This window comes from Caretta caretta, chromosome 6 (assembly GCF_965140235.1).
Source record: "Caretta caretta isolate rCarCar2 chromosome 6, rCarCar1.hap1, whole genome shotgun sequence".
Classification (NCBI taxonomy): Eukaryota; Metazoa; Chordata; order Testudines; family Cheloniidae; genus Caretta; species Caretta caretta.
The window spans coordinates 16,100,053-16,362,505 of record NC_134211.1 but is presented as its reverse complement, the minus strand read 5'-3'; the positions used below and the strand labels follow the sequence as shown (position 1 = coordinate 16,362,505).

Here is a 262,453-nt window from a genome sequence, read left to right as displayed (position 1 = left end):
CATGCACATACGTCTACCTGCACTGGGAATTACACCTCTCAGTTGCTGTGTAAACATCCCCCTGGGCCCCATTCTGCCAGGTCTCACCTCCCACATGTATAAACTACAACTAGTTCAGATTAAAGTTAGCCCATCCCAAGAGAAAATGCAGAAAGTGATGGACTTACTGTTAGTCAGAAAGTTCACACAAACATCATCTGATGGCCCTGGTTTGATCTATTTCTCTCAGTCTTGTTTGTATTCAAACACAGACATCCAAAAAAACCCTAGGAAGAGGAACAGGAAACTGCTCAAAGTTTATTGTGAAATACAAAGAAACTAAAACACCTCCAGCTAAAACTGAACTTCAGCACTTTCTGAATTTCTGCACCAACCCTCATACCACAGCAAATAGGATTTAAAGCCTTCTTAGTCCATATATATATATATATTGTGTTGCTTTTTATTCCTTTGGCTTCAGCAACCTGTTTCTCTGAATATTGATGTCATGAACTCCACAGACATGTTCACCACTTTTCCCTTCCCAAGTGCAGCAGCTTTAACCAAGACAAGCCACATATGAATAGTGTGCAACAGACAGAATGGAGTTTGGACTTTGCATCATCTTGATACATAAATAGCAGTGATATTAGCAGGAGTTGGGACTTACATCCTGTCATAAATATAAAGGGAAGGGTAACAAGCCTTATGTGTGCGGTAACATAAAATCCCTCCTGGCCAGAGGTACAGAATCACTTACCTGTAAGGGGTTAATCAGTTCAATTAACCTAGTTGGCACCTAACCAAAAGAACCAATGGGGGGGGGGAATACTTTCAAATCTGTGGGAGAGGGAAGGTTTTGTTTGTGCTCTCTTTGTTTTGTTCCCTCTTGGGACAAAGAAAGAGACCAAGCAGGTAACCCAGCTCCTAAAAAAATCCTAAAATAATACATCTAAAAGTACAAAAATTGTAAGTAATAGCAAGAAAATAAGTTAGATTATCTTTTGTTTTAGCTTGTAAATTTTCCCTATGCTAAGAAGTCATTTTATTCCTGTTTTGTAACTGGGAAGCAAAGTTAGAGGGGAATTCTCTGTGTTTTAAATCTTTTTATTTACCCTGTGAAGTTATCTTCCATCCTGATTTTGCAGGTGTGATTCTTTTACTTTTTTTTAAATAAAATTCTTCTTTTCAGTGTCCTAAAAATCAGGGATTTGGTCTGTGCTCACTTTGTTAACCTATTGGTTGCTACATTATTCTCAAGTTTCCCCAGAAAAGGGGGTGAAGGAACTTGGGAGGATATTTTGGGGGGATATGGCTCTCTGCCGTCTTTCTGAGGCAATTCTCTTTAAGACCAAATAAGCAGCAACTCTGAGCTGGCTCACACCCCACACCCACCACCATTTGGGGCTTTGTTGCCTCATTTTAAGAATTTCTCACTTTTTTGTTTTTGTTTGCAGCTGCCAGAAGCCCTTGTCCCAGCTGAGAAGTGGAAACGAGAGGTTTGCTGTTCATTTCAGCAGAGAAATAAGAAAAGTGGGAATCCATTGATCCCATTCCTCTTAGGATGGAAGGAGAGAAAGGGATTTCCGCCTGGGGGCATATCTCACTCAGCTGGTGTGAGTCACCTTAGAACTACTGCCATGGGATGGCCTATATACGGGTCCCTAAATACCAGTGGCAGATTTAGAGTTAGTGGGGCCCTGTGCTCAGCTTCATTTTTGGGGCCCCCCTCGGGACCCAGCCAAGAAAAAGAATATTCTCTCTAATCCCCCTCCCCGCCCGTTTTTCATTCTTTTTTTCTTCTTCCTCCTCCTATAAGTAATAGGAAGTAAATGAAAATAAAGGGAGGTACCTTGATTGTTTTTGTAGTCGAACTTATTTTTCCATAGACCACTTGAAAATCGCGGAGGGTCTCAGCGGACCACTTAATGATCTTTCCAAATGTTGTTTGTACCGTTAGCTAACTATTGTAAAACACTTTGGATAAGAGCGCTTTATAAAAAAAAATGCAAAAAAACATTGGGGTGCGGGGTCTGGCCAGGAGTTAGGGTGTGGGAGGGGGCTCAAGGCTGGGGGTGCAGGGTCTGGGAGGAAGTTAGGGTGCAGGAGCAGGCTGGGGGTTGGGGTTCAGGGTCTGCCCAGGAGTTAAGATGCAGCAGGGGGCTCAGGGCTGGGGAAGGAGGTTGGGGTGTGGAGCGCTTACCTGGTGCAGCTCCCATTTGGTCCGAGGGGTGCAGGTGGGAATGTGTGTGGGGGGGTAGGAGCTCCCGTTTGGTGCTCAGGATGGGGCTAGGTATATGTGGGGGGTGCAGGAGTCAGGGCAGGGGGCTGGAGGTGTGGGCTGGAGTCGTGGAGCTGCTCCCAGCCCCCTGCCCTGAGTGGCTCACAGCAGGGGGCTGGGGGGCTATGTGTCGGGCGAGTGAGGGGGCCCCGCCCTTGCTCTGCACTGCCCCGATTCCACCCCCTTCCCCAAGGCCCCGCCCCGCCTCTTCTTCACCTCCTTCCCTGAGCACGCTGGGGCCCCGCCCCTCCGCCTTTCCCCAGAGCACCCTGAGCACTGGCAAACATCTCCTCGGCGGCAGGGGAAGCGCGGCGGAGGGGCAGGGACCTGGCACACTTTGGGGAGGAGGCAGGGGAGGCGGAAGCTTGGCTGCCAGTGGGGGAAGAGCCTGCAGCAGGAGCTGGCAGGACCAAGCTTCTGTCCCCGCAGCTGCCTGGCCCTGGGGCCCCCTGTCATTAGGGGCCCCGTGCCAGGGCATCCTGTGTTTTACTGTAAATCTGCCCCTGCCTCAGGACGTCCTTCATGCCCTTGTACCTCAGGCTGTAGACAGGGAGTTCAGCATGGGGATCACCAAGGTATAGAACACAGCCACCATTTTCTGCCAGACCCTGAGCTGTCAGATGAGGGTCGTAAATATGTAAAGATCAGGGTCCCATAGAAGATGGAAATGACAGTCAGGTGGGAGGCGCAGGTGGAGAAGGCTTTGTGCCTTCCTGCAGCGGAGCGGATCCTCAGAATATCAAAGATGACGTAAATGTAGGAGATGAGGATGATGAGAATGGTGCCTATTGTTTCTATGGCTGCAAAGATGAAATGCACTAGCTTATTGATGCGAAAGTCGGAGCACGAGATTTCTTGGAGTGGGCAAATATCATAGAATCATAGAGTATCAGGGTTGGAAGGGATCTCATTCCCTGCTCAAAGCAGGACCAATCCCCAACTAAATCATCCCAGCCAGGGCTTTGCCAAGCCTGACCTTAAAAACTTCTAAGGAAGGAGATTCCACCACCTCCCTAGGGAACGCATTCCAGTGTTTCACCACCCTCCTAGTGAAAAAGTTTTTCCTAATATCCAATCTAAACCTCCCCCACTGCAACTTGAGACCATTACTCCTTGTTCTGTCATCAGCTACCACTGAGAACAGTCTAGAGCCATCCTCTTTGGAACCCCCTTTCAGGTAGTTGAAAGCAGCTATCAAATCCCCCCTCATTCTTCTCTTCTGCAGACTAAACAATCCCAGTTCCCTCAGCCTCTCCTCATAAGTCATGTGTTCCAGTCCCCTAATCATTTATGTTGCCCTCCGCTGGACTCTTTCCAATTTTTCCACATCTTTCTTGTAGTGTGGGGCCCAAAACTGGACACAGTACTACAGATGAGGCCTCACCAATGTCGAATAGAGGGGAACGATCTATGCCATCACAGCCAGGAGGCAAAGCTCATTGTTGGCACAGAAGGAGAAGAGGAAAAACTGAACCACACACCCAGGGAAAGAAATGTCTTTACTCTTCGCTAGGGAAATGACCATCGCCTTGGGGGCAATCACAGCGGAGTAGACAACATCTAAGAGTGACAAATTGCTGAGGAAAATGTACATGGAGCTGTGGAGTTGGGAGTCAACCCTAATCAGCACAATCCTCCCGACATTCCCCACCAGGGGGCAGAACTAGATGGCAAAGAAGAACACAAAGAGGATGTTTTGCAGCTTTGGACTGTCTGTTATTCTCCAGAAAATGAAGCCAGTCACCCTGGATCCATTTCTCCTGTCACTGTGCTCTGTGTCAAAGAAGAGGCAGAAGAGGGGATAGAAGCAATGGGTACCACAACAATAAATCTGATGTACAGTGGAGACTCCTGTTATCTCTTAAGAGGTGCCTAAACAACGGAAATTTAATTTAGTCATAGATTCCAAAGCCCAAAGGAACTATTTTGATTATCTAGACCAGTGTTTATTTGTTTTTCATTTGTGGACCAATCAAAAGTTTTGAATGGAGGCTGAAATCTTAGACATAATCTGTGGTCCCCTAGGAATCCATGGACCACAGGTTGAAAACCAGTGTTCTATAGTAACAACAACCTTTTGAGGACCCGTTAGACATAGTCTGTGGACCCCAAGGCATTTGCAGATGACAAATTCAAACCCCTCAATCTAGTCTAATTGCTTGTGTAACACAGGTCATCATTTTTTTCCAATATTTTTCATTGTAAACTAGAACATATCTTTTAAAAAATCATCCAATCTTGAGTGAAAAATTGTCCATGAATGAAGTATCCACCATGACCCTTGATAAATCGTCCCAAGGGTTAATCACCCTCACTGTTAATAGAGGCCTTTTATGAAGAGCTGGTCAAAATTCCCACTTACCCCCTTGGAAATTTAAGTTAGACAGTTCTACATGTGGAATCCTCAGTATTGAAGGTGTTTCAGAGCAGGTCGGAAAAAACCACCCATCAGGATGTTAACTTGGTGTTACTTGGTCTTGACCCCGCACAGGGAGCCTAAATTGACTACGTGAGGTCCCTTCCACCCTACATTGCCAGGATTCCTGAATAAAAGTATTTGTATTTATTATTATTATTTTATTTTATTTTTTTGCAAAAATGCTGAAATTTCCATGGAAAATTCAATGAAAAAGAGATATGTTTGTTTTTGCAGGAGGATGGCAGTTTTCATCTATTTCCTAGGAATTTAGTGTTCCCACTCACTGTAGGAGGGTCTGATCCAAAACAGACTGACGTCAAGGGAACTTTTCCATTTATTTCAGTGCACTTCGGGTCAGGCTGTTTGGGAAGATGATGAAATCTGATATTAACAGCTATCAGAGTGAGAAGCAAGGAAAGGTAACATGCCATGTATTTGAACCTTCTGCACTCCCTACAAGAGGATATCTTCAAGGCAAATGGATTAGTAAAGTTCACAAAGAATTATAAATTTATATGAACTCAAAGGGGAAAAAACATTACCTCTTTTATTGAACTACTAAATATGAGATTTTGAATGCACCAAAGTCAGGAAATGGAAAGCAGGGTCTAAAATCCCAAAATGTTTGTGATAGCTTTACCTGCCTTTAACTGATGAGTAGAAACAACATCTGTAATAAAATGGCATAAGCAGCGCACTGGCCAACTCAGCCCATGCAAATACAGCCAGACCCACCCAAACATATCTCTACTTGGGCTCCTACATGAAATCTCCGTGAAGGTAAAGTTATGGAGCCAGATCCTGAGCTGGTATAAACTGGAATTGCTGGAGGATTTTTAAATCGAGCACTTTAATACTTTGAGATCATTTTTGTTTAAAGTCTTACAAATAAAAAATAAAAACATGGTGAACAATATATTTGCATGAATATTCAGTCATTTTCCTGAGATATGGATCTTTTGCACAAACTGGTCTCCTTTGGTTGCTTTTTATTACAGCTCCTAGTTTTTTTCAGATTTGCCCACCTATGGTTATGAACAAGGTCACCAAAAAACAAAGTTCTTGCATTTCTCTATGAGACAAAGAAACACCAAAGAATCAAAATCTCCATAGGGAAATGGAAGCATAAAGTCACACTCATCTGGAATCCCGATTTCCTAGTAACGTGTCTATTTTGGTACGCGATTTCTAGAATTCTTTACCTTATCAATGTGAAAAATTAAAATGCACATGCGTGCGCACACGCACACACACATTTCAATTGTCCTGTGTGGATTAATCACATTTCACCATAATAGGAAACCACAAGAAAACGTCAAGAGAAAAAAATATATATTAAACAGACCATTGAAAAATAAAGTATTTTTCCACAAAATGTAATTTTACTGTGTTATTATATCCTTTATAATTTCCAGGTTTCAGAACTGATCCTAAAACATCATCAACTCTTACCTTGTTATAACACCGCAATATCCAGAACACTTCCAAATGCTGTGTTCCCTCTTAACTGTGATGTAATGTGAGATAGAAAATAAATTAATTCAAGAATCATTTTCAGGTAGAAAGAGCCAAAATTGCTAGTAAAGTAAAAAAAAAAAATCTAATTTCTAAGTGAATCACACTAATACTGTAGCTATTTAGAGAAACTGAACTGAAAAACAATGACAGAGAAAAAGAATTACTTTAAATAGAAGGAGGTGAGCATTATGGAATTTCAAAAGTGGGGAAGCAGAGGCAGCAAGCGAGTTTGGAAAAGCTTCCACCTCAAGAGGAAAGGACCCTAATGAATATTAAGGAAAACATCTCTCTCTCTCCTCTGTGCTCACCATGCAGTATCTTATCATCATGTATAATATAGGGCTACAAATCTCTATAATTTACTATGAGTGAGTGGAGACAGTGGGAGGACCAGCCTGTCCTTCTCAGAAGATATTTCTTTAGCAGAGTCATAAAGCAGCTTCAAAGAGAATAGCCACTGATCTCCACCTAACGGGTCACAATGAGACACTCTGGTAGTTGGAATTGCAGGTCAAACAGCATCAAGAAAGATGGTTCCCTTGGAACCTAGGTGGGTCCAGATGTCCCTGTTCTTTCTCCCGCTTCAAACTAAGAAGAAAACTGAACTATGCAAGAGATATTTCATTTCATTATCAGTGTGTATCCACCCTAAACACATGAGACCTTCCATGGGGGCAGAGAATGGTGCATTGGGGAAGCCAGTGCTGCCCGTTCCATTCTGTACTGTCTTTTTTAACAATCTTCTCTCTCCAGGGCTGTCAACTGGGAATATTTCATCAGCACAAAACCCACTCTGGGAAATTTTAAAGGAAAATGTTTGATATTCAAATAAATGAAACACATTTTTAGAAAAAAAAAAAAAACAAACCTCTGTAACCCTTCTGCCTGTCAGAGTTGGCAGCAACAAGGGCCGGGTTCAGTATCTAGGGGTTCCATTCTAATAACACAATGCAAAACCGGCTCGAGCCCCCAGCCAGTGACCTGGGACAAATATATACCACCCCCGCTGGGCACCTCCAAGAGGCAATACTTCCCCTCTGGCAAGCACAGAGTCTGAGTGTAGCAAAAAGCCTTTTAATAACAGAGAGAAACAACGTGGCATTATGTTGGGGAAACACCACCGACAGGATTCATAACACAACCCATGAGCAAAAAACCCACCCCAAGCAAACTGGGGCGTGTCCTTTCCCTTTGGTTCTTGAGTCCAGCAACCCAAAATCACCCAAAGTCCCAAAAGTCCAACGACCCAAAAGTCTCTGTCCCTGGTCAGAGGAGCCCCAGAGTTCGAAAGTTTATCTGCAGAGTTTTACCTCCCAACCTGGGTGGAGATTGGGGGGTGGGGTTAAGGGGCACCTTACGTGGTCCAAAGCTGATGGCCCCACCTCTCCATGGGGCTCCGCTCTGTCAGCCGCCCCATGAGCTGCTCTAGGCATCCGACAAACTGCTCTGCTTCACCAGCCGCTCTGCTTGCCGTCCCACAAACTGCAATGCTCTGCTCTGCCAGCCGTCTCGCAAACAGCTCCACCATATAGCTTCAGGCTCCCCCACTACTTAACACAACACTCAGTGATTTCAGCTCTTAGTAAGTTTACCTATTTTGTGATTTCAACTTGTAGTAGGGGAGCCTCAGTGCTGGTGCACCATTAGCCCAAAGTGAATTCAGCTCAGCAGCCTGCAACCATACTCCTGATGGAATCAAAATTAGCTCTGATATTCCACAGTGGAGAGAGGAGGAAGTGCAATTAGCATGTAAAGCCCTCACCAGAGGCCCATACCACATAGTGTTAATACCTACCCCCAGTATCTCTCAATTCACAGAGTTTTGGAACCCATGTCCCTTTCCTAACGAGTGCTACTTAGTTGATGGCGAGTCCCTCCATCATAACAAAAGGCCAAGTACAGTTCCACTGTCCTTGATTCCCATAATCAGGGTAATAACAATTTATTCTTCCTGCCCCAATAACAGAGACACTGGGGATCCCACAGCAGCCAAAGTGACCATTTGGGCAGCTATGGCCTCATTCTAGGCGGGGTGGGTGTGCCTATGCAAATGAGATCAGCCCCTGAAGTTCTTTTCCACAACATGCCACACTTCACCACCAGATGTCAGGGTGGAGCTCATCCTGACTCTGCTTACACCTCCATTAAACAATATTCTTTGAAACCAAGGGGTAATTTTAAACAGACTATTTTCCTCTTCGTTTAACTCATTAAAGCACAATGGGCCAGATATTCGGTTGGTATAAATCAACATAGCTCTGCTGCTGCTGATGGATCCATGACAACTGACACCAGATGATGATCTATCCTGATATTCCCAAACACTGACATGCAGCGTTCAGGATAGTTTAGGCAGTTGGTCCCATTCCACTGCAAGTTATTTTGTGAGAGAAAATGAAGACAACATTTTGGGGTCAAAAGCATCAGCATTTTGAGAACAGAAAAACAATCTTCTCTCTTGGCAGACAGAATGGATTTTGGAGCTTTCTCCAGGTATCAGAACTGAAAGAAAAATAGATGAATCACCTTATTCTTTTCCTCATAATATTAAAACTTGTTGCAAGAGAGAGATCTCTCTTTCTTGAATTCAAATGGATTGGGTAAGGGGTAATTGGAGATACAGTTTATTTGTTCTGCATACACGAGGGGACAGAATTCCTCAGAGCTCTGAATCTCAGGTCAGGCACAAGTGTGTGTGTGTGGGGGGATCATTAAAATACCAGTTACATCTCCCGGCAGCAGGAGAGAGTTAGACACCAATATATGGTCTTCAAATGTAGTTCAAGTTCCTGGACATGTTGATGTTTCTCTTTATCTTTCCCTCTGTTTTATGCAGTCCATAAATCTGAAAATCCCCCTAGCAAGAGGCACGTCCAATCACAAATACACTAAGAGGAGCCCAGCAAGATTATAATCAATATCCGCTAGGATTATAGCTGTGAATACAGTTTCCTTCAGAGCAGCAGGACTAGACATCTGTATGTTGCACAGCCAAAAGTCAATGAGCATTCTGCTGTTCAGCGCTGAGAGAGAAGGAAACATTTGAAGTAGAAGCACGAGAGAGTCCAGAACTCCAGTAAAAAGTCAGGAAATGCACCTGCATGTGCCCGTCTGATTCAGATCTAGATTGGGCGCTGTCAAGGGCCCTCAGCAAAGAGCCTGGCATGACACATGCTATTTAGCTGAACCCTTATCAGGCAGGATAACTAGGGTGATGCAGCAGCTGGGAAGAATGGAGATCCTGTCAATGTCCCTGAAGGCCAGGATGTGAGCTCAGATTATATCAGGACCAGTTTGGAGAAGATATCAGTGAAAACCCTGGAGAGGGGGATGCGCCTGGCCAGAGACTGGAAGTCCAGGCTGGTTACTGCAACTCTCCATCCCCTCCCTCCGATTGTTTTCTGGATAAATTGTACTTTCAACACTGAGGTCTTTGTAAGATATGGCCAAATAATTTGCTGTCCTGGATAATATACCATGCATTGCTGTGTGTGTGTCTGTGGTGTAGTGGAGACGCCATGCCATTTCCACAGCCTCCTCTACCTTCCCCTCCCCTCTACCAGCTTCTGCTGGGCACAGTCCAAAGTGGATGCAGAGCACTGGGGGAAATGGTTTCTGAAAAGCCAACTTTGCTGTTTAACCAAGAGTTCAGAGTATGGGCTATATGGCTTGTGCTGAAGCCCATGGTCTCTAGCAAGTTCACAAATAGAAATCAGTGCCCCTCTGTCCAGTTCACCGCAGGCAGGCAGGTGGGGGTGGAGAGGTTCAAACACCACTTGGATCAATGCTCTCCAGCCAAGCTCAAGCTTTGGTTGGTTTCCTTCATTTCCCCCCAATCCTGGTAGCTTATGCTGGGAAATTTCTCAGGCAGCATGAATTCTCAATGGTCTTTCAGGAGCACTGGGGGTGCAAACCCACTAAGGCCTCCATAATAGCTAGGGCCCTATGAAATTCACGGCTCACTTTGACTAATGAAAAAACCCTCTGACCTTGAAATTGACCAGTGTCACCATTTCAGATGTTTCCATCTGAAATTTCATGGTATTGCAACCAAGGGGGTCCCGACCAAAATGGGATAGTGGGGGAGTTCAAAGGTTGTTGTAGGGGGGTCACAGCATTGCCACCCTCACATCTATGCTGCCTTCAGACCTGGACTCTGAGGGCAGCATCCAGCAACCTTTCTGAAGCTAGAGGAGGTTCCCAGATGTGGAGGTGGGTCCCTGCTGCTGGGAGCACCTCAGCTGGGGCATCCTACCTACTAGTTCCTGGCAGATCAAAGCAAGGGCCTTGGCCAATTTGGGGGCATCCAGAAAAATGGACACCTGAGCCCCAGAAGGAACTGCAAGGGAAGCCCCGAGCCCCAGCTGCAGATGCCAGGTAGAAGCCCCAAGCCCAGGCATCAAGAGCGTCAGAAGGAATGGGGAGGGGCATGAAAGCCCTGAGCCTGGGCACCCAGAGACGTGGATGGAGCAGGACCCTTGTCAGAAGCTGCCAGGGCCAAAGCCCTGAGCCCAACGCCAGGATGCTGCAGTGCACTGGCTTCTGCACTGCCTCTGGAGGTGCGTCTGATATCCCCACAGAGAGCAGCCATGCAGGGGACGTCCTGTCCCCAGCCCAGCGGACTAACAGCTAGGAGGCCCCTACTGGGAGGCTCCTGCCTGGGGGACTCCCAGCAGGATGGGGACATCAGATTTCACAGGGTGGGTGTAATGTATGATTTGTGACACGTTGTTCACTGCTGTGACATTGGTAGGGCCCTAGCTATAGAAGAAGATCGAGAGGTGGCTTGGTTACGGTGTAGAAGTCCCTTCATGAAGAGAAAAAAATGAATACCGTCTACAATCTAGCCAAGAAAGGCACAACAAGAACCAACAGCTGTCAACTGAAGCCAGAGAAATTCAAATGAGAAGTAAGGCACACATTTTTGACAGTGAGGGAGACTAACCACTGGAACAAATTACCCAGGGAAGAGGTGGATTCTGTTTCCTGGTGTCCTCACATCACAACAGATTGTCATTCTGGAAGGTGCCTTTTAGTGAATTACAAGCTATTGGGCTTAATATGCTGGTAAGTGTGTGAAATTTCATTGCCTGTAAAATAGAGGCCGGATTAGGAGATCAAATTGTTTCACAACCTATGCCTCTATGGAAAACTCAATGTGGGCTGAGGAACAGACTCTGCTGTTTTACTGGGTAGTCTGCTTGCTCCCCAGAATCAATAATGAGCAAGTGGGGCGATCCAGGGTGCAGCTCAAACATCCAACCGGGCTGGCCAGGGGCAGACATCAGGCCTGTAAAGGAAAGGTGAGTGTGGCAGTGACTTCCCAAAGGCCTTTGGCAGGGACTCAGCCCATTGGGCAAAGGTGGTGAGGCGGCTGTGACCTCACAGATCTCCCTTGACATCAGCCAGGCAGGACAGAGATGCGGGGCAGGGGGAACCTCGGAGACCCCTGTGGCCTTGCTGCAGCAAGCCTCCATCTCACAGTCTCTCTGTGAGGACCAAGAGAGGATTGGTGTGGAGGAGATTCTTTGGGAGTGTTTGCATTTCTGTGCGGATTTTGTCAAAAGAAGTCATCATCTGTGTCGAAGGTAGGCTATATGTACAAAATGGGGGACCCTGAAAAAGACTTGGGGTCATGGGGGATAATCAGCTGACCATGAGCTCCTAGTGGGACGCTATGGCCAAAGGGGCAAATGTGACCCTGGGAGCCGTACATAGCAAAATCTCGGGTAGAAGTAGAGAGGGTCTAAATCTCTGTACTGGGCACTGGTGCAACCACTCCTGGAATATTGTGTCCATTTCTGGTGTCCACAATTTGAGACAGATGCTGATAAATTGGAGAGGGTTCACAGAAGACCGACATGAATGATGAAAGGATTAGAAAACATGCCCTGTGGTGACAGACTACAGGAGCTCAATCAAAGAGAAGATTAAGGGATGAGCCTAAGGGAACAAATATTTACTAATGGGCTCTTCACTTTAGCAGATAAAGGTTATGATCAGACAATGGCTGCAAGTTGAAGCTAGACCAATTCACACTGGAAATAAAGCGAGCGTTTTTAACAGTCAGGGTGTGGAGCAATTCACCAAGGGTTGTGCTGGATCCTCCACAACTGGCTTTTTTTAAAATCCAGATTGGGTGTTTTTCCAAAAAATCCATTCTAATTCCTATGGGAATTATTTTGAGGGAAGTTCTATGGATGATGTTAAACAGAAAGTCAGACCAGAGTGGTTCCTTCTGGGCTTGGAATTTATGAATCTGTGACTCGCTGGGGGCGTTTTAAATTTGTCCCTTTTTGATTCCCTCTTCCTCCTTCCCTCTTGTCTCTTCTCTTTGCTCTGCAGCTCTTCTTCCTGAGGAGGGTGGGGCTCTGCTCCTGCTGTCATTGTAGGGGGCCTTCACAAAGAGGTGGGGCTGGAATTGTTTGCTGATGGTGATCTCCACTATCCTGCTCTCCTGTGGTGACTAGTGCTGTCTTTTGCCCGTCTGTTGAGAATGCTCAGGCCCCAGGCCCTGAGAGTCTCCGCACTGATTGGCCAAGCATGGGGTTATTGCTAAGTCAATAGGGAGGAGACTCAGGCACTCTTGGCTGAGTACAGTGAGGCCTAAGGCTCAATTCAATGGCATTTCTTTGTCTGCCTGTAAGGCGAAATTTTTTGAAGCCTGCTTCCAATTCATTCCAAAATTTCAGGGAATTTCTAGGCATTGGTAGGAAGAACCTTGTTGATTCTAGTGACAACTGGAAAACAACAGCGCCAGAAACGCCTGATTTCCACACTGGGCCCCTTACATTGGTGCTGTAAGCTGAAGAGCCTTGTGACTTCAGAGTTCATTCAGCCAGTCAGTGCTAAATCTCCGTGGGCGGTTTGCATAAATCAGCACATGAACCTGCAGGTTTCAGTGGGAGCGATGGCCAAGGCAGGCCGCAGGGTTCGGGTTCATGCTCAGGGTTAGCAGAGTGAGTGAGCGACAGGTGGCTGAGTTACCGCTGATGTCACAGGGTTACTGCTCAGGCCGCTCTGTCTGCAGCACCACCTGGGCAGTGACTGTCAAGGGGAAGGTTTTGTTGATTTGAAACTTATAAACCAGCAAGTGCAGGAGAGGAACGGCTTGGACGATTTGGCAATCAAACGTAGGTTTTGTGGCAGCATCCTGTGCAATTGGTACTGGTGCAGGGACAGAGACAGCGCTCCTGCCCCTCCCCCCACCTCTTAGCTGGGCCTACATAAACCAACCAGTGTCCAAAACTCTAGTTAGTCTCTTTTAAGACTGAGCAAATAATTCACAACCAATTATTGATATGATGAATTTTGCTGCCTCCTCTCCTTTCATAGAATATGAGCAGTTTATGATTCCCTTGAATGAAGTCGTTCTTCTAAAATCAAAGTGCATACAAACCAATGGCTGTTTCAAAACCAAAAATCCCAAAAAGGATTTAAAAATGCAAATTGGATTTTTAAAATATAAATTTAAAAACCATTTTATTTGTTTTAAAAACCCAAACTATCAGGGATAAAATTTGAAACTATGACAAGCTATGTTAAGGCCTATAGTTGCTATAACCTATTAAACTAATTTAAATTAAATAAGAATTTAAACTAATTTAAATTAAATAAATAATTACATGAAGAAATCCATGTTTGCTGCCAAGTTTCAGAGGAAGTCAAACCACTGAACTGTTGGAAGTCACTGCCTAAGCACCTGGCTCCAGAGTTTGTTGAAATACTGAGCCTGATTTTGGCAGCAATAACCTCTTCTGTGGGTGCAGACAGAATATTTTCTTCATTTCAGTTGATGCAGCTTCTTCATTCAAATTTAAGAAACTGATTAGGAGATGAAAAAGAATAAACACTTCTTTTCCTCTTGTAATATATGAATAAATGCTAGAGAGGAGGAGATGTGAGCTACTACTTCTAAAATCTTGAAGGACATTATGACGAGGAACAATCAGTTCAATTAACTAACTAGAGATACTTCTTTACCTTAGTTTGTTTTAAATGAAAAAAAAATGTTTCAATCAACCTTTTTGTTTTTATGTATCCTGCAAAACCAGCAAGTCAACATGTTTTAATGGTTTCCTATTCATAGAATCCTAGAAGATTAGGGCTGGAAGAGACCTCAGGAGGTCATCTAGTCCACCCCTGCTCAAAGCAGGACCAATCCCCAACTTAATCATCCCAGCCAGGGCTTTGTCAAGCCAGACCTTAAAAACTTCTAAGGATGGAGATTCCACCATCTCCCTAGGTAACCCATTCAAGGTCATCACCACCCTCCTAGTGAAAAAGGTTTTCCTAATATCCAACCTACGCCTCCCCCACTGCAACTTGAGACCATTGCTCCTTGTTCTGCCATCTGCCACCACTAAGAATTTCATGAGAATCAATCTTTCATTAGAAAAATACTCAAAAATACAAATGCAAAACATTTTGAATTAAATCAATCCACCCTGATCTTTAGTGTTTGGGGTCTGGGCCTCTGAGTCCTGACTGAGACCCTCATTGGCTAGGAACATTCAGGAAGCCGGTAACAAATTCCAGTCCTGTTAGCATCCAAGCCTCTATAATCCAAGGAACATCTGATGGCAGTGGGAGACAGAGGGGCACTGAGAATTTCTAACTCATGATTGCAAACACAGAGATGTGTTATTGTCTTTGAATGGGGGACAAGTAGTAAATCCGTCAGGATTCTTGCCCCAAATAACAATCACCCACTGTCCTTTTGAGCAAAAGGGCTCTAAAACTCCTGACATGCTCAAATCTCTCTCCTGCTAGGACTTAGAGAATTTTCTCCATCCCCATGATAGAGAGGTAAAGAGAAAGGAAGTGACCTATCTGTGGTCACACAGCAAGGTCATGCCAGAGCTAGAAAGAGAAGCATGAGAAAAGAGTTGTATCAAAAATGTTTTGCATTTAAAACTAACTGATTTCTTAAACAAAGGAAATGTGAAGTGTAGTTAGTGAATTGAAATGATACATTCTGGTCACCATGTGTTTCTAGATTTATGAACTAGTAGATCCACAGATTATTCATAGACTGAAAGAGGAAAACAAGTTTGCCTGTTTTGTGAACTCCAAATGGTGTTCTTAAATTTCAACGAACTGGTCAATTGAATGGAACTATTTGAATAAACTGAAATGAAGAAAATATTTTCTGCACCTTTCAAGGAAGCTATTGCTGTCCAAAGCTGGGTTAGCATTTCAGCTAACTTTGGTTCCAGGGGCTTAGCTAACACATCATTAATTTTAAGTAGATGATTTTTAATAAAGAAGCCTGTTGTTAATTTTATTACAAATCCAGTTAATATTTTTTAAAAATAATCTATTTTTATCCACCCCACTAGGTATGAAAGGGCCTCTTAGCTCATCTCCCAACCCAGAAAGGGCTGATCCTCCTCCATCCAAACTCTAGGGTGGGCGCCTCTCTCTGTACTGGGCTGAACTGAAAGCCAGGATCCAAACACTCCTCACTCTAGGATCATAGAATCATAGAAGGTTAGGGTTGGAAAAGGCCTCCGAAGGCAATCTTGTCAGGACCAACCCCAACTAAATGATCCCAGCCAGGGCTTTGTCAAGCTGGGCCTTAAAAATCTCTAAGAATGAAGATTCCACCACCTCTCAGCCTGGTCCAGTCCACACAAGAGATCCACTTCCTGGACACTACAGTGCTAATAAACAATGGTCACATAAACACCACCCTATACCGGAAACCTACTGACCGCTATTCCTACCTACATGCCTCCAGCTTTCACCCTGACCACACCACACGATCCATCGTCTACAGCCAAGCTCTGCAATACAACTGCATTTGCTCCAACCCCTCAGACAGAGACAAACACCTACAAGATCTCTATCAAGGTTCCCACCTGCGAAAGTGAAGAAACAGATTGATAGAGCCAGAAGAGTTCCCAGAAGTCACCTACTACAGGACAGGCCTAACAAAGAAAATAACAGAACGCCACTAGCCGTCACCTTCAGCCCCCAACTAAAACCCCTCCAACACAGTATTAAGGATCTACAACCTATCCTGAAGGATGACCCAACACTCTCACAAATCTTGGGAGACAGGCCAGTCCTTGCCTACAGACAGCCCCCCAACCTGAAGCAAATACTCACCAGCAACCACATACCACACAACAGAACCACTAACCCAGGAACCTATCCTTGCAACAAAGCCCGTTGCCAACTGTGCCCACATATCTATTCAGGGGACACCATCACAGGGCCTAATAACATCAGCCACACTATCAGAGGCTCGTTCACCTGCACATCCACCAATGTGATATATGCCATCATGTGCCAGCAATGCCCCTCTGCCATGTACATTGGTCAAACTGGACAGTCTCTACGTAAAAGAATAAATGGACACAAATCAGATGTCAAGAATTATAACATTCATAAACCAGTCGGAGAACACTTTAATCTCTCTGGTCACGTGATTACAGACATGAAAGTTGTGATATTACAACAAAAAGACTTCAAATCCAGACTCCAGCGAGAGACTGCTGAATTGGAATTCATTTGCAAATTGGATACAATTAACTTAGGCATGAATAGAGACTGGGAGTGGCTAAGTCATTATGCAAGGTAACCTATTTCCCCTTGTTTTTTCCTACCCCCCCTCCCGCCCCTCAGACGTTCTTGTTAAACCCTGGATTTGTGCTAGAAATGGCCCACCTTAATTATCATGCACATTGTAAGGAGAGTGATCACTTTAGATAAGCTACTACCAACAGGAGAGTGGGTTTGTGTGTGTGTGGGGGCGGCAAGAAAACCTGGATTTGTGCTGGAAATGGCCCAACTTGATTATCATACACATTGTAAGGAGAGTGATCACTTTAGATAAGCTAGTACCAGCAGGACAGTGGGGTGGGGGGAGAGAAAACCTTTTGTAGTGGTAAACATCCATTTTTTCATGCTTTGTGTGTATAAAAAGATCTTCGATACTTTCCACAGTATGCATCCGATGAAGTGAGCTGTAGCTCACGAAAGCTTATGCTCAAATAAATTGGTTAGTCTCTAAGGTGCCACAAGTACTCCTTTTCTTTTCACCACCTCTCTAGGTAACCCATTCCAGTGCAGGAATTTGGATCTGACCTTTGATGGTCCAGTGCTGCATCGCACTTATGGAATGGCTCTTTCTGGGTAAATCTCACAGTGCTTTGCAGTAATGGTAAGTATTAGATCCTCATTTTATTCCTGGGGACTGAAACAGAGAGGGTCGAGAAGGGAGTGTTCCTCTAGTGGCTAGTGCAGTGGTCTGGACACAGAACTCCTGGGCTCCATCCCTGGCTCTATCACTGACTCCCAGTGCGACCCTGAGGCAGTGGCTTCTCCCGCCCAGGCCTCTGTTTCCATCAGTGGGGTTGGGGTCCCTCCCCTACAGCCCTTGAGTCATCACACTTCAGGAATGTGCGTGAGGTACTAGGAAATCTTGAGATGGGAGGTGTCCTGCTGGCTTCCAGTCAGTGTTCTGGACCCCAGGCTGCTAGCCTGAGTTTATCCATCCCCTGGCAATAAAACATTGTCTTGTTTTCACAGCCGCTTTTGTTCTCCTGGTTTCTACTCCCTGCCCTGTTGGCAGAGCATTGTGCAGCACCCTTTTCCAGCCCACCTGGGTGCGGGAGATCGAGGAGGAGGGCAGGGGACCGACCATCAGTGAGCATCTGCCATCCAGCTCCATCCCATCTAGAGCAAGTGAGTGGCAAGTGAGCATTTCCTCAGAGGCTTCCCTGTTCTGCTTGGGGAGGGGCAGAAATGGGGGGAATCTCCTCTTAATGAGACTAGATTTCCTAACACAGACCCCTGCAGCCCTTCGCTCAGCCTGGGCAGCTTGTTTCTTGCAGGGTGTTCTCCAGAGCCCTCCCCAGTGTGGTGGGAATGGCCCAGCAATAGGGCTCCCTGCCCATCCCTTTTCAGAGATTGTTCCCCAGGTCAAGAGTCTTTGGGGAGGGCAGAACCTGCCAGCTGCTGAACACCCACACCCCCAGTCAGTGAAATCAATGGGAACTGAGGGCAACCCGTGCCTCCTAGGATTGACACCTTGTGAATTTTCGCTGGGGGCTGTCCGAGTTCTGCTCTTTCTCTGGCCTGGGAGGGAGCGTGGTCGATTGCGATGGAGAGAATTCCTTGCCCAAACTAACTGAGAGCCCCATTGCTCTGAAAGGACGAGACTCCCCCGGTGTCACAGGGCCCCAGTGGTGAGGGGAACGTTGGGAGCAGCCTGTGCTGTGAGCTGCTGCCAACTGTGTGTTGAGCTGCTGTGTGTGGAAGGCACCCCCTGTGCCCTGTGGTGGGGTGTGCGGTGTGGGAGACTTGCCTCAGTGGAGGAGAGGTGGGCAGGGGCTCAGGCAGGCCCGTTAATGAGAGGCTGCCTTGAGCCCAGACTCATGGCTGCTCCCCACTCAGTCTCAGGATGGAGCCACGGAAGCGGATGCTGAGGAGGAAGGCTGGGCAGGTGGCTCCAGAGCCAGTAGGAAGAAGAGGCCGGCTTGCCCAGGAGGAGAGTGGACTCTCTGTCCCCGGGGGCAGGGAAGAGGCTTGTGGCCAGGCAAACAGGAGGAGCTGCCTTGCTTCTGGAGGAGGAGGAAGACACCAGCTCCCATAGCAGGCCCTGAGGCACCTTCTGGGCCCAAATGGAGGTGGCCCAGAGTGCAGCTATTCAGGAGGGATCCAGGAGAGGGAGAGAGCTGGGCAAAGCGACTCTGGGGCTTCCTTTACAGGAAGCAGAGGAGCCGGGAGCTGCGTCCCAGAGCCCAGGAGGAGCCATCCACCAGCCTGGCCACTGAGGAGCCCCCAGCCAGCCCAGAGCAGGAGATGGGCGACTCTGGCATGGGGACCAGCAGCTCCGCCGACTCCCGCGGGGCCAGCAGCCCCTCCGTGGGGCCTGACAGCCCTGAGGCTGAAGGCTCCCTCTGTGCAGGTGAGGGGAGACCCAAGGGAAAGGGAGGAGGACTGGGGCGGTGGGGGACTAGTAACACCCTGTGCCCATTGGTTCGTTTCTGGGAGGGGCAGGGTGGGGCTCTCTCTGCCATGGGGTTCCCTGCAGAGGAGGGGGGAACATTGAGCCTTCTCTCTCCACTGCATCCCCCCAGCAGCAGCAGGAATTATCCTTTCTCCTTCTCTTCCTGGGGCAGAGACCCACAGTGCCCAGCTGGAGGACGTGGAGGAGAAGGATGTGTCCCCAGAACAAGCCTCCATCAGGGTCATCCAGCAGCACCTCCAGGGCAAAGATGAGGTACAAAAATCCCCCATCTGCACTGCTACCGAGTCTGTCCTGCCCCTTGTTCCATCCCCACCTATGCAGGGGGGTCTTGTCCCAGAGCAACCATCACCCCAATGGGGGGCACTTCTCCTCTGTTATCTGAGACCCCAAAGTGGGGGTGTTTGTCCCACATAGGCCAAGGTGTCCTCTCCCCACAGACACTGTCCCAGTTACAACCCCTGTCTGTGCAGGGTGACACTGTGGTTTCGGGAAGCGGGAGGGGGGGTGTCTTTCCCTGTCCAACCCCATGGAGGTCCTGAGCCCTGAAGCTGGTCTGGGTGTGGCAGGGAGGACCCTACCTAACAGGCTCCCTCTCTCTCCCCAACCCAATCCCACTCCTAGTGGGTGCAGAACAGGGCCAAACAGCTCCGCTTTCTCCATGCTGTCCCGAGTCTGTGCTTCTCGGCACAGCGGCAGGGGCAGGACACCCTGGAGCAACACTTCTCAAAAGCAGCCCTTATGGAGAGCATTGCGGTGAGTGGGGCCCCGTGCCCGGCCCCGGGAGCAAGGGAGCCAGACATGGGAGGAAGAGTTAGTGGGGCTGGAGGGGGAAGCAGAGGACAGGGGTTCCTGGGGCTGAGGGCTGGGGAGCAGGGAAGGGGGAGCTTCTAACACAGATCAGGAGCTGGCAGTGGGGGAACTATAAGGCCAGAGGGGCAGCTGAGGCTGAGGGGAGGGAGGAATTGGGTAGGAGAGGGGGAAGGAAGGCGTAAGTTTGATGGGTGGGAGGAATAGGGGGGCCCAGCTGGTTGGGGGTGGGGGTGATACTGGCTGTTTCTGCAGAGCAGTTTAGCCTCCTCCCTGGGAAGCGCCTGTGGGTCTGTGGGGCCTGAGTCTCACACACGGCTTTGTCTCCTTGGGGTCTCCCAGGAGCTGACTGAAGATCTCCCCCTGGAGTCCAAGCCAAGCTCCACCCTGTCCAGCTCCATGGCTACGGTTCGCAACCTCAGGTACCAGGACCCTCCTGTCCAGCTGCCCAAACCCTGGTGCTGATCAGGCCCAGAGCCTGGAGTCACAGATCCTCCCCCACCTAAGTTACCCCCTGTTGTGGCTGTTCGCATCCCCCAGCAGAGGAGGTGGGAACGTCCCCTGTCTCCTGGCTGGGTGGTTGATTTCACTCCAGTAACGTTACAGTGGCCTTACGGAGGGGATCACTGCAGGGGAGGGGGGTCATGCCCATGGTACTGCCAGGGCCACTCCAGTGCTGCAAACGGTAAGACAGACTCCTCTCTCCTGCCAGCAAACTGAAGCCACCGCTTGCATTGGAGCTGGAATCACGCCTCCTGCGGGCTGTTCTTTACACCATTTTCACCATGGGCACTGGAAAGGACACCACCCACTTCCGGGTAGGTCATATCCTACTTCTCTGTCCCAGGAGTGGCCTCTGGTCCCTGCTCCCTCGGTTTGATGAAGCTGCTGAGAATAGGGGAGAGGTGAGCAGAGCTGGGAACAGGCCTGGGTTGGGTAGGGGACACAAACTGGCAGGGAGGGCCCCTTCCCTCCAGAGGGGATTGCGTTACCCCTCTGTGGCTGATCCCAGCCTTCCCTCCTCTCCTCATTCTGTGCTCTGCTGCCTGGACTCTCCCGGAGATCCTACCTCCCACCCATTGCAGTTTGGCTGTTCCATACTCTGCTGGGTACCAGGCCTGTGCAGAGAACTGCTAAGGGTAAGGATTGAAGAGCAAGCAGGCATCTGGCCATGAGCTCTTCCTAAGTGTCTCTGGAGTAATGTGAATGGGAGAAACCAGGATGTGTCTTTTGGGTCTTGCCAGGAGTCCCCAGAGAACCCCCCGTAATTGTCCCCTGTCTGGTGTAGCCCCAGATACAATGACTGATGGGTGCGCCCTCTTCTGCACAAGACCTGTTCACAGACGCTGGACATCATGCTCAGGAGCATGCTGACAGAGACGCCCACCAAGGACAAGCTGCAGCATCTCTTGGAGGTGAGCAGATTGGGAGGTCCTTAACCCCGTGGGAGGGCTACAAAGGAGAGACTAGAAGAGCCATGTTTCCATTGTGTCCTCCCATCTTGGACCGAGACGGCCACACTTTCCCAGAGCAGAGCAGTGCAATGTTGGGGCCCTTCCACCTCCCAGGATGGGTTGGGGGAGAGGCAGAGGGAAGGAACTGGGACGATAAGCCAGAGCTCTCTATAGTTCCATTAAGCACTAACACTGAGCACCAAGCCTGGCTGCGGACTGAGGGACTGAAACCCCTGTGGGATCCAGGACACGGACTTCTGAGAAAAGTCACTGGCTCCTTTCTAGGGAGACCCTGACTCACAGGAGGAGCCCCAGGGAATCAGCTCTTCTGTCCTATGCACACTGCAGTTCCCAGAGGGATTGTCCTCATGCCCACTACATCCATCCCACCAAGGACTTTGCAGCTGTTCCTGGATCAAGGGTTCGGAGCAAATAGACCAGCCCCAAGGCCAAACGTTGTCTTAGTCTGGAGAGAAAATGACAGCTTGTGCCCAGCAAGATGTGGGCAGAGTCATGAGACCCCTTTTTTAAGCTCTGCGACCAGGGGTCAGCTATTCTACCCTGAGCACAATGTCTCATCCCCTTGGGGAGGGGGAGAGGCTCGTTTGTAGAGAATGTATGCCTGCCCGTTGACCCTCCCCTGCCTCCTTCTCCCGCAGCACCTCCATTTCTGGCTCCACTCCAGAGAAACCCAGGAGAGAGCTAGGGCCATACAGAGCAGCACTGCCCTGCTCCAATTCGCCACCTCCCTTCCCGGGTTTGACGTACATGACCTTTGACCCCAGCATCCTGCATAGGCAGTAGTGGATCTGACAGGCTGTGGGACGAGCTGCTGTAGGGGTTGTACATAGAGAGGGCCCCCATGGGGAGGCAGAGTAAGAACTGAGCCATAGTTGACTATGCTTGAGTCAAGTTCCTCTTCCCCTGGCTAAGTGGTTCCCCTGGGGTCTGTAAGGGACTGCCACGTTCCATAGGCCACTGGCGGGCAGGTTCGTGCCTGGCCTCAGGGCCCTTGTTATTCTGGAGTATCTGGGCATCGAGTGCTCATAGAGAGCCCTTGCCCTGGTCCCTTTGCTCCAAGCTCCATTGGATGAGCCCTAGAGAATGAGGGCTCTAGCGTCGCCCCTCCCCAGCGCCTCCTACAGATGGAGTGGGAGAGGGGAAGAGAAAGAAAGTGCCAGGAATCTGCTTTATCTCAGAGCCCAGCTCTGTTCTCCAGCCCAGGGAAATCAGCCCACGGTGGTGCCAGCCCATGAGGGGACAGGACTGGTGCTGTTGAGACACATGGAGGGAAAGAGCCCATCATGAGGGCAGGGGCAGGAGCAGGGACCACAGGGGACGGACACACAGCTTGTAGGATGTCACCAGTTGGGTAGCTAGGGCCAGATCCTGACTTCAGTGGGCATGGAGGGTTCTCAGTATTAGACACCACCATTAACAGGCACCCATGCCCAGAACACAATGACCGTAAGGGTCACATGATCACTGTGATGAATGAGACAAATCCCCCTTCAGGTACTAAACCACCTGGTGGGGACCCTGCGAGTCCATTGGGCCGTGGATGCCATGAGAACCCCAGCCAGTGTTCACCCAGCAAAGGGAACAGAAGGAAACAGGCACTAAAGCCAGATGCCAAACCTCCCCAATGGGTGTGTCTTTCTCCCCCAGGGCTGAACATCAGAGAGGAGAGCGATCTGTGGTGTCGGGACGGGCTCCAGGACACCGAGCGCCTGGCCTACAGGAACATGACCAGGCGGGGAGGTAAGGACTCCCTGCCGGTGCATTGCAGGAACTCAGGTGTAGAGCTGTCTCCCCCTGCAGTGAGTGTGTCATGGATACGGGGCAAGAGCCTGCTACTTATTTCCAGCTGACAGTGTTCGGCTGCGAGAGGCTGAGGATCCTGGGTTGGAGCCTTGCTAACGGCCCCAGTTTGTGTGTGTGTCATAAATATAAAGGGATGGGTAAACACCTTTAAATCCCTCCTGGCTAGAGGAAAAACCCTTTCACCTGTAAAGGGTTAAAAAGCTAAGACAAACTTGCTAGCACCTGACCAAAATGACCAATGAGTAGACAAGATATTTTCAAAGGTGGAGGGTTGGGGGGGAAACAAAGGGTTCTATTGGTCTGTGTGTTGTTTTTGCCGGGACTAGAGCAGGAATGGAGGTCAGAACTCCTGTAAAAAGTCAGTAAGCAATCTAGCTAGAAATGCGTTAGATTCTGTTTTGTTAAAATGGCTGCTAAAATAAGCTGCGCTGGAAGGAATGTATATTCCTGTTTTTGTGTCTTTTTGTAACTTAAGGTTTTGCCTAGAGGGATTCTCTATGTTTTGAATCTGATTACCCTGTAAGGTATTTACCATCCTGATTTTACAGAGGTGGTTCTTTTACTTTTTCTTTAATTAAAATTCTTCTTTTAAGAACCTGATTGTTTTTTCATTGTTCTTAAGATCCAAGGGTTTGGGTCTGTGTTCACCTGTGCAAATTGGTGAGGATTTTTATCAAGCCTTTCTCAGGAAAGGGGGTGTAGGGCTTGGGGGGATTTTGGGGGGAAAGACATTTTCAAGTGGGCTCTTTCCCTGTTATATTTTTAGATGCTTGGTGGTGGCAGCAATAAAGTCCAGGGACAAAAGGTAAAATAGTTTGTACCTTGGGGAAGTGTTAACCTAAGCTGGTAAAAATAAGCTTAGGGGGTTTTTCATGCAGGTTCCCACACCTGTACCCTAGAGTTCAGAGTGGGAAGGAACCTTGACAGTGTGTTCCATAGATCCATGGCTACATGGCATAAAAGGGATCCCCTGGGGATTTGAGTTAATGGAGGATTGTATCTCGGGGGATCAGGCTCTGCTCACTCTCTCCCTGGCTGACACCCTAGTGTCTGAGAGGGGAGCCACTGGGTCAGTGAGTTGGGAAGCTCACACCAGCTAGTGCCAGACCAGATCCTCGTTGGATTCCCTGCACCCTGTCGAAGCACAGGCAGGATGTGGGGTTTGTCCAGCACCATTGCGAGTCAGGAAGCAGAACCTGCCCCTGCGCTGGGCGTTGGGTTAGGGACACTGAGCTATTGCCCTCGGCTGAATTACTGCACCGAATGTGAGGCTTGTGGGAATGTCAGTGGGGTGGGGAGTGGGAACAGAAGCAGATCTAAAAGGCCCCTACCTCTAGCGGGTGAGCTGCAGGAGATATCACTGCTGGGAGCAGAAGGGGGTCCTTTGTTGTCTTTGTGAGCGGCGTTCCAGAGTGCGCCAAGCTCATGCACAGACACATTCCCAGCATGTCACGGCACCTGCGGTGAATCCTGCTCCAGAAAGAGCGATTTGAGGCCTCAGTGCCGGCAACCTCTTCCTGAAGGGGGTTCCTTGGTCCATGGGACTCCAAAGGTTGGCTGCAGCAGGACTCTTATCCTCCTTGTGAGCCACTAGAGAGATTTGGAGCCTGGTTCTGGGCAATTGCCAAGGACTCAGGTGCTGTTGGTTTCAGGTCTTTGGAGAGATCTTCATGGAAGGCCAAAGAAGAACCTTCCTCCAGGCAGCACTGCTGGCCATACACGACCCCCAGCTCCGTGTCAGCCAGGCTGGGCTGGTGCTGACGTATTCCATCCTGGAGGAAGCTGGCCAGCTGATAGGAGAGGAGGTAACCAAAGAAGGATCAACTGGGGAGGGACCCCCAGGGCCTTTCACCTCCAGGCCATTGAAAATCACTCCCATCCCATCCCCATTTGCTGACCAGGGAGCAAGGAGAGGATGAACCCAGGCAGGTGCCTTTGGTGGGTGCCAGCTTGTCCCCTGAGCAGCTCAAAGCAGAGCAGACCCAGATCTCCAGCAAGGCTATTTCCTAACAGGCATCACATCAACACGACAAGCTGCCATTGCTTATGCTAGGGGCTGCCAACTTCCCTAGCGACCTCTGTGAGCCTCTCATACCCCTCAGGGCCTCAGGCTGGTTTCTAGGGCCCTAGTATCATGTTATCCCTGCCACCACCTGCTCTAGGGGAACTGGAGAAGTCAGTCAGCAGAGGCTGCTCAAGTGCCCCATTCACCAGAGCTACTGTCCATTGTGTCATCTTAAGGACAGGGGCGAGGGGGTGTCCCTTGGGGAAAGGTCCCTTGCTCTCACCCCACTGCACTACTGCCCAAAGCCTCCCAACCCCTCAGCTGGAGGGGGAGAGGGTGGCTGAGGGGATTCTGGGGAGCTGAGCTGAATCCCCAGCTGGTTGGGAGGTAGAACAGCTCTCATGGGGGGACTGAGAGGAATGGGGGCAGGAGTTCATTCCACAATGGTGGGAGTGGGGTTGGAAGTCACTGGAGAGGAGACAAGATTTCGCCTCGGGGGTTGGGTGGGGGAATCCATTGCTCAGATGTGGGGAGGGGTTGGGTGGAAATTTTGCTGGCTCCCGGCGCCGTTAATGCCCTTCGTTATCAGGCGTGTCCGATTCTCTGATTGATTCTTGTTTCCTTGCAGCAGGAGGATGTTACAGTTCAGGTCATGGCCCACCTCTTCTACCTCAGGTGCTTGCACCAGGTGCCCAAAGCATTGCAGGGGCTGTGCTCTGTGGGACACCCTTGAAGGGCCCACCCTTCGCATGCCCAGAAGCTCCCACTCCCTGCCGCAGGTACTGCTTTCTCTCTGGGCCTGGGGGAGAAGGGCTGGGGGGGAGCGGCCATAGAGCCCACAGCACTGAGAGAAACCCAGGCCGAGCACCTCGCTCTCACCACCATGCCCCACCCCGACCCCTTGGAGCTGGGGCCAGGCCAGATACTGTCCCTGCCCCCATGCTCAGAGGCCAGTTTCAGAAGCATCAGGCTGTCAGGGCTATGGCCCGGTGATGCCCCTACTGGAATTGTGCAATGGAAATGACTGAAAATGTAGGGGTTTCTTTAACCAGCCTCCGCCCCTGAACCTAGTCCACCATTTTTGACTTGGACACCCGGCATTCCTGATCCATACCAGGATTACATGGATATCTTTGAAAGAAATGTGGACTCGTTGCCTCTGCACCGGTACTATGGCTGCCCTGTTGACCTACAACCTTGGTCGAGAGTTGCCTTCTGCTGTATTTACATGTTGGCGGAAGAAGAATTTGCAGCTCTTCCTGCGTACAGTGATGAAGAACCGCTACGCTTCTCTGGCAATGAGGGATGAGGAATCCGCTCTACAAGGTGGAAGAGGAGAAGATCTGTACCCCCAAGGCTGGGAGGATTATGTAGCCTTCTGCCTAAATGAATCCAGAGCCCTGGGTTGGCGGCCAGGCTCTCTATACAATGCATGGGGAGAGGCAGGAGCCTTAGAACGGGATCTACAAAAGCCATCAAAAAGGGATGTGCTTAAGCTAGCCAATAGGAAATAGAGGAGAGGGATGTGACCTAAACCCCAGGCCTCAAGGGGCCATAGGCAGTGGTGGTGATCCCCTGAAAACCTTTAACCCAGTGGGTCGAGCACTCAACCATGACAGACTAGATCCAGGCTCAAATCTCTCCCCCACACCTGCTGTGGAGCAGGGATTTGAACCCACATCTCTGGAGAGTGCCTCTAATCACTATGCTATGGGATGTTTTCTTGTGGATCTCTCTCCCCCTCTCCCCCCGATTGAAGCCATCCCACTATGCACAAATAACTAAATATTCATCAGGCCAGAAAAAGCATGAGAGTGACTCTATAGCCAATGGTCCGAGCACTCACCTGGGAGACAGGAGACTCAAGTCTCTGCGCCAATGACTATTTCAATACAGGAGCCTATCTGCTTCTTGTAGCTCCTCTGTCTCCACTCAGCCCTTGCTGGCTTTTCTAAAAGGACCAGTGCTCTTCACCAGGCTTTAAAAGCCTCCCTGGGAGGCAGCTAAACAGCCACACGTGGGGCTGGGCCTATCTCCCCTTAAAAGGGCCAGTCACCCTGTGACAGCTGAACTTAGTACTTGAGACATTACATCCTTCCTGTGCCAGTGTTGGCAAACCGGGTGGAAACTAGCTTCTCACATGGAGGAGGGAGAAATATTGCTCTCCTTAACTTCGGAGGTTAGGACAAGAAGCAAGATGCTTAAATGGCAGCAAGGGCGGTTTAGGCTGAACATAAGGAAAAACTTCCTGTCAGGTTAGTTAACCACTGGAATAAATTGCCAAGGGAGGTTGTGGATCTCCATCATTGGAGATTTTTAAGAGCAGGTTAGACAAACACTTGTCTGAGATGGTCTAGATCAGGGGCAGGCAAACTTTTTGGCCTGAGGGCCGCATTGTGTTTTGGAAATTGTATGGAGGGCCGGTTAGGGGTGGCTGTGCCGCCCCAAACAGCCAGGCGTGGCACGGCCCCTGCCCCCTATCTGACCCCCCCACTTCTCGTCCCCTGATGCCCCCCCGGGACTCCTGCCCCATCCAAACCCCCCTGCTCTCTGTCCCCTGACCGCCCCCTGGAACCTCCAGCCCCGAACTGCCCCCCCGCCACCCCATCCAAACCCCCCTCTCCTTCCTGACGGCCCCCAGGACTCCTGCCCCATCCACCCCCCTTCTCCCTGTCCCCTGACTGCCCCCTGCTGCCCCATCCAACCCCCCTCCTTCCTGACTGCCCCCCTGGGACCCCTGCCCCCATTCAACCCCACTGTTCCCTGCCCTCTGACAGCCCCGACCCCTATACACACCCCACCCCCACCCCTGACCACGCCCCTGAACTCCCCTGCCCTCTATCTAAGCCCCCCCACTCCCTGCCCCCTTACCATACTGCCTGGAACACCGGTGGAGCCGGCCACGCGCCGTGCAGCACCGAGCACCAGGTCAGGCCGGGCTCTGCAGCTGCGCTGCCCCAGGAGCTCCCAGCCCCGCCGCCCAGAGCATTGCGCCGGCGGCGCAGTAAGCTGAGGCTGCGGGGGAGGGGCTACAGCAGGGGACGGGGGCTAGCCTCCCGGGGCAGGAGCTCAGGGGCCGGGCAGGAGGGTCCCGTGGGCTGGATGTGGCCCGCAGGCCGTAGTTTGCCCACCTCTAGTCTAGGTAATAGTTAATCCTGCCTTAAGTGCAGGGGACTGGACTAGATGACCTCTCAAGGTCAGTGGTACGGGAACACTTTTAATAGTGGGGGTGCTGAAAGCCAGCCCCCTTACCTCTGTCCCCCCCCCCCCCCACGCTAGGGGTGAACACCGGGCCAGCAGCCGGGATTGTGGGGGGCAGCAGTCGGGACCCAGGTGCAGGGCTGGCAGCTGAGACCCCAGGGGGGTGCAGCAGCTGAGACATGGGCCTGGGACCGGCAGTGGAGCCCCAGATAAAACCTGGGGGTGCTGCAGCACCCCCACACCTCTAGTTCCCACCCCTATGCTTGAGGTTCCTTCCAGTCCTACCATTCTATGATTCTTCTCTGTCATTTCCATGCAGATGTGGTCTCCTCATCTCAAAAAAGATATATTGGAATTGGAAAAGGTTGAGAAAAGGGCAACAGAAATGGTTAGGGGTATGGAACGGCTGCCATATGAGGAGAGATTAATAAAACTGGGGAAAGTTTCAGCTTGTAAAAGAGATGACTCAGTGGGGATATGATAGAGTGGATCCCAATTTAACTGACCCAGAGATCCAAGTGATGATTCACCCCTTCAAGTCCAACTCTTTCAATTTGCCTACAGCCAAGTTGCCTGTCCAGTACAAGGGCTGGTCAGGAACGTGGACTATTGCAGTCTATGATGATTATCCTATCCCCATGCTGTTGGGGGAAGACTTGGCCAATCATGTGAAGCGAGCCAAGAGGGTGGGAATGGTCACCCGTAGCCAAGCTAAACCAGCCGTCACGCCTAGCTCTGTTCTGGAAACTTCTACCAGGACCCGGTCAGAGGTGATGGACCCGGACCCCAGGCCAATGTCTGCAACAGCAGTAGTAGATCCAGTCCCAGAGACCCAGACAGAGCCAGTCCCAGAACTGGAACCAGGGGAACAAACAGCACCAGACCCATTGCCAGCACTGAATCCAGTACTTGCAATCCCAACACCAGAGGGCCCCACCAAACCTGAACCATCAGCAGCCGATAACCCTACACAAGAGGCTCAGCCGGAGCATGAACCCCAACATAGTGCACCAGCGGAAAGCGGTTCACAGTCAACAGAAACAGTCCCATCCCCTACATCGCTTCGAGAGGGACCAAGCATAGGTCCACAATCCAATGAGGAACTGATGTCTCCAGCATCAAGGGAACAGTTCCAGACCAAACAGGAAGCAGATGAAAGCCTCCAGAGAGCTTGGATGGCGGCACGGAGCAGCCCACCGCCTCTCAGCTCTTCTAATCGATCCAGGTTTGTTGTAGAAAGAGGACTTTTATACAAGGAAACTCTTTCTGGTGGACACCAGGAAGACTGGCATCCTCAGAGACAGTTGGTAGTTCCAACTAAGTACCGGGTCAAGCTCTTGAGCTTAGCCCACGATCATCCTAGTGGCCATGCTGGGGTGAACAGGACCAAAGACCTTTTGGGGGGGTCGTTCCACTGGGAGGGAATGGGCAAGGATGTTTCTACCTCTATCCAGTCTTGTGAGGTATGCCAAAGAGAGGGAAAACCCCAAGACCAGGTCAAAGCCCCTCTCCAGCCACTCCCCATCATTGACGTTCCATTTCAGCGAGTAGCTGTGGATATTCTGGGTCCCTTTCCAAAAAAGACACCCAGAGGAAAGCAGTACATACTGACTTTCATGGATTTTGCCACCTGATGGCCGGAAGCAGTAGCTCTAAGCAACACCAGGGCTAAAAGTGTGTGCCAGGCACTAGCAGACATTTTTGCCAGGGTAGGTTGGCCCTCCAACATCCTCACAGATGCAGGAACTAATTTCCTGGCAGGAACTATGGAAAGCCTTTGGGAAGCTCATGGAGTAAATCACTTGATTGCCACTCCTTACCACTATCAAACAAATGGCATGATGGAGAAGTTTAATGGAACTTTGGGGGCCATGATACGTAAATTCATAAATGAGCACTCCAATGATTGGGACCTAGTGTTGCAGCAGTTGCTCTTTGCCTACAGAGCTGTACCACATCCCAGTTTAGGGTTTTCCCCATTTGAACTTGTATATGGCCATGAGGTTAAGGGGCCACTACAGTTGGTGAAGCAGCAATGGGAGGGATTTACACCTTCTCCAGGAACTAACATTCTGGACTTTGTAACCAACCTACAAAACACCCTCTGAACCTCTCTAGCCCTTGCTAAAGGAAACCTACAGGATGCTCAAAAAGAACAAAAAGCCTGATATGATAAACATGCCAGAGAGCATTCCTTCAAAGTAGGGGACCAGGTCATGGTCTTAAAGGCGCTCCAGGCCCGTAAAATGGAAGCGGCGTGGGAAGGGCCATTCATGGTCCAGGAGCGCCTGGGAGCTGTTAATTATTTCATAGCATTCCCCTCCTCCAACCAAAAGCCTAAGGTGGACCATATTAATTCTCTAAAGCCCTTTTATTCCAGAGAATTAAAGGTTTGTCAGTTTACAGCCCAGGGAGGAGATGACGCTGAGTGGCCTGAAGGTGTCTACTACAAAGGGAAAAGTGCTGGTGGCATGGAAGAGGTGAACCTCTCCATGACCCTTGGGCGTATGCAGCGACAGCAAATTAAGGAGCTGTGCACTAGCTACGCGCCGACGTTCTCAGCCACCCCAGGACTGACTGAACGGGGCATACCACTCCATTGACACAGGTAATGCTCACCCAATTAAAGTCCTACCTTACCGGGTGTCTCCTCAAGCTAAAACTGCTATAGAAAGGGAGATCCAGGATAAGTTACAGTTGGGGGTAAACTGCCCTCTGGCAGTGCATGGGCATCTCCAGTGGTTTTAGTTCCCAAACCAGATGGGGAGATATGTTTTTGCGTGGACTACTGTAAGCTAAATGCTGTAACTTGTCCAGACAACTATCCAATGCCACGCACAGATGAACTATTAGAAAAACTGGGACGGGCCCAGTTCATCTCTACCTTGGACTTAACCAAGGGGTACTGGCAGGTACCGCTAGATGAATCCGCCAAGGAAAGGTCAGCCTTCACCACACATCTCGGGCTGTATGAATTTAATGTACTCCCTTTCGGGCTGTGGAATGGACCCGCCACCTTCCAAAGACCTGTAGATGGTCTCCTAGCAGGATTAGGAGAATATGCAGTCTCCTACCTTGACGATGTGGCCATATGTTCGGATTCCTGGGCAGAACACCTGGAACATCTACAAAAAGTCTTCGAGCGCATAAGGGAGGCAGGACTAACTGTTAAGGCGAAGAAGTGTCAAATAGGCCTAAACAGAGTGACTTACCTTGGACACCAGGTGGGTCAAGGAACTATCAGCCCCCTACAGGCCAAAGTGGATGCTATCCAAAAGTGGCCTGTCCCAAAGTCAAAGAAACAGGTTCAATCCTTCTTAGGCTTGGCCAGTTATTACAGACGATTTGTACCGCAATACAGCCAAATCGCAGCCCCACTGACAGACCTAACCAAAAAGAAACAGCCAAATGCCATTCAGTGGACCGAAGAGGGTCAAAAGGCCTTTAACCAGCTTAAAGCGACACTCATGTCTGACCCTGTACTAAGGGCCCCAGACTTTGACAAACCGTTCCTAGTAACCACAGATGTGTCCGAGCGTGGTGTGGGAGCAGTTTTAATACAGGAAGGACCGGATCAAGAATTCCACTCTGCAGTGTTTCTCAGCAAAAAACTGTCTGAGAGGGAAAGTAACTGGTCAGTCAGTGAAAAGGAATGTTGCTCGTTTGTCTACGCTCTGGAAAAGCTACGCCCATACGTTTGGGGACGGCGTTTCCACCTGCAAACCGACCATGCTGTGCTATAGTGGCTTAATACCGCCACGGGAAATAACAAAAAACTTATTCGGTGGAATTTAGCTCTCCAAGATTTTGATTTCAACATCCAACACATTTCAGGAGCTTCTAACAAAGTGGCTGATGCACTCTCCCGTGAAAGTTTCCCAGCATCAACTGGTTAAAATCGTCCTTGAGATGTGGAAAATATCGTTAGTCTTTATGTACTTGGTAGTATATTTAGAGGTGCATGTGTCTTATTCACTCTGTTTTTTCCTAGAGCTCCAGGAAGAAATCCCAGCCAGCGTTTCACCCTATCTGTGATTTGGGGTGTGTGTCATAAATATAAAGGGAAGGGTAAACCCCTTTAAAATCCCTCGTGGGCAGAGGAAAAGCCCTTTCACCTGTAAAGGGTTAAGAAGCTAGGATAACCTCGCTGGCACCTGACCAAAATGACCAATGAGCAGACAAGATACTTTCAGAGCTGGAGTGGGGGAGAAACAAAGGGTCTGGGTCTGTCTGTGTGATGCTTTTGCCGGGGACAGAACAGGAATGGAGTCTTAGAATTTAGTAAGTAATCTAGCTAGATATGCGTTAGATTATGATTTCTTTAAATGGCTGAGGAAATAAGCTGTGCTGAATGGAATGGATATTCCTGTTTTTGTGTCTTTTTATAACTTAAGGTTTTGCCTAGAGGGATTCTCTATGTTCTGAATCTAATTACCCTGTAAGGTATTTACCATCCTGAGTTTACAGAGGTGATTCTTTTTACTTTTTCTTCTATTAAAATTCTTCTTTTAAGAACCTGATTGCTTTTTCATTGTTCTTAAGATCCAAGGGTTTGGGTCTGTGGTCACCTATGCAAATTGGTGAGGATTTTTATCAAACCTTCCCCAGAAAGGGGGGTGCAAGGTTTTGGTGAGGATTTTGGGGGGAAAGACGTTTCCAAACAACTCTTTACCAGTAACTGGTTAAATGTTTGGTGTTGGCAGCGAAAATCCAAGGGCAACAGGAAAAATAGTTTGTACCTTGGGGAAGTTTTAACCTAAGCTGGTAAAAGTAAGCTTAGGAGGTTTTCATGTAGGTCCCCACATCTGTACCCTAGAGTTCAGAGTGGGGAAGGAACCTAGACAGCCAGGTTGCTTGTCTTTGTTTCTAACTTTTTGGCGGTGTCACTCAGTAGTGCAATAGCAGCAGCAGCAGCGTCTAGATCTTCTAGGCATTTGCCACCTACCCTTGCTATACCAGTGTTTGTGTTGCTAATACACTTCTTGAATATCCAGTCTATGGCAATGCCAAACGACAGTGGAGATACAATGCAGCCTTGCTTCACACCAGCATCCATGTTGCACCAGTCTGTTGTTGATTGTTCACCCTTAACCCTGTCTGCTGCACCTTGATGTGGCTACTGGTCCAAAGCCTTGATAAAGTGGGGAGGGTTGAGCTCAAGGGTAGCCACTCACCCTGTAAAAACCCTACTGGTTACAGAAATGGAACCAGGCTGCCACTCCAGTGAAAATGGCTGCTCAGCAGAGAGCACTGCTGACCCCTCGAGCTGCATGAAGGTTCCTGGTAAAAGCGAGTCTCTGAAAGCCAGGACCTTGGGACGTTTGATGCTGCCAGTAAGGAAACACTTCAAATTTGGTTACTGGAGCATGAGAACAATGTCCCAAACATCAGAGATCTCGCAGATCATGAGGGAGATGGACAACTATAGACTTGAAATTCTCTGGGCATCAGTGAGAGGAGACTGCCAGGTGCAGATAAAGAAGCACTTCCAGCAAGAGAAGAAACATTGCATTTATTCAGGTCGTAGTGACAAGAAAGAGAGAGCAGTGCTCATTATGACAGAGTCTGTGAGGAAAAATCACTCATCAACCGGGAACCTATTAACCAACTATGACAATGTGGGATTCTCTGTAATACTTTTATGACCCTTATGTGTGCCTTAGTTTCCCCAGTGTGTTGCATTCTTACCAGTGGGTGAAAAAGGACAGACAGTCTGCTCTCAGGGCAGGCTAAGAGACTTAGGTGTGAACGCCGCCGACCTGTCTGAAACTGGAATGAGTCATTGGAGGAGGACTGGCTGAAGTAGACCCCCTATCAATGGGGAATCTGTGAGGACAATGGCAACCTCAGTCAGTGAGACTCTGGTACCTAGCAACCAACGACCACCTCTCTGTGGGAAGCCAAGCAGTGTTGGCCCAGCTGGTGAACAAAGAACGGAGGAGGAGTGAGGTGGAGGAGTTATGACTGGGCTGCTGGAATGAGTCAGGGGCACACCCAGAAGACTGACCTCCTTGGTCAGAGACTGGGAGACCAAGCTTGCCCTGTGGGGTTCACTACCGCTGGGCTGGGTGCTGGCTACCCAGAATGGACAATGCTTTAACCTTCACTTCTCTGTGCTAACCAAGGACTTCCTGTGCTCTGTTCCAACTGACTAATACACCCTTTTGTTCTGGCAGCGCTGGCTGAGCATCTGTGATGAAGCAGCGAATTTTCCTAGTGTCTTGCATGAACACTGTGTGTGTCTCAGTCTCCCCACATGCTGTGTGTTTAACGAGGTGGTGGGAGAGGGGGTTTGTTGTTGCAGAGGACCAGGGGTGACCTGCCTAGCAGTCGGGACCCTGGACAATGGCCTGGAGATTGGGTACCCTCGCAACTGGTGACCTGGTGCCTGGGAGGCCCCTCAGCTTGGAAATCAGCTGGTTCTGGCCAGTGGGAGTAGAGTGAGCTGAGGAGAGAGGACCAGCCAGTTCCAGCCGGTGGAGGAACAAAGGACGGAAGAGAGGAGAAGAGGCCCAGGTGACCTGTTTACCTGGGACCGAAGACAAAGGATGGAGGAGGGGCTATTGTGGAAGATGATGTAGGTTGAGCAGCTGGAAGAGGGGTCTCCTGGACTGGGAACAGAGAGACGAGGCTGAGCCCATTGGGGCTGGAAGAGGGCCAGTTGAACAGTTCTGAGACTGGCCAGACCCAAGACCCTAGGAACTTGAGAAGATGCACAGTAGCAGTCTCCTTTCTGCACATTTCAGGAGGTGTTGGGGAAGGAAGAGCTTCTCCACATCTCATTAAGATGCCTCTCTAGCAGGCCTGCCATTAGCTCTGCTGGGAACTCTAGGATAGTCACCCAAAGCGTAACTGTAGTGAGTGGGAACTGGGCAATATCCCTTTAAATAGTTTAAGAGCCATCCAGTGGCCCTAAATGTCTCCTGTGTTTCAGAACCCTGCAGTACGTGTGCAACCAGGCCTCACATGCTGTATCCAGTTAGCAAACATGATTATTTGGAGCCCACTGGGCCCTTGTGGTTGCTTCCCATTGTGTTTGTTGTCTAAGGAGCAAAAGACCCAGCAATCACACGGCCCAGCGGCAGCAGGGAGTGCGGTGCGGACACGCCGCCCTGCTGCACCAGAACCTGGCTGGCTCGTGACGACGCATTGCATGGCTGCAGCCTACACCAACTGAATCCTGCTGTTGCAAATGGAAATGATGCAATTGTCTAGTGTAGATGGGACTGCAGGGGTGAGTTGTCTCTGGCTCTCCATGGATGATGGATGGGAAAACAGCACAGCTCTTAATTGAAGAGCAAGGCCCAGGTTCTCGATCCAGCTGTGGCCCCTTGACGCTGCTCCACTGATGCGAAGAGGCTATAGAGCCACTCAGCCGACTTCCTGAGATTCCCCTGCACTGGAGAATCCCCAGGTGCCTGAGAGCTGGCACCATGGCTCCTATTCACCCCACTGCTGTCCCCAGTGCAGGGGGTGAGAGCAGGGGAAAGGCGGGGAGGCTGGAGTTCAGCTGACCCTGGCAATCCCTGGCTGCTGGAACATCCCACTGGGGTCACAGGCAGCCGGGCACAACCTAGAGCAGCGCTGCAGGTTTTCTAAATCCCGCCAGACCCCAGGGCGAGGGGAACACACAGGGAGCTGACAGCCATGTGTGAGCCTTCCACCCTCTCCCCTAAACTCTGTCCCTGCACCAAGTGCAGCTTGGCCAGACCAGAGGGTCTGGGCCTGAGGTCTCTAGCAGTGGAGGGGTGTGATGGGTTTAGAGAACAGAGGCTGGGAGGGCTCCCTGCTCTGTAAATAGGCTGGGGAACAAGAGCTGGGTCCCATGGAGACCAGGAGAAAAGGCGGGTCTCTCTGTTCCATCTCTTGCAAACAAGGATCAAATTCCACAATCTGAGCTGTTTATAATAAACCCAAGGAGCGAAGAGAAGGGGTGGGGTTTCCTCAAAAGATCAGCACTGCTCAGCACCAGGAGCGAGGTCTTTCCCTGCCTGATAAGGAAGAGGCCTTTCCTGAGCACAGGGTTCTCATGCAGGGCCCCTTACCACACAAAGAGCATGTGATTAAAGGTCAGTGCTGGAGTCCCCACCTGCTGTGAGCTAGGAGCTGGCAGGAGGAATCAGCCACTGCTCACAGCCTTACCCCACAAGAGACTTGAATTTATTCCTTCCTGAACAATGTCACAGAGAGAAGGGAAATCAGTGGCAGCTGGGAGTGGAAGTGGGGGAGGGGGATGGAGTGAGCACTGAGAAGGGACGGGGAAATGTTTCAAGCAGCACATGCAGGTGTGTGGATATAGATACTGACCCAGAGGGAGGTGATGCCAGGGAGCCAGTGCACCTGGGGCAGGGAGCAGGGTGTGGGCTCCAGAAGGCAGGGGAGCAGAGGCAAGAAGAGGAGCTGATGCAGCAGGGTAGGAATGAGGAGGAGCTGAAGAGGCCAGGCCAGCCTGGGGGTGGTAGGGAGACACCAGAGGGAATTGGGCAGGTCTGATCAGGCACAGGGCAGGCAAGCCCAATGGGGAGTCCTTGCTGGAGCACAGGAGGACGTGCAGCAGCTGTTTGCTGGTTAGGGGCACCCAGAGCACTGGCTGACAGGGGCAGGCAGGGAGGGAAGAGCTGCTGCTTCGTAACTCCAAAGGGTTTGCAGCACCCAGAAGTGCTGCAGTGACGGTGCCAGGGCAGGGTGCCATGGTGCGGTGCTTCCACACTCGCTGTCTGACCACAGGGCAGCTTTACCCTGTATCCACACACAGCACTGGGTCTGTCTTTGCAGTTTCGATGCCCTCTGGGTACTTATACCACAGTTCTTGGCTCAGCAAAGGCTTGTGAGAAATCAGGCAAGGCATTTTGGGAGCCATGGGGAATTATGGGAAATGGGGGTCAAATACCCATAACCCGCCAGGCAGTGTGACCATTTCCATTTCCTACCCCCAGAGTGTCGCCCCAGCTGGACAAAGAGGGCTCACTGTCTGCTCAGAGCAAAGCAGGAGCAAAGTGTGACAGCACCAAAAACCAGGAAATGAACCTGTCTGTCCAGAGCGTGGTCCCTCCACAGCGCCCCCTGTGGGATACAAGTGTGTCTTGTATCACCCAGCCCTTCGTCAGCCGGCACCAGGCTGTCAGTAGAACAGGCTGACGGACGGAAACTCAACTCTCCGGCTGGTTCCACTGGAGCTAACCCCTTCTAAGCCCAGAGAAGGGTAAAACCCCAAGAAAAGCCCCAGTAGAAAGACGTCATCGCCGGGTAAAAGATCTGTGAAATCACCAACCAGACACTTGATTCTACAAGAATCTCAAGATCCCTTCCAGCCCTACAAAGACCTCAGTGACAGAGCAGGAGGATGAAGCAGGATCACCTCTCAGCGGCTGCAGAGGCAGATGAAGGCTGCGATGGAGGAGAAACCCCTGGTTGTCTTGGACTTCCTTGCCACCGGACACAGGTGCCTCTTCTACCAAGATTTGTGTGGCTGCCTGTGCAGAACGGCTCCCCCACATCAAACTACTCATGCACAGGCTTCTTTCACAGGAGCAACTTTTATAAAACCCGTGGAAGAGTCATCCTCGACCTTGAGGATGGATGATGACGACAACAACACGTCTGTGAGTCCTTCAGGGAGCCTCTGGCCAGCCACAGCCCTGCTCAATGTCCTCTGGGCGCCCCCAGAAATTGTCCTGAGACGACTGTTTCTAGCCCAACTCACCTTCCCCTCAGGGTGCCTGGACCATCCGCAGTCATGGGAGCAGGCTCTGTCCTCAGCCAGGCCTCACCTTGGGAGCTGGGGACTAGAGGTTTGTGCTCCTCCCAGAGCCACCTCCTGCAGGGCCGGGCTTCTCCCCTTTGAGCCTCCCTCCAGTCCTGACGTGCCTGGCAGGTGCGGCAGCACAGAGCTAGTCAAACCCATGGCAGATGCCTAACCCCTTCATGTCTGGTGCGGGATCTGGACACCCATCTTCACACCAGCCTTGCTGAGACGCAGCTGTCTGGACATGGGGCTGTGCAGGGGACAATCACCCAGAGTGTGTGAGGGTCAAATTCCACCTTGAGTTATCCCCCTCCCCCAGTGCAGCCCCTTGGGCTTCTGCAGGAACAGTCCTGCGCTGGCAGGAAGATCATGAGTCTTGTCCATGTGTAACTTCTATGGTCAGTGGAGCTGCATGGATGTAACTAAGGGCAGAATTTGGCCCTTGTGACCCAGCAACCTATTGGCTCCATCCCAGTCCTGTAACAGGAATTACCATATAAACCAGTCAAGGTTTAACAGGATAAACTGCTGCAGGGCCTGCTCGAATTGCTACAAATTCACACACTGAAAAATCCAGTTGATAGCTGCTGAGCTAAGTTGCCTTTGGTATGGAGGGAAACAAATACACACGTCTTCAGAGAGCAGAAACATGTTAAACGCTGATATAAAAATGCTCTACACATTCCCCAGAGAACAATGAGAGATGAGGAGCATTTGAAAACAGGTGGGTGACACCTTCTCTGCACTCTTATTGCTGTTCACACCTCAGCCAGGCATTACTGTCCCTCCAAGCACCTGGAGGCAGACAGAGCCTAGGAAAATCCACCTCCACTTGCACTGGAGGCTCCGATTTTATGTTCAATAACTTCTCCAGTAGACCTGGAACTCTCCCTAAAACATCCCAATAATTTCCTCTTTTTTATAAGACTGAATGAGAAAGCTGCAGAGGTGCCACTCAGAGTGTAATGGATCTTCATCCACACTCAGTGTGTGAACTAGCTTAGGACTCTCCCTGAGGACACTTTTCAATTATGGGGTGGGGTGGGGTTCTGTTGCAGTTGTGGTGAACAGCTGAGTTTTTAAAGTGCTTTAAAACACAGTTGTGTAATTAACTAAGCCTGGAAATTGCCAGGCCAGTAGAAGGTGCAGGGTAGAGTTTGTGGTTCAAATTTGGACTCATGTGGTCACGGGGTTCCCACGTTGCATCATTCCCCATCCACCCCATGAACAACCTTCTTTCAAAACGCAATAGTCTTCTAACACTTCTTAGCACAGAGCTAAGGAAAACCCAGTCCTCCCCCTGCCTGGCCAAACCCACAAATACATGCTCTCTCTGTGTTGGGGGTATCTTAATTGTTGTGTAATGGGGCCTGCATGTGTGTTATATCCATGTGAGCAAGGGAGTAGTTGTGAGGTGAGTGTGTTCACTTGTCCCTCCTCAATCATGCACCAGGCTTAATTAAAGCAGCAGCATCGATCTGGGCACATGGGATTCCTGTTAGGGCTTTTAAAAATGCCACGTGAGCAGCCATGTCCTTCTCTCTGTGCTGCTCCTTTGTTCTCCCCACCCAACTGGATATTCTGGGTCCTTTGTTGTCACCCTCACCACTTTTTGGAAAAAGCACCCAGAGAATGGGGGAAAAACAACCCCCTCCCCCTTTTAGCCAGCCACATTGTCATTTTGCCAGCACAGGCTTCTGCAAGTGTTGACTGGAATGGATAAGAAACTTGGACCATGACAAAATCTCTGTGAAACATCCCTGAGGACTCCCCTAGCTCTGGAGAATTGGAAAATTTGGGGGCATGAGCACAAATTCTAAAGTGCAGCATTATTTCTTGATACATGATCTTTATTGAACTCTAGCAAAACTGACACAAATATACATCCAGGATAAACCTCTGTTGGAGATGGATACAGAAAAATACCGACTTAATAGCTGTGGAGTTGTGTAAAATTACAAACCCCTTGTAAATATACACGTAATGGAATGAACCATTGTAAGAGAAGGACTGTGGCCTGATTTATGGTGAATTTATAATATTAATTTTATTCATCAATTTAATTCTTATTTAATTAATAATATTAATAATTAATTAATTATTAATATGAATAGTATAGGTTTCAGGCTCACCAATCTGTTTGATCAGAAGATAAAAGTTCTTGTCCTGAATCAGGCTCCACAGAATTTATAAAGGACCCTCGGGGGTAGGACAGGAAGCTCACACTGAGACAGATATAGCCTTAAAGACTTATTCAAATCAATGAAATAGTAAGTAAATGGTAAAATAATCAGAGTTACAAAGTTACAATTGCATTACTGCTACTCAAAAGATACATATGGTAATATAGTATTATATGCTGCAAAGCTTTGGTTAATATACTCACACCCTTCCTTGATAACCCAGTGGTAAGAGACACAGGACCAGCCTTGCGGTTCAGGTTTCTCAATTCTTGAGTGAGAGATGCAATGCTTGGAAGAAACTAATACTAAGAGCTATCAAAGCTAACTTAGGCTTTACTTGACTAACAAACTTAAAATCAAAACCTAATAAACAAACTAAGAATAAAAACTTAGGGAAACCAAACTAAGCCTAGTTCCCTTGAAACTTAGAAAGTTAAAAGGAGGACTTGTGGCACCTTAGAGACTAACCAATTTATTTGAGCATGAGCTTTCGTGAGCTAAAGCTCATGCTCAAATAAATTGGTTAGTCTCTACGGTGCCACAAGTACTCCTTTTCTTTTTGCAAATACAGACTAACACGGCTGTTACTCTGAAACCTGTTAGAAAGTTAAGAAGAACAAGTACAGCCTACTAATAGTAGTAGTCATCATAGATCGATAGAACAGAGAGAGTGTAGAAAGTAAGTGAGAATGGAGTACTCTAGTGAGGTGGGTCACCTCTTTTATAGGGCACAAGTGCCGGAAATCCTTCCTCCTGTAAGTGGGGGAATAGTCCCGCTATTGTGGGGAACTTTCCTGGCTTCTGCACAACCCCGGTGAAGTGGGCTACCGAAAGGATCTGAGTCCTCGCTCCCACTTCCTTTACCCAGTGGCCTCCCTGCCCTTGAGGACTCCCCTTCCTCTGGCAGAGTCCTCGTAACCCCAACAAAGCTGGGCCCAGGATTCCTGGGGGGCTTGACCCCCAACACTCCTGTGGCCACCTAAGACAGGGGCTAGAGTGTCCCCACTCCGGGGTGCTCTCTCTGCACTGGGCACTTCTCTGACCCACTGACCATTACATACAATTTAAAACAAATGCAAGTTATTTAATCAACAATTAATTTTAAAAAGAATAAGGAAAAATGGGAAAGGTTAAAGGAAACACATCAACCCGCTCTGTGGCAGGGAACATCACAAATCCGATGAAGTGAGCTGTAGCTCACGAAAGCTTATGCTCAAATAAATTGGTTAGTCTCTAAGGTGCCACAAGTACTCCTTTTCTTTTTGCGAATACAGACTAACATGGCTGTTACTCTGAAACCTATCACAGTGACTCTGGAATGTCAGGGCAGTTCACAGTCTGTTCCTTGTAAGTCCCAGGCCTTCTTCTCAGGCCCTGGCTGGGCTGCAGGGATGCTGTGGGTTGGACACTCGCTCTGGTGGTGGCCACACGATCTCAGGCTCTAAGTGATAGGACCCTTCTTCCCAGCGTTGCCTCCACCCTGTCGGGGTTATGATCCAAGCCTGGCCTGCAGAGCCTCCTGGCTGAGGTGTCTCCCTGTGCTGGGCCCGCCGCCCAGGGTCCCCCTCGCTCTCCCCAGCTGCTCACCGCACCCAGCTCCGGACTGCTCCAGCCCCAGCTCCACCACTCTGCCTCAGCGCTGCTGCTGCTCTGCCTCCAGCTCCCTGGGCTGCTTCTTTGGCCCCTCTGCCTCTGGTTGCTGCAGCTCTGCTCCCAGGACAGGTCTGGTCTGCTCTGCTGGCTGCTTCTGTGACTCTGCTCCCAGCACTGACCTGCTTCCTGGGCTGCTTTTCTGGCCCCTCTGGCTCTGGTTGCTGCAGCTCTGCTCCCAGGGCAAGTCTGCTCTCTCTGGGCTGTGCCTCTGGCTTTGGGGCTGCAACTCTGCTCCCAGGACAGGGTCTGCTCTCTCTGGGCTGCTTTTCTGGTCCCTCTGGCTCTGGTTGCTGCAGCTCTCCTCCCAAGGCAGGACTGCTCTCTCTGGGCTGTGCCTCTGGCTTTGGGGCTGCAGCTCTGCTCCCAGGACAGGGTCTGCTCTCTCTGGGCTGCTTTTCTGGTCCCTCTGAATCTGGCACAGCTCTGCTCCCCAGCTCAGCTCGAGCCCCTGCTTTCTCCTTAGCTCGGCCCCACTCCCCACTCTGTCTGACCCAGGCAATTCCAGCTCACACGGAGCCTCCTGATGAGCCTGCCCACCCTGTCATTCAGGCTGACCTGGAGCATTGGCCTCTCCCCATTGTTCCTGGGGACTGTCAGTCTCAGGGTCCTGATTCCCCATCGACCCTTCCCCTTTGAGTACTGGAAGCTAGCAACCAAAACACCCCCACTGACTGTTAGTAAGGGGGCAACAGTCCCCTTACACTCCTATGCCCAAATTTCATTCCTCACCCATAAAATCTTAGGGTACGCTTACTCCATAGGCTAGTATGTATGTGCGTATTGATGACATGTACATACGCTCATAATTTTCCTTGTGGTGTACCTGTTAAATCTGTGGGTACAAATTGAAAAACCCTCTATGCCATTCTTTCATTGTTTATTGGTCTAGATAAAAGGTCCTAGACATATGCATGGATACTTATCTACTTAGGTAACAAGATATAGGTCAGCTTTGCTTTCTGGGTAAAAGGTCTTAATATAGACATGCTAACTTTGCCTTAGCTTAACATACAGGATATGGCCTGTAGGTCTCCTGCATTACAGCCAAACTTACTTTAATATAAATTTATAAACCTAATACAATACATCAAATACTTAAACTATACGAAAAGATAGGGTGTGTGTGTGTGTGTGTGTGTGCAAGCAGGTTAGTGCTGCAGGCTGCACGACAGTTCCCCTTTGGACCCAAGGATGGCTCTTGAGTCGCCCCACTGCACTGACAGGGAGGTTACCAGACCCCTCCATCTCATAAGCCCACATCTCTCCCTCCCCTAGGCCCTGATCCCCTTCCTCCCTCCTGCTTCCCCACTCCCCCCCCCCCCCACAAAAAACCAACTACCCCATTGCACAGTCAGAATAGAGCAAACCCATCCCCTACTCCTAAGCCTCGACAATCTCTACCCAGCCCCCTGCCACAGATGTTGACGTGCTGCTGGAGTCCCCGGGGCTGGCAGAGTTTAATTTTAACAGGGGCAGGTGTTCTCCCGCTCCCCCAGCTGCTCCTTTAGCCAGTGGCAGAGCAGCCAGGTCAGAGCTGCATTGGTGCCGTGGCTCCCGCTCACCAGCTCCCCTGTATCTGTATGACCAGGTCAGGTTTTGTGTCTTTCACAGCATCCAGCTCTGCCCACATTTCTTCACGGAAATACATTTTGTCCAAGCTGTGGGGAAAACAGGGAAGGAAAAGGACGTATTAACTCTCTCTGCAGACACAACATCTGCGCCCACAGCCCCTGTGAAGCCCAGCGCTGCACCCACAGGATCTGTGTCACTGTCACTGCCCTGCCTGCTCATCTCTCCGCCAGCAGGTGCTTTTCACTGGAGGAGGGGCGGAGAAGGGCTTGTGCAGTCTGTAGCCTGGCCGGCTCCCCCCACACCCCACTCACCCTGGGAGCTCTGGGCAGGACAGTAATGTCCTTTCTGCACGTAAAGGTCTAGATTGTGCAGCCCTTATTCAGGGTGGGGAGCACTGACTGAGACGGACAGTCCCATTGATCGCTGTGGGCTACTCAGCGCTCACAGGGAGCAGGGGCTGCAAAATCCAGCTCAGAGACTCTCTCCATGGAAGCAGCCTGATCTCAGCTCTCAGTGCTGCGTGGGCACCTCATGCCCCCCCTCCCCTCAATAACACAGCTCTTGAAGGGGCTGAGTCTTTAGCAGCTGTTGTGGGGCTGCAGACTTGGTCTGACACTGCTGAAATGCAGGTGGGAGCTCAAACTCCACCCCTGCTGCAGGAAGACAGGAACATTTCACTTACTCTTGTATTTACTGTTACAGCCAGTTCAGAAGAATGCGGTTTGTCTGTCTGCAGCCAGTTTGGGAGAGCAGGAGCCATTGCTCGTGATGCTGATAAAGCAAGTGCCAGCTCTGGCCAAAGCCATAGGCATCAGCTAAGAACTGACAAACTCATAGCTGGAAGCCAGACCAGCTGACTGGTATTTTAGCATAGTTCAAAGGAGATGTTAAATGTATAAGAATGGGTTTAGTATTTAAACTTCATGAAAATCTGGTGGGATGCAGCATGCATTGTTTTCACTTATCTGTACCCTGTTCTAATGTAATAGCAAATGTTTGCATTGAATATGCCTTTGTAAGGAAGTAACTCATCAAACAAGAAAGAAGCTGTGTGTAATGCAAATTAAGAACTCTAACAGACAGGGCCGGATTTACACCTTACACGCCCCTAGGCACAGCATCTTCAGCGCTCCCCCCCCCAGATACCCCCCTCCACAGACCCCCAACACAACTGCCCAGAACCCTACATACCACCCCCCCACACACTGCTCAGCACCCACCACACAACTCCACCACCTCAATTGCCCAGTGCCTCCTACAGATACGCAACTGTCCAGCGACTCAACATACAAAGACCTCCCCCACAACTCCCACAGCGCCCAGCAACTCCCACAAGTCTCCCACTGCTCAGCACCCCCCAACTCCCTCAATGCCCAGCCCCCTCCCCACAAGCCCCCTCAGAGACCCACTTTCCTGTGCCCTCCCCCCCAGCCACACTCACCAGCCCCACTGAGAGATGACTGTATCTGTCGGGCTGAGCTGGCAGCAAGGCCGGGGCTGGTTGGGGATCGCTCTGGCCCCTTGGGAACAGCGATCAGCCAAGTTGGAGCAGGAACAGGAGCGGGACCTACCCAGGCCAGGCTCCCTCAGGACCCACTTGCCTGGCATGGCCCCCTGTGTTGGTCTGATGAGCTCTTCCCCTGGCACAGGGGGCTGCTTTGCCTTCCCTGCTGGCAGGAGTGCTTCAGCAGGGCTGCGTAGGGCCATGCCCCCCGACCCCCCAGCTTCCCCTGCCGGGGCCCGGGAGTGGCAAACTTTGAATTTTTAGGTTCCCCTAGAATGACTGCTCCATGAGGCACGTGCCTACTGTGCCTTATTGGAAATCCAGCCTGATTAACAGAAATGTCTTAATCCCTGTGCATTGAAAGCAGATGGTCACTGTGTGTGAGATCAAAGATCTGTCTCTAAGTGCATTCCTCTTTTCCCGCCAAGAAAAAAGAACCTATGTACAGGCCATCTCATCCACTTGGTTTCTGTGAGCAGCAGCTATAAATGTGGACACAAGGAAAAATTCTTCATCTTTTGACTGTTTGAATTCTTATTTTTATTCTCATTTTAGTTACCACTAGTAAGTGGTCCACTCCCACACATGCCTCCTTCCTGCTCTGTACATCTTCTAAAGTTCTGCTCCTTTTGTGCTGAATTGTAACGTGATCCAACTGGTTCCCTGTTCTGTGATTTGATCACCCCCACCTCTGCTACCTTTTGAAATTATAGACTGTAACTCACCTGTACATATATCTTTACCTGCTTTAACCTCTCCGTAACTTCCATTTCTTTTTCTGGGGGTGTGGAATGGAATGGAAGCCTAGGGTTAGTGGGACTTGAGTCACCTGACCTGTGTCTGGAAACCCTGAGCTTGAGCATCTACTCTGCAGTTTAACCCTAGGTTAAGAATTTTCTGACCTGTGCTTGAACCTAGGACTCTGGCACCCACACTGCCGTGCACAGACCCCAGTCAAAGTAACCCTACCCCAGAGTGCCTAGCGCCCACTCCCCCTTCCAGTGTCAACACTCAAGCCCTAAGAATGTGTTGCACTCTACTTACTGCCCACCCTATTTCCTAACTGTGACGGTGCTGTCGATGGGACTCAGGTGCCCATAAGGACACACGAGTATAGAAACCGCATAATTAGCGCCCTTGGTGGCTGTCTCAGTGGAAACGACTGCAGTTTGTGAAGATACTGAACTGCCATCTCCTCTGAGACCTGGGCTCTCCACCTCTAGGCTGAGTCACACTGGCAGGAAAATGCCCATGTGCTCTTGTTCTGAGGAGAATTAGGACGTCAGTCTCCAGGGCTGTCAAACTAGTCAAATGAAACTTTGCAATTCTTAATTTTTAAAGTGCGACGTTCAATGAAGGTGGTTTTGTGCGGTTGTTATTATTATCTATTTTTGTTTTGAAGTTTGACATAAAATGTAGGTTTCAGAGGAAACCTGGCTGCTGCTGGCTATGGAGCAGTGAAGTGTATCCCTAGGGCTTGGGGTGCAGTGTGCTCCACCATCCTGCTACAGCCAGGGAGACAGGGACAAGGGATCCCTGGGAGTCTGTGGGGAAGTTTTGGGGCTGGCTCCCTCTCACCGCCCTCATAGTGGACGCTGCCTGGGCACCTCTGCACACACAGCCCCAGGGAAGGGAGGGGAAGCCAATGAGAAAGGGACAGAGAGCCGACCGTGAGGCTGCCTTGCAAAGGGGGAAGGAGCGGCAGGACTCTCAGCTCAGCATGGCTGGGGGAGGGATGACCCCCAACATCCTGGCAGCCACAGGCACTAACTTTATTTCTCCCGGTCAATGGTCCACCTTTCCCCACCCCCCCTCCAATAGGGCCCACCCTGGCAAGTGATGGGTGACCAGCCGCAGGTCACAGAACCGCTATGGCTGGTGGGTGCTGAGCACCCCCTATTTTTTAATGTGGGTGCTTGAGCCCCGGAGCACCCATGGAGCCAGTGCCTATGCTGGCAGCTGCCTCCCACCTGTCAGCATTGCTCCCTGCTTCAGGCAAGCTCTGCAGAGCAGCGAGGAGGAGCCATAGACAGAGCTACCACTGCAGAAGGCTATGGAGAGTTTCAGTGCTGGCTCCCAGTTGCTGCCCTGACCGTGAATAATGCCGAGGTGCACCTACACACACAGCCGCAGGCAGTTCCAGGGGGCCAGAGAGCAGAGTGGGGACCAAGCGGCTGCCCTGTATGGATGGGGAACAGCTGGGTGTTAGGGGTCATCCTCCCCGGGCCATGCTGAACTGGGAGCTCTGCCCTCCCTGGGGCTGTTTGTGCAGGGGCATCTGGGCAGCATGCACCAAAATCTGGCTGTGCTCTTGAGACCAGGAAGCAGCTCTCCTTGCAAAAAGTTTCTTCTGATCAGTCTCCATTGAAAACCCTGCAGGCTTGCTGACAGTGTGCTTACAGACCGCTGTTCAGCAGACAGTGGGTTAATGCTGATCTGAGCTGCTACCGTTTCCAAAGGGCGATGTGGCTTCTGTGTGTAATAGAGTGCAACAGACTGCACCACTGATTGTCTCCATAGAGAGGACTAAGGAAGTTGCCCCAAGGAACTCTGGGATACATCCGGAGGGACCCGAGTCAAGTAGGGGCCACATGCACAGAGGAAAGAAACAGGGCTCCGACCCTAGGTCCCAGCTTAACATGGGCTCGGACGCTCCAGTCCTGCAGGGTTCTGGACCCTAGGTTTGAATCCTAGATTAACACAATTGATGTGTGGACACAAGGGCAGTTAGGCTTGAGCCTAGGCTTATATTCCTGTGTAGATATACCCTTAGTAATGAATCTCTCAATAGCTTACTATAGGATTGGATGCCAGTGTCTTTGGTGTGAGATCTAGGATGCAAATCGGCCTTGGAGAGTGACTTGTCTTTTGGAAGGTGTCCATGCTCCTAAGTCCCCCCAGACGGCTTGACAGTCCTGGTCTAAGCAAAGGGATGTGCTAGCATAACCCACCTTACCTAGAATGACTCTGTCCCTCTCTAATGGCTGGACCACATGGAAGAGTTGTGCTAAAATCACCAGAGTTTGCAATACGGACAGTTCTCCACCCCGACCTGAAACCATGATGAAAGGCAAAAACTTGCACATTTTCCCTTATTCACAATGGCTGCCATCTCCTATTACTCCCAATGAGGCTCAAGCCAGCAATATGGCTGTCATTTCCTTATAGTCCATCTGCTCGTGGAAGTCAGGCTGCCCTTCATAAAGTTGGCTGCCACCTCCCGCTGTTTACAATGAGATCAAAGCCATGCCCACAGGCAAAATGGCTGCCACTCTGTTTTGGGGGCTATACAGGGCACAGGGACTGTGAGGTGCTTCAAGGACAGTGCTAAAAGTAGATGGAGCAAGTGAGGGGGAGCAGGGCAATGGCGGGGAGGAAACAGATTTAGGGGTGCAGGAAAATGGGCTGCAGGGCGACATGGGGGACAGAAGGGCAAAGATTGAAGGGGGGTCTGGAGGAAGAGGAGGAGTATTTACGGGGTGGAACGCTGTCTAGTCTCTGGCAGAGACGTGGTGGTTGGGGGAAATCAGGGAAATGCTGCTTCTTGGAAAAGGCTAAAACAATCGCATAGTATGTGTACTGTGACTTTATCACTTATACCAGGGGTGGGGAACCATTTTTGTATCAGGGGCCATTGACCCACTGAAAAAATTAATGGTGGGCCACACACATTGAACTCACTTGCCCGTGGGGGCACGGAGGCTCGGGGCTTCCCACCTGTGGTGGGATGAGCCAGTGCTCGCAGCTCCAGCTCCGGGAGGAGCGCTGAGATTCAGGGCTTTCCCCTGCTGCCACACACATGGTAGGACAAGGTGGCACTCGCGGCTCCAGCCCCACGGGGGTGGGGGGTGCTGAGGCTCGGGGCTTCCCACCTGTGGTGGGATGAGCAAGCACTTGCAGCTCCAGTCCTGCGGGCAGGAACCCCTGAGCCTCGGCACCCCCCGCAGGGCTGGAGATGTGAACGCTGTCTTGCCCCGCTTCGGGGGAAAGCCCTGAACCTTGGTGTCCCTATCGGCAGGTGAGTTGAACGTGTGTGGCCCGAGGGCCAAATGAAAATGAGCAAGGGGCCGGATCCGGTCCACGAGCCATAAGTTCCGCACCCCTGGCTTATATCTTTACATGAATAAGTTTCAAGTCCTTTAATATGTATATCTGTAACTCATCAACCCTAACAAGAGTGTAAGTTGTATGTGCAAGTGTGAGGTCAGCAGTCCTTGAACTATTTACGATCCAGCCTTTCTTTTATCCAAGGAAATAAATTTGGAAGGGAGAAAGTCAAGACGGTGACTGGAAAGGGATAGCAGTTCCTCTACGTGATGGATGAGGAGAAATTAAATGCAGTCTCCATCTGAGCAACGAGGGAGTGGCATGGATTTCTGTGTACATTAACGATTGATTTTTCAACCTGATATCATCTCACACGCATCAGCAAAGGAGTAGAGGGGAGTTTATAAGTCAAAAAGTAGACGAAAAAAAACCACACCACAATTAGATTTTTTTTTGAAGTCTCATGATTTTCAGGGGGCCTAACTCATGATTTTGGAAGTCTTAATGTTGGCAGTACTGGGTTGTTGGGTTTTTTGGGTATAAAATAATTGTGTCTGTAACATCAAAATATGCTGCATCTGGGATTTGCTCAAAACCACTGGGCTCTGTCCTCGGCTGCACCAACTTCACACTCAGCGCTGATGAGGAGACTGAAGAAACTGGTTATAAGCCACCTCTGCACTCCCCTGATCCTGGGCCACGTGGGGGACAAAACGGCCTCTGGTCTAACACAGAGGAACCTCAGGGCTGCCCCAAATTACCCCAGATGCTGTGCTGGCCTAGAAGAGGTGGAGCACCGTGCACTCTGCCCTGGACATACAGCTCCATGCTCCTCCACACCCCCTACGTAGAGGCAGGGCGATGTAGGGAGAGGGTGATACAGAGTTCTCTGTACCTGCTCTCTGTCACCAGAGGTTAATCCTGAGTCAGGGGGATCCTTAGCTGCCCCTTTAGGGCAGCTGCCCAGCTGCTGTCCCTGCTCAACAGGGGCTGAAGCCTGAGTCCACTGCGTGCCCTGCGTGCCATCCCACCACCAACCTCAGCCTGGTCCAGTCCACACAAGAGATCCACTTCCTGGACACTACAGTGCTAATAAACAATGGTCACATAAACACCACCCTATACCGGAAACCTACTGACCGCTATTCCTACCTGCATGCCTCCAGCTTTCACCCTGATCACACCACATGATCCATCGTCTACAGCCAAGCTCTGCGATACAACCGCATTTGCTCCAACCCCTCAGACAGAGACAAACACCTTCAAGATCTCTGTCAAGCTTTCTTACAACTACAATACCCACCTGCAGAAGTAAAGAAACAGATTGATAGAGCCAGAAGAGTTCCCAGAAGTAACCTACTACAGGACAGGCCTAACAAAGAAAATAACAGAACGCCACTAGCCATCACCTTCAGCCCCCAACTAAAACCCCTCCAACGCATTATTAAGGATCTACAACCTATCCTAAAGGATGACCCAACACTCTCACAAGTCTTGGGAGACAGGCCAGTCCTTGCCTACAGACAGCCCCCCAACCTGAAGCAAATACTCACCAACAACCACATACCACACAACAGAACCACTAACCCAGGAACCTATCCTTGCAACAAAGCCTGTTGCCAATTGTGCCCACATATCTATTCAGGGAACACCATCACAGGGCCTAATAACATCAGCCACACTATCAGAGGCTCGTTCACCTGCACATCCACCAATGTGATATATGCCATCATGTGCCAGCAATGCCCCTCTGCCATGTACATTGGTCAAATTGGACAGTCTCTACGTAAAAGAATAAATGGACACAAATCAGATGTCAAGAATTATAACATTCATAAACCAGTCGGAGAACACTTCAATCTCTCTGGTCACGCAATCACAGACATGAAGGTCGCTATCTTAAAACAAAAAAACTTCAAATCCAGACTCCAGCGAGAAACTGCTGAATTGGAATTCATTTGCAAATTGGATACTATTAATTTAAGCTTAAATAGAGACTGGGAGTGGCTAAGTCATTATGCAAGGTAGCCTGTTTCCTCTTGTTTTTTCCTACCCCCCGCCCCCAGATGTTCTGGTTTAACTTGGATTTAAACTTGGAGAGTGGTCAGTTTGGATGAGCTATTACCAGCAGGAGAGTGAGTTTGTGTGTGTATGGGGGTGGGGGGGATGTGAGAAAACCTGGATTTGTGCAGGAAATAGCCCGACTTGATTATGTAAAGAGTTGTCACTTTGGATGGGCTAGCACCAGCAGGAGAGTGAATTTGTGTGGGGGGGTGGAGGGTGAGAAAACCTGGATTTGTGCTGGAAATGGCCCACCTGATGATCACTTTAGATAAGCTATTACCAGCAGGACAGTGGGGTGGGAGGAGGTATTGTTTCATATTCTCTGTGTATATATAAAGTCTGCTGCAGTTTCCACGGTATGCATCCGATGAAGTGAGCTGTAGCTCACGAAAGCTCATGCTCAAATAAATTGGTTAGTCTCTAAGGTGCCACAAGTCCTCCTTTCCTGTAGGATGCTGTGATCCTCCCTGGTACCCGGAGTTGAACTCACAACATCAGTGTTACCAGGCACAGACGAAAGGGAGCCGGCTGCTACTTACTGTAGATTCTGTAGTTTGCAGTTCGGGTGTTTTAGCCCCTCACACAGCAGCCGCACTCCGGCCTCTCCCAGTTCATTATACCCCAGGTGCAGCTCTGTCAGGCTCCGGCTGGTTCTGAGAACAGCAGCGAGATCCCCACAGGCAGCGGCTGTGACACGGCACCACTTCAAGCTGCAGGAGAGAGAAAGGCAGAGAAGGGGGATCAATGCGTGAATGGGGCTCGTGACGGCTGCTCTGACAGGTGGCCCCACCCACCAGCCACTCTGTCTGACCAATCAGCATCCAGAATGAGTAAGACGTCCTGTTACAGACTCTGTCCTGAGTCCCACCCCTTGTCCAGTGAGAAACCAGCAGTGGGTGGGACTTCCTGTCTAAACTCCACCCCTTGCCCTTCACCAATCAAAAGTGAGAATGGCCTAGACACTTCAAATCTCTGCCACTGACCAATGAGGAAGAAGGTTTGGGGTAAGACTCCTTCCTAAGCCCCGCCCCCTCACCCTTTCCACTGACCAACCAGAATTTAAAAAGTTGCCCTTTAAGTCCTGCCCACTCAGGTCTGGACCAATCAGGCTGGACTTGGCACTGATCAGCCCCGGGATGGTGCGACCCAATCGGAGCAGCCCCATCGCTCCAGGGAGGTTGTAGGGGGAGCCCTCCCTCCCCCCCCAGGCAGCTGGGCCAGGCTCAGAGCAGGCGGAGTTGGGAGATCCTGACCCTCCGCGCCCCCGGCACTAGCTCTGCTGCTCCCCTGCAGGACACAGATGCCTCCTGTCTCTGCCCCCAGCTCTGAACCTCAGGCCTGGGGAGGGGAGGCAGCTGTGAGGCCCAGCACTGGCAGCGTCACACCCACCTTCCTCTGAGACCAGGGACCGAAGCGGGGGAGACAAAGAGAAGAAGATCCCCCTGGCAGGGGGTTTCCCAGGGTGTGGGGAGAGAAGAGCCCCTGAAAAGGGGGCGACTGTGTGACCCTGTTGGCAGGGCCTGTTCCAGAGTCTCTGGTGAGGTTATAAAAGCAGAAGTTCTGCTGGTTTCTGGAACCCCCCTGCAGAGCCTGGGCTCCTGATGGAGCTGCCAGCCAGCTGAGTGGGTAACCATGGCAGCAGGTTATAACCATGTGCACTTCAAGGACCACCCGCAAGTACGGCTGTCTTTGTCCTCCTTCAAGGCTTCATAATGAGCCCCCTGCACACCCAAGCATGATCCCACTCCCGTCTGCTAAATCTTGCACACACGTCGAGAAACCCCTTCCACCAGAGCTGTCACCTGCACGGCCTCCTTCATCACCTCCTATGCCTTAAAATATTGTTACTCTGCCCAATGGGGAAGTGCGATGGGACCCCCGGGGTGCAAACTGTGACTGTCGGACCGCTGTGCCCCCTTTACTCCCTATTCTGGGGTGTCTGTCACAATGCCTTACTGGTGGCAAGCAGCAAACCCCTGCAGGTGCTGTTACCACTCAGTACAACTGCGTGTGTAGCCCCACACCCAGCTAGATTGCGTGAATGCTCCCAGAGCCACTCATGAACCACAGAGAAAGGCATCAACCAATTCCCCCCAGCTCCAAGAGTTGTAGTTTAGGAATATATTGTCTTGCACTGCTGAAGACCCTTTCTTGAGAAATGTCAGTTTATTAATTGGAAATTAAATGGAAAGTGGATAATACACCAGTCTTTGTAACCTGAGCAGATTTCCCAAGCACTTCAGTCAAACTCACTGGTAAGGATAAACATTTAACTAAGTTGATTGATTACAAAAGGTCAATTTTAAGTGATTAGAAGTGATAGGCAAAAAGTCAGAGTTAGTTACCAAAGAAAACAAAACAAGTGCACAGTCTGAACCTTAAACCTGTAAGACACCAGGTAGTATTTAGAGCAAGCAGTTTTCTCACCCCACTGGATGTTAAAGTTCATAATACACAGGTTTCACCCTGGAAACCTGGGTCTGTCCCCTCTGTTGGAGTCTACAGTGCGTCTTTGTTGCTTGCACTGCAGGTGGGGGAAGGAAAAAAAAAAGGTGACGCATGGGGCCACTGGGTTCTGTTTTATACCCTCAGTCCATGTGCTTAGAGACCACAAGTCCAGGCCCGTCTGGTGGGCGTTGCTGAGTCACCAGGCAAGGTTGAGCCATTCCCCTGGTGTGTCCTTGTGCAAGTGAGTCATTGAATTGTAACTCCCTTGCTGGACAATGTGGTTAATGGATGTTCGACACCCGCACAGGCGTTGGGTACACCCCTGGTTAGTGCCTTTGGGGAGCTAGTATCTGGGCACTTTCCAAACCCCCAGCATATTTTAGTGACAACCAGACAACACAATTCTCATAACTTCATATGCATTAATGATATACAAATTTAGATGGAACAATGGGTTTCAGCAGATCATAACCTTTCCCATAATACCTTCCATGGAATGCTTTGTATGCAATATCACAATTATATACAAATGATGAATTTGGGGGTTACAGGGTGCTCCCCCAGGGTGTAGAGTGTCACAGGAGGGAAATCTCTACATTTGGGAGAGAAAAAAGCCCCTGAATTTGTACAAGGGAGAGAAGCCCCCATGCCTTGGGGAGCCCCTAGAGTCTGTAAGGCTTTGTTGAGCCCCCAAGGTATTTTGAAGGCAGGAAAAGAGGAGCCTGTAATGGAGGGAGGGGGAGAGATTCTAAGACTGGGTCGAAGAGGGGGAGAAAAAACCCAAAGGTTTATGTGGGAAGCTGAGGGCATGAACCCTAATTTGGAGAGGGGTGAAGAGAAGAGGGCATCCAAGTTGAAACAGAAGAGAAGAACCCCACAAGATTTAAAGCTGAGAGAAAGAGAAAGAGAGAGAGAGAACACACCTGAGAAGGTGAGGAGAAAGAGAGTTCATCATTCCTGAGCTCAGAGGCAAGAATAACCTGATTTTTCTTTCTAAGAAAATGTTAAGTGTAAAATAAGTTTTCAGTCCTGATTTAACTATAAATCTGAATGCAAACTCAATCCTAGTGCTGCTCATGCTCCTCCATACATTCTCCCATCGACTCAAGTTGAGGCTGAGTTTTAGAATATAGTTGTGTGTGCATCTGTTGGCAAATAATCATATCTATTTAGGGTCTTGTGGTTTTAATGCACTTCTATATTAACAATATGTAATTTGAGACATTAGAAAGTTATTCTAGTGCAGAACTCCAGATGAACACCAGGAATGCTCTAATTATTCTAATTGTGTAGAATTTTGCCTTTGAAATGTCTGAAGACCTTCAAATATACTGGAAATGGCACCTGACATTTCACAAATATTTGGAAGATGGCCACCCTCCTCCTCCAGGCAACTCTACCTGGATTTTGTTTTGCCTCTTCATAGCTTTCACATGTTTGTTTGAGTCTGGTTTGGTCAGTAGTCAGAGCTTTTTGAATTTTTTTGACACACTTCAACAAATCACGCATATCATGGTCAGAAAATCTATCAGTAGTACTGGCCCTAATTTTTAAATGCTGATTGTTAAGTAGCTCTACTTTAATAAACCATAACCATATAAAAGAGAAGTCGTGTCCAATCCAAAAAGCACATTTCTGAGCCCAAAAAACACAAGTGAATGAGCACAGTTCTCTGCAGGAGAAAGGAGGCTCTTGTAGTTAAAGCCCTGGATTAGAACTCAGAGATCTGTGGTTCGGCACTTGGCTCTACCACCCACTCCCTCATGTGACTTTGGGCAAGTCACTCTATCTTTATGGGTCTCAATTTTCCATCTGAAAAATGGGAAAAATCATATTCCTTCCCCCATCCTTTGTCTTTCTGGTCTCTTCTAGCAGGGTGATGCTATAGTTAAAGTTTAGACCAAGTTTCTGTTTAAAATTCAACTCTTCTAACTGTTTTAAAATCCACATGGCAACTCAGATTGCCTTGAAAGTTGGTGAGACTCATGAGTGCCTGGGATTCTGTAAGTGTTCCAAACTTTTAGATGTTTGACCAAGTTGTTTCCAAAATACGGTCTCAGGGAAAAAAACAGCTTTTGTTAAAGGTGACAGCTTTCAGCAGCCTTTTTGTGCTCACAGGGTATGTCTACACTGCAGTTAGACACCCACGATTGGCCTGTGCCAGCTGATTTGGGCTCCGGGGATTCAGGTTCTGTTGAATTGCAGTGTAGACTTCCAGGTTCTGGCTGCCAACCCAAGCTCTGGGATCCTCTAACCTCAAAAGTCCTAGAGCCCAGGCTCCAGCCAGTGCCCGGAAACCTACAATGCAATTAAACAGCCCTCGCAAGCCCAAGTCAGCTGGCACAGGCAGCCACGTATTTTCAATTGCAGTGTGCAGTGTATTTTCAATTGCAGAATGGCTACGCAGGTGGTGTCGGAGAGAAGGCTTTGGATTCTTCGACCATGGGATGGTGTTCCAAGAAGGAGGAGTGCTAGGCAGAGACGGGCTCCACTTAACGAAGAGAGGGAAGAGCATCTTCGCGAGCAGGCTGGCTAACCTAGTGAGGAGGGCTTTAAACTAGGTTCACCGGGGGAAGGAGACCAAAGCCCTGAGGTAAGTGGGAAAGCGGGATACCGGGAGGAAGCACAGGCAGGAATGTCTGTGAGGGGAGGGCTCCTGCCTCATACTGGGAATGAGGGGCGATCAACAGGTTATCTCAAGTGCTTATATACAAATGCAGAAAGCCTTGGAAACAAGCAGGGAGAACTGGAGGTCCTGGTGATGTCAAGGAACTATGACGTGATCGGAATAACAGAGACTTGGTGGGATAACTCACATGACTGGAGTACTGTCATGGATGGTTATAAACTGTTCAGGAAGGACAGGCAGGGCAGAAAAGGTGGGGGAGTAGCACTGTATGTAAGGGAGCAGTATGACTGCTCAGAGCTCCGGTACGAAACTGCAGAAAAACCTGAGTGTCTCTGGATTAAGTTTAGAAGTGTGTGCAACAAGAGTGATGTAGTGGTGGGAGTCTGCTATAGACCACCGGACCAGGGGGATGAGGTAGATGAGGCTTTCTTCCGGCAGCTCACGGAAGCTACTGGATCGCATGCCCTGATTCTCATGGGTGACTTTAATTTTCCTGATATATGCTGGGAGAGCAATACAGCGGTGCATAGACAATCCAGGAAGTTTTTGGAAAGCGTAGGGGACAATTTCCTGGCGCAAGTGCTAGAGGAGCCAACTAGGGGGGGCGCTTTTCTTGACCTGCTGCTCACAAACTGGGTAGAATTAGTGGGGGAAGCAAAAGTGGATGCGAATCTGGGAGGCAGTGACCATGAGTTGGTTGAGTTCAGGATCCTGACGCAGGGAAGAAAGGTAAGCAGCAGGATACGGACCCTGGACTTCAGGAAAGCAGACATCGACTCCCTCAGGGAACGGATGGCCAGGATCCCCTGGGGGACTAACTTGAAGGGGAAAGGAGTCCAGGAGAGCTGGCTGTATTTCAAGGAATCCCTGTTGAGGTTACAGGGACAAACCATCCCGATGAGTCGAAAGAATAGTAAATATGGCAGGCGACCAGCTTGGCTTAATGGTGAAATCCTAGCGGATCTTAAACATAAAAAAGAAGCTTACAAGAAGTGGAAGGTTGGACATATGACCAGGGAAGAGTATAAAAATATTGCTCGGGCATGTAGGAATGATATCAGGAAGGCCAAATCGCACCTGGAGCTGCAGCTAGCCAAAGATGTCAAGAGTAACAAGAAGGGTTTCTTCAGGTATGTTGGCAACAAGAAGAAAGCCAAGGAAAGTGTGGGCCCCTTACTGAATGAGGGAGGCAACCTAGTGACAGAGGATGTGGAAAAAGCTAATGTACTCAATGCTTTTTTTGCCTCTGTTTTCACTAACAAGGTCAGCTCCCAGACTGCTACGCTGGGCATCACAAAATGGGGAAGAGATGGCCAGCCCTCTGTGGAGATAGAGGTGGTTAGGGACTATTTAGAAAAGCTGGACGTGCACAAGTCCATGGGGCTGGACGAGTTGCATCCGAGAGTGCTGAAGGAATTGGCGGCTGTGATTGCAGAGCCATTGGCCATTATCTTTGAAAACTCGTGGCGAACCGGGGAAGTCCCGGATGACTGGAAAAAGGCTAATGTAGTGCCAATCTTTAAAAAAGGGAAGAAGGAGGATCCTGGGAACTACAGGCCAGTCAGCCTCACCTCAGTCCCTGGAAAAATCATGGAGCAGGTCCTCAAAGAATCAATCCTGAAGCACTTGCATGAGAGGAAAGTGATCAGGAACAGCCAGCATGGATTCACCAAGGGAAGGTCATGCCTGACTAATCTAATCGCCTTTTATGATGAGATTACTGGTTCTGTGGATGAAGGGAAAGCAGTGGATGTATTGTTTCTTGACTTTAGCAAAGCTTTTGACACGGTCTCCCACAGTATTCTTGTCAGCAAGTTAAGGAAGTATGGGCTGGATGAATGCACTATAAGGTGGGTAGAAAGCTGGCTAGATTGTCGGGCTCAACGGGTAGTGATCAATGGCTCCATGTCTAGTTGGCAGCCGGTATCAAGTGGAGTGCCCCAAGGGTCGGTCCTGGGGCCGGTTTTGTTCAATATCTTCATAAATGATCTGGAGGATGGTGTGGATTACACTCTCAGCAAATTTGCGGATGATACTAAACTGGGAGGAGTGGTAGATACGCTGGAGGGGAGGGATAGGATACAGAAGGACCTAGACAAATTGGAGGATTGGGCCAAAAGAAATCTGATGAGGTTCAATAAGGATAAGTGCAGAGTCCTGCACTTAGGACGGAAGAATCCCATGCACCGCTACAGACTAGGGACCGAATGGCTAGGCAGCAGTTCTGCGGAAAAGGACCTAGGGGTGACAGTGGACGAGAAGCTGGATATGAGTCAGCAGTGTGCCCTTGTTGCCAAGAAGACCAATGGCATTTTGGGATGTATAAGTAGGGGCATAGCGAGCAGATTGAGGGACGTGATCGTTCCCCTCTATTCGACATTGGTGAGGCCTCATCTGGAGTACTGTGTCCAGTTTTGGGCCCCACACTACAAGAAGGATGTGGATAAATTGGAGAGAGTCCAGCGAAGGGCAACAAAAATGATTAGTTGTCTAGAACACATGACTTATGAGGAGAGGCTGAGGAAGCTGGGATTGTTTAGCCTGCAGAAGAGAAGAATGAGGGGGGATTTGATAGCTGCTTTCAACTACCTGAAAGGGGGTTCCAAAGAGGATGGCTCTAGACTGTTCTCAATGGTATCAGATGACAGAACGAGGAGTAATGGTCTCAAGTTGCAGTGGGGGAGGTTTAGATTGGATATTAGGAAAAACTTTTTTACTAAGAGGGTGGTGAAACACTGGAATGCGTTACCTAGGGAGGTGATGGAATCTCCTTCCTTAGAGGTTTTTAAGGTCAGGCTTGACAAAGCCCTGGCTGGGATGATTTAACTGGGAATTGGTCCTGCTTCGAGCAGGGGGTTGGACTAGATGACCTTCTGGGGTCCCTTCCAACCCTGATATTCTATGATTCTATGACCCCAACTGGATTCCAAAGGAGAAAACCCCATCCCCCCAACAGTAGTAAAGGGGTGTTGTATAATTTTTTTAAATGTTACCATCAACATTTGTTATTATGGGTGACTGAACCTGTGATGGGTCGGACCCCCTGGGGCAACACTTGGGGTGCTGAGATACCACTGAACCTACCTTTCTGCCAGCATGGGCGCCCCTTAACTCTGTCTTGTTGAGCCAGGCTCTCCAGACCTCCTCCAGCACAGACCCAGAGAACCATTTCATGAACTTCCATCCACTTTTCCACAGCTGGGCTTACAACTAAGGGAGGACTACCAGGCCCAAATTATTACTAGAGGGGTAATGAAATAACCCCCTTCCCTTTCACCATGATATGTTCAATGGAAGAGATAAGGTTCAGGTGAGTTAAGTGAAGACACACCATGAAAAGCTGTGAATCTGGGGAGAGACCATTAATGGAATAGGAGATCTCATGGGAAGCAATATGGGGAAGGGGGGAGAATTAATAAAGATGGTGGGCAAGAAAGAGAGAGAATGAATGAGCTATAGAGGGATTGATGGATGGCCAGAAAGGGTTAAGCATCCTGCAGGATAAATGACCCAAATTCAACCTTTAGGGACATACTCTTAGATAATGGTTGTGGTTTTGTGTGTTTACATATGTATATTGTTAGAGGTTAACAATATAACCAAACAGTTCCTGTCTATACTGTTTCAGAGTAACAGCCGTGTTAGTCTGTATTTGCAAAAAGAAAAGGAGTACTTGTGGCACCTTAGAGACTAACCAATTTATTTGAGCATGAGCTTTCGTGAGCTACAGCTCACTTCATCAGATGCATACCGTGGAAACTGCAGCAGACTTTATATATACACAGAGAATATGAAACAATACCTCCTCCCACCCCACTGTCCTGCTGGTAATAGCTTATCTAAAGTGATCATCAGGTGGGCCATTTCCAGCACAAATCCAGGTTTTCTCACCCTCCACCCCCCCACACAAATTCACTCTCCTGCTGGTGCTAGCCCATCCAAAGTGACAACTCTTTACATAATCAAGTCGGGCTATTTCCTGCATAAATCCAGGTTTTCTCACATCCCCCCCACCCCCATACACACACAAACTCACTCTCCTGCTGGTAATAGCTCATCTAAACTGACCACTCTCCAAGTTTAAATCCAAGTTAAACCAGAACATCTGGGGGGGGGGGGGGTAGGAAAAAACAAGAGGAAACAGGAACCTCTTTCTTTTGAGAATACACAGTGGGGAGACTCAGACCCAGATCTCCTCGTATCACAATCACAGCTCTTCCCAGCTGCTTCAACTTCATAGATTCATAGATATTAAGGTCAGAAGGGAACATTATGATCATCTAGTCTGACCTCCTGCACAATGCAGGCCACCCAATCTCACCCACAGTCTCCTGCAATAAACCTCTCACCTATGTCTGAGCTATTCAAGTCCTCAAATCATGGTTTAAAGACTTCAAGGTGGAGAGAATCCTCCAGCAAGTGACCCGTGCCCCATGCTGAAGAGGAAGGCGAAAAACCCCCAGGGCCTCTTCCAATCTGCCCTGGAGGAAAATTTCTTCCCGACCCCAAATCTGGCAATCAACTGAACCCTGACATGTGGACAAGATTCACCAGCCCGATAATCAGGAAAGAATTCTCTGTAGTAACTCAGATCCCACCCCATCTAACATCCCATCACAGGCCATTGGGCCTATTTACCATGAATAGTTAAAGATCAATTAATTGCGAAAATCATGTTATCCCATCATACCTTCTCCTCCATAAACTTATCAAGTTTAATCTTGAAGCCAGATAGGTCTTTTGCCCCCACTGCTTCCAGAACTTCACTCCTCTGATGGTTAGAAACCTTTGTCTAATTTCAAGTCTAAACTTCCCGATGGCCAGTTTATATCCATTTGTTCTTGTGTCCACATTGGTACTGAGCATAAATAATTCCTCTCCCTCTCTGGTATTTATCCCTCTGATATATTTATAGAGAGCAATCATATCTCCCCTCAGCCTTCTTTTGGTTAGGCTAAACAAGCCAAGCTCCTGGAGTCTCCTTTCATAAAACAGGTTTTCCATTCCTTGGATCATCCTAGTAGCCCTTCTCTGTACCTGTTCCAGTTTGAATGTATCCTTCTTAAACATGGGAGACCAGAACTGCGCACAGTATTCCAGATGAGGTCTCACCAGTGCCTTGTAGAATGGTACTAACACCTCCTTATCTCTACTTATAACACACTGCCGTGCACAGACCCCAGTCAAAGTAACCTATCCCAGAGTGCCTCGCTTCCGCTCCCCATCCAGTGTCAACACTCCTGCGCTACGAATGTGTTACATTGTGTGAAAACTCTCCAGCCCATCCCATTTCCTAACTGTGATGGTGTTGTTGATGGGACTCAGGTGCCCATAAGGACACACGAGTACCGAAAATGCATAATTAGCTCCTTTGGTGTCTGTCTCAGTAGAATGACTGCAGTTTGTCAAGATACTGAACTACCATCTAATCTGAGAACTGGTCTCTCCACCTCTAGGCTGAGTCACACTGGCAGGAAAATACCCATGTGCTCCTGTTCTGAGGATAATTAGGACGTCAGTCTCCAGGGCTGTCAAATGAAACTTTGCAATTCTTAATTTTTAAAGTGGGCTGTTCAATGAAGGCGCTTTTGTCTGGTTGGGTATTTTTTATTTACTTTTGTCTGTTTTGAAGTTTGACATAAAATGTAGGTTTCAGAGGAAAAACACACCCCCACCCCAGGCTGGCTGCTGCTGGCTATGGAGCAGTGAAGTGTATCCCCAGGGCTTGGGGTGCAGTGTGCTCCACCATCCCGTCACAGCCCTGGAGGCAGGGATAAGGGATCGCTGGGAGTCTGTGGGGAAGTTTAGATGCTGGCTCCCTCACACCGCCCTCACAGTGCACGCTGCCTGGACACCTCTGCGCACACAGCCTCAGACCAGCTGACTGGTAATTTAGTATCGTTCAAAGTAGATGTATAAGAATGTATTTAGTATTTAAACTTCATGAAAATCTGGTGGGATGTAGCATGCATTGTTTTAACTTATCTGTACCCTGTTCTAATGTAATAGCAAACATTTGCATTGTATATGTCTTTGTAAGGAAGTAAGTAACTCATCAAACAAGAAAGAAGTTGTGTGTAATGCAAATTAAGAACTCTAACAGACAGGGCCAGATTTACACGTTACGCGCCCCGAGGCACAGCGTCTTCAGCGCCCCCCCACCCAGATACGCCCTCCACAGCCCCCCCCCCCACAACTGCACAGCACCCTGCACAACCCCGCCACTGTCCAATGCCCACCGCACATCCCCACTACCTCAATTGCCCAGTGCCCCAAACAGATCCCCAACTATCCAACGCCCCAACACACACAGACATTCCCTGCCCTGCAGTGCCCAGCACTCCCCCAAACTTCTCACTGTTCGGCATACCCCACTCCCTCACTGCCCAGCATCCCCGAACAAGCCCCCGCAGAGACCCACTCTCCCTTACCCTGCCCCCTTGCCACCTCACCAGCACCGCTGGGAGGTGACTTTGTCTGCCAGGCTGAGCCGGCTGCGCGGCCAGGGCCGTTCAGGGATTGCTCTGGCCCCTTGGGAATGGTATGATTAGCCAGGATGGAGAAGGAGGAAGAGCAGGACCGAGGCCTGCCCAGGCTGGGCTCCCTCAGGGCCCATTTGCCAGGCAGGGCCTCCTGTGTAGGTCTGCTGAGCTCTTCCCACAGGGGCTGCTTCGCCTTCCCTGTTGGCAGGAGCGCTCCAGCAGGGCTGTGTGGGGCCATCTCCCACTCAGGCAACCCCGCCCTCTGCTGGGGCCCAGGAGTGTCAAACTTTGAACTTTTAGGTGCCCCGAGGCATGTGCCTACTTTGCCTAATTGTAAATACAGCCTGGCTCACAGAAAGGCGTTAATTCCTCCTACGTACATCTTCTAAAGTTCTGCTCCATTTGTGCTGAATTGTAACGTGATCAATCTGGTTCTCTGTTCTGTGATCTGATCACCTCCATCTCTGCTACCTTTTGAAATTATAGAACCAAACTCCCCTGTACCTATATTTTTACCTGCTTTAACCTCTCAGTAACTTCCATTTCTTTTTCTTGGGGTAGGTCTACACAGGAATGGAAGCCTGGGTTAGTGGGACTGGAGTCATCTGACCTGTGTCTGGAAACCCTGAGCTTGTGCATCTACCCTGCAGTTTAACCCTAGGTTAAGAAATCTGTGACCTGTGCTTGAACCTAGGACTCTGGTGCCCGCACTGCAGTGCACAGACCCCACTCAAAGTACCCCTATCCCAGAATGCCTAGCGCCTACTCCCCCTTCCAGTGTGGACACTCTAGCTCTACAAACGTGTTGAACTGTGGGAAAACTCTACTGCAGAGCAATGAAGTGTATCCCCAGGGCTTGGGGTGCAGTGTGCTCCACCATAGAATCATAGAATATCAGGGTTGGAAGGGACCGCAGGAGGTCATCTAGTCCAATCCCCTGCTCAAAGCAGGACCAATCCCCAATTAAATCATCCCAGCCAGGGCTTTGTCAAGCCTGACCATAAAAACTTCTAAGGAAGGAGATTCTACCACCTCCCTAGGTAACGCATTCCAGTGTTTCACCACCCTCCTAGTGAAAAAGTTTTTCCTAATATCCAACCTAGACCTCCCCCACTGCAACTTGAGACCATTACTCCTTGTCCAGTCCTCTTGTACCACTGAGAATAGTCTAGAACCATCCTCTTTGGAACCACCTCTCAGGTAGTTGAAAGCAGCTATCAAATCCTCCCTCATTCTTCTCTTCTGCAGACTAAACAATCCCAGTTCCCTCAGTCTCTCCTCATAAGTCATGTGTTCCAGACCCCTAATCATTTTTGTTGCCCTTCGCTGGACTCTCTCCAATTTATCCACATCCTTCTTGTAGTGCGGGGCCCAAAACTGGACACAGTACTCCAGATGAGGCCTCACCAGTGCTGAATAGAGGGGAACGATCACGTCCCTCGATCTGCTGGCAATGCCCCCACTTACACATCCCAAAATGCCATTGGCCTTCTTGGCAACAAGGGCACACTGTTGACTCATATCCAGCTTCTCGTCCACTGTCACCCCTAGGTCCTTTTCTGCAGAACTGCTGCCGAGCCATTCGGTCCCTAGTCTGTAGCGGTGCCTGGGATTCTTCCGTCCTAAGTGCTGGACCCTGCACTTATCCTTGTTGAACCTCATCAGATTTCTTTTGGCCCAATCCTCCAATTTGTCTAGGTCCCTCTGTATCCTATCCCTGCCCTCCAGCGTATCTACCACTCCTCCTAGTTTAGTATCATCCGCAAATTTGCTGAGAGTGCAATCCACACCATCCTCCAGATCATTTATGAAGATATTGAACAAAACCGGCCCCAGGACCGACCCTTGGGGCACTCCACTTGATACCGGCTGCCAACTAGACATGGAGCCATTGATCACTACCCGTTGAACCGCCCTGGGCTCCGTTCGTGGAAGTATTAATCTACTCGCTGCTTTTCAGCTGCCAAAATAAACCCCGCTATTGACCCAGAGACGTTATTTTTAGCACAGATGTTTTTTGCTAGGAGTCTTTCTAAACACTGATAAATGCCCAGGAAAAAGTCAATAAAATACAACCCGAAACGAAGGGCCCTAAGCATAACATTGCAGCCCAGTTCTGTGCAGGGAAAACCCCTTCTTCTTAATGTCATGAAGCCACCAGTATGGCCCACAGCAATTCCAACTACAGCTTGGCAAGCCCAGGGATCCCGGCAGGGGCATCTTTGCACCCGAGAAAGAATCTGCCACCATCCCGCCACAGCCCGGGAGGCAGGGATAAGGGATCCCCGGGACTCTGTGGGGAAGTTTAGAGGCTGGCTCCCACTCACTGCTCTCACAGTACACACTGCCTGGACACCTCTGCACACACAGCCCCAGGGAGGGCAGGGGGAGCCCATGAGAAAGGGACTGTGAGGCTGTCTTGCAAAGGGGGAAGGAGCGGCATGGCTCTCAGCTCAGCATGGCTGGGGGAGGGATGACTCCCAACATCCTGGCAGCCACAGGCACAAACTTTATTTCTCCTAGTGGATGCTCCACCCCACCTGCAATGGGGCCCACCCTGGCATGCAATGGGTGACCAGCCACAGGGCACGGAACTGCTATGGCTGGTGGCTGCTGAGCACCCCCCTATTTTTTTTCTGTGGGTGCTTCAGCCCCGGAGCATCCATGGAGCCAATGCCGATGCTGGCAGCTGCCTCCCATCAGTCAGCATTGCTCCCTGCTTCGGACAAGCTCTGCAGAGCAACGAGGAGGAGCCATAGACAGAGTTACCACAGCAGGAGGCTATGGGGAGGTTTTGGGGCTGGCTCCCACTCGCTGCCCTGACAGTGAACAATGCCCAGGCACCCTGCACACACAGCCCAGGGAGTGCAGAAAGGCCAGAGAGCGGAGTGGGGACGAAGCTGCTGCCCTATTGGGATGGGGAACAGCTGGGTGTTAGGGATCATCCTCCCCGGGCCGTGCTGAGCTGGGAGCTCTGCCCTCCCTGGGGCTGTTTGTGCAGGGGCACCTGGGCAGCATGCACCAAAATCTGGCTGTGCTCTTGGGACCAGGAAGCAGCTCTCTTTGCTGAAAGCTTCTTCTGATCAGTCTCCATTGAAAACCCTGCAGGCTCGCTGACAGTGTGCTTACAGACCGCTGTTCAGCAGACAATGGGTTAATGCTGATCTGAGCTGCTGCCGTTTCCAAAGGGCGATGTGGCTTCTGTTTGTAACAGAGTGCAACAGACTGCACCACCCATTGTCCGCATAGACAGGACTAAGGAAGTTGCCCCAAGGAACTGTGGGATACATCCGGAGGGACCCGAGTCAAGTAGGGGCCACATGCACAGAGGAAAGAAATAGGGCTCCGACCCTAGGTCCCAGCTTAACACGGGCTTGGACGCTCCAGTCCTGCAGGGTCCTGGACCCTAGTTTTGAGTCCTAGATTACCACAATTGATTTGTGGATACAAGGGCAGTTAGGCTTGAGCCTAGGCTTATATTCCTGTGTAGATATACCCTTAGTAATGAATCTCTCAATAGCTTACTATAGGATTGGATGCCAGTGTCTTTGGTGTGAGATCTAGGATGCAAATCGGCCTTGGAGAGTGACTTGTCTCTTGGAAGGTGTCCACACTCCTAAGTCCCCCCCAGACAGCTTGACAGTCCTGGTCTAAGGAAAGGGATGTGCTAGCATAACCCACCTTACCTAGTATGACTCTGTCCCTCTCTAATGGCTGGACCACATGGAAGAGTTGTGCTAAAATCACTCGAGTTTGCAAAACTGACAGTTCCCCACCCCGACCTGAAACCATGATGAAAACCAAAAACTTGCACATTTTCCCTTATTCACAATGGCTGCCATCTCCTATTACTCCCAATGAGGCTCAAGCCAGCAATATGGCTGCCATTTCCTTATAGTCCATCTGCTCGTGAAAGTCAGGCTGCCCTTCATAAAGTTGGCTGCCACCTCCCGCTGTTTACAATGAGATTGAAGCCCTGCCCACGAGCAAAATGTTTCTGCCCTCTGTTTTGGGGGCTATACAGGGCACAGGGACTGTGAGGTGCTCCAAGGAGAGTGCTAAAAGTAGATGGAGCAAGTGAGGGGGAGCAGAGCACTGGGGGGAAGAAGGAGACAGATTTAGTGGTGCAGGAAAATGGGCTGCAGGGCGATGTGTGGGACGGAAGGGAGAAGATTGAAGGGGGCTCTGGAGGAAGAGGAGGAGTATTTGCGGGATGGAGCGCTGTCTAGTCTCTGGCAGAGACGTGGTGGTTGGGGGAAATCAGGGAAATGCTGCTTCTTGGAAAAGGCTAAAACAATTGCATAGTATGTGTACTGTGACTTTATCACTTATACCAGGGGTGGGGAACCATTTTTGTATCAGGGGCCATTGACCCACTGAAAAAATTAATGGTGGGCCACACACATTGAACTCACTTGCCCGTGGGGGCTCGGGGCTTCCCACCTGTGGTGGGATGAGCCAGTGCTCGTAGCTCAAGCCCCGGAGGGGCGCTGATATTCAGGGATCCCCCGCACACACACACGGTGGGACAAGCTGGCGCTATCGGCTCCAGCCCCTCAGGGCTGGGGGGTGCTGAGGCTCAGGGCTTCCCACCTGTGGTGGGATGAGCCAGCACTTGCAGCTCCAGTCCTGCGGGCAGGAACCCCTGAGCCTCCCCGGCACCCCCCACGGGGCTGGAGATGTGAACGATGTCTTGCCCCGCTGCGGGGGGAAGCCCTGAACCTTGGTGTGCCCCCCGGTGGGTGAGTTGAACGTGTGCGGCCTGAGGGCCAACTGAAAATGAGCAAGGGGCCGGATCCGGTCCATGAGACATAAGTTCCGCACCCCTGACTGATATCTTTATATGAATAAGTTTCAAGTTCTTTAATATGTATATCTGTAACTCATCAACCCTAACAAGAGTGTAAGTTGTATGTGCAAGTGTGAGGTCAGCAGTCCTTGAACTATTTACGATCCAGCCTTTCTTTTATCCAAGGAAATAAATTTGGAAGGGAGAAAGTCAAGACGGTGACTGGAAAGGGATAGCAGTTCCTCTACGTGATGGATGAGGAGAAATTAAATGCAGTCTCCATCTGAGCAACCAGGGAGAGGCATGAATTTCTGTGTACATTAACGATTGATTTTTCAACCTGATATCATCTCACACGCATCAGCAAAGGAGTACAGGGGAGTTTATAAGTCAAAAGGGAGACAAAAAAAAAACACACCACAATTAGATTTTTTTTTTGAAGTCTCATGATTTTCAGGGGGCTGAACTCATGATTTTGGAAGTCTTAATGTTGGCAGTACTGGGTTGTTGGGTTTTTTGGGTATAAAATAATTGTGTCTGTAACATCAAAATATGCTGCATCTGGGATTTGCTCAAAACCACTGGGCTCTGTCCTCGGCTGCACCAACTTCACACTCAGCGCTGATGAGGAGACTGAAGAAACTGGTTATAAGCCACCTCTGCACTCCCCTGATCCTGGGCCAGGTGGGGGACAAAACGGCCTCTGGTCTAACACAGAGGAACCTCAGGGCTGCCCCAAATTACCCCAGATGCTGTGCTGGCCTAGAAGAGGTGGAGCACCGTGCACTCTGCCCTGGACATACAGCTCCACGCTCCTCCACTCCCCCTACGTAGAGGCAGGGCGATGTAGGGAGTGGGTGATACAGAGTTCTCTGTACCTGCTCTCTGTCACCAGAGGTTAATCCTGAGTCAGGGGGATCCTTAGCTGCCCCTTTAGGGCAGCTGCCCAGCTGCTGTCTCTGCTCAACAGGGGCTGAAGCCTGAGCCCACTACGTGCACTGTTGGATGTTGTGATCCTCCCTGGTACCCGGAGTTGAACTCACAACATCAGTGTTACCAGGCACAGACGAAAGGGAGCCGGCTGCTACTTACTGTAGATTCTGTAGTTTGCAGTTCGGGTGTTTTAGCCCCTCACACAGCAGCCGCACTCCGGCCTCTCCCAGTTCGTTATACCCCAGGTGCAGCTCTGTCAGGCTCCGGCTGGTTCTGAGAACAGCAGCGAGATCCCCACAGGCAGCGGCTGTGACACGGCACGATTCCAAGCTGCAGGAGAGAGAAAGGCAGAGAAGGGGGATCAATGCGTGAATGGGGCTCGTGACGGCTGCTCTGACAGGTGGCCCCACCCACCAGCCACTCTGTCTGACCAATCAGCATCCAGAATGAGTAAGACGTCCTGTTACAGACTCTGTCCCAAGTCCCACCCCTTGTCCAGTGAGAAACCAGCAGTGGGTGGGACTTCCTGTCTAAACTCCACCCCTTGCCCTTTGCCCTTCACCAATGAAAAGTTAGAATGGCCGAGACACTTCAAATCTCTGCCACTGACCAATGAGGAAGAAGGTTTGGGGTAAGACTCCTTCCTAAGCCCCGCCCCCTCACCCTTTCCACTGACCAACCAGAATTTAAAAAGTTGCCCTTTAAGTCCTGCCCACTCAGGTCTGGACCAATCAGGCTGGACTTGGCACTGATCAGCCCCGGGATGGTGCGACCCAATCAGAGCAGCCCCATCGCTCCAGGGAGGCTGTCGGGGGAGCCCCCCTCCCCAGGCAGCTGGGCCAGGCTCAGAGCAGGAGCTGGGAAATCCTGACCCTCCGCGCCCCCGGCACTAGCTCTGCTGCTCCCCTGCAGGACACAGACGTCTCCTGTCTCTGCCCCCAGCTCTGAGCCTCAGGCCTGGGGATGGGAGGCAGCTGCGAGGCCCAGCAGTGGCAGCATCACACCCACGCCCAATGGGAAGGTGTGACAGGACCCCCAGGGTGCAACCTGTGACTGTCGGACCGCTGTGCCCCCTTTACTCTCTATTCTGGGGTGTCTGTCACAATGTCTTACTGGTGGCAAGCAGCAAACCCCTGCAGGTGCTGTTACCCCTCAGTACAACTGCGTGTGGAACCCCACACCCAGCTAGATTGCGTGAATGCTCCCAGAGCCACTCATGAATCACAGAGAAAGGCATCAACCAATTCCCCCCAGCTCCAAGAGTTGTAGTTTAGGAATATACTGTCTTGCACTGCTCAAGAACCTTTCTTGAGAAATGCCAGTTTATTAATTGGAAATTAAATGGAAAGTGGATAATACACCAGCCTTTGTAACCTGAGCAGATTTCCCAAGCACTTCAGTCAAACTCACTGGTAAGGATAAACATTAAACAAAGTTGATTGATTACAAAAGGTCGATTTTAAGTGATTAGAAGTGATAGGCAAAAAGTCAGTTAGTTTACCAAAGAAAACAAAACAAGTGCACAGTCTGAATCTTAAACCTGTAAGACACGAGGTATTATGTAGAGCAAGCAGTTTTCTCACCCCACTGGATGTTACAGTTCATAATACACAGGTTTCACCCTGGAAACCTGGGCCTGTCTCCTCTGTTAGAGTCTATAGAGCGTCTTTAAATTAATTAATTTAAATTAATTAAAACTTTATTTGAAACATATTTTGCTTCTCTATATTACAGTATCAGAAGCCTCCCCTTCCAAATGACACTCTAAATGGATGAAACTGATCCCGTGTGGACAGAAGAGTGAACAGGATTGTTAGCCTTTACTATTGTACATCAGCTGCATAGCTCAAAGGAATAGTCAGTCATCTTTTGATCCTGACCCCAAGTCAGTTTGACCTCCCACTTGGGGAGACATTTGGAAAAGGCAGGATAGCAGATTGCTAAACTGTGTGTCTGGGGAGAGTGTTATTTTGGGGAAATAGTTACATGAATGCTTGCTGGCAAGGAGGAGCATTTTAGGGGTGCAGAAGTGGGGGGAATAGCGGGGAGAGGGATTTGGGGCTGAATTGAGGGAGGGGGATAAATGGGGATGGGTGGCAGAAGAGGTGAAGGGGCTGAAGTTCTAAGGAGGGCGAAGGACACACAGGGGTGAGTGGCAGGGTGCTTGGGGGAGATAGGGGTGCCTGTCACCCCCACATTCTTCCCTTCGGTATGTGCCAGGATTTGGGGTGTCTGAGACCCATCCCTACCAGCTCATGTGAGCCAGGTTTTGGAGGAGTTGCATTTCTAAGGGTGTCTGAGTCCTGCTCCTTCCATGTGTGCCAGGATCAGGGGAAGCCCTGCCCCTCTGGGTGGGCATTTAGAAGAGGCATGCTCGGAGCAAGCACCAAGAACACACTGTTGAGACTGGGGTGAGAAGCTGGGCACGGGTACCATGTGATAAAACTGTCAAGGTTTTGGGCCATAGAGCACGGATGAGATTTCTCTCACTGGCCCTGTTAGCAGCACATTGCAAACATCTCAAATCATGACCATTATCCCCTTTCCGGTATAACAAAATATACAGGAGGTAGAGGAGCACGGAGAGCTCACAAAGCAACCATGTGGCCTTGTGGAAAAACCACTGGCCTGGGACTATTCCTAGCTCTGCCACTGGCACTGAGTGAGCTTGGGTTAGCCATTTCATCTCTCTGTGCCTTGATTTCCCATCTGTGAAATGGGGATACATGATGTAAAGGTCTTAGAGAGCAACAGATGGAAAGCACGATATAAAAGCTAGGTCTTTTGATTATTACCTAGCCACAGTAGCTTAGCAGCTGCAAACCTAGGTGACAACCACCGACAAACATTTCTCTGTTTAAAAAACGAGCAAATTAAGTTGCAAGTAACTTAGATAACATGTAGTCAAGGCTGCCTGGTGACAGCTTGTGCCCTTCCAGAATGCTGAGTTCAGCGAAACTCAAACTTCTCAAACCAGTAATCACAGAGTTAAGGTAAATACACAAACAACCTTAACTCTGCCCTCTTTGAGCGATGGCGCAATGTGCCACAAACTGGCATTCTGCCTTTTCATCGTGATGCAGAGGCTCTACCTGCACTTGCCTGACACTCAAACACTGAGCCTACTCTCCTGACAGAATACCACACTGGTAAAGTTTAACCTCTTCATACCCTTTTCCAATCCCTTTCCACTTGCACACAGGATACATACAAACCCTATGTCTTCCTCTTCCCATCATTCAATGTACAGACTGCACTCATATTCCCCACCTCACGACTGACAATACCCATGGCAAGAAGATCCTAGTGCCCTGCTACCTACACGACCTACTCAGTTCTGTACTGAAATGATGCCAGACCGGAACCTCAAGGTACACATACGTCTCTTTCCTTTGATAACACACAAGCAGACGCAGACTCAAATCACCTCCTATCACAATCCCAGCTATCCCAAGCTTTATCCCGATTTATTCATCCACCATTCAATAGAGTTGCACTTAACACCACGAACGTTTTGCCAGCTTGGGGTGGGGGGAAGTTAAGGATGCGTGAACATTTACCTTAACTCTGAAATTTGATTTTTGCTGAACTCCACATACAGGAAGGACACGGGCTATAAATGGGCAACAATTAACTCTGTGTTAATGAAGTTTTCTACCATTTAATTTAGACTGTAGGATCTTCCGGGCAGAGACTGTCTATGTGTATTGTTGCTCCTTCTTCTGACACCAGTGTCCAGTTCTGACTTCGGTTTTACCCCTCTGCTGAGCGGCAGTAAGTGTCCAAGGCCTTGCAGATCAGAGGAGAAATCAGTGACAAGGAGTCTGGGTACACTCGAAGTGCACCTGTAACTCTTCTGTTGCTCACTCAGCTCCCTCTCTCCCAAAGCTGTGTTTACATAAAACCTTCCATAACTGAAACACTGCATGTCTCCCCAAGACTGAAAGGTTGCTTACACCTGAAACAAAAAAAACTGGGACACCTGTAACAGGGCCACCTGGGGGCACCTGCCATAACAACATATCCCATGCCTCAGACCCTGATCTCAGCCAAGGCATTTTACCACTATTGCAATTCACTAATAAATAATACTACAACTCCTGTAAATAAAATGTGGAATTGATTCTGCCACCACCTGAGTTGTTTGTGGTTGACGGGATGAACAGAGGAGCTCATTGGAGCAACTTTTCGTTGAGATATTGGAACCCAAACAGGAGACCCCCTGTGACGGGTTTGGTCACAGAGACCCCCTTGGAACTGTCACCTGACATGCTGAATTTACCTATGAGCCCTTTTTCTCTGCCAGTTTGGGCCTCCAGAACCCTGCCTTGTTGAGCCAGACACGCTAGCCTGCTGCAACACAGACTCAGGGTCTGAACCACGACCCCAAAGCTGCAGACTTAACTGAAAACAGCTCAGCAAGTATTCCTGTCTCCAGCACCCAGACACCTAGCTCCCAGGGGGATCCAAACCCCAAATAAATCCTTTTTATTCTGTATAAAGCTTATACAGGGTAAACTCATAAATTGTCTGCCCTCTATAACACTGATACAGAGATACGCACATCTGTTTGCTCCCCCAGGTATTAATCACTTACTCTGGGTTAATTAATAAACAAAAGTGAGTTTATTAAGTATAAAAAGTAGGATTTAAGTGGTTCCAAGTAATAACAGAACAAAGTAAGTTACTAAGCAAAACAAAACAAAACACGCAAGTCTAACCCTAATACATTAAGAAACTGAATTCAGGTAAAACTCACCCTTAGAGATGTTTCAATAAGCTTCTTTCACAGACTAGACTCCTTCCTAGTCTGGGCCAAATCCTTTCCCCTGGTACGGTCCTTGTCACTTCCAGCTCAGGTGGTAACTAGGGGATTTCTCATGACTGGCCGCCCCCTTTGTTCTGTTCCACCCCCTTTGATAGCTTTGGCACAAGGTGGGAATCTTTTGTCTCTCTGGGTCCCCACCCCTCCTTCTCAATGGAACCTGATACATCCATTCTACCCTGTGCCCAGGGTTCCTGCATGGACAGGTCTCCCATGATGCAGCCTCCATCCACCCATGATGCCTCATACCTGTTGGTCAGAGGAGAGTCCACATTGCACTAGGGCAGATGTAGACCTCCAGGGAGTCTGGCTCATAGAAGTATGATGACCCGAGATACAACTCCCATAAGGCAATGTGCAAATAGGGACATACAGTTGAATGAAATGTTTTGGGTCAGTTCAACCAAAAATATTCTCACACAGAGTTTTTATTTTGTGGAAGCTGCATTTTCCTTCAGGAAATCATTCCAGTGGTAAATTCTTGACCAGCTCTAGACAATAGTCTGCACATGTCATTAGCTGCCAGAGCAAATTCTTCTTCTTTAAATATTGGAGCATAAAATGTACATGATCAAGTAACAAATTCAGTTACTGCTACAGACCTGTAGGTCTCGCTCCTCAGGAGGGAACAGGATGCTGCAGTTGCACTGAGCAGCGGGATCTGCTGCAGCGTTGTGACTCCAGCAGCCAAGGGGAGGGGTGGAAAATGGACGGAGTGGTAAATACTCTCAGATGGGAAATCACTGACTGTGGGTGGGTGGGTAGTGGGTGGTCTTTGATAGCAGGTGATAGTTCCTGTCTGCTGCAGGCTGTGTAGTGAAGAGTGGCACCTCCTGATCATCAAGAGGGAAGAGAAGGAAGAGGCTAAACAAGACGGATGGAGGGAATAAAAGGATAAAACAAACAGCGCCGAGATGAGTCCTATCTACCTACAAACTGATAGGGAGAGCTCTGAGACCTTGATAGAGGCCTGGTGGCAGAAGCACCTCAGCCCTCCAGGCACCATATTTGATGTTCTGGGGACAAAAAGGGGGAACTTGCATTGGAGCTTCGTGGCATTAACCCCAAAACTCCAGTGAGAGACAGCGGCTGGTGCAACAGGTGGCTGATTTTGCGGCTCACTCTGCTGGTGCTTTTCCAGAGGGCTCAGCATCCAACGTGCAGATCCTTTGAAAATCTGGTGGGAAGTGTCACAATGGGAGTTTCTGGGTGCTGAGCAACTTTACAAATCTGGCCTCAAGTCCTCAGAGTTCCCCAGAACCTCAGAGGCCTGGGATGGGGCTCCTACCTTGAAAGCAGACAAAAAAGAGCAGAAATGTATTGAAATAGAAAAAGGAAGAGCCACAGCTTTCCCCAAAGGATTTAGTTTTTTATAATGAGTCCAACATTGACACCTGCCCTGTTTGTAACTGTAAACACACAGCTCCATCCCCAGCAGGCTGCACTTCAAAGGGTTTTTCTTCAAACTGGTGGAGGCTCTCGGCTGGGAGCACATTCAGCCCCAGCTCTAGGAATATCAAAGACAGAAGCCGCCATGGCTGGGGCTGAAGCTTAAACCCAAGCTGAGCATTTCTGCTCAGTTGGAGAGGTTTAAATCTTCGGAGTCCTGGGGTCTCTTTGTTTTTATTAATTATATATAGGAAAATTCGAGGTGGCAAAAATTATTAGAATGATCCAGAGTTCAGGACTGGGCACACTGCCGCATAGCAGGGGGCTGCCACGTACGGGCCGGGTTCCAATCCTGGAAACAGAGCGGTGAAATCGCATCTGCACAGTGTGGCTCTGCGTGCCGGAAGATGGTGTTCATGAAGGAATTGTGAGTTGAGAGTTGGATAAAAAGGTCTGCCGTAGTTTGCCCACCCCATAGTCTGTAGTCTCCGGTCTCAGTTTTGACCCCGGCCAGTCCCTAGATCTCACTGACAGTGCCACCCTTGGCCCAAGCCCATCTCTACACCTAGCTGCAGCCTACACCCCAACCACTAGGCCTGCTGTTCAGAGGCACCGCCTGCCACCCTTGCTCTGACCCAGTACGGCCAGTCTTATATTCTACTGTCTGTCCCACCGGCCCAATTGTACAGATATTGATCTCAAAAGCCCAAAGAGTTAAAGGTGCCTATAAACTCTCTGCCCAACATTAAACAGCGATAGGAAGGTTTGGGGACAGATAGTATGAGTCTCTGTGATAACGGGTTTCAGAGGACTCGTTGGGAATAGAAGAGGACATGTGAGTCCATCGTTTCTGAGATCAGAGGCAGGAATAACTTAGATTTTTGTGTAGCACAAAACATTCAGTGTAAATTAAAGAGTTTTTAGTCCTGATTTAACTGTAAATCTTCATGCATACTTAATCATGGAGATGCTACTACCCCTCTCAATATTTCCCTAATCAACCAAAGTTGATGCTGGGTTTTAGATTGCAGTGGTGTGTACATCTATTGGCAAACAATCATATATATTTGAGGTCATGTGGTTTTGGTGCACATCTCCCATAACAGTCTGTGTTCTTAGTGCAGAATTCAAGATGAACGCTCTTCTTATTCTAAGTGAATAGAATATTGCCTTTTAAATGTATGAGAAACTTCAAAAATCCTGCATTTGACCAAGTGGGTTATAGCCCACGAAAGCTTATGCCCAAATAAATGTGTTAGTCTTTAAGGGGCCACAGGACTCCTCGTTGTTGCTGATACAGACTAACACGGCTACCACTCTGAAGCCGTCAAAAGTCCTGGAAATTCTACCTGACATTTCGAAAATGTCTGATAGATGATTATCCTCCACCTCTGGTCAGCCCTGTCTGGATTTAGTTTTCCCCCCGCAAAGCTCTTTGTAGCCTTCATAGATTTGTTTCAGTCTTGTGTGGTCGGTAATCAGAGCTTTCTGAATTTTTCTGACACACTATAGCAAATCACAATGTGTATCATGGTTAGAAAATTCATCAATAGTACTGGCTCAGATGAATAAACTCTGATTGAGAAGTAGCTCTACTTTAAAAACCTTAACCATATAAAACAGAGGCCATCTCTGTGAAAAGGGCACATTCGGAAACTAGGAAGCACAGGAGAATGGGCGAAGCTCTGTAAGAGAAAGGCAAGTCTTGTGGTTAAAGCCCTGGAGTAGCATAAAGGAGATCTGTGTTCTGTTCCTGGGTCTACCACAGACTCCCTGGGGAATTTTGGACAAGTCATTTCATGGGTCTCAATTTTCCATCTGAAAAATAGGAATCATCATTATTCTTTCCCCCCACTCTTTGTGTGTATGGTCAATTTAGACTGCAGGGTCTTTAGGGTAAGGACTGTCTGTGTATATTTTTGTTCTTGCTTCTGACACCAATGTCCCATTCTCACACTAGTGTTACCCTGAGCCAATCAGTAGCAAGTGTTTCGTGTCTGGCAGGTTGGAGGAGAAATCAGAGACATGAAGGCTGGGTAAATTCTAAGTGTAACTTGTTCTATTTACACATATATACCAGTTCTGGAATGACATGGTCACATGGCACACAAGGCAGGCCCCGCTTTCAGAGATCTCAGCCCAGCACTTCCCAAGGAGAAACTCTGCCTCAAGAATGGACGGTAATCAGAGCCAGAGAGCAAAGTCTCCCGCTGCTTGCACAGCTCCCTCTCTCCCAAAGCTACCTACCTTTACACAAAACCTTGCATAACTCAAAAAATTAACACAGCATGTCTCCCCAAGCCTAAAAACTGGCTTCTGTTCTTCATAAAAAGAACTTGGACGACGAGTGGCACCTGCCATAACAGCATATGTGGTGCCTAACACACCACACCACAAGACCCTGAACTCAGTGGGGGAATTTTGTCACTACCGTAATACACTACTGAGAAATAATACTACAACCACCCTAAACTCTATGTGGAATTTATTCTGCCCACCACCTGGGGACCAGTGTCTCCAAAGGAAACAATAAGTTGTTGATGGCTGATTTGATGACAAGAGGAGCTCATTGGAGCAACTTTTGGTTGAGACACTGAATCCCAACTAGGAGAGCTGCTCAGGCATGACGGTGGCTGCCGAGCATTACTTGCAGTATCAAAGTGATGGGCCATGAACCATGACTGAAGAACAAGCAGCCAGAACTTCTGCTGACCAAATCAATACTGTATTTGGTGCTGAACAGCAAGAGGCACAGAGTCTCTTCACAGGTAAGTTGTGCTTAAAAATTGTTGAAGAGTTTCTGTAAAAGGGCCACATTTGGTAGCGTGATAGCCAGAATGTTTGGCTTTCCGTCAAAGAGTTGCTGAAACAAGACCCCTTCAAAAAAACTGCTTTCTACTGTGAACTAAAAAATCCCTTTCACACAAACATAAATCTTTATATTAAGTCTTTACTGAAAGTGGTCCTGTAAACAAGTCAGACCTGCAGAAATATGCCTGTTGTCATGTTCTGCTTCGGCTTATGCCTCTAACTGGATATTGAGAGTGAGCAAGATGGAGAAAAAATATTTTTAACACCCCCCATTGTTTGGTCGTTCTTGTTTTTTACTTTATTTGATTTAAATTGGAATTTTTATTGAAATCAAATACATTTTTTCTTTTTAAAAATAAACAAATTTAAAGGTAAATTTCAACTTCTGACATCTTGTGCTAAAACCCAAACCTACCATAATCTACTTAAATAATTTAAATTAAATAAAAAGTAATAATAGTCAAGCAGTATGTCTTTGTGCTGAAGTTTTAAAGAAAGTCAAACCATTGAACTGGTGGAACTTGGGAGTCACTGGCTCAGCAACTGGAAGCCCTGGGAATCCTGGCTCCAGCTGGGGCTCAGCTTCAGGCAACGGGGAGCCTGGAATGCTGAGAACTGTGGCTTGAGCTGGGGAGCAGCTCCTGGCTCCCTGACACAGAGCTGGGAGCCTGGACGCCCCTACTCCCTACCTCTGAGGTTCCCATCTCAGTCATTACTCCCTGGGCTTCTTGGCTGCCTGCTCCCCATTAATCTGCTAGGGATAATGGGAAACTGGGAGTCTAGAAGCCCTGGGAGACATGGCTGAGCCAGGAAACCCAGAACTTCCAACTCCCAGACTCAATTTGTTTTTGAAATTTTTGCAACAAAATGTTTTGATTATTTCAAAATGAACTGTTTTCAGATTTTCCCTTCTGTGGGAAATTTTGAAATATCTGTTTTTCATTCCAAATGGGAGCAATGTTTTTTCAGAAGTTTAGATTTCTCCAAACTGGAAACTCTGACTTTTGACCAGCTGGAGTCTAAACTTCATGACGTGCCCAGACAGCTCATAGTCACAAAACACAGGTACCCTAACCAAGCAGCCAAGGACAAGAAGAACCAATAGACACCACAGTCACTGACTGACCACTGCAAAACAATACTTGGGTGTGGAAATGCCTCCTCCCCTGTATGGCCCTTTCTGACCTCTGTGGTTTCTCCTACTTGTGACAGATGAAGCAGAAGAGAAGAAAATCCAAGTACCAGTGTTGGGAAAAGCCTAGAAGAAATAAACGTCTGCACAAAGAATTCTTCCATACCTGCTCCTTAGCCGTGAAGAGGCCATGAGATCCTCCTTCTTCTCTGCCATAGTAACCAGTAAGTCACACCCTACTGAACTTTTCTGGACTGTCAATCACTTTGTCAACCTAGAACGTCTCCTCAGCTCCACAGCCCAGTACCACTCATTTCAAGGGACTGGTACCCATTTTACAGAGATGATCTTCCATGGCCACTATGGCCTCTGTGGCCATGAGGGATAACACGACATCCTCCTTCTCAGACTTCTGCCCATTCACAAAACCAGAATCTCATAAACACTAGAGGAAATCTGAGTCTCCACCTGTGACCCTGATCTTTGATCTTCTTGGCTGCTTAAGAGCAGTAAGAGCACCTAGAACCTCTACTAAAAAAATACTGTCATCAACTCTTTTGAGGAGAGAAATCTTCCCTCCCATTCTTGACCATGCAGCTATCTGACCAGACTACTTAAGAATCCATTGCTTGTTGCAACCAATCTTACAATCTACCACCGAATATCATCTGGTTTCCCATTTCTGAGCAACCTCATCCAACTTCACCATTTCATTGGTGATATCCAGCTGGGTTTTCACACACAGAACAGAGATGGCACTGCTGAGACTGATGCGTGACCTCCCCTAGTCCATGGAGGAGGGGACTTTTATTGTCAGGGTTTGCAGAACAGGGACTGATCCTTCTGTTCTTGGAGTCAATAGTACAACTTTGACTGATTTCACGACAGAGTAAGATCAGGTCTTCAGAGATCACTGTGTAAAGAGTTACTGATTATCAGTACTGCAGGAGGCTACTAATGATGGTTTATTATTATTTCTTGTAATCCTCACATGGGGTTTCTCAGTTCCTGGAACGCTAGTCTTGGCCTCTCAGGGCCCTGTAACACTGCCTGCGGTGACACAAGGGTGTGAGTACCAATCTGAGGGCAGACTGTTAGGAAGCAGGGCACAAACCTCAAATTGGTTGTGAGTTCTATTCTTAGATTTCACCAACCAATTATCAAATGTAAACTCCTCAGGCACTGTAACAGCACTAACATGGAGTTACAAACAGTCCGCTAGGGTACTCCAATCTATCTTGTGTACCTTGGTGATAGATGGCCCTTATACCAAAAATTTCAGCAATATTCAGGTTATTCCCAGTCCCAAAGGACCAGTCCCTTTGTCAGGTCAATGGCCCTTTCGATCTGACACCAAAGACAAGGCTTGTAGCCAATCCCATACAAGCTTCTATAATCAGCAAGCACTAAATGTCCTTTAAGGCTAACCCAGTCTAAGCAGCTGGGGATCTCTAGCTCCTGTCTATATCTCCTTGGAGCTTTCTTCTTCCGGCACAATTTCCTTTCAACCAATCAGAAGGGGTCTCTTTCAGTGGGCTCCTGAAGAATGTCTGTTGTTTCTGTGGAGTCTGCTGGCTGGGTCAGACTTTGCCCACTCTGTTCTGATAGCGAATTCATGACTGACACAACTCTTCCAGCGTCAGCTTCAATCAATACATCCTCAGTTTTGGGGGGCAGCCAAGCTCAAATTCTATTCCCCTGATACATTATCAGATGGTCGTTATGTCAATAGTGCCCCCAGTCTATAAGCAGTAGCATCTGTGTCCAATAGGAAAGGGGGGTTGAAACATGGAGAGGCCAAGACAGGAGCAGTCACAAGAGCCTCTAAAAATCACGCCCATGATCACCAAGATGGTTTCCCTTTCTCACCCAACCTATGTAATACTTCCTTCTTGACCAGAATGTACTAGATAAGCTGGTTCACATTTTGCAACTATGGTTTCCTCTTTTACTATTTGCTGATTGTCAGAACCATTCGGCAAAGAACAGTAATCCTTTCCTGCTTCCGATCCACATGAATTTTAGCAACTAAAATTCCCCCAGAATCTTGGGTCTCAAAGCTCGTCTCAACCACACTCCGTCTTTCCCTTGCTGAAAAGCGAGCACAGCATGTCGCTGTTATTTTTGCACCTAGAGGCAGGACAAATTGCTCACCGCAAACCAACTGCCACAAATCATTGCTTTCAGCTGGGCCACAACTTGAAAAGGAATTACCACAGGCTGTGTCACACTGTCCAGAACGGCTCACAACTGTGAATGCCGACCTCAGGGCAAACTGTAGAAAAAAGGCAGACACTCCAAACTGGTGGTATGTTCTATAATAGATTTCAACAAGCCAGTAACAAATGTGAACTCCTGGATTGCGCTACCAGTCCTACCTGGGAGTCACAGACAGACTGGAGAGTCCATCTTGCCACCCAGACAAACTGAACTTTGTGACAAAAGTGGTGTCACTTACACCAAACATCACACCACATCAGGTTGTTCCTGGTCCCAAGAGACCAGTCACTTAGCCCATATCAACTGGTACTCTGGACTTTACACCAAATACAACACTGGCAGCCAATTTTATAGTAAACTAACTAAAGGTTTATTGACTAAGAAAAGGAAATGAGAGCAATTGAGAGGGTAAAGCAGGTGAAATATATTAACAGGTGAGTCACAGTTTGTAATTCCAGATTGTGGCCATGATGTAATAAACTGCCAGTTTCCTAAAAGTCTTTTCAGGGTACCCAGATTGTCTCTGGGGATCTCGGCTTTGCACCTGGTACATGTCCCTGTAAAAGTCCAAACAGTCAGAGATAAAGGATCGTTCCCTGAATCCATATTTACAGATTCTTCAGTCAGAAAATAGGCTGACAGCTTCTACCCACATGGGCTTTTCCTCTGATGACAGGAAGTGAGAAATGCCTTTAGAGTCTCTGACCTCTGGTCATTATATACAATGGCCACTTGCTTTGAAACTAGCATTTCACAAGACTTCTTTGAAATGAATGAAATATAAAATCCCTCTGGCTCATTGTGTGTGAGATCAAAGACCAGTGCATTCCTCTTTTCCCGCTATGAAGAAAGAACCTATGTATGGCCATCCTGACCACTTGGTTTCTGTGAGAAGAAGCTATAAATATGGACACAAGGAAAAATTCTTCATCTTTTGACTGTTTGAATTCTTATTTTTTTCTCATTTTAATTACCACTAGTAAGTGGTCCACTCCCACATGCCTCCTTCCTGCTCTGTACATCTTCTAAAGTTCTGCTCCTTTTGTGCTGAATTGTAACATGATCCAATTGGTTCCCTGTTCTGTGATTCGATCACCTCCATCTCTGCTTCCTTGTGAAATTACAGACTGTAACTCCCCTGTACATATATCTTTACCTGCTTTAACCTCTCATTTCTTTTTCTGAGGGTTTTTCTACACAGGAATGGAAGCCTAGGGTTAGTGGGACTTGAGTCACCTGACCTGTGTCTAGAAACCCTGAGCTTGTGCATCTACTCTGCAGTTTAACCCTAGGTTAAGAATTTTCTGACCTTTGCTTGAACCGAGGACTCTGGCACCCACACTGCCGTGCACAGACCCCAGTCAAAGTAACCCTACCCCAGAGTGCCTCGCTTCCGCTCCCCATCCAGTGTCAACACTCCTGCGCTACGAATGTGTTACACTGTGGGAAAACTCTCCACGCTATTTCCTAACTCTGACGGTGCTGTCGATGGGACTCAGGTGCCCATAAGGACACACGAGTCCAGAAACTGCATAATTAGCTCCTTTGCTGTCTGTCTCAGTAGAATGACTGCAGTTTGTCAAGATACTGAACTACCATCTAATCTGAGAACTGGGCTCTCCATCTCTACGCTGAGTCACATTGGCAGGAAAATGTCTATGTGCTCCTGTTCTGAGGATAATTAGGACGTCAGTCTCCAGGGCTCTCAAACTATTCAAATGAAACTTTGCAATTTTTAATTTTTAAAGTGGGTTGTTCAATGAAGGTGCTTTTGTCTGGTTGGGTTTTTTTATTTATTTTTGTCTGTTTTGAAGTTTGACATGAAATGTAGGTTTCAGAGGAAAAACACACCCCCACCCCAGGCTGGCTGCTGCTAGCTATGGAGCAGTGAAGTGTATCCCCAGGACTTGGGGTGCAGTGTGCTCCACCATCTCGCCACAGCCCAGGAGGCAGGGATAAGGGATCCCAGGGAGTCTGTGGGGAAGTTTAGAGGCTGGCTCCCTCTCACCGCCCTCACAGTGCACGATGCCTGGACACCTCTGCGCACACAGCCTCAGACCAGCTGACTGGTATTTTAGTATAGTTCAAAGTAGATGTATAAGAATGTATGTAGTATTTAAACTTCATGAAAATCTGGTGGGATGTAGCATGCATTGTTTTAACTTATCTGTACCCTGTTCTAATGTAATAGCAAACATTTGCATTGTATATGGCTTTGTAAGGAAGTAACTCATCAAACAAGAAAGAAGCTGTGTGTAATGCAGATTAAGAACACTAACAGACAGGGCCAGATTTACACCTTAAACGTCACTAGGCACAGCATCTTCAGTGCCCCGCCACCCGAGATACCTGCTCCACAGCCCCCTACCACAACTGCACAGCACCCTGCACACACACACACCCCCACTGTCCAGCGCCCACTGCACATCCCCACTACCTCAATTGCCCAGTGCCCCACACAGATCCCCAACTATCCAACGCCCCAACACACACAGACCTCCTCTGCCCCACAGTGCCCAGCACTCCCCCAAACTTCTCACTGTTCAGCAGCACCCACTCCCTCATTTCCCAGCATCCCCAAACAAGCCCCTGCAGAGACCCACTCTCCCTTACCCTGCCCCCCGGCCACCTCACCAGCACCGCTGGGAGGTGACTTTGTCTGCCAGGCTGAGCCGACAGCGCGGCCAGGGCCGTTTGGGGATTGCTCTGGCCTCTTGGGAATGGTGCGATTAGCCAGGATGAAGACGGAGCAAGAGCAGGAGCGAGGCCTGCCCAGGCCGGGCTCCCTCAGGGCCTATTTGCCTGGCAGGACCTCCTGCGTAGGTCTGCTGAGCTCTTCCCCTGCCACAGGGGCTGCTTCGTCTTCCCTGTTGGCAGGAGCGCTCCAGCAGCGCTGTGTGGGGCCATCTCCCACTCAGGCAACCCCGCCCTCTGCTGGGGCCCGGGAGTGTCAAACTTTAAATTTTTAGGCGCCCTGAGGCAGTTGCCATCTTTGCCTAATTGGAAATACAGCCCGGTTAACAGAAAGGTGTTAATTCCTCCTACGTACATCTTCTAAAGTTCTGCTCCATTTGTGCTGAATTGTAACATGATCAATCTGGTTCTCTGTTCTGTGATCTGATCACCTCCATCTCTGCTACCTTTTGAAATTATAGAACGTAACTCCCCTGTACCTATATTTTTACCTGCTTTAACCTCTCAGTAACTTCCATTTCCTTTTCTTGGGGTAGGTCTACACAGGAATGGAAGCCTGGGTTAGTGGGACTGGAGTCACCTGACCTGTGTCTGGAAACCCTGAGCTTGTGCATCTACCCTGCAGTTTAACCCTAGGTTAAGAATTTTCTGACCTGTGCTTGAACCTAGGACTCTGGTGCCCACACTGCAGTGCACAGACTCCAGTCAAAGTAACCCTATCCCAGAGTGCCTAGTGCCCACTCCCCCTTCCAGTGTGGACACTCTAGCTCTACAAATGTGTTGCACTGTGGGAAAACTCTACTGCAGAGCAATGAAGTGTATCCCCAGGGCTTGAGGTGCAGTGTGCTCCACCATCCCGCCACAGCCCGGGAGGCAGGGATAAGGGATCCCCGGGACTCTGTGGGGAAGTTTAGAGGCTGGCTCCCACTCACTGCTCTCACAGTACACGCTGCCTGGACACCTCTGCACACACAGCCCCAGGGAGGGCAGGGGGAGCCCATGAGAAAGGGACTGTGAGGCTGTCTTGCAAAGGGGGAAGGAGCGGCAGGGCTCTCAGCTCAGCATGGCTGGGGGAGGGATGACCCCCAACATCCTGGCAGCTACAGGCACGAACTTTATTTCTCCCAGTGGATGCTCCACCTCACCTGCAATGGGGCCCACCCAGGCATGCAATGGGTGACCAGCCACAGGGCACGGAACTGCTATGGCTGGTGGCTGCTGAGCACCCCCCTATTTTTTTTCTGTGGGTGCTTCAGCCCCGGAGCATCCATGGAGCCAATGCCGATGCTGGCAGCTGCCTCCCATCAGTCAGCATTGCTCCCTGCTTCGGACAAGCTCTGCAGAGCAACGAGGAGGAGCCATAGACAGAGTTACCACAGCAGGAGGCTATGGGGAGGTTTTGGGGCTGGCTCCCACTCGCTGCCCTGACAGTGAACAATGCCCAGGCACCCTGCACACACAGCCCAGGGAGTGCAGAAAGGCCAGAGAGCGGAGTGGGGACGAAGCTGCTGCCCTATTGGGATGGGGAACAGCTGGGTGTTAGGGATCATTCTCCCCGGGCCGTGCTGAGCTGGGAGCTCTGCCCTCCCTGGGGCTGTTTGTGCAGGGGCACCTGGGCAGCATGAACCAAAATCTGGCTGTGCTCTTGGGACCAGGAAGCAGCTCTCTTTGCAAAAAGCTTATCATAGAATATCAGGGTTGGAAGGGACCTCTGGAGCTCATCTAGTTCAACCCCCTGCTCAAAGCAGGACCGATCCCCAATTAAATCATCCCAGTCAGGGCTTTGTCAAGCCTGACCTTAAAAACTTCTAAGGAAGGAGACTCCACCACCTCCCTAGGTAACGCATTCCAGTGTTTCACCACCCTCCTAGTGAAAAAGTTTTTCCTAATATCCAACCGAAACCTCCCCCACTGCAACTTGAGACCATTACTCCTCGTTCTGTCATCCGCTACCACTGAGAATAGTCTAGATCCATCCTCTTTGGAACCACCTTTCAGGTAGTTGAAAGCAGCTATCAAATCTCCCCTCATTCTTCTCTTCTGTAGACTAAACAATCCAAGTTCCCTCCGCCTCTCCTCATAAGTCATGTATTCCAGTCCCCTAATCATTTTTGTTGCCCTCCGCTGGACTCTCTCCAATTTATCCACATCCTTCTTGTAGTGTGGGGCCCAAAACTGGACACAGTACTCCAGATGAGGCCTCACCAATGTCGAATAGAGGGGAACTTTCACGTCCCTCGATCTGCTGGCAATGCCCCTACTTATACATCCCGAAATGCCATTGGCCTTCTTGGCTACAAGGGCACGCTGTTGACTCATATCCATCTTCTCGTCCACTGTAACCCCTAGGTCCTTTTCCGCAGAACTGCTGCCGAGCCATTCGGTCGCTAGTCTGTAGCGGTGCATGGGATTCTTCCTTCCTAAGTGCAGGACCCTGCACTTGTCCTTGTTGAACCTCACCAGATTTCTTTTGGCCCAATCCTCCAATTTGTCTAGGTCCCTCTGGATCCTATCCCTACCCTCCAGAGTATCTACCTCTCCTCCCAGTTTAGTGTCATCCGCAAACTTGCTGAGGGTGCAATCCACACCATCCTCCTCATCATTAATGAAGATATTGAACAAAACCGGCCCGAGGACCGACCCTTGGGGCATTCCGCTTGATACCGGCTGCCAACTAGACATGGAGCCATTGATCACTACCCGTTGAGCCCGACAATCTAGCCAACTTTCTATCCACCTTATAGTCCATTCATTCCAGCCCATACTTCCTTAACTTGCTGACAAGAATACTGTGGGAGACCGTGTCAAAAGCTTTGCTAAAGTCAAGAAACAATACGTCCACTGCTTTCCCTTCATCCACAGAACCAGTAATCTCATCATAAAAGGCGATTAGATTAGTCAGGCATGACCTTCCCTTGGTGAATCCATGCTGGCTGTTCCTGATCACTTTCCTCTCATGCAAGTGCTTCAGGATTGATTCTTTGAGGACCTGCTCCATGATTTTTCCAGGGACTGAGGTGAGGCTGACTGGCCTGTAGTTCCCAGGATCCTCCTTCTTCCCTTTTTTAAAGATTGGCACTACATTAGCCTTGTGTAGGGACCAAAGCGGCACATAACTGAGCAGCATATAGACCAGGGCGAAAGTTGCAAACATGCAGTCGTTGTACCCTGGTTTCCCTGCTTACCCACAGCAGTGAGATGTCTGCTAGAAGGGTGCCCGCCTGTGGAAAAGTGTGGGATAATTTTAGAATGAGTTCCCTGCAAAGTTGAACTGCAAGCCGTGATTGTGTCTTTTGTCCATTCGCACATCCCCACTCCCTCCAATCCCAACACTCACCATGATTTGGGTGCTTGCAGAGATGTGTGCCTGGCTAGAGTCAGTGAGAAAATGATTGCTACTACTTGCAAAAGGTGCTTGTTTCAATCGTTTGCTGGAATGTAAGAATCCCTCTTCTGTGTGTTGTCCACAGTAGCTGAGACTTTGAGAAACACACCACGCACCCTTGCCGACCATCTGTGGCAGATAAGAAAGAGGCCAAGATGCAGCAAAGAAGATATATTCAGAGAGGTGCTGCAGCACTCTGTCACAAACACAAGTAAATGAAAGGAGGGCTGGGAAGCTGAAAAGCAGGACAGAAAAGGGAATAAAGCATTTGCTAGGGAAGCGACTGAGTGGATGATAAAAGTGATGGAGGATCAGACAGAGATGCTCAAGTCTTTAATAAAACTTCAGAGTGAACAGATCTGGGGTCGACCTCCAATGCAGCATGTGCACATGCACAATTCTTTGTCAAGCAACCCCCCTCCCCCCACGCCCACACATTCCTTTTCACTTTGTGGTGCTCCTCAGTTTCCTCATCACTCCACCTCCTCTCACAGCTTGGACAATGATAGCTGTGTTCTACAAAATCGCATAGCAATCAATTCAGTTGCAGGTACAGGCTTCTAAAGCATTTTCTTGCATGGATATCTGGCCCCAAAATTTTGTATGGGATGCACCAGGGAAGCAACTCCAAAGCAGATATGTGTTTACTGCCCCTCATTGTCAAAGTGGTTCCTCAAAGCCTCTCTGATGTTAATAGCAGCCCTCTGGCCTCCTCTGATAGCCTTGGCATCTGGCAGATCAAACTCTGCAGCCAAGCGCTCTGCCTCAGAGCTCCACATGTGAGCAAACATTTCACCCTTAGATTCACACAGATTATGCAAAGTGCAGCACACGGCTATGACCATGGGAATATTGTCCTCAGTAAGGTCTAGCCTGCCATAGAGACACCTCCAGCACGCCTTCAATCTGCCAAAGGAACATTTGACTACCATGCAGCACCTGCTCAGCCTGTTGTTAAAACACTCCTTGCTGCTGTCCAGCTGCCCTGTGTAAGGTTTCATGAGCCAGAGCTGTAAGAGGTAAACTGGGTCTCCCAGGATTACTATGGGCATTTCCACATCCCCCACTGTGATCTTGTGGTCTGGAAAGAAAGTCTCCACTTGCAGCTTTCTGTACAGGCCACTGTTCCTGAAGATGCATGTGTCATGCACCTTTCCAGATCACTTGCACTGATGTCTGTGAAACGCCCACGGTGATCCACAAGCACTTGCAACACCACCGAGAAGTATCCCTTCCTATTGATGTACTCTGATGCAAGGTGGTCTGGCACTAAAATTGGAATATGTGTGCCATCTATCGCACCGCCAGTTAGGAAAACCCATCTCTGCAAAGCCATCCACTATTTCATGCACATTTCCCAGAGTCACAATCCTCCATAGTAGGATGCGATTTATTGCCCTACACACTTGGAGTAATACATCCCCAAAGTGGACTTTCCCACTCCAAACTGATTTGCGACTGAGCAATAGCAGTCTGGATTTGCCAGCTTCTATACAGTGATTGCCACACACTTCTCTACCAAAAGGGCAGCTCTCATTCTGGTCACCTTGCGCTGCAGGTCATGGGCCAGCTCAGAACATAGCTCCAGGAAGGTTGTTTTTGCATCCTAAAGTTCTGTACCCACTGGTCGTCATCCCACACCTGCAAGACAATGTGATCCGACCAATCAGTGCTGGTTTTGCTAGCCCAAAAGCGACGGTCTACCCTATGCAGTTGCTCTGTGAAAGCAAAAAGCACTGATAAATTATATCATGCAGAATGTCGGGAGCCTGCAAGGCTTCCTCTGTCAGTAACTTCGTGATTAACTGTGCTGCCATGTGCGAGGTCTTCATGACATTTAATGGCGCATAGCAGAGAAGTGTGGGATCCATCCTTTCTCACTGAAGATGGTGGAGCGCACTGCAAAGATTGACAGTTGGAAAAATGGCGGAAAAGGAGATGCACCACCCTCCGTTCCTCCTTCCCACAACACCTACTGACAGATGGTGTCACCAGGCACTGTGGGATACATACCCACAGTGCATTGCTAACACTGTTGATGATGGTGCCCCGAATGTGGACACAATCTGTCAACAGAGGGAGCGAGTGTAAACACACTTTGGCAACTTTGCTTTTGTCAATTTTTTCATGTCGACATTAGTTTCATCGACAAAACTTGGTAGTGTAGACAAGCCTATAGGATTTTTTTTAAATAATTAAGATCAGAGTTTTCAGATATCTCCAGAGTTTTCAGATATCTACAACATTCCAAAAGAATTATGCTGCCATTAACACCTATGTAAACTTTGTTTGAAAAGTAATCATGCAAATGTCATCAGCTAGGCTTATCCACATGTTTTTGCTCCAGTATGCATTCACTGAAGCCTGCAAATGACTACACATGGGAGCCCTCTGCATGCATAACTGTTTGCAGGATCAGTATCTAAGAGAGAGTAAATAGCATGAAAGCAGCTTCTTAAAGCAACACCAATCAAAATAAAGTCACAGATCTATTTCTTTCAACTTTGGATTGCTGTACTTTACCCATAAAATCACTACAGCAGAAAGATCAAAGCGTTTTTTCACTTTGTTCACTGTGTGGACTTGATAGCAGTTTAAAGCCTGATCTTGAGTTTATTAAGACCTCACTGCAACCTAATCAGAAGTCTGAACTCTTTAAAAAAAGATTCATAGTCATATAACCTCCTCAGAACTCTAGGAAGAGGACAGATTATTAACACTTATCTAAAAAAGCAGCCTAAATGCTTCACAATAGAAAAACACCATGTCAAGGTTCCTTCCCCACTCTGAACTCTGGGGTACAGATGTGGGGACCCGCATGAAAGACCCTCGAAGCTTATTCTTACCAGCTTAGGTTAAAACTTCCCCAAGGCACAGATTTCTTTTTTGCCTTGGGATCACTGCCACCACCAAGTGATTTAACAAACAATCGGCGAAAGGACCACTTAGAGTCCTATTGCCCCAAAATATTCCCCCAAGCCTACACCCCCTTTCCTGGGGAAGACTTGAGCATATATCCTCACCAATTAGTTACAAAGTGAGTACAGACCCAAATCCCTGGGTCTTAGAACAATGGGAAAAAATCAGTAAGTTCTTAAAAAGAAGGATTTTATTTAAAGAGAAAAAGGTAAAAGAATCATCTCTTGTATAAGTAGGGGCATAGCGAGCAGATCGAGGGACGTGATCGTTCCCCTCTATTCGACATTGGTGAGGCCTCATCTGGAGTACTGTGTCCAGTTTTGGGCCCCACACTACAAGAAGGATGTGGATAAATTGGAGAGAGTCCAGCGAAGGGCAACAAAAATGATTAGAGGTCTAGAACACATGACTTATGAGGAGAGGCTGAGGGAGCTGGGATTGTTTAGTCTGCAGAAGAGAAGAATGAGGGGGGATTTGATAGCTGCTTTCAACTACCTGAAAGGGGGTTCCAAAGAGGATGGCTCTAGACTGTTCTCAATGGTAGCAGATGACAGAACGAGGAGTAATGGTCTCAAGTTGCAGTGGGGGAGGTTTAGATTGGATATTAGGAAAAACTTTTTCACTAAGAGGGTGGTGAAACACTGGAATGCGTTACCTAGGGAGGTGGTAGAATCTCCTTCCTTAGAGGTTTTTAAGGTCAGGCTTGACAAAGCCCTGGCTGGGATGATTTAACTGGGAATTGGTCCTGCTTCGAGCAGGGGGTTGGACTAGATGACCTTCTGGGGTCCCTTCCAACCCTGATATTCTATGATTCTATGATCTCTGTAAACTTAGGCTGGTAGTCAACCTTACAGAGTAGCAGAAAATTCAAAGAGCACAGAGGAACCCCCTCTAGCCTTAGTTTCAAAGTTACAACAAAACAGGGATAAATCTCCCTCTAGCAAAGGGAAAATTCACAAGTTGAGAAAACAAAGATAAACTAATACACCTTGCCTGGCTGTTACTTACAAGTTTGAAATATGAGAGACTTGTTCAGAAAGATTTGGAGAACATGGATTGATGTCCGGTCCCTCTTAGTCCCAAGAGCGAATGACCACAGAAACAAAGAAGCCAAAAGAAAGCCTCTTCCCCGCCCCCACTCCGCCAGATTTGAAAGTATCTTTTGTCCCCATTGGTTCCTTTGGTCAGGTGCCAACCAAGTTACTTGAGCTTCTTAACCCCTTACAGGTAAGGAGGAATTTTAGGCTACCCTTATGGTTATGACACACCAATACAAATGAAGACAGATCCTGCATTAAGATCTGCTAATGCAGAATCCCTCAGCCATCTTACCTCTCTGCTCTGACTCTGTCTCCCACCCGTCTCGCCCCAGTCCCAGCCCCCGCCCCCTGCAGCCAGCCGAGAAGCTGCCAGCCTACCCAACCTGTCTCCTCCTACCGCCAAGTCAAGAAGCTGCTGGCCTGCCCAGGCTATCTCCCCCCAGCCCCCTGCAGCCAGCCTCTGTCCCTGCTAGATCCAGCCCAGCTCCCTCTTCCCTGGAAAAAGGCACACCGGCCTGCAGTCAGAGACATGCTGGGAACTGCAGCCATCACATTCTGAAAACAGCTGAACCAGCTTCCAGCAAACAGATGATTGGCCAGATGGGGAGAGCTGATTGATTTAGTCACAGAAACCCATTCTAAAACTACTGGGCCCTAAATCCAGAGAGTGCCTCTTGACGACAGCAGGGCTCCAGAGGTGGGAAATGCTTTTAGGAGCACACCAATGCGAACTTGCATTTGAGTCAGGGCTGTCTCCTAGGGGGGCAGATACATTGTCCAGGCTGTCCTGGTGTAAAGCAAGCAGGAAACATCACGTGTTTGATACGCTTTACCTAAGTACTGTGCTCAGATAACAGTAAGAGTAGAATCTAGAAGTTCATCTTGTAGGCAGCCTTAGCTATTGTGACAAAGTCAGGCCGGACGGCTGCAAGATGGTGGGGAAGGCAGAGGTGTAAGACCTAGAATGTTAAAGGCCCTCTTCTCTATAAGGTGATAAGGGCTTACATCAGGTCTATTAGGAACACATGGAGTCAGTTAAGGGCTGCCTGAGACCTTTTAAAACCAGGAGGGAGAGGGAGACGGGAAAAGAGACAAGCCACTACCAGGCTAGTGGCAGCGGGGAGAAAGCTTTGCCAGGACGGGAGGCTGCGCTCCTCCCCATAGGGGAAGCAGACAAGCCTAAGTGCCTTCTAGGGGAAGAACCGACACCCTGGGGCAGACTACAGGGCAACACCCAGCCCCAGCAAGGAGGCAGGGGAAGCTATCACCCTTTGTTTTTGTGTTTATGGGACTATTCCCTTCTGTTTGGTGGAGGATCATGCTACAGGCCTACCCTGAGGCCTACTCAGGAAACAGCCAAAGAAGCACAGAAGGGGAGAGGACAAAAACTGCCCAGAGTGGGGTGGGGCTGATTTACACCAGGCCCACCATCGCCTGGTGGGGAAGTGCTTGACCTGGCGAGACAAAGGAGATGCCTTGCCACACTATTCCCCAAGCCACAGAAGAACCTTTCTTGGGAGAGGTACAGAGAACTCTTGGTAGATAACTGTTACTCACTGCATGGTAGTCATTCCAGGAGGACTTATGCCAGTGTGGTTGGAGAAGTGGAAAACAGGACATATTGGTATAATTAAGATTATACCTGGGCTCTGGCTATTGGGCCGTGCTGCCCTGTAGCAAAGGGCTGCTACATACTCTGGCTATTGGGCCACACTGGCTGTGTGACATAGACTCTGGCTATTAGACCATGCTATCCTGTAGTGAAAGGTTACTGAACTCTAGCTGTTCAGCCATGCTGCCGTGGAGATGGGGGCAAGTGCCTTTGCCCTAGGCCTTGGACTGTGGCCAAATGTTACTTACTTCAGTCTCTGTAATTTGCAGTTCGGGTGTTTCAATCCCTCACACAGCAGCCGCACTCCGGAATCTCCCAGTTCGTTACCCCCCAGGATCAGCTCTGTCAGGCTCCGGCTGGTTGTGAGAACAGCAGCGAGATCCCCACAGGCAGCGGCTGTGACACGGCACGAGTCCAACCTGCAGGAGAGCGAACGCAGAAAAGGGGCATCACGGTGTGACCGGGCTCGTCACAGCTGGTCTGACAGATGGCCCCACCCACAAGCCCCTCTCTCTGACCAATCAGCATCCAGGAGGATACAGACTCCATCCCAAGCTCCACCCCTTGTCCAGTGAGAGACCAGCAGTGGGTGGGACTTCCTGTCTAAATTCCACCCCTTGCCTTTTACCCTTCACCAATCAACAGGAAGAATGATCAAAGCTCTGCCACTGACCAATGAGGAATAAGGTTTGGGGTAAGAGTTCCTTCAGAAGCACCGCCCCCTCACCCTTTCCACTGACCAACCAGAATTCAGAATGAGTAAAAAGTTGTCCTTTAAGTCCTTCCCACTCAGCTCTTGACCAATCAGGTTGGATTTGGAACTGATCAGCCCCGGGATGGTGCGACCCAATCGGAGCAGCCCCATCGCTCCAGGGAGGTTGTAGGGGGAGCCCTCCCTCCCCCACCCCAGGCAGCTGGGCCAGGCTCAGAGCAGGCGGAGCTGGGAGATCCTGACCCTCTGCGCCCCCGGCACTAGCTCTGCTGCTCCCCTGCAGGACACAGACGCCTCCTGTCTCTGCCCCCCGCTCTGAGCCTCAGGCCTGGGGAGGGGAGGCAGCTGCGAGGCCCAGCACTGGCAGCATCACACCCACCTTCCTCTGAGACCAGGGACCGAAGCGGGGGAGACAAAGAGGAGAAGATCCCCCTGGCAGGGGGTTTCCCAGGGTTTGGGGAAGGAAGAGTCCCTGAAAGGAGGGCGACTGTGTGACCCTGTTATAGGGTTGCCAGGTGTCTGGTTTTTTACTAGAAAGTCCAGTTGAAAGGGGACCTGTACAGCGTCAGATGTACTGACCGGACACAAAAAGTCCAGTTACTGCAGGTGCTGGGGAGGGTGGAGGGAGGTGACGGGTTGTCAACCCACGCCAGGCCCTGCTCATTCAAGGCCTCCTCCTCCATTCATCTTGTGGGCAGGCAGGCTCCGCATCATGGGCTGCAGCTCCTGTCCCAGCCCTGGGAGCACAGGGAGCCAAGCTCGGGGTTGGGGAGTGGGGAGGGATGAGGAGGTGGAGAGGATTGAGTGATGAGGAAGGGGGAGGGGGAAGAGCAGCCAGCAATGGCGGGGAGGCTGGGAGAGGAGTGAGCGGAGTGGCCTCCAGGGAAGAGGTAGAGCAAGGGGAGGATCCACCACTCCTGCTGTACTATCTGTTTGTCGGAAAATAGAAAATTGGCAACCCCACCCTGTTGGTAGGGCTTGTTCCAGAGTCTCTGGGGGGTTTATAAAAACAGAAGTTTTGCTGGTTTCTGTAACTCACCTGCAGTCTGGGCTCCCGATGGAGCTGCCAGCCAGCTGACTGGGTAACCATGGCAGCAGGCCGGCTATGACCATGTGCACCTCAGGGACCACCCCCAAGCAGGGCTGTCTTTGTCCTCCTTCAAGGCCTCACAGCGAGCCCCCTGCACACCCAAGCATGAGCCCTCCCCACCCCAAAAGCTGCTAAATCTTACACACATCAAGACACTCCTCCCACCAGAACTGTCACCTGCACGGCCTCCTTCATCACCTCATTTGCCTTAAAAATATTGTTACTCTGCCAAATAGAGAAGGGAACCCCAAAATTTGGGAGAGAAAAAAGACCCTGAATTTGTACAAGGGAGAGAAGCCCCCATGCCTTGGGGAGCCCCCAGGTTCTGTAATGGTTTATAGAACCCCAAGATATTTTGGAGGCAGGAAGAGAGGAGTCTGCAATAGGGGTGGTGGGAGAGATTCTAAGATTGGGTTGAATAAGGGGAGGAAAAAACCAAAAGGTGTATGTGGGAATCTTAGGGGATGAACACTAATTTGGGGAGGGGTGAATAGGAGAGGGCCTCCAAGTTGAAGGAGAAGAGAAGAACCCCACAAAATTTACGGGTTAAAAGAGAGAGAGAGAGAGAGAGAGGAGACACCTGAGAAGGTGAGGAGAAAGAGACCCCATGGCAAGACGATCCCAGTGCCCTGATACGGACACAACCTACTCAGTTCTGAACTAAAATGATGCCAGATTGGAACCTCATGGTACACACACATCTCTTTCCTTTGACAACCCATTAGGGGACTCAGACCCAAATCTCTTCATATCACAATCCCAGCTCTCCCAAGGTGCTCCGATATATTCATTTGCCATTCAATATAGCTGCACTTAACACCATTAATTCAGCTGGACAACATACAGATAATTCTCAATGAGCATTGCCAGCTCTAGGGGGGAAGAGTTACAGTTGCATGGGCATTTACCTTAACTCTGTATTTCCTTATTTTCTGAAATCTGATTTTTGCTGAACTCCATATGCTGGAAGGTCACAAGCTAAAACCAGGCAACCTTAACTCTGTGTTAATTAAGTTTATGCCATTCCATTTAGACTGTAGGATCTTCAGGGCAGAGACTGTCTATGTGTACTGTTTCTCCTTCTTATGACACCAGTGCCCCATTCTGACTTCAGCCTTACCCCTCTGCTGAGCAGTATTAAATGTCCACGGCCTTGCAGATCAGAGGAGCAATCAGTGATGAGACGTCTGGGTGCACTCTAAGTGTAGCTGTAACTCTTCTGCTGCTCAAGCAGCTCCCTCTCCCCCAAAGCTGCCTTTGCAGAAAACCTTGCATAACCTAAACACTGCATGTCTCCCCAAGACTAAAAGCTTGTTTACATCCTAATAAAAAAGAATTTGGACACGTTTCTAACAGCACCACCTGGGGGCACCTGCCATAACAACATGTCCATTGCCTAGCACAGTGAGGCCCTGATCTCAGCACAGGCATTTTACCACTACTGCAACACCTTAATAATAAATAATACTATAATTATTCTAAACAAAATGTGGATTTTTTTCTGCCACCACCAGAGTTGTCAGTGGTCGACTGGAGGAACAGAGAAGCTCATTGGAGCAACTTTACATTGAGATATTGGAACCCAAACAGGAAAACGCCCCCACCAGCATAGTGGTGGCTAATAAGCGCCGCCGCCTGGACTATGAAACTGGTGGGTCACGAACCATGACTAAGGGACAAACACATGGAACATCTGTTTACCAAATCAGTACTGTATTTGGTGCTCAACAGTGAGATGCAAGAGCCTGTTCACCGGTAAGTTGTGGAAGAGCTTCTGTAAAAGTGCCAAATTTGGTAGCTCAGTGGCCGGAGTGCTTGACTTCAAATTGAAGATTTGGTGAAAGACCTCCTCATGCACATTTGTTTCTACTGTAAACTAAAAAATCACAAACTTAAATCTTTATTTTTAGTCTTTACTTGAAAGTGGTCACAAACAAGTAATTTCTGCAGAAATACGCCTCTTCTCATGTTCTGTTTTGGCACATGCCTCAAACCTGATATTGAGAGTAAGCAAGGTGGAGAAAAATGGATGTTACTTTTAATGAAAGAATCAAAAGACATTATTTGTTTGATTTTTTTACTTAAGTCAGATTAATTTAAATAGGATTTTTATTTAAATTAAATATAGTTTGCTTTTAAAACAAACTTATTTAAAATTAAATTTGAAATTATAACATCCTGTGTTAAGGCATACATTTACTATAATCTGTATATAAATAATTTAAATTAAACAAAATGAATTCAAGAAGTATGTGTTTGCCGCTGAACTGGTGGAAGTCATCAGCTCAGCACCTGGAAGCCCTGAGAATACCCTCTCAAGATATGGATCAGCTTCGGAAGCCCCAACTCCCTACCTGTAAGGTTCCTGGCTCACTGTCTGTTCCCAGGGCTTCTAGGTTCCTGGCTCCCCATCAATCCACTAGAATTGGCAGGGAGCCAGAAGTCTAGAAGCCAAGGGAGCCATGGCTGAGCTAAAAGAGTGGTTTTCAACCTTTTTGGTCTCAGGACCCATTTGTAAACCCTGATGGCCTATTGCGACCCAGTAAATAGCTTTAGTGCAAAAATGTCAGGCTTATGAAATATTTCTAGCCCATGATATAGAATACATACATTAATATAATAAGTACTAAATCCAGCAAATATTAAAATACAGCACTTAAGTATGTGTTATATAAATCCTAAGTTCCGAGCAATGCAACCTGTCAAAAGGTTGCATAGGAAACCCTGAGCTGGGGTGGAGGGGAATTTTGTCCTGCCTCTAGAGGGTGAGGGGTCCTGGGGGGTGTAGAGCCCACCATGCACTCACTCCACAGCAGTAGCTCCTGCAGCTTCAGACCCACGGGGCTAACTAGCTCCCTGATCTGGGTGTTGCAACCTGGTGCATGGGGTCACAGTGCCACCACTGAAATTTGAGTGAGCTCCCTGTCATGACAGAAAGTCAATTGGGGTAAACTTTGAGTGTTTTCAGGATGAATCAAAATCAGGTCTTCATGGACAACTATTTAGGGAGTAACTGATAATCAGTACTATACGAGGGGGGGGTGTGTGAGAGAGAGAGAGAATCACCGAATCAGGCTTTATACTGTCTGCAAAGAGAATGGCAGAAAACCTCCCCTCTGCAATCAGCAAGCGATCAGTCTGGTTGCCTGCATCTGTGTGCGTCTCTTCCAAAAACAAAATATCTAACTTTTTCTGGGACAGGAACTCAGAAAGAGCCCTATGTTTTTTAACATCCCTGCGCCCACTAACATTCAGAGAGCCACATATAAAATTATCCCTCAGACCAGTAATCACCAGAAAAAATAAGAAAAAGAGCAAAACAGGGGAAAAACCTCAAACCTCAAACAAAACCACCAAGTGTTCCTATATCTGTTAATCCCCAACATTTCCAATGGTCAAAGAGACATGGGCTTTGGTCACCACTTTATTCAGTCTATACCATGTCTGTTTGTCAAACTCAGACACAGAGACACATCTGATATTACATTGAGGAGACAACAGATTAAGATCAGGAAACCAATCTGCCACTTCTACACCACAGAATAGAATCATAGAATATCAGGGTTGGAAGGGACCTCAGGAGGTCATCTAGTCCTACCCCCTGCTCAAAGCAGGACCGATCCCCAATTAAATCATCCCAGCCAGGGCTTTGTCAAGCCTGACCTTAAAAACTTCTAAGGAAGGAGATTCTACCACCTCCCTAGGTAACGCATTCCAGTGTTTCACCACCCTCTTAGTGAAAAAGTTTTTTCCTAATAGCCAACCGAAAACTCACCCACTGCAACTTGAGACCATTACTCCTTGTTCTGTCATCTGCTACCACTGAGAACAGTCTAGAGCCATCCTCTTTGGAACCCCCTTTCAGGTAGTTGAAAGCAGCTATCAAATCCCCCCTCATTCTTATCTTCCGCAGACTAAACAATCCCAGTTCCCTCAGCCTCTCCTCATAAGTCATGTATTCCAGTCCCCTAATCATTTTTGTTGCCCTCCGCTGGACGTTTTCCCATTTTTCCACATCCTTCTTGTAGTGTGGGGTGTAGGATTCATACAAGGTTCAAGCGCTTGGCAACATTCAGGGCACACCCGGAGTGTTGTGCAGGAGCTGCACACACACAGCTCCTCTCAAGGGCATGAACCTTGGAATCTCGCCCAGATGACATGAACCGTGGGAAGCCTCCCAGGACTCGGCTCAAGGCCCGAGAGCAAGGAATGCGGTAGATAGAAATTGGTAAATAAGAATGTTAAACAAAGCCAGTGTATTCCTTTTTATCTGTTGGAGAATGTAATGCGCGGGGGGGAGAAAAGAATAAAGGAGAAGGTGGAAAGCTGACAGGCAGAAGTCCGTTGGCAGACTAGCCTGCTTGCTTGCTAAAAGCTTTGTCCCGTCTTGTCATTGAACCGCAACAACTGGCGCCCAAACGTGGGGCCCTCAGCACTCACCTCGCCCGGCAAGGGTTTCAGACGCGTCACTCATCCGCTTCGCGGATCCCGGTGAGTATTTTTCATTGTGGTAAGTATGGGAAGCTCCCGCTCTGCTTTGCAAGTGCAACACCGCAATGAGCTACAGTATTTGCTGCGTAAGGCTCAGCATGACTGCCCCACTCAAGAACTCACTCTCCTGCTACAGGAGGTAAGTGCCCAATGCCCGGGGTACCCAGAAGCCGGAACCCTTAAGCTAGCGGACTGGGAGCGGTTGGGCCAGACATTGCACAAAGAGCCTCGGGCGCCTGTGCAGGCTTTACATGCCTGGCCCCTTTGCCGCGACGTGATACAGCATGTCGCCTCGGACAGGCCCTCCCTCGCGGGGCTGGTGCTCTCACCACTCCCATCCGCTCCTGCAGCCATCCCCCCTCCTGGCGATGCGACACAGTGTGTTGCCTCGGAAAGACCCTCTCCCGCGCCAACAGAGGGGCTGCCGATCCCGCCACCCCCATCCACTCCTGCAGCCATCCCTCCCCCTGCTTCGCCCCCAGTGCCTCTATTACCACCGCCTCCCTGGCCTTCCCCACCGGAGCCGGTGTGTGATCGCCAACCCCTCGTGGGGCCCCATGCTCTGGGGCCCCCTGAGGGGTCGTCCGCGTCTGCTCAGGGGCTTTCGCTGGTGCAACAAATGGTTCACGCAGCGAAGACTCGCTCAGATATTACAGCAGAGGAGCTGACTGATCTGGTCTCAGTTTGTCCGGTGATCTGGCAGGATGATGGCCAGGGCAACCAGGTTGCAAACTGGGTCCGTTTGCCTTACTCGGTGATCAGAGAGGTAAAGAAAGCAATTCGCGAGTTCGGCCTCACTAGCACGTATGTACGCGGTCTCATTGAAGGGCTAGGTACTGGGTACACCCTGATCCCTGAAGATTGGAAGGTGCTGTTGCACATGATGCTGACGCCCAGTCAGTATGTTATTTGGCTTAGTGAGTATCAGCAGATGGCGGAACGCCAAGCCCAGGTATATAGAGAGCAAGGGATCATTTATGAGCACTTGGCAGGGGAAGGCCAGTTTGCTACCGTTCAGATGCAGTCTCAACTCCCTCAGGCCGTCTTCCCCATTATTTCCACCTGCACCCAGCATGCTTTCCGGAAGGTCCCGGATTCAGGCAAGCCTACCAAAAGCTTTGCCAGTATCCGTCAGGGTGCATCAGAGTCCTTTATGGATTTTACCAACAGATTGCAAGAGGCTATCCTCCGACAGGTGGATAACCCTGCGGCAGCTCAGGAGATTCTGTTAAAAATGGCGGTTGAAAATGTGAACGAGGATTGCCACCGTGCTCTCCAGGCGGCACAAGCCACTGGCATTCTAGAGCTGTCGGACATGCTGTGGGCGTGCCAAAACATCGGCACACAAGCACATAAAGCTGGGGTTCTGGCCGCCGCCCTGCGGAAAAGCGGGAAGGAGGGGAAGCATTGTTACCGCTGTGGTAAGGAGGGTCACTTTCAGCTGGAGTGCCGCTCATCGACGGCGCCCGCCTGCCCCTCAAAGAAGTGCCCCAAGTGTCGGAAGGGCTATCACTGGGCTAATCAGTGTCGTAGCGGGTCGGGAAACCGCACGATGGGTCTCCCCCGAACCCAGGGCCAAATGGGGGTGTTCCCCACTCAGACAACTGTTCCTCTGCCTTACAATCCATAGACTCCATGAGGGCGGCGACTGCCGGAAGTGCAGAGCTTGATTTGATTATGCAGGAGGACGCTGATTTTCAGTTGCCAGGGGAGGTTTGCGCCATACCTACACAGGTGATGGGACCTCTCCCTGCCGGATTTGTGGGTCTGGTTCTCCCTCACTCACACACTGGGAAACAGGGTTTTTTTGTCATCCCAGGGGTCATTGATGCCGATTACAACGGCGTTATTAAGGTTCAGGTATGGACCCATCTTCCGCAGTCGCTCCCGCGTGGACGGTCAATTGCGCAATTGATTTTAGTCCCCTATCAGGTGCCAGCCGCAGAGGATCGAGCCCGGGGCAGAGGCGGCTTTGGATCACCGCTGCCTCAGTTGCTGTCTCACAACACGTCCTCTCCACTTGTTTCTCTAACAATGTCGGTCCGCCCCTCAAAACCTCAGTTAACACTTCTCTTAAATAATGTTCCTTTTACAGGGCTGGTGGACACTGGAGCTGACATTACGGTGATTCGTGATCCGGAGTGGCCGGTCGGTTGGCCAACAGTTCCTTCTAAAGAGTTGTGGGGGATCGGGGGTAGCAAACCCGGGCGCCAAAGTTTGTCTTGGGTCACGGTCTCTAAACCAGGAGGCCGTGCCCTTGCTACGATACGCCCTTTTGTGCTCCCTGTCCACCTCAGTATTTGGGGCCGTGACTTACTTGTAAAGCTGGACACCACCCTCGATATTAATATATAATGGCCCAAAACCCTCCCCCACCCACCTTGCCCTCCGCATTACCATTGGTATGGCAATCCTTAGAGCCCGTATGGATTGACCAGTGGCCCTTCCCCCTAGAAAAAGTGAAAGCGCTTCATTCACTTGTACAACAATATTTGCATGCACAGCGCTTGGAGACCTTCACTAGTCCTTGGGACTAGCTGCTGTTATTTTGGCCTTTCAACTTTTTGCTGATTGTTCCTTTAATTTGATCGTGGACACGCATTATGTTTATCAGGTAATTGATTACTTACCCCTTGCCCTCATTACCCCTCAGGTCGATGCGGACCTTCTTCGCCTGTTTTTGTCCTTACAGTATCTCCTCACCACTTGTGATTTCCCTTATTTTGTTGCTCATATTCGCAGTCATACCCCTCTGCCTGGGCTACTCACTGAGGGCAATGCACGCGCCGATCGCGCGTTACGTGGTCAGGTAAATTCCCTTTTTTCTGACCCCATTGAAAGCCATTCCTTTTTTCATCAGTCTGCCTCTGTTTTGGCCCGACAGTTTCACATTTTTGCTGATCATGCACGTTCTATTGTTCTTTCCTGCCCCCACTGTGCCGCTGCTGCCCCTACCTTTTCTTATGCCGTTAACCCCAGAGGTACCGCAGCGAATCAGCTGTGGCAAATGGATGTCACTCACGTGCCACAATTCCGCCCCTATTCGTTTTTACATGTTTCCATTGATACCTATTCGGGATTCCTCTGGGCGACCCCACAGCGTGGGGAAGCCACTCCCAAAGTTATTCACCATTTGCTAGCCTGTTTTGCTGTCATGGGTCGCCCGAGCCAGATAAAAATGGATAATGCCCCAGCCTATTGCTCCACAGCCCTCTCCACCTTTTGTGCCCAATGTGACATCCATCTCAAACACGGGATCCCTTATAATTCCACAGGCTAAGCTATTGTTGAACGTGCAAATCGCACGCTAAAAACCTTGCTTGACAAACAAGGGGAGCTGCGTCTCCGAAACTTAGGAGACATTCAGCAACAATTGCATATTCTTTTGTTTATTTTAAATAATTTAACATTGAATACAGATCAGCAGACCCCCATGGATTGGCATTTTCATAAGTCCGAGGTACTGGAAAGACCGCATGTCTATTACCGTCAGCTGCCCGATCCGCAATGGTTGGGCCCAGTACCTTTAATTACTTGGGGTTGGGGATATGCTGCTGTGTTTCTCCCTGCAGGACCGTTGTGGGTTCCGGCCCGGTGTGTGCGACCGGCACTGAAGCAGCATGGCATGGCACCAGGGGCTGTCGAACCCCATACCGGAGTTTCAGCTGACCTTGGAGGAGAATGCGGTGCCTCCCGGGTCGACAATGGCGGGACGGAGACGGAGGAGACGTAGCGTCCCAAGCCAGCCCGTGACATGGGGAGCAGTAAAAGCATTGGTCACCGCAGCTCAACGAAGACTGGCAGCAAACCAACAGCCAGAGACTCCTGAGACTTTGTTTGTGGCAATTCTCGACCAAATTACTGCTAATTCTGTATTGATTGTATGCCTTTTGTGCCTGCTATTTCCTGTAGGGGTTGGCTCGGGAGCGCTTCCTCCATTACGGGCCCGAATGACATATAACCTATGGGAAAGATTGGCTTCAATAGTAAATGTTACCCACTTTTGTTTATTTGATTTCGTAGCAGCTGAAGAATTGTTAGGGACGTGCCTTATTCCAGTATGTCATCACCCTGAGGAAATAGGGAATGAGACGATGCTCGCTGCTTACGCGAACCTCTCTTCCCAGTACTCTAGCATGGCTAATTGGGGCTCGGCCAATTACACTTTACCTTCTTAAGCTTATTTTTTGCTGTTGCTGTGTGCAATGTATTTCCTTTTTGTTAAGGCTTTGTCGAGAACCGCCCTGGCAGGCTCCACGAGTTATGACCTTGTCTGTCCGGGAGTTAATTGGCTTGCAAAAGTAAATTGATGACTACCATGAGATGGCCGAGCACAAATAAACAAAAAAGGAGGGGATGTAGGATTCATACAAGGTTCATGCACTTGGCAACTTTCAGGGCACACCCGGAGTGTTGTGCAGGAGCTGCGCACACACAGCTCCTCTCAAGGGCATGAACCTTGGAATCTCGCCCAGATGACATGAACCGTGGGAAGCCTCCCAGGACTCGGCTCAAGGCCTGAGAGCAAGGAATGCAGTAGATAGAAATTGGTAAATAAGAATGTTAAACAAAGCCAGTGTATTCCTTTTTATCTGTTGGAGAATGTAATGCGCGGGGGGAGAAAAGAATAAAGGAGAAGGTGGAAAGCTGACAGGCAGAAGTCCGTTGGCAGACTAGCCTGCTTGCTTGCTAAAAGCTTTGTCCCGTCTTGTCATTGAACCGCAACAGTGGGGCCCACAACTGGACACAGTAGTTCAGATGAGGCCTCACCAATGTCAAATAGAGGGGAATGATCACGTCCCTCGATCTGCTGGCAATGCCCCTACTTATACATCCCGAAATGCCATTGGCCTTCTTGGCAACAAGGGCACACTGTTGACTCATATCCATCTTCTCGTCCACTGTAACCCCTAGGTCCTTTTCTGCAGAACTGCTGCTGAGCTATTCGGTCCCTAGTCTGTAGCGGTGCATGGGATTCTTCCTTCCTAAGTGCAGGACTCTGCACTTGTCCTTGTTGAACCTCATCAGATTTCTTTTGGCCCAATCCTCCAATTTGTCTAGGTCCCTCTGTATCCTATCCCTACCCTCCAGCGTATCTACCTCTCCTCCCAGTTTAGTGTCATAGAATCATAGAATCATAGAATATTAGGGTTGGAAGGGACCCCAGAAGGTCATCTAGTCCAACCCCCTGCTCGAAGCAGGACCAATTCCCAGTTAAATCATCCCAGCCAGGGCTTTGTCAAGCCTGACCTTAAAAACCTCTAAGGAAGGAGATTCTATCACCTCCCTAGGTAACGCATTCCAGTGTTTCACCACCCCCTTAGTGAAAAAGTTTTTCCTAATATCCAATCTAAACCTCCCCCACTGCAACTTGAGACCATTACTCCTCGTTCTGTCATCTGCTACCATTGAGAACAGTCTAGAGCCATCCTCTTTGGAACCCCCTTTCAGGTAGTTGAAAGCAGCTATCAAATCCCCCCTCATTCTTCTCTTCTGCAGGCTAAACAATCCCAGCTCCCTCAGCCTCTCCTCATAACTCATGTGTTCCAGACCCCTAATCATTTTTGTTGCCCTTCGCTGGACTCTCTCCAATTTATCCACATCCTTCTTGAAGTGTGGGGCCCAAAACTGGACACAGTACTCCAGATGAGGCCTCACCAATGTCGAATAGAGGGGAACGATCACGTCCCTCGATCTGCTCGCTATGCCCCTACTTATACATCCCAAAATGCCATTGGCCTTCTTGGCAACAAGGGCACACTGCTGACTCATATCCAGCTTCTCGTCCACTGTCACCCCTAGGTCCTTTTCCGCAGAACTGCTGCCTAGCCATTCGGTCCCTAGAAGTTTGTCATCTGCAAACTTGCTGTGGGTGCAATCCACACCATCCTCCAGATCATTTATGAAGATATTGAACAAAACTGGCCCAAGGACTGACCCTTGGGGCATTCCACTTGATACCAGCTGCCAACTAGACATGGAGCCATTGATCACTACCAGTTGAGCCCGACAATCTAGCCAACTTTCTATCCACGTTATAGTCCACCTTATAGACCTTGTCTGTGAAGACCATGGCAAAAAAAAGCATTGAGTACTTCAGCTTTTTCCACATCATCTGCCACTAGGTTGCCTCCCCAATTCAGTAAGGGTCCCATAGTTTCCCTGACCATCTTCGTGTTGCTAACATACCTGTAGAAACCATTCTTGTTACCCTTCACATCCCTTGCTAGCCTCAACTCCTATTGTACTTAGGCCTTCTGATTACACCCCTGCATGCTCTAACAATATTTTTATACCCCTCCCTAGTCATCTGTCCAAATTTCCATTTCTTGTAAGCTTCCTTTTCATGTTTAAGCTCACCAAAGATTTCACTGTTAAGCCAAGCTGGTCACCTGCCATATTTACTATTCTTTCTGCACATCGGAATGGTTTGTGCCTGTGCCCTCAATAAAGCTTTTTTTAAAATACAGCCAGCTCTCCCGGACTCGTTTCCCCCTCATATTAGCCTGCCAGAGGATCCTGCCCATCAGTTCCCTAAGGGATCAAAGTCTGCTTTTCTGAAGTCCAGGGTCCGTATTTTGCTACTCTCCTTTCTTCCTTTTGTCAGGATCCTGAATTCATGGTCACTGCTGCCCAAAGCAGCAGGTCAAGAGGAGCACAGCCCCTAGTTGGTTCCTCCAGCACTTGCACCAGGAAGTTGTCCCCAACATTCTCCAAAAACTTCCTGGATTGTCTGTCCACTGCTGTATTGCTCTCCCAGCAGATGTCATTGTTATTGAAGTTCCTCTTTAGAATGAGGGCCTGTGATCTGGAAACTTCAGTTATTTGTCCGAAGAAAGCCTCGTCTACCTCATCCTCTTGTCTATAACAGACGCCCACCACAACATTTTTTTTTTACTTCCGCTTTTATTTCCTCACTTTTGGCTGCTGGTACCCAGTAGAGCCTCATTGTTACTCTGGCTCAGGGGTTCATGATGATGTGGTGATATGTCTTGGTTATTCAACCTGGTTTTGTCGAGAACACATCTTGGTTCCAGAAGATCAGTTCAGACACCTCATTCTTCTAGTCTGGTGTTAAATCGGGAGACACCCTCACCTGTTCGGAGGGTTTGTTCTCCTGGGGTAGGTCTTTTCGGACAGCTGCGCATGCCTCTTGTGCATGCCAGGATTTCAGAAGGTTGACATGATATATTTGCTCTTGTTTCCGACATCCAGTTGTCACACCTTGTAATTTACCTCCCCTACGGATTCAACTATTTCATAGGGTCCTTGCCACTGGGCCAAAAGTTTACTCTGTGTCGTGGGCACCAATGCGATTACTCGGTCTCCAGGTTGGAATTGCCAAACTTTGGCTTGGCGGTTCTAATGAGCTCGTTGGGCCTCTTGGGCCTTCTCTAGGTGCTCCCGCACGATGGGAGTGACCCATGCTATCCGGTGCCTCATTTGTAACACATGCTCGATTACATTCTTCCCCTCATTGCGCTCCTCCCAAATGTCCTTGGCTATGTCCAAGATGCCCCGGTGCTGGTGCCCATTTTTATAGCTCTGAGGGAGAAAACCCAGTTGAGGCCTGAGGTACCTCCCGGATGGCAAATATAAGGTATGGTAGTAGGGTGTCCCAGTCCTTCCCGTTTTGACTTACCACCTTCCTTATAGTAGACATGGGGGTTCAGTTGAACCTTTCTACCAGCCCATTGGTCTGTGGATGATAGACCAAAGTCCTCAGGGTATGTATATGGAGTAGGGGAGGAGGTGACCAGCCCTCTGTGGAGAAAGAAGTGGTTCGGGACTATTTAGAAAAGCTGGATGTGCACAAGTCCATGGGACCGGATGTGTTGCATCCGAGAGTGCTAAAGGAGTTGGCGGATGTGATTGCAGAGCCATTGGTCCATTATCTTTGAAAACTCATGGCAATCCGCGGAAGTCCCGGACGACTGGAAAAAGGCTAATGTAGTGCCCATCTTTAAAAAAGGGAAGGAGGAGGATCCTGAGAACTACAGGCCAGTCAGCCTCACCTCGGTCCCCAGAAAAATCATGGAGCAGGTCCTTAAGAAATCAATTCTGAAGCACTTAGATGAGAGGAAAGTGATCAGGAACAGTCAGCATAGATTCACCAAGGGCAAGTCATACCTGACTAATCTAATTGCCTTCTATGATGAGATAACTGGTTCTGTGGATGAAGGGAAAGCAGTAGACCTGGTGTTCCTTGACTTTAGCAAAGCTTTTGACACTGTCTCCCACAGTATTCTTGTCAGCAAGTTAAAGAAGTATGGGCTGGATGAATGCATTATAAGGTGGGTAGAAAATTGGCTAGATTGTCAGGCTCAATGGGTAGTGATCAATAGCACCATGTCTAGTTGGCAGCCAGTATCAAGCGGAGTGCCCCAAGGGTCGGTCCTGGGGCCGGTTTTGTTCAATATCTTCATAAATGATCTGGAGGATGGTGTGGATTGCACCCTCAGCAAGTTTGCAGATGACACTAAACTGGGAGGCGTGGTAGATACGCTGGAGGGTAGGGATAGGATACAGAGGGACTTAGACAAATTGGAGGATTGGGCCAAAAGAAATCTGATGAGGTTCAACAAGGACAAGTGCAGAGTCCTGCACTTAGGATGGAAGAATTCAATGCACCGCTACAGACTAGTGACCGAATGGCTCGGCAGGAGTTCTGCAGAAAAGGACCTAGGGGTGACAGTGGACGAGAAGATGGATATGAGTCAATAGTGTGCCCTTGTTGCCAAGAAGGCCAATGGCATTTTGGGGTGTATAAGTAGGGGCATTGCCAGCAGATCGAGGGACGCGATCATTCCCCTCTATTTGACATTGGTGAGGCCTCATCTGGAGTACTGTGTCCAGTTTTGGGCCCCACACTACAAGAAGGATGTGGAAAAATTGGAGAGAGTCCAGCGGAGGGCAACAAAAATGATTAGGGGACTGGAACACATGACTTACGAGGCGAGGCTGAGGGAACTGGGATTGTTTAGTCTACAGAAGAGAAGAATGAGGGGAGATTTGATAGCTGCTTTCAACTACCTGAGAGGTGGTTCCAAAGAAGATGGATCTAGACTATTCTCAGTGGTAGCGGATGACAGGACAAGGAGTAATGGTCTCAAGTTGCAGTGGGGGAGGTTTCGGTTGGATATTAGGAAAAACTTTTTCACTAGGAGGGTGGTGAAAGACTGGAATGCGTTACCTAGGGAGGTGGTGGAATCTCCTTCCTTAGAAGTTTTTAAGGTCAGGCTTGACAAAACCCTGGCTGGGATGATTTAATTGGGGATTGGTCCTGCTTTGAGCAGGGGGTTGGACTAGATGACCTCCTGAGGTCCCTTCCAACCCTGATATTCTATGATTCTATGATCCTTCATTAGTTTTGACATAAATGGGGTTCCTTGGTCCATCAGTATCCCTTTCAGTAGCCCCACTCGGGCAAAATCCCCACTAGCTCTTTGGCTATTGTTTTAGAGGGCAGGGGACGGCTTCTGGATACCATGTAGCATAGTCCAGGACAACAAGTATATATGGGTGGCCCCAAGTAGTCTTCTCTAGGGGTCCCACTAGATCCATGGCTATTCACTCAAATGGGACCTCTATGATGGGAAGGGGTACCAAAGGTGCCCTCGAGTGGGGACGGGGACTGTGCAGCTGACACTCTGGGCAGGAAGTGCAGTATCTCCGCACTTCTTCGTGCACCCTGGGCCAGAAGAACCTTCGTAGGACCCATGCCAGGGTCTTCTCTACCCCTAAATGCCACCCAAAAACATGACTATGGGCGAATTTTAATACAGCCTTCTGGTGTTTGTCAGGTACTAGGAGCTGCTCTACCTTCTGACCCTGTACTGGTGCAACCCAGTACAGGAGATCCTTCTTTATGATGAAGTAGGGGCCGGGTCCCTGGGTTTTCCCTTCCACGGGGACCCCATCTATTTCTGTTACCTCATTCCTAATGTTGTCATACCTTGGATCTTCGGCTTGGTCCCATCCAAAATTTTCCCTCCCGGGGCTAGTCTGCCCAAGTTCTAGGGCACTGGTTTCTGTTGCTTCTGCCGGCTCATAGGCATTAGGGTTGGGGTCTGGCTCAGGTGCTTCTTCCTCCTGGGAGGCCTCCTTTCCAGCTGTCTGGGTCCGCCTACCTACGAGAGCGACCCTCTGGCTTTGAGTCAGTACTCGGGCTCCCAAGGCCTCAGCTGCCCTTCTTTCCTTTTTGTCTTTCTGCCCCACCTGGGGGTGGAGAACAAATCTGGGGATATTTTGGAGAAGATTGGGGGTTGACAGTCCACTGTGGATGCCTCACTAGCTTCAGGGTCCCTCCCTTACTCCCAGAGAGGATGTTGGAGGAAGTCACAAAATTCCAGGAAGTCCCTCCCTATTATACAGGGTATGGGAGTTTAGGGGCTACACCCACTATCATCTCTGTAATGTTCCCTTGGATCTCAATTTTTACTGGGATGGTGGGGTAATAATCAACCGTCCCATGGATGCACGTTATCCCCATACATTTGGCCTGCAACAGCTCACTACACTTCACGAGCTTCCCTGAGATGAGTTTGATAGCACTCCCTGAATCAACTGGTGCCATAGTCTCTACCCCATTTAGTTTCACTGGTCTGGTATACATATGTGGGGTTAGTTCGACCCCCACAAGGTGGATTAGGCAGCATGGATCTGCCCAGTTCCCCAGGTTACACTGCATAGGCTTCTCGGCATCGGGGCACTGTGCAGCTATGTGTCCCCACTTCCTGCAGGCATAACATCTGTATGGGGCCCTAGGCATTCCCCGGTCTCTCAGTTTGGGCAGTCTAACACCACAATCCTCTTCACCCTCAGTGCTCCGACTTTTTCTTGCCTCCAGTGGACCTTCAGCCCCTCTCTTTTCCACCTGGGCCTTCCTGGGGGCCCAGTCACCTGAGCTCTGGGGGTTGGTGCCGCTAGTTTAACTCGAGGTGCCTCTTCCTTAGCTGGTCGGGTCAGTTCCCTCACCATCCTTCACCTCTCTACCAGTGCAACAACCTCGTCCTAGGTGGAGGGGTCGTTTTGGCTTACCCAGGTGCTAAGATCAGGCGGTAGTACCCTCATGTATCAGTCGATGACCAAAACCTCAAGTATCTCTTCTGGGCTCTGGGACTCGGTTTGTAACCACTTTTGTGTGAGATGGAGGAGGTCATATAGTTGGGACCATGGGGGTTTGTTTTCCTGGTACCTCCACTCATGATACCGCTGGGCCCGCATTGTGGTCGTTACCCCAGATCTGTCCACGATCTCTGCTTTCAGCTGGGGGTAGTCTGCCGCAGCCTCTTCAGTCATATCATAGTAGGCCTTCTAGGCGTCCCCAGATAGGAATGGGGAGAGAATGCCAGACCACTGTTCTCGGGGCCAGCCTCCGACAGGGCTGTCCTCTCAAATGCCAGGAGGTATACCTCTACGTCATCCTCCCATGTCATTTTCTGCAGGCAATTGCTGGCCCATATGACCCGCGTCCCATCATGGCTGAGGTTCAGCACCGTAAGGGCCTTCACCTGGCTTACCAGTTCCTGCAACATAGCACTGTCTTGAGGGGCCTGGTCCATCAACAGGTGATTGGTTTCCTGCTGCAGCCGCACTGCCTCCTGTTGGGCGGCTGTCTGGACACGGGTAGCCTCCTGCTGGGCAGTCGTGGCTTGTATCAGTGCCCACAGTACATCAGCCATTGTGGTGGAGAAAAAAAAAACAACCCTTTCCCTCTTTTTTTTTTTAAACCCTCCTTCTTCCACCACACTGTGCACCAAATCCCACCCCTGACACCAATTGTGACAAAGTTCCTCCTCTGCCTTGGTGGGTCCTGTGCTTTCTGGTGGATTTGCTCGCCTCAGAGGTCCACGGAAGTCCTCAGTTTGGCCGCTTTTGCTAGAGGCTCAAACCTGCCATTCACTCAGCTAACCTCATCACTGGCCAGCATGGGGAAAAGGAGGAGAACAATCTCCGCAGCCTCTGTTGTCCCAGCTAGTGGGTCGGGGACAGGCCAGAGACCTTCCCAAATTAGACCTTCCCTTCTTCTGTGACTCACAGACCAGGTCAACTCCTCCTGTGTCAAATAGGGAGTTTGGGGGTGATGGAGGGAACCTGCACCCACCCTCTACTCCAGGTTCCAGCCCAGGGTCCTGTGGATAGCAGCTGTCTACAACATCTCCGGTACCAGCTGCGTGACGGCTACAACTCCCTGGGCTACTTCCCCATAGCCTCCCGCAGCACCTTCTTTATCCTCACTGCAGGACCTTCTTCCTGATGCCTGATGGTGTTCACACTCCTCAGTCCTCCAGCAGCACCCTCTCACTCCCAGCGTCTTACGCACCCCTCACTAACTGAAGGGAGCTCCTTTTTAAACCAGGTGTCCTGATTAGCCTGCCAGCCTTAATTGATTCTAGTACATCCTTAATTGACTCCAGGTGTCTTAATTAGCCTGCCTGCCTTCCCTGGTTCTAGCAGTTTCCTGATTGCTCTAGGGCAGTCCCTGCTCTGGTCATTCACGGAACAGAAAACTATTCATCCAGTGACCAGTATATTAGCCTTCTACCAGACTCCTGCACCCAACTGCTATGGGGGGGCACCATGGATTTTTCCTCTGTCCGACCATCTACAATTACTTTGTCATGCTGCCGTAGAGTTGGTCATTTTTTATTTCTTGTCTGACCTTATCAAAGTTTGTTTTGGAAATGCGTAGTATTGGAGCCAAACTCCTCCTCTTGCAGTTCCGATTTAACTATTTATAGATGCCCTTGAAAGCACAGCTGCTTTAAGAAGGTCCATTAGGGGCCTTTCTTTCACATTAATAAGTACTTTTGCAAAGTCATAATTATTTTCTGACATACAGGCAGTATTGGCAATTCCAGATGTTCAAAAGTCATAAGTGAGACCCCCAAAATCATGAAGAAAAGTAATGCTTTTGTGTTTCTTTTTCTTAGCCTTCTAGTTCCTGAATGTATAGGTTACACTTGGGTCACATATTTAATCTTTTCTCCACAATCACGAGGACCTAGGAACTTAATTATAAATAAAAAATTAAGCTGAAATTCTCAAATATTCACATGCCTCCAAGAGCTGAGGCTGAATAAAAACCCCATCAAGTATTGTAAACCTCGCAATAAAACGGCAAGAACTAGCAACACTAGGTGGTTCTTTGCACAGTGGATTCTGTAATATGGCTTACAGCTCTTAAATTTCATGAACATGTTATGGTCAGACATCAGTAGAGCTAGGATACACCACCAGACACAACAGCCAGCAAGTGTCTCTCAATGGGCAGAGTTGTGTCGTATTTTCCTTTTGAAGCAAATGTCCATGTGGAGAACCCCCATGCATAACCAAGCAAGCGCAATCTTACGCTGTTTGTTAATCTCAAAGCACTTCAGTACCAATGCCCTGTGTCACAGGTCCAGCTCTGTGGTCTTGCTTTCTACCCTGAATGAGGACTTCTGGTGGCTGCAGTCCAAAGCAAAGCCCAAGAGGCACTCTGATTACTAAGTAGCTCTGCCTTAATAACTGTAACCATATAAAAAGAGAGACTATATCCATTTTTAAAAAGCACAATTCTGAAACTGAGAAACACAAGAATGAGCACAGCTCTCTGCACGAGACAGCCAAGTTGTGTAGTTAAAGCCCTGGATCAGAACTTGGGAGGTCTGTGTTCAGTTCCTGGCTCTACCATACACTATCTGTGTGACCTCAGGCAAGTCATTCCATCTTTCTGGGTCTCAATTTTTCATCTGAAAAATGGGAATTATAATATTGACTTCCCCTTCCCTTTGTCTGTCCTGGAATGAGATGGTCACACAGCATAAAGGCTGTCTCCTCTTTCAAGGATCTCAGCCCAACACCAAACTCCCAAGGAGAAACCTGTCTCCAGAATAGACTGTAGTCATAGCGCAAGGCAGACAGCAAACTCTCTGGCTGCTTGCACAGCTCCCGCCTCCCCAAAACCGCATCTCCACCAAATCTTGCAAAACCCAGTGAAACTAACACAACACACATTGCCCCAAGACTAAAACCTTGCTTACGTGCTAAAAAAAAGAACTCGGAAGACTATAACAGAACCGCCTGTTGACACCTGCCATTACATCATGTCCAGTGCCTAACACACTGAGGCCCTGATTGCGGCTAGGGCACTTAGGAATTACCATAATACAGTAATACTTAAATGACAAAAATCTTGTTTAATTCTGAGTTAAGGTTGCCGGGTGATCGCTCATGCCCATCTCACACTTCAGAAAACCAGGAAACACAGAGTGAAGGTAAACACCCACATAATCTTAACTCTGCTCCTGGAGCTGGCAATAGCCCCTGGCAATTAAGTGCATGCCCTCCAGATGCATTCACCATGTTAGGTGTAACTGTACTGAATGGTGGAGGAATACATTGTAGCATCTTGGAAGAACTGTGATTGTGATATAAGGAGATCTAGGGATTAGCTTGAGGAGTGTCATCATAGAGCGGTGACTGCGTTATGAGGGGATCTGGGTCTGAGTCTCCTCTGTGTGTATTCTCAAAAGAAAGAGGAGCATGTGAACCATGAGGTTCCTGTCTGCATCACTTCAGTATAGAATTGTGGAGGTTGTGTCAGGAGCAGGGCACTGGGTGCGATGGCTAGCGTCAGTAGAGCAGTCTGTGGATTTAATGATGGGTAGGGGAAGGTATAGGTTGAGGCGGTAACCTGTGTGTAAATCTGAAGGGACTCTAAAAGGGTATGAAGTGGCTGTTACATTTACCGATGTGCCATTCTCTCAGGGGAGCAGGCTCAGTGTTTGAGTGGAGGGCAAGTACAGGCAGCACCTGTTCATCATAATGCAAAGGCAGAGTTCAAGTGTGTGTCTTATGGGTATTCGGAGACATCACTCAGAGAGGGCACAGTTAAGGTTGTGTGGGCGTTTACCTTAACTTCATTTTTTCCCAGACATTTACAGTTCATTCTCAGATTTCTACCCAAGGCAGGTTTCCCACCTCAAAGTTGAAGGCTCAGAGAGGTAGTAAGGGGCCCATTCATCTCAATGAGATGTTCTCAGCTGAATGAGAATACCCCATGGAGATTAATGCAGCTTGAAAAAATAGCTCTGAGACATGTGAACTGCTCCATTCATTTCTGTGGGTGTTCCCTTTCCCCCTCAGTGCTGGAGAGTTTCTGATGTGTGTCAAGCACACCTGCCTCAGGAGTGTGTTCTTGGTGCATGCTCTGAGCATGCCTGTTCTAAGCTAGAGGGCAAGGCTTCCTGGATCCTGGCTCACATGCGGGGTAGGGAAACGGGCTCAGACACCCCCAAGAGGCAAGCCCCCTGGCACCTGCCTCATTTGGGGGGGGGGAAGGGATGAGGGTCAGACTCCCATAGATGGGCAGCTGTTCCCACAGCCAAGCACACATGGGATGGCAGGAGACAGGGAGTGGGGCTCAGACACCCGCAAAGGGGCAGTGACTTCCAGATTACATGGAGGGGTTAGGGAGAAGGGCTGAGACACCCCAGAAAGGCAAGCCCTCTCCAGAACCCGGATCACATGAGGGGGCAGTGATGGGGGTCACACCCCCATAGATGATTAGGTTTCCCCAGAGCCTTGCACTCACACAGGAGTATGGAGAAGAGTTCAGACACCACCAGGGACAAGGGTTCCTCAAATTCCCATAACATAAGGAATAGGGAGTGGGGCTCTGACCCCTCTTAAAAAACAAGGCCCCCAGAACCTGGATCAGATGAGGGGAGAAGGGAAGTGGGAGGTCACGCCCCTGGAGATGGACTGCGGGTAAAGCCAGACTGTAGCACACACAAATCATTTCCCCCCTGTGCCCCTAGATCCCCATTACCTGAGCCTCAACCCCTCTTCCCACCGACTCTTTCACCCCAATCGCTCTCCCCTCCCAGCAAGCATTAGCTTGTGTGGGGTTTTTTTTCCCCAAAAAATAGTTTCAGCACCTTCCTGCATATTCTGCCACACTCAGATTCGCTTTCCCCCTAATTAAAATCCCCCTGTAATAGATGTAGTTGGAACAATGTGCCTGTTTCTTTTACTTCACATTTCTGCCCCGGGGTTGCATTTGGACTCACAGTTCCCTGGGGGGGGGGTACTCAAATGCAATTATCCTAACACATCCACAGAGTCACCATCCTGTGACAGGTGGTTTTACCGATAGTAGCCTCTCCCTCTGTTCATGCTCAGTTTAATTAATTAGGCACATGAATAGGCGCACAAGCCTTCTGAAGTGCCTAACTGGAGATGCAAACTCTTTCTGAAATAATGTTTGAATTTGATTTCCCCCAAACGGCTTGTGGGTGCCAAGCCCTGTGCTGGGGAACCCTCGAGCATTTGAGACCCTGTTGTGATGAGCTAAGCCCTGGATTGATCTATGTCTTTGAGCATAAATAGGTTGCCAGAATCTGCCAACTTTAAGAAAACCTGGGTTTTTGGATGGAGGGAGGGGCTGTATCACAGGAACCCCTTGGTCAAATGACCCCAATGTTGGGATCACTAACAGAACCCCTTGCACCCATGAGGCATGCCAAATTCAAAGCACTCTGACTAATTGTGTAGCTATTAGACCTCTCAGGAATCTACATAAGAACGGCCATACTGGGTCAGAACAAAGGTCCATCTCACCCAGTATCCTGTCTTCCGACAGTGGCCAGTGCCAGGTGCCCCAGAGGGAATGAACAGAACAGGTAATCATCAAGTGATCCATCCCCGGTCACTCATTCCCAGCTTCTGGCAAACAGAGCCTAGGGCCATCATCCCTGCCCATCCTGGCTAATAGCTTTAAACAGGAAGCTGGTCTGAACCTTAACTATAGCAAAGCTGTCGCTTTATTGTAATATAAAATACAACTGCCCTAAACAAAATGTGGAATTTATTCGGCTAGCACCTGAGGTCCAGTGTTGGCACAGGAAAGAAGAAATTGGCGACAGTTCACTTGGTGACATAAGCATAAGCTTTCGTGAGCTACAGTTCACTTCATCCGATGAAGTGAGCTGTAGCTCACGAAAGCTTATGCTCAAATAAATTGGTTAGTCTCCAAGGTGCCACAAGTACTCCTTTTCTTTTTGCGAATACAGACTAACACGGCTGTTACTCTGAAACCTAAGCTCCTAGTGTAGACCAGACCTGAGTGTCCGAGGCCCAGGCTGAGTGCCTGGGCTGCAATGAAAAGCAAAGCAGAGTAAAGATGGTTCCTCTGCCTCTCCAGAGGGTTCAAGCAGCAAAATCTTTTCTGCAACTTCCCTGGTGAGCAGCCCCTGCTCTGTGGGGCAGGGGAGCACTAGTTCTTCTTCCGTCTGAATGCCAACCTGCACTGGGCTTGGATCCTCTCTTTTAAGGAGCCAGCCCTCATCATGTGCAATAGGCCTCACAGTATGCCAGGTTGGAATCCTGTCACACCCTATACCCCACCCCTCAAGACGGAAGTCAGCATCCCCCGATCCAATCCTGATACCCAACAGTCTGAGCCAGGGCTGGCTCAGCCCTCTGAAGCCCCAGGGTGGAACATACTCAATGAAGAAGAGAATTTTGGAGATAGTAGCTGCAAAGCTGAAAAAGTCTCTACTGAACATCAGCACTGTGATTTTTTTCAAAGTTTTATGAACTAGGAAAACTGGGGCATATTTTCATAGGAACAGAAATAGGCACATCCCTGGCACACAGGCTCCCCACTTCCAAAGTTTTGGCTCCAAAGCATAGGGGTGATAGAGCTTCTCAGAGAAATTAACTGGAATTACATGGGGGAACAGTGTGTTTTCTTTGCCTATGGATGAAAATGGAGGAACCATTTAGGCTGAAATTTCACAAAAATATCCAGCTTGAAGCAGACGCCCAGCATGGAAAATTTAAGTCAAAATGGTTAAGGGCAGCAAAGTTATAAGCAACAGAAAACAGGGTCTACTGACAGATGTGTCAGGCTATCATAACAGCAGGTAGCACCTCCAGCAGCTTCACTTAAAATATATGTACCGTACAAAGCAAAAACACAGCTTTTGACATTAGCAAATATAAAACCCTTCAAAGGCACGATACATCCATTGTACATCCTTGTACAGGCTGGGTAGTGCCTTCGTAGCTCTTGTAATGTAGTATTCAGAAGAAAGAGAAAGATACCCCATGATACAAGATGAAAAGGTAAAAAGCTGACCGATGAATTCTAGCCCTGGATGACATATTCAGTGCTTTCTAACTTCTCAATAACCATGCTGTGCTATCAAGGTTCCTTCCCCACTCTGAACTCTAGGGTACACAGGTGGGGACCTGCATGAAAGACCCCCTAAGCTTATTCTTACCAGCTTAGATTAAAAACTTCCCCAAGGTACAAACTTTGCCTTGTCCTTGAACCATATGCTGCCACCACCAAGTGTTTAAACAAAGAACAGGAAAAGAGCCCACTTGGAGAAGTCTTCCCCCCAAAATATCCCCCCCCCCAAGCCCTACACCCCCTTTCCTGGGGAAGGCTTGATAAGAATCCTCACCAATTTGTACAGGTGAACACAGACCCAAACCTTTGGGTCTTAAGAAAAATGAAAAATCAATCAGGTTCTTAAAAGAAGAATTTTAATTAAAGAAAAGGTAAAAGAATCACCTCTGTAAAATCAGAATGGTAAATACCTTACAGGGTAATCAGATTCAAAACATAGAGAATCCCTCTAGGCAAAACCTTAAGTTAGAAAAAGACACAAAAACAGGAATATACATTCCTCCTGCACAGCTTATTTTACCAGCCAACAAACAAAAGGAAATCTAACGCATTTCAAGTTAGTAAGTAATCTAGCTAAAAACAGGAGTTGTGAGGCTACATTCCTGACCTGTTCCCGGCAAAAGACAGAGAAACCCTTTGTTTCCCCCCCATCCCGATTTGAAAGTATCTCGTCTCCTCATTGGTCATTTTGGGTCAGATGCCAGCTAGGTTACCTTAGCTTCTTAACCCTTTACAGGTGAAAGGGTTTTGCCTCTGGCCAGGAGGGATTTTATAGCACTGTATACAGACGGTGGTTACCCTTCCCTTTATATTTATGACAGGTGCATACTTTTTAAACACAACTTCTCTGTAAGGTAAAGATGTTGCGACATTAATTGTTTCCCAGAAGGAGTGTATGTATGCCTCCTTTTCATATTGTACTGCTTTGTCCCTTCTCAATAAACTAAGCCAAACTTGGTTATTTGGTCTCTTCAATTTTAAAAGTATTTAACCACAAGTGTTGCCACTGTACCTGAACCTCAGTGAATAGTGTTAGGCTGACACAAGTCACTCTCCCGGGTGGGGAGGTAAGTACCACATTCAGATGGAAACAGCTCCTTTATTTAAGCAACAATGGCTGATGTGATCCCCTCTCTCTCTGATGCGCCACAAACTCAGTTGGTTTCCCATTCCCTTCCAGACTAAATTCAAAGTCCTCGTACTAACTGGCAAGGCCCTAAATAGGTTATGATCTAACATGTGCACTAGAGAACTCCACATTGCAACTTGCATCAGTGTGACTGAACTGGAAGCTGCCATGGCGCAGTGCAGCCACACTAGCCATTCCCTCTCGGGTGCACACGACACACTCCATCCTCAAAAAGAGTGCACTCTGCAAACGTTGCAGGGCCTATGGGTTGTTGTACCTACCCTACATTTCCTAGCGCTGCTTCCTGGAGCGGGTGCATAATGTCTACAGCTTATTCAGTCACTATTTTTGCTTTACTGCATTGCCTGCTTTAAATGGTTGTGTCTTGCACAAGGACCTGCACATGCATTGTGAGCAGCGACACCCTCACACTTGTAGATGCCATGACAGAGGGTCAGCAGCTCCGACCGCCACTCCCTCCACCCCCAAACAGTTTCTGGGCTTGAAGGCCCAGAGTGGATCATAAAGAGCACCAGCAGCTTTGGATGTCGGTACTCACGGCGGTGAGGAGCTGGATTTTTTCTTTTAATTCATTTCTTCAGTCATGTTTGTTAGTTTTTTAGACAGTTTGCGCTTGTTTGTTTAAATTTTGTTATTTTTTCAGTTGTTTTGTTTGTTTAGTAGCTAAACTCGGTTTAGAACATAAGAATGGCCCTACTGGGTCAGAATAAGGGTCCATCTAGCTCAGTATCTTGTCTTCCGAAAGTGGCCAGTGCCAGGTGCCCCAGAGGGAATGAACAGAACAGGTAATCATCAAATGATCCATCCCCTGTTGCTCATTCCCAGCTTCTGACAAACAGAGGCTAGGGACATCATCCCTGCCCATCCTGGCTCATAGATTAATGGAGGATAGGTCCATCAATGGCTATCTAGTTCTTTTATGAACCCTCCTATAGTCTTGGCCTTCCCACGATCCTCTGACAAGGAGTTCCACAGGTTGACTATGCATTGTGTGAAGAAATACTTCCTTTTATTTGTTTTAAACCTGCTGCCTATTAATTTCATTTGGTGACCCCTAGTTCTTGTGTTATGAGAAGTAGTGAACACTTCCTTATCTACTTTCTCTACACCAGTCATGATTTTATAGACCTCAATCATATCTCCCCTTAGCTGTCTCTTTTCCAAGCTGAAAAGTCCCTGTCTAATTAATCTCTCCTCATAACAAAGCTGTTCCATACCCCTGATCATTTTTGTTGCCCTTTTCTGAAGCTTTTCCAATATATCTTTTTTTGAGATGGGGGACCACATCTGCACACAGTATTCAATATGGAGGCATACCATGGATTTATATAGAAGCAACATGATATTTTCTGTCTTATTATCTATCCCTTTCTTAATTATTCCCAGCATTCGGTTTGCTTTCTTGACTGCCGCTGCACATCGAGTGGATGATTTTCAGAGAACTATCCACAATGACTCCAAGATCTCTTTCTTGAGTGGTAACAACTAATTTAGACCCCGTCATTTTATATGTATAGTTGGGATTATGCTTTCACATGTGCATTACCTTGCATTTATCAACATTAAATTTCATCTGCCATTTTGTTGCCCAGTCACCCATTTTTGAGAGATCTTTTTGTAGCTCTTCGCAGTCTGCCTGGGTCTTAACTATCTTGAGTAGTTTTGTATCATCTGCAAATTTTGTCACCTCACTGTTTACCCCTTTTTCCAGATCATTTATGAATCTGTTGAATAGGACTGGTCCCAGAACAGACCCCTGGGGGACATCACAATTTACCTCTCTCCAGTCTGAAAACTGACCATTTATTTCTATCCTTTGTTTCCTATCTTTTAGCCAGATACCAGTCCATGAGAGCACCTTCCCTTTTATCCCATGACAGCTTACTCTGTGTAAGAGCCTTTGGTGAGGGACCTTGTCAAAGGCTTTTGAAAATCTAAGTACACTATATCCACTGGATCCCCTTGGTCCACATGCGTGTTGAACCCCCCAAAGCATTCTAATAGATTGGTGAGGCATGATTTCCCTTTACAAAAACCATGTTGACTCTCCCTCAACAAATTATGTTCATCTATATGTCTGACAATAATTGTTCTTTATTACAGTTTCAATCAGTTTGCCCAGTACAGAAGTCAGGCTTACAGGCCTGTAATTGCCGGGATCACCTCTGGAGCCCTTTTTAAAAATTGGCGTCACATTAGCTATCCTCCAGTCATCCGTACAGAAACGGATTTAAAATGACAGGTTACAGACTACAGTTAGTAGCTCTGCAATTTCACATTTGAGTTCCTTCAGAACTTTTGGGTGAATGCCATCTGGTCTTGGTGACTTATTGCTGTTTAATTTGTCAATTTGTTCCAAAACCTCCTCTAATGATACCTCAATCTGGGACAGTTCCTCAGATCTGTTACCTAAAAAGAATGGCTCAGGTTTGGGAATCTCCCTCACATCCTCAGCCGTGAAGACCGATGCAAAGAATTCATTTAGTTTCTCCACAATGGCCTTATTGTCCTGGAGTGCTCCTTTAGCACCTCGATCGCCCAGTAGCCCCAGTGGTTGTTTAGCAGGCTTCCTGCTTCTGATGTACTTAAAAAAAATTGCTATTACTTTTTGAGTCTTTGGCTAACTGTTCCTCAAATTCGTTTTTGGCCTTCCTAGTTGTATTTGCCAGCGTTTATGCTCCTTTCTATTTCCCTCACTAGGATTTAACTTCCACTTTTTAAAGGATGCCTTTGTGCCGCTCACTGCTTCTTTTACTTTGTTGTTCAGCCATGGTGGCTCTTTTTTGGTTCTCTTACTATGTTTTTTAATTTGGGGTATACATTTAAGTTGAGCCTCTATTACGGTGTCTTTAAAAGATTTCCATGCAGCTTGCAGAGATTTCACTTTGGCACTGTACCCTTTAATTTCTGTTTAAATAACCTCCTCATTTTTGTGTAGTTCCCCTTTCTGAAATTAAATGCTACAGTGTTGGGCTGCTGTGGTGTTTTTCCTGCCACAGGGATATTAAATTTAATTATATTCTGGTCACTATTTCCAAGCGGTCCAGCTATATTCACCTCTTGGACCAGATCCTGTGCTCCACTTAGGACTAAATCAAGAATTGCCTCTCCTCTGGTGGGTTCCAGGACCAGCTGCTCTAAGAAGCAGCCATTTAAGGTGTCAAGAAACTTTATCTCTGCATCCATTCCTGAGGTGACATGTACCCAGTCAATATGGGGATAATTGAAATCGCCCATTATTATTATTATTATTACTATTATTGGAGTTTTTTATTTTAATAGCCTCTCTAATCTCCCTGAGCATTTCACAGTCACTATCACCATTCTGGTCAGGTGGTCGGTAATATATCCCTGCAGCTATATTCTTCTTATTAGAGCACGTAATTTCTTTCCATAGAGTTTCTATAGTACAGTTTGATTCATTTACGATTTTTACTTCATTTGATTCTATACTTTCTTTCATATTTAGTGCCACTCCCCCACCAGCATGACCTGTTGTCCTTCCAATATATTTTGTACCCTGGTATTACCGTATCCCATTGACAGGTTTCAGAGTAACAGCCGTGTTAGTCTGTATTCGCAAAAAGAAAAGGAGTACTTGTGGCACCTTAGAGACTAACCAATTTATTTGAGCATGAGCTTTCGTGAGCTACAGCTCACTTCATCAGATGTATACCGTGGAAACTGCAGCAGACTTTATATACACACAGAGAATATGAAACAATACCTCCTCCCACGCCACTGTCCTGCTGGTAATAGCTTATCTAAAGTGATCATCAGGTGGGCCAGGGCTAGCACCAGCAGGAGAGTGAATTTGTGTGGGGGGGTTGAGGGTGAGAAAACCTGGATTTGTGCTGGAAATGGCCCACCTGATGATCACTTTAGATAAGCTATTACCAGCAGGACAGTGGGGTGGGAGGAGGTATTGTTTCATATTCTCTGTGTGTATATAAAGTCTGCTGCAGTTTCCACGGTATACATCTGATGAAGTGAGCTGTAGCTCACGAAAGCTCATGCTCAAATAAATTGGTTAGTCTCTAAGGTGCCACAAGTACTCCTTTTCTTTTTGCGTATCCCATTGATTATCCTCATTTCACCCAGTTTCTGTGATGCCTATTATATCAATATCCTCATTTAATACGAGGCACTCTAGTTCACCCATTTTATTATTTAGACTTCTAGCACTGGTATATAATCACTTTAAAAACTGGTCTCCTTTTAGCTGTCTGCCATTACACAATGTAATTGAATGGGACTCTTTTTTATTTGACTGTTCCTGGTCAGACCCTGTGTGTATTTTATCATTTTCCATTGTCTCGTCCTCACTAGGACAGAGATTCTCTATTAATAGATCCTCCCCTAAGGGATGTCCGAACCACATGCTCCTCTGCACCTGTCAGCTTTCCCCCAACCCTTAGTTTAAAAACTGCTCTATGACCGTTTTAATGTTATGTGCCAGCAATCTCTTTCCATTTTGGTTTAGGTGGAGCCCATCCTTCCTGTATAGGCTCCCCCTTTCCCAAGTTTCCCCAGTTTCGAATAAATCTAAACCCCTCCTCCCTGCACCATTGTCTCCTCCATGCATTGAGAGTCTGCAGCTCTGCCTGTCTAACTGGCCCTGAGCGTGGAACTGGGAGCATCTCAGAGAATGCTACCATGGAGGTCCTGGACTTCAATCTCTTACCTAGCAGCCTAAATTTGGCCTCCAGGACCTCTCTCCTATCCTTCCCTGTGTCATTGGTACCTACATGTACCATGACCATCGGCTCCTCCCCAGCACTACACATAAGTCTATCTAGATGTCTCGAGAGATCCACAACTTTCACACCTGGCAGGCAAGTCATTATGTGGTTCTTCCAGTCATCGCAAACCCAGCTATGTTTCTAATGATCAAATCGCCCATTAGTAATACCTGTCTCTACCTAATCGCTGGAGTTCCCTCCCCCAGAGAGGTATCCTCAGGGCGAGAGGATACCACAACATCATCTAGAAGGAGGGTCCCAACTATGGGATTGTTTCCCTCTGCTGCAGTTGGATGTTCATCCTCCTCAACAGCACAGAGGCTGTCAGACTGGGGGTGGGACTGGTCTACTGTGTCCCGGAAAGTCTCATCTATGTACCTCTCTGTCTCCCTTGGCTCCTCCAGTTCAGCCACTCTGGTCTCCAAAGTTTCTCTCTATCCTATATTTTCCTACAGGAGCTAGAGATGTGAGTGCTCTGGACCCAAAGGAAGAATATCCTTGGGGGTCCTCCATGCAGCCCAGAGAATACTCACCAAAGTTCTCTCCCTGTTGCTATAGTGGAGTCCCTTGGGGCTGGAAGGATGGGAGCATTCAGTGGGTGATAGAGAACCATGGAAAAGAGGATTTAGTTGGGATGTTAATTTGTTAACTCATTACCCTGCTCTGTGTTCTCTTTAGCACATCTCAGGAGTGTGGAAATTACTGCGGATGCTGTCAATGGGCAGCCATTATGCACTGTGGGGTGTCTGTGTTCCTGCATGTACACCATGGCAGTGCTGACTAACCCCTGATTTAGCATTTTATGTTTTTGCACAAGAATTCCCAATGCTCCAAACAATTTTTTTAAGTTAACATGTATTTGAAGGGCAACAAAAATGATTAGGGGACTGGAGCACATGGCTTATGAGGAAAGGCTGAGGGAACCTGGATTATTTAGTCTGCAGAAGAGAAGAATAAGGGGGGATTTGATAGCTGCTTTCAACTACCTGAAAGGGGGTTCCAAAAAGAGGATGGAGCTAGACTGTTCTCAGTGGTAGCAGATTACAGAACAAGGAGTAATGACTGGACCGGAGTATGGGTATTGAAGGGTATGTGCTCTTTAGAAAAGATAGAAATAAAGGCAAAGGTGGTGGAGTAGCATTGTATATAAATGATGAGGTAGACTGTAAAGAAATAAGAAGTGATGGAATGGATAAGACAGAGTCTGTCTGGGCAAAAATCATACTGGGGAAGAAAGCTACTAGAGCCTCCCCTGGGATAGTGCTTGGGTAGTGCACTAGACCGCCGGGATCCAATTTGGATATGGATAGAGACCTCTTTAAAGATTTTAAAGGAGTAAATACTAATGGGAATTGTGTGATCGTGGGAGACTAATTTCCCAGATATAGACTGGAGGACAAGTGCTAGTAATAATAATAGGGCTCAGATTTTCCTGGATGTGATAGCTGATGGATCCTTCACCAAGTAGTTTCTGAACCAACCAGAGGGGATGCCATTTTGGATTTGGTTTTGTGAGTGGCGAGGACCTCATAGAAGAAATCGTTGTAGGGGACAACCTTGGGTCGAGCGATCATGAACTAATTCAGTGCAAACTGAATGGAAGGATAAACAAAAATAGATCTGTGACTAGGGTTTTTGATTTCAAAAGAGCTAACTTTAAAAAATTAAGGAAATTAGTTAAGGAAGTGGATTGGACTGAAAAACTTGTGGATCTAAAGGTGGAGGAGGCCTGGAATTACTTCAAGTCAAAGTTGCAGAAACAATTGGAAGCCTGCATCCCAACAAAGGGGAAAAAATTCATAGACCCAGCTGGATGAGCATGCATCTCAGAGAGGTGATTAAGAAAAAGCAGAGCTTCTACAAGGAGTGGAAGATGGGAAGGATTAGCAAGGAAAGCTATCTTAACGAGGTCAGAACGTGTAGGGATAAAGTGAGAAAGGCCAAAAGCCATGTAGAGTTGGACCTTGCAAAGGGAATTAAAACCAACAGTAAAAGGTTCTATAGCCATATAAATAGAAAAAAAAACAAAGAAAGAAGAAGTGGGACCGCTGAGGATGGAGTGGAGGTTAAGGATAATCTAGGCATGGCCCAATATCTAAACAAATACTTTGCCTTTGTCTTTAATGAGGCTAATGAGGATCTTAGGGATAATGGTGGGACGACAAATGGGAATGAGGATATGGAGATAAATATTACCACATCCAAGGTAGAAGCCAAACTTGAACAGCTTAATGGGACTAAATCAGGGGGCCCGGATAATCTTCATCCAAGAATATTAAAGGAACTGGCACATGAAATTGCAAGCCCATTAGCAAGAATTTTTAATGAATCTGTAAACTCAGGGGTTATACCATATGACTGGAGAATTGCTAACATAGTTCCTATTTTTAAGAAAGGGAAAAAAAAGTGATCAGGGTAACTACAGGCCTGTTAGTTTGACATCTGCAGTATGCAAGGTCTTGGAAAAAAATTTGAAGGAGAAAGTAGTTAAGGTCAATGGTAATTGGGACAAAATACAGCATGGCTTTACAAAAGGTAGATCATGTCAAACCAACCTGATCTTCTTTGAGAAGGTAACAGATTTTTTAGACCAAGGAAATGCAGTGGATTTAATTTACCTCGATTTCAGAAAGGCATTTGATACGGTTCCACATGGGGAATTATTAGCTAAATTGGAAAAGATGGGGATCAATATGAAAATTCAAAGGTGGATAAGGAACTGGTTAAAGAGGAGACTACAACAGGTCACACTGAAAGGTGAACTGTCAGGCTGGAAGGAGGTTACTAGTGTAGTTCCTCTGGGATCGGTTTTGGGACCAATCTTATTTAATCTTTTCATTACTGACCTTGGCACAAAAAGCGGGAATGTGCTAATAAAGTTTGCAGATGACACGAAGCTGGGAGGTATTGCCAATATAGAGAAGGACCTGGATATCATACAGGAAGATCTGGATGACCTTGTAAACTGGAGAAATAGTGTCACGGTTCCCTCTCCACTCTGAACTCTAGGGTACAGATGTGGGGACCTGCATGAAAACCTCCAAAGCTTACTTTTACCAGCTTAGGTTAAAACTTCCCCAAGATACAGACTATTTTCCTTTTGCCCTTAGATTTTATTTCTGCCACCACCAAGCAGTGGTATATATAGGAACCAACAGATATATAACCGGGAAAGAGCCCGCTTGGAAACATCTTTCCCCCCCAAAAAAATCCTCCCAAACCCTACATCCCCTTTCCTGGGGAAGGCTTGATAAAAATCCTCACCAATTTGCATAGGTGAACACAGACCCAAACCCTTGGATCTTAAGAACAACGAAAAAGCAATCAGGTTCTTCAAAGAAGAATTTTAATTGAAGAAAAAGTAAAAGAATCACCTCTGTAAAATCAGGATGGTAAATACCTTACAGGGTAATTAGATTCAAAACATAGAGAATCCCTCTAGGCAAAACCTTAAGTTACAAAAAGACACAAAAACAGGAATATCCATTCTATTCAGCACAACTCATTTTCTCAGCCATTTAAACAAAACAGAATCTAACGCATATCTAGCTGGATTACTTCCTAAATTCTAAGACTCCATTCCTGTTTTGTCCCCAGCAAAAGCATCACACAGACAGAGAGAGAGATTTGTTTCTCCCTCCCCCCAGCTTTTGAAAGTATCTTGTTTCCTCATTGGTCATTTTGGTCAGGTGCCAGCAAGGTTATCCTAGCTTCTTAACCCTTTACAGGTGAAAGGGTTTTTCCTCTGGCCAGGAGGGATTTTAAAGGTGTTTACCCTTCCCTTTATATTTATGACAAACAGGATGAAATTTAATAGTGAAAAGTGCAAGGTCATGCATTTAGGGATTAATAACAAGAATTTCTGCTATAAACTGGGGATGCATCACTTGGAAGTAACAGAGGAGGAGGAGGACCTTGGAGTATTGGTTGATCACGGGATGACTATGAGCCGCCAATGTGATACGGCTGTGAAAAAAGCTAATGCGGTCTTGGGATGCATCAGGCAAGGTATTACAAGTAGAGATAAGGAGGTATTAGTACCGTTATACAAGGCACTGGTGAGACCTCATCTGGAATAGTGTGTGCAGTTCTGGTCTCCCATGTTTAAGAAGGATGAATTCAAACTGGAACAGGTACAGAGAAGGGCTACTAGGATGATCAGAGGAATGGAAAACCTGTCTTATGAAAGGAGACTCAAAGAGCTTGGTTTGTTTAGCCTAACCAAAAGAAAGCTGAGAGGAGATATGATTGCTCTCTATAAATATATCAGAGGGATAAATACCACAGAGGGAGAAGAATTATTTAAGCTCAGTATCTTTGTGGACACAAGAACAAATGGATATAAACTGGCCATCAGGAAGTTTAGACTGGAAATTAGACAAAGGTTTTTAACCATCAGAGGAGTGAAGTTCTGGAACAGCCTTCCAAGAGAAGCAGTGGGGGCAAAAGACATATTTGGCTTCAAGATTAAGCTTGATAAGTTTATGGAGGGGATATGATATGATGGGGAAACCTAATTTTGGCAATTAATTGATCTTTGACTATATTAGCAGTCGATATGCCCAATGGCCTGTGATGGAATGTTAGATGGGGTGGGATCTGAGTTACTACAGAGAATTCTTTCCTGGGTGTCTGGCCGGTGAGCCTTGCTCACATGCTCAGGGTTTAGCTGATCGCCATATTTGGAGTCAGGAAGGAATTTTCCTCCAGGGCAGATTGGAAGAGGCCCTGGGGTTTTTTCACCTTCCTCTGTAGCATGGGGTATGGGTAACTTCCTGGAGGATTCTCTGCACCTTGGAGTCTTTAAACCATGATTTGAGGACTTCAATAGCTCAGACATAGGTTAGGGGTTTGTTACAGGAGTGGGTGGGTGAGATTCTGTGACCTGCGTTGTGCAGGAGGTCAGACTAGATGATCAAAATGGTCCCTTCTGATCTTAAGTCTATGATTTAATGGTCTCAAGTTGCAGTGGGGGAGGTTTAGGTTGGATCTTAGGAAAAACTTTTTCACTAGGAGGGTGGTGAGGCACTGGAATGGGTTCCCTAGGGAGGTGGTGGAATCTCTTTCCTTAGAGGTTTTTAAGGTCAGGCTTGACAAAGCCCTGGCTGGGATGATTTAGTTGGGGATTGGTCCTGCTTTGAACAGGGGGTTGGACTAGATGACCTCCTGAGATCCCTTCCAACCCTGATATTCTATATTTCTATGATTCTAATGTTATAACATTGTATTTTTCATTGCTTGTGTCTTTGTTAGTCTGAGGAGTGGGGTGTTTGGGGCCAGGCCAAGCACAGGAAAACGAGTTTCCCCTCCACTGCTCTGGAGCTGGCTGCAGCAGGGATACGAGTGGCACAGCTTGCTGAAAAATTAAAACAATTCTCTTTGGGGCCTCAACAGCTACCGACAGCCAAGCTCCCCCCTCTACCCTCCTCCCCACAGTGGCCCCACTGACCAACTTCTCCCCCTCCCTCCCAGTGCCTCCTACTGCCACAAAACAGCTGTTTTGTGGCATTCAGGATGCTCCGGGAGGGAGGGGAGGAGCGGGGACACGGTGCACTCAGGGGACGAGGCGGGGGAGAGGTGGGGGTTTGAGGGAAGGGGTGGTATGGGGCGGGGCAGAGGTGGAGCATGGGCGGGAAGAGGCAGTGTGGGGGCAGGGTTTGGGGGAAGGGATGGAGTGGGGGAGGGGGGACTCGAGCACCCCCTGGCTAGAGGGAAAGTCGGTGGCTATGTGTCCTTAGAGGGTATCAGACTAAGTCTTGGCTTGCCCATGTTCAGAGCTAAATGGAAGATCACCCCTTTGCTAAAGCCTTTGCCAGGAACACCACCAGGGTCAGCATGAGATGGAGTGGGTGTAATAAGAGGAAAGATAGAGAAAAAAAATGGGGTTGGTGTGACACAAGCATCCTTGGCAAAGGGTCCCCTGTTCTTTGCAAACAGCTCTCACTGCATACCTGACAAACCCAATACACCAGACACATCTTATAGGATATTTATTCATCTATAGAAAGCTGTGTTGTCTACTCCTGCCACATCCCAGAACAGTCAATGGAAAAGCATCAAAGACCATGGGAAATGATCCAAACCACTTAGAGGTGAAAAGGAACATCACAGCAAGCAGAGGATCACCCTGGCTATGAATATAGCCAATGACGATTTTCAGGATAACAGAGTGTAGGCAAAGGCACTCTGTATTCACTGAGGAAAACCTTTGAGAAGTTCAGGGGGCTGTCCTGAATATTTGGGTCCTGGTCCTTATGAAACCAGCTAGTTCTGCAACTGACTGAACTTTGTGGGGAAAACCTAGTTCATTAGATAGGAGAGGTAGCTGTTGACAAGTGTAGACTCAGGTTCACGCTTTAGGATTTTGTTTTGCATTACAACCAGTTGTTTCCATCACCTTCTCTCATTCCTGCATAAATCTTTCTTTCTTTCTTTCTTTCTTTCTTTCTTTAATAAACCTACTTTTGTCTTATTGTAAGTGTTCACAAGTCTTCTGTGGCTTACAAGAGCAGCGGTTTAAGATAACTCTGGTAAACTGGGGTACACAGCATCTTTGGGTGCAGAAGAACTGATACTTCTGTGAGTAGCCAGAGTCAGGGGCTGGGTATCACAGGAAAAGGATTTGGGGATTCAGTGCCCCTCTTGTCACCCTGCAAGGCAAAGTTGGGGCTGGCATAAGCCCAGAGTAGAGTGCTTGGGTGAGAGAAGGGCTGGTGGTGCCAGGGAGCTGACAGACAGCTACTACAGGGGGGTAGTATGCAGGGGATAATGGGGTAACTTCTCAGTCCCCGAGAAACATCAGAGTGGAACGGAGAGAGAGAAAAATCTTCTCCCCTCAACTATTTCTCACTGTGTCAAGCACTTTACACACAGGACACCTACAAATACACAGAGGAGGCCAAATGTTACTTACTCCAGTGTCTGCAGTTTGCAGTTCGGGTGTTTCAGTCCCCCACACAGCAGCTGCACTCCGGCCTCTTCCACAGAATTATACAGGTACAGGTCGGTCAGGCTGTGGCTGGTTCTGAGAACATCTGCAAGATCCCCACAGCCAGCGGCTGTGAGACGACAACTCCACAAGCTGCAGGAGAGAGAAACACAGAGAAGGGGGATCACAGTGTGAAGGGGGCTCGTCACAGCTGTTCTGACAGGCGGCCCCGCCCACCAGCCCCCTCCCTGACCAATCCACGTGAAGAATGAAGTAGAAGCCCTGCTCCACCGCCTGTCCCAACCCCACCCTATGCCAATGAGGAACCAGTGTGGGGGGGAACTTCCTGCCTAAGCCCCACCCCTTGCACTTCACTCTTGACCAATCAGCACTGTGAATGGACCAGACACCCCAATCCTTAAATCTCTGCCATTGACCAATAAGGAATAAGGTTTGGGGTGAGACTTCCTCACTAAGCACCGCCCCTCACCCTTTCCACTGACCAACCAGAATTTAAAGGGCAGCCACCGGGACATGCCAAATCCCACCGACCCAGCTCTCAGCCAATCAGATTGGATTTGGCTCTGATCAGCCCTGGGATGGTGCGACCTAATCGGAGCAGCCCCATTGCGACAGGGAGCCTGTAGGAGCAGCCCCCTCCCCAGGCAGCTGGGCCGGGCACTGGCTCTGCTGCTTGCCTGCAGGAAGCAGCCATCTCCTGTCTCTGCCCCCAGCTCTGACCCTCAGGCCTGGGGAGGGGAGGCAGCTGCGAGGCCCAGCACTGACTGCATCATATTCACCTTCCACTGACACCAGGGACCAAAGGGTGGGGTTGGGGGAAATGGAAGACAAAGAGGAGAAAAGCTCCACAACAAGGGGGATCCCCAAAGTTTGGAGAAGAAGAGCCCCTGAGAGGAGGGCAACCATGTTACCCTGTTGGCAGGGCCTGTTCCAAAAACCAGTGGGGTTATTACAACAGAAATTTTCTACTGGATTCCGAGTCCCTCCCTGCAGAGTTGGGCTCCTGGGGGAGCTGCCAGCCCACAAGAGTGTGGAACTGTGGCAGCTGCCTGGCTATGACCATGTGCATCTCAGTGACCAGCACCCAGCTGTCACATACTGCCACTCCTCCTTCCCTCCAGGGCTCACAGGGAGACCTCTGAATCCCTGACAGCTGCCAAATCTTGCACACATGTAGAGACATCCCAGCCACCGGAACTGTCACCTCCTCGGCCTTTTTCATCACTACATTTGTATTGAAAATATGGTCACTCCACTGAATGGGGAGGGGAATCCAAAGGTTTGGGAGAGAAAAAGAGCCCTGAATTTATATGAGCGAGAGAAGCACCCACTCCCTGTGGGGCCCCCAGGTTCAGTAAGGTTTCATAGAACCCCTGAGATATTTTGGAGGGAGGAAGAGAGGCACTCACAATGTTGAACAGGGAAAGAAAAAAAAACCTCATGGGTGTACGTGGGAAACTATTGAGATAAGCCCTAGCCAGGGGAGGTGGGGAGAGGGTGTTCTTGATGAAGCAACAGAGAAGAGCTCCACAAGATTTAAAGGGAAGAAAGGACGGAAGACAAGTGAGAAGTTGAGGAGAAAGATACCCCAAAGTGGGCAGAGGACACATGAAGGGAAAGGAGGACTGCAATGGGGATAAAAAAGGACAGACGCCCTCTGGACCTATTGGTTTCCGGGAAGCGGGCGGGCGGTAGGATCGGTCGGATCCAGGGAGAAAAGGTTTGTGTAGAAGGTCCTGGCCCTCTCTCACATCTCCGTCGGATCCATGAGGGGGGGTGCCGTCCTCTGCCAGAAGGCAAGTGACGTGCTTCTTGGCCCCGCTCTTTTTCTCCAGGGCATAGAAGAAGTGGGAGCCGCGATCAATCTCCCAAAGGAGGCGGATGCGGGATCGAACAAAAGCACCCCGGGCCCAATGGTTGTCGAGGGCCCGGAGCTCCTCCCGCTTCTCCTGGAATGTTTCGCAAAGGGATGGACCTCAGGGCTGGCGGCCAGACACCTCTCTAGCTCCAAGACCTCCCATTCCAACTACTCTATCACCACATCCCTCCAATGGCTGGCGCCCCGAGTGTAGTCACAGCAGAAGAGCCAAGTGCGCACCTTCCCCAGGTCCCACCACTGCCGCGCCGAGGGAAAGGCATGCCGCTGCCCTCGCCAGGCCAGCCAGAACTCCCGGAAGGGCGCCACAAAGCCCACATCCTCCAGCAAGCTGTTGTTAAAATGCCAATAGGCTGGCCCCTGAGAGAGAGAGGCTGTCTCGGTGGCCAGATGGTGATCTGAAAAAGGGGCCGGCCGGATGTTGGAGGAGTGGGCCTGTGAAAGGTGGAAGCGTGACAAGTTGATGCGGTCCAACCGGGAGTGGCACGACCGATGGGCCTCCACTCGGACATAGGTGGACGTCGAGATATCGTCCGGGTGGTGGTCGCGCCAGACATCCACCAGGGAGTGATGTTCGACAATCTCCCGGAGGACGTCCGCGGCGGCTGGGCACTGCTCGGTCCCTGAGTGGTCCTGCTCCTCGAGGGTGGCGTTAAAGTCCCCGCCCAGGACCAGGCACTCACGAGGATCCAAGGAGCCGAGGAAGGCAGATGCCTGATGATAAAAAGACAGCCGCTCCTTGCCCGATGTCGGGGCATAGACGTTAACGAGGTTGACCACAAGCCCCTCCATGCGGACCCGGAGGCGCAGCAGACGGCCCGACACAGCCTCGGCGACCCCCAGCACCTTGGGCCGTAGGTCGGGGGAGAAAAGGGTCGCCACTCCAGCCATACAAATTGTGAGATGGCTAAAGTAGATCCTGTCCCCCCTACTCCAGCCGCCAGCTGTCCTCGACTGCCGGATCTGTATGGGTCTCCCGCAGGAAAACCACAGAGTACCCCCCCTCCCGAAGGAAGGAGAGCACCTGGCACCTGTGGAGACCCATCCTACAGCCCCAGGTGTTCAATGTTGCAAAGGCGATAGGTGTCATGAGGAGGGCTGGGGGTGATCCTCGCCGTCAGGGATGCTCACGGCCCACATTGGGCTGTGCAGCAAACTGTGACCTACCCCGTAGGTGAGCAAGGAGTCATGGAAGCTGCGGACCCGGTGGTAAGCCGCGGCGTCCTGCTTCCCGGTCCTTTTACCCTCCCCCATAAGGGCCCTCACGGCCCGGAGGATTTTGTGAAAATCCCCCCATCGCTGGACAGCAAGCTGCACCTTATTGCGGGAGCCACAGACATCTTCTAGAAACTCCCACAGCTCCTCTCGCAGCCTATTGGGGGGTGGGATCACTGGCCCCCGGTCGTCCTCCGGTGGGGCCCCTGGCACAGCCCCGTGGCCCACCAAGACGGGCAGGCAAGGGGCGGACCCTCGATGTGGCGTCCGATGGGCCGGTGGCATGTGGTCTGCCTCAGACCCCGGCTCAATGCGGGGCGGTGGAGGGAAGATTGCAGCCCCTAGTGAGTCGGGACATGGAAACACAAAGGCCGCTTCCTGGGGGTCACCCTCCGGGAAAGGGAAAGAGACGGCCCCAGGGGCGGCAATGGCATCGCGGGAGGTGGAGGGGATAGGGGCAGGGGTCAGGAGTAGGGGTGGGAAGAGGGACAGAGGTGGGATCCTGGGCTCCAGGAACTGGGTCGCCAGGAGGTGGCTCCCCTCGGTCTGGCTCAGGGGCCTGAGGGACGGGGAGGGGGACCCCAGTGATGCCAGGCTCAATGGCAGGTGTGACAGCCACGACATCAGGAGGTGGACAATTTTCAGTGGGGCCCCAGCCCGGGAAGGAAGTCGGTTGCCCCACGCCAATGGGGGATACCCCTGGTAACTCGGGTCCTGGCTGCGAGGCACTGGCTATCGCCTCAGCAGGCTCGGCGGCCGTCAGCAGAGTGCCACCTGTGACGGGGCAGGTCGAAGAGTCCAGGAGACCCTCGGAGGCGGGAGCGGAAGCAGTGGTTATGGGGAGGGGGGGCTGGGGTGAGGTCGCTCAGGTCAAGGCCCGCTGGCAGAGGGTCATCCTACCCCTGGGTGACCAGGGTCAGACCCAGGGCCTCAATCACCTCTCACCGCCCCGGGGCCCTCCCCACCAGCGCCCGGAGTGACGCTCGCTTCAGGTCTCGCAGGGGCTTCAGATGTTAAGGGAGCAGGAGGGGCTCTAGCGGAGGTCTCCGTTGGGAGGGACCACGAGGGAAGGGAGGCGCTCCTCTCCGGTGCTGCCACGTCTTCCCCAGCCGGCACTGGTGGATGGAACGTGGCCGTGGGCAGGGCGGAAGGCTCGGCAGCAGTGTCCCCCTTCCTGGTTTTCCAGGGGGCCTCCGCATTGGATGGCAGGAGCGGAGCTTGAGCCTTCCACTTGCCACGCTTTCCATGTACTGGGGTCCAGCCCTCCATGGCATCGTCTGCGGGCTGAGTAACGGGTTGGGTCTGAGGGCAGGGATGATGACTCGGGAAGGCAACAGCGGGGCAGCATGGGGGGGGCAGATTCCCCCTGGGGCGGGCCCTCTCCCAAACCCAGCGATATCCCCACCGCACCCTCCTCTACAGGCCCAGCCAGAGTGCATGCAGCAGAGGCGGGGCTCTCCCATTCATCTGGGCACACTGGGGGAAGTACCCCTTAGGCCTGAGCAGGACCAGTGGTGGGCTGAGAAGGAGGAGGGGCAGCTCTGGGTGCCGGGCAGCCAGGGGCGCCGGCGATGACGGGGCCAGCACTCTGCCGGGACTTGAGGGTCCCGGGCGTTCCTCCGTGCCGGGCCAAGGGGCAGTCCCTCCGGACGTATCCCATCGCCCCGGCAGAGGTAGCACCGTGCCTTCTTCGTGGAATAATGCACCCGGTAACGGGCCCCCCTGGTAGGGGACCAGGAAAGACCCCTCGAGCGCCTCTCCGACATGCGCCGTGGGCAGCAGCTGAAGCTGCACCTGCCAGCTGAACAGGAGGACGTGACGGAGGGCGTGGTCTTTGCAGCCCAGCAGGAGAGGGCTGATAACAGAGATTGGTTTCCCCAGGACAGAGAGAGTGGGCAGCATTGGGGAGGAGAGGAGGAATGGAGGTCAGGACTACACGGGCACCCAGGTCCTCCAGCAGCTCCAGGGGGACGAACACCCCCCCCCCACCGCCAGACCCTTCTCCACCGCCTCCTGGATGGCGGCCTCCGAGGCAAGGAAGAAGACAACCTTGCCATACATTTTGGAGGCCGCCACAATGGCCGTGGGCCCCACCACCCTCGCCAACACCCACACGTAGGTCTCCACGTGGTGTGAGGCGGGCACCAGGAGGCAACGGATGCGTGCTTCCTGGTCAAGGTGGGGAAGGGGCCCCGGCCGCTAAGGATGGTAACAACGGCGGTGGCTGGGAGAGAGGATGTAGTGGTTGGCGGGGGGGCCGCCGCCACCTGGGCATACGCTCTAGGGGCCGGGGGGGGGGTGCCCGCGGTGCTGGTGGAGGGAACAGCGGGGAGCGACGCCGCAGCCAATGGCGGGGCCACGGCAGTGGGGGAAGCCCCTGCCATGGAGGGCCTAGTCTTTTTAGCGAGGCTCTTTCCCTTCTTTTTGCCCCGGCCCCTCCCGCCAGCTGGGGGAGCTCCCCCAGAATCGGAGGGGGTGAGGGACATGGCAGCAGCACAGGCCACCCCATTGCTCACCGCTGCCAGTGCCCCAGCGGGGCCAATAGCAGGTGGTTTGGCAGCGGTGGTTAAAGTAGAGGCTGGGAGGGGAATTGCGGGGGGGGGAATTGCAGGGTCTGCCCCATGGATCCCACCCGTCGTGTCTCCCGCCATGATGAGCTGTGAGGGAGGCGAAAAAAAGAGAAACAGGGGGAAAGGGGAAGCAGGTCAACCACTCCTCCCCGCTAGGCTGCGGGCAGGGAAGGAGGGTGCCAAAATGGGTGGGGGGCAGATAAAGGGGCTATTAAGGACTTGGGGGGGTGGGGGTCAGTCGCCGACATAGAATGGAAGTCCGGCTTCTCTAGCTGAACTAGGGGAGGGAAGGTTGCAACAACATCAGGGGGGTGCAGTGATCAACCAAAACGGGGGGGGGGGCATGGGCACACGAAGGGAGGGCCAATCAGGGTAAGGGGGGCCACAAAGGAAAGGGAGCAACCAGGCTGGGGGTGGGGCAGGGGAACCAAACCAAACCGCAGAGGGAAAAGGGCAGGGCAGGCAAACAAACTAGGCTCACAAGGGACTTAGGCAAAGAAGGTGGGGGGGAGTGGCAAAGGGCTGTAATCGGAGGGGGGGGCAGTCCAAAAAAAGGGGGTTACGTGCACCCACATGCACTTGCGAAAAGTCAATGTTGGCTGGCTGCTGCTGCAGGCCCAAATGGTGGAAATGGGTGTGGCAGGCCAAGCAAGCAGCTTAAGTCCTGGAGGCAGGAGCTTGAGGCAGATGGTGAGTGGATGGTGCGGGTGGTGGAGGGGGCAATGGGGGGGGGGGGGGTTGGGGGAGGGACACAGATGGACCAGGGGGCAGGCTCCATGCCACACCCCCTACATCCCCACAAACACAGTCAGGACCCCACCACAAAAGCACAGTTCGATAATCATTCAGGCCTTAATGGCCCCCTCCACAGTGGTCTCCCAAGTCTCTGTGCGCTCCCCCAGCAGCCAATGGTCCTCTCGGTCGTCTTCCTGCTCCAGGAGCTCCCCAGGACAAACGCAGCAGCAGTAGCTCTAGCAACCCTGGCAGCCAGGAAGGAAGGAAGGACCCCCGCAGGTGGCAGTAGTGGGGTCCTGGCTTCTCCCTCAGTACCTATTAGGCCTTTCTTAAGGCCTAATAGGTACTGAGGTTGCAGGGGTGCAGCCTGGGGGTAGGTGGAGGCAGTAGATCCAAACTCCCCTTGCCTGTGATGATTGGCTTATACACTGCAGTCTGCCCCAGTGTGTAGGGGCTAGATGGTGACTGGCAGTAGCCAAGACTGAGACTAGGTGGGTGGGGGTTCCCCTGGGAGGGGCGACCTTACGATTGTGGGGTACTGCCAGGGGTAGCACCCCAGAGAAAGGGGGAACTGGGGTTGAGGAGGGACTTGGGGTCCAGTAACAAGTGACACTGGCTGGCAGAGGGTGCTCTGGAGCTGGATAGAGCTAATTCCCAAGGACAACCAGCAGGAGGTGGTGCAGGGGTGAATCATGCCTTGTTATACCCCCCCAAAATGAGGAATAGTGACAGAAATAAGCTTTGGGAAGGAGGCAGCAGTGAGAGAGTATGTTCTTGCCTTGGACTCTGACAAGAGTCCATTCTTGAAACAGAGTTTTTCCTTTGTAATTTGTTGCTGGGCTGATATTTCTGAAAGAGGAACCTGCCCTGTCTGCTGTGTGACCATCTCATTCCAAAAAAGGTGAGTAAATGTGACAAGTTTCACTTAGAGTTTACCCAGACTCCATGTCACTGATTTCTCCTCTGATCTGAAAGGTGCTGGACACCTGCCACCCCTTGGCTAAGGGTAACGCTGGAGTCAGAGCAGGACACTGGTGCTAAAAGAAGGAGCAACAATAGAAACAGTCCCTGCCCTGAGGATTCTACAATCTAAATTAGACCAGGAAGACAAAATATAGGGAAAGGAAATATTATTTTTCATTTTTCAAATGGAAAATTGAGACACACGAGATTGAATGACTTCCCCAAGGTCACACAGAGTCTGAGTTTTGATCTAGCAATTTAATTACATGACCGGCCTTTCTCTTGCATAGAGCTGTTCTCATTCCCTTGTGTTTCTCAGTTTCAGAAGTGTCCCCATTTTTTTTTAAACCAACATGACCTCCCTTTTTTTTCCTCTTGGTTGAGGCTCTTAAGGAGGAGTTATTTATCAATCGGGTCTTGAATGTCAGGGCCTGAGCTACTGATAAGGCCTTCTCATCATATTGATACCCACTGTGATTGACTAAAGTGTGTTAAAATAATTCCCAAAGATCTAACTACTGACCAGAGCCAAACAAACATTTGAAGAGCTGTCGGAAGGAAAACCAAACATTCAAAAAGGGTTCCCTAGACGTGAGGATAGAGTGGGGGGAGGGAAGGTTGGACCGACCCAGGTGTTTTTGAAATGTCAGGTGCCATTTCCAATATTTTAGAAATTTGCCATACATTTCAAGGGCAAAATTGTGTTCGATCAAAATTACAAGAGCATTCATAGTTTTCACCTGGAATTCTGCACTGGGATGGCTTGCTAGTGTCCTATTATGATGTACTGTTAAGAGAATTGGATACATCAAAATCACATGACCCCAAAATAGATTTGATTATTTCCAAGCAGATGCATACACAGTCCAAAACAAGCATCAACTAAGTGGGAGACAGGAATGTATGCAAAGGCATTAGCAGCTCCATGATTACATTTACATGCAGATTTACACTTGAAGCAGCACTGAAAACCCTTTCTTTTCACTAGTCTACCAGCCCAGACATATTTTGGGCACTAAGGTTTAACTCCTCAGCTAGAAAAATTTCTTTGCTACAACATTAGGCACATGTCTGGCAGTCATGGCCAGGGTGGATGTAGATGTGGGAAGTGGTGTGGTTTTCTCTAATGATTCAACATTATTGGTTATCTGATCTGAAAAAAACTATAAAATCACAAAGGCCACAAGTCATTAAAAACCAATGTTTGATTTTCCCCAAAAGTGGCAGAAATCTTCTAAATATGACTGATAATGCAACTAGGTACTCAAAATAGTACTGTTTTTGAAAGTTTGGGAAATCCTTAGATCCAGGTGATATGTTGTATGCATTTTGCCACACTTCTTTACCTTTGGTTAAAGCCAAAGTCTGTAATCATACAAGAGTGTGTGCTTGTACCATGAAATGCAAAACAATAAAAAAAAAATCATCATTTGTAGACTGGACTGATCTGAGAACAGTTTTTCTGTCTGCAATTTTTATGACAATATGCAAACAAGAAGACCTTTTCCCGCTCTTTATAAAATGTTTTTGATATTTACTGTTCTTCTCTGCGTCCATCAGGAATAACATGACACCCTCCTTCTCCAACTTCTGCGCCCTCACAAAAGAGGAATCCTAGAAACACTAGAAGTTTAAGCCTCCAGTTATGACTCTGATCCTTAAGCTTGTTGGCTGGTGAAGGACAGTAAGAGTACTTAGAACGCTTACTAACCACTTTTGTCACCAACTGCCACTGAGGAGGGAAATCTAACCCGCCAAACTCTTGAGCATGCAGCACTCTGGCCAGCACTTACAAATCCATTGCTTGATGCAGCCGGCCTTACAAGCTACCTCCAGTGCAGTTCAGTGATCATGCAGAGCCAGGGAGTCTGACAGAGCTCTGCTACATTCACTGTCTGAATTCTAACTCATCTGAATTGCTTAACATGAGCTTCTGCACAACATAACAACCAATTCCAACTGGTATCACCTAGTCTCCCACACCTGCGCAACTGATTCCAGAAGCTACTGGATAACTGCATCCGTCACCTGCCTGTTGGCAATACCCAGTGGGGTTTTAGGCCTGGACACAGAATAGAAGCGGCACTGCTGAGAGTGCTTCGTTTCCAGCTCTCAGGTTTAATCCTAGGGAGTTCATTGATCAAAATTTGATCTCTCATGTTGCTGGAGCTATCGCCACAAGGTTCTTATTATCTGTATTACAGTAGTGTATGTAGAGCAACCAAGAACAGGTTGCACTCCATATGATTTATGAAAATATGCTTGTCAATATGAATGACATAACTGGAACATGCTTTATGCAAAAGGTCCCATGTCAGGTATCATTACAAAAGTTGTAATCTACTGAATATGGTTTTCCTATTTGGTTGCATGTATTATTTCTATGTCTGAATTTAGGAAAATAAGGTATAAACTTGCATTACTGATGTAGTCATATTAAGTGGAAGCCATTAAGGGTGCTACAGAAACAATGAGTTGTAAATAGCTTTGTTTACCTGCTAGCCTGCCTGTGTACATAGGGGTCAGCCCAGGAAAAATGGGGCTGGGGTCTGATAGAGATATGTGACCATGTCATCTGATACTGGAATCCATCTTAAATCTGGTACTTTACTTTTCCAGGAGGGAGTGGTATGAGGATCAAACAAAACAAAAGTTTCCCGCCTTAGGAAAATTCTATATAAGGCGGGGGAAGTAAATAATGATGGTCTTCAACTGGCTTAAGAGACGGCCTCCCCACCCCAAAGAGATATCTGAAAGCACCTGGAAACAAAAGGATTGTAACTTCAGGGGTGGGGGAGAACTGCTGGACCCAAGTCAGAAAATACAACTTTGGCCTGAGAAGGACTTTAAGCTTAGCCATGTATTATTTTACTTAGTAACTTTGTTCTGTCTGTAATGTACTAAGAAACTAGTTACCAATAATAACTTCTCACCCTCGATGTTATTTCAGGTAATCTGTTATATTTGCTTAAATCCTACCTTTTTATACTTAATAAAATCACTTGTTTATTAATAAACCAAGTGTAAGGAATTGTTACCTGGGGGATGGGGGGTAAACAGCTGTGCATATCTTTCAGTGATAAAGAGGGCAGACTCTTATGAATGTACCCTGCATAAACTTTATTCAGAGTAAGACTGATTTATCTGGGGTTCAGACTCCCAGAAAGTCTGTATACCAAGCACTGGACAAGTCCCTGTTAACTGAGAAACCCTAGGGCTGAGTGAATCTCAGTGTCTGAGAAACTCCAGAGGGGTGTGGCCCATTCTCTGAGTCTGTGCTGGAGTTAAACTGGAGTGTCCAGCTCAGCAAGACAGAGTTGAGGGATGCCCATTCTGGCAGGGCGGTTATTCTCAGTGGTGTTCCAGTGCATAAAGTGACAGTCTCAAGGGAGTTTCTATGACCAAACCCATCATAATAGTCACTGTACAGACTTTCCCTACAAAGTCCCTCCCCAAGGAGTTTACAGTGTAATTAAATATGACAGACAACACACAAGCAGAGTGAATGGCACAATTGTTTGTGTCACTTTGTTTGTTATTTTGCTGGGGGAGGGACATTTTTCTTTTTTCTTTTTTTTAAATTTTGGTTGAGGTTTCTTATGTGGGGATTGGCTTAATAGTAAGTAACAAGAAGGACAAGGGAGGGAAGGAATGAGGGAGAATGGAGGGAAACTGAGGTGAAGAGACTGTGAGGGAGAGGGAAGGAGCTGCAACAAATAGCCAGTGTCAAGAGCAAGACCCTGCAGCAGGCAGTCTGATGACATCACTGTCCATTACTCCCTGCTGAGGCTGCTTCTGTGTCTGCTCCTAGTGGCTGGGAGTCTCTCTGGGCCCAGGCCTGGCTCCTCCCAGGAATTTCATGGAGGATTAAGACCATGGCATTTAAGTGGCAGCAGAAAATGATGGGGAGCCAGTGGGAGGACTGGAGTATTGACTTGATGTAGTCGTAGTGGCATAAACCATGGAAGGGGTGGACAGTCCCTCTTGTACTATCTGGAACGTAGGCACTGTTTTTACATTCAGCTTTAGGTGCAGTGAAATAGTCATCCAGTCTGTAGAGGAAAAGTAGATTGAACAATATGGCTAGGTCCTTGTCTAGACAGAATGTGTGAAGTTTCTGAACAAACTGGCAATTCCTGATGGATCTGTAGTTTACTTTTAAAATCAGAATTATACAATGAGAGACTATAAACAAGGGAAAGTGCCACTCCAGCCATTTGGGACAGTAAGATCCCAATCTGAGACACAAAAGAAGATACTACAGAGGTAGAAACTAATAATATACAACTGAAAAAAATCTTAACAAATGGTGAAACCTGTGATGGGTTCAGTCACAGAAACCCCCTTAGGACTGCCACTTGATGTACTGAAACGATCACTGAGCCTGTTTTCCCTGCCAGCCTGGGCCTCCAGAACCCTGGTTTTGCTTTTTTGGGGGGGGCCAGACATGCTAGCCTGCTGCAACACAGACCCAGGGTCTGGACCACACCCCCAAACCTGCAGTTCTAAACTGAAAACAGCACAGCAAGATACCTGTCTCCAGCACTCAGATACCCAGTCCCAATGGGATCTAAACCCCAGATAAATCCATCTTACTCTGTATAAGCTGCTCATAAGTGTTAGCCCTTTTTAATCAATGAGAGAGAGATATGCACAGCTGCTTGGCTCCCCTCCAGGTAACAACTACTTACCTTGGGTTTATTAATAAACAAAAGTGATTTTATTAAGTATAAAAAGTAGGATTTAAGTGGTTTTAAGTAATAACAGACAGAACAAAGAAACTTACTAAGCAAAATAAAACAAAACACACCAGTTAAACTTAATACACTAAGAAACTCATTACGTGTAATATCTCACCCTCAAGCTCTTCTAATTATCTTTTCACAGACTGAAATGCATTCACTCTGGGCCCAATCCTCCTTAATGTTCACTTTGTTTTTTTGCAGCAGACATCTTAGATGGTAAATAGGTGTGTTCTCAGGACTGGTGCCCATGTCTCTAGGGGCTCCCCTCTTCAATACTTTGTGCAGAAGGCAGGAAGACTTTGTTTGCTGGCAAGCCTCTCCCACCTACCCCCCGTGGAAAAGTACCATAACTCAAAATGAATCCCCGTATTAGGTGATATGGTCACACGTTCCTCCAAGGCCCCTTTTTTTCATATGATATAGGCTGACTCACAGGAAGGTGAAGCTTTATTGTCTGCTAATGGGCAATTAAGCCCCATCTGGTTTTCTCATTGAAGACCCTGAAGTGTAAGCAGTGGGAGTGACCCAAAACCTTGAATATAAAATACATATACACCAGACAATATTCCTAACTTCCTCTACAAAAATAATACAGGCATGCAAATAGGCTAATCACATCCAGCAAATGACCACCTTTCTAAAGACACATTACATGAGGCATTTCGCATAAAGCATATTCCAGTTGTCATTCATATTTTCATAAAGAATATGAAGTGCAATGTCACAAAACCATGAAAAGGGAAAGAAGACAAGATATGAAAGGCACAGAGAATGGCAGAAGTGAAACAGAATTTGAGAATCTACACACCTGAGGAATAATCTAAATATTAACCAGAAGGGAATTACTAGAAGTCATCCAGAACAAGCAGATGAACAGTAACTATCTCAACACTGTAAAGCAAACAGTCTGAAGCTGGTTTAATTGGAGTGAGCAAAATCTGTGGTAGCTGTGTTCTGTATTAAAATAGAGAAAATAAAGGATATGAAGGAGGAGTATATTGAGGGGATCTCAGAGATGGAGGAGATTGGAGAAGAGAGGAAATCAGAGGGGCCCTCTGGGGTTCTGTGTAAATCCTCCCCCTATGGTTGGCGAACAGGTCAACCTCAAACAAATGTGTGCTCTGTGCAATTTGAATTCAGGCACGAAACAGTCATCAAATAGGAAGGGGAGATAAAGGACGGTCAAACAGATGAGGGAATAGCAGCAGGGCACATCCTTCCCCATAGACCACACACCACACAACAGAACCGCTAACCCAGGAACCTATCCTTGCAACATAGCCCGTTGCCATCTGTGTCCACATATCTATTCAGGGGACCCCATAATAGGGCCTAATCACATCAGCCACAGTATCAGAGGCTCATTCATCTGCACATCTACCAATGTGATATATGCCATCATGTGCCAGCAATGCCGCTCTGCCATGTACATTGGTCAAACTGGACAGTCTCTACGTAAAAGAATAAATGGACACAAATCAGACGTCAAGAATTATAACATTCAAAAACCAGTTGGAGAACACTTCAATCTCTTTGGTCGCTCACTTACAGATCTAAAACTGGCAATTCTTCAACAAAAAAACTTCAAAAACAGACTCCAAGAGACTGCTGAATTGGAATTAACTTGCAAACTGGATACAATTAACTTAGGCTTGAATAGAGACTGGGAGTGGATGGGTCATAACACAAAGTAAAACTATTTCCCCATGTTTATTCCCACCCCCACCCTCCATTGTTCCTCCGACGTTCTTGTCAACTGCTGGAAATGGCCCACCTTGATTATCACTACTCTGAAACCATAGACTTTTTGTCTCCCGAATCCCAACTGGAAATGCTTCTCAAAGTGGGGACAGGACTATTAAAAGGAGTGGCAGACACCCTAAGGATACACCTCTCTCTCTCTGCCCACTGAATTCATGGCACCTGAAAGACAATGGAAACAGCATTGGACTGGTGGAGGGGTTCTGACCTAAGAATTTGGTCAGTCATCTGCTGAAGCATGTGGTGGGAATCCTTGCTTTCAATCTAATGTTGCTTGTTAAATTGGCATAAGTAAATATTTTATCTTCATTTTTCCTGTAACCATTTGTGACCTTTATGCCTCATTAATTGGTACTCACTTAAAACCTCTCTCTTTGTAGTTAATAAACTAGTTTTACTCTTTTATCTAATCCAATGTGTTTAAACTGAAGTGTCTGAAGGACTATTTGAAATAGTAAACTTGCATATTATTTCTATTAAAGAAATGACAGACTTTATATAAACGTGCACTGTCCAGAAGAGGATTGGGCAGCACAGAACATACATTTTTGGGGGGAACGGGGGGTGTTGGGGTCATCCTGAAATATAACAAAGGTTGTTGAGAGCCAGAGTGTAACCCAAGTGTGGCTGGCAGGCAGCAGTTACACACAGGCACTCAGGGTGTGGCTTGCAGTCTGGAAGGCTGATTTTGAAAGGCCCGGGTGGGAGCTACTTCAGCAAGGCATTATAAGGCACCCAATGATGCAGGGCAGGGGCGACACAGCTGCTCATTAGTCTGGACTGTACAATGGTATATCACACACCATTTTTAAAATCTTCACAAATCTAAATTATTACCAGTAGTTCTGCACTTTAAAATAACCTCTTGAATGTCAAAGGAATAATATCAGAGCTGGTAGAAATCAAAGAATAATACAAAACAAAAAAAACCCCACTTACAGAACATTCTACTTCAAGAGACAGATTTTCAGAGGCGAGCGTAAATTTTGGGCAGATTTGGTTTTTTTTAAGCAGAATAAACAAAAAGAGGAGGGGCCAGTATTCGCTAAACATATGCCTTCTCAGATTAAAGATCAATTGATGGAAAAGGAGGAACTGTTTATTTTCTCAAAAGGCACAACAGCTGGGTTATGAATAACAGTGGGCTCAGTGGAGATTTAAATGTTGGCAGCCTGATGATTTATCTGCCAGACATAAAGGAAAGAAATATTTTACCACACTTTTTAAAAAATTTCTGGGCTCAGAAATCCCCAAGCCTGCCTTTCCAGCTATTGCAGTGCTCAAGGAGCTCTGTCTCTCAGGGCTCCTTCTCAAGTTCAGTCTCCCCACTGCTTCTCTCATGGTCTGATCGCTTTCTCATGGCTTATATCACTTACTGGTTCTAATGCACACAGACACAGTGGCCACCAAACAAATCCCCTGCCACTGCATTTGCAACCAGACTTCAGAAAAACCGCTCAGGCTGCATGGCTAAACTTCTCATCTGCCATTCTATGTGGCCAATTGTTTCAGGTAGTGCTTCCTATTGTTAATGCTATCACTATACAAAAGAACACTTAAGTGGTCCTCCTATTTAGCCTGAACGAAGGCTGGTTGGCAGACTCATCAGCTTTAACATGTTCTGTGACTTCTGGCACCATTAACACCTTCCAGCATAAAAACAAGCTGCCAGCGTTCTAATAGTGTTACAAGTTCATTGAGAGGTATTTATGACTTTAAATCTTATGATGCCTTTTTGTAGGGAAGTTATTACACTTCCCCCTGTCAGGAAGGTTTTCTTAGAAGGTCAAAAGTGAGAAGATGAAAGAAAATAATACTTGATAGACCATCATTGCACAGCAATCCTAAACTGCTCTTCCACGGTGACAGGAGGATTCTCTCCATATAGAAGCCTCTGATGGCAGCTCTACCCAATAGTCATTCCTTCACCATCCCTCCATCCCCACATGCCAGCACAGGGACAGTGGCCAGGGGGATGGGGTGTAAAGTGAAGGAACGACTGGAGCACCCCTAAGCTCTTGCACTGTCCAGATTCTGGAAGAGCCCCTTGGGGGCAGAGGGAGCTAGTGAATAACAGAGCACAAACTGCACCTTTCTGCCTAAAAGCCGGGAATCCAAAGTTCAACCCACACCCGTATTTTACAAACCTGAAACATGACTGACCATGCTTGGTCAACACCAAAGCTATCCTGTATTCTAAATAAATCCAGCCCTGCACCAGAGCTCAGCAGCTGTATGTTAACTTTGAAGATCTTGGTTTCTTGCAGTACAGTCCATTCAAGTGCTATCACCTTCCTTTAAGGTCTTGGAATCCATGTAAGAGCCTTTTTATTTTTTTAAGTGTGAAGTTACACTACAGCCCAGCTGCCACTTACCTCCGCAAGTGGGTTAGCAGTTTATATAAGTTTTGTCACGACTTGAAAACAGTTTAATGGTTGGGCAGCTTATGTAGGGAGCAAAAATCTATTAATGCTTCCTTTTTCTAGTTAGAAGAAGCTCCTCCTATCTGGCTAGTCCCACACCTCAGATTCCTTCTTAGATCCTCAAACAAACTCACTACAACTCTCAGAGTATGTAAGCAGCCTTTCTTTAAAGTTGATGTATTACCAGGGGTCCTGCCACCATAAAAAACAAAATCCCCCCAGCACAGTACAGTCCATTCATTCCAAGACTTGAACACCAAGTACAGGTCTAGAGTCTCTCACCACACCTCATCCCAGTCCCTCTAGCTGGAGTGGTTCTTTGCCCTGTTTCTTTCCCAGGTGTGGTTCCAGGTCTCACCTGGAGACATCAGTGGGCTCACCCCACCATCATTCCCCAGCCTTCATCTCTCTCTACTTGCAGCTCTCCAGCTCAGAGAGCCAGCAGATCTCTCCCTCTGCTGCTGTCCACCTTCAGCCCTTTCCAGCCAGGGCTCTCTGGCCTGGGAAAGTTTGTAGGTGACCCCCCCCCTGCCCCCGCAATGCCTTCCTGCCTTCAGCTTTCATCAGCCTGCTCCGGCTCCACTGTTCAACCAGGGAACGCTCCCCATTCCCTTAATCAGAGGCACCCCCTCCCTGAAGTTCACAACCCAGTTCTGCTCTGCTTCTGGGCTCCCTCTCAGGATTCTGAACTCTCATTGATAACTTCTAGGGGAAGTCCTGCCCTCCTCATTACATCAAACTAGGGCACACCTGGATTGGAACAGGAGAGCTGGTCCCTATTTCACGTGAGGGACCACCTACCTGCTACAAGCACCTAGCCAAGAATCCCGTCTTATTTACATATGGAGAAAACTTCTCTCTCCCTCACAACCTAGCTAAAAGGAGCCCCTAAATGCTGCTTTCCCATCACACAAAGAGGCCCATTATTGACTGAGTCAATCAAGATCCAGAGATGGGTGGGGAAACTATAGGAGTTAAACTAACTAGAAATAACCGGCTCTGAACACAGAAAACAGAAGGATGTACACATGGGTCAAATCTCTTGATTCCCCAAAGAAGTCCAATTTGCATATTTTCTTCCAAATCACAAGATGAACATTTCTCTCCCATATGAATAAAATATACTATAGATCAGCGTTACTCAAACTATGGTCCATGAAGGTACCACAGGGGGTCCACCGGTTCCACTGATTAATTTCTCCCACTCCCTCCCAGTGCCTCCTAAATGCCAGGAAACAGTTCAGTAACGTGCAGGAGGAACTGGGAGGGATGGGAGGAGTGGGGAGGGGAGGAGCAGGGAGCGGATAAATTTGTGGGAGGGGGCGGAATCATGTCCAGGGCTGCCAGCCCCGCTTATCAACTCCTCCCCTCGCTCCCTCAACTCCTCCCACTCCCTCCCCATGCCTCCTGTGGGGCCTGGGGCTGAGTGGAGGGCTTGGGGATCTGTGAAAAAATGTAAATCAAAATGGGGGTCCGTGGGTTGCTAAAGAACCGCCGCCATAGATCATTTGTTTTGTTCCTTCAGTATGTCATTCACACTGAATTAGAAGCTTTATATTTGTCTAACCCAGAAATCAGATACATATATCTCTCTGTACATGAATAATCTGTCTTATTCCTCCCAGGTCATGCCTCATGTTCTACTATAAACCCCAAAAGGAAGATGATATAACCAAAGAATGTACGGACTAGGAATTTTAAGGGATTTATGTCTGTTTTCTTTCTAAATTATTGTTGCACTATAGAAGAGGTATGAACGAAGGAGAAAGAAATATCAGGGTATAACTTTGGAATATTAAAAGAAATTCCTTAAAGATGTGGTAATTTCAATTGAGAGTCCGGGCTAATAATGAAATACAATCTTTGATATGAATGAAATATAAGATCCCACTGACTAAGGAAAGCTTCTGAGAGATTAGTTACATATCGACACCACCTACTGGAGATCCACAGTTGCCATTCTCTCTGAGCACTGACAGGGTTGAGTGTCCAATAGAAAATCAGAGAGTAGCCCTGACCAGTGATCCTTGCAATCAGGGTATATAGGACTGCTATCACTGGGTGGGACCTCAGAGTTGCTGAACCCATTTAAGAAACTGCAGGACTGAGAAGCACCACAGACCAATTCTCCCCCTCCTAGGGTTACCAGGACTCAGAAGAAGAAGCTGTGAGATTTAATTTCAGAGATTATATTTCTCTTTATGTAGAATCATAGAATATTAGGGTTGGAAGAGACCTCAGGAGGTCATCCAGTCCAACCCTCTGCTCAAAGCAGGACCAACACCAACTAAATCACCCCAGCCAGGGCTTTGTCAAGCTGGGCCTTAGAAACCTCTAAGGATGGAGATTCCACCACCTCCCTAAGTAACCCATTCCACTGCTTCACCACCCTCCTCGTGAAATCGTGTTTCCTAATATCCAACCTAGACCTCCCCCCTGAAACTTGAGACCATTGCTTCTTATTCTGTCTTCTTCCAATTAGTGAGAACAACTGAGCTCCATCCTCTTTGGAATGCCCCTTCAGGTAGTGAGTTGAAGGCTGCTATCAAATCCCCCCTCACTCTTCTCTTCTGCAGACTAAAGAAGCCCAGTTCCCTCAGCCTTTCCTCATAAGTCATGTGCCCCAGCCCCCTAATCATTTTCGTTGCCCTCCACTGGATTCTTTCCGATTTGTCCTAATCCTTTCTGTAGTGAGGGGCCCAAAATTGGATGCAATACTCCAGATGTGGAATGCCAAAAATAGGAGAATAATCACTTTCCTGTATCTGCTGGAAATGCTCCTACTATGCAGCCCATTATGTCATTAGCCTTCCTGTCAACAAGGCCACACTGTTAACTCATATCCAGCTTCTCATCCACTGTAATCCCCAGGACCTTTTCTGTTGAACTGCTGCTTAGCCACCCAGCTCCCTGCCTGTAGCAGTGCATGAGATTCTTCTGTCCTAAGTGCAGGACTCTGCACTTGTCCTTGTTGAACCTCATCAGATTTCTTTTGGCCCAATCTTCTATTTTGTCTAGGTCACTCTGGACCCTATCCCCACCCTCCAGAGTATCTACCTCTCCCCACAGCTTAGTGTCATCCATGAACTTGCTGAGCGTGCAATCCAACCCATCATCCAGACCATTAATGAAAATATTGAAGAAAGCCAGCCTCAGGACCGACCCCTGGGGCACTCTGCTTGATACCGACTGCAAACTAGACATCGAACCATTGATCACTACCTGTCGAGCCTGACAATCTTGCCAGCTTTCTATCCACCTTATAGTCCATTCATCCAATCCATACTTCTTTAACTTGCTGGCAAGAATACTGTGGGAGACCACATCAAAAGCTTTGCTAAAGTCAAGGTATATCACATCCACCACTTTCCCCATATCCACAGAGCCAGTCATCTCATCATAGAGGGCAATCAGGTTAGTCAGGCATGACTTGCACTTGGTGAATCCATGTTGACTATTCCTGATCACTTTCCTCTCCAAGTGCATCAAAATGGATTCCTTGAGGATCTGCTCCATGACTTTTTAATATATATATATATATATATAGAACTGAATATTATCTTGATGCATGTACACTCTTTTTAGTAAGACCTCAAGTGACCATCTTTTGTATTTTTACTAAATAATGCTACATGCATGTTTCTCCTTTTTAAGCCCAAGTATATTGGCCAAAGAGAAGCTCAAAATATGGCTTTAAGCAATTGCTTTTGATATTTTAAACTTGTCCCTTTGTGCCTTGACACTCTATACTTTGGGGGAATGCCCTGGAAACCCCATATTCATCATTCGTATATAATTGTGATATTTCACATAAAGCATGCCTGCAGCCTCCAAAAATCCTGTGGGGTTTGCTCATCAAGTGGGTTACTACCAGAACAAAGTGGGGATAGGGATGTGTTGAACCTGGGGCATATAAGGGTGGCAGCTTGGGAGTGCTGATTAAACCAGTCCTCTCAGACGCATTCTGTTGTGTGTGTGTGTGTTCATCTGATTCTAGAGCTGGAGGAACCCATCCCTGGGGAACCTAGGTCCTGCAGGATAGCTCCATTGGGACGGGACTTGCAGAAGAGAGTAGTAGAGTTCCATATGAGAACACAAGTAACAGAAGCAGTACATTGATAGAATTACCGAACCTCCCCCACCCCAGAAGAGTAATCCTAATAAATGAGCATACACCAAAGTAATGGTCAAATCTGCTAACACCCCTGCTGGCCACACTGCTTAGCTCTGTCTCTCCTGCTCACCTGTTACTATGGGAATTAGGGTAAATGTTGTTGAACCACTAGGCTGTCATATCAGCCAACCCCACATATATTCCAGCAAACACTCAGCTGGATGGAGCTAGGACAGTTTCCAGCAGCTGAGTATCTGCCCCATTGACTGAACTCTTAAACAAATTCCTAAGCGGCAATGGTGAAGAGCCACATGGCTGTAGAATTTCTGGGATAATCGCAAGAAAGATTTTTAAAAAGTAAGGAACAATTTCTTACTTTAGTGTCTTTAATATACTGTTTGGAGCCATCAATGCTTGACAGAGCTGGTAAATAGGAGAATGATGCGGCTCATGCTGATATTGTGCCCTGAAAAGAGAGAATAGACATTTTCTATGTTGTTCTCTGGAGACAAATTTTACTTATAAATTTCTATTTTCTGAACATACAAAATAGGCTCTTTGATGATGTAATCATACACTGCAATGAGTTATTCTGCTGTTTTAATTCATTACATTCATACATAAATCCTTCAAACCAAAAAAGAATTAAGTACATTAAGAGATAACTTTAAATACACAGAGTCAAATAGAATAAGTTCTGCTAAGTGTAATATATTCATTTTTTGAACGTGTGGTTTTCTGAGCATTTAAATGTAGTTCTAAGAACTCACACCAATGGGAATGTCTCCAGTGGTTTTATACATTTGTTTTGCTCAGTCATTTTTTAAATCAGTTCTGGGGCTACAACAGGAATGATTGTGTTTCTCTAACCAAGAGAGTTGTCTCTAATTTACCCACAAATAGCTAAAAAACAAAAAGATGAGTATTTGATTAAAATAGTAAGTATGACGACTATCACTCAGCAATCTGTAACTGGTGTTACACTTTGTGAAATTACACCCCCTTAACTAACCAGAAATGGTGACTTCTTAGATCCTGACACCCAAGAGTGTAACAGGGCAAGTTAATTTTAATACAGCATCTGTTTTAGAAATAGTGTTGGATTATCATCATCATGGCAAATCCCAAAGGGATGCTCCCTCCTTGTAGATCGAGCACCACCTGGAACAATCTCCAGGTGGGACCTTATGATGGTCTGGCTGGATTCTCAGTCTATGTCCATTATTGGCATTCTTCTTGCACCACCAAAGGTTTTTGGACCCATGTGACCACCAAATACGTAGCAGCATTCCTTGGTAAACGTGTTTTGTAGTTTGTTAATCTTCCATCCTAGTAATGTGTGCCTGCCAAGGAAAGCCTCCAAAACCAAACTGGTGCTGATGGAAGCAGTTGCTGGGTTCAGCTACGAATATCCTCATTGCTGATCTTGTCCTGCCACTTAATATGGAGCAACCAACAAAGACAACAAGAGTAAAAAATGTCAATCCACCCCTCTTCAGCCTTCCTCAGCTTACCTATGTAAATTGGTGAGACTGATACTGGAATTCTGATGTCAACATTTTTAAAAGGCTGTTGTAAAACTGGAGAGGAGCAACAAAAATTATTTGAGGGCTGGAAAAAATGCCAGTGAAAGACTGAAGGAGCTCAATTTTTTTAAAGCTTATCAAAATTAAGATCAAAAGGTGACTTTATTATGGTGTATAGGTACCTTCATAGGGAGGAAATAGTGGGTACTAACGGGCTCTGTCATCTAGTGGAGAAAAGCACAATAAGAACCAATGGCTTGAAGTTAAAGCCAGACGAATTCAAATTAGACATAAAGCACACTTTAAAAAAAAGAAACAAAAAAACCCCCAACAGCAAGGGTGATTATGCATTGGAACAAACTACCGAGGGAAGTGGTGGATTCTCCATTTCTTGATGTCTTCATATCCAGACTGGGTGCCTTTTTGGAAGAAATATTTTAGCAAACACAACCTATTGGACTCAATAAAGGGGTAAGAGGATGAAATTCTGTGGCTTATGTTATACATGAGGTCAGAGTAGATCAGGGGTTCTCAGACTTCATTGCACCACAATCCTCTTCTGACAACAAAAATACCACACGACCCCAGGAGGAGGGACTGAAGCCTCAGCCAAAGCCCAAACCCCTCTGCCCCGGGTGGAGAGGCCAAAGCTGAAGCTCACAGGCTTCAGCCCCAGCAGGGGGCCTGTAACCTAAGCCCACCATCCAGGGCTAAAGCTCTCGGGTTTCGGCCCTGGGAAGTAGGGTTCAGGCTTCAGCTCTGGCCTTGGGCCCCGGCAAGTCTAAGCCAGCCCTGGCAACCCAATTAAAATGGGGTTGCAACCCACTTTGGGGTCCCAACCCACAGTTTGAGAACTGCTGGACTAGATGATTTAATGGTCCCTTCTGGCCTTAATACCTATAACTCTATTCACTTAACTGAGACACTGGGTGAAATCCTGGCCGCGCTGAAGTCAATGGTAGTTTTGTTGACTTCAATGAAGCCAGGATTTCACCCACTCTCTGCCTCAGCTCCCATCTCTTTCCTTCAGCACTCACAACCACATCACTGCATCTCACACCTTTAAGCAAACACATCCGCAGGCAAGCAGCCACAACAAAGAAATAATAAAAAAACAAGCAAACCATTAAAACCAACACCATTCTACAAAAGAATGTCCTCAGCTTCAAGTGTATATTTTTTTTGCCAAAGCATTGCCAAAGAATTAAAATTAAACATATTCCTAAAATAATTGTAATGAGCTATTAAAATGACATTTAAACTTAAGGTACAGTACTACTCGTTCAACACCAAACTGGCTAGCCTGCACATTCCTGTAGTGAAGACATTGTTTGCTTCAGCAAGGTTAGACGAAGAAAAATAAGGGATTTAATTTGAAAGTGAAAAATATTAATATTCATTAATTTGCCTGTCTAAAGACTAATCCTGAAGTGAGTTTATGTTTTTATAAAACCATTTCTATGTTAAATAAATAATTTCTTATATGGTATATTTTAAGTACCTGAACTAAATACTTTGTTTCGTTTCATAGGACTTAATTAAGACCACTACTGCCCACTTATAAACTGTCTAGGTTACCTAACGTAACTCTCTGTGTGTTTCACAAAATTCATCTGACCACTCGTAGATGGTTTAAGTTATTACAGTTCCATAGTTAAGATAGAGTTGAGATTTGCTCTTAAGGCAGGGATTCAACCACTTTGTTGCACACGAAAAATACAGTGCATCCTCCCCCAAATTACAGCATTTACTCTCTGAACACAGAATGAGTTTTCCAAGAAACTACAAGTAAATTCGTTAATTAGTTTATTAATTTTAATTCTTTTGAAAATAGGTCCTTTAAGAAATTTAGCACCAGACATCAGTATGGATGCACCATTAGGGCACCAAAACAATCTTAATTTTGCTCTGTAGTGAACAAAATGTAATGCATCTTTAAAAAAACAGTTTAATATAATCTGACAGGACACTAGTCACTGCTGTATTCACACCCCCTCATACTACTGTAATAACATTTGTACAAAATATGCTTTGTGAGGTATCGTTTGAAAACTAGTAACTTGTTGATTGTTATTAATCTTGCACAATGTATGTAGGTGGTGGGTATTAACAGTTATGGATATATGCTGGAATGATGACTAAAATGTGTTCAAGCCAGGCATATCAGAAGTCGGTAAACAGGCCTGCTTAGACAAAGGAATGTGTATTTGATTCTCTGACCAGCGAAAACAATGAAAAACAATGACGGTCCATTTTTACATGTCAGGCAAACAAAGTTATCAAGCATCTATACTCAACAGGAGACACAAACTTGGTCTTGGTTTTACTTTTCAAAGAATATGTTGTAAAGGTTTACTGGTCTATAAAGACAGGGGACCGAACCTCAAGTGATAATCTATTAAATCAACTGATTTTCTACAATATTATTGTATTATAAGAGTGTATACCGTGAGATCCTTTCTGAAAGCTAATGACACACTGGTGATTAATACCATTGTAAAATGTGCGTATTAACCCTATATGGGGAGTTATGGACACCCATTGATATTGGGTTTTCCAGTCTGCCCAGACAGGCAGAAATGTCACAGCTATCTACCTGGTTCCCTATGTAAATTAAGCAGGGTAGAATCAGAAACAATGGAAGCCCTATTTGCACAGAAATTAGCAGGAGGCTGGGAAGCCGCCAGGAAGGGAAGAGGAGCAGGAGGTCATTTTGCCTCTTGTGACAAGGAAGTTTAAGAGAGACAAGCAGAAGCAGGAAGCCAGTTTTGGCATCCATCACTGGACAGACGCAGGAGGGGATAGCTCTTACAAGCTAAGTGTCAGGAACCAGGGCCTGCAGCAAAGCTGGTCTCTGAGCAGCCTCATCAGCACAGCTGGCCCGCAGCAGGCTGCCTGATAAGCGATGCAACCTGATTGGCTGCTGAGGCCAGCAGGCTGGCTCTTAAACCAGCAGCACTAGCTACTCACTAGCTACTCAGTGCTCATGCCCACCCCTGGGCCTGCTCCTGCCTTGCTTCTGTCCTGCCCCTGAACCCCTCCTTGCCTGATACCCTGCCTGCTCCAATTCCTGACCTCTGGGTTTGACTCCTGACGATTCACTATGGCTCTGGGTGACCAGGTGTCCGGTTTTGGATCAGAACACCTGTTCAAACAGGGATCCTGGCAGCTCCAGTCAGCACCACTGACTGGGCCACTGATTGTCTGACTGGTGGCGTCACGTGGCTCCCGGTTGTTTCTGGCCCGTGGGGTTGCAGCCGTGGCACCTGGTGCCCTGCCTCCCGGTCCCTGCAGCAGGACTGAGACAGCTCTGAGAGCAGAGGAAGCTGCACCCTCCTGCATTGTGCGCCAGACCCAGCTCCTTCTTCCCTCTCCCTCTATCCCTCCCCCTCCTCGGAGGGGCCACCAAGGCTGCGATCCCGGGCGCCCTGCAGTGCACACACGGGTAAGGGGGGTCTGGGCGCAAGCGTGTGAAGGCGGGGGCAGCAACACCCCGCTGGGTAGGGGGCACCATGGGCTGACTCCGGCCTGTGGAAGGGACCGGGTCTGACTGCAGCCAGAGCGGGTGTGTGTGTGTGCAGATGAGGCAGGGAGAGGGGGCACAGAAGGGGAGTGTGGGTGGGGGGTGCTGTGTGGGGCAGGGGGAGTGTTTGGAGGGGGGAGGCTGAAGGGGTTCAGGATGGGGCAGAGGGAGTGAGGCACTGGAAAGGGGAGTGTTTGGAGGGGAAAAGGGAAAGGGGCACACTGGGTGTCGGGGATAGGGAGAGTGTTTGCAGGTGGGAGAGCAGGAGGCAGCTGGGTGGGAGCAGGTATGCAGCTTGGGGGTGCTGGGGGAAGTGAAGTCTAGCACTGCTGGCCTGGCCTCGCAAACAGCCTGCCTGCTGTACTCGGGAGCCCTGATTGATTTGGGAGTAGCTAAAGCATCCTGGTCTCTTTCCTGCCCTGCGTGATCCACACCCCATCCCCCCGTCACTGCATCCCACTTCCCACCCCACATGCCCCTTGCTGCATCCCTCCCTATCCCAACCCCCCATCCCATCCCTCCATCATTGCATCTCACCCCATACCCCTCACTGCATCCCTGCCCCTCATCTCCCTCACTGCATCCCTGCCCCATCCCATCCTGTCCTGCCCCCCACACCTACCCATCTCAACCCTGTACCGCTTACAGCTCTCTCCCACCCATCCTCTCCACCTCCCAGAGCCACCATTCCCATGTCCCTCACCTCCCACACCCTTGCACCCCATTCACCTCCATACACTGCTGCACTCCCATTATGTCCCTAGATACCCCTGTGCCGCCCACATCCTCCCGCACCTGTAGCCTTCAGCCTCCCCCTGCATCCCCAGCCACCCCACATCCCCCCCCCACCTCCTCTTCTCTTCTTCACTGCCCCCTCTCACCCCCATCCTGCTTGCATTCTTGGCCTCTTTCACTCCCCATCCTCTCCCCTCTCCCCCCATATGTTCCCCTCCAGCCCACCCTCCTCCTGGCTGGGTGATTTAGGCAGCCCCTGGAAAAGTGTATGAAAAAGTGTCCCTGTGTAGGCAGGTGTGTGCATGTCTGCATTGTACGTGTGTAAGAAACTGTGTGTCTTTGTGTAGGGAGATGTGTGTATTGCCGCATGCGTGTGTATCTGTGTGAATAAAATTTGCAGCCTAACTCTGACTTTTATTCCTTTTGCTGGCTTGTGCACACACACAAAAAAAAGATATAAAATGTGTGTATTCATTTCATAACAAGTTTTTAAAAGAGAAGGGAACTCTAAAAGGAATGTATTATTTCTTAAAAAGTGAATGAAGGTCCATTTTTACATGTCAGGCAAACGAAGCTATCCCCACCTTTGTCTAGCTACATTATAAACTCTTTGTTGCAGACTCTCTCTTCTCATGTGTATGTCCAGCATCTACCAGCCTGGAGTCCTGACCTTAGTTGGGGTCTCTAGGCACTAAGTAACACTTGTAATAATAAATACTGTGGAAGTATGTGTGTTAGTGAGTGCATGCTAGATGTGTACACATGAATACACGTGTGTATCTGCATTAATAGGCTCCGACCCCGTAGGTGCTCTGGGGCTGGAGCACCCACGGGGAAAAATTAGTGGGTGCTCTGCACCCACCAGCAGCCAAGTTCCCCTCCCTGCCCCCCCACCTCACCTCAACTCACCTCCGCCTCCTGCCCTCAGCGTGCTGCATCCCCGCTCCTCCACCTACCTCTCAGCGGTTGCCGCCGCAAAACAGCTGTTTCAAGCCATAACAAGCTCCTGGGGTCTTGCCACCCGGCGATTCCATGACTTTGAGTCCATCAATACTGATGGTCTCTTGTCATTCAGCCCTCTGTTCCCTTTCTTCTACTGACATGGTCATTGATTCTCTCCATTCTCCACCCTTGGCTCTTTGCCCCTCTCTCCCATTGCAAGATCTGCACTGTCAACCCCCATCCCAGGCTCACTCCCAATATCCACTTCCTCTGCTCCTGCTCTTGCACAGATGAGTGTCTCTGACAGAAATCCTGTGACCAACCTGACTTCCTCCATTACAGATTTGTCGTCTCCTCTTTCAGTGTTGTAATTTTTCTTCCTCAACAACTCTACTTCTCCAACTTAATTGAATCCTATGCCTGCAATCCCAGACACCTATTCATTGCCATTGACACCCTCTTCCCTCTCCCTTTCCCGGCCCCACTTTTCTTTGCACAGGATGTCACTGACTTCTTCAAAGAAGTCAATGACAAGATCCTTTGCCTCTTCTCACACCCCCCTGCTACTGCTCTCCCCCCCTTCTCCTCAGCCACTGATGCAGAAATTTCTTGTCTACTGTTCTCCTCCAACCTCTCCAACTGCCACAGGGACCCTGTGATGGGGTGTAACAACCCCACACTGGTGAGGTGAGGGTTAAAAAGATGCTCTGGGCCAAAGAGTCCATGCCCCCTCGCCTCTGCTGGGCACACTCCCAGTGGAGGGAGCATTTAAAAGGGAGTGACTACACTCAGTCTGGGCTGACTGAGGAGGAGAGCAGTCAGGTGCAGCACCCTCCTGCTGGAAAGCTGCCAGGCCCGAGCCCCATCGCTGAGCCACTGGAAGCCCATTAACCGCAGGAGCCAAGTTTGGCAACTCACTGTGGCCAGTGGAAGAGATTCTGGAGACTAATCAGAGGAGAACACAGGAGGGATCCCATGTCTAACCCATGATGATGTTAGAGGGAATGGAACAAGGATAGGGAGTGACCCAGGGAGCAGTCTTAGATGTATCAGGCCCTGACCCTGTGCAAGGGCCACTGTTTCAAAGGGCCCTGGGTCAGAACCCAGTGGAGCAGGAGTTCCCCTACCTCCTCCCTCTTGCCAGTGGACAACACTGCCCCAAGCTATTGTAACTAGATAAAGCAATGTTTGGACTCTCTCCAGTGGATGACACTACCCTGTACTGTAACTTCCAGAAAAATCGAGCTTTGGACTCTTGTCTTTAGGTGTTACACCTCGGAGTATTGTCATTAGGCAGTGCTGCTGGTCCTGGGCACACAGCCAGCTCCCTGACAGACCCCATCCCATCCCCTGATCTCCCTCATCCTCACTCTCGTCCCCTCTCATCTGGTTCTTTCCTTTCAAAATACAAGAATTCTTTAGTCTCTCCCTTTTTAAAAATCCCTAGGGACCTCTCTTCTACTATCGAAACTAAAATCTCAGCCTGTCTCTGACCTTTCCTTGTGGCTGTCTAGCTGTCAGTTTAAGTTCAACATAGCCAGAACAAATCACTGAATATTTCCCACCAAGCTCTCCTCCTGCCTTTTTTCTCAGTCACTGTGGAAAGACCATTGTCCTCTTTGTCATTCAGGCCCGTAACCTGTGTGGTCATCTTTGACTCAGCCCTCTCGCTAGAACCTCACATCCAGGTTGCATCTAAATCCTGCCAATTCTTCCTGAATAACAGCTCTAATGGCAAAAAACATTAACTTAGAGTTAAGGTTGCTCAGCGATAGCTCATGCTTTTCTAGAACACTGAATTCAGCAAAACTCAAACTTATGTAAACCAGTAAATACACAGTTAAGGTACATGTTCACACAACCATAACTCTCCCTTCTGTGAGGTGGGCAACAGCCACTAGGAATGATCTGCATGCACTCCAGCTGCATTCAGTGTGTGAGGTGTAGCTGTATTTAATTATGGCAGGATTAGTTAGTGCAGGTTGGAAGAGCTGTGATAGTCATATGAGGTGATCTGTGGGGCTGTGGCCTTCAAAGAGTGGTGGGGTGAGCCCCTCTTCCTGACCCCTGTGTGAGTAACCAAAGGAAAGAGGTGAATATGTACATTGTAGGCTGTTTCAGTAGCAAGGCACAAGGGTCTTCTTGCTGTGGGGATTGTCACCAGTTAGGTGGCAGATGTGTGTGTTCTGTAGGTTTAATGAAAGACAAGTGAAACTAGAATGTCATTGGAACTCTGGACAGGAGACTAATGTCCATCATTCAGTTGCTGCTGTCTCATGACCCATTTGACACCCAGATTCACCAGACCTTGGGCAGTGCAGGTTCCCAACCCAACATGAGTTTCCAACTATGGAATGGGATTCTCTACCATGGGGAATAGATTTGAGTCCCAGGTGGCCTGCCTATGCACAAAGTTCTGAAATTATGTCACCAGTTGCCAGTCATTTTGATGGAACTAAGACAGCTCAGCTTAGTGTATGAGCAATGTGCCTCAGGTGACCAGGATTCATCACCAAATTTGGTCCACTGGTTGTATCATTAGTTTCCCCAGGCCAGGCCAGGTATTGACAGTGAGTGCGACATAAATGCTGATCCATTCCACCCCCCTCCCCCCCAATCTAAGACAAGAAACCTAGTTTCAGTGAACTTCTGGTAACTGGATATGCATTCTTATGTCATGAAATACATTAATTCCTGTGACTTGTGTTCCTGGATCAAGAACCCTCACTGGAAGTCACTCTGTCTTCTCCAGCTGTTGCCTACCCTGTTTCAGCCCTAGTCCACCATGTCCTTGGAGTTCATTGTAGAATTACCTCATTCCCACATTTGTATAGAGGCGCAAGTTGCAACTGACCTCTTAACAACACCTCTTAACACTTTTGTCCCGTCTCATACTGGTCCTACTGCCCTGAAAGCAGTCTGCCTTTTTCTAGAGCATATCTTCTGCCTCCATGGATTGCTGATCAGCATTGTGTCAGATTGAGGCCCACAATTTGCCTCCCACTTCTGGTGTGAATTTTTGAAACTCCTGGATGTAGAACTCCTTACCTCATCAGCATACCACCCACAGACCAATAGAGAGACAGAATAGGTAAACCACATCTTAGAGCAATCTCTCCAGTCCTTGCTAAATTGTCACCAGGATAACGGTCTCCTTGCTCCAACATGCAGAGTTCACCTACAGTTTGATCCATGCCTTCACCCACCAGAACCTCTAACAGTCTGTAACCATTTCCAGGACTAGGATAAAGTTTGTATAAAGTATGCCTTGTAAGGTGTCCTTTGAAAGCTTACAATTTGCTGATAATTATTGTCCTGGTAAAATATATACGGCACTCTGTAGGTAATGTTATGATATTTTACTGTGTGATGTTACCAAAACATGCTCCAGTTCCCCAGAGACAAAAGGCTAGCAAACACCTCAGCCAAGTGTCAGAAAGATCAAATGGACCATTGCCCGATTAAGTGACCGTTCTAGAACATAAGAACAGTCATGACAGTCATAACATGAAGGAGAAAGAAGTCCAGGAGAGCTGGCTGTATTTTAAAGAATGAACAGAACAGGGAATGAACAGAACAGGTAATCATCAAGTGACCCATCCCCTGTCACCCATTCCCAGCTTCTGGCAAACATCCCTGCTCATCCTGACTAATAGCCATTGATGAACCTATCCTCCATGAATTTATCTAGTTCTTTTTGAACCCTGTTATAGTCTTGGCCTTCACACAACAACCTCTGGCAAAGAGTTCTACAGCTTGACTGTGGGCTGTGTGAAGAAATACTTCCTTTTGTTTGTTTTAAACTTGCTGCCTATTCATTTCATTTGGTGACCCCTAGTTCTTGTGTTACAAGACAGAGTAAATAACACCTCCTTATTCTTCGATAGAAAAGAGAGTGTGGGCAAAAAATATGCATCTTGACAAAGAAACAGCTTGAGGTTCCTGTCCAAACTGACTTTCTGTCTCCTGAACCTCAGCTGGAAATGATTCTTGTGCGAGAGAAAGGTCTATAAGAGGACAAGGCAAACACCCCAAATCATCTCTCCTTTTCCCTCTACCCACATCATCAACAATACCTGAAGGAACAAAGAAAGCACAATTAGACCAGGGAGAGAACCTGACTGAAAGACATTCAACCAATAAGATTATATAGTGAGAGAGATTTTGCTTTGAATTCACTCATTTTATTAAATTAGGTGTTAGTTATGTTTTACCTTTTATGTCCTTGTAACCAATTCTGACTTTTATGCCTCATTACTTGTAATCACTTAAAACCTCTCTCTGTATTCAATAAAATAGTTTTTTTTATTTTATCAAAACCAGCATGTTTGGATTCAAGTGTTGGGAAACTTCATTTGAGATAACAGGATTTATGCATATCATTTTCTATTAATAAATGATAGACTTTATATAAGCTTGTCTCATCCAGGAGAATGCTGGGCAGTACAAGATGCATATTTCTGGGGGAAAGTCTGGGACTGGAGACTGGTTGGTGTTGCTCTGCAGTGCAATTCATGAGTGGCTGGCCAGAGCACTCACACAATATAGCTGGGAGTGACTTACATGGTGGAGGCGATATGTGACACTCTATACCTTGGGGGAGCATCCTGTAACCCCATAGTCCTAATTTTCATACAATAGTCTAAAGCTATTGTAAATGTAAAAACACAATTTTGCAAAGGTTTCAGATTACCCCTGAAACACAGAGTTAAATTTAGGAATCTTAAGATGGATATTGGTATGACTAATGGGGAATATGTGAACAAAATGAAAGATTTGATGGGAAAGTGGGTGAGGAGCAAAGGCATTACAAGTTTTGAGGGACGGGGAGGGATAGGGATAAGGATAGCTCAGTGGTTTTAGCATTGGCCTGCTAAACCCAGGGTTGTGAGTTCAACCCTTGAGGGGGCCATTTAGGGATATGGGGCAAAAATTGGTTGGATGATTTAATTGGGGATTGGTCCTACTTTGAACAGGGGGTTGGACTAGATGATCTCCTGAGGTCCCTTCCAACCCTGATATTCTATGAATGTTTGATCTTGTGGCTCAAGAGCATTTCCTAGGAATATATAAGGCAGATGTGAAGCAGTGTCTATGGGACAAAAATGTAAAGTCTGTGGATGAGATGGCATCTCTACTTACTGCCTTTGAACAGACCCAGGCATCTATTGAAAGCAAACCATCAAAACAGAGATTTAAAGCTGGTGGAAAGAAAGTATCCCATTTTATCGCTAGCATGAAGGAGGTTGGCTGGGAGGCCAAATACTCACCTCCCCCAAACCGTTCCTCCAACCTTCATCCCAAAACTCCTGTAAAAACAGAAGAACCCAAAAGCTGCGATTGGTGTAATTCCACTGATCACCTGAGGAATAAATGCCCTGTGCTAGGAGGAAGCAGGCAATCAGTAGCTCAAGTTAGTTCTGCTGTCAACACAGAACTCCCCTCACACCCCCCCCCCCCCCCCGCAAGCAATCAAAACCTATCATACTGGTTTTGTGAGATTAGCCTTTGCAGAACCAGATATGGAGCACTTTAAGGTTGTCCAAATTAATGTCAGGGAATGCTTGGGGCAGAGGGATACAGGGGCCCAGATCTCTCTGGTTAAGCAGAATATGGTCCCAGAGGCAAGTATATTGCCTGGCCAAATGGCAGAGGTTGTGCGGGTAGGCGAAAGCAGATTCCTCATACCACTAGCTAAAATCCATGTGGTGTGAGAAGGTCTGGAAAGTGTTTTGACTGTGGGGATAACAGAACACCTCCTAGTTGACCTGCTTCTTGGTAATGATTTTTTTCTGGTAGCTCAGGTTAAAGTGTTTGCCTGCAGAAGGAGGGAGTTTTATGCTAGGACCTGCAAAGGGAAACAATAGGGTCTCAGGAACTGCTGAGGGAATGGGAGAGAACCTCCTTGATTCCTCTACAGCAGGGGGAAGACATGTGCTTCTGGGTGTAGAGATGGCTGAGACCAGCTCCTGCACTGCAGCTGGAAGCAACACCACCTCAGGAAGGGAGGGGGCGTAATGCCTGCCAGGGAGAAAATTGTCCAGGTTGTTAGCTGCCAGCAAGTTACAGATGAACTAGAGACAGACCCCGCTCCGGGGAGCATAGAGCAATGTGTCCCAGAGAGGAGCCCAGAGAATGGAATCGTAGAAACCACTGGGGTGGGTGAGGATTCCTGTGACTCTGTCACACGGGGAACCAGGGTGCTTCAAAGTATGGGAGGGGTTGAGACTAGCTCCTTTCCAGCAGAAAGCAACATGCCCTCAGGCGCAGGGGTAGGATAGGTGTTGTCAGTGACTGAGGAAAATGTCCCAGTTGTTAGCTGGCAGGGTTTTGCAGCTGTACAAGAGAGTAATCCCTTCTCAGGGAGCACAGAGAAATGTGTCTTAGAGGGGGGCCCAGAGGAGGAAACTGGAGAAGGAATAGTGGAAGTTCAGGAACGTCTCCTCACTGATCAATTGGGAGAGGATGCTCAGGACCGAATGGGTGAGTCGCCATCTGATCAGCCTGTGATCCAGGTTTTGGGAAGGAACTGTATAATTGACCTCCTGGAGGGGAGCGGTCACACAGCTGACTTCTCAGGGACAGAGAAAGGGGTGGCAGAGTGTACCTCAATCCAGGTCCCAGATTTTCAGGATGCTATTTCTGATAAGTTTTTGGAAAGTACTTGTGTCTCTTAAATCAAGATGCAGCTCCAACGCCTGTGATAACAGAGGGAGTTGAGACCAGAAAATTGCCAGGTGGTAGTTTGTAAGAATGCAAATAGCCCAACTGACAGAGAGGGAGGTGTCTTTCTCCACATTGGTGAGACACAGAAAGCAGTTATGGGAAAGCTGCTGGTAAAGGTGCATCTGATCAAAGGGTAAGCACACCTAGTCCAGAGAGCACAGATCACAGCCCTCTAGGGGGCAAGGAAGGACTCAGTGCTGGGAGGGGGAAACACAGGGTAACCTCAAAAGGAACTAGATTTTTTTTTGCATATGTACAGTCCTGGAGTTGGGTGACAGCTTCCCAAAAGGGCCAGTTAATGTGCAGGATCCCCCTGAACCCCTATCTTGCCAGACACTGGGGTATCAAAATCCCAGAAACATGATTAAAATAAGAGCCCACACAGAGGGGAACACTGGAGGGAAAGAAAAGCCAGTAACTGATTACATGGGAGAGAGTCAAAGGACACCATGGGTAATGAAGAAACCAACCTCTAACTAGACTATCTGAACAGAGGGCATGGGATCATAAAGATACTTGTAAACACACGTCTGTGATAAAAATATTGGTATTGATGTGAAGACTTGGGATAAGAATTTTGATACTGATGTTAAACCTTACGATAATGCTACTTCTCAGTTAATATATGTAAAGAGACTTAAAGCTTACCACAGCAGAGAAACCATCACCACCTCTGGATTAAGTTTAGAAGTGTGAACAACAAGGGTGATGTTGTGGTGGGAGTCTGCTATAGACCACCAGACCAGGGAGATGAGGTGGACTAGGCTTTCTTCAGGCAACTAACAGAAGTTACAAGATTGCAGGCCCTGGTTCTCATGGGAGACTTCAATCACCCCGATATCTGCTGGGAGAGCAACACAGCGGTGCACAGACAATCCAGGAAGTTTTTGGAAAGGGTAGGGGATAATTTCCTGGTGCAAGTGCTGGAGGAACCAACTAGGGGCAGAGCTCTTCTTGACCTGCTGCTCACAAACCGGGAAGAATTAGTAGGGGAAGCAAAAGTGGACGGGAACCTGGGAGGCAGTTACCATGAGATGGTCGAGTTCAGGATACTGATACAAGGAAGAAAGGAGAGCAGCAGAATATGGACCCTGGACTTCAAAAAAGCAGACTTTGACTCCCCCCGGGAACTTATGGGCAGGATCCCCTGGGAGAATAACATGAGGGGGAAAGGAGTCCAGGAGAGCTGGCTGTATTTTAAAGAATCTTTATTGAGGTTGCAGGAACAAACTATCCCAAGCGACGAGCTTCGCTTAACAATGAAATCCTTGCTGATCTTAAACACAAAAAAGAAGCTTACAAGAAGTGGAAGATTGGACAAATGACCAGGGAGGAGTATAAAAATATTCCTCAGGCATGCAGGAGTGAAATCAGGAAGATCCCCAAATCACACTTAGAGTTGCAGCTAGCAAGGGATGTTAACAGTAACAAGAAAGGCTTCTTCAGGTATGTTAGCAACAAGAAGGTGGTCAAGGAAAGCGTGGGCCTGTAGCGAGTCGGTGTGGTTCCCCGTCACCCCGGAGAGGGACGAGCCCCTCCGGATGCCAAAGTGGGCGGAGCCAGTGGATCCTGCGCCCGCCCCGCAGGAGGTCAAGGCACAGGACAGGAAGTACAAAAGCCCAACCCCTGAGCTCACTAGAGACCCAGCTGCCGGAGAAGCCAGATGCTTGTGGCCTAGCTCCCGGCTGGGAGACTCCTGCAATTGGCGACCGACCCGAGGGCTGGCCAGACCAGCCGAGGCCTGATGCTGACCAGCCCCCAGAGAAGCTGTTAAGCCTGCGCATGGCAAGTTACCCAAAGGAGCTGCCAAGCCTACCGCTTGCCGGGTACCCTGAGGAGCCCATGGTGCTGGATTCCTGGGAGGACACTGTCCAGACACAGGTACCTCTAGAGGGGGAGGTTGGAAGTAGCCCAGGGGCAGCCGACCCCAGTGTGGCTGCAGCACACCCACAGCCTATGTCAGTGTGTTGCGGCCAGGATCCCCACTGACACAGCAGCAGGCCTTCTGCCGCTGCTACGGCCCCGGGCTGGGACGCTGTGGAGTGGGTGGGCCTGCATCCCCCCTGCCACCCAACTCATGGGTGGCAGTCTCCCCCTCTCCCAGGCCCTTCGGAACCAGGGCCCTTCGGAACCAGGCAGGAACCCCTGCCTGAGGGCCTGAGCCATGGACTCTTTGCCGCCTGCCCTAACTCAGGGCCTGGGCTTATTGTTTAATGGTTTGCTCTGTCCCTCTCCAAGGACTGGAGCGTGGGACTCACTACTGCCCACCAACCGGGCATGAGTAACCATTGTTTTCTCTCTACTGCTGCCACAGCGTGAGACCCTGCGGCCAGACTCGTTGCCCGACGTAACCAGACAAACGTAGCGAGGCAGTGTGGTTCCCGCCACCCCGGAGAGGGACGAGATTTGGCCGAACCCTTCTACAGGGCCCCTTATTGAATGGGGGAGGCAACCTAGTGACAGAGGATGTGGAAAAAGCTAATGTACTCAAGGCTTTTTTTGCCTCCGTCTTCACGAACAAGGTCAGCTCCCAGACTGCTGCACTGGGCAGCACAGTATGGGGAGGAGGTGACCAGCCCTCTGTGGAGAAAGAAGTGGTTCAGGACTATTTAGAAAAGCTGGACGAACACAAGTTAATGGAGCCAGATGCACTACATCCGAGAGTGCTAAAGGAGTTGGCGGATGTGATTGCAGAGCTATTGGCCATTATCTTTGAAAACTCATGGCGATCGGGGGAGGTCCCGGATGACTGGAAAAAGGCTAATGTAGTGCCCATCTTTTAAAAAGGGAAGGAGGAGGATCCGGGGAACTACAGGCCAGTCAGCCTCACCTCAGTCCCTGGAAAAATCATGAAGCTGGTCCTCAAGGAATCAATTTTGAAGCACTTAGAGGAGAGGAAAGAGATCAGGAACAGTCAGCATGGATTCACCAAGGGAAAGTCATGCCTGACTAATCTAATGGCCTTCTATGACAAGATAACTGGCTCTGTGGAGAGGGGAAATCAGTGGACATGTTATTCCTGGACTTTAGCAAAGCTTTTGATACGGTCTCCCAGAGTATTCTTGTCACCAAGTGAAAGAAGTATGGGCTCGATGAATGGACTGGTGGATAGAAAGCTGGCTAGATCATCTGGCTCAACGGGTAGTGATCAATGGCTCCATGTCTAGTTGGCAGCCGGTATCAAGCAGAGTGCCCCAAGGGTCGGTCTTGGGGCCAGTTTTGTTCAATATCTTCATAAATGATCTGGAGGATGGTGTGGATTGCACCCTCAGCAAGTTTGCAGATGACACTAAATTGGGAGGAGTGGTAGATATGCTGGAGGGTAGGGTTAGCATACAGAGGGATCTAGACAAATTGGAGGATTGGGCCAAAAGAAATCTGATGAGGTTCAACAAGGTCAAGTGAAGAATCCTGCACTTAGGACGGAAGAATCCCATGCACTGCTACACACTAGGACCTGAGTGACTAGGCAGCAATTCTGCAGAAAAGGACCTAGGGTTACAGTGGATGAGAAGCTTGATATGAGTCAGTGTGCCCTTGTTGCCAAGAAGGCTAATGGCATTTTTCGCTGTATAAGTAGGGGCATTGCCAGCAGATTCAGGGACGTGATCATTCCCCTCTATTTGGCATTGATGAGGCCTCATCTGGAGTACTGTGTCCAGTTTTGGGCCCCACACTACAAGAAGGATGTGGAAAAAATGGAAAGAGTCCAGCGGAGGGCAACAAAAATGATTAGGGGGCTGGAGCACATGACTTATGTGGAGAGGCTGAAGGAACTGGGATTATTCAGTCTGCAGATGAGAAGAATGAGGGGGGATTTGATAGCTGCTTTCAACTACCCGAAAGGGGGCTCTAAAGAGGAAGGATCTAGACTGTTCTCAGTGGTACCAGATGACAGAACAAGGAGTAATAGTCTCAAATTGCAGTGGGGGCAGTTTAGGTTGGATATTAGGAAAAACTTTTGCACTAGGCAGGTGGTGAAGCACTGGAATGGGTTCCCTAGGGAGGTGGTGGAAACTCTTTCCTTAGAGGTTTTTAAGGTCAGGTTTGACAAAGCCCTGGCTGGCATGATTTAGTTGGGGATTGGTCCGGCTTTGAGCAGGGGGGTTGGATTAGATGAACTCCTGAGGTCCCTTCCAACCCTGATATTCTGTGATTCTATGATAAACCTGGGGGAGGTCTGACACTATACCTTGGGGGAGTGTCCTGTAACCCCCATATTCCTCCCTTTCATATAATTGTGATCTTACATATAAAGAATGCCTTGTAAGGTATCAGGGGAAAGGTTATGATCTGCTGAAAGTCATTTCTCTATCCATATATGTATATCATTAATGCATATGAAGCCTCACCTCCGAGGCGTCGGTTTGTAGGATGAAGGGCTTCATGAAATATGGGTGTGCAAGGAATGGTTCCTGGGCCAGGAGTTCCTTGAGGAGCTGGAAGGCCTCCTCGCACTCATCAGACCACTGTACCTCTTGGGGCCGAGAGTTCCTAGTCAGGTCCAAAATGGGGGCCACCAGTGTTGCGAAGCCTGGCATGAAGTGGTGGTAGTTTCTGGCCATCCCAAGGAACTTCTGCACCTGTTTCTTCATCGTTGGTGGCAGAGTGTCCCACAGGGCTTGCACCTTACTGACCAGGGTCGTAATTTTCCCCTCCCACTATGTACCCTAAGTAGGTCACCTCTCTCTCTCTCCAAGGTAGCATTTTGCTGGGCTGACCGTGAGCCCAGCTTCCCTAAGGGCCTTTAGTACATTGAAGAATTGCTGAAGGTGGTCCTCCCAACTGCCACTGTAGATTACAATGTTGTTTATATAGGTGGCTGCATACTGATTGTGAGGCTGCAAGACTTGGTTCATCGACCATTGGAATGTGACGACCCCCTGTGTGGTCCTAACGGCATTGTTACTAACTGGAATAGGTTGAAAGGTGTATGGAAGGCTGTTTTTGCTGGGGAATTGGGTGTCAGGGATATTTGCCAATACCCATTCGTCAGGTCCAGTGTAGACAAGAATTTGGCTCTGCCTAGCTGCTCTAGGAGTTCTTCTACTTGCATCACTGGAAGGGTGTCAAATCAGGAGATGGCGTTAACCTTTCAAAAATCAATACAGAATGGAATGGCCCTGTCTGGCTTGGGGAACTAAACAATCAGGCTTCGCCATTCACTCCACAATTCCTCCACTACTCCCAGCTCGAGCAGCATCTCCAAGTCATTGCGGATGGCATCCCACATCTTTCTAGATAGGGGCCAGTGGTCATCCCACACCTCTTGCCCCAGGGTCATAATGATGTGGTGGCTCATGACAGCCATCCATCCAGGAAGGTCTTCACCAGTTGCTGCAGCTGTCCCTATTGTTCAGGGCTGAGCTCTATTCCCATTGTGATAGGCTTTGAATCTAGGGGCTCACTGACTAGAGGCCCCAATTCAGGTTCTAGGGGCTAAGAGGTGATGAGCAAGCTTCCCTGGCCCTCCAGGCTTTCAACATTTTACATGGTAAGTGCGCACTTCTTTCCACCATCCGGGCAGACAGATCTTGTAGTCTACCGGCCCAACCCTGCGTGTGACCTCAAAGGACCCCTGCCACGCAGCCAAGCGTTTGGACTCTGCAGAGGGTAACAACAGCAGAACACAGCCTCCAGGTTCAAAACTGTGTACCTTTGTCCACTGGTTATATTGCCACTCCTGGGCCTGTTGAGCCTGTGGTAGGCTCTCTTGAGTGAGGACCCCCCGGGTTCGGAGTCATTCTCGTAGTTGCAACACCTATCGTGCTGATCCCAGGACCCGACTTTCTTGTTCCTCCCAGTCTTCTCTTAGGAGACTGAGGATTCCCCTGGGTTGTCTCCCATACAGGAGTTCAATGGGGGAGAACCTGGTTGAGGCCCATGGGACTTCCCACATGGAGAACAACAAGGTGGGTAGTAGCGTGTCCCAGTATTGAGGGTTGTCCTTCATAAATTTGCACAGCATCACCTTTAGGGTCCTGTTAAATCTCTTCACGGGCCTGCCTGTCTGGGGGTGGTACACTGAAGTCCTAAATGCTCGAATGTTCAACAGTTTTTGACATAAATCTGAGATTAGCCATGATGAGACATTGGTCAGTTAATACTTCTCGGGGCATTCCAACCCTGGCAAAGATCTTCATGAGATCTGTGGCAATATTGCAAGCCAGGGCCATGCGTAAGGGGCCGGCCTCGGCATACCAGGTCACACAGTCAACAACTGCTAGAATATAGTAGTTTCCTGCCCTACTCCACTCCAGTGGTCCTATGAGATCCATACTGATGTATTTAAAAGGTATGCCAACCATGGGAATGGGGATGAGGGGTGCCTGTGGTACCCCCTTCAGTCCAGCTCATTGGCACTCAGAAGAGCAGTCACAATTACAGAACGAGGTCAAGGATGGACACCTTTGTAGATATTTTTATTGGGATAGACAATAGTCTACGTGAGTGACAGAAAGAAAGAAGAGGGGCATCACAACCATGTTCCCCATTATCAAATTCTGCTCCATCAATTGAGCCAGTGTAGGTAGACCTGGCCCGCTGTTAGGGAGGCCACATTATCTCCACCTGTCTCATGAGGACCTAACCCCAAATGAATCTGGGGAAAAAACCACCCCAGGCTCAAAGGGGGCTAGCCTAGGCATCCTGACAGTGTAAGTCCCAAACTGATGGGAACATGTGCCAGTTCCATTTGACTGGCATCACACCTATAAATGCCAATTGAGTTATGAATCCCAGAGCATCCCCAACCACTCCTTCCACAGTGGCCCTTCACTGCCTTTGGCTCAGCATACAACATTATCACCACAAAACCAGCCTGGGCACTAGAAATTCCCCTGTGGCCCAAGCCCATTCTGGACTCAGTGGTTCCCTCTTATTCTCTGGGCCAGTGGCCGCGGAAACTGTTCCTCTCAAGGTTACTATCCAAAGGCATTGAGAGACCCTACAGTTCAGTGCCATCCATTTCCCACACTTCCCTCTCATCCTGGCAATCTCATGACTGGCCCTCCACAACCTCTTTCTCTGCTAATGTGCACTAAAAGTCAACTTTCGCTCAGGATTATGCAGGCAGCACTGCTCAATGGCAGGAAGTGGGCAGAGGACAGTAGTTCCCTAGTGGTCTCAAGACAGGGTAGCTGGCCTGGCAGAGCCACACACTGAACTAGTCCTCAACTTCCATTCAAATACAGTGACTTCAATGATGTCTTTGGGAGAAAAAAAAAAACAGATTCCCTGCCCCAGCACAGGGACTATGATTGCCCAATCGAGTTACAACCAGGGGCAAACATTCTGTTCAGGCATTCTGCATATATGCCATGTCTGAGCCTGAGATGGCTGCACTGTGCACTTACCTTCAGGATAACCTAGCCAAGGACTTTATTTGTAAGTTCACCTGGCCTGCTGGGGTACTAGTTCTCTTAGTTTGAAAAAAAAAAAGAAGAAGAAGAAGAATCCAACTATGTGCGAACTACTGGGTCCTGATACAGGTCACCATTAGAAACTGATACCTCTTACCACTAATTCCCAAACTAATGGACCATGTAAGCACCTCTTGGGTATACACAAAGCTAGACCTCTGGTGGGAGTACAACCTAGTAAATGTTGGAGCTAGGGACGAATGGAAGTCTTGTCTTTTGAACTCAGTACGGTCACTACAAGTAGCTCATGATGTCCTTTGGTTTGACAAATGCACCTGCAACCTTCCAGCATTTTATTATTGACATACTTTGGGACACTCTGGACCAATACATCGTAGCATACCTGGATAACATATTTATTTTTTTGGACAAAGCTGAACAACAACCATGTACTCTGTTCCATCCTGAAGAGGCTACACTAACATGGCCTCTGCGCTAAGCTAGAAAAATTCACCTTTGATCAATCCTGCATAGATTTCTTAGGCTTCATCCTATGTCCCACTGGTATTGAAATAGAGCCACACAAGGTAAAGGCAGTCCTCAAATGGGCAGTGCCATAGAATGTTCATGAACTACACCATTTCCTGGAGTTGTGGTTCATCCTGATATTTTCAGAGCGGATTGCCCCCTTACTGCCCTGCTCCAGAAAAACACAGGATCCTCTGCTCTCCCAAGGCCCAACAGGCCTTTAAGAAAATAAAACTCACGTTTATCACGACTCCTATATTGGTCCACACTGATGCCACGCAAGCCTTCACTATTGAAGTGGATGCTTCCAGCTTGGCAACTGGAGTGGTGCTATCCCAAAGGCACAGTCATCAACAATTGCTACATCTATGGACCTTTTACTTCAGAAAATTCACACCACACAGCAAAATTACAGCATTTTAGACAAAGAACTCTTGGCAATTAAGATTGCCTTTGAAGGGTGGCATCACTATCTAGAAGGGGCCTGGTACTGCATCCAGGTGTACACTAAAGTATGTGCATAGCGCTAAGGTCCTCAGCCAACGACAACTTGGTTAGGCCTTATTCTTTTTTTGCTCTGATTTTCTAATATTCTATCATCCAGGAACTGAAAATAACAAGGCTGATGCTCTGTCCCAGAAGGGAGAATATAATACTGACCAAAAGACTCGAAACCTAAAACCTCCTGCATCCTCAAGCCTCATAACTCTCTGGGGACATGTCCCTGCCAAAACCTGCTCACCCTCATATGATCGGACCTAGAGCACAGTATCTCTCCTGTTGAGCAGAAACCATAAGTAGGGAACTCCCCGATGTTAAAACAAGGTACCTACATGAAAGGCCATCTCTCTCTCTCTCCCCAAAACTCTCCAAGGGCCTGACACACCCCTTCTCTGAGGCCCCACCCTTGCTCCCTCCACCCCCCTTCCCTCTGTCATTTTCTCTACCCACTCTCACTCACTCGCTCATTTTCACCAGGCTGGGGAAGGGGGTTGGGGTGCAGGGGGATGAGGGCTCCAGCTGGGGGGTGTGGGCTTTGGTGTGGGGCCAGGGATGAGGGATTTGAGGTGCAGGAGGGGGCTCTAGGCTGGGACCAAGGGATTCAGAGGGCAGGAGGGGATCAGGGCTTGGACAGGGGGTTGGGGCACAAGGGGGTGAGGGCTCTGGCTAGGGGTGTGGGCTCTGGGCTGGGGATGAGGGGTTTGGGGTGCAGGACAGTGCTCCGGCCTGGGATCGAGGGTTTGGAGGGCAGGAGGGGGATCATGGCTGGGGCAGCAGCTTGGGGTGCGGAAGGGGTGAGCCTTAAGTCGGCCTAACTACATAAAAAGCCAGTCAACTGCAAACCAGCTGAGCAGCGAACAGCAGAGCAGCTAACAAAAGGAGTTTGCCTGGGAATTCGCCTGGGGAGAGCCCACTGAGGCTTACATCTTGCTGGATTCTCTGAGTAATTACTACAACTCCTGAGGAAGCTTGTAGAAGGAAGGTAATATGGATAGGGGGTGTTCAGCTGTTGTGACCTGCACTGTATGTGCTATGTTTGTCTTTCTTCCACAGGACAGATGCAACTTTGTCTGTACAAAGTGCAAGCTGGTCTCCATACTGGAAGAGAAGATTCAAGGTCTGGAACAACAGGTATCGACCCTGCATTGCATAAGAGAAACTGAAGATTTCCCGGACAGATGTCAGGATAGGCTTCTACAGGCACAAGGTTCTGAAGATTCAGAGCAGGCTGCACATCGGGGACAGAAGGATGGTGAAGAAATTTGGCATCATGTGACCTCCAGAAGAAAAAGGGGAACGTCCATGTACCAGCAGGGCATATACACATAAGTAACCGTTTTCATGTTCTCTCCACAGGTACTAATGCGGAGAGTGGACCAGATGATACGTCTGAGGGAAGGGAGCAGAAGGAGACTCCGCCAATTGGAAGGCATGGGATGCACTGTCCTAGGGTTGGGGGTTCCACGACCACCGCTCCCAAGAGAAGGAGGTGGGTGGTGGTGGTCAGGGACTCTCTCTTCAGGGGGACTGAGTCATCTATCTGCCGCCCCGACCGGGAAAACCGAGAAGTCTGCTGCTTCCCAGGAGCTAAGATTCACGATGTGACAGAGAGACTGCCGAGACTCCTCAAGCCCTCAGATCGCTACCCCTTCCTGCTTCTTCACGTGGGCACCAATGATACTGCCAAGAATGACCTTGAGCGGATCACTGCAGACTACGTGGCTCTGGGAAGAAGGATAAAGGAGTTTGAGGTGCAAGTGGTGTTCTCGTCCATCCTCCCCGTGAAAGGAAAAGGCCTGGGTATAGACCGTCGAATCGTGGAAGTCAACGAATGGCTACGCAGGTGGTGTCGGAGAGAAGGCTTTGGATTCTTTGACCATGGGATGGTGTTCCAAGGAGGAGTGCTAGGCAGAGACGGGCTCCACCTAACGAAGAGAGGGAAGAGCATCTTTGCAAGCAGGCTGGCTAACCTAGTGAGGAGGGCTTTAAACTAAGTTCACCAGGGGAAGGAGACCAAAGCCCTGAGGTAAGCAGGAAAGTAGGATACCGGGAGGAGGCACGAGGAGGAGCGCGTGAGAAAGGAGGGCTCCTGCCTCATACTGAGAAAAAGGAGCGATCAGCAGGTTACCTCAAGTGCCTATATACAAATGCACGAAGCCTGGGAAACAAGCAGGGAGAACTGAAAGTCCTGGCACAGTCAAGGAATTATGATGTGATTGGAATAACAGAGACTGGAGTACTGTCATGGATGGATATAAGCTGTTCAGGAAGGACAGGCAGGGCAGAAAAGGTGGGGGAGTTGCACTGTATGTAAGAGAGCAGTATGACTGCTCAGAGCTCAAGTATGAAACTGCAGAAAAACCTGAGAGTCTCTGGATTAAGTTTAGAAGTGTGAGCAACAAGGGTGATGTCGTGGTGGGAGTCTGCTATAGACCACCGGACCAGGGGGATGAGGTGGACGAGGCTTTCTTCCAGCAACTCGCAGAAGTTACTAGATCGCAGGCCCTGGTTCTCATGGGAGACTTCAATCACCCTGATATCTGCTGGGAGAGCAATACAGAGGTGCACAGGCAATCCAGGAAGTTTTTGGAAAATGTAGGGGACAATTTCCTGGTGCAAGTGCTGGAGGAACCAACTAGGGGCAGAGCTCTTCTTGACCTGCTGCTCACAAACTGGGAAGAATTAGTAGGGGAAGCAAAAGTGGATGGGAACCTGGGAGGCAGTGACCATGAAATGGTCGAGTTCAGGATCCTAACACAAGGAAGAAAGGAGAGTAGCAGAATACAGACCCTGGACTTCAGAAAAGCAGACTTTGACTCCCTCCGGGAACTTATGCGCAGGATCCCCTGGGAGAATAACATAAGGGGGAAAGGAGTCCAGGACAGCTGGCTATATTTTAAAGAATCCTTATTGAGGTTACAGGGACAAACCATCCCGATGTGTAGAAAGAATAGTAAATATGGCAGGCGACCAGCTTGGCTTAACAGTGAAATCCTTGCTTCTCTTAAATACAAAAAAGAAGCTTACAAGAAGTGGAAGATTGGACAAATAACCAGGGATGAGTATAAAAATATTGCTCAGGCTTGCAGGAGTGAAATCAGGAAGGCCAAATCACACCTGGAGTTGTAGCTAGCAAGAGATGTTAAGAGAAACAAGAAGGGTTTCTTCAGGTATGTTAGCAACAAGAAGAAAGTCAAGGAAAGTGTGGGCCCCTTACTGAATGAGGGAGGCAACCTAGTGACAGAGGATGTGTAAAAAGCTAATGTACTCAATGCTTTTTTTGCCTCTGTCTTCACGAACAAGGTCAGCTCCCAGACTACTGCACTGGGCAGCACAGCATGGGGAGGAGGTGACCAGCCCTCTGTGGAGAAAGAAGTGGTCCTCGACTATTTAGAAAAGCTGGACGAGCACAAGTCCATGGGGCCGGATGTGTTGCATCCGAGAGTGCTAAAGGAGTTGGCAGACGTGACTGTGGAGCCATTGGCCATTATCTTTGAAAACTCATGGCGATCGGGGGAGGTCCCGGATGACTGGAAAAAGGCTAATGTAGTGCCCATCTTTAAAAAAGGGAAGAAGGAGGATCCTGGAAACTACAGGCCAGTCAGCCTCACCTCAGTCCCTGGAAAAATCATGGAGCAGGTCCTCAAGGAATCAATTCTGAAGCACTTAGAGGAGAGGAAAGTGATCAAGAACAGTCAGCATGGATTCACCAAGGGAAAGTCATGCCTGACTAATCTAATTGCCTTCTATGACGAGATAACTGGCTCTGTGGATGAAGGGAAAGCAGTGGATGTGTTGTTCCTTGACTTTAGCAAAGCTTTTGACATGGTCTCCCACAGTATTCTTGCCAGCAAGTTAAAGAAGTATGGGATGGATGAATGGACTATAAGGTGGATAGAAAGCTGGCTAGATTGTCAGGCTCAACAGGTAGTGATCAATGACTCCATGTCTAGTTGGCAGCTGGTATCAAGTGGAGTGCCCCAGGGGTCGGTCCTGGGGCCAGTTTTGTTCAATATCTTCATAAATGATCTGGAGGATGGTGTGGATTGCACCCTCAGCAAGTTTGCAGATGACACTAAATTGGGAGGAGTGGTAGATTCACTGGAGGGTAGGGATAGAATACAGAGGGACCTAGACAAATTGGAGGATTGGGCCAAGCGAAATCTGATGAGTTTCAACAAGGACAAGTGCAGAGTCCTGCACTTAGGAAGGAAGAATCCCATGCACCGCTACAGACTAGGGACTGAATGGCTCAGCAGCAGTTTCTGCAGGGAAGGACCTAGGGGTTACAGTGGACGAAACGTTGGATATGAGTAAACAGTGTGCCCTTGTTGCCAAGAAAGCCAATGGCATTTTAAGATGTATAAGTAGGGGCATTGCCAGCAGATCGAGGGACGTGATCATTCCCCTCTATTCGACATTGGTGAGGCCTCATCTGGAGTACTGTGTCCAGTTTTGGGCCCCACACTACAAGAAGGATGTGGAAAAATTGGAGAGTGTCCAGCAGAGGGCAACAAAAATGATTAGGGGACTGGAACACATGACTTATGAGGAGAGGCTGAGGGAAGTGGGGATGTTTAGTCTTCAGAAGAGAAGAATGAGGGGGGATTTGATAGCTGCTTTCAACTACCTGAAAGGGGGTTCCAAAGAGGATGGCTCTAGACTGTTCTCAGTGGTAGCAGATGACAGAACAAGGAGTAATGGTCTCAAGTTGCAGTGGGGGAGATTTAGGTTGGATATTAGGAAAAACTTTCACTAGGAGGGTGGTGAAACACTGGAATGCGTTACCTAGGGAGGTGGTGGAATCTCCTTCCCTAGAAGTTTTTAAGGGCAGGCTTGACAAAGCCCTGGCTGGGATGATTTAGTCAGGGATCGGTCCTGCTTTGAGCAGGGGATTGGACTAGATGACCTCCTGAGGTCCCTTCCAACCCTGATATTCTGTGATTCTATAAGGGGGTCAGGGATGCAGACTCTGGGCAGCACTTATCTCAGGCTGCTCCCAGAAGGAGCAGCATGTCCCCAATCTGGCTCCTATGCAGAGGCGTGGTCAGATCGCTCTGCACACCATCCCGTGTGTTGACACTTACCCTACAGCTCCCACTGGCCGTGGAACAGCAGAGCTGGCATGGTCAGCGTGCGGAACCCCCTGGCTGCCCCTACACATAGGAGCTGGAGGGGGGACATGCCACTGCTTCCGGGAGCTGCGCGGAACCACGGCAGTCAGGGATCCTGCCTTAGCCCCGCTGTGCTGCTGATTGGACTTTTAATGGTCCAGTCAGTGGTGCTTACTGGAGCCACCAGGGTCCCTTTTTGATTGGGCATTCTGGTTGAAAACCGGACACCTGGCAACCCTATTCATTGTATGTTGTGTGATGTTATGATTAACTCATATAGCATGTTATATATTATCATTGCATGCTAAATAGATTTAAGGATCATAGAAATATAACACTGATAAGTATTTAGAAGTGATCAATATATATTTAGGTATCTAAGTAAAGTAGGGCCGAAATAAAATGTCTGCTTAGCCATATTAGGCCTTAGGCTTAAGAAATGCTTGACATAAGTAAGTGACCAAAGAATGACCTGATGCCCCAAGATTCTGAGAAAAGATGAGCCAATGGGTGGTAGTGAGAAAAATTAACAGCAATATACAGTAAATTACTACAAGATACCTTGTAGTCACATTTTTCTAACATGTGCCGTAACCGCAGGGTACACATTGTGCATAGATACTAATGAGAATAAAAGGAACTATAAACAACCTATGAAAAACAGTGTTGCACAATATTCTTGGGGGATACAATACAAGTAAGGAAAAAGAGGATTGATACTTTCATGCACATGCAGAGTGTTAGGTGCAGTCAGAATCACAAGATGAAAGAGGGCTCTGAGATTCTCTACTGGAAAACTCCAGCAGGAACCGTTCCTCTACTGATGATGAATTGGCCATCCATCAGACCCTACGAATATAAGACAAAAGGCTACAACTGGAATCAGTGGAGAAGGGGGCTGGAGGAGCTTTAGTTCAGAAAGGGTTCTGTCCATGAAGCTCCTGATTGGGGGAGACATCCAGCCCCAACAATTAGCTCGGACGGACTACTTAAGCCAGAAGGATGCAAGTTGTCGGATCCCTGGCTGGCTACCACTTTGGACCATGCCTACATGCCTGATTCCTTAGCCCTGTCTTCCTGCCTGTTCCTGCCTCCCAGCCTGTTCCTGGTTCCTGCTGTCTTTATCCCAGATCGTCCTCCACTCCTGGTTCCTGTTTTTCTGCCTTGTTCCAAATCCCTGCTTCTCTGCCCTATCCCCGACTCTGGCTCTGGATTCGACCCTTAATTCATCCTCTGACTCCATCTCTGACCCTAGCTCCAGTTCCTGGCGCCAAAGTCCAACCACTAGGAGTAAGAATACAGGAGTAATTGCTAGCACTCTTGTAAACCAGCCACTGGAGGAGGTCTTGACAAACACTTTCACAGAGGGTTCCTCAAGTATTTACTAATCAGCAGTAGAATATTGTTGATCAGGAACCTTGGATTCTATCCATGGCTTGGGGAGAGGAATGTAGTTTATAGGCGTTTACACAAGTTTTGCTTCTGTAGCAAACCTGAAAAGCAGTATGCTTCAGCGGATAGAATTGGGGTTTGTTATGTGAAAGAGCTGAGGTCTGTCCCAGCAGTGACCCTGCATAATCTCTCTGCCAGTTTCTTTAAACAACTGGGTGTGTTCAGCAGGTCTTTGGGAACTGCCTTGTAAGGTTGGGGCTCATGACCTTGGTCAATGAAAAGGGTAGTGAATTGCATAGGGATACAAGCAGCACTTAGAAGAGGTGAGGTTTGAAATCCTGAGTTTCTTTTTCTGAGCCTTGGGAAGTTTGCCCCCATACTACAGTGGCATTTGATGAAAAAATCCCTCAAATTTAGTGGTGGCATTTTGGCAGTGGCAGATATGTTGGCACATTTGGCTTGGTGCACAGATTTATGGTTATGATTAAAATGCTATAAAATGCTCCACAAACAGTACCTGTGTATAACTGATATTAGCTGTCTAGAAGTTTTTTAATGTAGAGTTAAGCTTGCCCAGCTCTGCCTTGTACCCTTGTAAAGTGTGGAGAGTGGCGTCACTTAATCTTCTGTGTGACAGGGTTTGCTCCACAGCAGCCTCATGGCCTGCCAGAACATGATGCACCCTGCCTCAGGGCCTACAATGATCAGCCACTGCCTCTTGGGAGGTCCAGGGCAGTGGTGCTTTAGCCCTCTGGCTAAGCCACTCTTCAGTTCTCGCCTTCCGAGGTATTAAAGTCCCAAAATAAGAAAACCAAAAACTCTTAATAGGGCCGCCCCACAGCAGGACCCCACCCTTTTACTCTGAGCCTGTCTCCAATAGCCAGTCCTTTCGTCAGTCCCCCAGGTCCCAGTCGGCAGTCGTCCCATCCACTTTGAGGCTCGTCCAACTGGAAAGCTACCTCAGACTCCTGGGTGTAAACAGGCTTCCCTCACAGAGGGAAGCAGGGCTCTGATCTACTTCCTGGACAGCACCCAACAGAGCTAGGCTGTCTCCTTTTAACTCCAAGCTCCACACCTAACATCTGCTGCAGCTGTAATAGGGTGAGACTAACAGGATCCACAGGCCCTCATTAATCTCCTCCTTGCCAGGGTGGGGCCTATATGACCCGTCACAATCTGAAAACTAGGAAAAACAAAACTGAGTTACACATCAGGCTGCCTGCAAACACTCTGGCTTAGAAAGAGCCCCAGACCCACTGCCTATGTGCAAATTACTGTCTCTGGCACATTACTAGGGCTTAAGCCACATTGGAGATCCAACATTTACCCTGAACAACTTAAATATTCCTTCCCCAAAGGGGAAGTGGGTGCCAAACACCAGCTGAGTAGTCTGGTTAGGTTTGTGGTGGAGGTTGAATTTTTCTATCAAATTTCAAGTAAATTGGACAAGAGATTCCTGGATTAGAACACTCTAAAAATAGAGATCTTCACCGTAGGTCAAAAAGTAATTTTTTTTTTTACCACTCTCCAGTCAGTGAAACAACAAAAAGAAGAAAGTTAAAACAATTCACTGGATTCCCCTAGGTGGGATCTAATGCACAGAACCAAAGTGATTATCATTGATTATTTGCAGTACAGTAGCCCCTGTAGGTCCCAGCCAGGATTAGGATCCCAGAGTGCAAGGCACCATATCTATACATTATAACAGACAGAGCTTCTAGAAAGATTATTATAGGCAGAGCTGGTAGCAATTCCTATTATTACGATTGCTGGAAACGTCCCTGTTTTCAGTTGCTTATAACTTTGCCAAATTTTAACCATTTGGACTGAAATTTTCCATGCTTGGTGTTTCCACCGGGCTGAATACTGTGAAAGTTGCCACTGAAATGGTTCAGCCTTTTCTGAGAACTAGGTTGTTCTGCCCATGTTAAAAACAATTCTTGCAACCTTTTCCCTGAGAGGCTCTAGCTCCCCCATGTTTTGGAGCAGGGACTTTAAATTTGGCAGGAGGGTGGTCCTTGGGAATAGCAAAATGTGCCTCCCTGTCACATGAAAATCCACATAAAATATGGCCAAGTTATAAGACCTTGAAAAAAATCTCAGTTTGCACGAGCTCTGTAGAGACTTGTTAGAACTTTGTAACGAAATTCTTTTTTTTTGTTTGAGTTTTTGTTGTTGCTGTTCATAATCTTGTCAATCACCCATGGTTCTCATCACACCCCCACTTCTGCATCAGAGCAGCTGTGGCTCCTCCTCTCCACTCCCTCTACCTTATTTCCCGTTTCTTGTTTTCCCTCACCCCTCGACAATTCCCACCTACTCTACCTACTCCATCACAATCTCCCCTCTCCTCCCACCAGCACAAATAAATATAGGTCCCCCAACTGTAACCTCCTCCTGACCTCTGACCATATCTGCCCTAACCTGGGCCTTCCCTCCATCCTCACCCTATCTACCTCCTACAGTCATCCCCTCCACCACCTTGGCCCCTCTGCTGCCATCCTGTCTAACCTCATGCCCACTCCTCTCCTTTCTCCTCCCCTTCTCTTGCTGACTCTGAAACACCCACTCCAACTCTAAAAAGATCACAGCCATCCACATCTTCATCTCTCCTTCCCTCCAGCTTCACACTCTAGCACTCCATAAGGTTTTGCACTGGAGTGTAAGTGTGATGAAGTTTGGGGTACATATTGCTTTTGGTAGCTGTTGGAGATGAAGATGAAAGCCAAATGGAGCACTGTAGTATGTTATTGACAGTGTGTAGGCAACAAGAAGGTGGAAAGGAGTGCACAAGTCTTTCCCCTTAACTTCTTATTTCTATGCTTTTAAGATTTTGGGTGAATGGGGAGTGGTCCTGCCACAGTCTTAAAATTCTGTCACTTTTATGGTGGGTCATTCAGCCATTTGTGAGCTACGAAAATCTAGGGCATGGGGAATCAACATTTAAAAAATAATGTATGTTTTACTACTTAAATTATGTAGGTGTTTTTGGAGCTCAGACAACACTCACCGACGTGGCTGCTTGCACGGTCTTGGCATATCTTCATCTTGAAAGGAACACTGTCTTAGACAAAGTGACTCCAGTTTACAGCAATGCTTTATACAGAATGAAAGAACAATTTCATCCATTTTGGTAAAGTTATGCTCAGTTAATATTAGCCGAGTGTAACGATTCATTGCACTCTGCACAATTTTTTTTTCTTGAATTTCATACAAACAGTGAAACGCCTCAAGATAGGAAGTCATCTTCTTACCAACATAACTGAACAATGACACAGTGGGTTTTTCTTCAACCCACTTTACTAAAGTTTCTTTAATTAGTGGTGAAATTTTACAGCTAAGCATTTTCTCCCTCTCCTCCTTTCTCTCATCATTTAAAAGACCAAACAGGAATCGCACAGTTAATGTGGAAGAATTCCCATTGTTTGTATCCCTTTTCAACAACATCTTGACATTTTTCAGAATAGTTTCTGAATCTTCCACTGTTGTTTCTTCTTTCTGCAACACACAAGATAAAGCTGCAAAAAATTCTTGAAAACTCAAGTGAATGAAGCTGTAGACATGTTCACAGTCAAGGTCTTTCTGAAACATGTTCTCATTCAGAAAGAGAGAGTCAGCTGTATGTAAGCCATGCTGCTTGATTTCATCTTCCTCAAAGAGTATTTTCTGCCTCCTTACTCCATCTGCAGCCAAGGAACAAAGTCCCTTCAAGTTCATTCGTATCTGTTGCTTTGAATTACTGCTGTGACCTTTCATCAGACTGGAGAGATAGAGCACGTAGACATCAGTGACTGTTCTTGAAGTTTGTGCAAGATCTTCACCTGCTTCCATCTGTTGTTTCAGAACAGTGCAGATGATCCAACACACAATGGGAATAAAGCACATGGTGAAGAGCATTTCACGGTCTTCTACAAAGTTATAGGCTTTTATTGCTTGTTCTTCATTCCTAAAGAACTTGTGAAAATATTCTTCTCTCGCATTTTCAGAAAACCCCAGAATCTCTGCATAACGTTCTGCACAGTGTCCATCTTCCAAACACTGCTTGAGTTTCTCCAGAGCTGTTGGCCTTGTAGTAATTATTAAGTAGGATTTGTGAAGCACTTTTTTTCTAAATAAACTGCTCAGTACAATTTCCACTGGCTGCTTCTCACAGGGATCAGAGGAGAAATTACTTTCTGACTGATTAAAGGAAAATCTCAGTTCATCAAAACCGTCAATTATGAACAGGAGTTTTTCTGGATTCATCAAAATCTCTTTAGTTGGTGCATTTTGATCTGCACAGTTCTTGAAGATCAAATCTTCAATACTTCCCTGCTCACTGACAAAGTTAAGTTCCCTACAATTTATGTAGAAAACATAATCAAACCTGCTCTGATACAGTTCTCCATTTGCCCAGTCCAACATGATCTTTATTGCGGTCAGTGTTTTTCCAATTCCTGCAGGTCCCAGCAACATGACAATTTGTGGTAATTGTCCATCTTCATCAAGTTCAAATAAATGGCCTATGGTGATGGAACTAGCGTAGTTAGATATGATTTCTTCATGTCTCCGTCCCGAGGCCACTATTTCATTTTCTCTCTGCTTTTTGTGACGATGTTCCTTTACAATGATCAGCTTTGTGTATCTGCTGTTTAGCTTCACATTCTCACCAAGACGAGCGTTCATGTCTTTTATTGCGCTGTATTTGTTTCGTATATGTTCTCTGTACTTCACCCTGTAAGCTGAGTTAGTGACATGAAGCATTAGATATTACTGTAATGCTACAATAACGCCATTTAAACAAGAATACTGTTTCAGTAAGTTTATAGTGCATGTTTCATCATAAGGTATCCTGATATAAATTAACTCTGGGCCCAGTCCTTACTCACATCAGTGGCCCCACTGAAATTAGTCATATGAGAAAAAAAGTGTAGGCTCAGGCCCTCTCTGCATTTATATATATAAGAATCACTTCATCAGTTACTGAAATGTCGCTATATCTAGGATGAAACCTGTCAGGTGTTTAACAGTGCACAATGGCACTCTGTAATAAAGTGATGGAGAATGACAGGTATAACTGAAACAGTAGTGGGAATTTAGGTGCAAAGAACAGAACTAAATATAACTTAAAATTTGTCCAGGGCTCAGAGGTTTAAAAAAGTCCCACAGCACTTTCAGTGACCCCAAATGTTGACCTCTCGTTATTTTGACTCGTTTAAAAGATGGCGTCCCTAGCAGGAGAGGGCCTTCCAGCATCATGCTGCTGCACGGGGTCAGTCCTGCCTGAGACAAGAGCTCCACCTCCTCACCAGCACCATGTTCTGTAGCCCCTGATTCTTTCCTGGAGATCTCCCCATGCATTTCCTCATCCCCCATCCAACCCTGCGTAACCGGTGTGATCTGACGAGACTGCGCTCTGAGGGGTTACTTATTATTTCTGCAAGTAAACCCAATGTCTGGCTGACCTAGCCTAATGCTGGTAATCGCTGGTAATTACGCAATGCAATTCCTTATTGAATGTCACATACCATTTGCTGATGTTTCAGGTGTTTGCTGAGGACCCAAAGCTGAAAGAGAAATTTCACATGAATGTTAGTGCAACAAAAATCACAGAGTATCACGCAGTTCAGGACATTGGGACAAGTCATTCATTCAGGGCTCTCTGCAGTAATAAGCTCCCTAGTAAACCCACGGTTGAGGCAGGCAAAGAGAATTTCTTTGGCGACACTGGTTCAATGACTTGTTCAAAACGGCCACCAGAAGCAATACTCTTTTTTTTAAAACCACTGGAGTAGCCACGTACAGTATATCTACACAGCAATGTAAGCCTGGGCTCAGTCTAACCCCCCTTGTGTCCATGCACCAATTGTGCTAACCTAGGCCTCAGATCTAGGGTCCCAGGACCTTGCAGGGCTGGAGGGTTTGAGCCCGTGTTAAGCTGGGACCTAGGATCCAAGCCCTATTGCTTTCCTGTGTGCACATAGCCCTGGCTTGCCTTGGGTCCTGGAAGCCCTCTGGGTGTATCCCAGAGATCCAGGTGGCAGAGGAGCAGCGCTGCAGGCAGCCAGCCCAGCAGCTGGAAGCTCCATTACTGCCTGGCCTAACATGATCCCTGCTCCTCTCCCAGTGGCAGCAGCTCCTGCTCTGGCTCCTCCTCGCTGCTGCACAGAGCTTCCCCGAACCAAGGGGCAAAGCTGCCAGGCAGGAGGCAGCTCCCAGCCACTGGGATGTTGGGAGTCTTCCCTCTCCTGGCCATGCTGAGCCGGGAGCCCTGCTGCTCCCCCCCCGTAGGGCAGCTGCCTGGTCCCTACTCCACTCTCTGGCCCTTGCCCCCAGCCCCTCTGGGGCTGCATGTGCAGGGCTGCCTGGGCTGCACGCACTGTCAGGGGACTGAGTGGGAGTCAGTCCCCCAAATTCCCCCACTGCCTCCCTCAGTGGTAGCAGCTCCAGCTCCTCCTTGCTGCATGGCAGTCGCTTGTTCCCACTGTGCTCTCTGGCCCTTGCTCTCGAGCCCCCTGGGGCTGCGTGTGCAGGGGTGCCCCAGCTGTGGCACGGTCAGGATGGTAAGTGGGAACCAGTCACAAACCTTCCCCGCAGCCTCCTTGTAACGGCCTGGCACTGACCTCTCACGAGTGCCCCTTCTGGTCGGGTGCATCTTCAGTCTTTAAATAGCTCCAGTCCTGGTATCAGGCCGTAGCCCCAGGGCTCCTCCCTGGCAGCAATAGATACATCCTCTGTGCGCCCTTCTGGCCCCAGCTCTTCAGCCAGGCCACTACGTAGTTCAGATCCCCTTCTTGAGAGTTATGGCTGTCCAATTATAGGACACTTTCCCAGTGGCCTATGGGGGGCATCCAAGTCCACCCATTACTCCAAGTCCCAGCCTAGCGACCCTAAGAATAGCTGCCACACGCCGCTGTGTCCCTTTAACTAAGCTGCTTTCAGTTCCTTAGGTCACTTTCCCACAGCCCCAGCTTTCACCAGTGCTTCACCCTTAGCTCAGGGCTCTTCTATGTTCAGGGCCAGCAGCCAGCCAGGAGCTCTCTCGCTCCCCCAGTCCCAGCTGGCACGGATCTGTCCATGGTGCTGCAGTTCCCTTTGGCCAGTCCTCTGGCTCCAGCAAGGAACTGCTGGTCTCTGGCTTTGCAGGTCCTTTTTAGATGGCCTTCCTGTGCCTTGATTGGCTGTGTCCCTTGAAGCCACTCTAGGCTGTTTGGGGGACTCCTCTACTACTCCTTTCCTGGGACAAGAGTGGCAGGATCCTGAGGCCTCCAGCAGGGGGCCTCTGGGCCTAGTGCACCCCATCACACTCCTATGGTGGTGGCGGCGGCGGCTTTGGCACCAGCTCTTCCTTGCCGCTGTGCAGAGCTTGCCAGGAACAAAGCTGAGAGGTGGGAGATGGCTCCCAGCTGCCAGGATGTTCGGCTTTATCCCTTCCCTGCAGGGCAGCCACTTGGTCCCACTCTACTCTCTGACCCTTGCTCCCAGGCCCCTCCTGCCCTCCCTGGGGCTGCATGTTTAGAGATGCCTGGGCAGTGTGCGCTGTGAGGGCAATGAGTGGGAGCAGCCCCAAAACCTCCCCACAAACTCCAGGGATCCTTTATCTCTGCCTCCCGGGGTGCGGTGGGGGCAGGGATAAGGGATCCTTGGGGGGAGCACACTTCACCCCAAGCCCTGGGGAAACACTGCAGCAGTCCGTAGCCGGCAGCAGCCAGCCTGGGGTGGGGGGGTGTTTTTCCTCTGATACCGTCATTTTATGTCAAACTTCAAAACAGACTAAAATAAATTAAAAAACCCAAACAAAAACAGCTTCATTGAATAGCCCATTTTTAAAAATTAAGAATTGCAAAGTTTCATTTAATAGTTTGGCTGCCCTGGAGACTGACATCATAATTATCCACAGAACAGGAGCACATGGGCATTTTCCTGCCAGTGTGACTCAGCCTAGAGGTGGAGAGCTCAGTTCTCAGATTAGATGGTAGTTCAGTATCAAGCCTTCACAAACTGCAGTCATTCTACTGAGACAGCTGCCAAAGGTGCTAATTATGCAGCTGATGTACTCATGTGTCCTTATGGGCACCTGAATCCCATCAACAGCACCATTACAGTTAACAGATAGGGTGGGCATTAGTTTTCCCTCACAATGGAACGTATTTGTAGGGCTAGAGTGCTGACTCTGGGATGGGGGGGCACCAGGCACACTGGGATAGGGTTACTTTGACTCAGGTCTGTGCACTGCAATGTGGGTGCCAGAGTCCTAGGTTCAAGCACAGGTCAGAAAATCCTTAACCTAGAGTTAAAATGTAGTGTAGGTGCTCAAACCCAGGGTTCCCTGACATGGGTCAGCTGATTCAAATCCCACGAACCCTAGGCTTACATTTCTATGTAGACATAGCCATAGTGTCTTTCTTAATGATATATGAGCACTGAGATCTGCTAATTAAAAGCCCTATATTAGAGCTGGGTATTATTACAAAAAACAAACAAACAATCTGAAAGGGTTGGAAGCAACCCACCAAAGAACAAAACAAAACAAAGTGGGGGTTTTCTTCTTAAAAAAAATTAGAAATTTCAATACTGCTGCATTTAGTCATCCCCAATTTTGGCAGGGGTCTCACTGCAAGCCCAGATAAGTGGTTTGGAAGCTCTCTCAGTCCTATAATTAAAGGGGCATTAGTTCTGAAGATATCTTTTCTTGCAACTGTATATCAGAAGCTTGAGTTGAACAAAAAACACTTTCAACACTCAAGCCTTCTTTATATGTAATAAAGCAGGACAGAATTTTTTTAAACAGACCTTTTTTCCCCACAGGTAAGCAGCTCAAGAGAGTAACATATTGATACTTCAGCCTTGACAAAAGCTAAAAACTATTTCTGAGTATAGCTCAAATGATGAGGTCCCAGCTGAGCTCGGGATTTATAGAGACAGAGTTCAAATCCTGCTACTAGCCCAAGTTTGGGGGTGGCATATTGTGGAATTTCTTTTTAAAAAACTAGCTCCCCCTTCCCTCCCACTGTTGTCACCCTCTCTGCTCTCATGGCGCACTAGTGTCTTCATCCCTCCCATCCTCTCCCTCCAATCTGAAGACAGGAAGTATCAACCTTATATTCTTTTTTAATTTAATTTTTAAGGCCAGGTTCAATGGCATACTCTGGCTGCCCTACTCCACACTCAGAGCACATGGTCCAGTCAGACTAGGTTAGCAAATGCTTTGCATCACCAGATTCACACAAAACTGTGCCAAAAGTTCCCTGCCTCTTTCACCTCCCTACATCCCCTGCATGCGTACTCCAAATCCCTCTTTCTTTCTGTCCTCCATAGTCACTCGCACACACTTGCTCCAGTTTCACCCTCCCTCCTGCACCCCACATTTCCCTTCTCTCTCTCTCACACACACACACACTCTCTCTCTCTCTCTCTCTCATTTCCCCCTCTTGTATCCTTCCACACACAGCTCTGTTTTCCCCTTACTCTCTCCTCTGTTGAGTAAATCTAGTGCAATAAGTAATATTTGAAAATAAATATTCTGGACTATTTTTTTCCTTTTTTCATAACTGAAAGTTTCTGCCAGCAGAGGCTGGTGCAGAACATTCTTCTCTACGGCTTTGTCTACACTTGAGGCATGAAAGTGCTGTCGTGGCAGTGCTGCCAAAAAACCCACTTTCCAATGAGGGGGAGACCAACACCCATATTTGTTAAACGCAGCCTGAGACTTCAGTCCCTCTGAGAACAATGGTAAATAGATGCCCTTCTCAAAATAGCCACCTGACTGTGGGCTTGGACTTCAGTCCTGATGGAGATGGCAGCCATTTTGAAAGACAGCAGTTCTTAGTGGACTTCTCAGTAGTAGAATATTAATAGTCGAGATTGCAAAGGTCTTACACTCAATTCAAAGGCATTTCTCTGTCCTTCTGTGTGTATGTAATGTGATAATTTTTGTACATGGCAGTGTGACAAAGTTCCTCCTCTACTTTGGTGGGTCTTGCACTTATTGGCGGATTTGCTCACCTTGGAGCTTCACAGCAGCCCTCAGTTTGGCCGTTTTCATGAACCAACAGTGCAAGTCAATGCCTCCTGTGTCTGACCAGGAGTTGGGAGGTTTGGGGGGAACCCGGGCCCGCCCTCTACTCTGGGTTCCAGCCCAGGGCCCTGTGGAATGCAGCTGTCTAGAGTGCCTCCTGGAACAGCTGTGCGACAGCTACAACTCCCTGGGCTACTTCCCCATGGCCTCCTCCCAACCCCTTCTTTATCCTCACCATAGGACCTTCCTCCTGGTGTCTGATAATGCTTATACTCCTCAGTCCTCCAACAGTATGCATTCTCACTCCCAGCTCCTCACACATGCACCACAAACTGAAGTGAGCTCCTTTTTAAACACAGGTGCCCTGATTAGCCTGCCTTAACTGATTCTAGCAGCTTCTTGATTGGCTGCAAGTGTTCTAATCAGCCTGTAGGTCTTAATTGTCTCCAGAAGGTTCCTGATTGTTCTGGAACCTTCCTTGTTACCTTACCCAGGGAAAAGGGACCTACTTAACCTGGGGCTAATATATCTGCCTTCTATTACTCTCCTGGAGCCATCTGGCCTGACCCTGTCACAGCAGCCAATCCCAAAATTTCAGAGAATGCTCATCGCATCAATGGCAGGAACCCTATTGATTTCTGGGGAAATTGGAAACCCAAGAAAGGGAAACACATGAAGTCCCTGCCATCTATTTAGCACAGCAACAGCTTGAAGAATCTCTGAAGTTGTCTCTAGAGCAAACAATCAGTTGATGGCACCCATTAATGCCTTCCAGCATAGCAACACCCTATTTCTTCTCTGCTCATGCTCCTCTCGCTAAGACTCCAAGAGCTTGCAGCAGAGGCATCTAAATCCCACAAGCAAGAACAGGCACAGGCCACTTGCAGGAAAATTTATATTCTAGAGTTTATTCTCACCACAATGATGAATGTTTCTGAATAGTCCAGTAAAATTCCTTTCAGTCTGTTTTGAGATGTATGGAATGATTTATAGAGGCAGTTTCCTGGGCCAGTAATGAGCCAGGACTACTCAGTCCCTCAGTGGGAGGGGACAGCCTGACACAGAGACAAAGGGACTAGTTTTAGCTTAAAGTTCGGGCTGTCTGAATTAGGAGCTGGGGGAGACACTGAGCAGCTCAGGAAGTCTCTGATTAACTCCCATTCCACACAAAGGGGGTCTTTGAACTGCTGTGGGATGCAGCGCACGGTCAGACAGTTCCAGCCCTGTGGAGACCCGTGTACAGGGAGGCACAGAACCAAACCGGTGCCGGCCAACTGAAGCCTCCACAGGACTCCAAACCAAGGTGCCAGGAGAGGGCACTGCCCCACCTAGGAGTGAAAATATCATAAGAGGTCCCCTTTCGTTTTCTTTAAACTGGTCAATGTTTGTGGTACTGCTACACTAATCTCTGGGTAAGGAGCCAGGGAGGGAGCTGGGGGTTGTGGTGCAGTAGTGAATGGCAGGAGGTGGGGAATGTATTGTATTATTCATGTTGCAGCATTTATTAGTTAACCGTAACCCTTTCCTTCCCTAGAGCCCTTTTTTCCCTGTCACCAACTGGACAGGACACCATTTGTTACGTTGTTATTTTGGATGTGGTGTTTCAGTTGTTGGGGTCTGTATTGTTGTATTTTGTTCCCTGTGTAGTGGGTTACACTTCTTGTCTTGGGGGAAGGCTACATGCAGTTTTGTGAGATTGGGTAAATACAGCAAGAAATAAAACAACAAAAGGGAATATACTGAAGTTGTCCTGTCAGTGGAGTAAGATTTAACCTGTATTGGATGTGTTGTTCTGTGGTTTTTAATACCCATATTTGAGTTTTTATTTATTTACTTTGGAGCTAATCTGTGGATATATCAGTAAGAATTACTGCAAGAAAAGAGGCCATCCAATCACACAGACACTATGAAACACCATACATTGATCTAAACTGATGCATTCCAGCACTCAGACTTTTGAATCTGTTATTAGTAGACCTGGCTGAAAATTTTACAATGGAACATTTTTCTGTAGGAAAATGTCAGTTTGTCAAAATTTAAACATTCTGTGGGAACATGTCCATTCTGGTGAATTTTTTGTTGAAAGAGCATTTTGATGAAACATCCTGTTTCAACATTTTTTTGTAACAGAACATTTTGATTTTTTTTGGGGAAATGACTTGTCTTTTCAAAATGTATTGCATTTCAGAGCATGCCTACTCTTACAATGCTGTGCCACTGTAGCACTTTAATGAAGTGCTCTCCCGTCAGCTTAGTTAATCCGCCTTCCGGAGAGGCAGTAGCTGTGTTGGCTACCACTGCCATAGTGCTGTGTACATGGGGGTTAGGTCAGCATGACCACGTTGCCCGGAGCGACGTAGTGACGTACCAATTTATGGCTATAGTGTAGACCAGACCTTATATTTATATTTAATAAAAAAATAGAAATGTCAAAATGAAAACATTTCACATTTTTTAAAATGAAGCATTTTTTGGAACATTTCAATTCTTGAAAAACTTCAAAAGTTTAAGTTTCTGTCTCAATTTGGGATGAAACAAAATTTCAAAATCTAAACATTTTTATGAGATAGATCCATTTTCCAACCAGTTTTAATAATTAGACTGTAGCTGTTCCTCCTGCACCCATTTCAGGGAATGTTCAAAAGGGGGAGAGATTCAGAAGTTGCAGGAACATTAGGTGTTCTTACCTTTCTGTCTTGCCTCCTTGAGTTTATCAGCAGAATCTCTGCAATTGATCTTTTCAAGGACCGATATAGCTACATTCACTGCACCTTGTTCCTTGTAGTATTTACACAAGAGGTCTACAAGTTTCAACCGATCATCAGCTTCCTGCAGCTGACCTTTGGGGATTGTTTTTTTTTCATAGTTAGCATTTGCTAAGCTGAATTTAAATCTTTCAAGATCTCCTTCCTTTTCCGCTGAGAGATTGTCCAGTGTATCTAGAAGGATTTCTTTCATATTTTTGTCTGTAGTCATCGCAGAATATTACCAATAATCTGAAAAATAAGTGGAGAATTAAAAGTCAATTATTTATGAATCTCATGGTGTTGTTGAGATGGTGATTCAGTACACATACATGTAACCCTGCTGCCCGTCTGAGTTGGCAGCAACAAGGGCCGGATTCAGCATCTAGGGGTTCCGTTTCAATAACGCAATGCAAAACCGGTTCGAGCCCCCACCCAGTGACCTGGGATAATTACATACTACCCCCCGGGTGCCTATAAGAGGCAATACTTCCCCTCTCAGAAGCACAGAGTCTGAGTGTAGCAAAATTGTTTTAATAAAGGAGGGAAACAATGCGGCATTATGTTGGGGAAACACCACCAACAGGATTCATAACACAAACCATGAGCAAAAGACCCACCCCCAAGTAAGTTTGGCAGTGTCCTTTTCCCCTTAGGGTCTTAAGTCCAGCAATGCAAAAAATCACCCAAAGTCCCAAAAGTCCAACACCCCTGTTAAGGTTTCTTCCCCACTCTGAACTCTAGGGTACAGGTGTGGGGACCCGCATGAAAGACCCCCTAAGCTTATTTCTACCAGCTTAGGTTAAAACTTCCCCAAGGCACAAAGTCTTTGCCCTTGGATTAGGTAAAACACTGCCATGACTAAGTGTTTTAGACAAAGAACAGGGAAAGGACCACTTGGAGTTCCTACTTCCCCAAAATATCCCCCCAAGTCCTTACACCCCCTTTCCTGGGGAAGCTTGAGAATAAACAAGATGAGCACAACCTCTTGGATTTTTAAGACCCAAAAAACCCAATCAGATTCTTAAAAGATAAGAGAACAACTTTGTAAAATCAGAATGGAAGATAATCTTACAGGCACTCAGAATTAAAACATAGAGAATCCCTCTAGGCAAAACCTTAAATTACAAAAAGACACAGAAACAGGAATTCACATTTCCTCCAGCACAGTGAATTTACAAGCCAAAAAACAAAGAAAACCTAACACATTTTTTAGCTAGATTACTTACTAACTTTACAGGAGTTGGAGAGCTTGCATCCTTGATCTCTTCCCAGCAACGGTATCACACAGACAGACAAACAAAAGCCTTCCCCCCCCCCGCCCCCGGCCCCGGCTCCACATTTGAAAGTATCTTGTCCCCTCATTGGTCATTTTGGGTCAGGTGCCAGCAAGGTTACCTTAGCTTCTTAACCCTTTACAGGTGAAAGGATTTTGCCTCTGGCCAGGAGGGATTTTATAGCACTGTATTCAGAAAGGTGGTTACTCTTCCCTTTATATTTATGACAACCCCAAAAGTCTCTTGAGTCCAGCAATGAAAAATCACTCAAAGTCCAACAACCCAAAAGTCTCTGTCCCTGATCAGTGCAGCCCCAGAGTTCAAAAGTTTATCTGCAGAGTTTACCTCCCAGCCTTGATGGAAAGAGGGGGGCAGTGGGGTGTTAAGGGGCACCTTACATGGTCCCATGAGCTGCTCCAGCCATCCTGCAAACTGCTCTGTTCCACTAGCCACTCCACAATATATCTTCACACACACCCCCACCACTGCTTAACACAGTACTCAGTGATTTCAGCTTGTAGTAGGGGAGCCTCGGTACTGTTGCACCATTTGCCCAAAGTGAATTCAGCTCTGCAGCCTGTAACTAGGCTCCTAATGAAATCAAAATTAGCTCTGATATTCCATGGTGGTGTTTCAGGGCCTCAAAGGAACCCATACCCTCAATTACAAATGCCTATCCCCAACCTCCCTCAATTCACTGCGTTTTGGAACCCATGCCCTTGTCTAGAGCGTGCTACTTAGTTGATGGCGAGTCCCTCTGTCATAAAACAGTTCCACTGTCCTTGATTCACATAATCAGGGTAACAACACTTTATTGTTCCTGCCCCAATAACAGAAAAACTGGGGATCCCACAGCAGCCAAAGTGACCATTTGGGCCAGCGGTCTATCATGCTAGGCAGGGTGGGTGTGTCCATGCAAACGAGATCAGCCCCTGAAGTCCTTTTCCACAACTCACCACAATTCACTACCAGATGTCAGGGTAGAGCGCATCCTGACTCTGCTTACATGCAGCTTTAGGTGTAGTAATATCCTAATTGGAAAAAGAATATCTGCACAGAGAAACAAAAATGTCCAACATCACAAGTTACACTGTAGCCAGTATTTCTCTCTCCTGAATGGCAGTGATTGCCATGTGATCAATTGTGTGACCACGTGAGAAATGACAGTGTGGTGTAGCATAACATACAGTTCTTAGTGGCATGAGTTTGTGATGGACTCACCATCCTAAGCTCACACTGCACCCAGGCATCAGCAATCAGTGGGTTTGAGGCTGGAGGACAACTTGGGTTATGTGTCAGTTAAACAAGGGTTATTTTGTTGTTAAACCATCGCACCACGCCTGGGGGAGATCGCCGTGAACTGCGCCATTCCCGGTACTGACAGCCAGTTGCGACCTGACGTGGTAGTCACCGATGAGGCCCAGAAAAAGATCATCCTCGTCGACATCACGGTCTCCTTCGAGAACAGGACCCCGGCCTTCCAAGAAGCCCGAGCTCGTAAGATGGAAAAATACGCCCCCCTGGCTGACACCCTGAGAGGGAAGGGCTACAAGGTGCAGATGGATGCCCTGATCGTCGGAGCCCTGGGCGCTTGGGACCCCTGCAACGAGCGTGTGCTGCGGACCTGTGGGATCAGTCGACGCTACATACGGCTCATGCAGCACCTCATGGTCTCGGACACCATCCGATGGCCCAGGGACATCTACATCGAACACATCACCGGCCACTGACAGTACCAGGAGCTGTGAGCCGGTACGTCATCGTGAACCAACTATGGGAAAGGGACTGAGAGACTTTTTCCATTGGACCATATGAACTGGAACCATAAATCCACTGAACATTAAATCTCACCAAATGAGGGTAGATCCGTCCACATCACCGTATCCGCTCATTGTACTCCACACCTGAACATAGCCATTATATGGACAACATACCCCCATAGCTCAATGTCTGTACTTTGACCCGTTAAACTTTTACCCCCAATTGGGGAGATTGTAGATTATGTATTCCTTATGCCACCCGCTCTTAAACTGAATTTCGCACCACTTGATAATCTGTACCTTATTCTCTGATAACCAGAAACTTCAATGCCTAAACTCTGTACCGTTTTCTTTTTTACTTCAACATTATCTTAATAAAATTATTGTGTTACTGCTGGGATTATAGGGTGATTTTTCTCACAGGGCTCTGTTAATGGTCCCTCTTACTAATTGTGGTTTTGTTCCTGCCCAGAAAAAGGAACTGGTATATATCTGAGTTCAGCATTTATTTTGGCATAGATTCCTGCCTCCCTGAAGGCTGTGGAAGGGAACCAAGAGGTTGAGGCCTAATGGGAGGCAAATGGGAGTTTCCACCCCAACAGCCCTAAGCTGCTGCGTTCTTTCTGCTCCCCCTGCTCCTACGAGAATGGCTTCCAGTTACTGCAGGGAGGGGCTGGGAGTGGAGAGAGCTCTTCCTAAGCAGCTCTGATTGGCTGACTGCTCCACTTGTTGGCCTTCTGGGGCAGAGCAACCAATCACAGGGGGATTTCCCCATGGCAGAACTCAAATTAATTGTAGAGATGGAGTTTCTCCTGTCATCACCAGACAGGCTTCAGCCCCAACCGAAATCCCTGTGACTCACAAAAAAATTGCAAGAGCTGTCAATACTGAGTATGGGGTAGGCTGCTGAAGGTCTGGTAATTTCCCTGACAGATGCAGCAGGCAGGACGAGATCAGGGCAATCCAGGGAAGTAGACACACCATGACATTTACCCTTCCTGCCTTGTTCCCAACCCTGGACCGTGGCTCTATCCATATCCTGTGGCCCTGACTTCCCAGGGCTATCCACACTAGTGTTATCTGCTGAAAGGGGCTGTCACCCATCCTCCTTGGCAGGCTGGGGCTTCCCTCCTCATGACAAGCAGAGGTATCAGCAGGGGACCCTGCTTTCCCTTGGAAGCTGCTCAGGGATCCCCTCTCCCCCTCAGAAAAGCAAAAGCAGCTTCAGAGGAACCCTCCAGTACTTCCCTCAGCTGGCAGGGTATATCCGGTTGGCTGGGGTATCTGGCCCCACCACAGGCTTCTCTTCCTGCCACATTGCAAGTGATTAGTGTACAAATCACTCCTCATACAAATCCAGCATATGAGAGCCCAGCACATTTTTAATTTTCAGTGCTTACCCATTTCCAGTACTGAGGCCCCAAGCTCTGGTTTCAGGCTAGTATAAAGCATCTTATAGCGGTGAACAGCAGAGAGGCTAACAGAGGGAGTTTGCCTGGGATCTGTCTGACAGGAGGTACGCTAAGGGCTGCATTAGGGAGGCTGTGTTGGTGAGTGTCTGTTGTGGGGACAGTTTGACTGTGTGCTTGATTGGTTGTTTGAAAAGTATGAATTGGGAGTGCTTTGTTCCAGGTGAGCCTTGAGGGGGCCTGACTGTTATAAAAAGCCAGTGAGCAGCAAACAGCAGAGAGGCTAACAGAGGAAGTTCACCCGGGGAGAGCCCACTGAGGCTTACATCTTGCCGGCTTCTCTGAGTAGTTACTACAACTCCTGAAGAAGCTCGTAGAAGGAAGGTAATTTGGATGGGGAGTGTTCAGCTGTTGTGACCTGCACTGGCTGTGCCATGTTTGTCTTTCTTCCACAGGACAGAACCGACTTTGTCTGTACAAAGTGCAAGCTGGTCTCTATATTGGAAGAGAAGGTTCAAGGTCTGGAGAAACAAGTATCGACCCTGCGTTGCATAAGAGAAACTGAAGATTTCCTGGACAGACGTCAGGATATGCTTCTACTGGCACAATGTTCTGAAGATTGAGAGCAGGCTGCGCAGTGGGGACAAGAGGACAGTGAAGAAATTTGGCAGCATGTCACCTCCAGAAGAAGAAAGGGGAGCGTCCATGTACCAGCAACGCAGATACAGGTAAGTAACCGTTTTCATGTTCTCTCCACAGGTACTAATGTTGAGAGTGGACTAGATGATACATCTGAGGGAAGGGAACAGAACGAGACTCTGGGGAGGGATGGGGGTTCCACGAAATGAGAGCGAAAGGGGAGGGCTCCTGCCTCATACTAAGAAAGCACAACAAACGGCAAGTTATCTCAAGTGCCTATACACAAATGCATGAAGCCTGGGAAACAAGCAGGGAGAACTGGAAGTCCTGGCACGGTCAAGGAATTATGATGTGATTGGAATAACAGAGACTTGGTGGGATAACTCACATGACTGGAGTATTGTCATGGATGGATATAAACTGTTCAGGAAGGGCAGAAAAGGTGAGGGAGTTGCATTGTATGTAAGAGAGCAGTATGACTGCTCAGAGCTCCAGTATGAAACTGCAGAAAAACCTGAGTGTCTCTGGATTAAGTTTAGAAGCGTTAGCAACAAGGTTGATGTCGTGGTGGGAGTCTGCTATAGACCACTGGATCAGGGGGATGAGGTGGACAAGGCTTTCTTCCGGCAACTCACGGAAGTTACTAGATCACAGGCCCTGGTTCTCATGGGAGACTTCAATCACTCTGATATCTGCTGGAACAGCAATTCAGCAGTGCACAGACAATCCAGGAAGTTTTTGGAGAGTGTAGGGGACAATTTCCTGCTGCAAGTGCTGGAGGAACCAACTAGGGACAGAGCTCTTCTTGACCTGCTGCTCACAAACTGGGAAGAATTAGTAGGGGAAGCAAAAGTGGATGGAAACCTGGGAGGCAGTGACCATGAGATGGTCGAGTTCAGAATCTTGACACAGGGAAGAAAGGAGAGCAGCAGAATGCGGACCCTGGACTTCAGAAAAGCAGACTTTGACAACCTCAGGGAACTCATGGGCAGGATCCCCTGGGAGAATAACATGAGATGGAAAGGAGTCTAGGAGAGCTGGCTGTATTTTAAAGAATCCTTATTGAGGTTACAGGGACAAACCGTCCCAATGCATAGAAAGAATAGTAAATATGGCAGGCGACCAGCTTGGCTTAACAGTGAAATCCTTGCTGATCTTAAACACAAAAAAGAAGCTTACAAGAAGTGGAAGATTGGACAAATGACCATGGAAGAGTATAAAAATATTACTCGGGGATGCAGGAGTGAAATCAGGAAGGCGAAATCACACCTGGAGTTGCAGCTAGCAAGCGATGTTAAGAGTAAGAAGAAAGGTTTCTTCAGGTATTTTAGCAACAAGAAGAAGGTCAAGGAAAGTGTGGGCCCCTCACTGAATGAGGGAGACAACCTAGTGACAGAGGATGTGGAAAAAGCTAATGTACTCAATGCTTTTTTTGCCTCTGTCTTCACAAACAAGGTCAGCTCCCAGACTGCTGCATTGGGCAGCACAGCATGGGGAGGAGGTGACAGCCCTCTGTGGAGAAAGAAGTGGTTCAGGACTATTTAGAAAAGCTGGATGAGCACAAGTCCATGGGGCCGGATGCGCTGCATCCGAGAGTGCTAAAGGAGTTGGCAGATGTGATTGCAGAGTCATTGGCCATTATCTTTGAAAACTCATGGCAATCGGGGGAGGTCCCGGATGACTGGAAAAAGGCTAATGTAGTGCCCATCTTTAAAAAAAGGGAAGGAGGAGGATCCTGGAAACTACAGGCCAGTCAGCCTCACCTCAGTCCCTGGAAAAATCATGGAGCAGATTCTCAAGGAATCAATTCTGAGCTCTTAGAGGAGAGGAAAGTGATCAGGAACAGTCAGCATGGATTCACCAAGGGAAAGTCATGCCTGACTAATCTAATTGCCTTCTATGATGAGATAACTGGCTCTGTGCATGAGGGGAAAGCAGTGGACGTGTTGTTCCTTGACTTTAGCAAAGCTTTTGACATGGTCTCCCACAGTATTCTTGCCAGTAAGTTAAAGAAGTATGGGATGGATGAATGGACTATAAGGTGGATAGAAAGCTGGCTAGATTGTCGGGCTCAACAGGTAGTGATCAATGGCTCCATGTCTAGTTGGCAGCCAGTATCAAGTGGAGTGCCCCAAGGGTTGGTCCTCGGGCCGGTTTTGTTCAATATCTTCATAAATGATCTGGAGGATGGTGCGGATTGCACCCTCAGCAAGTTTGCAGATGACACTAAACTGGGAGGAGAGGTAGATACGCTGGAGGATAGGGATAGGATACCGAGGGCCCTAGACAAATTAGAGGATTGGGCCAAAAGAAATCTGAGGTTCAACAAGGACAAGTGCAGAGTCCTGCACTTAGAACAGAAGAATCCCATGCATCACTACAGACTAGGGACCGAATGGCTAGGCAGCAGTTCTGCAGAAAAGGACCTAGGGGTTACAGTGGATGAGACGCTGGATATGAGTCAACAGTGTGCCGTTGTTTCCAAGAACGCCAATGGCATTTTGCGATGTATAAGTAGGGGCATTGCCAGCAGATCGAGGGACGTGATCATTCCCCTCTATTCGACATTGGTGCGGCCTCATCTGGAGTACTGTGTCCAGTTTTGGGCCCCGCACTACAAGAAGGATGTGGAAAAATTGGAAAGCATCCCGCAGAAGGCAACAAAAATGATTAGGGGACTGGAACACATGAATTATGAGGAGAGGCCGAGGGAACTGGGATTGTTTAATCTGTGGAAGAGAAGAATGAGGGGGGATTTGATAGCTGCTTTCAACTACTTGAAAGGGGGTTCCAAAGAGGATGGATCTAGACTGTTCTCAGTGGTAGCAGATGACAGAACAAGGAGTAATGGTCTCAAGTTGCAGTGGGGGAGATTTAGGTTGGATATTAGGAAAAACTTTCACTAGTAGGGTGGTGAAACACTGGAATGCGTTACCTAGGGAGGTGGTGGAATCTCCTTCCTTAGAAGTTTTTAAGGTCAGGCTTGACAAAGCCCTGGCTGGGATGATTTAGTTGGGGATTGGTCCTGCTTTGAGCAGGGGGTTGGACTAGATGACCTCCTGAGGTCCCTTCCAACCCTGATATTCTATGATCTTGCAAAGGTTCTATCCCTGCTGCCCATGCAGGATTAATTCTCTCTCCTTTGTTTTCACAAATGTTATGGAGAATGCAACAGATACCAGTGACAGAAGCAACACTGGCAGAAGTCCCTAGTCTGTAGTGATGCATGGGATTCTTCTGTCCTAAGTGCAGGACTCTGCACTTGTCCTTGTTGAACCTCAGATTTCTTTTGGCCCAATCCTCTAATTTGTCTAGGGCCCTCGGTATCCTATCCCTATCCTCCAGCGTATCTACCTCTCCTCCCAGCAAGGGAGGGTACTGAGCAGTCATTGTGAGTGAGCAGGCATCTCAACTGGCTTTCAGCCTTCCAAAGATACACTCCACCACCCTCCTACATCTGATGAGGGTGTAGTCACTATCTTCTGCCTGGCTGCCTTCTATTGGGATAAACTTTCATAAGAGGGTTACTCAGCTTGTGCAGTAACTGAGGCTCCTCGACATGCGTGTCCCCATGGGTGCTCCACTGTAAGTGTGACAGAGCCTTTGCATCTGAAGTCGGAGATCTTCAACAGCAGTGCCGGTCGGACTGCACATGTGCACCTCCCCTCCCCTGTGCTGTACGCGTGTTGTATATATAGCACTGTGAGGGTTGACTGCCCTCAGTTCCTTCTCTGCCGCAGAGCCCAAACGTTACGCTCCGAAGCAGAGGGGAGGAGGGCAGGTAGAGGAGTACCCATTGGGGGACACATCTCCAAGAACTTCAATTACTGTACAAGGTGAGTAAACCTTTCTTCTTTTTTGAGTGATGTCCACATGGGTGCTCCCCGGTAGGTGACTATAAAGCAGAGCCCCTAGCTGGAAACTTGGGGCTTTGGAGCAGGAGGACAGGACCTTACATCCGAGAATGGTGTCTGCTGTGGAATCCTGCAAGATGGGATAATGTTGGGCAAATGTATCAGAGGATGCCCAGGTGACAGCCCGGCATATATCTGTTATGGGAACATTACTGAGGAATGCAATGGCGGTTGAGAGCGCTTCTGTAGAGTGTCTCCTCATAGATGCAGGTGGTTGCTTATTGTGAAGGTCATGAGACAGGCATATGCACTGTGAAATCCACTTAGAGAGGCAATGCTTAGCTATAGCGGAGCCTTTAGAACATTTGGCGACAGATATGAACAGGTGTGGTGATTTTTCTGAATGGTTTGGTTCTATCCAAGTAGAAGGATAATGCGCATCTCAGACCTAACTATTGTGTGGTTTATATATATATAGTATAGAACTGTAGCTGGGGGAGGGGAAGAAGAAAACTGTTGGTGTATAGAGATAAGCCCAACTGGTGTGAAGGGCGTTGGAATATGCTTGCTTGGAACTAACCCCAATAAATATCACATTTCCTGCACCTCGGACTTCTGCTTTCTGTCTGCGTAACAAGAATCAGGGGAGAGGGTGAAGGGGAAACCATCTAACACAGGCATATACACACAGATGAGCTATCATCTATGTTTTAGGGTTAACAAAGTTGTAGAGATATTTGTTAATTCAAAATGTCTTTCAGGGCAAACCCAGAGATCAAGGGATCTCTGCTTCAGTCTTAATATCTCTGATCCTGTCAGAGTCCAAAAAGCAAAGAGACCTTGCTTTTTCTTTGTGTGGCATTTTTACACCTTTGCTCCTCAGAAATCAAGCTGATAGCAACAGTTCACAGGCAGGTCTCTTCTTCCTGGTGGGCGAGGGGAAGGAGGAATTCATTTTAAACTCTTTGATCTTTCATCTCACACAATGACCCATTATTTGCATTACACAAGGCCTTTTCCTTGTTTGGTGAGTTACATAGTCACAGAAGTTTCTGATGCAAATGTTTTCTAAGGCTTTATGACATGGGGTATAGCTGAGCAAGAATAATCCATGCAACATCCTACTAGTTTTCAGGTAGTATAAATGCTAAACACATTCATATAATCTTCAGATCTGTTTTTACAATACTAACACGCATGACAGCTGGACTGGTTTCCAGATATGAATTTGTCGTGCTCAGCTGACGCTTACAGCCTTAGTGCGAGCTGGCATCTGGTCTACCAGCATCACACCACAATCTTAGCCAAACTGAGAGCTGCTGTTTCTTTATGGAATTTTGGAAAGGAAAGAAAGTGGAGATGAAGAGCTCTCTAAATTCCTTGAAAATAAAAGTGTACCAAGCCACACTACTGCTGTATGAGACTCATGGCAACACTGAAGACAGTTTCAACTAATTGTAGTATATTTTCAGTAATCCCTTGAGGTCAAGGATGATCTTTCACTCGTTTTATTTTTCATAGGTCCTCAGGTGACTGAGGAGTCCGATTGTCGAGACACAAGCTCATTGGCAGACATTGCAGGTGGAAGACAGGGTTGGGCCATGATTGCTGCATGACAGTTGTCTTTCCTTTCTTTTCTGGCATTTTGCTTTGGCCAGGCTAAGGTTTTCCTCAAAAGTGAACGTTCCCTCTCTGACAAGTCATCCCTATCCTGGGCTGCTGTCTCTCAGTGTGAGGTGTCAATGCCGCATCTCTTGATGTTTATCTTGAGGGTGTCTTTAAAGCGTTTCTTTTCGCCTCCCCTTTTCCTTTCTTCTTTGGTAAGTTGGCTGTACAGCAGTTGTTTTGGTAAGCATACATGAGGTACGCGCACACAGTGCTTGCTCCACCTCAGCTGGTGCTGGATAATCAGGGCCTCAACGCTGAAGATATTAGCTTCTGTGAGGACACTGGCATTAGTGCAATGATCCTTCCACTTTATATTGAGGATCTTCCAAAGAAAGTGCTGGTGCTGACGTTCCAGGTTTTTCACAGCCATAGAGGAGGGTCGGGATTACCCCCACTTTATAAACTAAAAGTCTAGCATGTGTTCTGATGTCGTTGTTGTTGATCACCTGATGAGACAGTCTGCCAAAGGCAAGGCTGGCGCAGCAGATTCTGTGCTGAATCTTGACATCTATGTTTGCCCTCTGCGAGAGATGGCTTCCAAGGTAGGCAAAGTAATCTGCACTTTCCAGTTCTTCTTTGTTAATGTAGATCTTCCTTGCTGGGTCTGATGATTGACCGGGGACTGGCTGGTGGAGAACTTTTGTTTTGCTGATGTTCAGAGTTAGTCCTAGGCTTTTGTAAGCTTCAGAGAAGTAATTAAGGGCTGTTTGTAAATCCTCCTTTGAGTGAGCGACTACAGCACAGTCATCTGCGTACTGGAGTTCGGTTATTGTTGCTGATGTTACTTAGTTCTGGCACGGAGACAAGAGAAGCTGAAGAGGTTGCTGTCAGTCTGATATTGTATGCCAATGCCCTGTGGTAGACAGTCTTGTATTAGTATTTTCATAGCTGCTAAGAAAATGGAGAAAAGGGTGGGTGTCAGTACGCAGCCTTGTTTTATACCAGTTTGGTGATGAAGGGCTCAGAGGTAGAGCCACGGCACAGGATAGAGGCAGTCATCTGATCATGGAGGAGTCTAATAATGGTGATAAATTTGCTTGGGCAGCCAAACTTTGACATGATTTTCCACAGAGACTTACAGTTGACAGAGGTGAAGGCTTTGATCAGATCAATAAAGGCCATACACAGCTCCTGGTGTTGTTCTTGACATTTTTCCTGGATCTGCCTGACTGCGAAAATCATGTCAGTGATGCCTCGCGATGGTCTGAAGCCACACTGGGACTCTGGAAGTACTTCCTCTGCAAGGGGGAGCAGGCGATTCAGTAAGATTCTAGCAAGAATCTTCCCAGCGATAGAGAGGAGGGCAATAGTTGCCACAGTCAACTCAGTCCTGTCTCCCTTTTTGAAAACAGTGATGATGTCAGCATTACGTAAATCAGCTGTGATTTCTTCAGTGCGCCAGATGTTAAGAAGCAGCAAATTAAGCTTGTTAGTCAATGTTTCTCCCCCCACATTCAGTACTTCAGAAGATATGCCATCATGACCTGGTGCTTTATTGTCCTTCATTTGTTTAATTTCTTTGCAGATCTCGTCAGGTGTCAGTGGGTTGGCAAGAGTTTCCCAGATTGGGTGCTGAGGAATGGAGTCCATGGTGTCGTCAGTCATCAGTCAGTCTTTTCTCGATTGAGAAGCTTTTGGTAGTGTTCTTTCCAGTGCTCTTTGATGGATTCATTATCTTTAAGAAGGGTACTATCATCTTTGGATCTCAGAGGAGAGAGGCCACATGAGCATGGTCCATACAAGGTCTTTGTCTCTCAAAAAAAGCTCCACATACCATGTCTGTCAGCAAATGTTTGGATTTCTTTTGCTTTGTCCTCCCACCATTTGTTTTTGATTTCTTGGATCCTCCTTTGAACTTCAGCTTTGAGCTGATGGAAAGAGCTCTGCTTCTGACTTGATAGGGGTTGGTTTTTTGCCAGTTCAAAAGGGCTGTAATCTCAATGTTGTTGTTGTCAAACCAGTCCTGATGGTGGCGAATAGCAAGGCCAGCAGATTTCATGCAAGCCTTGTGGATGGTCTGTTTTATGGTTTCCCAGTCTTCTTTGACATTTGTTTTGTCATTTCCAGGTATGCATATGGCCAATTTTTCACTGAGGAGTATTTGAAAGTTCTCTTGGTGCAATGAGGATTGAAGTCTTTGGATATTGTATTGCCTTCTGTGTGATTTGGATTGCTTTCAATGTTTCAGTGCAATCCTGATGGATATGACTGACTTTACCAGGTGGCAGTCAGTCCAGCAATATCATTGGCTCTTCTCATGACATGGGTGATTTGGACATCTCTTAGCTCCTGTGTTCTGACAATGACATAGTCTAGGAGGTGCCACTGTTTTGAGCAGGGATGTTGCCACATCATTTTGCACTTGTTTTGTTGGAAGATTGTTTGTGATCACAAGGTAGTATTCTGCACATTTGCTGAGTAGAAGGATGCCATTGGAATTGGTCTTTCCCACTCCTTCCTTCCCAATGGTACTACTCCATATATTGGAATCTCAGCCAACTCTTGTGTTAAAGTCTCCTAAAAGGATTATCTTATCTGTTTTTGGAATGGATGAAAAATTGCATCAAGGTCAGTGTAGAAGGATTCTTTCTGTTCTTCTTCAGCATCAAGTGTTGGTGCATATGCACTGATGATAGTGGCAAATAACTTGACCATTTGGTTGCAGAGGGTCGTAAGGGGCTCGTTGATGCCGATGGGGAGCTCAGTCATGCGGTTGACTAGAAGGTTCTTGATTACAAAGCCAACAACGTGTATTTGCCTAACGCTTGCTGGTTTTCCTTTCCAAAAGAAAATGTAACCACCGCTCTCTTGCCTCAAGTGACCTTCATCTGCATGTCTTGTTTAACTGAGAACAGCATTGTCTATGTTGTACCTTGAGAGTTCTCAGGCAACAATTGCTGTTCTGCATTCTCCAGGCGGCATTGCTCTTAGGGTTTTAAATATACATAAGCTTCTCCACCACGTCAGGGTGGCAGCCCAAGGAGAAGAATTGTAGTATATAGGAGTAGAGTAATTCCCCTGTGATAAGGCTTCATGGGAATATGCTTATGAATGTATATATGACATAACTAGTATAGCATAAACTGTATGTATGCTACATATGCCATATAACATATCTCTGTAAAAGTTATGATCTACTGAATCTATTAATCCTATTTGTATGCATGTATCATTTTTGTATTCGAAGTTATGAATATTGGCTGTATACTGGCTTGATTTTTAAATAGCCTTTGTAAAGCTTTTGGTCAGCTTCTTGAGAAAGGAATGTGCAAATTAAGTGCCCAATCAAGAAGCACTTAAGGGACAATGAATCTTGGAAGGTTCCAATCCACATAAGAAGCCTACATGAGGACGTTCAAGGTAGCAGGTAAGCAAAGGCTGCTGCCTGTAAAAACTGAGTCATGAATGGACATCTGACCTGCCCATGTGACTCCAAAACTCCATCTTGGAGCTGGACTTTCATAGGAGAGAGGAGGGGGTCTCCACCCACAAGATAAAGTCTATTTAAACCCCTGGGAGACCCTGTCATTTTGTCTTCACCTGGCTAAAGAGATTCCTGAAAGAAATTGGAACAAAGGACAGTAACTACAGGGGGCGTGAGTGATTGCTGGACCCAGACTAGAAGGAGACTAGTCTGTAAAAGGAAGCTTACTGGGTGAGGTTTTTATCTGTATTCAGTTTTCTTAGACATAGACTTGCGTGTTCTATTTTATTTTGCTTGGTAATTCACTTTGTTCTGTCTGTTACTACTTGGAACCACTTAAATACTACTTTCTGTATTTAATAAAATCACTTTTTACTTACTAATTAACCCAGAGTATGTATTAATACCTGGGGGGGGGCAAACAGCTGTGCATATCTCTCTGTCAGTGTTACAGAGGGCAAACAATTTATGAGTTTACCCTGTATAAGCTTTATACAGGGTAAAATGGATTTATTTGGGGTTTGAAACGCATTGGGAGTTGGACATCTGAGTGTTAAAGATAGGAACACTTCTGTAAGCTGCTTTCAGGTAAGTCTGCAGCTTTGGTGCATGTGGTTCAGACCCTGGGTCTGTGTTTGGAGCAGACTGGCATGTGTGGCTCATCAAGACAGGGTGACGGAGTCCCAAGCTGGCAGAGAAAGCAGGGGCACTAGTAGTCTTGGCACATCATTTGGCTGTTCCCAAGGGGGTTTCTGCGGTCCAACCCATCTATCTAGAGTGAGCTGTCTAGCAGTGATCACTCTTCTGTTTTAGAAGCCATCAGAAACTAGTCAGAGGAGCAGTGTGTGTTAAACTAGGCCTTCTATGTCCGTATATAGTTAATAAACATGCTTATTCAGCAGCTATTGAAATGGATCTTTACAGGCCCATGGTTTGGCAGGCCTTTTCACCAGTACCAGTGAAAAGTCAAAATCCCTTATCTGCAATACAGAGCAGTTTATTTGAGAGAATTATACAAGTGGTATAGAGTTATACAAAACACTTCCCCCTAGTGAGCCTCTCTCCCACAAACATTCACCCTCAGTAACTATGCTGGCCTAACGCAGTATCCTGATCGGCAAACATGGCAGATAGCCACCAGCTTTACAGATGGCATCTGTTCTCTTAGTCACCTGGTTTGTCTCAGATTCCCTCATAGCAAGTCTTTAGCTGCCTTGAGACCTTCTGGTTTCAGGTCCTACTCGAGCCCACGAAGCAGAGTCTCGGCTACTCTGTCTAACAGCGTTATGGGCCTCTTCAGGTATTAATTAATAGTTCCCCTTCTTCCTTTGTGTAACAAGGTCGTACTCACTGCCATGGTGCCTCCTGCTGGTCAGGCTGTAAATTAGCTCATTTCCAGCACAGGAGCACCCTCCTCTGGCAGTGTCTCGCCTTCTATTACCTAACCTTTCCATCTCCACCACACCAGGACCTGCATCCCTCCCAGACCATGGCGCCCTTCCCCTGGGTATTGCCCCACAGCACTGCCAATGTTCTGGGCTCCTCCCCTCAGGGGAACCCACTACTCCTGATACCACCACTCATATCAGTGACCCACTGCAGTCCTTAGTCTGGCCCCTTGCCCCAGGGGCAAACTGCAGTCAGAATTGGCCACTCTCATCATTTGGAATGGGGGGTGGACCTGCTGCCTATTTCTTTCCCCTGGTTGCCCTCTGCAGACCTAGTACCCACTTGGGTCCCTTAGTCAGGGCCTGAGTCTGGGAGTTAATCAGGCTGGAGCCCTGCTGGCTCTCTGGCCTCTCCCAGCACTGCTCTGTCTGTGGTACCAGACTCTACCAGGCAGCATTGTCCATCTCCCTCCAGAGCTGGAGGGAGACTGAGCTCCCTCTGCCCAGCAGCCCTTCTTATAGGACCTACCCTGGCCCTAATTGGCTGCCTTCAGCCTTCTTCTGATTGGCTCTTGGAGCAGCCCTCTTCCAGGGCTGTTTTAACCCCTTTTATTCCAGTGCAGGGAAACCGCTCCATCACACTTTGCTTTGCTTAACATTTATACATTTTGCTCTCAAAGGAGTCACATGTTCCAGAACCATGCCCTGTGGGCATTTATTATTATTTTTTACCTAATTCATGTTTCAGGAGGAGACTACGGGGTGGTGCCAGACAAGGGTCATTCCAAGTTTACCCACTCATTAATCATTCACTTTGATTCCTCATGTGATGTTTCTCCAGCAGGGGGCTACAATGCCCCAGGTTAGGTCATGCCAAACTTGATGTTCTACACGTTATTTGCTCTTCAAGTTGGCATATTTGCTAACCCAAAGATCAATATCGATCTACACAGAGTAGCCAGTACTTTCCCAAAATTAACTGCTGCTAAGAGAAATCCTGTCCCATCTGCTTTGGCAGTTCAGTCATGTCAAGCCAAGACAAGCCATGTTCCCAACACTTATTCAGTACAGCCACACCAATTTTGCCCCATTGCAACAGAAGCCAGCTATGCCCATGGAGTTTCTTCATATTTTCTTTGTTGTGTAATAAATCATAATAATCATAAATCACTAATCATAATAAATATTTTTATATTTGTAACAAACAAGTTTTGATAAATTTAGCCATTGTTCCTGTGTTTAATTTGTCTAAGAACAAACCAGGGTTCCTATAGACATAATTTGCAACTGTCCATATAATTTCCATGAAAACATTACAGCTGGATTTGCAACAAATTCACAGAATAATGATTTTGTTTGATTTTACATTAGTATTGTATGTATACTAATAAAGAAAACCCAAAAGAGAAATGGGAGTACGATATCTAGCAGAGCTGAGCCCTAAAATGAAACTTCAGTTCTGGGAGTGGCATAGCTTCATGCCTTCATAATGGCATAGCAAATGTAGGGATGTGTCAGTTGCAGTGATCCGAGAAGTGTATAGTCACTTAGGGACAGTCAAAACCCAGCTCCTTATTCAAGCACCATTTACAGAATGGAAGGTTGGGGGTGTGTGTGACATATGGAGGGCTTATGGTTTTAGGTTTTAACTGATAAACACAGACAAAGACACCCCCCAGTACAAAAAAAAGAAATTGGTGTTTATCCAATGAACATCAGACAAAACACCGGATATGGTTGCTTGTATTTAGGGGTTTGTGTACACAGAGCAGTAATGCGGACTACAGGTGTGCAATTTCTTAAGCGCACCAAGATGTTGTGCATTAATTGGTCTCTGTAGACACTAAAAGTTTGAAACACTACTATGTTAGAATGCACGAGGGAACATTACAAAGAGATTACTCATTACAGTAAATCCGACTGTATAATACTGTATAATGTATATTATTTATTACTGTATATACTAAAAAATACCTGGAACCCACTAATTTTTGAACATCCATGTAAGACTCAAAAATTGCTAAAAAACACCCCCCCACACACTGAAATTAATAAACCCTGAAAAAAGCAGCCCTAGACATAGGTGAGCATATTGGTCAGGAATAAAGCTTTGGATGGGGAAATGACATACCCCAGCTACTTCAGAACTGTCTAATGGTTGTAGAGACATGTCACTTGGGATGACCTGAGAAATATTTTGTCATAACCAGTCAAAACCCAGTTTTTTATTGAAATTATTAATTTATTAATCACCAATATCAATTATTATAAGATTCATTCACATCTATTACGGTGAAATCTCTGAAAAATTAATTTGTCATTGAATATTTAGGAAATTTTGGTCTTTGAATAAGGGAACCACAAATAAGGAGCAGGGAATAAGGAACCAATTTCAGCCTTGTCAAAGACAGTGATAGTGTGATGAGATTGAAAGACAGAGACTGGGATCAAGAGAGGGGGGAAAGGGAAAAGAAATCCAGCAGGGATAAATTAGGGGATGAATGATTTTGTGACTAATGCACAGGCATGTGAACCTGGACTCTGGGGTACTATTCTTGGCTCTGTCATTGGTTCACTGTGAAATGGAGACAGTAATACCGATCTGCCTCACAGCAAGGGGAAATCATGAAAAAAACCATAAAACAGTAACATTAGTTAGTCCTAGATGGTTTAGGAGCTACCTATCTATGAGATATCCCCATCCCACTCTCTCCCCATGCCATAGCACCTCAGCTGAGATCAGCAGAGATGCTAAAGCCCTGCTGGTATAAACAAGAAGGGGCTGCTAGCAGGGCATTCTTTGTGAGGGCCTCACAACTTTGTAATTTAGCACCTCCCTTGGTTCAAAATAACCCAAATTTGATGTCCTTCAGGGTACATAGCAAAGCTTTGCTTTTCCCTGGGGCAGCTGAAAAGGGAAACTGTGAGAGTAGAGAATTACTGGGTCGGGTTTGAGTTTATAATTTGCCTGGCTTGCTAGTGGTGGCTTACATTGAATTGTACTCCTGCACAATATACGTTGTGTTATATCATTATGTCAAGGCCTGAAAGAGCAAGGGAACCACTGAGGAGGTTTTGTTTGGAAGGTACATGGCTGTGGATGGGAAGAGAAGACCCTGTGGAGTCAGGCAATGGGAGGACCTAGAGTGGATTACGTCTGGTCTGTGGGTGAAACCAAGGGAGCCTATTGGTAGATGAGAGAAGAGATATCTTTAATAGAGGCCATAGGCCCGCTATCTTCTAAGGGCACCACAAGACAGTGGGTAGCAAGCAACTTCTCCTGTCCCTGAAATCCCACCACACAATGGGGATAAGCAGGACTTCATGGAGATGGTCACGGGGCCAAGTGAGAGCCTCTGTAGGTTGGGTTAAGTGTTCAGATTCCTAGATGCTAAACCTTTTAAGGTTTCCCAGTTACACATTTTATATGTCGTTTTGGAAAGTGGAGACTGGTTTATGGCCTGCTATTATATGAATTTACTATGTGCTTCATGCTATATAGGGTATTGCAGGCTGTGTGCTTCTATATAAGTTGCTGCAATATTGATTATGGTATTTTGTGCATTTTATTCCCCTTTTAGTATTAGAAGCAGGGCAATAATTTTTTTAAAGGAGAAAAAGAAAATATTATATTTAGAATTACAGGGAGCAGGGGATATCTGATAAGTATAAAGCCCTCCATCCATATTCCTACTGGCCATAAATCCTAAATTCTTTTGCAAATTTTTATAAATTAGAGTTGTGCGTAAATACCACATGGTACCGTCTCTTTAAGCAGAAAACAATGATGGTGCTGCTTAACTGGTTCTACTTTCCCAACTTCTAGGCTAAATTACAGCCAAGAGAAATGGTGAAGGAGTAGATGTTACAGAATATTTTATTCTTCACTAACTGTTCTTCACACATGGATTTCTACCTCAAGGGATGATTTTGCTCCATATCATTTTTGCTATGGAGTCATCCAGGATCTGTGTCAGGTGACACTTCCATTGTTGCTATTAAAACAGTGATGATCACTTATGGTCCCACTCTGAAATTAGTGTTTGGATGGATCTGAATATACCGAATGCTTTATTTTTCTTTGAAGGATCATTAGTGCTGGGCTCTCTACAGTTGCTAATAACACCTGCCTGCCTAGAATCATCCATCTTGAGTGAGTCACACATTTTCCTTCCATCTCACGCTCTGCCATACACAGCAGAATGTCACACATTAACTCATTTGCAGGACAGCTGCCACCAACCTCCAATTCCCACCCCCAATGCTACTCCGGGGCCCCTGTAGTACTTCTTATGGCTGCCTGCAGCAGCCCCTTCCCGAGCACGTTGCTTCCTCCTCTTCCTGATTTACAAGTGCTCCATCTCTTCTCATAACACACACGCTCCAGGCCAGTGCTGTCGGTACTCCAGGCACTAGGCCCTCCAGGCTCAAGCCCTCCATGGGTTCCCATAAACACTCAGGCTTTCACAGCCCCCTTACGAGAGGGGCAATTCTTCACCACACAACTTCCACAAACCTTAACACTTTCTGTCAGGAGTTCCCCAAGACCTACACACTCTGATTGCAGGAGTACCTTGTGCCCTGGCATGAGGGCAAAGTTCTTCAGCCCTCGGTTGCACCTCTAGTTGGTGCCTAAGCCCTTCTTCTGCTTCAAGCTCCAGCTGTGGGACCACAAGTTATGGAGCACTTGCCCACCCTCAGACTCCGGACTGTTATGCTTTACGTGGCCCAGGGCTACTTCAGACTTCTCGCACAGACTTCTCCTGCTGGGCCGCCTCAGACAGCTGCAGCCAATCACAATCCCAGCTTCTCCCTTAGAACAGGGTGTCACTGTGCCTCAGTGGGTCACAACTGAAAATACCAAATTCAGGACAAACTGCTTCGAAATAAGACAGATACACCCCAAAACTGGTGGTTATTCTTCCATAAGATATACCAAACCAGCAACAAAAGTAAATTTCTGTTGCACCACACTGGCTAACAAGAAGTCAGAAAAGCAGCCTCCTTTGGGATTCCAGTCCTTGTATCACTGCCAAAATCACTAGACTTAATGGTGAGTGTTTATTTAAAATAAATTTAATCAAACAAAAGGGTTCTTTTCTTCTGATCCCAAAGGACCAGCCACATACCCAGGTTAATATACAACTCAGATCTTACCCACTAATCATGCTGTTGCCAATCATTTAGTATCTAAAGGTTTGTTTATAAAAAGGAAAGAAACATGAGAGTTAAAATTGGTTAAAGGAATCAAATACATACAATAATTGCAAAGTTCTTGGATCAGGCTTGTAGCAGTGATGGGATAAACTGCTGTCTTAAGTCAAGTCTCTGGTTGCTTCCAAATCATTGGAAGGTCATAGAATCATAGATTAACAGGGTTGGAAGGGACCTCAGTAAATGGTACAACAGGGACCGTAACAATTAAGAAAAGTGGTGAGTAAACCAAACTACACATGGATTTGGAGATTTTCAGTCCAGAAAGGACCATTACTTCATCTTGTCTGATATCCTGTATAGCCCAGGCCATTGAATTTCACCCAGTTCCCCTGTACTGAGACCAAAGCTTGCATTTGATTAAAGTAGGTCTTCCAGAATAGCACTGTGACAGATAGGGGTGGGGGTAGCACCCTTATGTAACTCCCCAGCCATTCGGTTAGCTGTAGAATCCTCCTTAGCAGCTGCACCCTAACTGCCTTACCTGTAAAGGGTTAAGGGGCAAGTTTAAAATGAGTTGGCACCTGACCAGGAGAACCAATAGGGAAGCTAGACCCTTTCCAATTGGGGAAAAAATTGCTGGGTGTGGGGGTCTTTGTTCTCTGGTCTGGAGAGACAAGGCAGCAACAGGCTGCAAGCTTTGAGCCAGGTATGGAAAATCATCAGCGTCATACCTAGGAACTACTCATTTGGAACCCTAGATATGTAAGTAGCACAGGAAATGTTAGAAAGACACAATATGGGATTTTTTTCTTTTGTTTTGGTTGGTGGATTCACCTGTGCTAACCCCAGGTGCTTTTGTTTTGTTTTTGTTTGCTTGTAACTGTTAAGATGGACCCCAAGAAAGTTATTTTTGGTGTTTAATCCCTAACAGCCTGAGTTTTCAGATGCGTTTTCTTTCTTTTGCCAATAAAATTTACCTTTTTTAAGAACCTGATTGGATTTCTGTGTCTTAAGAGGTTTGTGCATATGTTTTTAGTTAGCAGGTGGCAACAGCTGATTTCTTTTTTTTTTTCCTTTCTCAGCTCTTCCCTGGAGTGGGGGGTGAATGGGCTTGAGGGTACCCAACAGGAAGGAATTTCCCAAGTGGGCCTTCCTGGGCTCTCGAAGGGTTTCTACACTTAGGTGGTGGCATCATTTACCAATACAAGGTCAGAGAAAAGCTGTAACCTTGGAAGTTTAATACAAGCCTGGAGTGACAAGTATTAATTTTGAAAGTTCTTGCGGGCCCCCACATTCTGCACTCTAAGAGTATGTCTACACTACGAAATTAGGTTGAATTTATAGAAGTCGGTTTTTTAGAAATCATTTTTAGATAGTCGATTTGTGTGTGTCCCCACCCAAAATGCTGTAAGTGCATTAAATGCATTAACTCGGCGGAGTGCTTCCACAGTACAGAGTCTAGCGTCGACTTCCGGAGTGTTGCACTGTGGGTAGCTATCCCACAGTTCCCGCAGTCTCCGCTGTCCATTGGAATTCTGGGTTGAGATCTCAATGCCTGATGGGGCTAAAACATTGTTGCAGGTGGTTCTGGGTACATATCGTCAGGCCCCCGTTCCCTCCTTCCCTCCGTGAAAGCAACAGCAAACAATCGTTTCACGCCTTTTTTCTTGAGTTACCTGTGCAGATGCCATACCACAGCAAGCATGGAGCCCGCTCAGCTAACCGTCACCGTATGTCTCCTGGGTGCCGGCAGATGCGGTACTGCATTGCTACACAACAGCAGTTTATTGCCTTTTGGCAGCAGACAGTGCAGTATGACTGGTAGCTGTCGTCAACGTAGTCCTGGGTGCTCTTTTAACCGGGCACCTGGGCAAACATGGGAGTGACTCAGTCAGGTCATTTCTCTTGTTTCGTTTCATGGCGATTGAGTCCTACCGGCAGTGCACTGTCTTTTAATCTGAAGCTAGCAGAAGATGATGGCCAGTAGTCGTACTGCACTGTCTTCTGCCGAGCACCCAGGAGATGACGATGGCTAACGGTCGTACTGCACAGTCTGCTGCCAGCAAAATGTATAAAGATAGATGAAGTGGCTCAAAAGAAGAAATAGACCAGATTTGTTTTGTATTCATTTTCTCCTCCCTCCCTCCCTCTGTGAAATCAATGGCCTGCTAAACCCAGTTTTGAGTTCTATCCTTGAGGTTTTGAGTTCTATCCTTGAGGGGATCATTCAGTTTCTCGCAAAGCCACCCCCTTTGTTGATTTTAATTCCCTGTAAGCCAACCCTGTACGCCATGTCGTCAGTCGCCCCTCCCTCCGTCAGAGCAACGGCAGACAATCGTTCCGCTCCTTTTTTCTGTGCGGACGCCATACCATGGCAAGCATGGAGCCCGCTCAGCTCACTTTGGCAATTAGGAGCACATTAAACACCACACGCATTATCCAGCAGTATATGCAGCACCAGAACCTGGCAAAGCGATACCGGGCAAGTAGGCGACGTCAGCGCGGTGACGAGAGTGATGAGGACATGGACACAGACTTCTCTCAAAGCATGGGCCCTGCCAATGTGGGCATCATGGTGCTAATGGGCAGGTTCATGCGGTGGAATGCCAATTCTGGGCCCAGGAAACAAGCACAAACTGGTAGGACTGCATAGTGTTGCAGGTCTGGGACGATTCCCAGTGGCTGCGAAACTTTCGCATGCGTAAGGCACTTTCATGGAACTTTGTGACTTGCTTTCCCCTTCCCTGAAGCACATGAATACCAAGATGAGAGCAGCCCTCACAGTCAAGAAGCGACTGGCAATGGCCCTGTGGAAGCTTGCAACGCCAGACAGCTACCGGTCAGTCGGGAATCAATTTGGAGTGGGCAAATCTACTGTGGGGGCTGCTGTGATGCAAGTAGCCCACGCAATCAAAGATCTGCTGATATCAAGGGTAGTGACCCTGGGAAATGTGCAGGTCATAGTGGATGGCTTTGCTGCAATGGGATTCCCTAACTGTGGTGGGGCCATAGACGGAACCCATATCACTATCTTGGCACCAGAGCACCAAGCCGGCGAGTACATAAACCGCAAGGGGTACTTTTCAATAGTGCTGCAAACACTGGTGGATCACAAGGGACGTTTCACCAAAATCAACGTGGGATGGCCGGGAAAGGTACATGACGCTCGCATCTTCAGGAACTCTGGTCTGTTTCAAAAGCTGCAGGAAGGGACTTTATTCCCAGACCAGAAAATAACCGTTGGGGATGTTGAAATGCCTATAGTTATCCTTGGGGACCCAGCCTACCCCTTAATGCCAGGGCTCATGAAGGCGTACACAGGCAGCCTGGACAGTAGTCAGGAGCTGTTCAACTACAGGCTGAGCAAGTGCAGAATGGTGGTAGAATGTGCATTTGGACGTTTAAAAGCGTGCTGGTGCAGTTTATTGACTCGCTTAGACCTCAGCAAAACCAATATTCCCACTGTTATTACTGATTGCTGTGCGCTCCACAATATCTGTGAGAGTAAGGGGGAGATGTATATGGTGGGGTGGGAGGTTGAGGCAAATCGCCTGGCTGCTGGTTACGCACAGCCAGACACCAGAGAGGTTAGAAGAGCACAGGAGGGCGCGGTGCGCATCAGAGAAGCTTTGAAAACCAGTTTCATGACTGGCTGGGCTACGGTGTGAAAGTTCTGTTTGTTTCTCCTTGATGAAACCCCCCGCCCCTTGGTTCACTCTACTTCCCTGTAAGCTAACCACCGTCCCCACCTCCCTTCGATCAGCACTTGCAGAGGCAATAAAGTCACTGTTGCTTCACATTCATGCATTCTTTTTTCATTCATCACACAAATAGGGGGATAACTACCAAGGTAGCCCAGGAGGGGTGGTGGAGGAGGGAAGGACAAGGCCACACAGCACTTTAAAAGTTTACAACTTTAAAACTTATTGAATGCCAGCCTTCTGTTGCTTGGGCAATCCTCTGTGGTGGAGTGGCTGGGTGGCCGGAGGCCCCCCCACTGCGTTCTTGGGCATCTGGGTGAGGAGGCTATGGAACTTGGGGAGGAGGGTGGTTGGTTACACAGGGGCTGTAGTGGCAGTCTGTGCTCCTGCTGCCTTTCCTGCAGCTCAACCATACGCTGGAGGGCATTAGTTTGATCCTCCAGCAGCCTCAGCATTGAATTCTGCCTCCTCTCATCACGCTGCCACCACCTTTCAGCTTCAGCCCTCTCTTCAGCCCACCACTTACTCTCTTCAGCCCGCCATCTCTCCTCCCGGTCATATTGTGCTTTCCTGCACTCTGACATCGTCTGCCTCCATGCATTCGTCTGTGCTCTGTCAGTGTGGGAGGACAGCATGAGCTCAGAGAACATTTCATCACGAGTGTGTTTTTTTCACCTTCTAATCTTTGCTAGCCTCTGGGAAGGAGAAGATCCTGTGATCATTGAAACACATGCAGCTGGTGGAGAAAGAAAAAGGGACAGTGGTATTTAAAAAGACACATTTTATAGAACAATGGGTACACTCTTTCACAGTAAACCTTGCTGTTAACATTACATACATAGCACATGTGCTTTCGTTAAAAGGTCGCCTTTTGCCTCCCCACAGTGCATGGCTAGTCCCTCCCCCTTCCCCGTGGCTAACAGCGGGGAACATTTCTGTTCAGCCACAGGCAAACAGCCCAGCAGAAACGGGCACCTCTGAGTGTCCCCTTAAGAAAAGCACCGTATTTCAACCAGGTGACCATGAATGATATCACTCTCCTGAGGATAACACAGAGAGATAAAGAACGGATGTTGTTTGAACACCAGCAAATATACACTGCAATGCTTTGTTCTACAATGATTCCCAAGGATGTGCTACTGGCCTGGAGTGGTAAAGTGTTCTACCATGGAGGACGCAATAAGGCTTCCCTCCCCAGAAACCTTTTGCAAAGGTTTCTGGGGAGGGCAGCCTTATGAGCCACGAATGCCAGGGCAAATTAATCATTAAACATGTTTGCTTTTAAACCGTGTATAGTATTTTAAAAGGTACACTCACCAGAGGTCCCTTCTCCGCCTGGCGGGTCCAGGAGGCAGCCTTGGGTGGGTTCGGAGGGTAGTGGCTCCAGGTCCAGGGTGAGAAACAGATCCTGGCTGTTGGGAAAACCAGTTTCTCCACTTGCTTGCTGTGAGCTATCTAAAACATCATCATCATCATCATCATCATCATCTTCCTCGTCCCTAAAACCTGCTTTCGTGTTGCCTCCATCTCCATTGAAGGAGTCAAACAACACGGCTGGGGTAGTGGTGGCTGAACCCCCTAAAATGGCATGCAGCTCATCGTAGAAGCGGCATGTTTGGGGCTCTGACCCGGAGCGGCCGTTCACCTCTCTGGTTTTCTGGTAGGCTTGCCTCAGCTCCTTAAGTTTCACGCGGCACTGCTTCGGGTCCCTGTTATGGCCTCTGTCCTTCATGCCCTGGGAGATTTTGACAAATGTTTTGGCATTTCAAAAACTGGAAAGGAGTTCTGATAGCACGGATTCCTCTCCCCATACAGCGATCAGATCCCGTACCTCCTGTTCAGTCCATGCTGGAGCTCTTTTGCGATTCTGGGACTCCATCATGTCATCTCTGCTGATGAGCTCTGCATGGCCACCTCTGCTGATGAGCTCTGCATGGTCACCTGCAGCTTGCCATGGTGGCCAAACAGGAAATTGAAATGCAAAAGTTCACGGGCCTTTTCCTGTGTACCTGGCCAGTGCATCTGAGTTGAGAGCGCTGTCCAGATCGGTCACAATGGAGCAGTCTGGGATAGCTCCCAGAGGCCAATACCGTCTAAGTGTGTCCACAGTACCCCAAATTTGACCCAGCAAGGACGATTTAAGCGCTAATCCCCTTGTCGGGGGTGGAGTACGGAAATCGATTTTAAGAGCCCTTTGAGTTGAAAAAAAGGGCTTCGTTGTGTGGACGGGTGCAGGGTTAAATCGATTTGAGGTCGAATTTAGCAGCCTTAACGCCTAGTGTAGACCAGGGCTAAGTGCCAGAGTGGGAAATCAGCCTATGACAAGCACACAGTCTTGAAGACTGTAAGAGATGGAGAATCCATCATTTCCCTGGGCACTGTAAAGCCAGCATAGATGGCCATCTCAGGATTGCCCTGGCCAGGTGGGTTTCCCAGAATAGGGCTTTAGACCACCCCCTCCCCTGCCCCGATATAGGACATGTGGCCAGGAAAAGAAGGCACAGCTGGAGCGTTGTTGTGCTCCGATAATCCCCTGGTTAGAAGTTGGACATACACATGGCATACAGTTGTCGTTCACACCCCTTTGAGTACTATGACAAGTGGAACTCAGATGGACATAAGAATATGGGTCAGCTGTAGAGCATGACTAAACCAAACATAACCATTCTCTAAAAATAACCTAAGAATATAAGAGTGGCCATACTGGGTCAGACCAAAGGCCCATCTAGCCCAATATCCTGTCTTCCAACAGGTTTCAGAGTAGTAGGTGCCCTGGAGGGAATGAACAGAACAGGTTATCATCTAGTGATCCACCCCTATCACCCATTCCCAGCTTCTGGCAAACAGAAAAGAACACTCCAAAGGAGAGGGTTTGTTTAGGCTGGTCTAGGAGAACACAACTAGGAGTAATGGACTGAAATTAAGTAGGAAAATATAGGCTGCCATAGTTCCCTCTAAAGTGTGTGCATCTGCATGGCTGCACCCGGGCATAAGGGAATGAAAGGCTGCCAACCTAATTAGTGGAGTCGCACAACCGTGCCTCCACTAATTAGGTGCTTCCTTGACGCTGGAGAGAGGATGTGGAAGGTGAGGTGGTGGGGGGAATAGGAGGTGGGTGGGGAAACTAAGTTTGGGCTCTCCCAGGACTCCCAACCCCAGCTGGGCTGCGTGCAGCCGCTGGGGAGAGATGTGACTTTCTCAAGCAGCCACCTGTCTGCAGCCCTAGATGGGCTGCCTTGGAGGGGAGAGTGATTCTGTGTCTCTCCAAGCTCCAGCTGTGCTGTGGGGGCTGTGAACACCCTTTCCTGCTAGTCCTGGCCCCTGCCCTGCTGAAAGTGGCTGGCAGCTGAGCTCAGTAACTCATGGCTTCTAGATCACTCAGGTGCTCTTCATTAGCCTGAGCAGTACCTGCCATCCAGGCTCCCGTTGGGGCAGCTGGGATGGGGTTGGGAAAGCAAATCCAATTCCTGCAGGCAGAAGGTAGCTGTGAGAGGGGGGCTGGGCTCCCTCAGATGTCATTCTGTGAGCTAGAAATGGAGCTGCCTCTGCCTACTGAGTACCCCTTGCACAATCATAGAATATCAGGGTTGGAAGGGACCTCAGGAGGTCATCTAGTCCAACCCCCTGCTCAAAGCAGGACCAATCCCCAACTAACTCATCCCAGCCAGGGCTTTGTCAAGCCTGACCTTAAAAACTTCTAAGGAAAGAGATTCCACCACCTCCCTAGGTAACGCATTTCAGTGCTTCACCACCCTCCTAGTGAAAAAGTGTTTCCTAATATCCAACCTAAACCTCCCCCACTGCCACTTGAGACCATTACTCCTCGTTCTGTCATCTGCTACCACTGAGAACAGTCTAGATCCATCCTCTTTGGAACCCCCTTTCAGCTAGTTGAATGCTGAGGAATGAGCTGACTTGGGGGAGGAACTGGGGGCAGAAGCCCAGTCGTAAGGGCTGGCAGTCACAGGCTGGTTGCAGCCTCTTTCCTGTGCCTGAGGTGTGGGCAGGGCCATCCTTAGGCAAATGTAGCATGCACAGCTGCATAGGGCAACACCAAATTTGGCGCACCAGGTAGTGGCGGTACCCTATGCTGCATATGCTTAAGGCCACCACCGGCTGCGGGCAGCTCCGGCAGCCCCATTCCCTGGCCCCCCACCCCCGTCTCCACCTCCTGGCCCCGGCATCCCCAATTCCCCGGCCCCCAACCCCCTGCTCCGCCTCCCGGCCTGCAGTTCTGATGGGCTGCGCCGCTCCCCCTTCCGCCTGCTCCTCCTCCCGGCCCACAGCTCCAGCCAGCTGCGCCATTCTCCCTTCTGCCTGCTCCACCACCCCCCAGCCTCCCTGCCCTCCATAGCTCCTGCCACTGTACCCCTGAGGGCAGCCCGGGGTTGTGGGTGCGGGTGGTCGGACTGTGTAGGGCACCGAAAATCATGAGGACAGCCCTGGGTGCGGGGCTTACTTTGGGTCTAAGTGTTTGTACTTTCATTTGTATTTGGAGATGCTGGGCAGGAGGGAAAATAATTAAATGTCCCAGTGTCTGTCTCCCTCTGAGCTGTGATGAGGGGCAGTTCTGGGCACCAAGGTACTGACAGAGGAGGGGGCGCTTGTAGAAGAGTGACAGAAGACATCCAGGGGCTGTATTACGAGGGAAAAGCTAAATCCATATCACTTAGCTGAATGATGCCTAGGGAAAGCGTATGACAGTCCACGTCACACCACTGAGTGGGATGGCTGTATATAGCAAAGCACTGGGGGAGAGTAACTGGATGAGCGCAGAAAGGGAGGGGAGCATTTAGGTAGAGCAGGAAAAGGTTTATGAGCATGCAAAAGAGCAAGTGAAAGATTATTCCACATTGACTGATCTCCTGGTGGGTGGTGGCCTGGGAAAGAGGAGAGTTCGACTCTGTCTCTCCCAGCCCTAGCTGGGCTGTGGGGGTTGGGAGAGACTCTGCTAAAGAAAAAAAACACAGTTACTGCTTACTGGAGTTAGTTTTTTTAAAAAGAATCCAAATAAATCATCTCTTCTCCTCCCCAAATCTGTCATTAAAAATCACATTTAATAACTTTTTATAACCACAAAAATGGCAGTGTATTATTTATGCCTAGCTTTTGAATTGGGTAGCATTTCAGAATTGCTTAATTGGTACATAGATTAATTAGTTTAGTTCCTAAAATGAAGGCTACCTCCAACAGCTGCTTAAAATGTTTGGATTTAGCTTTGTCTGGGAACATGTATTATAGCTTTAAAGTTTGATTTTGAAGGGCCAAAATCCATTAACGTGTACGTAAAAACGTAGCCATAGTCTCTGTCTAAGAACTTTTCACACAGGCCCAAATTCCACAGCTTGGTCTGAGGCCTGGGGCCTAGCTAACAATGAACAATATCTGGCTAAGAAAAACAGGAGACAACCTCGCTTTGTTTCAACTAGATAAGCAAAGTCAGCAAAACTCCAGATGGGGAATAGTAATTGAGCGTTATTATCATGAGTTACAGACACACAAAGCACTAAGAAGAGCCTCAAAGTCTACTCCTGATGCAGGAAGGAGATAGTGAACACCATCCCCAAAGGCCTACCAGGGTTCAGGGAGAGGCCCAACATGTCAGTATGAGATATGACATCCACCCCCTTCACAGCTGCCTACTCTAGTTCTCAGAAACACAATGGTGAACCCTAAAACAATTACTATTTTTTGTGTACTTTTCACTGTCTTTTTGCTTTAAACCCCCAGGAATGTACCTGTTGGACAACCGGAAGAGCTACCTCATTCCTATGGACACCAAAATCCAGGATTTAACCTACACTTTGCAACAGGAATAGTTTGAGGGAAACTATTAATACACCTGTGTATTAGCAATATGTTAACCTGAGCCATGGGCGGGGCCATTATGTAATCTTTTAGACTACTGGTTTATTGTGCTAATCTTGTCTTGCTGCTAGAACCTATCCAGGGGCTCGGGACCCCCCACCCCATCACTTCTGTCCACCCATGAGCACCCTATATAATCTATTGTAATCAATCGTTTAGCAGTGTCTCTGAGTCTAATAAGCAAAGTGACACTCCGCCAGAGCTGTGTGCAATAAACCCTCGTGCTTGACTCTACACGGTGTCCATTTCTGTTCCTTCAGATTTGCAGTATCACTCTTCTGTTTTCTAACCTGCCGTTTGTCCCAGTCCCAGCTCCAGGGTTGCAGTACCCAGGAGAGATGCTTTTCTTAATGGAAATCACTTGGATTCCAGACATGTGATTTCCATTAAGGTTTCAAATTTGTTTGGCGAGAGGTATTGGAAACCGTTAAGGCCAGTTCTTTGCTATCTGCTACAGTTCTGGCTCTTCAGAATATTCCCATTGACTCATAAATAGTAAGCACTAGGGGTTTGATGTTAGGTGCTTTGTAGGATGATATTTTGCAAGCTCTTTGGGGTCTGCCTGCAAAGCAGGGGTCTGTCTGTGAACTCCGGTGCCATGTGTTAATGTGCTCTGTTTGCTTAAGGGGCTTGTAAAATCTTAATGAGCCTGTCATAAATATAAAGGGAAGGGTAAACACCTTTAAAATCCCTCCTGGCCAGAGGAAAATCCCTCTCACCTGTAAAGGGTTAAGAAGCTAGGATAACCTCGCTGGCACCTGACCAAAATGACCAATGAGGAGACAAGATACTTTCAAAGCTGGGGGGGGAGAAACAAAGGTTCTCTCTGTCTGTGTGATGCTTTTGCCGGGAACAGAACAGGAATGGAGTCTTAATCTAGCTAGATATGCGCTAGATTCTGTTTTGTTTAAATGGCTGAGAAAAATAAGCTGTGCTGAATAGAATGTAGATTCCTGTTTTTGTGTCTTTTTGTAACTTAAGGTTTTGCCTAGAGGGATTCTCTATGTTTTGAATCTGATTACCCTATAAGGTATTTACCATCCTGATTTTACAAAGGTAATTCTTTTACTTTTTCTTCAATTAAAATTCTTCTTTTAAGAACCTGATTGCTTTTTCATTGTTATTAAGATCCAAGGGTTTGGGTCTGTGTTCACCTATGCAAATTAGTGAGGATTTTTATCAAGCCTTCCCCAGGAAAGGGGGAGTAAAGGTAAGGGAGGATTTGGGGGGGAAAGACATTTCCAAACGGGCTCTTTCCCAGTAATATACCAGTTAGACGTTTGGTGGTGGCAGCGATAAAGTCCAAGGGCAAAAGGTAAAATAGTTTCTACCTTGGGGAAGTTTTAACCTAAGCTGGTAAAAGTAAGTTTAGGAGGTTTTCATGCAGGTCCCCACATCTGTCCCTAGAGTTCAGAGTGGGGAAGGAACCTTGACACCTTCCTTAGAAGTTTTTAAGGTCAGGCTTGACAAAGCCCTGGCTGGGATGATTTAGTTGGGGATTGGTCCTGCTTTGAGCAGGGGGTTGGACTAGATGACCTCCTGAGGTCTCTTCCAATCCTGATATTCTATGATTCTATGATGGAGTTGGTTGTCAAACTGCCACTGCGGGTAGTATAGCTGAGGGCAAGATCATGAAGGGAGCTGATATTTTCCTGATCTCCATTTTGGCTGTGGTGTATATATACACCAAGGGATTTTAGAGTGGCTCGGGAGTCTTTCATTGAGTGTAAGGAGTTGTCTGTGTGCTCAGAAAAGAGTTTTTGTCCCTTGAACGGGAGATCCTTGACCGTATTTTGCACCTCCTTAGGGAATCCTGAAAGGCTCAACCATCATGCACGTCACATTACTACTGTGGCCGCAATGGATCAGGCAGCTGTGTCAGCTAAGATTTCAGAGTAGCAGCCGTGTTAGTCTGTATTCGCAAAAAGAAAAGGAGTACTTGTGGCACCTTAGAGACTAACCAATATATTTGAGCATAAGCTTTCATGAGCTACAGCTCACTTCATCGGATGCATTCCAGGGAGGCCAGCGGGGCCATGTGAGCTATTAAGTGACCTTCTAAAATGAGGGGCAGGAATTGTTCCATTTTTGCCTCTGGCAGATAGTGGCAAAGTCCCTCCAGCTTAGAATAATTTCTGTAATTGTATTTGGCCATAAGGACCTCATAGTTGGAAATTCAAAATTGGAGGGTAGCAGACTAATAGGATTTTCTGCCCGGGAGATCTAAACATTTCCAATCTCGGTCACAATGGCAAGTTTGGGATTGATATTGACGGCCCTTCACCTGCACTGCATTCACCACGAGAGAATTCAGGGCAGGATGTGAAAATAAAAACTCTGCATATTTTGCAGGTACATAATATTTCCTATCGGCCCTTTTGCATGCAGGGGGAATAGAGGCTGGAGTCTGTCAAAGAAGGTTTGCAGGTTCAAGGGACAAAAACTCTTTTCTGAGCACACAGACAATTCCTTACACTCAATGAAAGACTCCAATCCACTCTAAAATCTCTTGGTATGTACACACCACAGCCAAACCAGAGATTGGGAAAATACTGTTAATAGGTAGGGCAATTTTTGTTCTGGAGGAGGTATGAAGAATGCCAATCAATTTGTGTTGTTGTTCCTTGACCTCATGGAGCGGGATGTTTAGTGAGTCAGACACTCTACAAAACAACTCCTGAAAGTGACAAAAATCATCAGCCGCTGTGGGAGGTGGTGGCATGATGGCTTCATCAGGTGAAGATGAAGACAAATGGAGGACCAGACCTACCTCCTCATCCTGCTCTCCTTCCACTTCCTCCTCCAGTGCTGGTATTTGCACTGTCTGTGGCTCTGGAGGTCGAGAGATTGTTGAGGAGGGGATGGATGGAAGCCGGTGTGTTTGCAGCGGTGAGGAATAACCGAATTGTGCCCTATACGTGGCCCAGGAGTCCCAATATGGCCAATTAGGGTGAAAAGGGAATAAATGGTTGCATCCATGGGGGCCTCTGAAAAGACTGGGTGCCCTGAACTGCGGCAGGTAAGGCTGTAAGTTGATGTCAATTGCCCTGATGTTGATGGGGCAAAAGATTCTTGATATTCATCCTCGACGTCACTAGGGAAAGTAGGTGCCGTCCCTGTGGGACAGTGTGAAGAGTGTCTTGATTGTTATGTGGGTAAGACTTAGGAAACCTCCTGTCTAAGGAGTGGAGCATCCGGTGTGCCAGATATAGGGAGGTCTGACAAATGTGTGAATCCATGTGGGGAAGCTCTCCTCAGTTCTGATGTGGAGTGTGGCGCTGAGGTGTGATATGGAAAAGGATCAGCAGATGGCACCAGAGAGCTTTTTGGAGCTACAGATTTATTCAGAGTTTGCAAAGGTGTGGGTGGCTTTTTCTGTGCCAAGGATTTGTGTGAATAGGGCTTCGGTGCCGTGCGCAGCATCAGGGCCGAGGGCTTCACTGGAGCCGGCTGTTTTGCCGGTGCCGTTGTCAGTGCCGATGGCTTCCTCGGTGCCAGGAACAGTCCTGGAGCTGTGACGAAGTAGGGGGCCCGCTTCAGTCGCCAACAACAGAAGGTGACGCCGATACTGTTTCACCCCATTTCCTTCCTTAGACTGACTCTGAGGAACAGAGGGTGTCAGTCTGGAGCAGATCTGTGCCCCTTGTCAGACGCCGTTGAAGCCACGGACCGAGTCGGGGATGGCACTCTTGTTGTTTGTGCTTCAGAAACTGAGGAAGGGGCCGGTCTCTTCTTACCCTCAGTCCTATCAGAGGATGTTTTGCTCTTGCTGGGGCTAGAGGAGTGAGGGTCAGTAGACAGCCTCACCGAGCGTGAGGAATTCTCTGGTGAGGAAAAGGAACCGGGGTCCGACGCAGGTTGCAGGGACTTATCCATGAGAATGAATTTGAGTTTAAGATCCTTGTCCCTTCTCTCTCGGCTTTAACCCCAGGCAATGGGAACACTTCTGAGGCATGAGTCCCTCTCCTAGGCAGTGGATACACTTTGAGCTGCCGTCCGTTATAGAGAAGGCAGCTCCGTAGGAGACATACTGCTTAAACACGGGTGAACCAGACATACGGGTGAGGGAGTCGCTTCCCTGAGGGGAAGTAGCGAAAAATGGGAGAATGAAATTTTTTTTTCTTTTCTTTTGTTTTAGGAGGAAGAAAGAGAAAAGGGAAACTAACAACGATGAGAAGAAAGCAGGAAAGCTACTATCTAAAGAGCAACTTGGGCTCTGCTAAGTGTTCCATTCCAGACCGCAGGCAGGAGAGAAGGAACCGAGGCTGGTAGGACTGCACAGCGCTATATATACGACCTGCACACGGGGCGGGAGAGGGGAGGTGCGCATGTGAGGTCCCACGGGCACTGCTGTTGAGATCTCCAACTCAAGAAGCAAAGCCGCTGCCGCACCTACAGTGGAGCGCCCCTGGGAACATCACTCGAAGAAGAACCTAGGGGAAGAGTGGGTAGGCCAAGACCCCCAGACTCATAGTGGAAACAGTGACTATTTTGATGTCCTTATTCTGTAAAAATAGGGTACCTTCCTGCCCACTGTCAAGGAGTCTCAAGTTTCTAAACACCCTGGTTTCATGCATTTTATCCATACATGTGTTAATGAATCGCCCTTGATGGTCCTCCAAAGCTTGTAACACTAGGGAATATCTCTTTCTGCCAATGAACCTGTTTGCATTTCTTTTGGACAGATTATGCTCACATGGGTACCATCTATGGCTTCTGCACAGTTTGGGAATCCCAGCTGCTGAAACCTCCTAGGATATGTGTGTTCTGTGATTAGATTTCGCCAACCTGTAACAAATATGAACTTCTGAAGTACTATAGTTGACTTGTCATGAAGTCACAGTCTCCTTGGTCCCCTGTCTTGCCAACCTGGTCAGCTCAGCTTGTCATCAATGGTTGCTTTACTCCAAAAAATCACAAAATACTCAAGTTGCTCCAGTCCCTAGGGACCAGTCACTTATCTCAGGGCAAGTCATACCTTAGACCTCACACCAAGGACAACACTGGCAGCCCATTCGATAGTAAACTAACTACAGATTTAATAACTAAGAAAAGAAATGGGGCAAGCAGGCATATACACACAGATGAGCTACCAGCTATGTTTTAAGATTAGCAAAGTTGTAGAGATTTGTTAATTCAAAATGCCCTTCAGGGCAAACCCGGAGATAACTCTAGGGGTGTCTACTTCAGTCTTAATATCTCTGGCCCTGTCAGAGTCCAAAAAGCAAAGAGACACCTTGATTTTTCTGTTTGAGGCATTTTATACCTTCGCTCCTCAGAAATCAAGCTTATAGCAACAGTTCACAGGCAGGTCTCTTCCTTCTGGTGGGGGAGGGGAAGGAGGAATACACTTTAAAGTCTTCGATCTCACACAGTGGCCCATTCGTTGCATTATACAAGGCCTTTTCCTTGTCTGATGAGTTAGGTAGTCACAGAGGTTTGCAAATGTTTGCTAAGGCTTTATGACATGGGGTAGGTATAGCTGAGTGAGAACAATCCATGCAACATCCTACTAGCTTTTCAGGTAGTATAAACACTGAACACATTCATACAATCTTCAGATCTATTTTTACAATACTAACACGCATGACAGCTGGACTGGTTTCCAGCTATGAATTTGTCAGTGCTTGGGTGACGCTTTCAGCCTTAGGATGAACTGGCATTTGGTCTACCAGCATCACACCACAATCTTAGCCAAACAGAGAGCTGGTGTTTCCTTATGGAATTTTGAAATTAAAAAGGGAAGAAAGTGGAGATATTCCAGCCACAGATGAAGAGCTCTCTCAATTCCTTGAAAAGGAAAGTGTACCAAGCCACATTGCTGCTGTAGGAGACTCAGGGCAACACTAAAGACTGTTTCAACTAATTGTAGTACATAGGAATAGAGTAATACCCCTTTAAGTAGCTTGTGAGCTGTCTAGTGGTGATCACTGTTCTGTTCTAGAAGCCATCAGAAACTAGTCAGAGGAGCAGCGTGTATTAAAGTAGGCCTTGTATGTCTGTATATAGTTAATAAACATGGTTCTTTGGGAACCAGCTGAGCCCATGGAGTTTCTTCATAGTATGTTTTTTGTGTAATGAGCAAAAGACACAATACTAATCATAACACATTTTTTATTTGTAACAAACAAGTTTTGATAAATTTAGCCATTTTTCCTGTTTTTAATTTGTCTAAGACCAAACCAGGGTTCTTACAGACTTCATAATTTGCAACTGTCCATATAATTTCTGTGAAAACATTACAGCTGGATTTGCAATGAATTGGTAGAATACTGCTTTTGTTTGATTTTAAATGCAAATTCTATGTTTACTAACAAAGAAAACCCAAAATAGAAATGGAGGTGAAATATTTGGCAGAGCTCAGCCTTAAAATGAAATGTCAGCTCTGGGAGTGGCATAGCTTCATGGCTTCATAATGGCACAGCAGATGCAGGGATGTGTCACTTGGGGTGATCTGAGAAGTGTTTTGTCACTTAGGGGCAGTCAAAACCCAGTTTCTTATGGAAGGTTGGGGGGGGGGGGGCTGACAAATGTAGGGCTTCTGATTTTAGGTTTTTACTGATTAACATGGACAAAAACACCCCGATACAAAAAATGAAACTGGTGTTTATCCAATAAAGACTAGACAAAACAACGGAAATGTTTGCTTGTATTTAGGGGCTTCTTGTACACAGAGCAGTAATACGGACTACAGGCGTGCAATTTTTAAGCACACCAAGATGTTGTGCATCAGCAGGGTCTGTGTAGACCCAGCTGGTGGACGCTATAGGTTTGAAACAGTGCTATGTTAAATTGCACAAGGGAACATTATAAGGAGATTACTCACTACAGTAATATCTGACTGTATAATACTACATAATGTACATGACTCATTACCGTATGTACTTAAAAAACCCTGGAACCCTCTGATTTTTTGACATCTACATAAGACTCAAAAATAGCTAAAAAATAATACACACACCCCCAAATGAAACTAATAAACCCTGAAAAAAAGAAGCCCTAGACATAGGTCAGCATATTGGTCAGGAATAAAGCTTCAGGCTGGGAAATGACGTATCCCAGCTACTTCAGAGCCATCTAATGGTTGTAGCGACATGTCACTTGCGGTGACCTGAGAAATACTTTGTCATAACCAGTCAAAACCCAGTTTTTTATTTAAATTATTAATTTATTGAAGGGTTCATGTTTAGCTATTCCACCTGGAAGCAGGCAGGGCACACCCTGACTGTTTTGTAGAAGCAATGCACACATTGCTCTATCCAAGGACAAGGGCTAGATATGAACCATGAGAACTTGATTGTTGGGACAGCAACTGTGGGAAGCTTTCTTAGCCTGGGCTCAAGGCCTGAGAACCAGGATTGTAGTAGATAAAGGATGGTAAATAAGTATATTAATCAACGTCATACATTCCTTTGTGTATCTTTTTGCGGTAGCAGTGTGTAATGCTTAGGGGGGAGAAATATAATAAAAGGAGAAGGTGGAAGGCGGGGGGGCAGAACAGCCCATCTCAGCTGACCAGCCTGCTTGCTTGCATAAAGCTGTGTTCTGTCTCATCATTGAACCGCCACAATTTATTAATCACCATTATCAACTATTATAAGATTCATTCACATCTATTATGGTGAAGTCTGAAAATTAAATTTTACATTGAATATTTAGGAAATTTTGGTCTTTGAATAAGGGAACCACAAATAAGGAACAAGGAACCAACTTCAGCCTTGTCAAAGACAGTGAGAGTGTGATGAGATTGAAAGACAGAGACTGGGATCAAGAGAGGGAAAAAGAAGCAAAAGAAATCCAGCAGGGATAAATTAGGGGACGGATGATCTTGTGATTAATGCACAGGCCTGTGAGCCCAGACTTCAGGGTTCTATTCTTGGCTCTGTCACTGGCTCACTGTGAAATGGGGACAATAATACTGATCTGCCTCACAGCAAGGTGAAATTATGAAAGAACCATAAAACAGTGGAATGGGAATTTTAACATTAGTCCTAGATGGTTGAGGAGCTACCTATCTATGAGACACTTCCACCCCCATCTCTCCTTATGACACAGCATCTCAGCTGAGATCAGCAGAGATGCTAAAGCCCTGCTGGTATAAACAAGGGGCTGCTAGCAGGGCATTCTCTGTGAGGGCCTCACAACTTTGTAATTTTCTCCCCGTCCCTTCGTTTAAAATAACCCAAATTTGATGTTCTTCAAGGTACATAGCAAAGCTTAGCTTTTCCCTGGGGTTTCTGAATAGGGGAACTGCAAGAATAGGAAATTACTGGGTGGGGGTTGAGTTTATAATTTGCCTGGCTTGCTAGTGGTGAATTACATTGAATTGTAGTCCTGCACAGTGTATGTTGTGTTATATCATTAAGTTATGTCAAGGCCTGAAAGAGCAAAGGAACCACTGAGGAGATTTTGTTTGGAAGGTACATGGCTGTGGATGGGAAGAGAAGACCCTGTGGAGTCAGGCAATGGGAGGACCTAGAGTGGATTACGTCTGGTCTGTGGGTGAAACCAAGGGAGCCTATTGGTAGATGAGAGAAGAGAAACACTTAGAGGCCATAGGCCCACTATCTTCTAAGGGCACCAGAAGACCAAAAATCCCACCCGGCAATAGGGATAAGCAGGATGTCATGGAGATGGTCATGGGGCCAGGTGGGAGCCTCTGTAGGTTGGGTTAAGTGTCCAGATTCTTAGATGCTAAACCTTTTAAAGTTTCCCAGTTACACATTCTATGTGTCGTTTTGGAAAGTGGAGACTGGTTTATGGCCTGCTATTATATGAATTTACAATGTGCTTTATGCTATATAGGGTATTGCAGGCTGTGTGCTTCTATGTACGTTGCTGCAATATTAATTATGGTATTTTCTGCATTTTATTCCCCTTTTAGCATTAGAAGCAGGATAATAATTTTTTGAAGGAGGAAAATAAAATATTATGTTTAGAGTTACAGGGAGCAGGGGATATTTGGTACATTTAAAGCCCCCCATCCACATTCCTACTGGCCACAAACCCTAAGTTCTTCTGCAAAATTTATAAATTAGAGTTGTGCGTAAGCACCACATGGTACCATCTGTTTAACCAGAAATCAATGATGGTGCTGTGTGATTAGTTCTACTTCCCCACCTTCTAGGCTAAATTAGAACCAAGAGAAATGGTGACGGAGTGGATGTTACAGAAGATTTTATTCTCCACTAACTGTTCTTCACACATGGATTTCTACCTCAGGGGATGATTTTGCAGCAGATCATTCTTGCTATGGAGTCATCAAGGATCGGTGTCAGGTGACACTTCCATTGCTGTTAATAAAACAGTGATGATCACATACAGTCCCACTCTAAAATTAGTGTTTGGATGGATCTGAATATACTGAATGCTTTATTTGTCTTTGAAGGATCATTAGTGCTGGGCTCTCTGCAATTACTAATTACACCTGCTGGCCTAGAATCATCCATCTTGAGTGAAACACACATTTTCCTTCCATCTCACACTCTGCCATACGCAGCAGAATGTCGCACATTAACTCATTTGCAGGACAGCTGCCACCAACCTCCCCTTTCCCCTTCTCATCGCTGCTCCGAGACCCCTGTAGTACTTCCTCCTATGGCTGCCCACAGCAGCCCCTTCCCCAGCACGTTGCTTCCTCCTCTTCCTGATTTACAAGTGCTCCATCTCCTCTCATAACACACACGCTCCAGGCCAGTCCTGTCAGTGCTCCAGACACTAGGCCCTCCAGGCTCAAGCCCTCCATGGGTTCCCATAAACACTCAGGCTTTCACAGCCCCCTTACAAGAGGGGCAATTCTTCACCACACAACTTCCACAAACCTTAACACTTTCTGTCCGGGGTTCCTCAAGACCTACACACACTGATTGCAGGGGTACCATGAGCCCTGGCATAAGGGCAAAGTTCTTCAACCCTCAGTTACCACTCTAGTTGGTGCCTAAGCCCTCCCTCTGCTTCAGGCTCCAGCTGTGGGACCACATGTTATGGAGCAGCTGCCCAACCTCAAACTCTGACCTGTTCTGCTTTATGGGACCTGGGGTACTTCGAACTTTTCGCACAGACTTCTCCTGCAAGGCCTCCTCAGACAGCTTCAACCAATCACAATCCCAGCTTCTCCCTTAGAACAGGGTGTCACCATGCCTCAGTGGGTCAAAACTGAGAATACCAAATTTAGGACAAACTGCTGAGAAATAAGACAGATACACCCCAAAACTGGTGGTTATTCTTCCATAAGATATACCAAACCAGCAACAAAAGTAAACTTCTGTTTCACCACATTGGCTAACAAGAAGTCAGAAAAGCAGCCTCCTTAGGGATTCCAGTCCTTGTATCACTGCCAAAATCACTAGACTTAATGGTGAGTGGTTATTTAAAACTAACTTAATCAAACAAAAGGGTTCTTCTGATCCCTAAGGACCAGCCACATACCCAGGTCAATATACATACAATAATTGCAATGTTCTTGGATCAGGCTTGTAGCAGTGATGGAATAAACTTCTAGCTTAAATCAAGTCTCTGGTTGCTTCCAAATCATTGGAAGGCCCTTAGTCCCTTGGTTAGAATGATCCCATTAGTATAAGTTCAAAGTCCAGAGGTTTGAGCAGGAAAGAGGAAAAATGGAGATCATAGAATACCAGGGTTGGAAGGGACCTCAGGAGGTCATCTAGTCCAACCCCCTGCTCAAAGCAACCCCAATTTTTGCCCCAGATCCCTAAATGGCCCCCTCAAGGATTGAACTCACAACCCTGGGTTTAGCAGGCCAATGCTCAAACCACTGAGCTATCCCTCCCTCCAAAAACAAGGCCTCCGATGATGTGACTTATCCAGTGCCATGTGTCTACTCTGGGGGTTTGCACCCACCAAACTCATCCCCTATAGAGGTTATCAAACATCCATTCAAGGACAATACATTTTAATTTCTACTGAGCTGGGCAGGATTCAAACCAGTGACCTGCAGATAACAGGTTCCATAGCTCACTAAGGTTATGGTCACACTACAAGTGCTACAGCTACAGATGTTTCCAGCGCCTTTTATAGCCCCTGCCAAGTGAAGGGAATCCAATTGTTCTCACTGTAGAAAATTTCAGGGAACAAGATGGTGTTTGGGGTCACATGGGCAAGTCACATGTCCATGCATGATTTTGCTCAGTCACAGCAGAAGCATAAGTGTAGATAGTCCACTGTGAGTTAAGTGTTCCTTAATAAGCCATTTAACTTGAATAGTCCCTTTGAGATTTGCAGGCTAAATAACTTATGGGTGCTACCCAGAAGCAAACACGTTAGAAATACAGGTATAGAGCCAATACTCTTAACTTCAGATACAAACATGACACACGCATACAAACAGCCTAATCATATGGAGCAAATCATAACCTTCCCGACAACACCTTGCTTGACACACGTCGTACAAGCTTTGTTGCAATTCTATAACAGTGGTAGCAAAAATGACATGGTCATATTTTAACCAGATAACATCACACAGGGCCAAACCAGCCCCCCTTGCCGGTTTCTGGCTTTGCCTAGCTTCTCCCTGCACCCACCGAGCTTCCCCCGAGTCACAAACTCCTTCTGGCGACACGGCCCTGAGACTGCCCGGCCCAACAGGGGCTGAGACCTCACAACAGGAGCGCGGCCCCAGGCAGCCAGCGGCAGCTCAGGAGTTTCTGTCCTTAGATAGGATTCTGGACAGAGCGACCAGCCAATCCCCATCTCCACTCCCCGGACAACGAAGCCAGGATCCACCTGAGAAAGAAGGAAATGACACAATAGGGACAGTAACAGCTAAGAAAAGTGGTGAGAAAACTCAACCTCACACAGATTTGGAGATTTTCAGTCCAGAAAGGACCACGACTTCATCTTGTCTGACCTCCTGTATAACAGAGGCCACTGAATTTCACACAGTCTCCCCCCTGTACTGAGATCAAAGCTTTCGTTTGATTCAAGCAGATCTTCCAGAATGGCACACAATCTTGAAGACGGTAAGAGATGGTGAATCCATCATTTCCATGGGCACTGTAAAACCAGCCTAGGTGGCCATCTCAGGATTGCCCTGGCCAGGTGGGTTTTTCAGGACAGGGCTCTATACCACCACCGCCCCAGCCCCAATGTAGGACACATGGCCAGGAAAAGAAGACACATCTGGAGCATTGTTGTGCTTCAATAATCCCTGGTTAGAAGTGGGACAGAAACATGGCAAACAGCTGTCTTTGGCAACCCTTTGAGTACTATGACAACTGGAACTCAGCCGGACACAAGAATATGGCTCAACTGTAGAGCATGACTAAACCTGAACTAAACGAGAACATGATCACTCTCTGGAAACACTGCATCAGAAAGGAACGCTCCAAAGAGAGGGTTTGTTTAGGCTGGCCCAGAAGAATACAACTAGGAGTAGTGGGCTGAAATTCAGTAGGAAAACATAGACTGAACCCAGGAAAACCTTCCTGAAGGGGAGAACTACCATATCATATTGTGGAAAAGTCTTCAGAGAGAAGTGGTTTTATGATTTAATGAACACAGATAACTGTTGGAAATGGAATGGAGCTCATTCATCCACAGTAAACTAATGGCCCACTTACGGGGCAAAATGAATTTCCACAAATTTTAGTTTCTTCCAAAGTCTTAGATTTGTAGTAATTTATGCATGTTCGTAGTTTTTATTTTTCTTAAATATTATACAAATGACTTAAAATATGTCCTGGGAAAACTGGCAGTGTAACTGTACAAAACAAGGAAAGTGGTAAGGCCAGAATAATCTGACATTATGAACACTCATCAGTGTTTGGCATAGTATCCACTGCACTCACAAAGAACATGCAGGAAAGACCTGTTATGGGAACGTTCAGAATGTTCCGCTTCTAGTAAAAATAAAATAGACACATTCTACTTCTTTTCTTTTTGGTAACTTTTCTTGATGAGGAAGTTAAAATTGTAGGAAGAATGTTTGCTTCTTTTCTCTCAATATACCGAAGCAAAATCTGACAGGGTTTATTTTGTGACATTACAGCTGCCATCTTGTAAGCATTATAGGAACCATTTTACTAACTCTACCAATTCTCAAATACACAATGTTTAATGCAGTGGAATGTGGAGACAGGCCTATCACAGATGCTAAAAGAAAACTGTAGAGATAATCTTGCAAATCAGGCCACCCTAAACATAAACTACTCCATCTACAAAACACAAAGCTAAAAGAACAAACTGGGGACCCAGCCCTGCAGTCCTTACTAAGGCAAAATGTATGTGTCCATTCCATTGCCGCCCCCAGTTCTCACAAACATTCTTTCAAAAGGGAGGAGTCACAAGCTGCCTGGTAGGTTTGGAGAATATCAGAGAGATGGGCTATTTCGCTCGTCAATCATGATGGCTCCCACTCCAGCTCATTGGAGCCAGACCTGCACAGAAGGGCTTTCAAGGAAAGGAAGAGGAAGATAAAATAAGCAAGCACTCCTCCTTTTTTCACTCCTAGGGCTGGGGTGTCTGGTTCAATTGTCCCTCCACTTGGGGACACAGAGAGGAACATTTCACCCTTCATACCGTTACAGCTCCTACCCCCACTGCTCCACCCCAGTTACTTTCTTTTACTTCTTCTAACACAGCTCCAGAGATCTTTCAAGACATTTTGGAACCAGAGCAAATGGAATCCATTATTCTCCCTTCTGGCTGCAATACAAATATATAAACAAACTATACAAATATATGAACCTGCAAACATGTGCCCTCTATTTCCAAGAGGGAGCAGAGAGCTTGCCACACCCATATCTTCCTTTGTCTATCTGCACTGAAGATTCTGGCTTAGTCCATATAATTTGATTGACTGTAATATGATCTTAGCTCACTGAAAGTATCACACATTGTGGACTCAATTAAGGCACTGGAGAGAGCTTGTTTAGACTGAGTTTCAGATGTTTTTTCCGTCCAGAAATGGAGAACAGCTGTTCTCTGCAGTCTGCTATGATCAGAGCATAGTTTCACTTTTGCAAACCGCCCCTGCATTTCCTGACATTTTGAAATCAGTTTTTATTAGAACTAGCCTTGCCCCATCCCAGATAGTTAAAAACACATTTAAATTGAAGCTAAGGTTTACTTATGCAGTGTCAGCAGGTGTCCAGAATAACTGGTGGGCCTGCAGGTAGCCAGTTACCACCCCCAGTTTGCACACAGCCTTCTGTTCTCATTGGCCTTATTTTTAAAAGTGAAAACCTGAGAGCCCATTTGTCAGGGGTGTCACAAGACTTTTGTTGGGGAAGTGGTAAGAAAAACAGGCACCCTCTCCCCACCATGGCCTCTTTCAGACTGTAAAACTAGCACTTTACAGTAAAGGGCTGGAAGGGAGACAACAACTAGAGTTACTAACTCATTAATTTATTGTGAGTAGTGTGATTTTGGCCCCAGCTTTAGTCCATTATTGTGATGTGAAAAGCTGCAGCCTTCTCACAGTTTGGGGAAGCAAAATGAGAGACACTTTTCCCATCCAATGTTCTGTAGCCTCATGGAAAGTCCACTGAACTGCAAGACCAAAAACCATGACTTCCATTCCCAGCTCTTTGACTTACTGCTAATATTTCTGCACCCTCAATACAAAGGTTGCTTGGATACTCCGCCACCGTAGCAAAACTTGGAGGATTGGGCCAAAAGAAATCTGATGAGGTTCAATAAAGATAAGTGCAGGGTCCTGCACTTAGGATGGAAGAATCCAATGCACCGCTACAGACTAGGGACCGAATGGCTAGGCAGCAGTTCTGCGGAAAAGGACCTAGGGGTGACAGTGGACGAGAAGCTGGATATGAGTCAGCAGTGTGCCCTTGTTGCCAAGAAGGCCAATGGCATTTTGGGATGTATAAGTAGGGGCATAGCGAGCAGATCGAGGGACGTGATCGTTCCCCTCTATTCGACATTGGTGAGGCCTCATCTGGAGTACTGTGTCCAGTTTTGGGCCCCACACTACAAGAATGATGTGGATAAATTGGAGAGAGTCCAGCGAAGGGCAACAAGAATGATTAGGGGTCCAGAACACATGACTTATGAGGAGAGGCTGAGGGAGCTGGGATTGTTTAGCCTGCAGAAGAGAAGAATGAGGGGGGATTTGATAGCTGCTTTCAACTACCTGAAAGGGGGTTCCAAAGAGGATGGCTCTAGACTGTTCTCAATGGTAGCAGATGACAGAACGAGGAGTAATGGTCTCAAGTTGCAGTGGGGGAGGTTTAGATTGGATATTAGGAAAAACTTTTTCACTAAGAGGGTGGTGAAACACTGGAATGCGTTACCTAGAGAGGTGGTAGAATCTCCTTCCTTAGAGGTTTTTAAGGTCAGGCTTGACAAAGCCCTGGCTGGGATGATTTAACTGGAAATTGGTCCTGCTTCAAGCAGGGGGTTGGACTAGATGACCTTCAGGGGTCCCTTCCAACCCTGATATTCTATGATTCTATGATTCAGTGTGCTGCCCTCATCCTACACCCCAGAACAGAGTTTCTCAACTGGGGAAGGGGGCATGGTGAGCCTTCTGATGGCTCAGTGGTTATGGTAGAAGGCAGGGTGGGAGACAAACACCAGGTCACAGCACCACTTGCTCATGTGTGGCCATGACAGAGGGTGGCCTGGCCACATTTGAGTGAGCAGCCCTGCCACCTGCTGCACAGGGTTGCAGAGTCACTCAGGTTTGGCGTGGCCACCCCAGGCAGAATTTGCCATAGTAGGCAGCTGCCTCATTTATCTATAGCTAGAGTGGTCCCTGCCTTTATAACCCTTATTCTAAGCCAGAGGTGGGCAAACTGCGGTCCGCGGGACCGTCCTGCTCGGCCCCTGAGCTCCCGGCCGGGGAGGCTAGTCCCCAGCCCCTCCCCTGCTGTCCCCCCTCCCCTGCAGCCTCAGTGCGCCACGCTGCCGGTGCTCTGGCCTGCCGCTCCTGCTGGGCAGCGCAGCGACATGGCTGCGAGCTCCTGCCGCTCTGAGCAGCATGGTAAGGGAGCGGGGGCGGGGGCGGGGGGCTTGGATAAGGGGCAGGGGGTCCCAGGGAGCAGGGGGCAATTGGATGGGGTGGAGGTTCAGGGGGGAAAGTCAGGGGACAGGGGGCGGTTGGATGGAGCAGAGGTTCTGGGGGGGGGCAGTCAGAGGATGGGGAACGGGGGGGTGGATAGGCGTGGGAGTCCTGGGGGGCCTGTCAGGGGGTGGGGGTGTGGATAGGGGTCAGGAGGGGCAGTCAGCGGACAGGGAGCAGGGGGGTTGGATAGCGGGTGGGGTTCCAGGGGGATGGTTTAGGGCCCCGGGGTCCTGGGAGGGGATGGACAGGGGACAAGGAGCGGGAGGGTTGGATGGGTCAGGGGTTCTGAAGGGGGGCATTCATGGGGGAAGGAAGTGGGAGGGTGCGGAGAGGGGGCGGGGGCCAGGCTGTTTGGGGAGGCACAGCCTTCCCTACACGGCCCTCCATTCAGTTTCGCACCCCAATGTAACCCTTGGGCCCAAAAGTTTGCCCACCCCTGTTCTAAGCCAAGCTCTCATACCTTGGAGGTCACGATCATTTGTCGGTTAGGGAATGTCTGCGCTGCACAGTTCACCCAGGCTCTTACCCAGGTTTGAGCCTTAACATCCCGCACTCCACCCCACCCCACCATCCACCCAGTAAAACCTTTGACCTCGGTTTGGAGGTGCTCTAAGGCCAGGCGAGCTCACCTGGCTTTGGGGATGGAACCCAGGCTCTGCTTTAAGTCAGGCTGGAACCCACCCATTTTATCGTGAGGATGCTGGCAAAAATCACTGGAGTGCTGATAGGCCTCCAACGCTCTTCCCACAAATCCCCTGGAGGACAAATAAGTTCTCCCACAATTGACTAGGAAAGAATCTTAGTGTGTCTCTGCACAGAGAGCCCTGGGATCTCCCCCCAGTAGGGTTGTCAATTCTCCCAGACTGGACTCCATTTTGCGGTGATGGCGTCCTCATTTGTGTCAATGGCGTCCAGTCTGGTCTGGGAGAGTTGGCAACCCTACCCCCCAGCCACACACAGGTGAGTGCAGAAACAGTGAGAGCACAGTAACACGGGTACGGCTTTACTGTGGGGACACTCACACCCAGGCTAGGCTAACCCAAGTGCTCAGACGCAGGTGCCAATAGCCTGGGTTAACTGTGCAGTGTAGACATAGACTTTAATAGGGGAGAGCTTGCACAAGGCCACTTCAGAGAGACCTGGGAATAGCACCCAGGTCACTAAGGGTACATAGAATCATAGAATCATAGAATATCAGGGTTGGAAGGGACCCCAGAAGGTCATCTAGTCCAACCCCCTGCTCGAAGCAGGACCAATTCCCAGTCAAATCATCCCAGCCAGGGCTTTGTCAAGCCTGACCTTAAAAACTTCTAAGGAAGGAGATTCTACCACCTCCCTAGGTAACGCATTCCAGTGTTTCACCACCCTCTTAGTGAAAAAGTTTTTCCTAATATCCAATCTAAACCTCCCCCACTGCAACTTGAGACCATTACTCCTCGTTCTGTCATCTGCTACCATTGAGAACAGTCTAGAGCCATCCTCTTTGGAACCCCCTTTCAGGTAGTTGAAAGCAGCTATCAAATCCCCCCTCATTCTTCTCTTCTGCAGGCTAAACAATCCCAGCTCCCTCAGCCTCTCCTCATAAGTCATGTGTTCCGGACCCCTAATCATTCTTGTTGCCCTTCGCTGGACTCTCTCCAATTTATCCACATCATTCTTGTAGTGTGGGGCCCAAAACTGGACACAGTACTCCAGATGAGGCCTCACCAATGTCGAATAGAGGGGAACGATCACGTCCCTCGATCTGCTCGCTATGCCCCTACTTATACATCCCAAAATGCCATTGGCCTTCTTGGCAACAAGGGCACACATCTACCCTGCAATTCAAAACCCGTGGCTGGGCCATGCCAGCTGATCCAGGCTCATGAGGCCTTGTTTAATTGCAGTTAATAGAGGTTCAAGCTCAGGCTGTGGCCAAAGCTCTGGGACCTCCCACCTTGCAGGGTCCTACACCCAGGCTCCCTATATCTGGCACACTGGATTCTCCACTCCTTAGACAAGATTCTTCTTTACTGCAGCCAGACATTTGTGATGACAATGGCCAGGCAGGACGAGCTAGTTCCCCTCTGCTCTGACCCATACAAAGCTGTACTGAGTTGAGTCACAGGAACGTAGAGCATGATGCACTTACTGTAAGAGGGGGGAGTCCAGACAGAACTTGGTATCCAGCTTCCTTCCTTTGCCTCCGTTTTCTCACTATTTAGACCCACAAATAGAGAGACAAGAAGAGCCCAGGACCTAGAACGAGCAGCACTGGCTCCCTCTCGCCCCACCCTGCAGAGTCTGCACTGAGTGAGGAAACTCACATGTGAAAGTGAAACTCAGAGCAACCCACTCAGAGAGGTTTCAGAGTAGCAGCCGTGTTAGTCTGTATTCGCAAAAAGAAAAGGAGGACTTCTGGCACCTTAGAGACTAACCAATTTATCTGAGCACGAGATTTCGTGAGCTACAGCTCACTTGCATCCGATGAAGTGAGCTGTAGCTCACAAAAGCTCGTGTTCAAATAAATTGGTTAGTCTCTAAGGTGCCACAAGTCCTCCTTTTCTTTCCACTCAGAGAGTTAACCCTTCACTCACCTCAGTGCTGCCCTGTCCTCCCAGGGCTCAGTTGAGCCTGGCTGTTACACAGGAGCACAGAGGGGGAAGGGCACAACTTGCACAACCTGTTGTGTATTTGGGGGCTTTCTTTTTGCGGGGCAGGGGTGGCTTCTGCTTTGTTGTTGTTTGGGGGCTTTTTTTAACCCCCCCCCCCCCCCCAATGTGACTGGTTCTTAGTGTCACAATTCTCTTTTCTGTGCGAGAGCACAGAGCTAAGGAAAGCTTGGAAGACTGCTGCCTTTGGGGCCTCGTTTTTCCTTTCACCTTTCGGGTGGCTCGACTCAGTGGCATGTGCGCCTGGCGCTTGCTGGCTCCCAGCCTTGCTTTCAGTTCAGCCAGCGACCGGCACTAGGCCCAGGGGGTTGTGGTTTGGGTTATAGGGGCAGGAGGACTGACGGGCACCCCCACTCTCAGCAGCAGCCTGCGATTTGCCTGAGCTGTGTGAGGCCAGGCACAATTGCAGCCCCTGTGCTCAGGGCAGTGCAGCGATTGCTCCCTTCACGTCACCCCACGGGGGCAGGGAGCAGGAGAGGTGGGGCTGAGGCACCAGCCCACAGAGAGGGACTGGCACATGGCGGGGGGAGGGGGAGCATGTAACACACCTTGAAGGGGGCAGCAGGTGCCGTGGTCTGTCTACAAATCCAGGATTCCTCCCTGCCCTCGCCCTGGGGCAGCGCTGCTCCACACCTCCCCCAGCACGGGGCTATGCAGATACATGGGGCAGGGAGGGGGCATTAGAGGCACATGAGGTATCACAGGTACATGAGAGCAGTGGGTCAGAGCCACATAGGATGGCAGATGGGAGGACCGAGGGTCAGAGGCGCACCCCACACAGAGGGGGTCAGGGGTTGGGAGTCCCCTGGCAGTCACCTCAGGTGTGGGGGGGTGGGGATCCTGGGGGCCTCACTGGCAAAGTCCAGCCCATATCCGTGGGGTGGAGCAGGGAGCTAGGAGCTCAGGGAAAGTGGGGATGTGGGGTCTGGGGTTTGGGGGGGAACCAGACTGAGCGACCCCTTGGTTGGGGGATACAGAGGGGCACTGGAGTGGGAAGTTTTCTGGCCAGAGACATGGGAACCAGGTATTAAACTTAGGAGATCAGATACCGGGTGGGAGCCCGTGGGCTGTATGGGGGACTAGGACTGTGGCAGTTTCTTGCCCAGGGAATTGGGAGTTGGGGGTAGAGGCGGGAGCCAGGGACTGGGGTGCTCACAAGGATAAGACTTGTACTGAACACCTAGAAACCTCTCCTTCTCCGGGGATCTGCCTATAAAGGGCCAGGCCTCTGGCTGTGCTCTCCTGCTCTGGTGTAGCTTGGGGGTTGGGTTGGTGGAGCCGTGGAGGCACCTGGAAGTGATGGGACGTGTGCACAGGATGAATGGGGGTGATGTGTATTGGGTGACGTGTGCATGAAACGAGTGGGGCGATGTATGCGCTGAACGGAGCGTGAATGGGTGTGTGCAGGGCGCACAGATGGCTATAGAACGGGTGGGGTGGGTATCCACAGTGAGTGGCTCTGTCTGTGTCCAGGGTGTGTGTACTCAGTGTGGAATGAACGGGGGTGGGTGGTGCAGTAAGTGGTGCCTGGAGAGTTTGTGTGTAATGAGCGTGTGGGTGGAAGAACAGGACGGAATGAAAGTGGGTGTGCAATGAATGCTCAGTGAGATGGATGGAAGCAATGCACCAAGTGGGTGTGAGTAGGGCAAACAGGCAATATGTCAATCTATGCAGATTTATGCACATATATGTAGATATCTATTTTTGTTTGCAAATGTTGGCAAGTCAACATAGTATTTGAGCAACTCAATATTTTTAATGTATTTCTCCTCTCAACCCCTCCTTGGAGGTAGGGCAATGCTGTTTTCCCCATTTTACAGATGGGGATACTGAGGTACACAGCAACTAAGTGACTTGCCTAAGGTCATACAGGGAGTCTCTTGCAGAGAAGATCATTGAAACCAGGTGCCCAATGTCGGGGCCAGCACACTGACTCTGCATCATCCTTCCTTTCTAAAAGCTAATTTAAGTTAAATTTGTTCAACTTCCCAATGGGGACGACCCCTTAAATTGCACCATTATGATTCTCCATCAGGTTTCAGAGTAGAAATGCGTAAGTGCAAACAGCAGTTCCTTTGGGGAACAGGAGGAGCCAAAGATTTGGGCCCTGCAGCCACCCTCCACACCCCTCTGTTCATTCCCAGTCTCTTCAGTAGCAGTGGGGACTAGTAATCACTCAACTGATGGCCCTGTTACTACTACCTGGGGAATGTGAAAAGTAGCACAAAGGGGTGAGAGGATCTGTTTGCTGCATGTGAGATTGTCCCAAGCAGTTCCCAACACAAATGCTGAATAAATCTGCAGAGGAAATGTGTCTCTCCGCAAAAGTTTTCACTCCTTGTCCACAGCCACGGGAAAATCCCCCGGATCTGCACCACTGCAGCGTTCACAATTTAGCCTGCAAAGACCTTGCCCGCTTTTTACAAGCACTGCCTGGGATTTGATGGGCTTCACTTTACCACCTGAGAACCTGTTCAGCTGCTTTGTGACTCTGCTCTCTCCCCACCTACTGTCTGTGCATTGGTGATTGTCACATGCTGCCTCCAATCAAACATGGTCCCAGAGATGACCCTCCACATTGCACAAAAGCAAAGAGATTCCCATGGCCATGGACTAGGTACAAAAAAGGACGACAGGGATGAGAGCATGAAAAGGGAAACAGAAATCACTGCGGGACATCTGGAGATGGACAGCCATGGAGCAGGGCACACTTGGTACCCTTTAAAAATGCAGTTGGGGTCTCCCATCTTCTGGCAGTGCCCTTCGGCTTCAACTTGGAAGAGGAGCCCTCACTTCACCCATCCTGATTCCATAGAACATGGGGCACCCTGGGGATGGGGATGTTCTAACACAGCCAGAGAACGAGACCATCACACCCCAATTCACCCTGGCTTCTGTTCAGAGTATGATGAAAAAGTCATCTACAAACTAAGCACTAAGCCAGCCCAGTCACGTCCCAAGAAAAGAATGATGCTGGTAGGATTTGGAGGTTTCTCTGCAGGTTTCACATAAGCTTTGGATCAGGCACATAAAGCCCATTTCTGCCCCACTGCAGTCAATAGGAGTTGTGCAGTTGACTCCGATGGCAGCAGTATTGGGCCTACAGAGTGGGTAAAATTTCCAAGTAAGATTTAATACGGTCTTCACACCAGCTTTGCTCAGATGCAGCCATCTGAACATGGGAGAATCACCCAGAGTGTTATGGTCAAATTCCACCTTGAGTTACCCCCTGTGCAGTCCCTTTGGCTTCTGCAGGAACAAGCCTGCGCTGCCAGGAAAATCATGGGTCTTGTCCATGTGTAACCGATGAAGTGAGCTGTAGCTCACGAAAGCTCATGCTCAAATAAATTGGTCAGTCTCTAAGGTGCCACAAGTCCTTCTGTTCTTTTTGTGAATACAGACTAACACGGCTGCTACTCTGAAACCTTTCTATGGTTCAGTGGAGCTGCACAGATCTAACTGTGGCCCAGCAATCTATTAGCTCTATCCTAGTTCTTGAAGAGAGGAATTATCATATAAACCAACCAAGGTTTAGCAGGACAAACTACTGCACAGCCTGCTCCAATTGCTATAAACACACACAGTGAAAAATCCAATTCATGGCTCCTGAGTAAAGTTGCCCTCAGTGTGGAAAGGAGCAAATGCATGTTCCATCAGAGAACAGAAACATTTTTAACCCAGAAGGAAGATGCATTTCTCATCCCCCTGAGAGCAAGGAGAGATGAGGAGCATTTGGAAAAAGACAGGTGACTCCTTCTCTCCACTCTCCTTACTAGTTACTCCTCAGCCAGTCATTACTAATCACTCCAAGCACCTGGCAGCAGACAGGGCCTGCCAAAATCCACCTCCACAGGCCTGGGATGCTCAGATTTTATACCCAATAACTTCTCCAGTATTCGTGGGACTCTCCCTGAAACATCTCACCCCTCTATGACCTGAAGAAGAAGGGCTCTGTGTAAGCTCAAAAGCTTGTCTCTCACCACCAGAACTTGGTTGAATAAAAGATGATACCTCACTCACCCTGTATCACCCCTCCATAGCTGTGACACACTGTACATCAAAATAACACTCTGTAACCCCCATATTCACCACTTGCTTATGGCTATGATATTTTGTACTAAGCTTGCCTTGAGAGGCATCATTTAAAAAGTCACGATTTGCTGAAACGCATTGTCCTGTTTAAATGTGTGTATCATCATGTATATGAAGTTCAGAGATTTTGTTATATGTTTGTTACTGAGGCCCATTGTGAGTTGGGGAAATGCCAATGGAGTAGCAAATTGCCCCACTTGCCCCCTCCCCGCCCCCGCCCCCGCCCCCGGGCGGCCCTGCTCAGAGGGACTGTGGGCTCAGGCATCATGTCTGCAGAGAGAATTAACATGTTGTTTTCTTTCCTTATTTCCCCTTCAGGTTGGACTATCGCAGTGTAAACAACGAAACCCAGCGAGCGCTGGATGCTGTGAAAAACATAAAACCTGATCTGGTCACAGAGATTTGATGCAGCTGGTGGGTGCCATCCCCTGCACCAACATGGCTGTGGCCTGGCTGCCCTGTCGCTAGCCAGGACAGCAGTTGGGGGGGTGGGCAACACCTGCCCCTTCTAAGAGCAACCCTGCCATTACCAGGGACTTTGTCAACATATTTGAGCATCTGTGGTAGGAGGGCTGGGTCGAGATTGTCAGGGCGAACCCTCCTGCCTCAGGGTGAGAGACTCAGGACTAGGAGCTGGGTTTGCTCCACTACTGAGCTGACCTTGGAGGTGGTAGCTGGTTTGTGGGGGGAATGAGCAGGAGGGAAGAAGGGGGTCAGGGCCCAGAGGAGAGATGTGAGATCATGAGACAGAGGGGTCTGTAACCTCCCTTCTCAGTCTCTGTCAGTGCAGGGAGGAGACTCAAGAACCATCCTTGAAGCCACTAGGGAATTTCCATTCTGCTGCAATGGTTCATTCACTATTATTTGTATATTTACAAGGAGTTTTATAATTTTACACAGTTCCGCAGCTATTAAATTGGCATTTTCTGCATTCATCTGCAACATTATTTTATCCCAGATGTACCATTTGTGTGTCAGTTTTGCTGGAGGCTCATAAAGATCATGAACCAAGAACTAATGTTGCCCTTTAGAGTTCGTATTTCTTGCCATAGTTTGGGCTAATGCTCAAGAATTCTCCCATTCCTCGGGGCTAGGGGAGTTCAAGGATAGTTCCCAGACATTCTTTTCATTGTTCCCATTTCCTATTCTTTATGGTCAACACTGTTATGATAGTAGGAACCCAAAGTGCCCCGAAGACCCGGAGCGGAAGGACCCCCGCCGCCGAAGACCCCAGATCCCCTGAATCCTCCGGGCGGCCCTGCCTCTGAGGCCCAGGGCACTGCACCCCACTGGGTTTAGTATTATTACTCCTTGTATTGTGGTGTTATCTAGGAGTCCCCTTCATGGGCCAGGACCTCAATGTGCTGGGTGCTGCACAAACACAGAACACAAAGACGGTCCCTGCCCAAAGAGCTCACAGTCCCAGCTGCCTGCCAGAGCCCACAGGATCCGTGTCACTGTCACAGCCTGGCCTGCTGAGCTCACTGCCAGCAGGTGCCTTTCCCTTGTGAGGGGGGGGAGGAGACGCGCTGGTTCAGTCTGTAGCTTGGTCTGCACCACCACACCCCACTCACCCTGGGAGCTCTGGGCAGGGACAGCAATGTCCTTTCTGCACGAAAAGGGCTGGATTGCACAGCCCTTGCTCAGGGCGGGGAGCACTGACTGACACGGACAGTCCCATGGATCGCTGTGGGGCTACTCAGTGCGCAAAGGGAGCAGGGGCTGCAAAATCCAGCTCACAGAATCGCTCCATTGCTGCACAGGCTCCTCACGCCTCCTCCCCACAAGGCTTTGGGAACACAGCTCTAGAAGGGGCTGAGGTTTCAGCAGCTGTTGTGGGGCTGCAGACTTGGTTTAACTCTGGCATTAGCTAAGAACTGACAAACTCATAGCTGGAAACCAAACCAGCTCACCTGTATGTTAGTTTTGTTCAAAATAGGTATTAATCTTATAAGAATGTGTTTTGTGTTTAGCCTGTGTGAAATGCTTGGCAGTTGCTGCAGGCATTGATTCCCTTGCAATGTCTGTATTCCATGCTATAAACAAATATGTAAGCTTTGCTTTATAACTCAGGGACACCAGAACAGGAGGGGAGTGCCAGGGAGCCATGGCCCCATCACTTTTAAAAGTGGGAGAGCTATGCCATCCAACTTTTTACCAGGCTTAAGGGCGAGCGATGGGGAGGAGGGGGCAGAGAGGAGTGAGCAGGGGGTAGGGCCTTGGGGGGAAGAGGAGGCACAAGGACAGAGCCTAAAGGGGAAAGGGTGGCATGGGGCGGGGCCACAGTTCAGGTGCTGGTGACCCCCCCCACACACACTTCTAGGGAGCTTCCAGCATTTCTGTTATAACTTTGAAAATGTTTGCTCTGAACTTGTGGACCCAGGCATGGGAATCGACCCCCTCTCTTCCCCATTCAGGAGGCCTATCAAGATTAAATGAGCCATTGAGGAACATCACAATACAAAGGATTAGTGAATGGCCTTATCACATCTTGGAAACGCTACCTGCAAGGGAGCTCCTCTCATGGACTGGAAGGCCAAATGTAAAAGATAAAACAGAGTCAACAAGAAAATACTTAAGCTAATACTCTTCTTTGTGTCCTTCACTCTTCCTTTCTTTTTCTCTTTCTGTTTGTTTCTCTTTTAGTCTTTATCCCAGAATTTATTGTGGTAATAGTGGCAAATTAGCTGAGTGAAGGAAGGTTCCTTAAAGTTCTCAGTCCTCCTTACTGAATAAAATAACTTCACATTCTAACATGACAATACCCTGCTTTAGCGTGCACTAAAATACACCATATTATCCAAATTTAAATAAGTAAACTACATCAATATAGCAGTGGGAGAAGAATGAGAGCTATTTCTTGGGTTGAGGTATGATGCTGTATGATTAAAGATGACCATTTATATCATTGATATTACCACTGTTATAAAATTGAAACAAATATTGTAGGAAGCGTTTTCATGTAAGGTGTTATGTAAGGAAAAAATTACAATCTATCCAGTATGATTATCCTGGTTAAATCCATGTATCATCTTTGTATCTAAAGTTATGAATATTGGTTATGATTTGTCTCTCAAACATGTGTTTTGTTCTGAGTAACACCCCCTAGATAGATTTACATCACAGCTGGACAGCTATGTGTTGACAGCAAATTAAGGACACTCTACTCTCACAATGGGCCATTGAAGAAATGTATCCCGCCCAGACAGCTCATCCTAGAGATGCCTGAGACAGCAAGGTGCCAATGCCTGCCCTTATGATTCAGCAAACCAGGTAAGGATAGGTGATGAGGACATGTGACCTAAGACGTCATCTTTTACCAGTAACTTCCCATGCTCGTGGCAGAGGTTATAAAAGGCACTTGAGACATCTCCATGTTGCTTCTTTCCCACTGCAATTCTGTGGACTGGAAGGTCCCCAGTCCATAATCTTTTGGAAGTTACCAGGGAGGCTTTTGCAAGCCAGCAATCTATTCCATCGCTGCTACAAACCTGATACAAGGACTTTGCGATCAGTTGTGTGTATGTGATCTATTAACCATTTTAACTCGACTCTCTTTTTTTATTAACAAAAAGAAAAGGAGTACTTGTGGCACCTTAGAGACTAGCCAATTTATTTGAGCATGAACTCATGCTCAAATAAATTGGTTAGTCTCTAAGGTGCCACAAGTACTCCTTTTCTTTTTGCGAATACAGACTAACACGGCTGTTCCTCTGAAACCTTTTTTTATTAATAAATCTTTAGTTCGTTTACTAAGGATTGGCTGACAGCAGGATATTTGGGTAAGATCTGAGATCCAGATTGACCTGGGGGTAAGTGTCAGAGCCTTTGGAATCAGTAAGAACCTCAAATATGGTAAATTAGGTTTTCAATAACCCCTCACTATATTAGACCTGTTTGTCTGGATGGGAGCCAAGAGCTGGAATGCCTAAAGGGGACCATCTTTGGCTTCTGGTTAACCAGTGCGGTCCTGCATAAGCTTTTTTATTATTTTCTTGGTGAATCTAATTCTAGAATAAACCACCAGTTTGGGGGATTGTCTGCCTTTGCAACCTGCCCTGAGCGTGGCGTTCTCACACAGTGGGGTCCACCCCAGGCACTCGGTCACAGGGAGCATGGACAGTAACACTGTGATTCTAGTCAAAAGAACTCAATCATGGCGCTATGTTAACAAACGCAAATTAAAGGGACCCAGCTGTATCTTACCACAATTTCTGCAGTTTACATTTTGGGTGTTTCAGTCCCTCACATAGCATCTGCACTCCTGAATCTTCCAGCTTTTCCTCCCTCAGGTCCAGCTCAGTTAGGGTCTGGCTGGTGCTGAGAGCAGAGGAGAGCTCCCCACAACACGCAGCTGTGAAATTGCCAGCCCGCAATCTGTGGGAGTCAGAGATACAGAGAAAAGGAGGACTTGTGGCATCTTAGAGACTAACCAATTTATCTGAGCATAAGCTTTCGTGAGCTCCAGCTCACTTCATCGGATGCATTACTAGCTCACGAAAGCTCATGCTCAAATAAATTGGTTAGTCTCTAAGGTGCCACAAGTACTCCTTTTCTTTCTGCAAATACAGACTAACACGGCTGCTACTCTGAAACCAGAAATACAGAGAGGAAGCAGTGCTTATCTTTGCTCCCTTCACTGATGTCAGTGTTGTCTACAAGGAGTTTCTTTACTCTGGACATGCACAGATACATCACAGTGCTCCCATTGGCATGACAGCCCCTGAGGGTATTCCTTTCCACGGGCACTTCTTCGTCCAGAAACTAGGACTTCTCTCTCCCCACCCTTCCCCTGCAGATACTAGGACCTCTCCCCACGCCCCTCCCTGTCTATGGCCAAGGGGGGCTACCCCCCCCATTGCACCGCGACCCTCCACCCCCAAAATGGGAGAAAGGGAAGATTGGTGCTAGGAAAGCTGCCCTCCTATGCCACCTAGGGCCCTTAATTGCCTTGGCCAGTCCTGAGCCTGGGCCCATCCTGGGATGATCCTCTTCCTCTTCTTTCTCCTCTGTCCTGTTCCCTTTCTCCTCCTCCACCACTGCCTCCTCCTGCCCTCCAGTTTCTCCCCCCTACACGGTGCAGTTAGGGTGGGACAGGAGGGAAGCTGCAGCTGTCATCAGTGGGTCTGATGTTCTGGATTCAACACCGAAGCCACATGTTGCGTATGGCGCTCTTACATCCCATGTGGACCCTGCTGCCCACATGATCGAGGTACCGAGAGTGTATTTACATGGTCCAGCAGGGTCCCCATAGGGTTGTTACAGCACAACACACAGCCGGTGGTTTGGGCAGTGAACTCCAGCAGTGCCCTGAACTTCATTCAACATTGCCACAGCTTGCGTCCCATCAGACTCTCACCGCGCAGTCTGGGCACTGCCCCCAGAATGTCCCCCGCGGCTGCAGCACTGTTTGGTGCGCTGGTGAGACCCACGTGGTGGTGAGTCTCTCTCTCTCTCTCTCTCACACCCACCCACCCACCCACAGAGTTAAGTCTGAATTAGTAGCTACATGTAAAAATTGGGAGGAGTATTAAAAATTGAATTGCCTCCTTTTATTGCCTTTTATGTTCTTTGCTAGGTATAACTCTTTTTGTGCCTTAGCCTTTCTGATTTTGTCCCTAAATGGCTGTGCTATTCTTTTGTACTACTTCTGAGCCATTTGTTCATCTTTTCTCTTTTTGTAGGACTCCTTTTTGATTTTCAGGTCATTAAAGAGCTCCTGATGGAGGCATAGTGGCCTCTTAGTATTCTTCCTATTTTTCCTTGGCGTCAGGATAGTTTGCCATTGTGCCTTTAATGTTGTCTCTTTGCCAGCTCTCCTGAACTCCTTTATCCCCTAGATTTTCTTCCCAGAGGAGCTTACAAACCAGTTCTTTATGTGTGTTAAAGTCGGCTTTTCTGAAGTCCAATGTCTTTATTCTGCTGCTCTCACTCCTTCCTTTCCTTAGAATCATGAAATCAATCATTCCATGATCCCTCTCACTCAAACTGCCTTTAACCTTCAGATTCAGAACTGATTCCTCCCTGTTAGTCAGAATCAAGTCTAAAATGGCTGTCCTGGTTACTTTTTTCTTTAAAAACAACAACAACAAAAAAACAAACAAAAAAAAACAAAAAAAAAAACCTGAATGAAAGAACCACAATATCCATTTGGATAAATAGCTTTCCACATAACTCTATTGTAGTGAAACAAGGCAGTACAGTTTTCACCAAGTGTTCTTCTTGGGTCTTGTACAAACAGTGGAACACCTCAAGCTCAATGCACAGGGAAAAAGTCTTTCGTCTATGCAGAATAACATATTTCAGCTGTTAAAAAACTGATTTTTTTAGTTCAGGTAATACTTACTGATATAGCCACTTTGTTGATCTTGGGAGCTCTTCTTCTGCATGGTCTTCAAATCTAAATGAACATTCAGATATAAGAAATGACTCGAGTCTATGACAATGCTTTACACAGAATGAAAGAACCATTTGATCCATTTGGGTAAGTTCATTTCAACTTATGTGTAGTTCTGTGAGATGTTCCAATGCACTTGTCACAAAATTTTCTTCTTGGATCTCATACAAGCAGTGAAACTCCTCAAGTTCAGACATCAGCTCATCATACACAGAAGGAAAAGATGAATTGGTTTGTTTTTTTGTTGGAACCCACTTCAGTAAATCTGGCTTAATTTTAGGTGAAGAAGTGGAAGTGGAAGATTGGACATATGACCAGGGAAGAGTATAAAAATATTGCTCGGGCATGTAGGAATGATATCAGGAGGGCCAAATCGCACCTGGAGCTGCAGCTAGCCAGAGATGTCAAGAGTAACAAGAAGGGTTTCTTCAGGTATGTTGGCAACAAGAAGAAAGCCAAGGAAAGTGTGGGCCCCTTACTGAATGAGGGAGGCAACCTAGTGACAGAGGATGTGGAAAAAGCTAATGTACTCAATGCTTTTTTTGCCTCTGTTTTCACTAACAAGGTCAGCTCCCAGACTGCTGTGCTGGGCATCGCAAAATGGGGAAGAGATGGCCAGCCCTCTGTGGAGATAGAGGTGGTTAGGGACTATTTAGAAAAGCTGGACGTGCACAAGTCCATGGGGCCGGACGAGTTGCATCCGAGAGTGCTGAAGGAATTGGCGGCTGTGATTGCAGAGCTATTGGCCATTATCTTTGAAAACTCGTGGCGAACGGGGGAAGTCCCGGATGACTGGAAAAAGGCTAATGTAGTGCCAATCTTTAAAAAAGGGAAGAAGGAGGATCCTGGGAACTACAGGCCAGTCAGCCTCACCTCAGTCCCTGGAAAAATCATGGAGCAGGTCCTCAAAGAATCAATCCTGAAGCACTTGCATGAGAGGAAAGTGATCAGGAACAGCCAGCATGGATTCACCAAGGGAAGGTCATGCCTGACTAATCTAATTGCCTTTTATGATGAGATTACCGGTTCTGTGGATGAAGGGAAAGCAGTGGATGTATTGTTTCTTGACTTTAGCAAAGCTTTTGACACGGTCTCCCACAGTATTCTTGTCAGCAAGTTAAGGAAGTATGGGCTGGAAGAATGCACTATAAGGTGGGTAGAAAGCTGGCTAGATTGTCGGGCTCAATGGGTAGTTATCAATGGCTCCATGTCTAGTTGGCAGCCGGTATCAAGTGGAGTGCCCCAAGGGTCGGTCCTGGGGCCGGTTTTGTTCAATATCTTCATAAATGATCTGGAGGATGGTGTGGATTGCACTCTCAGCAAATTTGCGGATGATACTAAACTGGGAGGAGTGGTAGATACGCTGGAGGGGAGGGATAGGATACAGAAGGACCTAGACAAATTGGAGGATTGGGCCAAAAGAAATCTGATGAGGTTCAATAAGGATAAGTGCAGGGTCCTGCACTTAGGACGGAAGAACCCAATGCACAGCTACAGACTAGGGACCGAATGGCTAGGCAGCAGTTCTGCGGAAAAGGACCTAGGGGTGACAGTGGACGAGAAGCTGGATATGAGTCAGCAGTGTGCCCTTATTGCCAAGAAGGCCAATGGCATTTTGGGATGTATAAGTAGGGGCATAGCGAGCAGATCGAGGGACGTGATCGTTCCCCTCTATTCGACATTGGTGAGGCCTCATCTGGAGTACTGTGTCCAGTTTTGGGCCCCACACTTCAAGAAGGATGTGGATAAATTGGAGAGAGTCCAGCGAAGGGCAACAAAAATGATTAGGGGTCTGGAACACATGAGTTATGAGGAGAGGCTGAGGGAGCTGGGATTGTTTAGCCTGCAGAAGAGAAGAATGAGGGGGGATTTGATAGCTGCTTTCAACTACCTGAAAGGGGGTTCCAAAGAGGATGGCTCTAGACTGTTCTCAATGGTAGCAGATGACAGAACGAGGAGTAATGGTCTCAAGTTGCAGTGGGGGAGGTTTAGATTGGATATTAGGAAAAACTTTTTCACTAAGAGGGTGGTGAAACACTGGAATGCGTTACCTAGGGAGGTGGTAGAATCTCCTTCCTTAGAGGTTTTTAAGGTCAGGCTTGACAAAGCCCTGGCTGGGATGATTTAACTGGGATTTGGTCCTGCTTCGAGCAGGGGGTTGGACTAGATGACCTTCTGGGGTCCCTTCCAACCCTTATATTCTATGATTCTATGAAATTTTACTGCTGAATATTTTCTCTAGGTCTTTCATTCTTTCTTCATTTAAGAGCCCAAACAGGAATCGCACTGTTAACATTAAATAATTTCTAGAGTTTCCATAGTTTTCTAATAATGTTTTTACATCTTTCTTAGGAGTCCCTGAATCTTTTGTTGTTCCCTCATCTTCCTCTAGCACATAGAACATAGCTGCAAAAAACTCTTGGAAACTCAAGTGAATGAAGCTGTAAAGACATTCACAGTCAATGTCTTTTTAAAAAATGTTCTCATTCAAAAAGAGGGGGAGAGAGTCTGCCTGATCTAAGCCCAACATCTTGATTTCTTCTTCCTCAAACAGTATCTTTCGCTTCCAGATTCCATCAGCAGCCAAGGAGTAAAGTCCCCTCAAGTTAGCTTGTAGGTGTTGCTTCATATTGCTGCTGAGGGGCTTGACTAAACTGGAAAGGTAGAGCATGTACTCTCCAGTAACTGTTTTTTAAGTTTGTGCAAGATCCTCACCTTTTTCAAGCTGTTGTTTGACAACAGTGCAGATGATCCAACATACTATAGGGACAAAGCACATGGTGAAGAGAATTTCATTTTCTTTCACAAATCATAAAGCTTGTCTTGCTTGCCTCTCATTTCCAAAGAACTTGTGGAAATATTCCTCCCTCTCAGCTTCAGAAAACCCCAGGATCTCTGCATAACGTGAACACTCCAAACACTGCCCGAGTTTCTCCAAAGTAGTTGGTCTCATAGTGATCAGAAAGTGGGATGTGGGAAGAACTATTTTCCTAAATAAACTGCTCAATATGATTTCCACTGGTTTCATCTCCCAGGGATCAGAGCACAGGTTATCTTCTGACTGATCAAGGGAAAATCTCAGTTCATCAAACCCATCAGTGATGAACAGGAGTTTTTCTGGTTTCACCAAAATCTCACTAACTGGTGTATTAGAATTAGGACAATTTTTACAAATCAGGTCAGCTACACTTCCCTGCTTAGTAAGACAGTTCATTTCCCTACAATTTATGTAGAAAACATAATCAAACTTTTCATTATAGATTTCTCCAGCTGCCCAGTCACACATGATCTTTCTTGCTGTCATTGTTTTTCCAATCCCCGCAGCTCCCAGCAGCACAACAACATGTGGCGTTTGTCCATCTTCTTCGGGTTTGAATAGGGTGTCCGTGGTGATCACAGAACGAGCTTGTTTGGTCATGATTTCTGCATGTCTCCGCCCCATGGCCATTATTGCATGTTCTCTCTCTTTTGCATGACGAGATTTGTCTACAATAGTGAGCTTTGTGTATCTTGTGTTCAGTATCACATTCTCTCCAAAACGACTGTTCATGTCTTTTATTACTCTGTATTTCTTTTGAATATCTTCTTTATACTTCTTCCTGTAATCTGAATCAGCAACATGAGACATTAGAAACACTGAACTAGAAGTTTAGGGGAAAAACAGATTTATCGTTAATCAGCTACAAAAAAAAATCTGTTTTAATCATAATAGTACCTCAAGTTGAGTTGCATCTTTCCTCATAGAAAATTCTGATCTCACTTAACTATGGGCCTGCTCCTGCAGCCCTTACTCTTGTAAGTCGCCTTATTGAAATTATTCCTGTGAGCAAAGACTGTAGGCATCACTTCATCCCTCACTGAAATGCAGCCACCTCTTGAGTGAAACCTGGCAATTGTTTCACAGTGCACAGCAATGGTACATACAAGTTAAGGCACAAAGAGGAGGAGACTCTCATATGCAACTGAAACTGTTTTGTGAAGTTACATTCTTCCCACCCAAATAAGTTTGGCCAGGACACACGCATTTGAAAAAGGGTTTGTGATAGGATCCTTAATTATCACAACTTGGTACCTCCAGTTACCTTCCTCACTTATGAGATGTGCCCCTAGCAGCAGAGTGTCCCCCAGCACCAGGCTGGTGCATTGGATCAGCACTGACCCAGAGGGACTTTATGCACAAGTCTGTATTGTAAGTTGTCCATGATAACCAGAGTCCAGCCCAGCCCATGACATACGATTGTTTGTAAAAGTCAATAAGAGTTAACTAAAGTGATGGGTACAAACTACATTGTTTAAGCTAGAAGAGCTGTGCTAAGAGGTCTGCAAGGCTTCTCCTGACCCCATGAGTTGCCATGACAATGAGCTGAGAGATTCTAGAAGTCGGAGGAAATGTTTGTAATTGAAATGGCTAAAGTTATAGCTAATTTGGTTGGAATGAGGTTGCCACCTGTTTTGGACATGGTTTGTCTGGAGGTCACTAAATGGGACATGTGGATTGGAAGGGGGGTGAGCTTTGCCATCATGGCTGCAGTTCTTGCCATCTCCTGGGATCCACCATGACACTGCTGGGCCTTCAGCATCCAGATCCTGAAAGATGTCCCAACCAGACCAAGCCAGAGAGAGGGAACCAAATGATGCCACCACCATCTCCACTGGTTTTAGCTAAATGCTGGACAGCACCTGGGAGGTTTCTGATGTCCTTTTCCTTCCATCATGTTTCTATCTATCCCTTCCTCCACCTTTCACAATGCTGCTGTGAGCCTGAGACCCCAGAGGGACTTAAAGGAAACGCCTCAAACAGCCCGACTCTGGTAAAAGTTTGGCAGGTCCAAGGGGATGTCTACAACTGACTCAGGCTTGCGGGGCTCGGGTTTCAGGGCTATAAAGCTGCAGTGTAGATGTCAGAGCCCAGGTTTCAGCCCAAACCCAGAGACCCCAAGAGAGGGGGAGAGTCTTAGAGGCCAGGCTCCAACCTGAGCCCAAACATCTCTGCTGCAATTTTATAGCCCTGCAGTCCGAGCCCCATGAGCCCAAGTCAGCTGACCCAGACCCACCACGGGTCATTTCTTGCAGTGTAGATGTACCCAGCACGGCTGATCCGACCATGTGCTGGGTCTGTGATTCTCCAAGAGGGAGGCTGCCAGTCAGCACCAGAGACAGAGGCTGCATTTTCCCTCTTTGCAGCGCTTTACTCTCCCCTTCCTGAGAGTTTGTCTTGTTCTGTGTTAAAGAAAACAAGGCAGCGACAAGAGCAGCAGCAACACAAGGATACTTTGAGGATTGATGCCAGCTGCTACCGATTAAACCCTAGGGAATGCTCTTCACCTCTAGTGCTATTACCTTAGTCACCATAAAATCTTTACAGTGTTGCCTTTGGGAGCTGTAGTCATGATCGTGCCTAGTCTGGGGAATAGATGGGAAGCCCTGTACTAATGGTATCATCTGGAAAGGCATTGAGATTTTGTTAGTGTATAACTTTGGATGTCCTGGGGATAGCTCCAGGAAAGCATGCAATTGAATAGGTAGCCAACCACGGTTCTGGGGTAACTTCCCACGTAGGCACCACATACCTTTTGCAGACAACTCTGATGTTTTTTCTTTTGGATGCAAATCTGAAAGGGAAGATACATATAAATAACATTGAAATAATTTTAGTACAAGTGCATTTATATTCTGTATAGAGCCATCTAGTGATGGAATGATGCATTTGCATCTTGCACTAAACGGTAATCCCTGACAACAGCACTGCTACCGGCAGACATTTAACGAAGTGCTGTTTGTGAAATACTGTAACGGGAGTTCTGTCTGTGTGACCTCTCTGCCTGATTCTACTCATGATTCATCCACACTTAGCGCCTCCCATAAGGAGCAGGCTACATCCTCAGGGAAACACAGAACAAAGAGTCAATTCGGGAGAGGCAATAGAGGGTTTCCCCTTCGCCCTCTCCCCTGGTGCTTGTCACGCAGACGGAAAGAAGCAAAAGACCAGAAGTCCTAAACACAGACAATGCCATGTTTATTGGGGTTAGTTTCCAAGCAAGCATATTCTGAAGCCCTTCACACCAGTCGGGCTTATCTCTATACACCGATAGAGTCTGTTCCCCAGTGTTCTGTTCCCAGCTCTGACACCGCAGAGCCTTTACCCCATGTCCCCCTTCCCAGCTGCGACACCGCAGAGAGTTTTCCCCGTGTCCCCTTCCCAGCTCTGACGCCACAGAGCATTTACCCTGCGTCCCCCTTCCTAGCTCTGATGCCGCAGAGCCTTTACACCGCATCCCCCCTCCCCGGCTCTGACGCCCCAGAGCCTTTACCCCATGTTCCCCTTCCCCAGCTCCCATTCCCCTATTCCCACCTCCCCCTCCTCCTTCTTAGCAGGCCTAAATATACTGCTGAACATGCCCCTAGTCCCACCTCTTACACCTCATGGTCATGTTCTGTTTTAGGGGGTCGTGAGTCTAGGGGCTTCATCCCACCCCTTCTGTATCCCATGGGAGGGGTAAGGAGTGAGGTTTTGTTCTGGCCAAGGCCAGGCTTTCCTTTGGCTTTTAGTGTTTCTTATGCCTGCCCCCACGCCCCCATCTCCCCTGGACCCTCCTAACCAGTTGCTTGACCTTCGCTTGAGAGAGAAGCCAGGCAGCCTTCCAGTGTATGCTCATATATTACACTCCCACCATAGCCTGTAACACTTTAGCTCTGTCCCTTATCTCTTCCCATTATCCTAACAAATCCAGCTGGTTGTGGGAAATGCAGCTCATGGTTTCTTTGTCCTTCACACATATTAGTAAGGATGTAAAAGTATCAAAAGTCAAATCCAGAATTCTATCTCAGGCTAAGAAACAGGCTTATATGCTACCAAGAGGGAATCCCCTTAGAAACAGTCATTTCCAAAGCAGATTAGATTAAACAATTAAAAGGTCCATCTAGAGGACAACTCTGCCCTAGTTCAGGGGATGGGCGAGATGGCTCAGGAGATCCTTTCCAACTCTAGGGATCTAAGACAGACACTGAGGGTTGGCAGAGGGAATTTTTTATTTGGGACAATTATAATGAAGATGGAGGCACTGGGGTGGATTAAGGGGGCCTTTCCCCAATCCCAAACTAGTTACTATATTAAATGTTTATATTATGCTCTTTGCCCAGCTCAATTAGATGCTGCTTTACAAAAAAATATAGCTGTATAGACCACAAGAATAGTCTGTACAGCGTTTTCATTACTTTTGCCAAGCATCTGTTAATAACTCAGGGAATAAAGTACCCTCTGCCCACATCTCAAAAATAAAGACCTACATTATTCATTGTTTGTGTGCTGGTAGGAGATAGAGCCCCAGTCAGTGATCAGGGCCCCATACTAGTCCCTGTACATGTGTATAAAAGAAAGATTATCTGCTTGAAAGAGCTCACAGCTTAAAACAAATGAATCACCCCCTGCCTTGCGCTCTGGAGGCTGCTAAACTCTCCCCCTGGGGGATTGTCCAGGGGAGTGAATGCCAAAGGCCTCTAGGGAGAGCCCTGCTGCCAGCCCTGGAGCGTTCCATCCCAGGGACCCCGGGCAGAACCAACCCAGCTGAGCTGCTCTGTCACCGTGGGGAACAAGGGAGAGGAACAGGAATGACTGTAACAGGATTTGAGTTTAGTTCCATCACAGAGCACATGGATTCTAACACTGCCTCACCTGCATGGCTGCCCATAGGCACTGGCCATTACACTTTGAGACACTGAAAAGCAGCCTGGGGCCTTAGGAACTGCAGATCTCCAGATTTGCTGGCTCCTTGGCTGTTTGTATTGCACTGAACTTGTTTCTTTATCTCCAAGGCTATTTTTAATTAAAGTTCCTGCCTGGAACCCCAGAAATGTCTCATGGGGCCAGTCGGCTATTTGGGGGATAACATACTGGGCCAGCCTCTCTGCTGTGATCAGCTTTTAGTTACAGATCCTTGATTCTCTGCCCCAGCCCTAGCACAGGCTAGAGCAGCCTGGGGGCTGTTCTAACTTGTGCCCAGCTGCCGCTGGTCCCCAAAGAATGGTGCTGCAGCTGGGGATGCACTCCAGTCACCACTCCTCCCCACCTCTCTCTGTCCATGGCACTCTGCACTTCTCTGTTGGCTCTCCACTGACTGGGGACACCCCCACACTGGGGATTTCCTCAGATGGAGAGTTACAGGCTGTCTCTGCTCCCCTTGAGCCAGCTGAGTGGTGAAAAGGGAGTGGAGCAGGTGAGAGAATCTGGCCCACTGGGGGCATCGCTACTCTGAGTCCTCCAGGCTTCCTGCTGGGATTCAGAATTTGTCATTCTTGCCATCATCCCCTTTCTCCTTCTGCTCCTGCTGCTGCTGCCCTGTGGGAGACTCTCGGGTTTTACAGTAACTTTAGGTTTCCTACCTTTTTCTCTTCCTTCTCTGAGTTTAGCAGCAGAATCTGTGAGATTGATCTGAGTGAAAATGTCTATGGTTACATGTACTGCAGTGTCTCCACCCATAGAATTTCATCAGAAGGTTCTTAATATCTATCCTGTCGGCATTCTCCAGCAGACCCTGTGGGATATTACGTTTCCCTTCAAAGTCAGAGTGTGATAGTTTGTCTTTAAATATTTTCAAGTCTTCCTGAGAAAGGTCGTCGAGGGCTTGTAAGAGCAGGTCACTGATTCTGCTGCTTCGATTCCCATCCCTGAGTATCAGGAAAGAAAACTAAAATCCAAATAAATTGCTGTAAATAATTAATATGGAATAATCACAATATTTCCCATGCAGAAGAAATAACCTTAACCTTGGGGCTCATAACTCCTCGGTGCTTTGCCTCACAAAGGACTCACTGGACATTGTCTCTCTGTGCCTCAGTTTCCCCCTTTGTAAAGTGGGGATAATCACACAGCTCTAGCACACAGGGGCGGGGTGCAGCTCAGTTAATATCTGTAAAGGCTGTTGAGGCTCGAGGATGAAAGGTGCTATAATAATAGTATTTATCATCCAAATGGATTTCAGAGCACAGAGTTGGGACACCCCCCCCCCCGCCAATTTAAAATATTTCAGAAAACAACAAAAGGCAGTCTGGGGTCTGTACATCACAGTCCTGAATATCAGGACCTGTGTACTGAGACCCACTGTTACCTTTCCATGGCCTCAGGAGGGTGTTGGATATCAGAGCAGCAAGGTGAAGGGTAGCAATGGTAACTTCTGACATACTGACTCGGGCCCATTCTGACAGGTCCCACAACTGTATAAACTGTAACGTGTTCAAATTAGAAGTAGCCTATCCCCAGAGAGAGAGAATGATGTATTTACCGTTAGCCAGACGGCTATTGGAAACAACAGCTGGTAACCCTCAGCTGATTTGTTCTCTCAGTCTTCGCAATGCTCAAACACAGGCACCCAGAGAATCTAGAAAGAGGAAGAGGAAACAATTTGCTCAAAGTTTATTACTGCAGTAAAGGAAAAGTGACACATTTCCAGTTAAAGCTGACCTTCAGAGCTCCCTGAATTTCTATAGCAGCCCTCTTCCCCCTCCCGGAACCTTCCTAGTACTAATTATACACACACACACACACACACCCCTCTTTTCTTCTGTTTTTTATTTTTCCTGGAAACTTGCCTTTTGGACATACCCCTTTGGCTTCAGCAGTTTGCACAACTGTTTCCTGTGAATAGTGACACCACAAACGCATCCATCTCTTTCTCTCCCACACACTCTGTACTGGGAGACAATAAAATACCCAGATTCAAAGGCGTGTAGAAGTTAAACCAAGACAACAAACAATGTATAAAGTAAAGCGTGAGGCAGAGAGTGGAGAATGCTCCCTGCATCTGCTCAATATACAAATAGTAGGGGGTGGGGCTTCAGTCCCTCTCACTCTGGTTTTTCTCTGAGGGGGTGGAGTCGCTGTTTTAAATTAAAAGTAATGAAAACAGGGTTTTTAAAAAAAAACATTAAGGAAGCAGAAGTGGATCTTCATGGACCAGGAATTTCATAAGGTTGCAAAGTGACCACGAAACAGCTTTACAAGTCTCTTTTACAGTTACTCAGGAGGAAGTTGCTGCTTGATAAGTCACGGAAGGGAGGAGGCGTTTCTGACACACTCCTGTGAGATTCTTTATTGCCATTTTCTTTCTGGGGCAAGCTCCTTTATTCCCTCGAAGATTTGCTCCTCTTTGGGTGCAAGGCCCCCAGTGCTGGCTCACACACCGGCACCATTTGGGGCTTTGTGTTATCATTGTGGTTTCAGTTACAATAAAAATATATCACGTTTGCTGTCTGCGTTTGCAGCTCCCAGAAACTCCTGTCCCTGCTGAGAAGTGGAAACAGGACGTTCACCGTTCATTTCAGCTGAGAAATGAGAAGAATGGTGACAAGGAATCCACGGGTCCCACTCCGCTTAGGATGGCCAGAGAATGGGGGGCTTCTGCCTGGTTTGACAGCAGGGCTCTGATCCTCAGCTGGGGTAAGTCAGCACAGCTCTGCTGACATCAATGGAGACACCCACATTTACACCAGCTGAGGATCTGGCCAAGGACGGAGTCTCTGCTGAAAAGGATGGAGGGGCTGGGAAGAATGCCGGGAGGTCGCCAGTACATGGGTCCCTACATGAGGGGCCTGGATTTGCTCATATCAAACCTCCACATAGAGTGACTAAGGTAACAGATGAGGTCTCTGCAGCAGTGGTTGAGATTGGTGATGTGGGTACGATGGCTCCTCTCTCTGCTTGGTCTCCTATTGCGTCCATGAGCCTGTGCTCGCACCTCCAGCCCAGACACACTCCCCAGGACACCTCCTTCAGGAACGGCTCTTATACACATGCCGTGTTCTCCCTTTTATCCAAAACCCTGTCGTCTGAACCGCTGCATGATCCCAATCCCTGCCTTGTCCCCCAGCCTGAGACACGCCCCCTCGGAAGCATGTATCTCAGGCTAGGGGACAAGGAAGGGAGTCAGATAATGCAGAGGTAACAGAGCAGAGACCTTGCACCTGCAGGGATCAGGTGTCACCGGCCCTGTGGCAGCTCAGGGAATGGAGGGAACTATCACAAGAATGAGTGAGCAGGGCCACGACGGCCTAGGCCTGCAGAGAGCTCCCTGCGCTGCCACTGGGCCATTGACACCTGCTCCCTCCAGGTGCAGGGTGCAGAAGGGAGGCTACAGTCCATGGGGAGCAGCGCAGAGACGCCTGGCCAGGATTCTGCTCTGCCCCGCCAGGACTGCAGCCTTCCCTGCACCTTGTGCCTGCAGGGATGAGATGTCACTGGGCCTGCCACACAGCAGGGAGCCCTCTGCAGTCCCGCTGTCCTGGAATTGAGTGAAAGGGGCCATGCCTCTGCCTCTCAGTTATCCAAACTCCTGGGGATTCGAATAATATCTGTGTTATCGCCATTTGAGGCACGGAAATTAAGGCTGAAATTTTCAGGTGTCCACTCATTTTGGGAGCTCAACTTGGGTTACCTGGGGCCTGAATTTCCAGAGTATTTACCATTTTAAAGCACATTATATGTTCAAACCATGGCTCCAATAGATGTCAGTTGCAGGTATAACACCAACAGACGTCGGTGGGCAGGATCGAACCTGGGGCCCCTGGTGTTTAGTGTATGAGCTTCTACTGCATGAGCTAAAAGCCACATGGCTGTTAGCTAAGGCTGTAGCAGACTCATTAATCTCTAAGTGGTCTTGAGGGGACAAAGCACCACATCCATGAGGTGTGTGGGTTACACACTGCCCCTAGCTGAGGAAGCATGCACCGAGCTTCAGAGACTTCCCAGTTGAAATCCCGGACGAGCCCTGCCCCCCTCC

At 48.0% G+C, this 262,453-nt stretch overlaps 2 protein-coding genes and 2 long non-coding RNA genes across 4 annotated transcripts; 2 read left to right on the top strand and 2 right to left on the bottom strand.

Annotated features, from left to right (window-relative positions):
* Positions 1–43,387: 43,387 nt before the first annotated feature.
* LOC125638533 (NACHT, LRR and PYD domains-containing protein 12) lies at positions 43,388–239,804 on the bottom strand. Its single transcript, XM_048854425.2, has 10 exons — positions 239,674–239,804; positions 191,302–191,610; positions 184,125–184,163; positions 181,628–183,338; positions 150,646–150,735; positions 129,832–129,999; positions 92,795–92,965; positions 68,679–68,849; positions 51,778–51,948; positions 43,388–43,709 (listed from the first exon to the last, which is right to left on the bottom strand). The coding sequence occupies exons 2-10, from the start codon at positions 191,588–191,590 to the stop codon at positions 43,610–43,612; spliced, it is 2,910 nt and encodes a 969-aa protein (XP_048710382.2). The 5' UTR covers positions 191,591–191,610; positions 239,674–239,804; the 3' UTR covers positions 43,388–43,609.
* LOC142072477 (uncharacterized) lies at positions 98,733–101,723 on the top strand. Its single transcript, XR_012668845.1, has 3 exons — positions 98,733–98,839; positions 100,935–100,987; positions 101,582–101,723. It is a non-coding gene; the product is annotated as an uncharacterized LOC142072477 (long non-coding RNA).
* LOC142072478 (uncharacterized) lies at positions 224,907–229,040 on the top strand. Its single transcript, XR_012668846.1, has 2 exons — positions 224,907–225,059; positions 225,642–229,040. It is a non-coding gene; the product is annotated as an uncharacterized LOC142072478 (long non-coding RNA).
* Positions 239,805–252,632: 12,828 nt separating the features above from the next.
* On the bottom strand, positions 252,633–260,045 carry LOC125638557 (NACHT, LRR and PYD domains-containing protein 3). The gene is made up of 4 exons (XM_048854478.2): positions 259,961–260,045; positions 259,062–259,366; positions 256,253–256,294; positions 252,633–254,288 (listed from the first exon to the last, which is right to left on the bottom strand). Exons 2-4 carry the CDS (start codon positions 259,156–259,158, stop codon positions 253,492–253,494), a joined length of 936 nt encoding a protein of 311 aa, XP_048710435.1. The 5' UTR covers positions 259,159–259,366; positions 259,961–260,045; the 3' UTR covers positions 252,633–253,491.
* Between the last annotated feature and the right edge of the window lie 2,408 nt (positions 260,046–262,453).

Coding starts and splice junctions, on each gene's coding strand:
- LOC125638533 (XM_048854425.2), bottom strand. CDS start 191,590: ATGACTACAGACAAAAATATGAAAGAAATCCTTCTAGATACACTGGAC. Junction 150,736..181,627: donor CCGTGCAAGCAGCCACGTCG/GTGAGTGTTGTC, acceptor CTCTCTTTTCAG/GGCACAATATCAGCATGAGC. Junction 92,966..129,831: donor TGCAAACTGCAGACACTGGA/GTAAGTAACATT, acceptor GCTCTCCTGCAG/GTTGGACTCGTGCCGTGTCA.
- LOC125638557 (XM_048854478.2), bottom strand. CDS start 259,158: ATGGGTGGAGACACTGCAGTACATGTAACCATAGACATTTTCACTCAG. Junction 256,295..259,061: donor CAGAGAAGGAAGAGAAAAAG/GTAGGAAACCTA, acceptor CTTCCCTTTCAG/ATTTGCATCCAAAAGAAAAA. Junction 254,289..256,252: donor ATCAGAGTTGTCTGCAAAAG/GTATGTGGTGCC, acceptor TTGCTGATTCAG/ATTACAGGAAGAAGTATAAA.